This window comes from Somniosus microcephalus, chromosome 1, assembly GCF_052327205.1.
Source record: "Somniosus microcephalus isolate GS21.2 chromosome 1, FLI_Smic_1.0, whole genome shotgun sequence".
NCBI lineage: Eukaryota > Metazoa > Chordata > Chondrichthyes > Squaliformes > Somniosidae > Somniosus > Somniosus microcephalus.
In genome coordinates, this window is record NC_140987.1 from 407,415,833 (window position 1) to 407,659,623 (window position 243,791).

At 46.3% G+C, this 243,791-nt stretch overlaps 1 protein-coding gene across 3 annotated transcripts; it reads right to left on the bottom strand.

Annotated features, from left to right (window-relative positions):
• Positions 1-21,373: 21,373 nt before the first annotated feature.
• stard8 (StAR related lipid transfer domain containing 8) lies at positions 21,374-158,047 on the bottom strand. 3 transcript variants are annotated; one of them, XM_085998416.1, is made up of 15 exons: positions 157,991-158,047; positions 156,237-156,270; positions 70,462-70,533; positions 62,040-62,121; positions 58,413-58,476; positions 50,040-51,364; positions 46,586-46,759; positions 43,534-43,693; positions 41,329-41,527; positions 38,348-38,558; positions 37,704-37,818; positions 36,774-36,995; positions 33,022-33,239; positions 31,251-31,427; positions 21,374-29,585 (listed from the first exon to the last, which is right to left on the bottom strand). In XM_085998416.1, exons 1-15 carry the CDS (start codon positions 158,030-158,032, stop codon positions 29,468-29,470), a joined length of 3,213 nt encoding a protein of 1,070 aa, XP_085854542.1. In that variant the 5' UTR covers positions 158,033-158,047; the 3' UTR covers positions 21,374-29,467. The 3 variants fall into 3 exon arrangements, with proteins under 3 accessions (XP_085854542.1, XP_085854552.1, XP_085854532.1); XM_085998426.1 differs by lacking the exons at positions 156,237-156,270; positions 157,991-158,047 and adding an exon at positions 125,599-126,093; XM_085998406.1 differs by lacking the exons at positions 21,374-29,585; positions 156,237-156,270; positions 157,991-158,047 and adding an exon at positions 125,599-126,093 and having other exon boundaries at positions 31,370-33,239.
• Positions 158,048-243,791: the final 85,744 nt, after the last annotated feature.

Consider the following 243,791-nt stretch of genomic DNA (forward strand, 5'->3'; position numbering starts at 1 on the left):
CAGCACTGACCATTAAGTGTTGGTGAGTCCCGGCACTGACCATTCAGTGTTGAGGAGTCCTGGCACTGACCATTCAGCGTTGGTGAGTCCTGGCACTGATCAGTGTAGTCGTGTCCCAGCACTGATCATTCAGTGTTGGTGAGTCCTGGCACTGACCATTCAGTGTTGGTGTGTCCTGGCACTGACCATTCAGTGTTGGTGTGTCCCAGCACTCAGCTTTCAGTGTTGGAGTGTTCCAGAACTGACCATTCACTGTGGGAGTGTCCCGGTACTGAACATTCAGTGTTAGAGTGTCCCAGCACTGACCATTCAGTGTTGGAGTGTCCTCGCACTGACCATTCAGTTTTGGTGTGTCCTGGCACAGACTATTCGGTGTTGGTGAGACCCGACACTGACCATTCAGTTTTGGTGAGCACCAGCACTGATCATACAGTGTTGGTGAGTCCCGGCACTGACCATTAAGTGTTGGTGAGTCCTGCCACTGATCATTCAGTGTTGGTGAGTCCCGGCACTGATCATTCAGTGTTGGTAAGTCCCGGCACTGATCATTCAGTGTTGGTGAGTCCTGTCACTGACCATTCAGTGTTGGTGAGTCCTGTCACTGACCAGTGTTGGAGTGTCCTGGCACTGACCATTCAGTGTTGGTCAGTCACTGCACTGACCAGTGTTGGTGAGTCCCGGCACTGACCATGAATTATTGGTAAGTCCTGGCACTGACCAGTGTTGGTGTGTCCCGGCACTGATCATTAAGTTTTGGTGAGTCCTGGCACTTACCATTCAGTGCTGGTGAGTCCCAGCACTGAGTGTTTGTGTGTCCCGGCACTGACCATTCAGTGTTGGTTTGTCCTGGCACTGACCAGTGTTGGTGAGTCCTGGCACTGACCATTCAGTGTTGATTTGTCCTGGCACTGACCATTCAGTGTTGGTGTGTCCCAGCACTCAGCTTTCAGTGTTGGAGTGTTCCAGAACTGAACACTCAGTGTTGATTTGTCCCGGCAGTGACCAGTGTTGGTGTATCCTGGCACTGACCATTCAGTGTTGGTGTGTCCTGGCACTGACCATTCAGTGTTGGTGTGTCCCGGCACAGATCATTCGGTGCTGGTGAGTCCCGGCACTGACCATTCAGTGTTGGTGAGTACCGGCACTGATCATACAGTGTTGGTGAGTCCTGGCACTGGCCATTCGGTGTTGGTGAGTCCTGGCACTGACCATTCAGTGTTGGTGTGTCCCAGCACTCAGTTTTCAGTGTTGGAGTGTTCCAGAACTGACCATTCACTGTGGGAGTGTCCCGGTACTGAACATTCAGTGTTAGAGTGTCCCAGCACTGACCATTCAGTTTTGGTGTGTCCTGGCACAGACTATTCGGTGTTGGTGAGACCCGACACTGACCATTCAGTTTTGGTGAGCACCAGCACTGATCATACAGTGTTGGTGAGTCCCGGCACTGACCATTAAGTGTTGGTGAGTCCTGCCACTGATCATTCAGTGTTGGTGAGTCCCGGCACTGATCATTCAGTGTTGGTGAGTCCTGTCACTGACCAGTGTTGGAGTGTCCTGGCACTGACCATTCAGTGTTGGTCAGTCACTGCACTGACCAGTGTTGGTGAGTCCCGGCACTGACCATGAATTATTGGTAAGTCCTGGCACTGACCAGTGTTGGTGTGTCCCGGCACTGATCATTAAGTTTTGGTGAGTCCTGGCACTTACCATTCAGTGCTGGTGAGTCCCAGCACTGAGTGTTTGTGTGTCCCGGCACTGACCATTCAGTGTTGGTTTGTCCTGGCACTGACCAGTGTTGGTGAGTCCTGGCACTGACCATTCAGTGTTGATTTGTCCCGGCAGTGACCATTCAGTGTTGGTGTATCCTGGCACTGACCATTCAGTGTTGGTGTGTCCTGGCACTGACCATTCAGTGTTGGTGTGTCCCGGCACAGATCATTCGGTGCTGGTGAGTCCCGGCACTGACCAGTGTTGGTGAGTACCGGCACTGATCATACAGTGTTGGTGAGTCCTGGCACTGGCCATTCAGTATTGGTGAGTCCTGGCACTGACCATTCAGTGTTGGTGTGTCCCAGCACTGAGCATTCAGTGTTGGTGTGTCCCGGCACTGATCATTCAGTGTTGGTGAGTCCTGGCACTGGCCATTCAGTGTTGGTGAGTCCTGGCACTGACCATTCAGTGTTGATGAGTCCTGGCACTGACCAGTGTTGGTGAGTCCTGGCACTGATCATTCAGTGTATTCATGTCCCAGCACTGACCATTCAGTGTTGGTGAGTCCTGGCACTGACCATTCAGTGTTGGTGTGTCCTGTCACTGACCAGTGTTGGTGTGTCCTGGCAATGAGCATTCAGTGTTGGAGTGTCCTGGCACTGACCACTCAGTGTTGGTCAGTCACTGCACTGACCAGCGTTGGTGAGTCCCGGCACTGACCATGAATTGTTGGTGTGTCCCGGCACTGACCATTCAGTCTTGGTGAGTCCCAGCACTGACCATTCAGTGTTGCGGAGTCCTGGCACTGACCCTTCAGTGTTGGTGTGTCCTGGCACTGACCATTCAGTGTTGGTGTCTGCTGGCACTGACCATTCAGTGTTGGTGTCTCTTGGCACTGACCACTCAGTTTTGGTGAGTCCTGGCACTTACCATTCAGTGTTTGTGTGTCCCGGCACTGACCATTCAGTGTTCATTTGTCCTGGCACTGACCATTCAGTGTTGATTTGTCCTGGCACTGACCATTCAGTGTTGGTGTGTTCCAGCACTCAGCTTTCAGTGTTGGAGTGTTCCAAAACTGACCACTCAGTGTTGATTTGTCCCGGCAGTGACCATTCAGTTTTGGTGTGTCCCGGCACTGACCAGTGTTGGTGAGTCCCGGCACTGATCATTCAGTGTTTTTGAGTCCCGGCATTGATAATTGAGTGTTGGTGTGCCCCAGCACTGACCATTCAGTGTTGAGGAGTCATGGCACTAAACATTCAGTGTTGGTGTGTCCCGGCACTGACCATTCAGTGTTGAGGAGTCCTGGCACTGACCATTCAGTGTAGTTGTGTCCCAGCACTGACCATTAAGTGTTGGTGTGTCCCGGCACAGATCATTCGGTGTTGGTGAGTCCCGGCACTGACCAGTGTTGGTGAGTACCGGCACTGATCATACAGTTTTGGTGAGTCCTGGCACTGACCATTCAGTGTTGGTGTGTCCCAGCACTGAGCATTCAGTGTTGGTGTGTCCCGGCACTGATCATTCAGTGTTGGTAAGTCCCGGCACTGATCATTCAGTATTGGTGAGTCCTGTCACTGACCATTCAGTGTTGGTGTGTCCTGGCACTGACCATTAAGTATTAGTGAGTCCTGGCACTGACCATTCAGTGTTGGTGAGTCCTGGCACTGACCATTCAGTGTTGGTGAGTCCTGGCACTGACCATTCAGTGTTGGTGTGTCATGGTACTGACAATTCAGTGCTGGTGATTCCTGGCACTGACCATTCAGTGTTGGTCAGTCACCGCACTGACCATGAATTTTTGGTAAGTCCTGGCACTGACCATTCAGTGTTGGTATGTCCTGGCACTGACCATTAAGTGTTAGTGAGTCCTGGCACTGACCATTCAGTGTTGGTGAGTCCTGGCACTGACCAGTGTTGGTGTGTCATGGTACTGACAATTCAGTGCTGGTGATTCCTGGCACTGACCATTCAGTGTTGGTGTCTCTTGGCACTGACCCTTCAGTTTTGGTGAGTCCTGGCACTTACCATTCAGTGCTGGTGAGTCCCGGCACTGAACACTGAGTGTTTGTGTGTCCCAGCACTGATCATTTAGTGTTGGTGAGTCCTGGCACTGACCCTTCACTGTTGGTGTGTCTTGGCACTGACCATTCAGTGTTGGTGTGTCCCAGTACTGACCATTCAGTGTTGGTGAATCCCCCCACTGACCATTCAGTGTTGGAGTGTCCCGGTACTGACCATTCAGTGTTGGTGAATCCCCCCACTGATCATTCAGTGTTGGAGTGTCCCGGTACTGACCATTCAGTGTTGGTGAATCCCCCCACCTACCATTCAGTGTTGGAGTGTCCAGGTACTGACCAGTGTTGGTCAGTCACCGCACTGACCATTCACAGTGTTGAGGATTCTTGACACTGACCATTCACAGTGTTGAGGGTTCTTGACACTGACCATTCACAGTGTTGAGGATTCTTGACACTGACCATTCACAGAGTTGTCTTTTCCCAGACTGATGAAGGCCTGGTTGCAGGCGAGGGAGAAAAGGAACAGTCACAGAATTCAGAGAACACAGGTAGAAAATCAATGACTGAAAATGTCGTTCAGGAATCTAACAAGATCTTTACCCTTTTAATAGAAACAGCTTCAATGATTAGGAAAGTAAAAATAGCAATGACCTCAGAAAGTATCAGCTTATAATTTTCACCCCATCCCTGGGTGCAGTGACCATGTTCCACATCAGGCGGCAGCAGAGATCCATTACTGCAATGACTGCCTCAGGGCACCAAGTGCAGAATTCAAACAAAATACAGAACAGGGAAAGGATATTCACTCCTTCCAACGGACTCTATGGGCGCGATCTTGCCAGCCCTGGGGAGGCGGGTATGGAGGCGGGACTGCCGGAAAAATGGCAGAATTTAGGGGCGGGTGCCCAACCTGCCCCAACCCGCCTCCGTGCCATTTTGCCAGGAGGCAGGTAGCCGACCCGCGCCGGGTCCCATCTCCTTGGAGGCAGGAAGGGGATTACAGCCACTTAACTGCCTGTTAACAGGTAGTTAACAGGCAGATAAGAGGATTATCCCCATTTTGCCCACACAAGTGCGGGTTTCCCGAAGGCTGCGAACCCTGCCAGGGTCAGCATGGCGAGCAGTGGGTCTGCGGGGGTCGGAGGGGTGCAAAAGTGCACTGTGAAGATAAGTGATGGGTGCAAGTGTGGAGAGGTGATTATGTGAGGTAAGTGGAAAGTGTTAAAAAAAAGTTTACTTACCTTTGTTTCTTCCTGCAGGCTTCAATCGTTGGGTATGCAGAGAGTCTCGCACCTCCGTGGTAGAGATGACAGATTCTCCAATGCAACAACCATCTAATTTCTGCAAAAGAAAGAGGTTTGATGGGTCTTGAATTCAAGAACTCATCAAACTACAGCGAATGTCATTATTGTCAAACAATGACAATTCATCGGTCAAAATTTTTTGACAGATGAAACGTCATACGTAGACATGCTCTGTAACTGGCTTTCCCTTAATTGGCCTGCTAAGCCCACTGGGCAAGCTTAACAAGGTCAATCAAGGGAAAATAGTGTGGGTTGGCCAGAAGTTGATGGAGGCGGGATTGAAACCCAACAAGTGGGAGTCCCGCCTCCAAAAGCTCCCCATTGGCAAAATCCAGCCTATCAACGTATTGTTGTTCTTACAGGTATTATTATCCTGGAAAGGATACAGTTGGTCCTTGGTATGGTACTTGGCGGTGTCCACCTTCACCTTGGTTCTTCAATAAAGACAAGATAAAGGTTGAGCAAGTATCAGGATTCTAAGTTATTAGCAAGGTTAATGAAATTGGGATTATTTTCCTTGGAAAAGAGGAGACCTTAGGGTGACCTAATTGAAGTTTTCATGATTATGAAGAGAATTGTTTGCTATGGTGAAGGGTTCAGATACTCAGTTAAACAAGTTAAAAGTTATGAATTAGAAGGATGTTCAGGTGGAAATGTTTCACTTGAAGTGTAATAGAGTTGTGAAATATGCTATTAGGCGAGGCCATTGAAGCTGAGAGTATAAATGGGTGCAAGAGGCCAGAGATGTGTTTCTGCAGAAAGGGGATTGCGGTTTATGGTGAGAGGAGAAGTTAGTGGAGTCGATCTATCAAAAAGGGATGGATTTATTGAGCTTAATTTCTTTTTCCTCTTACTAAACATTCTTATCTCTTTGTTTAATCATCTGAGAAAAGTGAATTACTACAAACGTTCAAGAAGTTAGAGATAAAAAGAGAAGAAATTGCATTACTGGAAATACACAGCAGGCCAGTTATCTATGTTTTGTTAATGTCAATGTTAATTTGGGTGGGCCACTCTTCATTGGAAGTTTAGTGTAAGGGTCAGCAACTGATAATGTATCCCTTTTGGAGCTAATTTTGCCGAGTTCCACAATCCACAAATCTGTGGCTGAATAGAAGTCCTGCTTCTTGTTTCCTGTAGCAATATGCATCAGATTATATTTATCCGGATTAAGCTTCATAGTGCTGGTACTTGATTGAATTATTTTAATGTGAACTCATTATATTCCTAAATGGTTTAAAATTCACCATCTTATAATAATTGAGACAAAATTAAATGCTTTGAGCTGCAAATGGATCCCATTTTTCTTGTCAAGGTGTAGATTGTACGACAGTTTAAATGCTGTGCAGTCGAACATCCATGGGTCACGATCCCAGCGATTTTGCCGGATTTGCGCCCACATCTGCCCCCCCAGCACTAACCTCGCTGAAGATTGTGGGGTCAGTGGATGGGCGTCTCATTACCATAGGACAGGCGGATACAAGCGCCACATTAGACACATCTCCGCCGCCCGCCTGGGCCGCCCATTGGGAGGAGTATGGAGTTTCCGAGGGCTCTCGCCCCCACCACAGTCATGGTCCTCTTGACCCCTAGGTAAGGGGGTGGATCTTCAAAATAAACGTTTCAAATTCTTACCTCGGCTGGACACTGTAGTGTCCGGGTATCAATAATACTCGGACTGCAGGAGAACAATAAAACAGGTATTTACTGAACAGAGGGTAACTCTTTTGTTCGTACCAAAAAAAAAAACAAATTGACTGTAAACAAAAGTTCAACTAAAACTTAACAAATCAAATTAAAATGTGGTTTTCCGGGTTGATGATGCACTCCAGTCCCCGCGGCGCCCACCGGTCGCGGAAATACTCAAGCGCACCGGCGGACACCGCGTGCTCCATCTCCAGGGCCACCCGGGCGCGAACATGGCCGCGGAAGAGAGGCAGGCAATCCAGCTGGACGACCCCCTCGACCGCCCGCTGCCTGGACCAATTGATGGCTCTTTTAGCCAGGCCCAGGAGCAGGCCCACAAGGAGGGCTTCCAACCTATCCGCTCCCCTCCGCACCGGGTGACCGTAGATCAAGAGCGTGGGACTGAAGTGCAACCAAAAATCGAGGAGCAGCCCCTTCAAGTAATGAAAGAGGGGCTGCAACCTCTCACACTCTATATAAATGTGAAACACGGACTCCTCCAGGCCGCAAAAAATGCAGGCGGCCTGGGAGTCCGTGAACCTACTTAAAACCTTATTGCACGGGACCGCTCCATGCAACACCCTCCAGGCCAAGTCCCCGATGGAACAAGGGAGGACTCCCGTGTAGAGAGCCCTCCATTGGGGACCTCCGCCACCACCGGTCGGCAAGACGCCACGCCAAGGCGTGTCCGGACGGTAGACGAAGATGGCAAAGTGGAGAGTGTGCAGGAGCAGCCCGTACAGGAAACCCCTCCGCGCGGAATGAAAAGGCACGGAGGGTATTTCCTCGAGATGGCTCAAGTTGTTAGGCGCCGGTTCCCGAGGGGAGTTTCGGGGCCGGGCGCCGATGAGGAATTCCGTCCGAACGGGGGTAAGCTCGGACGGGATCGCCCCACGTGCTTGAGCCGCCTCGATACACCTAGTGGAGTCGGGGCCCAGTGCCGCTTTTACCGACTCGATGGTTTCGACCGCGAGCCGGACGTTGGCCCAGGACAGGCGCTGCGCCAGCTCCTCCGGCGCCATCCAGCCCGCTCCTCCGCCATTGAGCAGGTCCCCGACTCTGGTCACCTTGCCAGCCACAGCCCTACCCTCCGCCAGCCGCCCGAACCCGTGTTCATGGAGGTGCGGATTCCTGAGCAGGGGCTCCCGAAGGAGAGCCGCCGCTCCTGACGGGGGAGAGCTCCGCCTGGAAGCGATGTAGTTCCAAACCCATAGTAGTTCCTGGTAGAAGACAGGCAGCTCCCGCAGGCCGGCACGCCTGCTGCCCACTTTCGCAAACAGGAGCTGCGTGTCGTAATTGAGACCGTGCAGCTGGCGGAAGAAAAACGTCGCCAGCGCACACCATCTCGGAGGATTCTCGACGTACAGGTATCTCTGCAGCGTCTGAAGATGGAAAGTCGCAGCCTGGGTGCGAAGGCACACCAGCGCCTGACCGCCCTCCCTAAGCGGGAGACACAGAACCGCGGCAGAGACCCAGTGCTTCCTTTTGTCCCAGAAGAAGTCGATGAGCTTCTTCTGAATCTTGGCGACAAACGCAGGGGGAGGGATCAAAGTGACCAACCGGTACCACAACATGGCGGCCACCAGCTGGTTTATGACCAGCGCTCGACCCCTGTAGGACAACACTCGGAGCAGTCCTGTCCAGCGTCCTAGGCGAGCGGTGACTTTGGCCTCCAGCTCTTGCCAGTTCGCCGGCCAGGCGTCCTCGGCAGGGCTAAGGTAGACTCCCAAATAGAGGAGGTGCGTGGTGCTCCAGGCGAAAGGCCTGAACTCCTCCGGCAGGGAGTCCACCCGCCACTGACCCACCAGGAGTCCGGAACATTTCTCCCAGTTGATCTTGGCGGAGGATGCGTCCGAGTAAATCTGCTGGCATTCCCGCATCCTCCGCAAGTCAGCGGGATCCGTGACCGTGAGGAGCACGTCATCAGCGTAAGCCGAGAGGACCACCTCCACGCCCGGCCCCTGATGAGCCAGTCCCGTCAACCTCTTCCGCAAGAGGCACAGGAAAGGCTCCACGCAAATGGCATATAACTGACCGGACATGGGGCATCCCTGACGCACCCCCCTCCCGAAGCGATGGGGCACCGTCAAGGACCCGTTAACTTTAATCAGACACTCCGCGGCGGCGTACAGAAGTCGGATCCGGGCGACGAAATTCGTCCCGAACCCGAATGCGCGCAGAGTCCCGAAGAGATACTCGTGATCCACCCTGTCGAACGCCTTCTCCTGATCCAGGGAAAGGAATGCAACCGACAGACCAGCCCTCTGGGAGTGGTGGACCAGGTCCCGGACCAGATGGATGTTATCGTGGATGGTCCGGCCCGGGACCATGTAGGACTGGTCGGGGTGGATCATGTGGGCCAGCACGGTGCCAAGGCGAGCAGACATGGCCCTGGCAAAGATTTTATAGTCCGTGCTGAGGAGGGAGACCGGGCGCCAGTTCTTAAGGAGGCGGAGATCGCCCTTCTTAGGCAGCAGGACAATGACCGCCCTGCGCCAAGAGAGGGGCATCTCCCCAGTCGCCAAACTTTCCCCCAGGACCCGCGCGTAGTCGCCCCCCAAGATGTCCCAGAACGCCCTGTGGAACTCCACGGTCAGCCCATCCAGCCCCCAGGATCGGCGGCAGAGGATTTCTCCCTGGGCTCCTCTAGGGGTGCTGGGCCAGAAGACGGCGGCGGTTCAGAGCCCCCCTCCGCCCCAGACGCCGGAACGACCGGAGAAACCGGGGAGAGAACAATTCCCAGCTCCTCCAGTACGTCCGGCACCAGAGACGCAGCCAGGGGGCCATCCTCCTCCCCGCCACCAACCTCCAACCCAGCGGATGGGGGGTTTTGAATTAAAAGCTCTACCAGGACGAGCATCCCCTGGGAGATGTCCGGGTCGCAATGGGCGAGCTCATTATCCTCGAGCTCGCCCGACCCAGACCCCAGGCCGCCCGACCCGGCGAGGGGTACTGGCACCGATAGAAGGTCAATTTCAATTACCGCCGCGGGTGGTTCCGTGACCCCCCCCACGGGCAGGGTCTCGTCCCCATCCCCAGGAGGCACGCGCCGGACAGACACATCTGCCTCAGCCTCCCGAGGGACAGGCGACCCCTGCCGATCGCTGGTGGTGATGACGACAGCGGGGGGGGGGGGGCGCAGCACCCACGGCGGGCGACGACTCACCCTGCTCGGAGGGACCTTCCTCCTCCCGGTCCTCCTCCTCTTCCAGGGGGTCGCGCCTTCTTTTTAGCACGGAGGGAGCGAGGGAGACCGCCATGTCTGCAAAGGCCTCCTCCTCAGCTCCCTCCGGCGGAGCAGGTTTGTCGGGTTCCTCGGGCCCAAGCCCAGCCGCAGGTATCGGCGTTACCGCTGTGGCGGTTGCGGCCACAGGCTCGGGCACGAGGCCCCTCCCGCTCGCGTCTGCCTCGATTAACTCCGCGAGGAGCGCGGGTGTAAGGGGCTCAAGGGGCAAGGGCTGGCCATCCACGGGGGGACCTGCCCTAAGGTGTTTATTTTTCCGCCGCGCCTTCTTTCCGGCCGGACACGCTCCCTCCCCCCCGCCGGAGGCCTTGGTGGCATCGGCCCCCGACGTCGACCGCGCATCAGACGTTCCCGACGCGCGGGCAGATCCGGTGGGAGGAGCGTCGGCGGCGCCAGCCTCGGCCGCACGAGATGATCCGGCGGCCTTGGAGGCGGGGCAGTTTTTCCGGATGTGCCCCACCTCCTTGCAGGCGTGGCACCGCACACCGTCCGACGTCCAGAAGACGCGATAGGCGGTCCCCTCGTGGTGGACAACGAATGCCCCGTCAGTGTCCTCCTCCCGCGCCAGCTGGATGAACAGCTGGCGCCGGAAGGAGAAGACGTGGCGAAGGCTGGCCTCCCGGAAGCCGAGCGGGATGGGTGTGATCCCCGACCTCACCTCCCCAAGTTGACGTAGATGGGGAAGGAGGAGCTCACCAGGAACATAGGGCGGGACGTTCGAAATAACCACCCTCTGCGCGGTGGCCTCGAGGGGGTCCACCGGCAGGAAGGTCCCGCCCACGGTGAGCCCCTTGGTGACAGCCAGGGACACCGCCCGCTCCGACCCCAGGAAGAACACAGCCTTCCCATACATTTTTGAGGCCACTACAATGGCTGAGGGGCCGACAACCCCAGCCATGGCTTTAACGCAAGCCTCAATAGTCATAGTGGGGTAAGTGTCGCTCTTCACCCCAAGCTTTTTTGTCATCAGCCTAAAAGGTGACGGGGCAGCAGAAGCAGCGGGAGCAGCTGTGGCTGTGGCTGCCACTCCCGCATACGTCTTGGCTGGCACCGCCTCCGGCGAAGATGCAGTCGCCATTCTGGGGCGGTATTATAAAGGGCTACACTCACCCCAAGTCACAGGCCTGAAGATGGAAATGGCCTCAGGTATTTTTTTGGTTCTCTACCGAGCAGAGGGAGCTGTTTAAAATGAAGGCACACCTCTCCCCTTATTGCCTGAGATTGGGAGAGGGGCCTTCTCCCCTCTGCTCAATAGGCAATTAATTAATAAAGTAAACTGAGGTGCCTTAGAAAAAGAGGCAGAGAGAGACAAAGAGAGAGAGAGAGGGGGGGTGGGAAGGAGGGAAGCCGCAAAGGCAGGGTCGCCACTCAGGATGGCGGGTGGGTGGGTGTTGGCAGGGGTGCACTCTCCGATGGAAATTTAAAGTCTCTGACAGTGGTGTTCTTCTGGCAGGGGGAGAAGATGTCTTCACCTGGGAAAGCTGGAGATGCCCAGGCTCAGTCCTGCACCAGGTCTTAACGATGTAATTAATGGAATTAACCACTTAACCTAGGCAGCTCCAGCTGGCCCAGGTCAGGCAATAGAAGGGATGCTTAATTAGTGGTGTGTGTGGCCTAGTTTTTAACAAGAACCACACACACACACACACACACAGCCACCCCTTGATGTTCCGGCCTTGTTTCTTCTTTTCTCCCCCCACCTAAAATACAAAGTCTTTGGGAGAGTGCCCCAAATAACACCCACCTGTAGATAATTTTGAAGATGATATTCCTCCCTCCTTCCGAACAGTTGGTGTTGGTTGGTAGTGGTTTCTCTCCCCTCTCTCCTCCTGAAGTGGAGGCCAATTTGGGGAGGCAGTGATAGGAAAGGCCTCTCCCCTGGTTGATGTTATTGCAGGCCTCCTTTCTCCTTCTCCTCCTCTGTCCTCTCTCTCCAGGCACCCCAGCTGCTTTGATGATGGTGGAGGTGGTGGTGGTGGTCCAGCGTTCTCCTCCTCTGCCTGGTCAGGGGACCACCACTTTAGTCCACTCTCCAAAGTCTGGCTGATCCCTCTGCTTGTGCTTGCAGCTGCACAGCCAGCAATGCTGTGCAAACTGAACAGAGGGTAACTTAAGACTGAAATACAGAAGCCTGCTATGGCTTTATATACAGGGGTGGTCACTGCCGGTACTGCAGTATAGAATCAGTTCTTCTCTTAAAGGTACATACACAACAATTCCTCCCCTTTTAGATAAACAGTACATAACATTCATTTAACAACTAAATAATAACTAATTACAATTACAATTTTCTCTGTACTATATACATCAACTGAAATAATCATTTATAAGTTCAGTCTTTGAGGAGGCTTCCTGATCCTGACTGGATAGCGCCTTTCTCGAGTATCCTGTTCTTGCGGCGGAGTTGATTCTGGCTCATTGTCATTGGTTGGTTCGTCAGCTTCCAATACCACTGCTTCTGAGGTAGACGCAATCTATACTTCAGGTTGATTACCAGGTGCACCTGCTCATGGTATGGGTTTGGCTTGTTCCTGTGACTCTAGAATCTGGTCAGCATGGCGTCTCATGATGCTCTCTCCAACATCCACTGTGTACATTAGTGGTCCCTGCTGTGTGCATATCGTTCCTGGCTGCCATTTTTCTGTTCGGTAGTCGCGGGCCAAGACTGGTTGCCCTATCTTGAAGCTCCTGGTTGGCTTCTCATTTATGTGCTGGAATTGCTTATCCTCAACATCTCGTCTTATGTTTGGTTTGAGCAAATCCAGGCGACATCTTAGCCTTCGGTTGAAGAACATTATGGCTGGAGCTTGGTTGGTGACTGCATGTGTCGCATTCCGGTAAGCAAACAAGAAATTATCCACCTTGTGTTGTAGTGGTATGTCGTCATTATGCATTGCCTTTATGGCCTTTTTAAAGGTCTGAACAAACCTCTCAGCCAATCCATTTGTGGCTGGATGATATGGGGCAGATGTGTAATGCTTCAGCCCATTATTCCTCAGAAACCTCCGGAAATCCTCTGACACAAACTATGGCCCATTGTCGGAGCAAATCTGTTCTGGCAAGCCATTCCTGGCGAAGATGGTCCGTAGGACTGCAATAGTTTTCTCCGTGGTGGTGGAGGACATTTTGATGACCTCTGGCCATTTCGAATGGGCGTCCACAGCGATTAGGAACATTGAGTCCATAAATGGACCAGCAAAATCAATGTGTACCCGTTGCCATGGAGATGAGGGCCACTCCCATGGATGTAGCGGGGCCTGTGGTGGAGCGTTTTGGACCTTCTGGCATCCTGTGCATCTCTTGGTCATATCCTCGATTTCTTTATCGATTCCCGGCCACCACTCAAACGCCCTGGCTAGGCTCTTCATTTTTACCCCTCCCAGATGACCCTCATGAAGCTCATTGAGCACTCTATCTCTCAACTTGGGTGGAATTACCACTCGGGATCCACACATCAAGGTCCCCCGGCACACTGACAGCTGTTCTCTCCTTGGCGAGAATGCTGGCAACAGTGAGTCGCCATGTGCTGGCCATCCCTTCACCATCAAATCATAGACCCGAGAGAGTGTCGGGTCATTTCGGGTTTCCTCCTCTATACTTGAGTTTGTAACAGGTAGACATTCGACTATGGTCGCATGGAATATCTCAACAGGGTCCACTGCAGGTGCTTCCTCTACCGTAGGCAACGGTAGGCGTGACCGCCCATCAGCGTTTCCATGCTGTTTCGTACCCTTGTACTCTATGTCGTACTGATGTGCCCCTAGAAAAAGTGACCATCTTTGCAGCCGTTGCGCCGTCATCACCGGAACGCCCTTCTTTGGGTTAAAAATGGAGACCAGGGGCTGATGATCAGTCAGTAGTGTGAATTTCTGCCCATGCAGATAGTGATTGAACTTCTTCACCACCCACACCAGGCTGAGGGCCTCCCTGTCAATCTGGGCGTAGTTACGCTCGGCTGAGGTTAACGAGCACGACGCAAAGGCTATTGGCCTCTCTGAACCATCAGGGAATTTGTGTGACAGCACGGCTCCGATGCTGCAGGGAGACGCATCACATGCTAACCGAATCGGTAGTGTTGGATTGTAGTGGGCCAATACTTCTTTTGAAGTGATTAGGCATTTACATTTCTGAAAGGCACGCTTACACTCATCACTCCATTTCCATGTTACTCCAGTTTGCAGTAGGGCGTTCAGTGGGTGCAGAATTGCAGATAAATTCGGCAAGAACATATGGTAGTAGTTCACCAACCCGAGGAACGACCTCAGTTGCGACACATTTTCCGGTGCTGGAGCCTTGACTACAGCCTCAATCTTGTCCGGCAACTTATGCAACCCTTCCTCATCAATCATGTGGCCACAATACGAGATTTGTCTCCTGAAGAACTCGCATTTGGGGCGGTTGGCTCGTAGCCCATATTCCTGTAATCTCGTGAGCACCTGCTCCAGGTTGGCAAGGTGTTCACTGTCATTTTCACCTGTAACCAGGATGTCGTCCAAATAACACTGGGTCCCCGGGATCCCTTGCAGGACTTGTTCCATCGCCCTCTGCCAAATAGCCAGGGCTGATGCTACCCCGAATACCAGTCGATTGTACTGGTAAAGGCCTTTGTGAGTGTTTATCGTGAGGTATTTCCTAGACGCTTCTTCCACCTCCATTTGTAGATACGCTTGGGCCAGATCAATCTTTGTAAAGCGTTTCCCTCCAGATAGTGAGGCGAAAATATCTTCTATCCGTGGAAGTGGATATTGTACTGTGTGCAGGACTGGGTTCACAGTTACCTTAAAGTCCCCACAGATGCGAACCTTCTTCGGTTCCCCAGATGTGCTGCTCAATGATTTCTTCATGACAGGAACGATGGGTGTGGCCCACTCGCTCCAGTCCACTCGCTCCAGTCCACCTTGGACAGCACACCCGAACGCTCCAGACGCTCCAGCTCTGCTTCAACGGCTGGGCGGATCGCGTAAGGTACCGGTCTGGCCTTAAAAAAATTTGGGTTTGCGTTATCTTCGATTTTTATCGTTGCCGTTACTCCTTTTAGAGTCCCAAGTCCTTGTTGGAACACCTCTTTCGCGTCAGTTAGAATTTTTGACAGTCGTCCAGGTGTGACGTCATCATACTTTTTATCAGTCACAGTTAGCGCCTGAATGGAATGCCAATCCAATTGTATTTTTCGGATCCATTCACGTCCCAATAATGGTGGTCCTCCATCTGGTAGTATATATAGATACAGTTTCTGTGTTTCCTTGCCGTTGTATTCAACTGGCACCCTTATTTTTCCTCTGGGGTAGACTTTTTGCCCCGTGTATGTCTTCAATACAATAGACGTGTCCTTCAAGGGTATGTGTGAGAATAGCCGCTCATAGTCTCGTTGATTCATGACAGTTAGGGCTGATCCTGTGTCCAATTCCATCTTTACTGGGGACCCTGCTATCATGAGGGTGACCCAAATGGCTCGGTGATCCTCCTTTGCGATCACGTTGTGTAACTTTAGACAACTTAGTCTCCTGCTCCCGGAGTCCTTATCACTCTCCTGATCTTCCGAACTACTGTCTGTCAATTTCTTTACTTTCTTGTACTTTTCCTTAGTAGTTCTTGTAGTGTTGGTTTTCTTTCCCGACCTGCAGACTCTTGCTATGTGTCCCATTTTCCCACATTGCCTGCATACTTTGTCCTTAAACCAGCAGTCCTTCTGGTCATGGGTTGTTCTGCCGCAGCGATAGCACTTTTCTGCTCCATATGCCATTTCGTTAGCGCTGTATTCTTGTGGTTTCTGTTGTATTTCCGCAGCTCCCCATGCTGCTGCTTCGTAGGATACTGCCACGCTGAAAGCCTGTTCTAGCGTCAGGTCCTTTTCCGAAAGTAGTCGTTTCTGGGTTCCTTCACTCTGGAGCCCGCAGACAAACTTATCCCGTAAGGTGTCTGCCAGTCCTGCTCCGAACTGGCAGTGCTTCGATAACTTGCGTAGTTCCGTAAGATAGTCAGCATTGCTCTCATCTTTGTGCTGGTTTCTTTTATGGAACTTGAATCTTTCTGCTATCAGCAGCGGTGTCGGGTTTAGGTGTTCCTGTAAGATATTAACAATCTCTTCAAAACTTTTCTCCATTGGTTTAGCTGGGGTAATTAAATTCCACAATAGGCCGTACGTTCTCATGCCCATCAAATTTAATAATACCGACGCCTTCTTTCCATCGGCCACCTCATTTGCCTCGCAGTACACTTCAATTCTTTCCACATACGTGGTCCAGTCTTCTACCTCGTTGTCGAAAGCAGTGGTACTGCCACTCTTCGGCATCTTGAGTGATTTAAAATGGCGCCTCCCGCGCTTTTTCTTCTTCCCCAATGGAATAAAATGGCGCCTCCCGCGCTTTTCCTTCTTCCCCAATGGAATAAAATGGCACCTCCCGCGCTTTTCCTTCTTCCCCTTGCTGCCACGCTGCTCCTAGCATGCTACAGGGTAATGGCAGCGACCCGCGGCTTCGGCGCGTATCATTTTTCATTCCCCTCGTTCTATCCTCTCCACGCTGCCCGGTTCTTGAGCACCGACCGCGCCCTGTGCGCTCCACCCTCTCTCTCTCTCTTCCTCCCGACGACGCTGCACGGCCCCTTTGCAGAGCCGCTCGATCGAGCCCAAGCCCGCCGCAGTCCGGAAGGGTCAGTGCACTACCTGCTACCAGCACGACTTGCTGGAACACACCGACTGGGGAGCCAGGCCCAGCTCTCCACAGCCTCCCCTGCAACTCTCCGATGGATCCCTGGGCGGTTGCCCGCGGTCGACGCCCGCCGTTCTGACTTCGACCTCCAAGAAGCTTCTCTTCAGGGAAAAGATCCCCATGAGGTGATGCAGTACTGCAGGTGAGTTCGAACCTGCCCATCGCCAATGTAGTGTCCGGGTATCAATAATACTCGGACTGCAGGAGAACAATAAAACAGGTATTTACTGAACAGAGGGGAACTCAAGACTGAAATACAGAAGCCTGCTATGGCTTTATATACAGGGGTGGTCACTGCCGGTACTGCAGTATAGAATCAGTTCTTCTCTTAAAGGTACATACACAACAGACACCACCAGTAGGGCCTGCACCTGCCCTTGTGAAGGCCCTCACTGGGTGTACCAGTGTCCACTGATATGCTGGGTCCCTACTGAGCCAATGGCGTGGGAACTTCTGGTGTAGGGAGTCTCTACCTCCGACTCTGCCCCCTTGCCATCATTTCACTTGTAAGAGACAGGCAGAGGTTCCTCCTCTTATAAGGCAAACTGGAAGCCACCAGAGAGAGCAGAGATCTGGTGCAGCCAGGTCTCCACCATTTTCTGGGGGTTCTGCAGATCAGAAGAACCCCCAACAAATATCACACCTTTTTTCAATCCAACTTTGATGTTTATTGACTGTTCTACGCAGATTTTATTTTAACTGAGAAACTGAGATCAAAGGGCCAAAGCCCCTAGTGCTAGACAGGAAGAGGGAGTTTTAAAGCCTGTGGGTTGTAGCAGGAAGGAAAGACTGCAGATAATTTTGACTGCGCAATAGCGTAAAATGGGTGATAGTGTGAAATGGATGATCCTGATTCGCTATCACACAAAGTCAAAATTACCACCACTGAGGGAGGTGGCAAATTATGCAGTTGTGGGGTCCTGAAAAGAATGAATTAGAGTAGCAGACTGCGATGCATCGTGATTTTAACACATTGAGGATGCAGGAAAGAGAAAGAACAATACTAGTCCGCTGCATTCTTGGTGGTGTGGGCTTTCAGATGTGATGTTAAATAGAGGCAGCATCTGTCACTATTTGAAGAAAAGCAGTGATGAAGTGAGAGGAGAATGCTAAACACATTTGTCACATCATCTTTTAAAAATGACGGTGGATGTGAGAATGAGATTGTTGATCAATTGTTCGAGATAACTGTAGAAATGGAATTGGTTCTGAAAAATTAGAACTCATGGTAGGCAAGTCACTAGGCACTGATCAAAGAATCAGAAATGTGTGTCACGGAAGGAGGCCATTCGGCCCATCATGCCTGTGCCGGCCGAAAAAGAGCTACCCAACTCTTGGCCCGTAGCCTTGTAGGTTATGGCACCTCAAGTGCATATCCAAGTACTTTTTAAATGGGATGAGGATTTCTGCCTCTACCACCCTTTCAGGCAGTGAGTTCCTGGGCCCCACCACCCTCTGGGTGAAAAAAGTTCTCAACGCCCCTCTAATCCTTCTACCAATTACTTTAAATCTATGCCCCCTGGTTAACGACCTCTCTGCTAAGGGAAATAGGTCCTTCCTATCCACTCTATCTAGGCCACTCATAACTTCATACACCTCAATTAAGTCTCCCCTTGGCCTCCTCTGTTCCAAAAAAAACAACCCCAGCCTATCCAATCTTTCCTCATAGCTAAAATTCTCCAGTCCTGGCAACATCCTTGTAAATCTCCTCTGTACCCTCCCTAATGCAATCACATCTTTCCTGTAATGTTGTGACCAGAACTGTACACTGTACTCTAGCGGTGGCCTAACTAGTGTTACTAGTTTATACTGTTCTAGCAAAACCTCCCTGCTCTTATATTCTATGCCTTGGCTAATAAAGGAAAGTATCCCGTATGCCTTCTTACTCACCTTATCTACCTGCTACATTCAGAGATCTGTGGACATGCACTCCAAGGTCCTTCTGTTCCTCTACACTTCTCAGTATCCTACCATTTATTGTGTATTTCCTTGCCTTGCTAGCCCTCCCCAAATGCATTACCTCACAATTCTCTGGATTAAATTCCATTTGCCACTTATTTGTCCACCTGACCAGTCCATTGGTAACTTCCTAAGGTCTACGGCTTTATTCCTCACTATCAACCACACAGCCAATTTTTGTATCATCTGCAAACTTCTTAATCATGCCCCCTACATTGAAGTCTAAATCATTGATATATACCACAAAAAGTAAGGTACCTAGTACTGAGCCTTGTGGAACCCCACTGGAAACAGCCTCCCAGTCATAAAAACACCCGTCGACCATTACCTTCTGCTTCCTGCCACTGAACCAAGTTTGGATCCAACTTGCCACTTTCCCTTGGATCCCATGGGCTTTTTCTTTTCTGACCAACCTGCCATGTGGGACCTTGTCAAATGACTTGCTAAAATCCATGTAGACTACATCAAATGCGCTACCCTCATCGAGCCTCCTTGTTACCTCCTCAAAAAATTCAGTGAAATTGGTCAGACACGACCTTCCCTTAATAAATCCATGCCAACTATCCTTGATTAATCCATGCCTTTCTAAATGATGATTAATACTGTTCCTCAGAATTATTTCCAATAATTTTCCCACCACCAAGGTTAGGCTGACTGGCCTGTAATTACTCGGTCTATCCCTTTCTCCCCTTTTAAACAATGGCACAATGTTAACAGTCTTCCAGTCCTCTGGCACCACACTTGTAGCTAGAGAAGATTAGCAAATGATGGTCAGAGCCTCTGCTATTTCTTCCCTTGCTTCTCTTAACAGCCTGGGACACATTTCATCTGGACCTGGTGATTTATCTACTTTCAAAGATGCTAAACCCCTTAATATTTCCTCACTCACTATGTTTACCTCATCTAATATTTCACTCTTGTCCTCCTTAACTACAATGTCTGCATCATCCCTCTCTTTTGTAAAGACAGACGCAAAGGGCTGGATTTTCATTGAGGAGTCAGGTAGGAGGCGGGACTACAACTTTTGGGGTTGTAGTCCCGCCTCCATCGAGTTCTAGCCAACCCAGGCGATTTTGACTTGATTGACCTTGTTGAGCCCACCCAGCGGGCTCAGCAGGCCAATTAAGGGCTACCCGGCAACAGGTGATGTCACAGATTGAAATTTCATCTGTCAAGACCTTTTGACAGATGAAATATCAGTGTTTCACAGCTGTTTGAAGCTGTCAAACACTGACAATGTGTACTCCAGGTTAATTCCTTCCTCTCAGGATGATTTAGAGATCTCCCCAGAACAGAAAGCAGAGGCTGCAGATTTTGACAGCTGGCGGCCATTCTGTTTTCTGTGCCGGTGAGATGAGGGATTCCGGAGACCTGAAAGAAGGAAGGCTGTAAAGGTTAGTAGAACTTCTTTAAACACTTTAGACACACCAAACACACTTACCTCTGCACTTACACACCCATCACTCACCTGAACACTGGACATCTCGACCCCTCCAAGCCCTTCATCCCGACGGTCTGCCTCCTCTAACTTGGCGTGGTTTGGAGCCGTCGGGAATCCCACACGTCAACATTAAAAATAGGGATTAGGCTAAAAACTGCCTGTTAACTACCTGTTAACAGGCAGGTAATTGGCACTAATCTCCTTCCCGCCTCGGGGAGGCGGGTCCCAGTGCGGGGCGGGTACCCGCCTCCTTTGAAACTGGCATGGGGGCGGGACCCCCAATTTCGGGATTTTAAACCCCCACACGCCTCCAATCCTGACTCCACGGCCCAATGAAAATCCAGCCCAAAGTGTTCATTAAGAACTATACCCATGTCTTCCACCGCCACACACAGGTTACTTTTTTGGTCTCCAATAGGTCCTACTCTTTCCTTAGTTATCCTCTTGCTCTTTATATATTTATAAAACATCTTTGAGTTTTCCTTGATTTTACTTGCAGCCTAGGCTGTTGAAGGAAGTCAGAGAGGAGAACAGAGACCCTGAGCACAATTTTTCAATCCTCTTCAAATATGTAAATTGTGCTGAGGGAGTAGCCAGTATAATATCTTTGTTCAAGAAGGGAGAAAAAGGATAAACTGATCAACTATAGATCAATTAGTCTGATATCAGTTGTGGCAAACTCTTGGAGGCCAAAATTCCTGGGCCTCCGAGAGCACTTCTGATGCTTAAGTAGGTGGTAGTGTCCATCCCTATCTCACCACCCCCCCCCCCCCACAACCCCATGGTGAAAAATTCTGCCAGCAAGCTCCTTCAGTGCTTCTTGCACCCACCCCTCTCCTATGTTAATCTCAGAGGAAGAGACAATACTGGCATCACCCAGCAGAAATGTCACCAGTTGTTCCCAACTTGGCTTCAATGCAAAGTGTGCCTGCATGATGCAGGTGTACATGCGTGCCAGGTTGATATCCTGGGAGAATAGGGGTCAGCAATGTTGGTCTGATACCATGCAATTGCTAAGCAGTTTATTGCCGTTAGGAAAGCAGCAACTGAAAAGTGCAACATTTTGATCTAAAACAAAAATCGATCCACACAATGCCGCACATTCTAGCAGGGCATTACTAAAGCGGGAATCATGGCTGATTTTTTTTCTCTTTCAGGAGTGCAGAGATTAATCGTAGTGCCCTAGCACCACCCGGCTGAGATTACCTAACTCAGTACAGACTAGGGTGGTAAATTTACCAACTAAAATATTGCAATGCCAGGAAGCTCACATAAAATAAGGAAAAAGATTTCCGAGAGACATTTCGAATCTGAAGTAAAATTTATTAAAATGATCTGTACATTTTTGAGCAGATTGTCGAGAAAAAAATATATATTTTTAATACAAGACATAATATAAAAAAATTCCCATACAAATGTTTCTCATTGGGCGCGCAGATTTTGGAGGAATACAATATATGTACAGTTGGCAACAAAAACTCATACAAGTTAAAATACCTGAGATCAAAAATACTCTCAATATTAAATAGAATCTGTGCCATTATAGGTCCCTACAGGCCATCCAATCCGTGAATACTCACACACACACTCCTCGTCAATACAATATTCCATAACACACAAGAACTCCTGTTGCACAAATGCATTCTTCGTGTCAGTTTCTTCTTCCTGGCACAAGAATACAATACTGTAATAATAATGATGGAACTACACAAATTGTGGGTGCGCTCTCTACATTTTTCCATCCATTAATTGTAATGGATGAAAAATCATGGAATTCGCACCTGTGATTTCCCCAAGATGCTCCCCTGGTGGGCGAGGCTCCCTGCCTAGAGCAAAATTCTGTTTAGTTAGCCCTGTAATGCTATTTAAATAAAATACTCTCCAATACCCCCTCGCGCAATGCCCTTTGGGTTTCTTCATTTTACGAGGAGCAATTGGTAATTTCAGGAGGTCGCAGAGGGCAGGTTAAAGTACAAGAAATCAGGGACTGAGAAAAGCCCATTCTGCCCATTAATTCCCATCCTTCTGCTGATCTTGTAATATTTAGCCCGTCATGGACTCTAGCCAGCCCACCCATTTCATTTCCCGAGGAAAAGATCTGCCTAAGTAGTTCTTGATTCCCCAAAAGTAAATCAGTCAAAACTCCAGAATATCTAACCATATATCCAACATCATATATCCGTGATAGTTGCTTTTCTTGGCCTGACATTTCCATGATCCTAGCAGTTTGAGATCCATTGTTACACTATTTCACATTTGTTTAAAGAAAACTAAAACGCTTATTCACAGGATGAAGGCATATATTTTGAGACAAAGGGGGTGATTTTGCCAGCCCTGGGGAGGCAGGTATGGAGGCAGGACTGCCGGGGAAATGGCAGAATTTGGGGACAGGTGCCCAACCCGCCCCCAAGTCATCTTGCCAGGAGTCGGGTGGCCATCCCGCGCCCCTTGGAGGCGGGAAGGGATTACAGCCTATTAGCTGCCTGTTAACAGGTAGTCAACAGGCAGAAAATAGGATTATTTTCCGAAACCCGCCAGGTCAGCGAGGCGAGTAGTGGGTCTGCGGGGGTTGGGGGGGGTGCAAGAGTGGAGAGATGAGTATCTGAGGTAAGTGCAAAGTGTTAGAAAAAGTGTACTTACCCTGCATCTTCCTGCAGGCTTCAATCGGTGTGTATGCGGAGAGTCTCAGACCTCCGCGTTGGAGATGACAGATGGCCATTGCATTCTCCAATGCAACAACCATCTCATTTCTGCAATAGAAAGCTGTTTGATGAGGTCTTGAATTCAAGAACTCATCAAACTACAGAGAATGTCACTGTTTGACAGCTTCACAGAGCTGTCAAACAATGACAATTCATCTGTCAAAAATTTTTGACAGATGAAACGTCATACGTTGATGTTCTCTGCAACCGGCTTTCCCTTAATTGGCCTGCTGAGCCCGCTGGGCAGGCTTAACATGGTCAATCAAGGGAAAATAGCGTGGGTTGGCCAGAAGTTGTTGGAGGCGTGGACTGAAACCCGACAAGTGGGAGTCCCGACTCCAAAAGCTCCCCATTGAAAAAATCACCCCCATAGTCCAAACTTTATTAGGAGGTTCACATGTGAATTTTCCTTGTATCACTTCTTCCCATAAACAAAAATAGCTAATGTCGCTGGTGACCTCTCTAATACATATGGGTTGCAGATCTATTACCCTCACATCATGGTGCGGTATTGTTTTGTTATTTCTCTCCAGTCCTGCATCCTCCTCCTTCCAGCCTCCTTTGAGTAGCTTGCCGCATCCTCCTAAATCGCTGAGCTACATTTCCCTTTGAACCCAGATTAACTTATCTCTATTGTACTCAAAAATTCAACCCCATCTATCTTGAGGACTGCTTGGTCATCTTCTGGCTGTTATATGCAACATAAGAACAAGAGAATTTAGGAATTGCTATAAAAGGCCCATCATCCAAGTCATCTATCACAACAAAGCTGGGCCACTTCTCATTTCTCTTCTACCCTAGAGCGTAGCGAGAGATTTGAACCTGCAACTCATGCACTTGAAGTGAGAGGCATGCCCTCAGATCCAACCAGCCAGAAGAAAAGCATGGGGTTTTGGTTCTGATTCAGCTAGATCAAGTCAGGTCTCTACAATTAGATTGATCTGAATTAAAACTGAATCTTCCAGGTTCTGATGCAACCTGAGGGATAATCACAGAGGGCAATTATAATACTAATAACCAGTAGCTGCCACCTCACTGAAAGAACTCATGGTACTCTGCAGGATCGCAGCCAAACAGGAAGAGTAATGCTAACTATTTTAGACCAGCCAAAGCTGTAACTATAGCAATAGGAAGGGCACAGTGATACAATCAAAGATGGTGGAATTAACAGGAATCTCTTATCTGTCCACAATCTTTGCTGTCAAGTTCCCTGTGACTGAATTTTAATTTATGCTCTTTACACAATGGCCAGACATATCAAATGCTCTGTGAAATATTTCTCTTTAAAGACTGTGATATATACTCATATCTGGCACCATCTTGATTCTCGAGATCAGCCAAGTAAAAATTTCACAATAATTGGCATGTAAAAGAAATGTAAAGATTAAATATGAAATGATAGCAATGCAAAGGAAAAAAACAATTGCATTGAAGATTTCAGGGGGGGAAAAAATATTTTTTCTTCATTATTTAACAATTGAAACAAAACTATTTCACATATAATTCAGTAAAATTCAAACACAAGAGAGTCTATTCTAGCTCTAGAATAGCAAATTTCTTCCAGTCTTTAAAAAGGTAGTATTGAAAAGATCTAATAAATAGGATTTACTAGCAGAAGATCTGAATTTTTAAGGTCCACAGAGAGATCACCCTCCAGCTAAGGTAAAGCTCCTTTTCACCCACCCTCCTGCAGCAAGACCTGTCCATGATCACAAGGCTCCATGCTCCAGTAATAAGTTCTCTCCAGGCAAAAAGAAGTGAGCTACATAATACTGAGGTATGAATCATACACACCAAGGCCAAAAGGACCAGACCTTAAAAGTCCAGAAATTCATTGTTATTGTCTAACCTGCAGCAATATGTTTGCGATATTTTTTTTTTAATCCCAAAATAAGATGGCTGAATAGAATAATATAACAATTAGTAGTTAGTGCTAAATGTTGGCATTCCAGCCAAACTGTCATTCCACCCCGCCAAAGGCCGGATGTTTCATTGGTTCCTAATCAGGCTCATAGGTGTTGTCAAGGCCAAGTGAGTGCTCTAGGTCATAGCAACATGTAACCACTGACAGCACTGAGCTACATAGCACCACACACTTTATACATACATATCAGGCCATCGCAAATAATGCCATCTTGCCCCTGCTAGTACACACTCTCCAGCAGCAATACTAGCTTGGGCTCACAAGCACCAAGCGATCCCAGTGCAATGCATTTAATCACCGTGTCTGAAAATGGCAACAAACTGAAGCAACAGAAAACGGTGAATACAATTCTAACATGCATCACCAGAAGATTTCTAATTAAATGTGTTGACTTTCTTACAGTTCATAGTTTTTTTGTGTTTTAAACTACAGCATTTTTTTTTTAAACTGAAAGTACTCTATAAATGGGATATTTTTGGAGCTATTAGTCAAATTGTATTTTTATTAAATGGAAATCAAGGATGGTTACCAGGGTAACCAGTGGTAAAAATAACCAATGGTATTCACAGGCTGTCGGAACTGCGGAATTAGAAATCTAATCCCATCAGGATACATCAAGTTCCTCCCCTTGTACGGTAACATCATTAAAAGTCCACAAACAAAACAAAAGTAACACAAATAACTGAACTATCATAAGGGTTAAATCATGGAAAATAACATTAAAGCTTCCTATTGGGACTGTGAGACTGTGCTAAACCCAGCTCTATGGGACACATCAAGTGCCTCCCTATTAAAGATGCAGGGTGGGAAAGCCCAGCCGGACTAGTTGAAACAAAAGAAAATGTCAAAGATAACTAAAATAATAAATTCAAATCAAAGAAGTAAAAATCAGGTGAAATCTCAACCAAAGATCCATCAATGCCCTTCGGTTATGGAAGTCATCCAGTGAACAAATCAACACATTGGCCCAGATATTAAATTTTTGCACAAATGGGAGACATCTCGGGTTGCCAACTCTGGTTGGGTATATTCCTGGGGGATTCATCACATGACCTCCCACCTCAAACCGCCACATGCCTGCCATTGGTCCATCCGCCAGTCACACTGCCTTCCCACGGCCAATTGGAAAGGGAACAGACTCTTTGTTATCCAATTAGATTAATCTTGACTGTTAGTGAAACAGCCTTTCCCCCCCCCCCCATAAATAATAAAAGTGTTCAAAGAAAATTTGAAAAAACACAATACTGTTTAGTGCTTTTTCTCCTGGGTTGCTCACTGCCGTGTCCTGGAAATTATTCTTCAATTCATGGACACTCCAGGACAATCCTGGAGGTCTTGCAACCCTAGGCACATATCCAGTGTAGTGGGAACCCCCTCCCCCCAGTCACACAGCTGCATCCCGATCTTGGGCCGATCTTCCGCCTTAGTAAAGAAGCCAGCAGTAAGGGAGGCAGAGTTTTGCCTGCAGCAGACCACAGCAAGCCTGCCACAGAAGCCTGTGTTGCCACAGCCTTTGACCTGCCAGTAAAACTAATTTTTTTTTAAGGTTTGCCACTATAACATGTGCAATCGATCACTCTACAGTCCATTGCATGGACATCCCGGCACTTAAGCTTTAAACTGCTCCCTCCACTGCCGTAGCAATGCTGGATGCCAGGGATGAACAGGTGTCCCTCGGCATCCAATGCTGCTATGGACCAAAACACATTAGAAAATACATTAGATCATGTATTTCCGTCATTTGAATCCGGTTTCCATATATCTGCCTATATATGGGTGGCCGTACTGAATGTCACCAGGAAATCAGATGGGCCTAAAAATGGGCAGAGGCATGGCAGAAAGTGTCCCCTTAACTTTGCCAGCCCCAGTTCTATCCAGAAATCGACGGCGGGAGGGCAGAAGATCTGGGCCTACATGTTAATATTCAAGGATTACTCAGGATAGCATGAAAGGGTCCTATTTTAAGTAGGCCAGTGGAGTTATGGAGTTGGGCAAGCCTAACCCCACTGGGTATAAGTAGTGCCTCCCTTACAGGATCAACACTGCTGATGTTCCAGGGAGTAAAGAAAACAAACTAATAAAAAGTAACAAAACTACAAAATCAGCAATATAAAAGGTTGGCTTCCAAACCAGGCTCTGCCTATGTGGAGATCGAACCCACGACTTCAGCATTATCAGTAGCACCCAGTGACCAGGAAGCAACTTGCAATAACATGAAAGACTCCTCCTAAAAATTGTGGCACCAGGGTGATGCTCAAGCCCACCGGGATGCAACAAATGCGTACCTTTAAAGTGGGTAACACCACTGGACTTCCAAGAAGGGAGAGACAACATGAAAGAATTCATTTGAAGTGAAACATTTTCAACTTGGAATTAGTTGGGAAGATGATCACCAGCCTGGGGCTCCACTCACAGAGGCTCAAAGGTAAAAGGATTTGGGAATGATCAATAACCATACCCTGAAAGAAGGTGGGCAGTATGCAACAGTTTGGGGTGTATCTGGAGGGCAATAGACTACAAGTCAGAACAAGTTATAATGACATTGTACAGATCAATTGAGGCCAGTTCTGGAGCAGGTTGTGCGGTTTTGGTCACCTTACCACAAAAAGTATACAGCTACATTAGAAACGATTCAGCAGAGAGTGACCAGGATGATTTCAGGCCTTAGGGGACTAAGTTCTAAAGAAAGGCTCAAGTAACTAAACTTATTTTCACTGGAAAAAGACTGAGGGGAGACATAATACCATCTCCAAATAATTAAAGGTTTAGATAAGCTATTTAACTTGGTCCATGGGCATAGGTTAAGAGGACACATCCAAAATTCATAAGCCTCAAGCAAGGTTAGAGATTAGACAAAGCGTTTCTCCCCACAGGAAGCGACTCCCAGAGAAGGTAATTGATGGGGTTAACCGATACCTTTAAAGGAGTGAGCTTGGTTGACATCTGTTGAAAAGGGATTGAGGGCATTATTGAGATATTAACAACACGGGTTGATTTTATTTTCAGAGGAGGGAGGCAAAGGAACTTAATGTTCCTTAAATTATGAGATGTTAAGATGGTTGGGAGGAGATAACACAATAAAATAATTACACATAGGCTCTGAATGAAGGGAGCATGATTGGCCCAGTGGCCTTTTCCATCAGTACTTTCTCGTGTTCTTTTGCAGATCACAGTCTGTGAATCCAGCCTTTTCTAATTAAGGCTGTTGACTTATCGCTGACTGAATAATTCAAATTTTGTTTCACGTGCATGAAATTATGAAATTTTCTAGTATTTTTAACCATTGTTTTGGAGTTTGCATTCCATGATTACGTCCATAAAAACCACAAACCAGTGTCTAAGCACCAGCTGTGGTGAAATGTGTGCACACATCAACAATTCTCCCACAACACTGGGTTTCCTCATTTCAACTAGGATGTTGCAGGAGCTGGTGGTGGGGTGGGGGCGGGCTGAGCAGACACCATGCATTAATCCATGGAGGTAAGGGGGGTAAAAAAAAGACATCCCTTAGTGTTTGGCTTCAGATTCACATTAACCGGAGCCAAGAGCATCTTTGCCTGTCCCCACCATCAGGTATTGTACAAGCAATGTGCAGAGAGAACAGGAAAAAGGAGACAGAATATATACCTTTAAATCTATATATATATATAAAATACAGGTACACAGAGTACTGTATCAAGATACCCTGTATCTCGAATGTGTAACATAAAAATTAGTGCGATACGCTATAGAAATTTATCCAGAATCTTATACGAGCATGAGGTTAAATAGAATAACCTCAGAAGGTATAAACGTCCAGTCTTGCCACAGAAAGCAGCCAGTAGCATGTCAGCAAGTATCAGCCCACACTCAACGCACCAAACACACCATTCCATTTCAGCTCAGCTCAGCAACCAATTCACCACCCTCTGTTCAACAGCCCCTGGCCAACACTTCCCCACACACACCGTAAACACTTTTCTGGAAGTTAACATTCCATACCCTTCTCATATTTCCTTATGCCATTGTTTAACAGCCTCCACCCCCATTTCCGAGGCATTTCCTTACATTTATCTTTTTTACTAGCTGAATGTGTTGTTGGGAATATCACCATGAACAGATTTACAGCAATTCAAACCAGGTCAGATCAGTAAAGTTTTAACAACTTTGAGCACAATTTAAGATAGTCCCTTTCTTTGCCCCAGATACATGGGTGCAAGAATGTCAGCAGTTAAGGGATTAAAGCCACATAAACAGGCAACAAGATTAAAACCGAGACACTGGAAAGAGGAACAATCTCTTAAAGGCATCTCACCAACCCATCACTACATTAGTGCTAACACCTATCAAAGTAATAATTATATTACTATCATTTGAAGGTCTTTGTTCTGAGTCAGATGCCAGGAAGGATTTCTTTACACAAAAGGATGGTTGCAGCGAGGGTACCGGACATATTAAAGAAACAGCTGGATGTTGTAATCAATGTTCCCTCTTATTTTTTTTGATGCGCAGTCCCTTTAAGTGGCTGCGCGGCCTATTTAAATTTTCACGCATACGCGGTTTCTCCCATACAAAAACCAAACATTGATTGTAATAGGAAGACAGAAATGCTGGTATACGGCAAGTATGACACCAAATGGGCTGAAGGGCCTTCTTCATCGGAACCTATATTGCGAAGAAACTTGTCTAGCTGGGGTAGGTAGAAGACTGATCATCATTCAATGACAGTTGCCAACGGGGCATACTCATAAAAGATGCCTTTCTCCTGTTTGCAGTGTCAGCTCATTTCAGATTTTGGTCTCTAGTCCCTGTGGGTTTGATGGTCGAAAGGAGTCCCGTATCCTAGCAACCTCTACAGCGCAAAGGTATCCAGAGACCTTATTGTACCATTCTGGAGTCCGGCCCCTGAGAGAAAAAGAAAAAAATAGAAACATAAGAACAAGAAAGGACTATTCATCCCATCAAAGCTCATTCTATCAGTACCCTAACTCTCCCATTATAACATCTAGCTACATTTTGAACATTTCTAATGTTTCTGCCACTGCTACTCCACCCAACAAATTATTCCAAACAGTCATCACCCTTTGAGTAAAGGAGATCTTCCCAATATCTGTTTTAAAATATGAGTTTGTACTAATTTCCATTTATGTCTTCTAGTTCTGCTTTCCTGGCTTACTTGGAAGTAATATTGTACACCATTAATATTTTCTATATTATGATGAGGTCCCCATTAATCTCCTTCTTTGTAGAATGTAGAGCACTTTAAATAGTCCAGCAGTTATTCAGGAACATCTCACCTAAAAGAAACACAGCTGTCAGGGGATGCTTTATATGAAGATCAGAACTTGGGATTAGAGCTGCTGTGAAAGAAACACTGCACACACTGCCATGTAGAATATTTTGAAACTAACCACTCTTTGAATCTCCATGTGTTGTGTACAGAGAAGATGGGGGAAGGCATCAAATCAAGGCCAAGAACTTTCATACAGAGGGAGGGGAGAGTTTGGGGGGATAGGGTGGGCCATTATTGTTGATGTAAACCATCTCCCAGCAGAATCATAGAGGCTTAGGTCATGTCTGCTCAGTATCTAAAGAGGATGATGCACAGTCTTGTAGAAAACAGTTTGAAATGGGGCAATATTACCCTTACTTAGAAATAAAGGGGTTGCATTTCCGCAGGGCTTCTCCTAATCGTCCGCCATAACTTTGGCAGAGTATCTGCAGAAACCTTGGAGAAGCAGAATAAACGCTGTCTACACCATTTCTCCAGGGTTTCCACGGGTATTCCGCTGCAGTGATGGTGGACAATCAGGAGAACCCCAGTAGAAATTCAACACCAAAATATTAGGAATGAACAGGAGGGACCTGGATGGTGGTCAAAGAACATGTTAGGCAATCCATGACCCAATGATATGTTGGACATTCTATGAACTGTTTCAGTCAACGTGTTTACTTGGCACTATCAAGAATCCAACTATTCACCACCTTCTGCTAAATCTGTGGATTTATACAATTCCTCTGTGTTTAATACATTTCATTCTTGGGCACCAGGTGGCACAGTGGGTTAGTCACTGACCTTTGTGCTCTGGATCTCATTTAATGTCAGTATAGGTCTAATATGAAATGAGCCTCGGCTGTCTCAACTGAGAAAAAATGTTACATTGGGGCAGAATCTCTTCTGAGATTGGAGCGGAGATACTTTGTTGGGTCAGAGTAGAAGCAGCTTTATTTGGCATCTGACTAGTGCTGTACTTGACTTGGAAATGTTTGATGCCATTCCAGTGCTCCAGTTTCCAGCACTAGCATCCAGGGGGGAAAAGATTGGACATTCAGGTCTTCATTTCATCACAGTAGTTGGCTGCCACTCTTTAAAATGGAGGGCACCTCTTTCACTCTGTCTAGTGACCTAGATGAAATCTCCTGAAATTTAATCAACTGGTGTTCTTGGATCTGAGTGATGGGTAACCCCAGTGCCTGAGACTTACTCCAGTCACCAGGCCAGCTGTGATTCATGCAGAATCATATTTAACATTAATTACAAAGTGATGGGAAAGACATAAAAACACATACCTCAGGTCAGTCCTGGAGATATGCGTGAGCCGGGACCGGCCTGAGCCACAAGCCTCAACCAGGTACTGCGAGTTCAGGACCACGGCTCTCACACCTCCTTCCAGGTGCACGGAGTCATGCTCAACAGAGACAGCCACCAGAACGCACGATTCCTTCAGTAAATTGGCCCGCCATGTCCTAGAACAGAAGCAAAATGATTACAATGCTGCAGTGGGTTGGACACTGGACTTTCAACCCTCGAAATTCAGCCCAGACTAATGGCATGAAAGTATCCTCTGCTCCAGAATATGGCTTCAGGTTACATGCGAGGCAAAGATTTTCTGATGAACTAAATGGGAAGCATTCTGCTTTGTAAAATCTTGATTTTGTAACTTTATAGTTTTTTTTCCTGTATTAGTAGATATCCTTTGGCGGTAAATAAGAGGATACAAGGGGCACATTTTCATCTTCCTCCACTAAACACATTGAATTGACTGGAAGATCAGGCAGGGAGGAGCTCATGTCCATAAAGGAACCTGCCTGATATTCCATTCGTTAATTTCAGCGTAAGGAAATTTGGGCAGACTCCTTATAATGAGATATACCCAGCAATCCAATATACCCTGGTACAGAAACAGAAAAACCTGCTGCATGGTGTTTCAGAATGAAGTGTTGCATGTATTTCTGTAATTGAGACCAATTAGTTGTGGGAAAGTGCTATTTGGTTTGTAAGGATTTGGTAAGGTGTGGAGTCAATTAAGTGGTTTAGGGAATTTATGAGCGTCGGTAATGAAAGTATTGAGGAGTTCAACAAAATATATATACTGGGAAATATCTGTTGAGAAGTAAAGAGATCATGGTAATTTACACCCAGGCATTACAGGCTTACATATACTCCATTATACGGATAGGGACTTAATAAAAGTAACAAGATCGGGAAGGAAAAAAGGAAACTGGAATAATGGGGGGTTAAAAGATCATGGCTGGGAAATTGGAAAAAAGATAACAAATGGCACAATGAGAATTAAAATAGTGAGGTCAGGAATTCAAAAATAAAAGATAAGGCCAGTATTGGGATGAGAAGTGGGCCAGGGAGCAGGACGGCAAAATTAGCAAAGGGGTAGGAATGAGCCACAACACAGCAGAACAGGGAGTGGTGCTAGATGTCTACTAAGCAAAGGAGGTGGGGGGAGGGGCAGCAGAAATGTCAGAGGGACAAGAGTAGGGATGGAAACCAGCAGTTGAAATGTTGTAGAGTACAGCAGATTTACAAGAATGGCTCCAAGGATGAAGGACTTCAGTTACGTGGATAGACTGGAGAAGCTGGGGTTGTTCTCCTTAGAGCAGAGAAGGTTGAGAGGAGATTTGATAGAGGTGTTCAAAATCATGAGGGGTCTAGACAGAGTGCGGAGCCCAAATATAGTCAGATATAGTTTCTGGCTGTTGGACTCATTGCAAACTATTCATTACTACAAAATGACTTGTGAACATGAAACATTTCAACAGTTTACTTCAACTATTTCCTGTGATATTTTGAGGGTTAGTGAAATAGATCCTACATACGCACTGGGAAAGTGACACCCACTAGCATAAACATTTCAGCTTTTCTGACATGATGTTACAATTAAAATTGTATTTAATCATATATAATATTCAGATGAGGATACTCCATCAATCACAAGGTTCCTCAACATGGTCAATCAGAAATCAGGAAAGGTAGCCAATTACAATGCAATGCCAATGTCATGGGCACGTAATAATGCATTGTTGCCAATGCATTAACTGGTCTTGCCTCAGGACAACGAAGTCCCGCCTGGGATGCGGTGCCATGCTGTCCAGAACGTAATGGCAGATTTCCATATTTTTGTCCAAATGTTCCACAACTTTTCCCATCAACACATCATCATCCCAGAGGTGGCGCTCTCGCAGCAGACGGTTTAACACAGAGCTAGGAGGTGCTTCTACCTCAGTTGTCACTTTCCATAAACGAATGGGATGTCCGTCGCCAACCTACCAGTACAGGGAAGAACAAAAAAAAAGTTAGGGTGTTTCACTGAGGGGGTGTTATTCTCTTTCTCTGTTAGAGATGGAGCCACAAACAATGGTGGTTTCCTCCGGGTGCTCCGGTTTCCTCCCACAGTCCAAAGATGTGCGGGTTAGGTTGATTGGCTATGATAAATTGACCCTTAGTGTTAGGGGGATTAAATACGTGGGGTTACAGGAATAGGGTGGGATATGTGTTGGTGTAGGGGTTACGGGGATCGGGTGAGATATGTGTCAGTGCAGGCTCGATGGGCCGAAATGGCCTCTATCTGCACTGTGGGGTTTCTGTGATTTCTGTGAATGGTCATCATAACAGAAAATCAGGACATTACAGGAAATATCCTTGCGGAAAATAATCATATCTACCAAATTTACTAGATCTCTCCTGTTTGGGAACTAATGTTCAACCCCATTCCTAGCCTAATTTCAGGGTTTATGGCACTTTCCCATCCTACATCCCATCCTGCAAGAACAGAGAGACCTGGGGGTATGTGTGCACAAATTGTTGAAGGTGGCAGGGCAGGTTGAGAAAGCAGTTAAAAAGGCTTACTGGATCCTGGGCATCATAAATAGAGGTATAGAGTACAAAAGTGGAATTTAGACTGGAGAAGCTGGGGTTGTTCTCCTTAGAGCAGAAAAGATTGAAAGGAGATTTGATAGAGGTGTTCAAAATCATGAGGGGTCTGGACAGAGTAGATAGAGGGAAAATGTTCCCATTAGCAGAAGGGTCGAGAACCAGAGGACACAGATTTAAGGTGATTGGCAAAAGAACCAAAGGCGACGTGAGAAAAACTTTTTTACACAGCGAGTAGTTAGGATCTGGAATGCACTGCCTGAAAGGGTGTTGGAGGCAGACTCAATCACGGCTTTCAAAAGGGAATTGGATAAGTATCTCAAGGAAAGAAATTTGCAGGGCTACAGGGAAAGGGCGGGGGAGTGGGACTAGCTGAAGTGCTCCTGCAGAGAGCTGGCATGGGCTTGATGGGCCGAATGGCCTTCTTCCGTGCTGTAACCATTATATGATTCTATCCCACTTCTCCACTACACTAGCTCATGCAATAGGGAAAACTTTTCTCTAATGCAGCTGTACAAGAAGGCCCCAGATGGAAGACATCAACCACATAACTTTGGCAATTACCAAATTTGTTGTGGTGTCTGAAGACAAGCAATGATAACCACAAGCAACTACGTTGCCAATGATTCTCATCCTCAGCCATTCCAGTGATGGTACTACAGTCACAATGATTCAGTGGAATATTTTTACCTAGAAAATGAGGGGCAGTCTTTATCAACAAATGCTGACACTACTTTGTACGTATTGACACTCCTTCACTAGTCTTGTTAAAAAGTGCTATTGTGTCACCCAGGTCTGACTTCTTCATGACAAAAACAAGGCACAACTGTTCAGCTGCTCTCTTGCCCCAGCATAAAAATTGGGCCTCTTTAAACTTCATTGCATTTGATGGATTTGCCTACAAACAGCAGGGGTCTACACCCCATAGGGTTACATAGAATTGCTAAAATTGATTGCATTTTGGTGCAGAACCAGAGTTACAGGTTTGGCAGGCATAAAGCCATGATGTACCTTATTTAAAATTGATCATTAACTGAAGGCTCCTATTTAAACAGGAGAATATCAGAGATTATTATTAGAGTGTAATATGCATCATGCATGTGTATTGCACAGGGTTCAACAAACTTCTTAAAGAATCTGTCGCAATATGTCATTACACAAAACAATCGTGGACAATCATGCAATAATCAGATTCAGTCTTCCATGATCTCATTCTCTCATCTTTTGCCTGTGGACTCCTTCAGTAAGAAGGGCCCTGAGTGGGAGAGTCTCTCCTTAAAAGAGGTATTGAATGCAAGACTCCCACTTTAATCCTTATAGTGAAACTCCTCTTCAAAATGGGATCAATTTTCCCAAAACATGATAATTAAGCATTATTGAGTGATTTGAGAAATGGACAAGTTGTAGTTAAGAGAAAGTGGGATAGTTCTGCTTGGTTGAAGTAATGCTCACAGCCCTTTGACAACCTCATTCTTGGTAGTGGCACAGAGAAAGTCAGCTCTCTTTAGTACCAATATCTGTGGACAATTTTGCTTTGCTACAGTCCATGATTTTGTCTGAATTGCACACCCTGAATAATGAGTGGCTGAGATCACAATGTCTGGCCAGACAGCGTGCCAAGATAAAAAAAAACTGGAAGTGGTTTAAACGCTCATTTAAAAAATGGGATTACCCAGTGAGTAACAAACACGAGCAGATCATTATCTGCTAAACAGACCAAGGCTTTTACTGATTTCCTCTTTTCTACTAGTTTTCATATTATTAATCACTTGCCCAAAAGCTGTGTTGTTGTTTGAGCCAAATGTACAGTCATCAGAATCCCCTCCAAAATTCAACAGTTATAAATAGTTCTGACCAGTGGTTAAAGACACTGTCTAACCTTTAGCCATACAAATCAGGAAAGTCCCAGTCCCAGCCCAGAGCAGCCCTTCTGAGCTACGATTACCTTGGGCTAGGGAGAGAAAAATTAATCAGCCAGAGTTCCTGCCCCTGATCACTATCCATTGAACCCTGCTGAAAAGTGAATGGATGTAATGTTGAGTGAGAAAAGGATCGAGTACAACTGTGTCCCTCCACCTAACTGAACACCCTGCTGACACTCACAGTCTGGTGAGGAATCTGATGGTGTCAGCACCTGAGCAATTGTACTCCAGTATGAGTTTGGATCTTCAGGACAGGGAGAGAACCGAGAAAAAAAATAGACAGAGGGTTAAAATAATCTAGATGGATAATTTAAAACAGTTGTTGATACCATATTTCACTGCAGCAGGCACACAGTCTTCTGGTTAGTGCTCTAGATGGCCCAGGGAAATTGCTATCCACCAGCAGGAAGGGAACATCAAAGAATAATCCTATGTGGACTACTCAGATATATCTCAAGACCAGTTCAAGGTGGCACTGATGAAGGCCCAGGAGCCACTTGCATGCCTTCTCAGTCAAGGTTGATGTGTGGCATGGGGAGACCAGAGGGCAGAAGAATAGAGAAGAGTCTGCAAACCTAGCAGTTATTTCTGGGTTTGCAGCGATTGGACAAAGCCACAAAATACACATTACATTAAACAGTAACATGATTTTTTTATTCTGTGGAAAGTAAGAAACGGCTTCAGGGCCCAACATTAATACTAAATTTTAAGAAAGCAGATCCAGCATGATGTTTAATCGTGTTCCCAGAACAGAACTACAGATGGTAAGCATGCAAAATAAAGTTAAACATCCATATGTACATACATATATTGAGATGTCATGATTCAAGTGTATGTGAATGATCCACTTTGTTTGTTTGCAGATTGTCCACTCCAGTCTGAATAGAGGAACTACTTGACAAGCAAAATTTGGCCTGAAGCTTAGCCCTGAACAAGCATTCAATGGCTAGTTGTAATATGGTAATTCATTTCAAGAGTCTCATCTTGTGAAATTTCATTCAATACCTTCTTGTAAGAAAGTTCTGTGTTCACAGGTCCTACGGTGCTGGTCCAGCCTTTAAACTTCTCTCCAGCCTCTTTTAGCAGGCCCTGGATTGTGTCCTCCATGTAGGCTATATAGTCCTTGACCCTGCCTTCAGGATGTCTCCTGAAGCCCTCCATGGGCAGAGGGTGAGCATCAGCTGCAATGTAGGAGTTTTGTGACTGTACCATTATATCATGCGGGATCTGTCAGAAAGAAGGATTATGTAAAACTTCAAATTTCAGGTCTGCCTTAGATATTCTCTGAGGTACAATGGTGCAGGTCACTCCTTTAAGCGCTCCAAGTAGCTTACATTCAGGAGTGTGCCCATGCTGCCCAATATTGAATTATTCACACATATGCCCTCATGTGCATTTCTCCATTCTTTACATAGGCAGCTGAAACACTTAGTTAGACAACACCAGATACAAATATTTAAGCTGCTTTATTTTACAGATAGCAAGTGAACATGCAGAGAAACAGATACAATCAAATCAGGGTCCCGATTTTAACCCGACCTGTCCTGCAAGGCAGTTCTGAGCTTCCTATTTGCTTCTTTCTGATTTTCTCCCCCCTTACCAATCCTCATTAAGCACTCACTGCTCATCATGGATGATGTTTTTGCTTCACTTCTTTAGATGGACAAACCACTGGAGGAAGAGGAGCAGCAACTGTAGGAGCCTGGAGAACCAGAACAAGCAGCAGGTGGGCCTGTTAGAAGACTGCAGGCAAGGGGAGCTGCTCATACAAGGCCTTACCCGGACCAGGTAAATGCATTAACTCATTCATTACTAATATCACACAGTGCAATTTCAACCCATTCATCACTGTCACACGACCCTCCTTCACTCCTAATAGCCAAGTGTTGTGGAAAAGTGCCAAACTATGAGCCCTAAAATCTGCTTTGATGGTACCTGGAAAAGCTTCTTGCACTCTGCGATCATGTGACCCAGTCCCTCAGTTGCTGCCAGATTCTCGCTAAGGTCCCTTTGATCGGGCTTGCTCAGTACACCCCTCCGTCGAATTACCCTACAAACAAGGCCAGGAAAAATGAGACATCAATCAGAAAACCCAGGCAAAGTTATATAACACATACATAGGCATGATTGTTTCTGTGACCCAAACTATATCATACAGTGTCACATTAATCAGTTGGATAGATGTTACTTTGAGTTACAACACAAATCTTCCACATCTCACATCTGTGTCCACATTCAGTTAGGCAATGGAGATGATGTCTGTCTCTCTCTGATGGAGATTTTAGTTCTACAGTGGTTACTTCCCCTGTTCTTCCCTTCCTCCTACATTCTACAAGCTTCTAAAATCCTAGCTTGGGTCAGATAATTACGACTTCTTGATTTACCTCATCTTCACTCCTACTCTTTACAACCTTGGTAGTGCTCTGCAAGATGGGCTTTGACCTGTCGCCACGATTTCTTAATAAAAAGAAAACGGAGACAAAGTTTTATGCCAACATCAGGCTGGTGGCAAGTCCGTCTTTCTTCCATCCCCAAAGAATACTACCAACAACAGAGTACCAGAGAACCGCAGAGCTCACCTTGGCGAAGAAGTTTCTTTTTTCGGCACATTCAGGTGGAACAGAGATGGCGCAAGGCACACAGCCAGGTTTCCAGCAGTCATCTGGTTCTGCTGTACTGATGCGATGTCACTTAAGAAGTACAACAATGACTGAAGTACCTCACGGTTCTCGTCTGGCATCAGCACAATGGCAGCCTGAAGGGCTTGGAGACGTTGGTCCTTTGGCACATCTGAGAGAGGGAAAGGAGGATTCACACAAATGGAACTCTACATTCTTACTGCTTTAACATTCGAGAACAGGACAATTCTACCAAACCAAAATCCCACTGGAGGCTTAAGTACAACAAAATACAGTGGGGGAGAAATTCGGTTGTTAGCGCCACCGATTAACGCCTAAAGAGGCCGAGAAGTGGGACACTAGCCAATTTCCGGGCGGGCGCAAGGCGCCTAGCACCTCGCCCCATATTGAGCATGCATTTAGCGCCGGCGCTAAATCTTAGCGCCTGCTCATGGGCGCAGGCTGATTATGATGTCATTTGAGTGTGCAACGCCTTTTGGGCGCCCCGGACTGGAAATTCAGTGGCGCCCCCCTCCGTAGCGCCTGGCGCTAATAGTGACAGCTTGCCTGGACCTTACCAAGTCGCTCTTGGGCTGGAGGAGCGTTATTTAAAGGGGACTGGTGTGGTTTAAAAGCGGCAGCCATTTTTGGAGCACAACTTCCTCGAGAGCTACAAAGAGTTGCTGAGCTGCACACTGAGAGCCATTTGACCACTGAGCCAGCGCAGGCAGACGATCTTCAGCCTTCTGACCATCACCTTGCTGTTGGTGAGCCTTGACAACGGGGAACCTTCCTGTGGGCACTTATTATGGGGGCTGCATTGGAGGGGAACGTCCTGCTGCTGAATCATCTGGAAAGGGCACTGAGACGCTGGGAGAGGGGGGCGGGCATTGCCAGACAGAGGAGGGCCAACAGACGTCGCCACAGCAGACCTTACGCTGGCAGGGTTTTCCGACAGCAGTTTTCCTACATGAACATGTCGGAGGAGCAGTGTGTCAGAAGGCTGCGATTTAGAAAGGAGGTGGTGACTGAGCTGTGCCAGCTGCTTCAGCCAGATCTGCAGCCTCAGATAAGGTGCAGGACATCTCTGTCGGTGGCTGAGAAGATGCCTGCTGGCCTGAACTTCTACGCAAGCGGCTCTTCTCAGGCTGCGCGTCAGAGGCTGATCAGAAGTAGCTTCTAGGCCCCTCTCACGGAATGCTTGCTGCCATTCCAAGAACAGGAATGGAACCGGTCTGATACCCCCAAGCCTGTGAAGGGCAAGATGCATGTAAATAGAAGGCATGGCCATTGTAAATGAAGAAAGTGTTTCATTACACAAAATGTGGTTCCTTCAAACATGAGAAAGCTATGGCAACAGAAAGCAAAACTAATACACTGACACATAACTGCCTCTCACACCCAGGAGACTGTCCAAAACATAAATCACATTCCGACCATCTTCCTTGGCCTTGATTCCACTGCGCCAACCAAAGCATCCAATGCCCCATCAGTGAGGCGTTCCACCCTCTGCCTCACCCTTTCCATGTCTTGCTAGGCTGGTGCGCCACAGGTAGGCTCCCACTGCTTTGAAGGCCTACAAGGCAGTGACTGTGTCTGGTGATGCCAATTGACCTGCCCCTTTAAGAGCTGGCTGGCGCCAGTGTGTCTCAGGGAAAGTGATTATTGACAGCACACTTGCTGCGCCCCGCCGCCGCGAAATTGGGTTGCGCCACCGGGTTAGCGCCTTAAGAGTAGCGTGCAGCGCCTGATTTAGCGCCGCAATCACCTTTAGGGGCGCTGCAACCCAATATCGCGCTAAATTGCGCCTGCCGCTAAACTTTGCGCATCGCCAGGACTAGCGCCCCAAACGCGGCTATACCGAATTTCTAGGCCAGTACCTCCAAGCATGGGCCATTGGTATAACAACTACAAGATGCACTGCAGCAACTTGCCAAGACTTTTTCGACAGCCTCCCAAATCCACCACCTCTACCACCTAGGAGGACAAGGGCAGCAGGCGCATGGGAACACCACCACCTCCAAGTCACACAACATCCTGATTTGGAAATATATCACCATTTCTTCATCGTCACTGGATCAAAACCCTACCTAACACCACTGTGGGAGTACCTTCACCACACGGACGACAGCAGTTCAAGGCGGCGGCTCTCATGGGCAATTAGGGATGGGCAATAAATGCTGGCCTTGCCAGTGATGCCCACATCCCGTGAATGAATAAATTGTTTTAAATTACAGACTGAACGCTTCAGATACCATCAAAATAATTGTGAACATCACATCAAATTTGAGATTGTGTTTAATCTTTGAGACTCATTTCTACTGAAAAGAGCATCTCAAAACAAATATTGTTCAGATCATAGCCATGGAGAATCTGGTTGAAGAACTAATGTGTGAACAAGGATTTCATCTTGGAGTGTCGCAGGTTTAGCTTAGCGAGTTAAACACTGGCATTGCATCTCTGGGACATGAATTAATAGCCAGCCGAACTGATGGAATGGAATTCTCTTTTGTCTATTGGTTATATGGGATCTACATGAAATGAGTGTTGGACAATCTCACCCCAGTTCCTAGTGGACAATGCCCCACAGCAGAAATTGGTGCTAAATTGGCAATTTCTCTTATAGAATGGCTGGTGCGAGAAACGGAAATCTCAGTGGCACAGTAGGCACATTGTTGCCTTGAGAACTTTACTCTGCAGTTTCCTGCGCTGTGCCTGACACAGATGTGCTTATGCTGACTCTTTGTACTCTAAATGGGAAAGCATTTTATTCCCAAGCACCGATACCACTCACCTTGATAAATGGGGTAACAAAGCTCGACTCAAGTACAAGGAAAACAGTTCAGTGAGTTTAAGATGTTCAGAATGTTGACTAGGATGAGACACATAACGCATTACAAGGTGAAAGGGGGGAAAATATGCATTTTCTTTATTTCACTCACACTGATAGATCTGTAGAAACGTTTCTGTCAGTTTGCTGGTGAAGATGGGTTCTGGAAGGTCCCGGAAATATTGCTTTAACATGTCCGCTACATCGAATGCTGACTGACCATGGTAATTAACATTGTCGGGATTGTTTTCATTCATCTGCCTCAGGGCCTGGATTCGAGATTTCACCCCTGACTTCCTGAAGATGCCGACCTGTTTATAAAATATAAATACAATTTGTGGCCATCTTTCTACTCCAATCAACTCAAACCATTTTTATTGAGGGGGAAACTTCCTAATTATACAACACTGGCAGCAGGCAACTGGTCAGTGTCCATCACATACCAGCACTTAATTATAGAGAGGCTATGGACATCAGACATTGCAACATCAAGGACAAGCTGCAATATTGCAGAGGGCCAGCTATGTACAGGTAGACTATCCTTTATCCGAAAACCTCGGGACCAGCCATGTTTCGGTTTTCGGAAATTTTCGGATTTCAGAAGGTATTTTATAAGACTGGGAAATTTGTCGGGGGTGGGGGTCGGTGGGGGGGTCGGCGGGGGGGGTCGGGGTGGGGGTCGGCGGGGGGTCGGGGGCGGGGGTCGGGGGCGGGGGTCGGGGTCGTGCGCACGACTTACGCTGAACGAAACCTTTCGGTTTTCAGAGGATTTCGGTTTTCGGAAGTGTGGATAAAGGATACACTATCCCTTATCCGAAAGGGTGGGGGGTCGGCGGGGGGTCGGGGTCGTGCGCACGACTTATGCTGAACGAAAAAACCTTAGGTTTTTAGAGGGTTTCGGTTTTCGGAAGTTCGGATAAAGGGTAGTCTACCTGTATAATGAGTTGGAGAGGATATCAGAGGCAATTTCAAGATATGTCACAGGGAAGAAAAGGACATAACCCGTACCAAAAAAGGGGGGTATGGGCACATCCCCTTCATCCTCTCCCGTGATTCAACCTATGTAGAAGGCACCTAAAAGGTACAGGTTAATCTGGAGCCCTGGTGTAAAGATGCAAGTAACAGGGGGAGTTCAATGAATTAGCTTAACTACCTTAACCATTTTTTTTTAATGGTTTACTGCTTGCTGTCTCTTTTTACTGTGAGGGGAATGTCTTGGAGAAATGGGATTAGATAAACCCCAGTCAGGAAGCTGGCACCAGAATAAACACGATGCACTGGATGGCCTTGTCCTGTAACAACATTTCTATGATCCTATAGCTGCTATGTGTAGTGAAGTTACTTAACTCAATACACTGCTCCACCTAATAGTGGGAGGCTTCCTGTTCTTTGGAGGGGAAGGGGGTTATACCCTCCTATTTTTTTCAAAGTCATTTCTCCCAGCTCTTCTTCTGGTCTTTCCAAGCCATTCACTAGCTGCAGTCCAGTTAAGAGTGCCCATGGATGACCTCTGTCCTGGCCTCAGCCTGGAACATTCATGACTCAGCCACTGGGAGATCTGCAAGATTAGCCGAGTGCTGACTCTACTTCTTACTTTTTCCTCTTCTCTGCCCTTCCTCCAAACTTAGCTCATGGCTTACCCAGAGTGACACAATGGAGATTGTCAACTCATCGTGTGGGAACTCACACCTGCAAAACCACGTCCAACCCCTCCAAAGTGCCACACGTCGGCACAGCAACATGTTGCACCTTCGCACAATTCCATTAAGAAACTTTCACCACCTGTCTGGGCTGGAGTCAAACCAAGGTGCCAGCGTTGCAAAGATATCAGTGGTTATCGAATGTTTCTGTGAGGCACTTCCTGCAACTATTAATATACTTCCCAGAACTCCCTACAATTATTGGCATAGTTTTGGTGACCCCCTCCCAAGAATATTGATAGTCTCCTGGGGATCCTATGCAAATACTGAAACACTCAAGGATTCCCCTGTTCTATGTTGCAAAGGACAGTGTCAACTGCCCACAAAAACACTGCAATCACAGCAGAAAATTATTTTCAATTAGTACGCAGTGCGAGAAATAATATGCTAATAACGCAACATATATAGAAAAATTTAGACGGCATCTGATGATGTGAGGGACCAGGATCTCCTCACAGACCCTCTATGGTTCAGGGATCCCAGTCTGAAAATCTATATTGTATCTAACCCTGTGGCATCTCATTCTGTGTAACTTCTGCTGTTAATGATGTCCAAAGAGAATCCTTCTTGGGAACATTACAACTAGTTCTGATTTGCAGCAGGACATGCAGACACACCTGGCCCATGCACTGACTGCGCAGGTAGCGCATGGCTTGTTGGATGCTTTGAGGTAGCGGCTGTCCCGACCTCTTGACATTTACTATTGGCGGAACACCAAACACGTTTTTGCCTCTGTAATCTGGTTCCTTGCTCCTTTTCATGAACTTGGGAATGCCCCTGTGGGGGAGAAAAAGCACAAGAATCAATAAGGCACCAAAACCCTGTGGATTAGTGACAAAATTTAGACAATTAAAATTACTGACAAAATCCCCTTAAGACTCCCTCTTTTTAAATTATTTTTTCCTCTTGTCCTTGTGATCTGATAGATGGTCTTTATCCTTTGACCCATCTCTCTCTAACACAACCTTTCTTGTATATTTCTATTTTTTCAACATTATTAAAGTCATCGCTCATTCCTCCTAAGCTCCAAGTATATGGGGTCCAAATCTCCTGGCCCCTTTCTGCCCTGTTACTGGACAGGTATAGGATGGATGTCTGTTGAGGCTGAGCTGAGGCCACATTTGGTGCATTGCACCATTAATATGACCCGGTTGCACCCCCGATACACGTCCAGCAGAAAGTTGTGTCTGCAAATGGAGGGGGGAAAGTGGAGCAGAGTAGCAGACCTGTAAGGCCCGAAGGCCCAAAGATCTAATGGGTGCTGAAACAAAAATACTCCACCAACCTTTGGGGTCCTCTTTGGCTTGCAGCTGGGCAGACATTCCCATCTGAGGAGGCTCCTAGTGTATGGCCCAGCACCAGTTACCTGCATCTGGGTGTCCCTGATCTGCAACTAGATTAAATTGAAGCGGGAGGCTGTGAGCATCCTGTCCCGCCTCATTAACATCTGAACACTGGCTCTGCACTAACTGCAGGTGGAGGTTTAGTGCTGTCCACTTTCCTTTCCAGACTTCAAAGAGAAAAGATCGGGCGAGGTGTATAATGGGCGGCCGATTCGCTGATGCCCGTTTTGCGGCCCCACCCAAGTTGAATTTCACGCCCTAAATCTTACTTTAGGCTTTTGACTTCTAGACCCTGTCCTCTAGTTCTGGTCTTGCATTCCAAACTCCTTCCCTTCTCGCAGATTGTTTGCCTTTCTTTACAGTACACCTCTCACTTTGCTTTTTACACAAAGAACTTCAATCTAAGCTGTTTCCACCCTTTGTGAGTTTTTAAACAATTCAACCACTGCCCCCCTCCCCCCAGCTCATTTTCCACATTTCCCCTCTTGCTCACTGCTGTCATGTGACACAGCCTATATCCATTCCTCACAGCTGCAAGGAGGAAACCCTCTGCAATATTCCAAGGGTCAATGGCTGTGGTTGGACTGGCTCCAAGTCCTGTGGATTCCTGTTATTGTACATTCTCTGCCTGGTTACAGTAAGCACGAAGAGACACAATATCAGGGCTCGTATCCAATCGGATGCTTTTTATCCTCAAGGAAACATTGGGGATGAATCCTCTCGAATCACCAGGACGCAGTCCGGTGACTCCAAGTGCATGGCCAGCTCCTGCAGCCACTGTGGCGATTCTAATTATCGAATGCCCAAGGAAGGGAATGTTCCAGCAATTCACTATCAGAAATAATCTGACTTTACTGCAGCTTCAAGGCCACAAGTTCAAATGTCACTGAACACCAACGGGTTGTTTCACAGAGTAATGAGACATGGATCATACCCAGAGACCTTGATCAGAGGGAGCGACAACCTTGCACCTCACTCATACATTTCCTGGAGGCTGGATTCACATCCTTAGTGGAAGTAGTCTGGCAGCTTATTTCCCACCTGTCCTCTTGACCAAAGCATGAGCAATCAAGAACAAAGAGAGCAACAAAACAATCAGGTTCTCCCCAGTGGCTCAAGTGGCCAGCACTCAGAGTGGCACTGAGCCAAACACAAAGGTTTCAGGTTTGATCCCCATTCTGCATTGAATGAGTTGGGGTGGCAGTGAAAGTGGTCAAGCCGAGAGGAGAAATATAACCCAGAATTCCTGCTCCTGATCACTTTGCCGTGAGAACTGTGCGTTTGTGATATCTCTGAATATTATTGAGAAAACACAAGTAGTGTGTTTCACGGATAGGAACAGGAGTAGGCCATTCAGCTCCTCGAGCCTGTTCCGCCATTCAATGAGATCATGGCTGATCTGTGACCTAACTCCATACACCCGCCTTTGGCCCTTATCCTTTAATACCTTTGGTTAACAAAAATCTATCAATCTCAGGTTTAAAATTAACAATTGATCTAGCATCAATTGCTATTTGTGGAAGAGAGTTCCAAACTTCTACCACCCTTTGTGTGTAGAAGTGTTCCCCAATTTCACTCCTGAAAGGTCTGACTCTAATTTTTAGACTATGCTCCCTAGTCCTAGAATCCCCAATCAGCGGAAATAGTTTCTCTCTATCTACCCTATCTGTTCCCCTTAATATCCTGAAAACTTCGTTCAGATCACCCCTTAACCTTCTAAATTCTAGGGAATACAATCCTAATTTGTGTAATCTCTCCTCGTAACTTAACCCTTGGAGTCCTGGTATGATTCTGATGTGACATATCTTAGGGTTCAGATGACCCTTATGACATATCACCAGAAATCAATTGTTCTTTATATAAACTATCCAATCCTCTGAATTAAATTCCAGTCTGCAAGTCACTCTTGGGTATTTGTTTTTCTATGTAAAAAACATTTAAATCCCTCGATTAGATTCCAGCCTGTGACTCACTTTCGGTATCTATTGCTTTGCATGTAATTCCCTGGATGATGTACAATAGGTTTCATATTGTTTCCATTTACAAAGGATTAATATTGCGGTGTTTGGGGAATTCTGCATGTTGCTTTCCATGCTTCCTTTGGGTGACATACACTTCATGTCTAATCAGAATTAGTTACAGGTATAACTCTGCCGCACAATACAAGCAGAGAGGAGATAAACACTGCAATTTCTCTCATGGCCCTGGAGCCCGCGTTCAAATTCTGCTATTTGCTTTGGCTTTCAAACATCTGACAGATGCAGCAAACGAGAACAGAGAGTGATGCCCCCTGTCCACCCCATATAAATAAATCTTAGATACTGACCAGTTCCAGCCCTGCTTGCTGCGGACAGCGTATCTTTCCATGATGGCAGTCAGGCGCAGTAAGGAGAATCGCTGCAGGAGGTTGAGCTGAGCTGCTGACTGTCTGTTGATTTCCAATGAAGCAGAGTTCAGGCTTGGACGGTGAGAGTTCTGGAAACTGTGCCAGCGCAGCTTCCTGGTGAAAGAAAATATAACAATTAACCCCGGACAACAAATACCAAGGCTGCTAACACCACACCAGATACTCAGGGCCAAATTCCACAATTATCCCAGTGAGCTGCACATTGTTCTGCGCGGCCTGTTAATTTTAATGCGTTGTCCCTTTAAATTCCTGCACATGCGTGCCATTTACAATGGAATAGCCGGTGAGCGGCCCGCGTGGGACCTTTCCCATTACTGCACGGCCATGCCGCTTAGACGGAACTGATGTGCCTCAATAATTCCGAGACTCGATGTTAGCGAAACAAAACAAGGCTTTTATTAACTTAGAACGTAACACGTAAGAGAGAGAGAGATATCTTCCTTCTGGAGACTGAGGCCAGACTGAGCTAGCTTACAAAAGGCGCCAGGTATGGGCGGAGCCCTACACACACAGCACATTCCAGCACATTCCAATAAACAATACAATGAGGACTGGGGGAAGGGAAATGACACTGAAACCGACCACAGTCACAGGCCGTGATGAATGGAATATTTCATCACAGGAACATTGGTCAGCATCCCAGCCTAAGTACCATGAGGCACCCGCTGGGATAATCTCTGCCACTGACCCCGCCAGAGTATGCAGGGTCAGAGGAAAGCTCCCCAAATTTAAATATTGCAGGTGAGCATCTGGACCATTGCAGGCACTCATCAAAGCAGGGGTCGCAGGTTACGTGGCACTGGACAGCTGCTCGGTTTCCGGGATCTAATTCTTATCTGATGTCCAGGCCAAGGCCCCACAGATGCTGGCAGCGCAGGTCAGGATCTGGCCTATCCAAATCCCAGCCTAATTCGCAGCCCTTCTGTCACACTCCCAGCAGTCTTCAGCCAAGACTCTACTGGAAAAACCCATGTAAATTCAGGGCCTCATTGTCTTTAAAAGAAAGATGCTCCTATATTTAATTTTCTTTGTTATAAATTATTCTTTATAAACCTGGTGCAGCAAAGTTATATGCTATGAAGGGGTTCAGGCCTGTGATTCCACAGGTATTTCACTGCAGCTGGGTACTTGGTTGAGGTATAAGTGAAGGTACACTGCCTCCCTCAGGGAGGATTGGATAACCAGAGAGCAGTTTCATCCAGGATCAGTCTCTCTCATTGCAGTTGCAATGCAAGACTGACCAAGGCTTGGGAACAGAGCACTTGTCAGGGAAGGTCATAAAATACAGGAAGGGTTGCATCAAGGTGCCATGCACCCATTTAATAACCTGGAAATTAGATACAAATGGACTCTTGAGGCCAGGTCTCATTAATTATGCAGTTTTCACTCTGTTCACCTTACACACAAGACACTCCATTATCACCTGACACTCCATAACATCTTGTGGTCGCAGGGCACTGGTGAATACAGGAGTTACTCTGGAACACTGATGTGCCCAGTTTATCATATCTCTTAGATAAACACATACAGGACATGACTGGCTACAGTCACTCATCACAGGAAACCCCTTGTTAAGATGAAGCCAAGATAGGAACCTATTGAAAAACATAGTCTTATTCAACAGGCACCAGTGAACCTTTGAAACCCAAGCACAGGGGAGCTGATAAATAATATACAATCTACGAAATGTCTCATTTTATTTCAGTGGAAGGGTACAGTTCAGTTCTGATTCATTGTGTTTTATTTCTCTCCTCAATTATCTCCCAGTTCTCCTGAAGGCACTGATTGTCACTGAGACACCTCATCCAAATGTGCATTCTTGCTGTGTGAGCCTAGACAGTGAGTGTTGGCAGGACATTTGGCCACGGGGACACCGCAGTAAAGTTTGATCTTGTCCTCACCCATTGTCCACGCACGTGCAGTTTCCAGCAGGGGTCAGTAGACAGTGACCAGGAATGGGAACCCCGGCTAATTTCCTCAACACGCTCCCCCCCACAACCCCACCCCCACTACCCCAGGAATGCTGTGGCCAATTGCTGTGCCATAACTGCTACCTGACTAAAACCAGCTAACTCAGCACAGGCCAGGATCAAGCCTTCACCAAACATGTTCACATTTATAAGCTGCTGAATTACTGCAATTAACTGTGGAACAATTACAGGCAGCTGTATGAATATTCAGAAAGAATGCGAGAATTAAACAAAATAAGAAAGTCTTTCATTCATATTGTACATCATGTCTCTCGGAGACTTCTCAAAGTGCTTCAAAAACAGAGAATTACTTTGACATGCAGTGACTGCTGTTATGCAGGCAAATGCAGCAGTCATTTTGCACACAGCAAAATCCCACAAACAGCAACAAAAATGAATGTCCAGTTAGTTAATTTTTGGTGGCATTCATGTGGTGGGAATGTTGGCCAGAGCGCCCTGCTGTCCTTCAAATAGTGCTATGGGATCTTTAATATCCACCTGAAGCACCAAAACACAGCCTCAGTCTAACATCTCATCTGAAGGACGAAATATCAAGTTATCATACAGCGTAGCAATCTCCAGTCATCTGTACTGGGAACCATTTTAGTCACACGTGACATATGCATGATTTAATTCTGATGCTATAATACACGATACCACGAGGTAGATTTCCGGCTTTACTGTTTCAATGGACGGAAACTCAGGCAGGTTCTATTACCAGCATGAAAAACTTCCCACCAGATTTTCCTTTCTGTGCTCTGCCCTGACGTTGCGTAACGCCCAAACGGTAAAGGTGAAAATCTACCCCCATGTATCACTTGTGCACAACATTGTGATAAGTACGATATCCGGCCCTTCTGAAACTTTCCCCTCCCCAGATAGGGTGAAAAAATTAGTAACCCCCCCTTCCCCCAGTGTTATTCAGATGCATACCAACAGTTTGGATCCCTAATCAGGCAGCAGTAGGGACAGTACAACTAAATTAAGTCCCCTTGGGCTGGCAGGGTGTGAAGTCATTAGGGCAGTACCTCATCCAAATAACCATTCCTTATATGTGAGCTTAAGCAGTGGATATTAGTCGGTTATCTGTCTATGGGATGCATCATAGCTGACTGCATCCTCTCCTTATCCAATGTTCACACAGGCAATTACAAGCAAGAGTCAGCGAACAGAGATCAGAAGCAGGAAACCGAGACCAGGGCCATTGTAGCATACTATAGAGCACCTACTGCCAGCCTGGTGAGATCACCTAACTCAGGACAAACCAATACTGAGCTGGAACTTCCCTGCCCTGTAGAACTCAGTTCCACAATGGGCTGTGCTGAATAATCGAGACAGCCTGCAAAAAAACCTTTTATTGATGTCCGTGACTATTTATCAACAGGTGGTCAGAAGTCACTAACCTGTTTGGTCTGGTTAATGAAGCCCCTACTCCAGAATCTCTCCGCTCCCTCATCTCCATTTCTTCAGCTTCATTTAGCGAATTCCCAGTACTGTCAAAATCACTTGCAGTAGTACCCACGTCAGACATCGAGCGGTCTTCAAAATTCAAACCCTGCAAAGGAAAAACCGTCTCTCCAGTAGAGTCAGACTCTGTGTCATTAAATTCTGTGCGTATCATTTTTGACCAGAGGTCCACTGACTGCTGTAACCCATTGACATGCTTCAAGACATCATCTAGTTGTTTAAATAAGTCCTCAGGCCCAACGATGTTGTTGTACGGGTGAGTCTCAGGCACATTGTCATAAATGCTCTGCCTGCTTCCCATGGAGCTGCATGAACCCCCTCGGTCCTGAAACCCAAACCCTGGAAAATTGTTGATGCTACTGCATGTGGACATCCCAAAGGACAGATTTCCTGATCTCCAGTTTACCAAATGGTCATCAGCACCTGGACACAGGCTTTCTATGGAGAGGGCTTTGGGGAAGGTCCCTACTTTGTGATTCGTGGGGACACGGACAACATAACCTTCATGAGAACACGGTTCATCTTTTCTGTTATGGTTGGAGGCCATGAGCCCCATTTCATAGTCTTCCAAGTACAGTCCGCAATGCATTGTGCTGTGGCTACTTCTAGAGTTGACCGTAGAATGTTCTCTGCATCCACATTCAGCAAGTGAAGCAACTGATTGAGATACATCCTTCATCAAGCCCTTTGGGCTCTCGTTTCCAGTTTTCAAAGGACTGGAACTGTGTAATGGTTCGTGTTGCCGTTGTAACACAGTCCTGCCACTTCCTGGCTCTTTGCTTTTTGAAGCCATTTTGTCTTTGCCCCGAAGTGTTTTAAATCGAAGGGACTCAATTCGTCTTAGAAAGCTCTTGGTCCTCTGTTTTTTTGGGTTCTCCATGAAGTCTGGAGTGGTTTGGGTTCCAGTGGAAACAAAGCTGTCATTTGTGCAGCCATCAATCTTTCTTGCTGCTTGGGTATGAGCCACCATGACTCTCCTTGGACTTTCTTGCGCTGCCAGATGACTGCCCGAAGAGTGGCCTATCAACACCTCTTGGATGCTCCCAGCACTTCTGCTGCTGCGCACAGAACTGGCCTCGGGATCACTGAGGTCAGTGAGCACGCTCTCACGGCTGGCCGACTCCTTCATTGTTGAGCTTAGGACCTCAGCTCGGTTCGACAGGAAGTCGACAGTCGTCAGCCGAGACCATCTTCTGCTCTCTCGCTGAAATGCCCAGCGATCACTGATAGCGCACAGGTCATCTTCTTCAGAATCGTCACCCTAGGATGATAATGGCACAATAGTTAGGAGAGGGTCACAGCATGAGGAAAGGATAACAACAAACAATGGGGTTGACTGTGGTCTTCTCTGCTCCCAAATAGCACCGGAAAAATGGATGCTATTCTTTTGCTCCTGAAGAGCACAGCACGCAATCTTCCTCCACAGCTTTTCTGGTATCTGCACCGGACTATACCTGAAGAGGGCGCAGCAATGTAAATTACCCACCAACAGCTAGGAGAGGTCTTGGCACACAGATTTCCTCTAATAGCAACATGTGCAAACTGTTCTCAGAAAAACCTGATGCTACTGATCCCAGAGCTCCATTTTGTGCTAACTGTCTTAAGGAACAGGCTAGTACTGTTAAGAAAGTGCTCTGTTTTTCATTTTTTTGTACTTCATTGGCTATGAAATGCTTTAGGATGTCCTGATGTCAAAAAAGGGGCTATATAAATGCTATTTCTTTCTCTCAGAATTAAAAATGGCTTTTCTGGTTATATAGGTGTTGCAGAGTGTTGTTACTCTTTTACAGTTAGTGATGGAGGCCGTATTCAGTACCTTGCCTTCACCCTCCACCGCCCACCCCCTCCATCGCAGTCCTTTTTGCAATATGGAGCTGTAATGTATGTACCTTTAAGGGGGGAACTACTTTCTACAGCTCATGTATACTGTAGTACCAGCAGTGACAACACCTGTATATAACGCTGAGTAGTAATCTGTTGTTTCAGTTGCAGTTTGAACCACGTTGAGTAAACACCTGTTGTACCGGACTCTGCAGTTCTTTTCTTATTATTACACGGACGTAACAGTGGTGACGAGCAAGTTTGAACCTACCTGCAACTCTGCATCACCTCCCAGGGATTCGCTCCTGGAGAACAGTGGAAGAAGGTCGAGTCCAGTAGCACGGGCGTCGACCACGGGCAACCGTCCAGTCATCCAGCGGAAATTTGAGCATCGCAGGGGAGGCTGTCGAGAGCCAGGCTTGGCTTTCCAGTCACGGTGGTCCAGCGAAACGGGCTGGCAACAGGTAATGCGCAGAGCCTTCCCGGACAGCGATGGGCTAGAGCCCGACCGAGCGGCACAGAAAAAGGCCGAGCAGCGTCGACGGGGGAGAGAGAGAGAGGGCAGAGTGCACAGGGCGCAGCCGGTGTTCAGGACTGAGCGGCATCAACGGGGGAAGAGAGGCGAGAGAGAGCAGAGCGCAGCCGGTGTTCAAGGGCCGAGCAGCATCAACAGGGGAGAGAGGCGCGCAGGAAAAGGCGAGGCGCTGCCATTGCCACGAGGACCACAAAGAGCAGCGTTGGCAGCAGCGCAGGAGCAGCGCACGAAACCCACAGGGCATCGCCATTTGCCACAAGGACCGCTGAGAGCGGCGTTGGCAGCAGCGTGGGACACGCCATTTTAAGCCGCAGCGGGGAAGAAAGGAAAGCGCGGGAGACGCCATTTTAAGCCAGTCTAACCACACCCAAAAATGCCGAAGAGTGGCAGTATCACAGCGTTCGACAATAAAGTCGAAGATTGGACGACATATGTCGAACGCATAGAAGTATACTGCAAGGCGAATGAAGTGCCAGATGACAAGAAAGCGCTGGTATTGTTGAATTCAATGGGTGCAAAAATGTATGGCTTACTACGAAACCTAGTAACCCCAGAGAAGCCAGCAGAAAAGGATTTTGAAAACAGTGTCAATCCTACAGGACCACTTAAACCCCACACCGCTGCTGATAGCAGAAAGATTTAAGTTTCACAAAAGGAACCAGCATAAAGATGAAAGTAATGCTGAGTATTTAACGGAACTGCGCAAGCTATCGAAACACTGCCAGTTTGGAACGGGACTAGCAGATACTTTAAGGGACAAGTTTGTGTGTGGGCTTCAAAGTGAAGGAACCCAGAAACGGCTTCTATCAGAAAAGGATCTTACGCTGGACAAGGCTTTCAGTATTGCAGTATCACACGAAGCAGCAGCACGGGGCGCTGCAGAGATACAACGGAGACTGCAAGAATATGGCACAAAAGAAATGTCATGCGGAACAGTGAAGTGCTATCGCTGCGGCAGAAAAACACACGACCATAATGATTGCTGGTTCAAGGACAAAGTGTGCAGACAGTGTGGAAAAGTAGGACACATAGCAAGAGTCTGCAGGTCGGGAAAGAAAACCAGCAGCAAGAAATCTCCACAGGAGAAGTACAAGAAGGTACATAAGGTGACGGAGAGTAGTTCAGACGAAAAGAGTGATACAGACTCCGGAAGCAAGGAGCTGGGTTGTCTGAAACTACATAATGTGATCAAAACGGAGGATCACCAAACTATCTGGGTCACGCTCAAGATAGCAGGAGTCCAAGTGAAAATGGAATTGGACACAGGATCAGCCCTAATAGTCATAAACCGAAGGGATTACAAGTGGCTATTCTCACATATACCCTTGAGAGATACAAAGATTGTCTTGAAGACATACACGGGGCAAAAAGTCTAACCCAAAGGAAAAATAAGGGTGAACGTTATATATAACGGCAAGGAAACACCAAAAATGGAGCTATATGTATTGCCAGATGGAGGACCACCACTACTAGGATGTGAATGGATCCGGAAGATACAGCTAGATTGGCATTCCATACAAGCACTGACTGTAGATGCCAAAAAGGATGATGACGTCACACCTGGACGACTGTCAAAAATGCTAACTGACGCACAAGAAGTGTTCCAGGAGGGACTCGGAACACTAAAAGGCATAACAGCGACGATCAAAATAGAGGAAAATGCAAGCCCAAAGTTTTTTAAGGCCAGACCGGTACCTTATGCAATCTGCCCAGCCGTCGAAGCAGAGCTGGAAGGTTTGGAAGGTTCAGGAGTACTGTCCAAAGTGGACTGGAGCGAGTGGGCTACACCCATCGTTCCTGTAATGAAGAGGTCATTGAGTAATATGTCTGGGGAACCAAAGAAGGTTCGCATCTGTGGGGACTTTAAGGTGACAGTGAACCCAGTCCTTCACACTGTACAATATCCGCTTCCGCGGATTGAAGATATTTTCGCCTCGCTATCTGGAGGGAAACGCTTCACTAAGATTGATCTGGCCCAGGTATACCTGCAAATGGAGGTAGACGAAGCCTCGAAACAGTACCTCATGATCAACACTCATAAAGGTCTCTACCAATACAACCGGCTGGTGTTCGGGGTAGCATCAGCTCCGGCTATTTGGCAAAGGGCAATGGAAAAAGTCCTGCAAGGGATTCCAGGGACCCAGTGTTATTTGGACAACAGCCTGGTCACGGGCGAAAATGACAGTGATCACCTCGTCAACCTGGAGCAGGTGCTCACTAGATTGAAGGAATATGGGCTCCGAGCTAATCGCCACAAATGCGAGTTTTTCCAGAAGCAGATCTCGTATTGTGGCCACGTTATTGATAAAGAGGGGTTACATAAGTCCCCTGAAAACATTGAGGCAGTAGTCAAGGCTCCAGCACCGGAAAATATGTCACAACTGAGGTCGTTCCTCGGGCTGGTGAACTACTACCATAAGTTCTTGCCGAATTTGTCTACCGTACTACACCCACTGAACACCCTACTGCAAACGGGGGTACCATGGAAGTGGAGTGACGAATGTAAATGAGCTTTCCAGAAGAGCAAAGCATTGATCACATCAAAAGAGGTGTTGGCTCATTTCAACCCAGCACTACCAATTCGGTTGGCATGTGATGCATCACCCTATGGCATTGGAGCGGTGCTGTCGCACAAATTCCCGGACGGCTCGGAGAGGCCAGTAGCCTTTGCGTCTCGGTCACTAACCTCAGCCGAGCGTAACTACGCCCAGATTGACAGGGAGGCCCTCAGCCTAGTGTGGGGAGTGAAAAAGTTCAATCACTATCTGCACGGGCAGAAGTTCACCTTGCTGACTGACCACCAACCACTTGTCTCCATCTTTAATCCAAAGAAGGGCGTTCCGGTGATGACTGCGCAACAGCTACGAAGATGGTCCCTTTTTCTAGGGGCGCACCAATATGAAATCGAGTATAAGGGCACGAAATAGCATGGAAACGCTGATGGGCTATCACGCCTGCCACTGCCTACTGCGGAGGAAGCACCAGCAGTGGATCCTGTCGAAATATTTCATTCGACTACAATTGAATGCTTGCCAGTAACTAACGCTGGTATAGAGAAGGAGACGCAAAATGACCCGACACTGTCTCGGGTATATGATTTGACGTTGAAGGGATGGCCAGCACATGGCGACTCACTGTTGCCAGCATTCTCATCCAGAAGAGAACAGCTGTCTGTATGCCAGGGGACCTTGATGTGTGGATCCCGAGTGGTAATTCCACCCAAGTTAAGGGAGAGAGTGCTCAATGAGCTTCACGAAGGTCATCTGGGAGGGGTGAAAATGAAAAGCCTTGCTAGGGCTTATGTGTGGTGGCCGGGGATCGATCAGCAAATCGAGGACCTGACAAAGAGCTGCTCAGGATGCCAGAAGGTCCAAAATGCACCACCACATGCCCCTCTACACCCATGGGAGTGGCCCTCATCTCCATGGCAACGGGTGCATATTGATTTTACTGGTCCATTCATGGACTCAATGTTTTTAATAGCCATGGGTGCGCACTCGAAATGGCCTGAGGTGATCAAAATGTCCTCCACCACCACGGAGAAAACTATTGCAGTCCTACGGACCATTTTTGCCAGGAACGGCTTGCCAGAGCAGATTTGCTCTGATAACGGACCACAGTTTGTGTCCGAAGAGTTTCAAAGATTTATGAAAAGGAATGGGGTAAGGCATTACACATCCGCTCCATATCATCCAGCCACAAATGGATTGGCTGAGAGGTTCGTACAAACCTTTAAAAAAGCAGTAAAGGCCATGTGCGATGACGACATTCCACTGCAGCATAAGGTGGACAATTTCCTGTTAGCCTACAGAAATGCAACACATGCAGTCACCAACCAGGCCCCGGCCATGATGTTCTTTAACCGAAGGTTGAGATCTTGTCTGGATTTGCTCAGACCAAATGTACGAAGAGATGTTGAGAGTAAGCAATTCCAGCACATCAATGAGAAGCCAACAAGGAGCTTCAATGTAGGGCAACCAGTCTTGGCCCGCGACTACCGAACAGAGAAATGGCAACCAGGAACGATATGCACACGGCAGGGGCCACTAATGTACACAGTGGACGTTGGGGAGAGCATCGTGAGATGCCATGCTGACCAGATCCTCGAGTCACAGGAACGAGTCAACCCCATGCCTCGCCCATACGTACCTGGTGATGAACCCGACGTACAGGTAGCATCTACCCCAGAAACAATAGCATCGGAAGCTGATGAACCAACCAATGACAGGGGGCCAGAATCGCCTCCGCACCAAGAGCAAGACACTCGGGAAAGGCGCTGTCCAGAAAGGATCAGGAAGCCTCCCCAAAGACTGAATTTATAAATAGACTATTTTCAGCTAATGTTGCATGTTAAAAGTGTTAATTGTAATTAGTTTGATATTTAATTGTTAAATGAGTGTTATGGTACTGTTAATCTAAAAGGGGAGGAATTGTAATGTATGTACCTTTAAGGGGGGAACTACTTTCTACAGCTCATGTATACTGTAGTACCGGCAGTGACCACACCTGTATATAACGCTGAGTAGTAATCTGTTGTTTCAGTTGCAGTTTGAACCACATTGAGTAAACACCTGTTGTACCGTTCTCTGCAGTCCTTTTCTTATTATTACACGGACGTAACAGGAGCCATGTCTGTGAACCAACTACAAGCCGTCGTGGCAGCTGCTGGTCATTCACCTCCCCCGTTCCGGAGCCACGAAAACATCTTTCCATACCAGAGAGTAGGAATTTCCCCACCCCCTGACTACCATTGCTCCATGAATAAAAAGGGAAGCCTCAGAGCACCTTCCTCCTATTTCAATGCCATCATTCTTCACACCCACGTGGTTTCCCTGTTTCTCAACCTACTGCTTGGCACGGCAGTGCCGCCTTCTTATCAACTCCCTGTAAGACAGACTACAGGGGCTCCCAGACAGCCCTCGGGATGCTGCCATCTAATGTTGAAAGCTCTTGGTCACCCACCCAACCAACCTAAAGGAAGGCTTGATTAAGGCTGGAGAAGAGGGACAATAAAATAAACAGTGAGCCCTCTGACGTAAGAAAACTACTAGGCACTTGGTCTAAGCGTTAAACAAAGCTTTAATCAACTGTTTCACAACATGGAGGTCTAGTTGTGTCCTTCACTAGTTCCTGTTAAGAATGTCCTGCGCAAGCTGGGCCCGTGCGCGAGTATTTATACTCTCCCTGGACAGCGCCACCCGCAGGCCGCTCAGTTGATTCATGTCACCCTCCAAATTTCTTGTCCTACTTTCAGGTCCTCCAACAGTGGCAAAGATCATAGTTAGACTACACTGTTCTACCAGTTCTGGAGTTGTACAGATACAAAGCCCAGGGGCAGAGCAGCTCTCTAAAATCTGGAGGTGGACAGGGAGTGTCTATACTAGTACAAAATCCAGAGGGTGGGAGAGGCGGCGAAGGTAGGACATCTCTGTACTGGTACAGAACCAGAGGGTAGAACTGGGCCTCTCTATACTGGTACAGTACTCAAGGTGGAGCAGGGGGCACTGTATACTGGTACAGTACTTGGGAGGTGGAGCAGGGACTCTCTCTACTGGTACAGTACTCGAGGTGGAGCAGGGGGGTCTCTATACTGGTACAAGGCTCATGGGGTGGAGCAAGGATCTGTGTAATAGTACAGAACCCATAGAGCAGAACAGTTGGTCGCTAAACTCCATAGTGTGGTGGTTTACTCTACAGGTTCTGCTCTGGACACAGCTACATTCACACCAGACTTTGCTCCCATCATTTTAATGGTCAAAACTAACCTTTTTTTTATTAGCCAATGCAGCCATACCAAGCAGTGCCAAAACAATGAAGAAAATATTTGTCTCCCCATTTGCTAAAATGGCTATATAATTGGCAGCTAAACCTTCAGACTTCAAAAGCACAGAGCACAGTAGGAAAGTAGTTGCTAGAAAACAGTGGACCAGTGCATTCCTCCAAGGGTGCTTACCAACTTCCTGTTAGTGTTGACATCAAGCTTTATAGAGGCATATTTATTCAGTGTCATCAGCCGCCTGAGGGGAAAAAAATCAAATTAGAGTAAAGATGCTTTATCCACCTGACTGATTTACAGAAATTGCCACAGCTACTCACAAATAAGGCCCCAGCTGCAAATTTTCTTCAAATTGGGATTTTTTTTGCAGGGTAAGGATGCAATATCATTGAGCAGCCTCTCTCCTGTAACACTCAGACATTTCCTGCATGACACTTGTCACTCTCTCCCACTTAAATTTCTTCCCTCCTGTCCTGATGGTGTTAACTTTTGCTGTGGTACAGTTCCACAGATGCTAGTTGGCCTCCAGTACCTTGCCCAAGTGCCCACTCTTCATCAGTGAGCCTACTATCGAGGGACCTCACAGAGAAGCCTACTGTCTTCACCTGACATCCACGTTCCATCAGGACTCACTGAATAGTGGTCAGAAACAGGAACTGGAGCAGCGCTTTCCCCTGCCTAGCCCAGGAGCGCCAAGACCAATTCTGGCACTCCTATAGTTATCGCCGCTGAGGTTAGATAACTCAGCACAGACCAAGGATCAAACCTAGTACCTTCTTGCTCTGCATATCCAATTCATCACAGTACTGATGGTTATTTCAATTCTTTGAAACACAACTTTAAGTGCTCCAGCATGTTAGTGAAATCTGAGGGGGAGGATAGGCAGAAGAATAGATAACTTCCCAACAGTGTCACACACAAGCAACACAAGTACTGATGACCATTAACCAGTTTTTCTTCTTGGGTCAACCAGACTTAGAAAGGGGCGGGGTTATGAGACTAACCGTGAATAAACTTTGAAACACAAGATCATTACCAAGTGTAAGATACTGGATTTTGAAATAACTGACGTGAATCACTTGCTGACTACAACAGTACCACAGAAAATTCCTCACATGACAAAACCACAGCACAGTGCGGGAAGTGAACTATGTTTAGTTCAAGATCAAAATCTAGTCTTCTGACACACAAGGATCCACTGAGAGACACCAGATTAATAAAAAATTGCAAGTTACCCTTTAGAAACTGGGGACATAGTCAATGTCACACAGCAATGACATGCACAGATGCCAATGTGTGTTAGGAATTACAATCTGAGGACTATTTGAATAGGATGATTTATATCGCAAAGCATTGGGGGTAGATTCTGGTCTGTACTGCCTGGGCATTAATTATCAGCTGGAAGGGGCGCAGAGAGAAAAGTTGGGCTGGGAGGATCACATGTGGGAAGGGAGCCTGCCTAATATTCATTCCATTAAATGAATGGGAAAAAAATCTGGTGGGCTAGGTTACTGGTTTTATCGCTGCGCACAGCCCAGACAATGATCGATTCGGCGTACCGCCCCATTCCGACTGTGATTGCGCTGACTGCCATTTCAACTCCTGACTTCAATTAGGTGGCTGAGATCATGGCTGGAAGCAGGTGGGTGCTGCATGAATGCATGCAAATTAGGGTCCCTCGATAGTAGGCTCACTGATGAAGATACCTTTATATGATGCAAGTGATTTTAATTGAAGCCCCACCCAGCGGCCAACCCACGGAGTATAAATTCGCAGGATTGGCTCCAGGCACTGACTCATTGGCTCAGCACCAATATTCAGCATAGCAAACTAATCAAAAAGAAATTTATTGCAGCCCCGGGGGCCGCTAGCCCCACGGTGATTTCTCTCCCCTTCCCCAGGACTGGCCACACGGTTGCAATGGACATACAGCCAGGATCCCACCAAACCCACCTAAACGAGCCTGACCCCAGAAAATAAAATTAGTCAGGGGCTTTCGATTACTGACATGTGGTTTAGCTGGCACGCCCCCCCTGACACGCGGTTTGCTGGCGCGGCCCTGGCGCGCACTTTAGCCGGCGCGGCCCCGGCACACAATTACTGACAGGAATTTTCCAGCATTAGGAACACCAGTCACCAGTTATGGAACTGCAGCTGCTTAAAGGGAATACATTATAATTTTGGATATACAACAATTTCAAAACTATTTGAGTTTGCAGGAGGGCCCAGAGTCCTCAGGTTCACCAACGAACGTATAGAAGTCCTTCTGCATGAAGTCAGGCAAAGAACAGAAGCACTGTTTGGCATGCAGCAACGATGGCCCACAAGGAGAGCAATTTAGCAGCAGCACAGGAAATAGCCAGGGCAGTCAACCACCCCACGCACAGCAACTCAGTGCAAGAAAAAGAATTAATGACCTGACCAGGACAAGCAAGGTAAGAGGAGTTATCTGCATCTTCCAAAAGTACATTTGGAATAAGTATATCTGATAATTAGTGATCTCCCCTCACACTGTGCTTACCATCAAGGCCCAGCAGCCAGCACCATGTCCTCAGCTTTTACCTGGAAGTGTTCCTTTATTCACAGTCTTGTGCTAAATCAGCCCACTAAAAGTGTCACTTGGAATCTAATTGCTTGGTGCACATACCTCAGCACACCCATTACAAGAATCAGTGTGACAGCAGGGGGTTACAGCAGCTCATGGTAATCAAATGTCATTCTCAATTTTGACATTCTTTTTGAAGTAGAAGGCAAGCCATAACACCAGAATGAGAACAAACCTCCACCCTCCCACCTCTGATGAGGAGGAAGCTCTGCTATTACTGGGGAAGGAGGCCATACACAGTGGCAGAGATGGGGAAGTAAGACAGCAGCTGCAAATTACAAGTTCCTGATTACATTTTGCTCTGTTCCTACTGTAACCCTCATTACCTGTCAGCAAATTATATCGTGCACCCTCCCACCCCATCATTACGGCTGAAAGTCATGTGAACTCTGCTCCTCAACCACCCATTCTAACCTCTCTTCCTCTTTTCTACCTCTAGATGCGTCAGAATAGGAAGAAGGAAATCCAGCCACCCCCCCGCCCCCCTGTATGTGGCCTAGCCAACACTTCACAGCGTGCACCGTCACTCACTCTATACCTCCCAAGCACCAATTCAAAAGGCATCTACACCAGAGGTGAGTGCATTAGGTGATCCACAGAGCACAAGTGAGCAAGAGCAGCTGGGGTTTGACCTTAAGGATGAAGACATTGATGATCAGAGATCCAGGACATGTCACCCTACAGCTGAAGGGCCCAAGGACCAGCTCTCACAGGTGCTGTTTTTAAAGAAGGATGCACTAAGTGTATGTGCAGGCACTGGAGACCGTGCCCGAGAGTGCATTGCAGATGGAGGAGTCCACCACACTCATGCGTTAATGTGACAGAAGACTTTGCAACACCCTGGTACATATGGGAGCTCCAGAGCTAACTGCAGCAGAGGTCTCCATAACAGTGCCCCAAGGGCAATCTGTGCATCTGCTATAGGTGCTCAATTACTGATGTCAATCCAGACATCCACTTACTGACCCTGACCTAGACATCTACTTGCTGATCTGGGTCAAGCTGACCATTACTGACCCTGAATGATCCAGACATTGCTTACCCCATAATCTAGCCAAGCCAGCTCATTATTGGCCCAAGCCAAATCTGCTGATTACTGACCCCCAGCTAACTGCACTCATGGAACCATACCAAAGCAAGAGTTGGCACCTTTAGGAAAAGGGGAGCGGGCAAAATTATAAAGGTTCACAAACAGTTACCTGCACACAGATTTCACAGAATCCCGGTCAAGAAAATCATGATCCTTCTTGACAGCTGTGATGTCGATGGGAAACTGGGAGTCTGCAATACAAGAAAACAAACAAATTTACATATCTGCTCTTCGCATACTCCATGTACTTGGTTATAGTGAAATAAATCTGTCCGTTTTTCGCTGGAAATTATTCAATCATATTTTTTTCTCACACCAGCTTTTGTCCCTCTAGGTTCTGACAAAGGACCGCAGACATGAAACGTTAGCCTAACCTTTTTCTTCTCTTCTCCACAGATTCTGCCTGCCCTGCTGAATGTTTCCAACATTTTTTGTCTTTATTTTGTCCCTTCTTCAGGTGCGGACTCATACTGGGGTATGTAGTGTATGTACCTTTAAGGGGAGAACTACTTTTTACAGCTCCTGTATACTGTAGTACCGGCAGTGACCACACCTGTATATAAACCCTGAGTAGGGATCTGTACGTTTAGTTTCAGAGTAACCCTCATTCAGTAAATACCTGTTGATTGTTCCCTGCAGTCTCGTGTCTAGTTATTGAAGGGCACACAACACCAAAATACACGGATCTAACATTGGCGACGAGGCAGATTCGAACCTACCTGCAACTCTGCATTACCTCCCAGGGATTCGCTCCTGGAGAACAGTGGAAGAAAGTTGAGGCCAGAAGCACGGGCGTCGACCACAAGCAACTGCCCAGTCATCCAGCAGAGATTTGAGCATCGCAGGGGAGGCTGCTGAGAGCTGGGCTTGGTTCTCCAGTCACGGTGGTCCAGCGAAACGGGCTGGTAACAGGTACGGCGCAGACCCTTCCCGGACAGCGGCGGCTAGAGCCGACCGATGGCACAAAAAAGGCCGAGCAGCGTCAACGGGAGAAGAGAGAGGGTAGAGCGCACAGGGCGCAGCCAGTGTTCAGGACCGAGCGGCGTCGACGGGAGAAGAGAGAGGGTAGAGCGCACAGGGCGCAGCCGGTGTTCAGGACCGAACGGCGTCGACGGGAGAAGAGAGAGGGTAGAGCGCACAGGGCGCAGCCGGTGTTCAGGACCGAACGGCGTCGACGGGAGAAGAGAGAGAGGCGCGAAGGAAAACGCGCAGAGCGCAGCCGGTGTTCAAGGGACGAGCAGCGTCAGCGGGGAAGAAAGGGAGAGCGCGGGGAAAATGCCATTTTGAGCCGCAGCGGAGAAGAAGGGAGAGCGCGGGAAAACGCCATTTTGAGCCGCAGCGGAGAAGGGAGAGCGCGGGGAAAACGCCATTTTGAGCCGCAAGAAGAAGGGAAAGCGCGGGAAAACGCCATTTTGAGCCAGTCTAACCACACCCAGGGATGCCGAAGAGTGGCAGTATCACAGCGTTCGACAATAAAGTCGAAGATTGGATGACATATGTCGAACGCATAGAAGTGTACTGCAAGGCGAATGAAGTGCCAGATGAGAGGAAAGCGCTGGTATTGTTGAATTCCATGGGTGCAAAAACGTATGGCTTACTGTGAAACCTAGTAACCCCAGAGAAGCCAGTGGAAAAGGATTTTGGAAACATAGTGTCAATCCTACAGAACCACTTAAACCCCACACCGCTGCTGATAGCAGAAAGATTTAAGTTTCACAAAAGGAACCAGCATAAAGATGAAAGTAATGCTGAGTATTTAACGGAACTGCGCAAGCTATCGAAACACTGCCAGTTTGGAACGGGACTAGCAGATACTTTAAGGGACAAGTTTGTGTGTGGGCTTCAAAGTGAAGGAACCCAGAAACGGCTTCTATCAGAAAAGGATCTTACGCTGGACAAGGCTTTCAGCATGGCAGTATCACACAAAGCAGCCGCACGGGGCGCTGCAGAGATACAACGGAGACCGCAAGAATATGGCACAAATGAAATGTCATACGGAACAGTGAAGTGCTATCGCTGCGGCAGAACAACACACAACCATAATGAATGCTGGTTCAAGGACAAAGTGTGCAGACAGTGTGGAAAAGTAGGACACATAGCAAGAGTCTGCAGGTCGGGAAAGAAAACCAGCAGCAAGAAATCTCCACAGGAGAAGTACAAGAAGGTCCATAAGGTGACGGCGAGTAGTTCAGACGAACAGAAAAGTGATACAGACTCCGGAAGCAAGGAGCTGGGTTGTCTGAAACTACATAAGGTGATCCAAACGGAGGATCACCAAACTATCTGGGTCACGCTCAAGATAGCTGGAGTCCAAGTGAAAATGGAATTGGACACAGGATCAGCCCTAACAATCATAAACCGAAGGGACTACGAGCGGCTATTCTCACATATACCCTTGAGAGACACAGAGATTGTCTTGAAGGCGTACACGGGGCAAAAAGTCTACCCCAAAGGAAAAATAAGGGTGAACGTTGGATATAACGGTAAGGAAACACCAAAAATGGACCTATATGTATTGCCAGATGGAGGACCACCACTACTAGGATGTGAATGAATCCAGAAGATACAGCTAGGTTGGCATTCCATACAAGCACTGACTGTAGATGCCAAAAAGGATGACGACGCCACACCTGGACCACTGTCAAAAATGCTAACTGACGCACAAGAAGTGTTCCAGGAGGGACTTGGAACACTAAAAGGCATAACAGCAACGATCAAAATAGAGGAAAATGCAAGCCCAAAGTTTTTTAAGGCCAGACCGGTGCCTTATGCGATCCGCCCAGCCGTCGAAGCAGAGCTGGAAGGTTTGGAACGTTCAGGAGTACTGTCCAAAGTGGACTGGAGTGAGTGGGCCACACCCATCGTTCCTGTAATGAAGAGGTCGTTGAGTAATACGCCTGGGGAACCAAAGAAAGTTCGCATCTGTGGGGACTTTAAGGTGACAGTGAACCCAGTCCTTCGCACGGTACAATATCCGCTTCCGCGGATTGAAGATATTTTCGCCTCGCTATCTGGAGGGAAACGCTTCACTAAGATTGATCTGGCCCAGGCATACCTGCAAATGGAGGTAGAAGAAGCCTTGAAACAGTACCTCACGATCAACACTCATAAAGCTCTCTACCAATACAACCGGCTGGTGTTCGGGGTAGCATCAGCTCCGGCTATTTGGCAAAGGGCAATGGATCAAGTCCTGCAAGGGATTCCAGGGACCCAGTGTTATTTGGACGACAGCCTGGTCACGGGCGAAAATGACAGTGCTCACCTTGCCAACCTGGAGCAGGTGCTCACTAGATTGAAGGAATATGGGCTCCGAGCAAATCGCCACTAATGCGAGTTTTTCCAGAAGCAGATCTCGTATTGTGGCCACGTTATTGATGAAGAGGGGTTACATAAGTCCCCTGAAAAGATTGAGGCAGTAGTCAAGGCTCCAGCACCGGAAAATATGTCACAACTGAGGTCGTTCCTTGGGCTGGTGAACTACTACCATAAGTTCTTGCCGAATTTGTCTGCAGTACTACACCCACTGAACACCCTACTGCAAATGGGGGTACCATGGAAGTGGAATGACGAATGTAAACGAGCTTTCCAGAAGTGCAAAGAATTGATCACATCAAAAGAGGTGTTGGCTCATTTCAACCCAGCACTACCAATTCGGTTGGCGTGTGATGCATCACCCTATGGCATTGGAGCGGTGCTGTCGCACAAGTTCCCGGATGGCTCGGAGAGGCCGGTAGCCTTTGCGTCTCGGTCACTAACCTCAGCCGAGCGTAACTACACCCAGATTGACAGGGAGGCCCTCAGTCTAGTGTGGGGAGTGAAAAAGTTCAACCACTATCTGCACGGGCAGAAGTTCACCTTGCTGACTGATCACCAACCACTTGTCTCCATCTTTAATCCAAAGAAGGGCGTGCCGGTGATGACTGCGCAACGGCTACAAAGATGGTCCCTTTTTCTAGGGGCGAACCAATATGAAATCGAGTATAAGGGCACGAAACAGCATGGAAACGCTGATGGGCTATCACGCCTGCCACTGCCTACTGCGGAGGAAGCACCAGCAGTGGACCCTGTCAAAATATTTCATTCGACTATAATTGAACGCTTGCCAGTAACTAACGCTGATATAGAGAAGGAGACCCGAAATGACCCGACACTGTCTCGGATATATGACTTGACGGTGAAGGGATGGCCAACACATGGCGACTCAACTGTTGCCAGCATTCTCATCCAGAAGAGAACAGCTGTCAGTATGCCAGGGGACCTTGATGTGTGGATCCCAAGTGGTAATTCCACCCAAGTTAAGGGAGAGAGTGCTCAATGAGCTTCACGAAGGCCATCTGGGAGGGGGGAAAATGAAAAGCCTTGCTAGGTCTTATGTGTGGTGGCCGGGGATCGATCAGCAAATCGAGGACCTGACGAAGAGCTGCTCAGGATGCCAGAAGGTCCAAAATGCACCACCACATGCCCCTCTACACCCATGGGAGTGGCCCTCATCTCCATGGCAACGGGTGCATATGGATTTTGCTGGTCCATTCATGGACTCAATGTTTTTAATAGCCGTGGGTGCGCACTCGAAATGGCCTGAGGTGATCAAAATGTCGTCCACCACCACGGAGAAAACTATTGCAGTCCTACGGACCATATTTGCCAGGAACGGCTTGCCAGAGCAGATTTGCTCTGATAACGGACCACAGTTTGTGTCCGAAGAGTTTCGAAGATTCATGAAAAGGAATGGGGTAAGGCATTACACATCCGCCCCGTATCATCCAGCCACAAATGGATTGGCTGAGAGGTTCGTACAAACCTTTAAGAAAGCAGTAAGGGCCATGTGCAATGACGACATTCCACTGCAGCATAAGGTGGACAATTTCCTGTTAGCCTACAGAAATGCGACACATGCAGTCACCAACCAGACCCCGGCCATGATGTTCTTTAACCGAAGGTTGAGATCTCGTCTGGATTTGCTCAGACCAAATGTACGAAGAGATGTTGAGAATAAGCAATTCCAGCACATCAATGAGAAGCCAACAAGGAGCTTCAATGTAGGGCAACCAGTCTTGGCCCGCGACTACCGAACAGAGAAATGGCAACCAGGAACGATATGCACACGGCAGGGGCCACTAATGTACACAGTGGATGTTGGGGAGAACATTGAGAGATGCCATGTCGACCAGATCCTAGAGTCACAGGAACGAGTCAACCCCATGCCTCGCGCACCTGGTGATGAACCCAACATACAGGTAGCATCTACCCCAGAAACAGTAGCATCGGAAGCTGATGAACCAACTGATGACAGGGGGCTTCCGCACCCAGAACAAGACACTCAGGAAAGGCGCTATCCAGAAAGGATCAGGAAGCCGCCCCAAAGACTGAATTTATAAATGGACTATTTGCAGTTAATGTGCATGTTAAAAGTGTTAATTGTTAAATGAATGTTATGGTACTGTCAATCTAAAAGGGGAGGAATTGTAGTGTATGTACCTTTAAGGGGAGAACTACTTTTTACAGCTCCTGTATACTGTAGTACCGGCAGTGACCACACCAGTATATAAACCCTGAGTAGGGATCTGTACGTTTAGTTTTAGAGTAACCCTCATCCAGTAAATACCTGTTGATTGTTCCCTGCAGTCTCGTGTCTAGTTATTGAAGGACACACAACATCAAAATACACGGATCTAACAGGGTACAGTTCCATCGACACCAGGAACTTTCCAGTAGCTCATTCAAGTGGCCATTTTTCATATCTAAGCCTAGACAATAGTGGCAATTTTCCAAGTTTGCACCCTCAGAAGAAAGCCTCGTCCATTGGGAGTCTATACTGAAAATCTAGACACACACACACCATGCATGATTTTCCAATTACTTCAATTAATGGTCAGAAAATCGTCCACACCACACACCTGAATATCCAATATGCATTTCTAGCAGGTGAGATGCAAAGTCATTAAATTACCCCTAATGAATATTGGCAGGTTATATGAGCATGGAAGAACACATGACAGAGATCTACTATCATGAGGAGGGTCAATCACACAATGACAGAACTGCAGTATAGTGGGTCAGTCGGTTGCACAGTGCCAGAGCTGCAGTATCATGGGATCAGTCAGTTATAGAACTGTCATTCAAAATCTAAAGAGATATAAATGTGGCAAATAATGTAGAAAATTATAACTACAATGGTGTCACTGAAATCACCAAAACAGGACCAGCCTTTTTAGTGCTGTGGTAGATTAAAGACACTGCATTGCAGGAGTGGACTCAGCTCAGGTCGATGAGGTGGGGGAATAGTGCAAGAATCCTAAGGCCTCAGAGCAAATAAAGGTAGTTTTGTATGGCAGGGATTGACAAGGACTGAGGAAAACCAAAGGCCAACATAAGCAAAACATAATTTCAGAACTTTCAGCACCTCCAAACCAGTTCAAACAGGAGATTTAACAAGTATCACACTGGAAAGCCAGGCAGCAACGTCTGGGATTTTTCTGGGATGGAAGCAATTTTCCCAAAGGGAGCAGATGTATGTGCTTTCACTGGGGCGGGAGTTGTTAGCCTGAGGGTGAAAACTGATTAATGGAGAGGAGATTTGGCTGAAGAACATTTCCCAATATGCTCTACTTCCAGTAATTGTTCTCTGCCGACCCTCCCAGGGTCATTTAAAGTTACAGTCAAGCCTTTATTGCACTTAAAATGTTTGCTTAAATTATTATATATATATATTTTAATTAAAGTGCTCACTTAAGGAGTTTTTGTATAGAGCTTTAAAACAGGAAGCTCCATTACAGTAGATAATAAATATTTAAAAGGAAAGTAGTTGTAAATGTTAACCATTTGTGAACTCAGTTTTATTGATGGTTTATAAATTCCAAAAGCGGGCGCACAAGGGGCAGGGCGCACGTGCCTGTTCAGGTGGTCCCTGCACCCACATGATATTGGTACTGGGATCTCAATATAATGGGTCATGCCTGATTGTGTGGAGGGGGGCAGGAAATCAGGTGTCTCTGACGCCACTTAAAGGCAGTCTGCACCTCTTAAAGGGGAGGTGCAGATAGGAGGGAACGCTTCTGAAGAGAATAATGACTGTAGGAACTGCAGATAGGGCCCCCAGTGTTTTCAATGTCACTTTGGAGGCCCGAGTCTAGGCAGTGGACAAGAGAGAGATCCAGCTACCCCCCCCCCCCCGCCCGCAGGGTGCAGAAAGACCTCCTGGCAACACCCCCGTCATCAGTGGGAAGAGGTGGCTGAGGAGTTTAATACAAGGAGCTTAGCTTGCAGGATATGGCTGCAATGCCAAATAACGTTTTGTGTCACGACAGACACTGGGGAGGTACCAGTAGATTGGAAACAAGCCAAAATGGTGCCCATATTCAAAAAGGATGACAAAACAGAAATGGCAGCTGCAGACCCATTAGTCTTACTCACATTCAATGCTAAGTAATAGAATTGATTATTCGGAGTAAGGCCAAGGGTCATCTGTACAATAAGTGTCTAGTAAGTAGCAGTCAAAATGGATTCAGAAGGGGAAGATCCTGCCTAACCAACATCCTCAATTTGTTGCAGGAAGTGTCAACCTAAGTGGACTGTGGGAAGCCCTACAATGTGGTATACCTAGATTTACAACAGGCTTTTCACAAATCCACGTTAAGGCTATCGCAAGGAATTTCCCAATCAGCTGCCATAATTTCCGCGGAAGATCGGCAGAAACCCCATTTACACCTCTATCTGGGATTTCCGCAGATTTTCCAAAGTTGCAGTGGTCGATCGGGAGAATCCCCGAGCAAATTCCCAGCATATTAGTCAAACTCAGTGTTAGGGGTCCAAGCTATGAGACTAGAGAAACATGGGATTTTCAGCCGAGGAAGGAGGCATCCCAAGAGCTGATCCTATAAAAGGTACTCAAGAGTACAGAAAAAGTTAAGCCAGAATATTATTCTAAATTAAATTGTGGAGTAGAACAAGAGGACACAGGTTCAAACTAGTAAAATGTAATTTTAGGACTGGCATCAGGAAATTCTTCTTCACACAATGTGTAATCAACATGTGGAACTAGTTCCAGATAGAATAATAGAGGCAAAAATTTTGGAACCATCCAAGAATCAACAGGATGCTAAAATGAGCAGAGGGGAGTGGCGGGGGTGGGATTGGTTGTTAGGATCTCTTTGGGTGAATGAAGGCTAAATAGCCTTCCTCATCCATAATTATCTAGTGGCCTTATGAACTACAAATTAAAAAATAATACTTTATATGTGCTCACCTTGAGAAATACCCTCTTGAGGGAAATTAAGAGAAAGACAGTTGAGGGGAAAGGAAGAGGCACAGATACCCTGTTTGTGTCTAATTTAGGAGCACAACATAATCAAGTGTGCGTCCTAAGGAGAGCAGGTGTGGTCCTCGTCCCCAGTTGTATCTGCACGTGGCAGATTTTAAACAAATTACTTAGAATCGCACAGCCACAGTTTCCTGATCAGCCTCTCCGCCTACATTCTTTTCAAAAAACAAATAAAACAAATAAATAAATAAGGCACAAAGGCCACACCCACCTTCATAGAGCTGTGCATACTGAGGAAATCCTGCTGCCCGCAGCCAATCACAAGCCTCCTTAGCCTCGAGTTCTATAAAAAAGACAGACTTCAGTAAATTAGCTCTTGCAGAACCACACAGTTGCAAGTTGCTCCTTACCAGTGTGAAAACAGCAAAACAAAAAAATCTTGTTAGGCTCCACACGAGCCTCCTCCCACCCCGCTTCATCTAACCCCATCAGCATACCCTTCTATTCTTTTCTCCCTCATGTGCTTATCTAGCTTCCACTTAAATGCATCTATGCTATTTGCCTCAAATATTCCTTGTGGTCATGTGTTCCACAGTCTTACCACTCTTTGGGTAAAGAAGTTTCTCCTGAATTTCCTATTGGATTCATTAGTGAATATCTTGTATTTATGGCCCCTAGTTTTTGAAACCCCTACAAGTGGAAACATCTTCTCTATGTCTACCCTATCAAACCCCTTCTTCATTTTAAAACCCTCTGTCAGGTCACCTCTCAGCCTTCTCTTTTATAGAGAAAAAGAGCCCCAGCCTGTTCACTCTTTCTTGATAGTTATAACCTCCGTATTCCTTTATTCAGAGGAGTTGACATTGCTATGGTCAGTGTTCCTATCACTGTTCTTCTCAGTTTCCTCCTAAACTCCAAATATGTCTTCCTCCTTTCTGCATTCTCACTATGTTGAAATCATCGCACCATTTCTTACTTCTTACTCTAACTCCTTCTTTCCCAGGACCTAAACAATATGGAACATCTTGCCTCTCTCGAACTTCTGTTTTTCTGACAATCTATAAACTTTTAAAACCAAAACTTGGCATCATTTAGTCACTACTTCTTGATTTATCCCCTCTTCTCTCCTCTTTTCAATATTGATGGTGTCTTGCAAAATGAGCCTTAGCTCGTCACCTTGGTTTCTCAGCAGGAAAAAATAAATAAATTGTTCCTCTCGACGTGAGCAATTTTATTATTAGGGAATGGGAGCCTTTCTGCCCAGCATCAGCATCAAGCACCCTCTATCCCACCAAGCTCTCAAATGTCAGGTAGAGCACCAGTCAGAGCAGAGTAAAGCTTTTGCTATTGTGTGTCATTCTTATCCAGTGAGGTTTGAATTCTTCTGGTTGCTATGGGCAACAACATTTGTGAATGTACAAGATGAATAGAACTGTTGAAATTGTCTTCATGTCTACAGGTTTGACAGCACTGTAATGGTTAGAGATATTAGTGTCTGCATAATGGCATACAGGCAGATATAATACAGTCTGTATGCACAGAAACATTACAGATACAGTACGGGTGGAGGTACCACAATCTAGACAATGCTGTACAGGCAGTTGCCACAGTCTGGAGAAGAGTGTGTGGGTCTTCTTTACATTTTGTCAGCTTCTCCTGAAGGTACTGACTGATGCTGGATATAGTTCCAAACACACCAGGCACTCTCCAGCGTGAGCCAAGGTCGTGCCAGCAGGATAGTCAACCATCGAAGGCTAGTCACAAACCTTCACTTTTCAACAAGATTCACTGAATAGCGATAAGATGATCTATGGCTGATTTTCTCTCCTAGCCCAAGGACACAGAAGTGAACAGTAGAGCCCAAATACCACCCTAGTTGAGATAGAGCAGGAATCAAACACAGGGCCTTCTAGCTCAGCTGTTCATTGCATGAATGCACTGCATCACTGGGGGGGCTTCTTTTTCTCAGTTTCATTTCTCAAACATTTCATCAAATTGATTCTCTTTTGTATGACACATTTTATATTCACTCACTTTCTTGTGTACACAAAGACCATTTGTGGTAAGTATGTATCACAGAAGATTGAGCAATACACAGTGAAGCTTTTTTAACCAATCATTCTCTACTCACCCATAAAAACATCGAGAATATCTAGATCCATATCTCAAGATCCTGTGCTCAGTGCACGTCCAATATTTAAGGTGGAAACAGAATCAAAGCAATGTGGATGTGGGTACTTCCAAGGAACTTGTTTTCCCTCGAGCTTCTGTGAGTTTGATCCGACATTATGACACAGAGATAAGGACAGCCAGGCCCACACTTAACTAATGTCACAGATCAGCCCATCAGATAAAACCACTTCCACTGTGTAGGACTGACCTCAGACTATAGAATGCAACATGTGGAACCTGTGCACACTTCATACAGGATCTGAACTACACAGTATACAACTCACAATGGACTGAAGACTTCAGCTCATCAAAGGCTATCTGAGAGATAACGACATGCAAATATACAGGCAGTATACAGTCATTATACTGTCAAAGGTCTTTCAGGCACCTATACTGGACAGCTGCTACCAGTATAATAAGCCAAGCAGAATGTTACACGGGGCGCTGTACCGTGCGCTACACGGGGCAAATTTTTGGTTTGCATTTGAGGTTAGTCAATGTTCGAAGCTAAAGGAGATTTCTCATTTGCAAGTACTATCCATAACTCTGGGCCTACTGTCAAGAATCATTGGTTTAGCTAATCTTAAAGCTCTTCAGTTTGCCTTGAAATAAAATCAGAAGAGGTACCTTCCTGACTTCAGCCTCACTGCCTGTATTTCATGGTCTCTGTGGGTTTCCTGTTTACTATGGGATTCAGCAGCAAACAGGTTTCAAACATCTTTCAACTGGACAAGCAGACTGCCGTGAGGGCAAGCCTTGTAGTAGAAATGGGGGGGAAAGGAGTTACAGTATAGTAAAGACTAGGGTGGCCAGGTTACAGTGAAGTCTAGGGAGCCAGGGTTACAGCACAGTGTAAACTAGGAGAGGGGATGGGGATCATAGCAGAGTGAAGACTATGGAGGTATGGGGTTTCAGCACAGTAATAAACTGGGACAGCCAGGGGAACCAGGGTTATAGCACAGTGAAGTTAGTAACTGGGATTACAGCACAGTAATAAATTGGGAGGGGCAGGGTCGCAGCACAGTGAAAACTGGGTGACAAGATTACAACACAAAGACGACTTGGGAGAAGAGGAAATTAGGTTAGAATATAGTGTAAACCTGCGTTGACAGATTTAGACGTGATAAAGTGTACAGCTTGACCAACAGGCACAGATGACCCTGTTTTCATTCATTTGAGCTATTTGAAAAATCTATTATAAAAAGGTATGAAGTCCAGACTGGGGGGAACTATGCAAAGAAATGTGTAATTTCTACACATTACTACCTCACCTAAAGATGAATAACTGCTAGCATCTCTGCTTTCTTGTTTAAATTCGAAAGAATATACTGAAAGAAGCCCTAAAGCATCATAGCTCTGGCTACGTGTTTTCATTTCTAGTGGAAGTGCAGCAAACTCAGTGGTTGAATTGGAATTTGTGTCCACGTCCAACACGGAGAATAGTAACCCAGCCCTTCCATCCAAGGACCCATTCATTGCCAATAGTCTGAAAAAGGATATATTAACCCCTTGTGGACTGATCTTAGTCCTACTAAGGGAAATTGTTCCATGTTTGATGCAAGCACTTAAGGTAGTAATTAAATGAAAAATTCTGACAGTCTTATTTTAAAAAGGTAGATATTAACCTATTTAATTTAAAAGGGTTAACACCTGGGTTTCTCAATTAAAAAACCCCCCCACTAAAACCATTGCTTTGTTACAATCTGACTTGCACAATGTACTTACATTGGGGCCACCTGCGTCTCCAACTCACATACCTCTATCTAATTTGAGTCTCTTGTACTCTTTCTTTCTTATACTAGCTGTCTCCCACTCCCATACTCCAGACCAATAGTCATTTCCTGTATCTGCAAGTTCTTCCCCACTAGGCCCCTGCAACCAACTGAAATGTGCAGTGAGGTCAGAAGACATCACCAAGCGGATAAGTTAGTAAGTCATCCTGAAATGTCTTCCAGCCATGGTACATTTCTAGGGAGATAGATAACCGGATGTGCAGAGTTGAGGGAGCCCAGAATAGCATATCTTCCCATTTGTCGAGCATTCATACTATTGAGGAGGCAGTTAATATCAATAAATGCCATCAGCTAGATGGCATTTTATTAAAGGAAACCCAAGTTTCTCTTGGCAAGGATCCTGTGGAAAGGGGATTCATTGCATTATGTGCAGGATTTGGAAAAACTAACAGGTTACCTCATCCCAGCTAAGAATGCAGTCATTCATCCAATTCCTTTCCCCCTCTCAGTGCGCAATTATGCTCAATTCCTACCAGGCAAATAATAATGTAAAAGATTACAATTCCCAAGAACTGCCCAATAGATAGAGTTCCAACAAATACAGAAGCAAATGAGTTTCTTTCTTCCTACAACCAATAACAGGCACGACATGTAGACACTGGGGGAAGAGAGGCAACATTGTTGTACCAGTTTAACAGGCGTAAAAGGGACACGATGACAAGGCTCGCGCCTGATTTGCACGTGCACCCGGGTCTCTGCTAAATTTATCAGGGCTTTTTTTCTACAGCTGCCTGAAACAAGTACGGGCCTCATTTCAATATGGAAACGAGGTTCCTGAGGCCGTTTCAGGACCCAACCAGGAAGAATGTGAAAGTTTTATTCACCGGAGAAGGTCTCCCTAATTATCTGCTGTATATGGCTCTTGCAATCTGTAACAGGTGGTCCTCCACCTCCTCACCTTGCTGCTGCTGGTATGTGCATGTTTGAGCAGAACTGGCAAGTCTTCCTCCATAAGGATTTCCACGATCAGGCCTTTTGGAGGGCGAAACTGTGCAGCATACAGCACACAGCCACCATCAGTGAGACTCGAACTGGACTGTATTGGAATACCTCTCCACAATGTTCCAGGCACCTGATGCAACCCTTCCGCATTCTAACTGGGTGCTTGATGAGGATTCTAGTAGATCATGGACAAGTGTGGCAGACACAATGCAGGTTTCATGAGGCACCCTTTATCGCCAGGTAGCTATACAGAGACATGCTTATCCGGGTGAAACACTGCTAGTACAGTGGACAACGTTAAAATAGAAGCACCATGGCAGTCTAATGAGCATAAACGAGAGGTGCAATGTCGATTGGTTGCAAATGATCTGCATGCTCATAGATTGACTTGCAGATGGCATCCACAGATGGCCACCTGGGTGCCATCTACAACTCCCTGGACCTTGGAGATATGAACCAATGTAGAACTGTCCTGCTGCTGCCAGGAAATGATTCTAAAACTGATGAACTGTGCAGCAGCCTTCGCAAATAAGACATCAGTGACCTTTTGGATGCAGGTATGCACTGTGGATTGGTTGATATTGGTGATATCCCCTGTAACTGCTCTGGGACATTACCAATGGAAAGGCCCCACTGAATACAATGAAGGGGTGGAGCTTCATAACAGTCTGGAAGCCAGTCCATCATTACCCAATCCCAGGAAACCACACTACCAGCAAGATGTGTAGCTCAATTAGTAAATATGCTTCCAGAAGCGGTACTGAGCCAAACAAACCAGGGAAGACCCAAATTCAATCCCTAGTTAGCTAACCTCCAACAGGGCAGCCATAGGGATGGTGTATTTGATATAAGCACCTTGGGCTAAGATGGGGGAAAAATAGCCATACCTGAGAATTATTCAGTGCTGAATTGTACGCACATGGATGTTGGACATAATGGGGCTTAGCTGTGCTGCCTGTTGCAATCTAACAGTCTGCTGACACTCCAGCCTGGATTTTCCAGTTAGTCAGTGATATTTTAACACTGGTGTTAATAGAACACGGATTGGAAATTGGAAAATAGAACATGGACTGGAAAATAGAACACAGATTGGAAAATAGAAAACAGACTAGAAAATCTAGTCCTCATTGTCCAAGCTCGCACATGAAGAATGGCTAGCTGGATGAGGTATCAGAGGGTGCTGGTGCCCAGTGAACTGTGCCCGCAGCAAGAGCGAGCACCTTCGGGGGAGAAAGGTGGAGAGTAAACAAACAGCATCAAAACAATGAACACAGCCAGTGCACTTGAGCAGGAACAGGCTCGAATTAGCTAGTTATTAGCAAACAATGGCCACCTATATTTTAAGACTTCTTTTAATGTTACAAAAGCAGGAGTAGGAGCTATTTTCCTGCCTCCCCCACTTCAAGTCATACATTCAAGAAACAGATGTCGTGGGAAAGGAAGCCACACATGTTTATGTAAGATTATAAAAGGATGCAAACCTTTATCAAAGGATGGTTGGGGGCAGCTGAGGATACTACAATGCTGTTCAATATACTTCTAGGCTGTGAAAATCCCAACATTGCACAACAGCAGGGAGCAAGTTTTGGCCGTAATACTGCAATAGGCTTGCAAATCTTCACTCATCAGCTTCCTATTCTGAAATCCTTCAGGTTACTCTTTTCTAACTTCTTTCACAGCACACAGTCAACTGTGAAGCTGCTTCACCTGAGACAGCCAGAATGAGGACAACAATAACTGAATTCCTACCAGAACTACATTCCAAAATTCTTTAAAATTAATGAAATTACTGTAGTGCTACAAACAACAACAGCGCTCCACATACATGTATTGAATAATGAGCAGGGGGACAGAGGAAAGGGAAACAAGGATAAAAGCAAACGATAGGAAGGAGAAAAACAAAAGTGGCAGTCAGAGAAATCGACGGTTTAAATCAAACATGGCCACAGTAAATAATAATTCTATTAGGTCTAAGAGCGTTAAAAAAAACAAGCCTGAAGGCTTTGTGACTTAATGCGAGGAGCATTCGTAATAAGGTGGATGAATTAGCTGCGCAAATAGAGGTAAACGAATATGATTTGATTGGGATTACGGAAACATGGCTCCAGGGTGGCCAAGGCTGGGAACTCAACATCCAGGGGTATTCAATATTCAGGAAAGATAGGCAAAAAGGAAAGGGAGGTGGGGTAGCATTGCTGGTTAAAGAAGGGATTAACACAATTGCAAGGAAGGATATTACCTCTGATGATGTGGAATCTGTATGGGTAGAACTGAGAAATACCAAGGGGCAGAAAACATTAGTGGGAGTGGTATATGGACCTCCAAACAGTAAGGCGGAGGTTGGGGATGGCATTAAAAGGGAAATTAGAGAAGCGTGCGATAAGGGCACAGCAGTCATCATGGGTGACTTTAATCTACATATAGATTGGGCTAACCAAATTAGTAACAATACTGTGGAGGAGGAATTCCTGGAGTGTTTAAGGGATGGTTTCCTGGACCAATATGTCGAGGAACCAACCAGAGATCAGGCCATCTTAGACTGGGTATTATGTAATGAGAAAGGATTAATTAGTAATCTTGTTGTACGAGGCCTCTTGGGTCGGAGTGATCATAATATGATCGAATTCTTCATTAAGATGGAGAATAAAGTAGTCGACTCAGAGACTAGGGTCCTAAATTTAAATAAAGGAAACTACGATGGTCTGAGGCGCGAGTTGGGTAGGATTGATTGGGGAATGTCACTCAAAGGGTTGATGGTGGATGGGCAATGACAAACATTCAAGGATCACATGGATGAACTACAGAATTTGTTCATCCCAGTTTGGCATAAAAATAAAACAAAAAAGATGACTCAACCGTGGCTAACAAGGGAAATTAGGAATAGCATAAGATCCAAGGCGAGGACATATAAATGGGCCAGAAAAAGCAGTAAACCTGAGGATTGGGAGCAGTTTAGGATTCAACAAAAGGAGGACAAAGAGATTAATTAAGAAAGGGAAAATGGAATGAGAGTAAACTTGCAGGGAACATAAAAACTGACTGTAAAAGCTTTTATAGATATGTGAAGAGAAAAAGATTGGTGAAGTCAAGCGTAGGTCCCTTGCAGTCAGAATCAGGGGAATTTATAATGGGGAACAAAGAAATGGCAGACTGATTAAATACATATTTTGGTTCTGTCTTCACAAAGGAGGACACAAATAACCTCCCAGAGATGTCGGGGAACATAGGGTCTGATGAAAGGGAGGAACTGAAAGGAATCAGTATTTGTAGGGAACTGGTGTTAGGGAAATTGATGGGATTCAAGGCTGATAAATCCCCAGGGCCTGATAATCTACATCCTAGGGTACTTAAGGAAGTGGCCCGAGAAATAGTTGATGCTTTGCTGATCACCTTCCAGCATTCGATGGACTCTGGAACAGTACCCATGGATTGGAGGATAGCTAATGTTACCCCACTATTCAAAAAAGGTGGTCGAGAGAAAACGGGGAATTACAGACCGGTAAGCCTGACATCGGTAGTGGGGAAAATGCTAGAGTCCATTATAAAAGATGTAATAGCAGAGCACTTGGAAAACAGTGATAGGATTGGACAAAGTCAACATGGATTTACAAAAGGTAAATCATGCTTGACTAATCTACTGGAATTTTTTGAGGATGTAACTGGTAAAATAGATAAGGGAGAACCAGTGGATGTGGTGTATTTGGACTTTCAGAAGGCTTTCGATAAGGTCCCACATAAGAGATTAGCGTGTAAAGTTAAGGCACATGGGATTGGGGGCAAGGTATTGACTTGGATAGAGAACTAGTTGGCAGACAGAAAGCAAAGAGTTGGAATAAACGGGTCTTTTTCCGAGTGGCAGGCAATGACTAGTGGGGTACCGCAGGGATCGGTCCTTGAACCCCAGCTATTCACAATATATATTAATGATCTAGACAAGGGAACTAGATGTAATATCTCCAAATTTGCAGACGACACAAAGCTGGGTGGGCGTGTGTGCAGTGAGGAGGATGCCGAGAAACTCCAGGATGATTTGGACAGGTTGGGTGATTGGGCAAAAGCATGGCAGATGCAATATAACGTGGATAAATGTGAGGTTATCCACTTTGGTGGCAAAAACAGGAAGGCAGATTATTATCTGAATGGCAATAGATTGGGAGAAGGGGAAGTGCAACAAGACCTGGGTGTCCTTGTGCACCAGTCGCTGAAGGTAGGCATGCAGGTGCAGCAGGCGGTTAAGAAGGCAAATGGCATGTTGGCCTTCGTAGCAAGAGGGTTTGAGTACAGGAACAAGGAGGTCTTGCTGCAGTTATACAGGGCCTTGGTGAGACCACATCTTGAGTATTGTGTGCAGTTTTGGTCACCTTATCTGAGGAAGGATGTTCTTGCCATGGAAGGAGTTCAGCGAAGATTCACCAGGCTGATACCTGGGATGGCAGGAATGACGTATGAGGAGAGATTGGGTCGATTGGGCTTGTACTCGCTGGAGTTTAGAAGAATGAGAGGGGATCTCATTGAAACTTATAAAATTCTGACAGGACTGGACAGACTAGATGCAGGAAGGATGTTCCCGATGGTTGGGGAGTCCAGAACCAGGGGTCACAATCTAAGGATAAGGGGTAGGCCATTTAGGACAGAAATGAGGAGGAATTTCTTCACCCAGAGAGTGGTGAACCTGTGGAATTCTCTACCACAGAAGGCAGTAGAGGCCAATATATTAAATATATTCAAGAAGGAGTTGGATATATTTCTTAAGGCTAAAGGGATCAAGGGGTATGGGGAGAAAGCAGGGACCGGGTACTGAATTTGGATGATCAGCCATAATCGCATTGAATGGCAGAGCAGGCTCGAGGGGCCAAATGGCCTACTCCTGCTCCTATCTTATATGTTTCTAATAGACAGATACATACAACACCGAGTTCCCAACAATGGAGAAATACTAGGTGTGGCATTTGCAGTCATAAGACATATACCCAGGATGTCACTTCACACCAAAAACACGATTAAAGCAACCAGTTGCATCGGATGATATTAGTATATTCTTCTCTCCTCTTTCTTATCCTTGTCTTTCAATTTATTTTCTCTTTCCATGCATTTTATTTTTCTCTCCACACCCAGCCAGCTGTGGGATTGATGATTCTTCTTCTGTTGAGAGAAATCAAGACAATGCTTATGGAGAAAGGGATGTCCTAGCATCCATGCGGATAGTAAAAGGCCTCTATTAAGTCTATAGGGCCTATAATTTTAATGAAGCCCTTTCACTATCACCAAAGTGCTGGCTTGCTTTCTTATCACCTGCATACACAACGCTGAGGCAGGAGGGAGGCAGATCACAACCTCTCACAGTCTCCCACACCTGCCAAATGCGAGGGTGTTGTAGGTGTGATAAGAGCTATGAAAGGGAGGTTTAGGCTATGAACTAAACGGAGATTATGAACTCCTTTTTGCACATTAGTAGCATAGCTGCAGCCAGAGAGTACTGTAACAAGGCCAGGTGTCTGTTCTTGGTAGCTACTCTGAACACAGAAGAACTTGGGGATGTTATAGTTTTGGCCAACCTCAAAGTTACAGATTATCCGAAGCTTAAGGCAAACCCCAGCAGCCCTAGCTCAAAAAACAATTAGAATATAAGAAAGCATGGAAATAAAAGGCTATCTAACCCACCAGTCCCACTCTTTCCACAGATGATGTGCAACCCATCATGGATTTTACCTCACCCATTTAATCTTCTGCGTGAAACTTCTGCATAAATACTCCATGATCCCCAAAAGATCCTCAAGCAAAACTCCAGAATATTCATCCATCCTCACATCCCCATTACTGAACTCTCACCTCCAAGTAACATTCTTCCTCAGTCCCAGCAGCATAGGAACCATTGAAGCCTGTGGACAACTTCATTAACTTAGTTTACATCTATCCCTGTAATCACCTATTGTATTGCAACCAGATATTATTTAAGTTCCCCATTAAAATCCTGTGTACAAGGCACTAAGTTCGGGGTCACTGGTCTCAGGAGAGAATTCCATATACAGGAGGAGCAAAGCGTGAAGCTTCAATACACTGTGCAGACTTTCTCAATTTATACAGACTGTTCAGAGATTTCAGGGATCATTCCACCCCTGTAGAGTAAGCAGGGCATATCACCAAGGACCAGAACTTCTGTCTACTATGTTAGCTGCTTCACAACTCATTCATATCCACTTACTGAGTTACTGGTCCTTTACATCAAAGATAACACATCCTGTTCAGACAGCTGGTTTTATTCTCAATGCTGCTGAAATGAACATTTAACATCCTTGCACCCACTCGCATAGTTTCAACAATAACTGTATAACAGTTCTAATTTCTGTCCCTCCCTCTTTTCTTTTTTAATTGCTTCCCCTCTTTATATTGCAACTGCATTATGCAGTCAGTGCCCAGCCGAAAGTGTGGGCATTAAATCCGACCCCAGCACAGCGGTCGTTTTCCTCTGTAGCCATTAGTTATCAGGATTGTCAACTTGAAAGAAATTCCATGTCAGATTTTTAATTGCGAGTCAGATACCCAAGGCATTGCCTGCAACAAAAAAATCAGATGGGCTGAAATTCATAAGGCCTTCGAGCACACTGCCACCATAACTTCGGCATGACTGCGGCAGAAAGGCCAGATACTCTCCCTATATGGGAAGTCCTGTCAATGTCGCCCTTACACAGGTCTAGCGTATCTTCAAAGACCAGTACGCTGAGAAGGAGGAGGTATGCCAGCCTCTTCAATGGTACATGTGGGGAACACCTTGGGGGCCTAGGCCCCTGAAAATGTCAGTAACTTTGTACTTTTGCTCAGCCCCCTTATAAAGGGGGACCAATGAGCACAAGACAGAGATGTTTCTGAGAGGACATCGGCCTGAAACGTTAACTCTGTTTCTCTCTCCACAGATGCTGCCTGACCTGCTGAGTGTTTACAGCATTTTTTGTTTTTATTTCAGATTTCCAGCATCCGCAGTATTTTGCTTTTGCTACAGTTCTGATGGAGAATCTCTACCCAAGTGTTAACTCGTTGCTTCTCTTTCAAGAGCAGCCAGGTCTGTTCTGGATTTCCAACATTTTCTATTTTTATTTCAGAGGCTGAAGACGATGGCTTGTCTACAGTAATTTTGTAAACCGCAGTCTGACTTCCTGTGAGACTGAGAATGGAGTTCCTACTTATAACCACTACTACGTGGTCTTCAGAAGATGAGGCAGAGAGACCTGCTCTATCCATATTAACATGTGTTTTTACTTTATCCCTTTGCTTGCCAGATATCTTTTAAAACAATGGACGCATCACAATTCACTAAGAAAGATGCTGCTCATTCGGTGGCTGAGTGGGTAGATGCCCCACCCAGTCTAAAGTACACTGACCAAATGATCAGAGATACGATCCGTGCCTGTGCTGATCTTGGTCAGGGACTCAGTTGGGGGCTATAATTGGCATCAGTGCTCTGGTCTAGTCAGGGAGTCATTCAGCCAGGATTACCACTTCTGATCACCATCCAATGACCCCTGCTGGAAGGTGCATAGGTCAGGCGAGGCCAGGATCAGATTTGTCTGAGAAAAGAAAGACTTGCATTTATATAACACCTTTCACGACCACCGGACGTCTCAAAGCACTTTACAGCCAATGAAGTACAGGTAGACTATCCTTTATCCGAAAACCTCGGGACCAGCCATGTTTCGGTTTTCGGAAAATTTCGGATTTCGGAAGGTGAGCGAAAACACTTCGGTTTTCAGAGTAATTCGGTTTGCGGGAGTGCGGATAAAGGATACACTATCCCTTATCCGAAAGGGTGGGGGTCGGCGGGGGGTCGGGGGTCGGTGGGGGTCGGGGGGGTCGGGTTCGGCGGGGGGGTCGGCGGTGGGGGTCGGCGGGGGTCGTGCGCACGACTTACGCTGAACGATTTCGGTTTTCAGAAGTCATGCTTAGCGCCACATTCGACTTTCAGAGGTTTTCTGGTTTCGGATGTGCGGATAAAGGCTGGTACACTATATCTTATCCGAAATGGGGCGGGGTCGGCGGGGGTGGGGTTCGGCGGGGGGGGGTCGGTGAGGGTCGGGGTCGTGCGCACGACTTACGCTGAGCGATTTCGGTTTTCAGAAGTGCGGAAAAATGCTACACTATCCCTTATCCGGCTAGGCCTGTAAGTCGTGCGCCACTCTGGTCATGTCGTGCGCACGACTTACGCTGACCGAAAAAACCTTCGGTTTTTAGAGGGTTTCGGTTTTCGGATAAAGGGTAGTCTACCTGTACTTTTGAAGTGTAGTCACTGTTGTAATGTGGGATACGCAGCAGCCAATTTGCGCACAGCAAGCTCCCACAAACAGCAATGTGATAATGACCAGATAATCTGTTCTTGTTATGTCGATTGAGGGATGAGTATTGGCCAGGACACCGGGGATAACTCGCCTGCTCTTCTTCGAAATAGTGCCATGGGATCTTTTACATCCACCTGAGAGAGCAGACGGGGCCTCGGTTTAACGTCTCATCCGAAAGACGGCACCTCCAACAGTGCAACACTCCCTCAGCACTGTACTGGAGTGTTAGCCTAGCTTTATGTGCTCAAGTCCCTGGAGTGGGATTTGAACCCACAACTTTCTGACTCAGAGGCGTGTGTGCTACCAACCGAGCCACAGCTGACACACAGTAAGAATCGGAGGGAAGCTCGCACCTGCTGATCTGTACCCCGGCACAAGCCACACAATTCAATTTCCACCTGTCACTACCAAACCCAATAGAAATCAAATCCCACAGAAAGGTGACACAATCATTTACTGCATGAAGTTGGCTGCAGAAACTCATCAGCAAATTGCACGTGTTCAAAATCCATCTGAATTATTGTCACATACTCCCCCAGTCACGCACCCCACTTGTATTGACAATGATATTAAATCATAAAACTAATGAAGTTTCAGACACTGATTACGGCAGATTTTGCTTTTATGCCGTTCGCCGAATCTTAATTCTGGTAAATCTTTTAAAGAACAGCTCTGCGGTGAACTCGGATCTGACTTACCGCGGCCCGTCAAGATCATCCCACCATCCAAACTCATGGAGGAACAGCCCCGAGAACAAGCAGGTCAGAACCGCCTCTTGGCTCCAAGCTTTTAATCCCGTTAGACAAGCACACTGAGAAATTCCATGACGGGGAGAAAAAGACGACCTCAGGGAATGCCAGTGGATTCAGTAATAGCAGTGGGAGTGATCTACAGCAGCTTGGATCACACACACACAGAGCCAAGCCCATTTTGCACCAGTAGCTCATCTGGCAGAAATACACAACAAATGTCTCACCAAGTGCTCCTGGGCAGTACCAACGGGAGGGGAGGGTAAGGAAACACAGAGACTCTGCAGTCTCCCAGCCCCCACACCTCAAAGTCTGCTTCAGTTGAGTTGTCTTTCATTTGAGAAAGTCATTTTTTCAAGATGGGGTGGGAATTTGAAGATTTAAATGATGAAAATTGAGTTTAGAGGGTTATTCTTTTTAGCAGTTCTTTACGAAATGAATTAGAATTAACTTTAACATCCTTTCTTTTTGTGTCCTGCTTTATTTAAACAAAAAATCATAGAATTTTACAGCACAGGCGGAGGCTGCCTATCCCATCACGCCTGCGCTGGCTCTCTGAAAGACCTCTTTCACTTAGTTCTATTCCACTGCCCTTTCCCCACATAAATTTTCTTTTTCAAACGTTTATCCATTTCCCTTTAAAAGCAATTATGGATTCTGTTTCCGACGCGTTTTCTGGCAAAGCATTCAATGACCCCACAACTCTCATGTAAAAAGCATTCTTCCAACTTCGCCCTTTGTTCTTTTGATGACGATCTTAAGTTTATGCCCGTTAGTCACCGATTCAGCAACCAGTGGATACAGTTGTTCCCAATTTATCAAAATCCCTCAATTTTGAACACACTTCATCTGTCTTTGTTCTAATGAAAAGGGCCCCAGTTTTTCATAGCTGAAGCCTGATATCATCTTAGTGAAAACTCTGCACCCTCTCCATACCCAATCTGTAGTAGTTTAGGACATAATGCAGTTATGTAATTTAAAAAGAGTATTAGAGACTGCATACAGAGGTTAGTCTCTACTAAGCCTGCCCATTAGATGCCACACTGATTCCTATTTCCATAGTCAAACAGCCAGGAGATACTGCTGCAATGTGGCAAGCAGTGCGGAGAAGGTGCCCAGTAGACTTCTGTTTTCTCTCCACAACACAAGACATGGTACTTATTTTAACCAACTTGGAGGGATAAAAGATGTAATAAACCATGCCAGAATTTGAACCCAAGATCTTCTGCCATAAGTTATCTGATTTCTGGCTTTAAGCTCCCTGAGCTGATGCGTACTAAAGACTGAAACTGGAAATAATTGGAGATTAAGCTAAATGAAAAGGGTTTGTGTTGAAGATTTCAACTAAACCTGAATTTCACAACATAAAGCCCTTTCCCCCCAAAAAAATACAGTTTGGCTGCTGGGTTCGGCATCAATCCACTTCATTATTACAGTGCAAGGATATGGCACAAAGTATTCAATCACTATGTACTCCAACAGCTTCCTCAGCTGAGGAGTGACATGTAAAGACAATGAAAAAAACACTAAGGCAGCAGGAGTGACTTGCAGACTTCAGGGTGCATAGGAATGCTTCGAGCCACAAGAGGAAAGCTGTAACAGATTGTGAGGCCTCTGTAAGCCTTGATTACATTGGAGATTTTCAATCATTCCCAAGTATCTGCTGCTGTAGGATGTAGATAAAGTCCTAGGTTTGATCTACAGATGGTGCGGAGTTAGCTGATCTCAAACATGGCAGCAGTTGAGGGACTACAATTGGCCATACTTCCCCGGGTTAGGGAAAAACAAATCTGCCAGGGTTCTCCATTCCTAATTGATATCCAGTGATCCCCGATGGAAAGTGTGCTTTAGTGAAAATCATCAACCAACAATTAGCTCAACTCTCCAGCGTTCTACAGAAGAGAGAGACTAGACTGAACACTAGACATAGACCCAGTTTATGTGAGTGAAAAGTCAGAGTTTAGAAATGTGTACAGCTTCATTCAATTCCAGTGAGGATTATATGCAAATATTAATCTAATATGTCTAATAGAATCTAACTGTAAGCGCTACTTAAATTTGCCATTATTATAATACATAATTCAGACAGAGGGACTGAGTGACTCAGTGGTTAGCAAGCTATTTCACACTGATCAAAGTCTTCTTTGATGGCTGTAAGGGTTCTATATCAAAAAGAATTTAGGACAATCTCAACCCAATTTCTACTGAGTACACGAAAGGTCGATAATGAGAGGGCACAGATTTAAGGTGATTGGCAAAAGAACCAGAGGCGGCATGCGGAAAAACTGTTTTACGTAACGAGTGGTTAGGATTTGGAATGCACTGCCTGATAGGGTGGTGGATACAGATTCAATCATAGCCTTCAAAGGGGAATTCGATAAATACTTGAAGGTGAAAAAATTGCAGGGATATGGAGAAAAAGCAGGGGAGTGGGGCTAACTGGATTGCTCTTCGAAAGAGCCAGCGCAGACTTGTTGGGCCGAATGCCCTCCTTCTCTGCTGTACTTTATGATTCTATGTCCACAACACAAAACTGACCATAATTTGGCACCAATTAGCACTAAATTGCCAATCTAGCATGAGCAGCCACAAAAATGGTGTAGAAATGGAAATGTCACTTTGCTCCAATAGGGGGCATTCTGTTGAGGCTATTAAAAGATTCTTCTTTGGGGATAATAGAGAGAACTTTACTGTGCATCTAACCTGCACCAACCCTGATCTGGGGGTGCTTACTGGTCAGAGTAGGTAGAACTTTACTATGTGTGCAACCTGATGAAACTGTTCAGTGCTAATATTGAGGCACAAGAGGAAACATTGGCCCAGATTTTGCTGGAACAGGCATTTCACTGTATGCCCTGTTAGTTAGAAATTTCCCTCACCCTTCAGCGCAAACATTTTTTGCCATGTAACTTGCTGGAAATGCGAGCTGATAACAGGGTATCTGGGACCTTAGTGAGCGACAGGACCAACAGTCTTTCTCCTTAACCATTGAGATTTAAGGGTTGATAAAGAAACAGAGGAATGTCAGAGAAGGAAATAGGATTGTGAATTAGAACCAAATCAAGTACAGAAAAATAAATAAAGAGAGAGAAAGAAAGATTGGACTGAGAGAGAGAAAAAAGAGAGACAAAAGAAATAAAAATGTAAAGTTTTAAATTTTAAAAATCTCCAGTAACAATTTAGACTACAGCTTAAATTGTTCCCTTTCTGGGCCGGAGAGGTTGATTGGCATTGCAGGAACATAAATCTCATTAAAAAGGTACTTGTGCTGTTAAGTACCAGCCTCTACTTTCTACGATGAGTTGGCAATTAATGTGCAAATTCATTAACTTCATTAAACTGATGGGGAGGTTGAGGGAGAGATGCCATTTTCGCGAGGCTTACAGTGGAGCGGCGCAAATCTGTGGCGATTCACAATTCATGGGGTATCTCTCGCCACAAGCTGCTGGACGATTTACAGGTTAATAACGGCGTGCACATTAAACTAGCTGTTAGTTTGGCAGCAATTCTGGGCCATTATCCATTCCCTCACTGCGCTGGGCACAAAAATTCATCAAACAATAAACGAGTGCCTTGTACCATTTTACACCACTGTAGCAAATGCCAAATATATAACATATACACACACACACACACACACATGAATGAGAACGGACTGAGCTAGCAATTCTTTTTGGCAATTTCTACATCACTCTGTAAAATAACTTTTAAGCAGCTTCTCTCAACCCTTTGAATAATCCTTGGAATTATGTGCACTCCACGGGCTGCATCCCAAAGAAGCTCCACCCGGAATTCCATCCAGATGCCTTAAATGAAACTCAGTATTCATTCCTTGAGAAGTGAGACCCACCAGCTGCTCCATTTAATCAACCGATCTGTTTTATGTTTTTTCCCCAAAACTTAGGGAGTGACCTCACTCATGGGGAGTGGAAAGAAAAAAAGGTTTTACATGAACGTAGTCATTGAGTCTTTTTTCAAACAGCTTGCTTCTAATTACATGGGCCGTCCTGGCGCCAGTGCTGAAACCCAGCCCAAAGCAAGCAGTGACCTAGAGTTTAAATTTAGATAGGCAGCAACCGCTCTGCACTGCACACACACACAGGCCATTACATAAGAACATAGGAATTTTTAGGAACAGGAAAAAGCTAATAGGCCCAACAAACCGGTCCTTCATTCTGGAAGATCAACTCCACCCACCCCCATCTCAATCCCTTCTCTCTACAGAAACACATTTAATTGTCTATTAACAACCCCTTCCCCCCCCCTCCCCACCTTGCACAATTTTCACCCCCACAAGGTGTTGACTCTACGATAGCAAAATACTGCAGATGCTGGAAATCCGAAATGCTGGAAAAACTCAGCAGGCCAGGCAGTGGATAGAGAAACAGAGTTAACGTTTCAGGTCAAAGACCCTTCGTCAGAACTGAGAAAAAAAGCAGGAAGTGAAACAGATTAAAAAGCAACGATAGCAAAATACTGCAGATGCTGGAAATCCGAAATAACAACAGAAAAATGCTGGAAAAACTCAGCAGGCCAGGCAACATCCGTGGAGAGAAATTAGAGTTGATGTTTCGGGTCGAAACCCTTTTTCAAAAGCAAGTTTGGGGCTGGGAAATGGGGGAGGGGCTGAACGAACAAAAGGGTGTTGACTCTAGTTGGGCCATAATTCCATTAGTAGCATTTGCCCTCCAGAACTTCAGCAAAGCGGCCATTCTTCATGCGTGAGCCTAGTCGGTGAGTGTCAGCACTCTAATCATTGCTGAGGGCATTACAGCCGATTCCGATCCTGCCCTCACCATGGGCTGGATTCTCCCTTTCGTGATGGCATCAAGACAGGGTGGGACTTCTACCCACCACCCTGACATTGCCATGAGCCCCGACCCATTTTCTGGATTGGGGCTGTTTACTTATGTAGGGAGGGCTCCTGTCAGGAAATTCTCCACTGCCATGGCACAGAATCCCGGTGGTGTTATGGCACAACCATCAATGCAACACCCAAAGAGGTGGCTACTGGCCATCCATTTAAAGTGGGCAAAAAATCCCCAAAGAGGATTCCAAAAATCTTTTTAGACTTCAACTGAGATTAAGGCCTAAAAAGATATAGCATCGAGGCCAAAATGGAGCGTTGGATTCTGTGCTAGGCCCGCTCCCTCTATTAAAAGAATTTGGGCCAACCACCACCTTCATTAAGTGGCTCTGGGGAACAGCGGTCAGAGGGGCACACAGCAGCACAACCGTCCAAGAAGCTGAGCCCTGCTATTGCCAGCCTTTACATGAAGCAGGTGGGAAAGTGGCAGTCTCAGCGGGATGGGGGGGGTGGGAGGAAAATAGACCTCGGGCCTGAAACACGGGGCTAGGCCTTATTATTTGATTTTGACGCCCAGTCTGCCACTAGAACAGCCCTATTTCGAGTGAGATAGCAGAGGAAAATTCAACCCTCCCCACCATATCCCAACTCAGATCAACTTACTCAGCACAGACCTGAGACCTAAGCTAGGACCTTCCTAGTCTGCATGGCTGAGCACCACACTGGATGGTGCTTTACCTACTAGGCCATCAGGGGAGAAGATGAGCCCATTTATATCATCCACTTCAATAATCTTCCTTACTACATTATTACACAGCTCTATTAACTTTTGAGTGAAAAAGTTCCACCTGATCACCAGTAAGTTTCACGAGGGTTCTTCTGTTTCTCCAGGGTTTCCTCCAATCTTCCACAAAAGTTACGGCCGGAGATTGGGAGAACCCCCATGGAAATTCTACCCCATATATTTTATTACTCTTAATGTTTTTAAAATTAAAGAAGAAAAATTCAAATACTGGAAATGAGAAAAGGCTGAAAATACATCCGTATCTGAAAAGAGAAAAGACAGGTTAACATTTCGGGTGCCCTGGTGAAAGTTCAATCCTGAAACCCTAACTTATCTTTTCTCTTTTCAGATGTCGCATATTTTGAACATTTTCTGTTTCCTCGTTTTAGGCTTGGTTACCACGATATTTGAATCCTTTGCTACAATGAGCAACTTCTCCAGATCAATCCCCTCTGCCAATCCCTTTCATAATCCTAAAAACTACAACCAGAACCCATCATTTAAACAAGCAACACTAGCAGTGAAATGTGCCCAGAAAATCTTTTGAAGGAAAAACTTGAATCCACATAGCACCTTATCATGTTTAGAACATTTCACGTATAAGAAGTTATTGTAGAGCGCAGTGACTGTTGTTACATAGATAAACACAGCATCCATTTTGCATTTAGTAAGACCTCACACACATCAGTGAGATGATGACTAGTTAATCTGTTTTTGATGATGTTGGTTGAGAGAAGAATATTGGTCAAGTCACCAAAAGAATTCCCTGCACATCTTTGAAGAATGCCATGGAATCCTTAACATTTATGTGAGCTACCAAAACAGTCATGTCCCTGTGGCATTTGTATTGGTATTTAGACACCAGTGTGCAAAAAGATAGATGCTTACAAATGGAACTTTTTGGAGCAGGCTGTTCAAAGAACTGAAACATCTGGAAAACTCCTTACGAAAAGGAGGCGATATGTCTTTTTTTTTAAAAAGGGAAAAATTCTTGATGTTCTACCAGAACGGACAAGCCTCCCCAGGCAGTTTCCTTCCTTGTTCGCTCAGCAGGTCAGGATGAGGGTGGGTAGGGGCAGGGGAGGAAGCTAGTCAGAATATTTTTGGCAATTACATTCAAACTAACTGTCCTGTGAATCATGGGTTCCTGGAAGTGTGCACTGCAGACAAAGCTTTGTAAATAGGTAACAACCCTGGGAAGCAGAGAGAAAAGGGAAGATTTTTTTTTAAAGAATTAATGCGTAATAAGAATTTAACTCTTTAGTTACGTGCGTCAGCTTGGCTCAATTAGTAGCAATCTACCTTTTGAGTCAGGAGGTTGTGGGTTCAAGTCCCACTCCAAGACATGAGCAAATATCTTATTCTGATACAAAAGCAAAATACTGTGGATGCTGGAAATCTGAAATTAAAACAGAAAATGCTGGAAATACTGATGAAAGGTCATCGACCTATAAACGTTAACTCTGTTTCTCTCTCCACAGACGCTGCCTGACCTCTTGAATTTATACTGATACTCCAGTGCAGTACTGAGGGAGTACCTCAATGTCAGAAGTGCTGTCCTTCAGATAACGCATTAATCCAAGTCCTGTAGGTTTGTTCTGGTACATATTAAAGAGCTCATCACACTATTTGAACAAGAGTGGGAAGTTCTCCATGTCCTGGCCAACATTCCTCCCTCAACCTATATCAAAAACAGATCAACTGATCACTATGGGGCCATCCAAAACTAGGGGTCATAAATATAAGATAGTCATTAATAAATCCAATACAGAATTCAGGAGAAACTTCTTTACCCAGAGAGTGTGAAACTTGCTACCACAAGGAGTAGTTGAGGTGAATAGCATAGATGCATTTAAGGGGAAGCTAGATAAGTATATGAGGGAGAAAGGAATAGAAGGATGTGCTGATAGGGTCAGATGAAGTAGAATGGGAGGATGCTCATGTGGAGCATAAACACCGACATAGACCAGTTGGGCCGAAAATTCATCTCATTGCTATTTGTGGAGTTTTGCTGTGTGCTAAATGGCTGATGTGATTGCCTATATAATATATCACTGCATTTCAAAGCATTAATTGTATGCCAAGCGCTTTAAGACTTAATTGGGTTAGTTGGTCAGTGGATCAAAAGTCACACAGACTCCACAATGTCACTTCATTCCATATTGTATTCAGGAACAGGCTGTATGGTACAAACTTGATGAAGGGTTACAGCATTATAGCATTGGATTGGAGTACATCTTCATCGCACAGGCAATAATCAGGTGGAGCAGATCACCCACCCATTCTAGAGCCCATTTGATCAATGGAATGAGAATCAAGCGGGTTCTATAATGGGTGGGCAATCCACTCCGCCAGATTACTGCCCACAGTGAAGATGGAATTTTACTCCATTGACAGTTGCCGATGTTGTGTGGAACAGGACATGTCACATAAAAAAACTCCTGAACAGGAAAGAGAAGAGAAGGACCAACAGTGACTGTGTAAAATCTTTGTAGAAATGGAGGAAAGCCAGTCTGTGCAGCTTTTACTCACAACTAGAAACATGATTACAGAATGCAAGGGCAGCAAAGGAAATAAGGTCTTACCCAGAGATGTGAAATCGATTTTGGTTATTTTAGTTCAGTTTGTGTGCACATGCAATATCAATCATTCAACAGGGCTGCACTATAATGGTTCAGTCCATCACACAGCGACAGACACAAATTATCACAGAGTTAGTTATGCAATACAATTCACCATTCTGGATCATTCCTGTGTAAATCAGACCAACCCGGGTTAAATCTTGTGTCGTTGTAAGCCGAAAAACAATACCATTATAAACTGCCAAAGTCTTTGTGACCAGCCTGTATGTTTACTCTAAACTTCAAGCAGCTTTCAAGGAAATGGTGCAGAAGGAGATATCAGGAAATTCCCTGTCATTGGGAAGCACTAAGAGAGATGGGGAAAGTAGGCTGGGTTTCCTCTCGCAAGTTCACATTTTTGTGAATTTGCAACATTAAAATGGAATATTTACAATATGGTGAATACACTTTAAAAATAAACAAACAGAACTTGAATTGTGGGGAGGGCAAGCTACCAGAGTTCTTTCAGCTGAATTGCAATTTGTGTCAGTCAAGGCAAGTCTCTCCCCTCCACCCAGTGATGTGTATCTGCTCGTCTTCTCGCTATTTCCAACTTCAAAGTTCAGCCAGGACTGTATTCTATGGGTTACTGTCAAGGTCCCTGCCAGAACTCTCCTACTTTTTTGTATTGGTGGCCTTGTTCACTCTTTCCTCTCCTCCAGGCTCCTTTCTGGTCCACTTCATTCCTATCCCACAGTGTCTCCACACAGAGCTGAAAAGGAGAAAGAGTTAAAAAAAGCAGGAAGAAGAAATAGAAGAGACTAGAATCGGAAAAGGAACATGAAGAAGAAAGAGAACAGAAGAGATCAAAGGGGAGAGATAGAGTGTGAAGGGAAGGAGAAACAGAAAAGGGAGAAGTAGGGTGAGAGAAGGGGAAAAAGAGAGAAAATGGGAAGAGCAAGGGAGACAGAAGGGAAGGGTTAAAGAAAAAGGGAAAAAGGGCATCTAGAGTATGTATGAGGTAGAGAAACAGAAAGAGGGGGACATAGAAAAGGGAAGAAAAATTGATCAAAGGAAAGGGACAGACAGACAGCAGAAAAAGGAGACAAGACAGAGAAGGAGGGAGGGGAGTGAAAGCAAGAAAGGTAGAGATAGAGAAACAACAGGAAAAGAGAAAAATAAATGAAAGACCAAGTCATGTGACTCCCTCCTAGATCGCACAGAGGATGTTCAAGTCAATTTATTCACAGAACTCGTGCATAAACTTTGTGGGTGAATCACGATCTATGCCCACAAAACAAAAATGGTTTCAATCCACTTTCCTAACCATACAGCAACTCTCACAAAATCTAGAAAATTCTGGGGTAAGTGGTTGAAATAGAAATCTGGAATTTAGCTCTGTTTCCAGCTGCAAATCCTGAAATGCATTGGCCTTGATGGTTGCTAGTTTTTATAACTGGAGTACATGACACCCACTGGGGTCGATTTTCATTGACCCGTGGAGTCGGGATTGGAGGCGTGCAGGGGGTTAAAGTCCCGAATTCGGGGGTCCCGACACCAGCCCGCCCCAAGCCCGCCTCCATGTAAGTTTCAAAGGAGGCGGGTACCCGCCCCGCACTGGGACCCGCCTACCTGAGGTGGGAAGGGATTAGTGCCAATTAACTGCCTGTTAACAGGCAGTTTTTAGCCTAATCCCTAATTTAAAGCTTGAAGTGTGGGATTCCCGACGGCTCTAACCACGCCAAGTTAGCGAGGCGGGCCGTCGGGTTGAAGGACTTGGAGGGGTCGAGATGTCGGTGTTCAGGTGAGTGGTGGGTGCATGAGTGCAAAGGTAAGTGTGTTTGGTGTGTCTAAAGTGTGTAAAGAAGTTTAAATTACCTGTACTTACCTTTACAGCCTTCCTTCCTCTAGGTTTCGGGAGTCCATCAGTTAACCGGCACAGAAAGCAGAATGGCTGCGATCTGTCAAAAGTGACAGCCTGCAGCTTTCTGTGCCGGTGATATTTCTAACTGAGTGTGTGTGGAAGGACTCAGGTTAGAAGTAAGACGGTCAGTGTTTGACAGCTTCAAACAGCTGTGAAACACTGATATTTCATCTGTCAAAACGTCTTGACAGATGAAATTTCAGCCTGTGATGTCACCTGTTGCCGGGTGGCCCTTAATTGGCCTGCTGAGCCCGCTGGGCGAGCTCAACAAGGTCAATCAAGTTAAAATCACGTGGATTGGCCGCATCTTGATGGAGGCGGGACTACAACCCCGAAAGTTGTAGTCCCGCCTCCTTCCCGACTTCTGAATGAAAAGCACCCCCACTGAGTTTATGACAGTGGCCCCAGTGCATGAACTGGCTCAACGAATCAATTCATGCATGCACCGAGTACCCTAGGAGTATTAGAACAGTACCAAATGAGTCAGGAGATCTAACAGTCTAGACAGCACTGTACAAATCAAAGATACCACAGTCTGGACAATGCTGTGTGTACCATTAGGAGCTTGTGATCTGACTAACAAGGATTAGCTTGTTTTTTCCAGTTTAATACAAGATCACTAGTTATATTGGACACCCAGCTCAGCTAAATGACTCTCACTTTCAGTTGGAATACATAACTTATTAATTACCAATGGAATGCAGAGGTTAGCAGAGAGGTTAGCATGAGTAAATAGGAAACCTTGCAGTTTGAGAGAGTTAGGTTAATATACAACAAACTCCAAAAGGGACTGTAATGAAAATATTCCCTTTCTAATAACACCCAGTACAATTTCATGTGAACCCTTAGCCTGCTGAATAAACAGGCACTCCACGTAGCTACACAGTGAATAACCATCACCCTGTTGAATAAACAGGCACTCCATACCATTACACAGTAAATAATCCTAACCCCGCTGATTGAATGGCCACTCTACATAATTACAGAGAAGGTAAACTTTACTATGTTGAATTCAGTTACAGTGAGTAACCCAAACCGTACCGTATAAACAACAACCTGTACTATTGCAGAATAGGCTATGGTTGGGACAAAGCTAAATTCCACAAGATCGTACAAACTGGTTAGTTAAAGGGAAGTTGTCTAGCATTTCAGGGCCCATACTTGAATAGCACCCAGTTAAACTAGTGCAACGTCTATCCAACCTTAATCTATTGCTTCTGCACTGGCAATACAGATTCAAACACACACAGGGAACTTCATCAATGTCGATATAAATGAATGGCTATGGGATTTTAGGGCTAACTCCCCATAAAGAGGGAAAAAAAACTTACTGCCCCCAAAAAATTATAAATGTGACTTAGAATCATAGGGAGAAAAATTTGTGCCTCTCGTTAGCGCCCCGGGGGGGGGCACTAACAGGGCGCAAATCCCCTAGCGCCCGGGCGTGGTGCTGCTAATGCCTCCCACAAAATTCAGCAGGAGGTTAGCGGCGGCGGTAGCCAGTAGCGCCCCGTGCCACCGGCGATGAGGTCAACGCCATGCGCAGTGCCCCGGCCGCAAACTTCCCATGCGCCCCCTGACCTATCGTCGAACAATATGTGCGACAGGATCAGGGGGCGGTGTATGGGCGCCACCCAATTTTTACCCCCTTAGAATCTTACAGCACAGGAGATGACCATTTGGCCCATCATGTCTCTATCGGCTCTTTGAAAGCTATCCAACTAGTCCCACTCCCCTACTCTTTTCCCATAGCTCTGCAAATATTTCCTTTTCAAGTATTTATCCAATTGCAGTCCAGCCCACAACAACTCACTGCGTAAAATAAATTCTCATCTCCCCTCTGGTTCTTTTGTCAATCAAGGAATCAAAGAGACATTTATGGATACAATGAGACACATGAGTATAGACCATCCGATTTCTCCAGGTAATTTGGTTTCATTCAACGGGACACCACTGCACATTCTACGAGATGATTTTCCAAAAGTCCTGTTTAAAGGTTTTATTATACTAACCTATGTACTTAAAATCCTTTCTCCTGCATTCTGGAAATGTTCTGAAAGAGATTCACCATTTAAACACCTCATTAAGGAGCTCCAGTAAGAGAAACATGTAATCCACCATTACAATTTTAGGTGCGTAATTGTATCCTGTCTTGTTATGGTCTTTGTTCAATCAAGTACTGGAACCATATACACATTTCTGGGCACAAGTACTATTTTGGAATCAGCACTGCCATGTTTCTAATGTAGATCAAGAATGGAGATAGTAGGGTGAGAAATTCAACTTCAGCAGTCAATGGAAAGAAAATCGGGTAGCGTGGAAACAGGCGGCAGATCTGCTATCACCTGTTTTGTGCCACCGCCAAAATTGAATTTCACCCGCAGCACTTCTGGTCCAGGTGCATTCAGGACAGCTGTAGAGACCCAACTGCCACCCCTTCCAAGATCAGCCAACTCAACATGGACCTGGGATTTGTATCTGGAACCTACAAGTGTGGAAGATGGTTACAAATGAGCTCTCCCATTTTGTTGTCTCTTAGAATCCATGATGAGAGGGAAGCAGATGAGCCTTACTACCACAAAGCCCTAATAGAATCTGAAAACCAACCGTCACCACTGAACATCCAGGGCAGAATCAAATCAGACGCTTTTTTTTATTCATTCATGGGATGTGGCGTCGCTGGCAAGGCCAGAATTTATTGCCCATCCCCAATTGCCCTTGAGAAGGTGGTGGTGAGCCGCCCTCTTGAACCGCTGCAGTCCGTGTGGTGAAGGTACTCCCACAGTGCTGTTAAGTAGGGAGTTCCAGGATTTTGACCCAGCAACGATGAAGGGTCGGTGATATATTCTAAGTCAGGATGGTGTGTGACTTGGAGGAGAAGGTGTTCCCATGCACCTGCTGCCCTTGTCCTTCTAGGTGGAAGAGGTTGCAGGTTTGGGAGGTGCTACCGAAAAAGCCTTGGCGAGTTGCTGCAGTGCATCTTGTAGATGGTACACACTGCAGCCACAGTACGCTGGTGGTGGAGGGAGTGAATGTTTAAGGTGGTGGATGGGGTGCCAATCAAGCGGGTTGCTTTATCCTGGATAGTGTCGAGCTTCTTGAGTGTTGTTGGAGCTGCACTCATCCAGGCAAGTGGAGAGTATTCCATCACACTCCTTACTTGTGCCTTGTAGATGGTGGAAAGGCTTTGGGGAGTCGGGAGGTGAGACACTCACTGCAGAACACCTAGCCTCTGACCTGCTCTTGTTGCCACAGTATTTGTGTAGCTGGTCCAGTTAAGTTTGTGGTTAATGGTGACCCACAGGATGTTGATAGTGGGGGATTCAGCAATGGTAATGCCATTGAATGTCAAGGGGTGGTGGTTAGACTCTCGCTTGTTGGAGATAGTCATTGCCTGGCACTTCTCTGGCGCGAATGTTACCTGACACTTATCAGCCCAAGCCTGAATGTCATCCAGGTCTTGCTGCATGCGGACATGGACTGCTTCATTATCTGAGGAGTTGTGAATGGCACTGAACACTGCAGTCATCGGTGAACATCCCCATTTCTGACCTTATGTTGGAGGGAAGGTCATTGATGAAGCTTTCATATATCCAGTGTCACTGTTCCACACCATCTATGCTTCAAGCTTCATTCCAAAATGAATCTGGTTGGGATCATTAAATTCTACCACACCTGGCTGGCTGACATACTTACTTAGTATGTTAATTTTTAACATTCAGAATCTGGGTTCAAACCCTGCTCAGTCTGATGCGGTGAATTTTCTCTCTCTGCTAGCTCTACAAGTCCTAAGTGAAATATTTTTAGTTTGGTTCAACCCAGTTCCTGGGTGGGTATAAGATCACAGCGCAAATCATTCTGTGCTGATTAGTACTAAATTGTCAATCTCAGCTAGCAATGGTTGGCATGAAAAATGGAAATATCACATGGTGCCGTGTGAAGGGGTTCTTTTTAGTTTGGGATTAAGGTCATTGATGGGATAGTGTAGAAGGATCTCTACATCTAACCCATCACCAGAGCAGTGAGTGTTTAATAGGTCCGTGTAGAGGGAGCTTTACACTGAACCTAAACAATTCTGCACTTGATCTGAAAGTGTTTGTTGGTGTTGATCTCTCTTGTCTTGATGAGCATAATTTTTTTTATGTTAAAGTTAATGTGATATAAGTAAAATGTTCAGTGTAAATCTGTCTAGAGTACCATTTGCAGAATTGCACCAGACAAAAAGGGTCATGGAACCAACTTCAATGGAAATTTAACAATACAACATAAACAGAAAGTTATATATTGTGAAACAAAAACGAATCTACAAATACACTTGTAACAGAATGCTTACTATATGATGCATAATACTGCGATAACTAAAGGGCAGTAATACATTCTAAGGTCGCTTGCAACAGAAGAGAAACTCCAATCCATGTCTGAATCTCAGAAACCAATCCTTGGAGAGAGAGTTAATAAAAACACTGGGACCTCAACATAAAGGAAACACTGTCTCGGACAAGTAATTAACCCCTCAGTCTGCTGAGTGTTCCAGAAAATTGCAGTCAACAGACAGTGTACAGTATATATGTGAATACTGATTAATGCAGTTAGAACAAGTACACAACAGGAAAAACCCTACAAAATACCAATAAAGAATGAATGAGGAATGACAAATACAGGCAGACAATCTACAACTCAGAGTTTCATTACCCCAATGTTTTGTCTTGTAATTAAAATATATTTTCTAAAATTGTACGTACAACCTCTTACCCTCGCCATAGTAAACCTGGCATAATTGTGAAATGTTAACTTGAACTTCACATAGTGCTCCCACTTCCTCCAGTTCCCCACCTTAGGGCCTAGTACCACCTCATCCCTTGGGCAATAATTTCCAATCATTATAAAAAGAGTATTTTTAAAAATCCACTAAACTCTCAGCAGGTTTTAAACAAGTAAGCATTACCTTGAGGCCATTTTTTTTTATTCGTTTATGGGATGTGGGCGTCGCTGGCAAGGCCAGCATTTATTGCCCATCCCTAATTGCCGTTGAGAAGGTGGTGGTGAGCCGCCTTCTTGAACCGCTGCAGTCCGTGTGGTGAAGTACTCCCACAGTGCTGTTAGGTAGGGAGTGCCAGGATTTTGACCCAGCAACGATGAAGGAATGACGATATACTTCTAAGTCAGGATGTTGTGTGACTTGGAGGTGGTGGTGTTCTCATGCGCCTGCTGCCCTTGTCCTTCTAGGTGGAAGAGGTCGCAGGTTTGGGAGGTGCTGCCGAAGAAGCCTTGGCGAGTTGCTGCAGTGCATCTTGTAGATGGTACACACTGTAGCCACTGTACGCCGGTGGTGGAGGGAGTGAATGTTTAAGGTGGTGGATGGGGTGCCAATCAAGCGGGCTGCTTTGTCCTGAATGGTGTCGAGCTTCTTGAGTGTTGTTGGAGCTGCACTCATCCAGGCAAGTGGAGAGTATTCCATCACACTCCTTACTTGTGCCTTGTAGATGGTGGAAAGGCTTTGAGGAGTCAGGATGTGAGACACTCACTGCAGAATACTTAGCCTTTGACCTGCTCTTGTTACCACAGTATGTGTGTGGCTGGTCCAGTAAAATTTCTGGTCAATGGTGACCCCCAGGATGTTGCTGGTGGGGGATTCGGCAATGGTAATACCATTGAATGTCAAGGGGAGGTGGTTAGACTCTCTCTTGTGTCAGCATTCCATGTGGCCCATGTTTCTTACAAATCAGTAATCTTGAACTCAATTTAAAAATATCTGACAGGAGTGACAGCTATTCTTTTTGTCTGCAAGTTATAGCCTCCTAATATTGGCAACTTCTTGGTTACTACCAGATATGTGTGCAACATTTTCACTTCAAGCCCTCTTTTACAGCTCCTTGAGTAGGCCCAAAGTTGAAAGTGCAGGATACTTTGAGAGTTAGCAGGTAATTTAGAAGGTACCCATATAAAGGCAATAGAGCAATACTTTCTTCGGGGTAGACTAAACACAAGCAAATATCCAAGGAGATGGAAAGGGGAATTTGGGTGCAAGAGAAATTGAAAATACTGCAAAGGACAGAAGTAAATTTGTAAGAAAACACCTCAACGATGGTGTAAAGGTTACAGTCAAAATCAGAGGTATAAAGCGGAGTCCAACAAGCATGGTGGGGATAAAACTTGATGTTGGTTGTAATAGTAGACCAAAATGGAGCAATGAAAGGAAATTCTTTACTAAAATCATTGAGATTAGCGTGGTAGACGAGAAGCAAGTCAAACTTGACAGATTTCTCTTTCAGAAAGCTAGCAACTGTATCATCAAAATGGATAAGGGATGGAAAGGAGAATTGACAGAATGATAGAACCATATTACATCTTGGAGAAAATAAGAATGATTTTAAATAAAAGCAATTTCACTGTCTCTCATTCTAAAGCACTGTAATAGAAAAATAGGCCTGCAAACACTTTCACTGCCTTGGACAATAAAATGCATTCTTTACAAAAGGTTGGCCCTTTGTTATCTCTTCAATGTGGAGATATTTTATGGATACACAAAAATGATGTATATATGTAATTTTAAATTTGATAAATAGAGGCATTTGTTCCCATGTGCATTGCAGTGACACCACGGGTTATAATGGGTCAACGACTAGCCTGTGCAGCAATGGGTCAACTACTAGCCTGTGCAGCAATGGGTCAACTACTAGCCTGTGCAGCAATGGGTCAACTACTAGCCTGTGCAGTAGAAGCTTTTTTCAGTAACATAATTAGCAGTAATTTCCAGATCTCCATAAAAGAACAATGACAGCACTCAAACAGCTAAATAACAAGAGCTTCATTACTGGGGCGAACCCTGGCAAAAAAATGAAATGGCTGGCAAAATGGAGAAACAGGCTTATTTGTCACCATATGGTAGACCTTGCAATGACTTATCAAAGGTCTGACCCTCAGAGTAATAAATCATACAATTAATATCTGATAGGGAATGAGCCAAAATCCTTCACCCACTCTTCCAAATTGAATTGTTCCATTCAAACGAGTGGCTCATCGGAAATATTTTCAAGGAACAAGTAATGACATCACTGATTCTAAGCTAGTTATTGTGAAAAAGTGAACATTGGTTAAATAGAGTTTTTAAAAAATGTATTGCTGCCCCTCTTTCATGCTGGCACAAATGGCATTCTCCTCTGGCGACCTTTTGACTGCAAAGAAATTGGAATCAAAGAGCTCACTCACAGGCTAAACTTCTCACAGGAAATTGGAAAGAGACGCAGAGAGAGCCGGCCCATGAATTACATATTGACAGGATCCCAGAACAGGGGCCGCAGTGTGTGAAGCCAAAGATGACAGCCGCCTGCTCATTCCTTCAGCTTCTGAGAGCCTCATTGTTGGGCACAGCCCTAGCACGGAGTAAAGGACATGCCAATTTGATGGAGCATGGGAGAGGAAGGGTTCTGTTCTGGTGATTGACTCAAAGGAAAACATGCATTGCACTTTCCCCTCTCCTGCCCATTTGATGTTGATTCACGTTAGACCTGAATACTCACCCAATGGCTCAGAGACCACCCTGTGTGGTACTGAACCATTATAAGACCAGGAATGTCCCAGATTTGATTCTTGGTCTAAATCGGATCTCAGCTGTAGCAGCATGAGTGCTACAATTGCCCATAGCTCTTCTGGGCTAGTAAATGGAAAATTAGCCATGTTTGTTGCTTCTGATTGCTATCCCTATGGGAAAGGGTATGTGTGGATCTTGGTTATGGATAGGATTGGGCTTAGTTGTGACGTTCCCTAAATTTGGATAGCGTATCTACGCTCCCATATAGAAAATTGCCCACTTGGGTGAGGTACGAGATACAGGAGGTTGTCCAGTACCCTGACAAGGGTCAACATCTTCAGAAGAGGGTGAAAATTTGGATTAAAAACAATCCCAATTCAAATCAAAGGTGACTATGATTCAGATTAAATTTAAAGACTATGGTACTAAACTAAGTGGAATTAGACAGCTGTTAGCCTCGCCAGGTTTAAAACCCTCCCACCCTCAGATGGGGAAGGAAAATTATGTGCAAGAATCTTACGGAAATCCAACTCCTCCTCATCACCACAATTCAATTTTCTTTTGGCCTTAAAGCTTCCATCTGAAATGAGTTTGGACATTCTCACCTGTGGGCATGGGCTCACAGTGCAAACCTGTCCCTAATTTGATACCTAATGGCAACCTCACTCAAATAGGCTGCAGAATGGCTGGTGCAGGAAACAGACATGATGAAATAGGAGGTGCTCTTCAGAAATGGGGGTTGAGGCATATTGTTAGAGAAGAGGAAACTTTACCCTGTATCTAATCCACATTTTACTTGACCTAGGAGTGCCTGATGCTGACAATGGATGCTCAATACAGAAGGTGCTCTGTTCACCAACTCCAATCTATCTCACTTTGATGAGTACAACATTTACATTAAAACATCATCATTGTTTTTAATGTTGGCAGTTGTGCTTAGAGTGTGTGTGTAGGTCAGGTGATAGAAGTGTCCCTAGTATTAACAAAAACCCAACAGAGAGGAGACCAAATTTGCTTCAGAACTCCCTAACCCCATGTCGAGTACAATGAATTTCCATAGTTTACATTGCAGTACATTTTCCAACAGAATATCCTTTAAGTCCAGTGCATCATTGCAAGTAATGGAATGTACTCAGAGCAGGATTACAATACTTATCTGTGAAATGCTCACATAGTCAATGCTGCCCATTACAATCTTCTAGGTAAACCCATTTCTAACTTTTTCTACAAAACATTAAACACAAATGTACACAAAATTAAGCTGCTTTCTTCTTGCAATTCTTTGTAAGCATCCCATAAGCAAGTATCTCTATTTATCATAGTACTCTTAAAGAACTGGATGGTTAAAAAGCAAAATCACAGGGCCTGCCAAAAGTCACCTCCAGCCACTTGGGGGTGTTGTTGGGCAGCAGTTTTTATTTTGTTGAGCAGCTGAAGGCTGGAATTTGTACAAACCAAACAGAAAAAAGAATGAAATGAGAAAAGGCCACTGGATCAACAAGTCTATAAATTGGGAACTGGCTGATGTGATGGGCCAGACCCTATCCTTTCTGGAATCTGGTTTTGAATCCAGCCCAGAATGAAAGTCTTCCCTCTCTGCTAGATACAAGAGTTCAATGGAAAATGGGTTTTGGGCAGTCTCAACCCAATTCCTAGTTGCTATAGGCCTAAACCATACCATTACCTTCCATTGCCACCTTCGCTCAGAGGCCATGGTTTGGGGAATCCAATATGTCTCCCTGGTGCAGAATGGGCTGCTCTTCTAAAGCATGACTGGCAGAGTGGAACCTTCAATCTGCACCTAATCTGGCCTCAGAGTGCTTAATGGCAGAGTAAGCTTTACTCTGCATGTAACCCATGCTATTCTTGGCTTGTATTTGATGCTGACACTAGGAGTAATTTTAACCTAACTCGCTGGGTGGGAAACTCACAGGATCGGGTGGAAGGCCGGTTTTCCACCCCACCCAATATTAATCTCCATTGACTTCACTGGAGAGTAAAATTGGGCAGAGTGTAAAACCAGCCTTGAACTCAATCCCATCAATTTCCCGACAGATGAGTGAGGTTAAAATTGCGTCCCCCCCCCACGTGTCCAAAAGGGAAAGTGTTCCATTTCCTGGCACATCCCTTACTCTCAAGTACAAAATTCCCAAAATGTAAGAAACTAGGGCATTATAGTGGAGCCTGAGTCATCACATGTCTAATTGGTTAAAGAGTGATGGCTCAGAGGCACATTTCTTCAATTTCTTATTAAACCCTAAAATAAATTTTGGGTCAGACATAATTTTTTTCCTGTCCTCTTTCCCAACAGTTAATACAACAACAACAACAACAACTTGTATTTATATAGCACCTTTAACATAGTAAATAGCCCAAACTTGTAATTATTTTTTGAAGTTGGTTCCCAAATCAGGGCAAATCTTAAGACTTTGAAATACATTTCTTTTTGAATAAAGATGGTGTGTGTTACGTCCATGTATAATAAGAAACGGACTGCGGAGAACGGTACAATAGGTGTTTACTCAACGTGGCTCAAACTGCAACTGAACTGTACAGATTACTACTCAATGTTATATACAGGTGTGGTCACTGCCGGTACTACAGTATACATGAGCTGTAAAAAGTAGTTCCCCCCCTTAAAGGTACATACATTACAGTGTGTACACTTTATCTCAACCTCTCCCAGATCTCCCTAAAATTACATTCCAAAACAAAAAATCCTTGGTTTTCCAATTGTAACAGACATCAAAATGAATGAATTACCGTTGGCAATATGATCAGCAGAAAACCTAGGCCAAAACCTCAGCCTCAGCTGGTTATGGCAGTGGGCAGTTGAGTCATGCAGACCAGGAAGGTCCCAATTTCCATCCCCAGGTTGTGGTGAGGCAGCAGTGGAAGTGCCATTAGCCAGGTTGCCTATTCTTGATCACTGGGTTCTGTGTCCCTCCATTAAGGGGACCTAAAATCAACCTGGGTGCTCATTTCTGGTCACTAGGCCCAATGTTCCCCCATTACAGAGGGCCAAGATCAGCCAGAGTGCTCATACCTGACACCATCCAGTGATTCTTGTATATATGCATGGCAGATGAGAATAAGTTCGGGCTTAGCTATGATGCTGAATTTTGTCTAATAGTCTACCATTGCTCGCAGTCTAAGCTCACACTTTTAAGACTGGCCACTTGAATGAGGTTCCAAGGGTGGAGTGTGCATTGGTGGAATCATACTCCTGCAAGAAATCAGTCCCTTTAGGGCAGAAGAGTAGAAAATAAGATGTTAAATGAATTAAAATATTTATGTGAAATAAACTAAATATTCATGGTGCAGTGCTTTTAAGTGGAGGAAAGTTGCGTCACCCTGGTAACATGTCTTGCAGGACTCTTTACCCTGTCTGTACACAGAAGGACACGTGACGAGACTTGTGGACATTTCCTTTGTTGAGAAACCAAAGTGAAGGACTAAAACCCACAATGCAGACACCACCAAAATCAGAAAGAGTAGCAAAGGCAATGAGCAAAATCAGGAACTAGAGGTTAAGTAATGTCATGCCTGTAGATTGTAGAGGCAAGGAAGCAAAGTTCAAAATGTTGAGGTCCTGAGAAAGAATGAATTATAGTACAGGAAACTTTCGTTTAACCAGAGGTTAAAAGTCCGGAAAGCTCTATCTACCGGCAAAATTCAGGAGCTGTTTTCTATAAGTTTTTTTACTTCTCGTTGCTTTTTTTTCCCCCAGTCAGGCTCTGCAAGGTCTGTAGCTAAGCAACAGCTTCAGCTAGAGACGCTTGCAGCTGCAGCCGACTGTCTTGAAGCTGTTTGTTGATTCACACGGAGCTGAAAAGCTCTGTATGTTTTAACATTGCCGCTGGTTTATACGGCAGTTTTGATCTAACGGCACCAGCTCGGTCCCGTCAGTGCCGGATACCAGAAAGTTTCCTGTAGGATGAGTCTTGATTGTAACAAAATGAGGAGAAAGTAGCTGTGTGATGGTGGATTTTTGATTTAGGAGGAACAAGGAAGGAAAGTTCAGTCTCAAAGTACTTCACAGAGACATAATCGAACAAAAATGAACACCAAGCCAAACAAGATGTTGGGGCTGAGGGGTGTGGTGACCAAATGCTTGGTGAAAGAGGTGGGTTTTACGGAGGGTCCTGAAGAGGAGAAGGTGGTGGCAAGACAGAGGGGGTTAGTGAGGGAATTGCAGAGATTGGAGCCTAGGTGGTTGAAGACACAGCCGCCAATGGTGGGGCAAAGGGAGGAGGAAATGGAAGAATGAAGAATTCTAGGTGGTTGTAGGGCTGGAGGAAGTTACAGAGCTAGGGAGGGATGAGACCATGAAAGGATTTAAGCACAAGGATGAGGATGAGAATTTTAAATTGGAAGATCGGGAGCTAAGTGTTGGTCAACAAGGTAAGGAGAGGTGGACGAGTGGGACAGGATGAGCTGAAGATTACAGACCTGGAGGATGGCATGCTGGCCAGGAGAACATTGGAATAGTTGAGCATGGAAGTGGCAAAAGCTTGGATGAGGATTTCAGGAGCAGATGGGCTGAGGTCGGGGCAGATGTGGGCGATGTTACATTGGTAGAAGTATGCATTGTGTTTGCGATGGAGAGAATATGGAGCTGGAAGCTCAGCTTGGAGTAGAACAGGATGCCACGGTTGCAATAATTCTGCTTCAACCTGAAACTGCAGCTGGTTAGGGGAATGGAATCAATGGTACGGGTACGGGGGTTGTGGCGGGGTTCAAAGATGATAACTTCAGTCATCCCAATATTTAACTAGAAGAAATTACAGCTTATCCAGGGAAAGCAAGTAGCCAGACAGCACAGAGGCAGTGAAGGAGTCAAGTGAGGTGGTCAAGAAAGGTAAAGCTGGGTGTCGTGGCATACATGTGGAAGCTGACATGATGATATCGCCAAGGGGCAGCATGTAGTTAATGAGGAGAGGGCCAAGGATATATCCTTGGGGAACTCCAAAGGTAACGGTATGGGGCAAGAAGAGAAGCTATTACTGGAGATTCTTTGGTTATGATCGGATAAGTAAAAGTGGAACCAAGTGAGGGCAGTCCCACTGAGCTGGACAATGGAGGGAAAGTGTTGAAGGAGGATGGTGTGGTCAACAGCATTGAAAAGCTGAAATAAGTGATATAAGAAGAAAAAGGGAAAAAAAAGACAAGGAGGGAGGGAAGGGTTGGAGGCTGGAGGTGAGAAGGATGACCCATCAAACAACAAGCTTTTTCTTGTGTGACATCTTATCATGATTGATTATAAGTAAAAGTTTTTGAAAGAAGCATCCTTGCTACCATGACACTAACCCCAATAATTAATACATCAGTATTGCAATAGAGTTTTGGCAGCAGACTACTTCAGAGGAACTGAACATATCCAAAAGTTACCCCACCATAGCAGTACCATTGCTTAATGAAAGAGTCTGAGAAGTACAGACCCATGTCCTTCCACTTTCTTTCAGGGTAGCTGTGCATGTTTTCCAATCTTTATATTTACTATGTATGCTTCCCGGTCAAGTGAGAAAAAAAAACCTCCATGTGAAGGGTTGATGTTTGACTTGAGTAAGGCTTTGATTGGTTCATAACCAGAGTTTTGGTCTGGTCTGGGCAGAGTTATATCGCATTACTGAAAGCAAAACACTGAACGTAGCTGTATTGATTTCTTTGTGGGTTCAATGACGACACATTCATGAAAGAGAATGAGTTTTAATCTAAAGTCTGTTCAACTGTTTTTAACAGCTTTACAGGAGACATCATGCTAGTGATGCATCTAGAATGAAACTGAAACTAAACCTAAACTGCTTGTCTCTCACATGACCTCTGCTGGTCAGGCACAAGCAATCAATCAGGCAAACATGCTGGTAAGACATTATAATCAAACAAGCAAATAACATCACTATTTGCTGATATCATTACATCTCCTTTTCTTAAAACAAAAGTATTTTACTTTTAACTAACAACATGTTTTCTTTGTATTAATCTGCATTTTAACTGTAACACTTAATGAACTTACATTATCATTATCATGATCAAGGTTTTTTAACCTTGCTTTGTGTGTTCACATGAAATATGTCAATACACTAGAACTTGAAGAAAGAATAAGATAACATTACTTCCTTCTATAACAATAGTCCTTAAATTTGCTCAATGAGTCTCTCAGGAGGCTTCACGCGTCTTGAGGATTTTCTGATTGATTGTCCTTGAATCTGAGTTGTTGCCTCAGATGATGTGTTCTCAGCTGTGTGATCCAGTTGTTCAACAGTATCAGTCTTTTGACCTGCTGTGGCTGGTCCCATGAGAAGATCTCGACGATTTCTTCTCAGAACAGCACCCTCATCTGTCTGAATGGTGTATGATCTTGGTTGAACTTCACTCAGGACAGTTCCCTTCTGAGTCCACGTGTTTGTTTTGTCTTTGAACCTTACTTGGTCACCAGTGTGGAGTTCAGGTAGGTTTTGTGTTCCTCTGTCATAGTAGTACTTTTGCTTTTCTTTCTGTTGCTCTTTGAACTTCCTCACTTTCTCCCCCTCTTTTGTTTTCAGGAGGTTCTCCGGGATGGGTAGGTTTGACCTTAGCCGACGTCCCATAAGGAGTTGGGCTGGTGACATACCACACTCGAGCGGCGTTGTGCGGTATACAAGCATGCTCTGGTAGAAGTCAGTTCCACTGTCTTTTGCCTTGTACATCAGTCTTTTCACTGTGTTTGCGGGCTCTCCTGGATCAACAGCTCTGGACAACGTGTCTGCTGTATAGATCAGCTTACCCGGTGTGTACGCAACATTCAGTTCATCATAGACTGTCTCTCCTTCGCTTTCCACAACAAGGACTCTCTTTACCAGGTTCAGTCTCTCACAGGCTTTTAAACCTAGTATGGCTTGCACATCCTTTGGCACCACGATTAATGCTAGCGTGTGCTCTCTGTCCTTGTGTGTTACTTTGACAATGCATCTTCCTTTCACTGGTATATCAGTACCTGAGTATCCTGTCACTTTCACTTTTATTCCATGTATCTTTGGTCTGGGTCTAATTTTCTTAAAATCAGTCTCTGATATCACATTAACTTGTGCTCCAGTATCCAATTTAAATGGAATGTGTATGTCATTCACTTTTAGTGTCAACATCCAGTCTCTTTCTTCTTTTTTGTTTTCAGACACAACATCTACATAGAACTCCTCTATCTCGCTTTCATCTACTGTATGGACCTTGCTTTGTTGCACTTGGTTCTTACAGCAACGGGCATAATGGTTGTTCTTGTTGCAACTATTGCATGTTTTACCATATGCTGGACACTTTTTTGGTGGATGCTGTGTACCTCATCGACTACATGTCTTTCAATTGTCCCTTTCATTTTCGTTCGCTGGCCGCGCCTCCTTTTTCACATTGGCGCTCTTTTTGTTAAACCATTTATGTCCATTCATTCTCACTGCATCCACGTTGCAGCTATTGTCACTGAACAGCTCCTTTGCCTGCAACTTCACAGTCTCTGTAGCCCTACACAGTGCTGTGGCTTTTCCCAGGTCTAGATCTTGCTCTCTTAGCAGTCTTTCCCTTAGACCATTATTCGGAATACCACACACCAGTCTGTCTTTTATCAGCGAGTCTGTCAGTCCCCCAAATTCACATGTTTTGCTTCTGTTTCTCAGTTCAGTCACATATTGATCAATAGTCTCACCCGTTTTCTGAACACGTGAAAAATCTGTGCCTCTCAAACGTCACGTTACGTTTAGGTATGCAGTAGGCCTCAAACTGTTCCATTATTTTATCTAGCTTCATTTTGTCTCCATCAGCAGCGAATGTGAAGTTATTATACACCTCCAGCGCTTCATCACCTACGACATGTAAGAACAGTGACGATTTCCTTTTATTACTTTTCTCGTCAGCTCCGATTGCCGCTAAATACAACTCTAAACGTTGTTTGAATCTCCTCCAATTTTCAACCACATTACCTGTCAACTGAAGCGTCGCCGGTGGGAGTAAACCTTCCATTTTTCACTTCATTAGCTATTCTCTAATGGTACGCAATGATGTTCTCTTCTGGCTTGCTAATATGTGGAGAGCTGATTTAACTTACTTGCCACAACTCCTTTCACTGTCCCATCGAGTTGCTAACTTCCGATTTTTTCTCTTCATCTCTTTCAATCGAGCCACTTCTGACACCATGTATTGATTTCTTTGTGGGTTCAATGACGACACATTCATGAAAGAGAATGAGTTTTAATCTAAAGTCTGTTCAACTCTTTTTAACAGCTTTACAGGAGACATCATGCTAGTGATGCATCTAGAATGAAACTGAAACTAAACCTAAACTGCTTGTCTCTCACATGACCTCTGCTGGTCAGGCACAAGCAATCAATCAGGCAAACATGCTGGTAAGACATGATAATCAAACAGGCAAATAACATCACTATTTGCTGATATCATTACAGTAGCTAAAAGAAATGAAACCTGAACATTATAGAAGTGACACTAAACATTATAGAAGTGGACACTAAACCACTCACACTGCTTTTTACTTAAAGGGGAAGTACAACTAGTGGTGAGGGAGTGAGAAAATAAAGAACCAGCTCAGTTTTTTTCCCTGATCTTCTCTTAAAGGTGCTGGCTCCACTGGGGTTTTACAGAACTATGATACTTTACCCAAATGGTAATTCTTATCGGTGAGCATCTGCAGGCTGTTCGACCTGGGTAGAATCACAGCGAGACCTATAGTGTTCTAACCTGACTCCTACACACATGTACTTTTCAACCAAAGTACTGGATACTGATCAGGAGCAGGAATCACAACTAATTTTTTTCCTCTCCCTCACCCAAGGGCACTGCTACCACCCGACTGAAATCAGCTAATTCAGCACAAATTAGGGTCTCTAATCTGGAACCTTCCTAGCTGAACCATCAGGGAAACTTGAATTCTAAGATTTAAATTAAGTCTTTCCCGCGTGTTTACATAAAAGAATGGATGCTGAAATACAGGTTTATCACTCATCGCACATCACAATTGGAAACACGCCTTCACACAGGATGTAACACAGTCCACAGAGAGTTTTCAAACATTCACTAGACTGTTTTAACCCTGCAAGTGCTTCAAGCTTTGTGCATCGGAGTGCGTCTCCGCATATCAGAGACAACTCAGTAACTGTCGTCAGCCACAGATGAGATCATCAGCATGGGCCATTAAAAATATTCCCCCCAAAGAGAAAAAAATCCCCAAATTTTCCCATGCCCAATCAAAAACGGAACAGAAAGTCATAAACAGAGAAAAGAACAGACAAAAACAAGCTTTCTGTGTAACAATTTAATGTGGGGTTGGAGGGTCCAGTGGGTGACCTTACAATGCTGACCTTTCACCTGCAGGATCTTGGTTTCAATGCTTGTTATAACATAATTTCAGGGAACTAAAAATTCACTTATTTGTTTAGTCATATCTGGTGAGTGAACACTAGCAGAACCTGAAAAACACAGCAGCCAAAGCCTAGTTACCTTGTTATAACTGAAGGGTTAAAGGTGAGGGTGGAGGGAGTGGAGGTCACCGGCGGCAGCAGCGAAAGCGGCCCTGGGTGGAGACTGAGCGCGGAGACCGAGGAGTTAAGGAGCGGGGAGCGAGAGCGGCCCAGACACACCGGCGGCAGCGGCGAGAGCGGCCCTGGGTGGAGACTGAGCGCGGAGACCAAGGAGTTAAGGAGCGGGAAGGGAGAGCGGCCCAGACACACCGGCAGCAGCAGCGAGAGTGGCTCTGGGTGGAGACTGAGCGCGGAGACCGAGGAGTTAAGGAGCGGGGAGCGAGAGCGGCCCAGACACACCGGTGGCAGCAGCAAGAGTGGCCCTGGGTGGAGACTGAGCGCAGAGGCTGAGGAGTTAAGGAGCGGGGAGAGAGAGAGCGGCCCAGAGTCACCGGCGGCAACAGCGAGAAGTAAAAATTAATCAAAGTGTGACATCACCAGAAAGCAGGTAAGTAATTGGTTGGTGAGTATTTCTCTCTTTCTCGCTTTTTTCCAAACTTAATTCTTGTGGTTTATAGTTTCTAGGGTCTCTGTTGTGTAGCAGGGAGTGGAAGTAAACAAGGGCCCTTACATTTAATTGTAGTGTAATTAATGGTATTGATTTGATTTAATTTAATTTGAATTAATTAAAGGATAAGTCATGGCCGCACAGCTTGGACCGGTGGCATGCTCCTCCTGCACTATGTGGGAAATCAGGGACACTTCTTGTGTCCCTGACGACCATGTGTGCGGGAAGTGTATCCAGCTGCAGCTACTGACAATTCAATTCAATTTTATTTGTCATATGTAACTAGTACTAGTACAAGTACAATGGAATGCTTACTCCCCGTAGGGACACATCAGCTATTCTTACAGCGCCGTGTTCAGAAAGTCAATTCAATGGCATCCAGTGGCAGTGGGAACACGATGTCCCTCAGCCGCTCCATCCTCCTCATCACCGCGGCCTCCTCCTCAATGTTGCCGGCTCCATGTGTGGTGGCCTGCTTCTCCCGCTCACGATCCAACCTCTGACCACTCACAATCCAACCTCTGACCGCATTGCGGCGCTGGAGCTGCGAATGGATACATACTGGAGCATTCGCAATGCTGAGGACATCGTGAATAGCACGTTTAGGGAGTTGGTCACACCGCAGGTAAAGGCTGCACAGACAGGAAGGGAATGGGTGACCACCAGGCAGAGTAGTAGGTGCAGGCAGGTAGTGCAGGGGTCCCCTGTGGCCATCCCCCTTTCAAACAGATATACCACTTTGGATATTGTTGATGGTGATGGCTTATCGGGGAAGGCAGCAGCAGCCAACTTCCTGGCACCATGGGTGGACCTGCTGCACAGGACAGGAGGAAAAAGAGTGGGAGAGCTATAACGATAGGGGATTCGATAAGCGTTTCTGCGGCCGCAAACGAGACTCCAGGATGGTATGTTGCCTCCCTGGTGCAAGGGTCAAGGATGTCTCGGGGCAGCTGCAGGGCATTCTGGAGGGGGGGGGCATGAACAGCCAGTTGTCGTGGTGCATATAGGTACCAACGATATAGGTAAAAAACAGGATGAGGTCCTAAAAGCTGAATTTAGGAAGTTAGGAGGTAAATTAAAAAATAGGACCTCAAAGGTAGTAATCTCAGGATTGCTACCAGTGCCACGTGCTAGTCAGAGTAGAAATAGAAGGATATTTCATATGAATACGTGGCTAGAGGAATGGTGCAAGGGGGAGGGATTCAAATTCCTGGGACATTGGAACCGGTTCTGGGGAAGGAGGGACCAGTACAAACTGGACGGTTTACACCTGGGCCAGACCGGAACAGATGTCCTGCGGGGGGGGGGGGGGGGAAAGAGTGTTTGCTAGTGCTGTTGGGAGGGTGTAAACAAAAATGGCAGGGGGTTGGGAACCTGTGCAGGGAGAGAGAGGGGAAAGGGAAGCAAGGATAGAAACAAAAGACAGGAAGGAGAAAAGCAAAAGTGGAAGGCAGAGAAATCAAGGGTGTAAATCAAACAGGGCCACAGTACATAATAATTCTAAAAGGACTAAGAGTGTTAAAAAATCAAGCCTGAAGTGTCTTAATGCGAGGAGCATTCATAATAAGGTGGATGAATTAGCTGCGCAAATAGATATAAACGGATATGATATAATTGGGATTACGGAGACATGGCTCCAGGGTGAACAAGACTGGGATTTCAACATCCAGGGGTATTCAATATTCAGCATGGACAGGAAAAAAGGAAAAAGGGTGGGGTAGCATTGCTGGTTAAAGAGATTAACACAACAGTAAGGAAGGATATTAGCTCTGATGATGTGGAATCTGTATGGGCAGAGCTGAGAAATACCAAGGGGCAGAAAACATTAGTGGGAGTTGTATTCAGGCCTCCAAACAGTAATGCTGAGGTTGGGGATGGCATTAAACCAGAAATTAGAGATGCGTGCAATAAGGGCACAGCATTTATCATGGGTGACTTTAATCTACATATAGATTGGGCTATCCAAATTAGTAACAATACTGTGGAGGAGGAATTCCTGGAGTGTATACGGGATGGTTTCCTGGACTAATATGTCGAGGAACCAACTGGAGATCAGGCCATCTTAGACTGGGTATTATGTAATGAGAAAGGATTCATTAGCAATCTTCTTGTGCGAGGCCCCTTGGGGAGGAGCGATCATAATACGATAGAATTCTTCATTAAAATGGAGAGTGAAGTAGTTGACTCAGAGACTAGGGTCCTAAATTTAAATAAAGGAAACTATGATGGTATGAGGCATGAGTTGGCTAGGATGGATTAGGGAACGTTACTTAAAAGGGTTGACGGTGGATAGGCAATGGCAAACATTTAAAGATCGCATGGATGAACTACAGAATTTGTTCATCCCTGTTTGGTATAAAAATAAAACAAAAAGGGTGACTCAACCGTGGCTAACAAGGGAAATTAGGGATAGCATAAGATGCAAGGAGAGGACATATAATTTGGCCAGAAAAAGCAGCAAACCTGAGGATTGGGAGTAGTTTAGGATTCAGCAAAGGAGGACAAAGGGATTAATAAAGAGGGGGGGAAATAGATTATGAGAGTAAGCTTGCAGGGATCATAAAAACTGACTGTAAAAGCTTTTATAGATATGTGAAGAGAAAAAGATTGGTGAAGTCAAGCGTGGGTCCCTTGCAGTCAGAATCAGGGGAATTTATAATGGGGAACAAAGAAATGGCAGACCAACTAAATACATACTTTGGTTCTGTCTTCACAAAGGAGGACACAAATGACCTCCAAGAGACGTCGGGGAACATAGAGTCTAATGAGAGGGAGGAATTGAATGAAATCAGTATTTGTAGGGAAATGGTGTTAGGGAAATTGACGGGATTGAAGGCCAATAAATCCCCAGGGCCTGATAATCTACATCCTAGGGTACTTAAAGAAGTGGCCCTAGAAATAGTAGATGCATTGCTGGTCATCTTTCAAAATTCTATAGACTCTGGAACAGTTCCCATGGATTGGAGGGTAGCTAATGTTACCCCACTGTTCAAAAAAGGTGGTAGAGAGAAAACGGGGAATTATAGACCGGTAAGCCTGATATCGGTAGTGGGGAAAATGCTAGAGTCCATTATAAAAGATGTAACAGCAGAGCACTTGGAAAACAGTGACAGGATCGGACAAAGTCAACATGGATTTACAAAAGGTAAATCATGCTTGACTAATCTACTGGAATTTTTTGAGGATGTAACTGGTAGAATAGATAAGGGAGAACCAGTGGATGTGGTGTATTTGGACTTTCAGAAGGCTTTCGATAAGGTCCCGCTTAAGAGATTAGCGTGCAAAGTTAAAGCACATGGGATTGGGGGTAAGGTACTGTCTTGGACAGAGAACTGGTTGGCAGACAGGAAGCAAAGAGTTGGAATAAACGGGTCTTTTTCCGAGTGGCAGGCAGCGACTAGTGGGGTACCGCAGGGATCGGTGCTAGGACCCCAGCTATTCACAACATATATATAAATGATCTAGACGAGGGAACTAGATGTAATATCTCCAAGTTTGGAGACGACACAAAGCTGGGTGGGCGTGTGTGCTGTGAGGAGGATTCAGAGAAACTCCAATATGATTTGGATAGGTTGGGTGATTGGGCAGATGCATGGCAAATGCAGTATAACGTGGATAAATGCAAGGTTATCCACTTCGGTGGCAAAAATAGGAAGACAGATTATTATCTGAACGGCAATAGATTGGGAAAAGGGGAAGTGCAATGAGATCTGGGTGTCCTTGTGCACCAGTTGCTGAAAGTAAGCATGCAGGTGCAGCAGGCGGTTAAGAAGGCAAATGGTATGTTGGCCTTCATAGCGAGAGGATTCGAGTACAGGAGCAAGGATGTCTTGCTGCAGTTGTACAGGGCCTTGGTGAGACCATACCTTGAGTACTGTGTGCAGTTTTGGTCGTTTTGGTCGCCTTATCTGAGGAAGGATGTTCTTGCCATGGAGAGAGTGCAGCGAAGATTCACCAGACGGATACCTGGGATGGCAGGAATGACGTATGAGGAGAGATTGGGTCGATTAGGCTTATATTCGCTAGAGTTTAGAAGAATGAGAGGGGCTCTCATTGAAACTTATAAAATTCTAACAGGACTTGACAGACTAGATGCAGGAAGGATGTTCCTGATGGCGGGGGAGTCCAGAACCAGGGGTCACAGTATAAGGATAAGGGGTAAGCCATTTAGGACTGAGATGAGGAGGAATTTCTTCACCCAGAGAGAGTGATGAACCTGCGGAATTCTCTACCACACAGGGCAGTTGAGGCCAATTCATTAAATATATTCAAGAAGGAGTTGGAAATATTTCTTGAGGCTAAAGGGATCAAGGGATATGGAGAGAAGGCAGGAACAGGGTACTGAATTTGGATGATCAGCCATGATCTCATTAAATGGTGGAGCGGGCTCGAGGGGCCGAATTCACTACTCCTGCTCCTATCTTCTATGTTTCTATGTAAATGGAGAGAGTATTATAATGGAGAGCCTTATATTGCGGGTGGTATGTAACCAAAGGAGTGTTGTGTTATAATAGCTGTGGCGTGTAACCAAAAGTGTTATATTGAGGGTGGTGTGTAACAAAGAGAGCTTCATAACCATAAGTGAGCCACAACTACGTGTATTATAACCGAGTGTCTTACACTGAGGACAAAGTGTAACAGAGTAAGTTATACGCCTTATAATGAGGGTGGATTTAACAGAGTGTTATAACTAACAGCCATATAATGTGGGTGGAGTATGTAATGGAGATAGTTATAACTGACAACCTTACAATGAAGATGGGTGTACCAAGAGTGCTGTAACTGAGAGCTCTATGATGTGGGGGTATAATAGAGCATGCTATAACGGACAGCATTGGGAGTCGATCTTAATCCTACCCAGCAGGTGAGTGGTTAAAAACGAGCAGGTTACTTACCCACTCAGATCTGGACCATTTGCAATGTTAACATCCAGAGTTTTGCAGGTAGATGAGGCGCATGCCTGAAACAGGTGGGAGCCTCGTATATTTATGCAAACCGGGGTCCTGTACATCAATACCCCGATGCAATTTTAACCAGGGCTTGACTGGGGACGTGCCTTTCCCACTAGGGAGAAGCAGATCTGCAGCTGGTGCAAAGACAGAAGAGGCCTTTTTGGCAAGTCTAAAACCTCTCTCTGTGGCAGCAGGAGAAGCAGGAGTGTCCGGCGGTTAAAATCACTGAACTCCTGCTGCCTCTGCCAGGCAGAAAATTACCTCACCAGAAACCCGCTTCGAGTCAAAATCCACCTCGTGGTATAATTTATGTAAGCCATATTTGTGGCTAAGAATTCAATTTTGTTTGGTTTTGCAATTAAGCATTATGGCTTCGATTTCCCAATTCCCATTCCACCAGTGGAAGTGCAGCAGATATGCACATCTACTCATGGATCCCGCCACTGACCTCGCCAGATTTCCCGGGGTCAGTGCTTTTACATAATTATCAGAAGGTTCCCGCTGATTGAGCGCAAGTGCCTGTAGGAGTGGAAACTCAGATGTTGCTACAGGTTTTAAAAGCCATTGTTAGCTTAAGGATGATGGAACAGCAGAAGGAATATGGGAGAGGAGGTGAGGAGTTATGACAGCTGGAAGACCTGCAGAAAATAGAGCATTAAACTTCACTAACTCCCAGATAAACGTCCTCTTGGAAGCAATGAGGGCAAGGCAGGCACAACCTTTTGGTGCACAGGGCAAGAGACACATTGAGGACACACTGGAAGGAGAAGCAGTTAGTACCGCCTCCACCACGTTCAGATTAGCAACTCAGTACCAACAAAATTGTAATCGCTTGGCCAGAATGGGTAAGGTAAGTGCATGACCCACCTCATTAAATGTTGCCCAAGCAGCACCTTGTATGTTGGCCTCTTGGCACAATCCGTGTCTCAGTGTAGCATGTGCTGCCTGTAGTGAAGCACTAAGACTCACCCCAGCTGGATAATGCCTAATCCCCAGCAACCCACGTGCTTCCCATTTAAACTGCACTCCGAGCCCTACGAGTGGCATAGTTATGAGTCTTGAAGTTTGCATATAGTCAATGGGTGCCTTTCCAAATTCCCACGACATAAAACCAGGATGTTATCATATGACCTAGGCTACATTTGCATTACAGGAAAAGACACCACATAATGCAAAATTAGTCCACAGGGAGAGTGACGAGTTGATCCCCAAATAGGGGGAGGGACTCAGCATCATAGGACGTCCAGTGACGGGAGCTGAAGAGGTTGGTAGGCCAGTGTCAGAAATAGGTTTGCACATAAATGAAACACTTCTGGCCTCTAAAGCTTCAGCAGACAAAATGTGCCTTCAGCACGTTGTGATTGGACTGCACTCTGAAAGATTCAGAGGAGCTCAGTGGTGAAAGGCCTCAGATTCATTTGTTGCTCTGTCCTCCATCCAGATGAAATGCATCCAGATGTGGCTAATGCCATGGAGCAAGAGCAGCACTCCCACTCTAGTTACCAACCCACCAGAACACCATGAGCAAACATTACCATTTCAAGTGCAAGGTTATAGACAAGCACCTAGGGTGAAAAAATTAAGTCGCGCTCCCTTTGGGGTGCTAACTTCGCCGGGGCACTACTTTTAAAGTTAGCGCCCCCTGCACCATAAATTAAGAGGTAGCGCCCCAAGCAGGATGCAGGGCACTACAGGAAGCGCTCCCCCTCCTTCCTGGGGCGCAGTATTACAGGCCTCCCTCCCCTGATTAAAGGGGAGGAGCCTAGCACAGCACGCACCGGGGCCCTGCTGAACCACCAGGGAGCGGGGTACCGGGAAAACAGCCCAGCGCTCAAGAGGAGCCGGCACCCCGCATGAGGAAGTGGGAGGGGGCAGGTGCTGGCAGGCGGCCCAAAAAAAAGGCCGCCCGGCACCTGCCCTTTAATTAGCGCTGCCACAGCCGCAAAAACACCACCCTGACCCTGTTGGACATATCGTCTGGCGGTAGGTCAGGGGCCGCAACCGAAGTTTGCGATGACATCATCGCCGGAGGCGCAGCGCCACAGGGCGCTACCGGCTACTGCCACCGCTGACCTCCCGCTGAATTTCACGGGAGGCGTTAGCGACGCCACACCCAGGCGCCAGAGGCGCAAAGCAACCCAATTATTCCCCATAGGGCTTTTAGACGAGTGAGAAGGAAGAGAATGCAATGGGTGATACACAATTCACAAATGTCAGGAGGAAGTGGGGTTGGGGGAGGGGGGGGAAATGGAGGAAAATGATATGGCATCTTTGATTGGAGATGTCAGACTTTGGCTGAGTTGCTTCAGGACACAGATTTCATGGGCCATGCTTTCAAATGAAGGAAACTTCTAGAGCATTGAACCCATGTGCAAGCACGGAAGAATCTCTCCAAAAATGTGCAGAATCTGTCTGGTATTCTAGAGGAGTCCATTACCAGCATGTGAAGCACCACTGGGGGGGGGGGGGGGTTCCTCATTGCACCATTGCCTGGCGAAGATGATAACTTAGAGACCTGCAGAGGATGTCCGCATGAATGAAACCTCTGGAGCAATGTCTGCTTATTGAGACGCACCTCACACTGCTATCATGGAGGCCTTGGGTGTTTACATTAAGAGACATATAGATAGGGTTTTCTCAACTCAGACCATTCGGGCTGCCTTCCAGCAATCACTGGCCCACTGGAGAATATGCCCAGCACTAGTGCCCTGGCAGGCAGGTCTTCACAAGATCTAGCTTTCTCTCAAGAATTCAGATCCATTGAGTCTCTATCAGGTCCCCTGATGCTGTGTGGCAACAGTAGGATCAGGTTGCACCCCTCGTCTGATTTGGAGATGCAATCTGCATGTTTGTCCTTCTCAGGACAGTGGCTGTCAAAGATATCATCCAATTCAGTCCCAGGAGGCTCAAAGATACAAAGAACAGTTGGCCATCCCCTCCAACTCAGTCACTCAAGTGACAACTACAAGATGTTCACAGTTAGCAAAAGGTTGTATGGCATGAAGAGGCAGAAAGGGGAAGTGCTATGGTGAAGATTGGGGAATTTTTGTGGTACATGATATATTTACATAATAAATTCAGGTGACTATGTTTCTACTTTTACATTTTAACAGTACTGAGTATTGTGATAAAGGGAGATGATGTGTTACTAGGAAATTCCACAAAATTATAAAGTTGAGCATTCAATGTTGTAGAAAGATGTAATCAAGCACAAATATTGGGCTCTGGGTATATCCATGAATATATACATTCATTACTTATTTTCATGACAATGTTTTTTTTTTTTAAACAGAGCACTTCTGACATTTCTCAGGCCAGGCACTAGATTATCCTGTGGATCATTCTCATTATCATGCTCATCAACATCTACTACCACATCTTCCTCCCTTTCCTGCAGCAGTTTGTCCTCCTCATCCAGCTGGACTCTTCTCAAATGCATAATTATGCAGGATACTGAAGGCAATGCCCATCATCAATACTAATGTTGGAGTATAGTGTACAGCATCATCAGACGTACCCAGAAGGCAGAATTGTAGTTTCAGCATTCCAAAGATGAGCTCTAATAGGACTCTAGTGTATGTATGGGCCTTGTTCCACTCCTCAGCATTACTGTGAGAAATTCTGAGCCAGGTTTGCAGAGGGTGCTCCTTATCCAAAAAGCCATCTGTTAGTCTTCTTCTGATTGGCAAAAAGACCTAGCGCAGAGGGCTGACTCATTATAACTGCATCACTCTAACTGCCTCATGTTGACGTGCAGGATCACATGCCTGTGGTCACAAACTAGCCGCACATATAGAGAATGGTATTCCTTCCTGTTGATGTAAGCCACCGTATCTTCTGCTGGTGCTTTGGAATCCTGCTACTTGGAAAAGGTCTCTCAGATTGGGAAGCTGCCTCCATGGAGATTGAAATGAACTGGGCAGCTCTAATGAACATTGCATCAGTCACCTGCCAATTGCAATAGTGGACCACTGACTGAAATGTTGCAGAAATCCCCTGCACTGGAACATACGAACAATGATGGACAGGTAAAGACCATCTGGTCTATCGAGCCTGTCCCACACAATTACAATACCTTGTGTATCACAACATATACACTCCATCCCACCTAAAACCATGTGATCTCCTGGGAGAGGCAAAAAATTTTTTTTTTTAAACCCAGGCCAATTTGGGGGGAAAAAATCTGGGAAATTTCTCTCTGACCCATCTAGGCAATTGAAAGGGCCCTGGTGAGACCACACCTGGAGTATTGTGTACAGTTTTGGTCTCCTTACCTAAGGAAGGATATACTTGCCATAGAGGGAATGCAACGAAGGTTCACCAGACTGATTCCTGGGATAATGGGATTGTCCTATGAGGAGAGATTGAGTAGACTAGGCCTATATTCTCTGGAGTTTAGAAGAATGAGAGGTGATCTCATTGAAACATACAAAATTCTTACAGGGCTTGACAGGGTAGATGCATGGAGGATGTTTCCCCTGGCTGGGGAGTCGAGAACCAGGGGTCACAGTCTCAGAATAAGGGGTCGGCCATTTAGGACTGAGATGAGGAGAAATTTCTTCACTCAGAGGGTGGTGAATCTTTGGAATTCTCTACCCCAGAGGGCTGTGGAGACTCAGTCGTTGAGTGTATTCAAGACAGTGATCGATAGAGTTTTGGATATTAAGGGAATCAAGGGATATGGGATAGTGCAGGAAAGTGGAGATGAGGTAGAAGATCAGCCATGATCTTACTGAATGGCAGAGCTGGCTCGAAGGGCCAAATGGCCTACTCCTGCACCTATTTCTTATGTTCTTATGAAACTAGTCCAGGAGATCACTCTGGCCCTGAATTCCTTGCAGTACCTACCTTCTGTAAGAGGTGATCTCCGCCCCAGCCAGAAACAGGTCCAGCTCTCGCCTGAAAGAATTCAGCGAGCCCGCGCCACCGCTCGAGACGGCAGCCTACTCCAGAGGTTCACTATTCTCTGGGAAAAGAACCACCTCCTGACATCTAACCTAGATCTGGCCTTATACAACTTAAATTTGTGATCCCTGGTCCTCCCTAACCTATTTAATAGAAACAAACTGTCAGCTGGAACACAATCTATTCCCTTCATATGTGCAAAATGTCATCTCCATGGACAAAGCACTGGAATTCCTTGAAGATGACTTCAGGTCAGGTTCCAGGAACCTGCATAATACTTGAAGCACATCTTTTGTGCATTTGAGTCTCCTCAGGCACTGTTCTTATACAGCTGAAGATAAGAGTTCTGTCATGAATCTTATCATTCATGAAGAAATGACTCATGAAATAACACTGGGCAGCCAGCTGGTGGCGCCGTCCAAGGAGTATAAATACTCAGGCGTGGGCCCAGCTTGCCCAGGACATTTTTGTAACCAGGAACTAGTGATGTAACTAGAATCTCATGGTTGTGAAACAGTTGATTAAAGCCTTGTTTTATACTCAACCAAGTGCTTAATGAGTTTTCTTACACCAAGTTCTATGCTATGTACAGTCTGGTGGCTGGATAACTCCTTAACCTCCTCAGTCCCCTTTGATATAGCCAGAACCTTCTCTGGCCCTATTGCTCTTCCTCGTTATGATGATAGAAGGCCATATAAAGAGGAATACCCAAAGGTAATGTCATGCTTTCTGGCACCTCAAAGGAAATTTCCTCTAATAAGATATTGCAGATTACTTTAAAACCCTTCCACCCCAAATTCACAGCTTTAGGCCTCAGTAGTAATGAGCCTTAAGATAAAGGCCTAGAAATTCAGATGGTTTGCGCCACCCGTTACCACCATGAATTGGTAAAAAAAAGTAAACCAGCGCTTTTCCGCCAGCTGGTGGCAGGTCCCATGGCAGCAGCCATTTTTCGGTAGGTCGCCAGCACTGCCGTTACCTGCCATCGGCGAAAGTATTTTAATGAGCCGGAGTGTGACATGAAATGGCGTACAACGCCGAGTTGACGCCAGCTCATCTGTTTTGGAGTTCACTGCACCCACTGCCGCCCACTCTAAATCACACCAGTGAGTGCTGTTGCTGAAAGATGTTTCAGCAGCGTTAACAGCCATGAGGTGTTTGACAGGACTTAGGAGGATGGACGCTGACAAGTGGAAAACACCTCAGATTGATGCCAGAACTTCAAACGTCTCCTTTGCCAAGGTTATTCTTCAAAACTTTCAATTTTTGCTCACCCCCTAGCAAATCTGGACTCAACTGCTTAAGATTTTAAAGAATCATAAATAATTTATTCAAAATTCCATAGCCAATTATTAATCAAATAATAATATTGTGTCGAGTATGTAAGACCCACTAAATGCTGCCATGATGACTACACATTTAAACACTTTCAAGAGTAACCAATGGGGAAAGATTAGTGTGACAGAGAACACAGATGCATTCATTCCATAAACTATTAAAAAATCCACCAACATCGGGTGGCAGCTAATATTTTTGGAGCAAGTACAGCAACTGTTCGGGACGCTCCTTTCTTCCCGCTCCCCTACACTGCAAGCGGGAGACAGAGGTGATCTTTGGCCTCCTTCTGAGATTAGCGCAGCAAAGAGCGCGTTCCACTAGAAAATCACTGCCACACTAGAAAATCACCGCCACGCTGATGTTAATGAGCAGACAGTGCCAAAATGCCGGTACTGCCTGTGGTCTCTCAGCTGGCGGCCGTTATCCTTGGCCGCCAATGTTACCGGCAGGTTTCCAGCATTCCCCAATTTCTAGGCCGAAGTGCTTAAATGACAGGAGCAATAAAATATCTCCCCAGATAAATCCTCTCCTTACCATAGATCAAAAATCTCACCTCACTAACATAAACACTTAAGTTTGCCACTAACATCTTCCACTGAAATTTATATCTTGAGATCTGGGCCTGCCTTTTCCATTCCAGGGTGCCTCTGTGACCGACGTATGGTGGGGTGGGATATGAAGAATTATCATGAATGACGTTGCAACAATATCCTACCCCTCGTTTGCATCTCCTCCACTTCATCTCTGGTAAACCTTGGCAGTGCTAGTCCCAGGGGCCAGTAAAATTCGGCGGATCCATGCCAGCCAGAGCCTCAGTGTCGCGCCAGCCAGAGCCTATCTCTGCCCACACTCACCACTTGTGTAATCAGTTTTGATGGGAAGTGATCCAGAATATCCAGGCCTACATCCCTCTAAACAGTACATCACTCACCTCGTCTCCCTCCTCCCTCCCTCTCCTCGGCACTTATAGTTCAGAACGAGTCTGATTATCATCTTTTATTATATTTATATATACAGGTTTATTAGGATCACAGTGATTCAGTAGAGTAGATTGAAGAGCACAAATTATAATACATTTGTGCTATCAGAATACTGCACCCAGTTATCCTGATCCTTACTATACTGTTCATGTCTCTAATAGCAAATATGGCACTAAAAATCAGGTGAAAGTAATACCTGTACTGTCTTTAAGAGTGCCTGCAGCTGCTACACTTAGATATGGATTTGCTTTAACCTGGCTGATATAATCAAGGCACATTTTCAAATGTTGTTCCCAGGAGCGGTGACACACTCCTTGAGCTACAAATAATGGAAGTGGGAGGCACTCATTATGTTATTCTCAGAAGAGCAGGTAATCCTAATGCCCTGGCCAACATTCTCTCACCCACTGAAAAAAACCATGCTATATCTTGCTCCACATCCCCACCAGTTCCCCAGACACCCATTTAATGTGAAAATTGACATGTTTTTGGATGAGATCGAACTAATTCCTAAATGATCAAATTTATTGAAGCTAATAATACAGGAATGCTTTCAATTATTCACGTGTGAGTCCAGATAGAGTGTAGGCAGACTACTCAACATGGAGAGGATTGTAGCTAAGCCTGATCCCATTCTCACCCAACGCCCATGGTGTAACCAACCTCATTACAAATCTCTCCAGGGTCACTGGATAGTGATCAGGAGTGGTTGATTTTCCCCCTCCCTAGTCCAGAGTTGCCACAGTATTGTAACAGCCCAAGTGCCGCCCTATCTGAGATCAGCCAACTCAACACAGAATTCTTTGAAGCATTTTGAATGTTCTAAAACAATAATCATTTTTATAACATATCTGCTGTGAACAACGTGCGAGCGGTTTTCAGTTCAGTGGCAATCTCCGTGTTGTCAATGCTCAGCAATAACATATGTGATCAGTGAAAATGAAACACCAGCCTGTGAAAGTTTAAACTTTCATCGTGACAAACCTCTGCCCTGTAGGCACTCGGAAGGTACGTTCCAAATCACGCTCATTCTTCCAACTAGCCAATCAGTCCCACTCTTAGGATTATTCTAGCTTTTAAAATTTGAATCATATTAAAAAGAAAAAGCAAAAGTTCTATAATGAATGGAGAGACGGGGTATATGTGTTGGGGATAACCATGTGGCATCACCATGTGGCAAAACTATCCTTGGCATTGTTTTAACACCAAATAAACAGATTGCTTATTTGCTATCAGCCTAGTACCACAGCCCTGTATATATGTTTTAATATAGGGCAAGTGATGTGTTGTTAGATCGGCTCAGAAGCTGGCATTTCACTGCCAGCAGGACTATGTGTGTACTCGGGCAACACTGTATACAGTAAGTGTAGAAATTCACTGGGTTTGTCTCAGGATGTTGGACCACAACATCGGATATGCCCTATTTATTTATAAAAGTATACTATACCATATACTATATAACATTCCACCCAGAAAAAGGCATCCAGAAACTATTAAAAATTCAGACACTGCTATCCAAGACACAATTCAATGAATCTTGCTATTATGTATATATTATATATACACAATATATATACACAATCGGGTCGAGTTATAACAAAAACAAGTTTTAGAAAGAAATACATCTGTGCTTACCTATTACCCGCCGGTCGCTCATTTTGCTGAGGAATGTTCTCAAGCTTTTAAAGTGGAAACTCCGTGACCTCCTGGGGACAGTCGGCGGCTCGGAACCATCCATCGCCGCCGAGATGGCAGCCCCCCGAGCCGGCTGCAAGTGAGACATGTGCCTGGTGTAGGTGTGAATATCCTGCAGAGGACAACGCTTGGCATCCTCCGAGCCCAGGCGCCCCGGGCACACAGCGAGGATTTCTCTTTCAATCTGTGCTGGTGTAAAGTGGCGGGGAGGGGCTGAGTCAAGGCGCTCTGCTCACTCACTCCTGCTCACTTCGCTCGGATTGGAACAAACGGGGGTTTTTTTCTGCAGCTGCGGGAAGTTTGCAGCAAAGCCACAGTTTGAAGTCAGCAACAACTCAAAATGAGATCATGGATCATTTCTCAGCCTCCTGCACACCCACCCAACACACTCCTAGGAGAGAGGGATTACCAAAACAAACTACCGTATCCAACTGTCCCAAGATTATCATAGTCGAGAATCATACAGCACAGAAGGAGGCCATTCGGCCCATCGTGCCTGTGCCGGCTCTTTGAAACAGCTATCCAACTATTCCCACTCCCCTCCTCTATCCCCATTTCACTATTTAAATTTCTTTCCACAATGAGCCTTTAAAATGTTTTCCTGAAGATGCTGATTCCTTCTGATACAGAACCATAGCTGCTGAATACTCTCTGCATAGGTGCAATCACTGGGCCGGATGAGGGGGGTTACACGCCACCACATATTTTTGACATGGGTTATCTCCTAATTAAATCTTGGAATTACTCCGCCCCCAAACTCTTGCTGGGGTATGGATTCAACAAGTGTCACCGGCCATCCACTATCTCAACCAACTGGTCCTTCTTCACGTGGGGGCCGAGACAGTGGGTGTCATTAGGATATTCGACCATGGTTGGAACATCACAGCTGAGCCTTAACCTGACATCCACACAGTCTAGCAAGGGTCACTGAGCAGCAATCAAAAATGAGAGCCTTCATTAATTGTTCCCCCTCTCTAGCCTAGGGACACTGAGGTAATTTTAATACAAATCATTTTCATTCATCAGTATTGGACTGCACCCAAATCTTGAACAACATCCAAAGGCCACATCAAATTCGATAAGTGGCAACTTTCAAATCATGTATTTGCCATCCAGCCTATGTTAGGATTGACATTTTACTTCATTTTATATATCACTAGCTGGAGTACCCGGCATTGCCAAGGGAACTGAAGAACCCTCTGCCATGTTTATAAAACTGTTTATAAAACTGTTGGGATTGAAGAACTCTTCCTAAGCACTCAGGAGGTGGTTCTTTAACTTCGTTTTTTGTTAATGGGGATCGCCAGTAGCCATATACTCCAGGTTTTATAGTTTTGGGTATGTCTCGCCTGGTCAACAGCTTGCCGTGCCTGAGTCTGGTCAGAAGTCTCTGAGGCTCTGGCTTAGGTATGTCTCGCCTGGTCAACAGCTTGCCGTGCCTGAGTCTGGTCAGGAGTCTCTGACTCCCCCCTCCCTCTCTGTCCCCCTCCCTCCCTCACCCTCTCTCCCTCCCTCCCTTCAGGGGAAGGAGAGAGAGAGAGGGGGGAAGGAGAGAGAGAGAGGGGGAAGGAGAAATATGCAAAAAACTGGAAAAGCTCGAAATGGCCATAAAAGATAACCAAAACCCGCTAGACTCCATAATAACAGAAAAAGAACTAGTTGAAAAACTCAAGGACCTGCGACCAGGAAAAGCTTGCGGTGCAGACGGCATACTAAGCGAGATGATTAAACACACAGACGATAAAATGAAACTGGCTATCCTAAAACTCTTCAACTTGGTTCTGAGTGTCGGTTACTTCCCTGATATCTGGAACAAAGGACTCATAATGCCCATATACAAAAGTGGGGACAAAGTCGACCCAAATAACTATCGAGGCATCTGTGTAAACAGTAACCTGGGGAAGGTATTCTGTAGTATCATAAACAAAAGACTTATAAACTTCCTTGAGGAGCACAATGTCTTGAGTAAAAGCCAAATTGGATTCCTGCCAAACTATAGAACATCAGATCATATCTTCACCCTACAGACCCTAATTGACAAACACGTTCATCAAAACAAAAGCAAAATCTACGCATGCTTTATAGATTTCCAGAAGGCTTTCGATTCCATCTGGCACGACGGTTTATTCCTGAAACTTATCGAAAGCGGGGTAGGGGGAAAAACATATGATGTAATTAAATCAATGTATACAAACAACAAATGTGCAGTTAAAATTGGAGAAAAACAAACAAAATACTTCCCACAGGGGCGGGGGGTGACGCAGGGCTCGCCCATCTCACCGACACTCTTTAATATTTACATAAATGAATTGGCAAAACTACTTGAACAATCTACAGCACCTGGCCTCACCCTATATGAATCCAAGGTTAAATTCCTCCTCTATGCAGATGACCTGGTTCTGCTGTCACCAACTAAGGAGGGTCTACAGCAGAACCTGGATCTGCTGGAGTCGTTCTGCCAGACCTGGGCCCTGACAATAAATCCCCAAAAAACCAAAGTCCTTGTGTTCCAGCAAAGATCCAGACATCAGGGACCCAAAATAAATTTCACACTAGGAACAACCAAAATTGAACAAACCACTAACTACACATACTTGGGCTTAAAAATCAGTTCTACGGGAAATTTTCATCTGGCTGTGAATGAACTGAAAGAGAAAGCAAGAAGGGCTTTCTATGCCATTAAAAAATCAATCCAAATAGAAATCCCAATTAGCATTTGGCTCAAAATTTTTAAATCAGTAATTGAACCAATGGCAGTGAGGTGTGGGGACTGCTAACACAACAAGAATTTGCAAAATGGGACAAACACCCAATTGAGGTCCTACATGCAGAATTCTGTAAAAGTATCCTCCGGACTCAAAGGAAAACCGTAAACAATGCATGCAGGGCAGAACTAGGCCAATATCCATTAATAATCACTATCCAAAAAAGAGCCACCAAATTTTGGAAACACCTAGAAATGAGCAACCCCCAATGCTATCATTACGAAGCCCTGAAATGCCAAGAGAGGACCATAAAGAAGAATACCGTCAGTCAACTAGTCCTGGGACTCAGTGAAGTAACTACTAACACTACTAACAATAACCAGCCCCAGGACAGTGACAGCGTAACACAAAGAATTCGACCCAACACAATCGTCGCTAAGCAAAAGGAAAAATATCTGTCATATTGGACAGAAACAACAAAAACCCAAAGCAAACTCAATTGCTACTTGGCCCTAAACAGACAATACAACATGGCTGATTACCTGACCATGGTAAAGGATAGCAAACTGAGAAAAACCTTGACAATGTACAGACTTAGTGAACATAGCCTGGCGATCGAAAAAGGTAGACACAGGCAGACCTGGCTACCAAGAGAGGACAGGATATGCTCTCACTGCAGTCAGGGAGTGGTGGAGACAGAGATGCACTTCCTCACAGCTTGTAGAAAATATCAGGGCATAAGGGAGAATTTCTACCCAAAATTCACAAAAATATGCCCGGAATTCAGAAATTTGAATGACGACCAAAAACTCCCATACCTACTAGGGGAAGAGAGAAATTGTGTAACCTTAGTGGCACACTATGTTACAGCTTGCCATAAACAGAGGGACAACCACTAAATATAAGAAAAGAGTATATACAAATTATATGAAGTATATTTATACACTCAGGGATATATCTGTTTATACACTGTATGGATAGATCTGTATTTTTGTGTACAACCATGAATGTTTTTCGATGTTTTGGCAACATAAGATGTACCTTGTCATGCCAATAAAGCGATTTGAATTGAATTGAAATTGAATTGAGAGAGAGGGGGAAGGAGAGAGAGAGAAAGGGGGAAGGAGAGAGAGAGAGGGGGAAGGAGAGAGAGAGGGAAGGAGAGAGAGAGAGGGAAGGAGAGAGAGAGAGAGAGAGAGGGAAGGAGAGAGAGAGAGGGGGAAGGAGAGAGAGAGAGGGGGAAGGAGAGAGGGGGGAAGGAGAGAGAGAGGGGGAAGGAGAGAGAGAGAGGGGGAAGGAGAGAGAGGGGGAAGGAGAGAGAGAGGGGGAAGGAGAGAGAGAGAGAGAGGGAAGGAGAGAGAGAGAGGGAAGGAGAGAGAGAAGGAAGAGGAGAGAGAGAGAGGGAAGGAGATAGAGAAGAGAGGAAGACACCCCGGGGAAGGGGTTGGACTCAGAGCCCGGCCCGGTGTCCCAGAGCCCCCATGCGCGGCATAGCACCTCAGGCCCGGCCGGAGTGACCCCAGCTCAGCTCCCGCTACGGCCCGCTGCCGGAGAGAGAGAGAGAGGGAAGGAGAGAGAGGGGGAAGGAGCGAGAGAGAGAGGGGGAAGGAGAGAGAGGGGGAAGGAGAGAGAGAGAGAGGGGGAAGGGGAGAGAGAGAGGGGGGAAGGAGCGAGAGAGAGAGGGGGAAGGAGAGAGAGAGAGGGGGAAGGAGAGAGAGCGAGAGAGAGGGGGAAGGAGAGAGAGAGAGAGGGAAAGAGAGAGAGAGAGAGAGGGAAGGAGAGAGAGAGAGAGAGAGAGAAGAGGAGAGAGAGAGAGAGAGAGAGGGAAGGAGAGAGTGAGGGAAGGAGATAGAGAAGAAAGGAAGACACCCCGGGGAAGGGGTTGGACTTAGAGCCCAGCCTTGGTGACCCAGAGCCCCCATGCGCGGCGTAGCGCCTCAGGCCCGGCCCGAGTGACCCCAGCTCAGCTCCCGCTCCGGCCTGCCACCGCCGCTCCCCTGCTCGATGTCTTTCGGGCTCTCAGGCCACACGGGTGTATCTGTCTCTGTGTGTGAATGCTCACTGTCTATCGGGCTCTCGGGCCGCGTGGTTGTCTCTGTCTATGTCTGTGTATCTGTTTTCCCAGTCCCGCACTCACGGCAGGCTGCAGGATTAGGCCCCACCCACACACGCCATGAAATGCCCCCCATGATGCACTGCGCTTCCCCCGTAGGACTGGTCAACCATCACATCACTCAACGCTAATGAGCGGATTTTGTCCGTTTTTTGAAAGTTTTCTGTATACTGTCCAAGTAATCTTTGTCTGACCAAAAAGTAAATATGCCTATGACACTCCCCTAATCATAAGCTTTCTTTTGATATAACATATGTGCAGGTAAGCTCTATAACCTTTGAGTTTACCGCGGACATACACACAGACAGACAGACAGACAGATCCATTTATATATATAAAATAATAACTAGCTGGAGTGCCCGGCGGTGCCGAGGGTTTTTTGAGGGCATGTTGTTGTTGGAAGAGAGTGAGAGAGTGACTGGGGGGAAGAAAGAGAGCGACTTGGGGGAAGAGAGAGAGCGACGGGGGGAAGAGAGAGAGCGACTGGGGGAAGAGAGAGAGCGACTGGGGGGAAGAGAGACAGCGACTGGGGGAAGAGAGAGAGCGACTGGGGGGAAGAGAGCGAGCGACTGGGGGGAAGAGAGAGATGACTGGGGGGAAGAGAGAGACGACTGGGGGAAGAGAGAGAGCGAAGGGGGGAAGAGAGAGAACGACTGGGGGCAAGAGAGAGAGCGACTGGGGGGAAGAGAGAGAGCGACTGGGGGGAAGAGAGAGAGTGACGGGGGAAGAGAGAGAGCGACTGGGGGAAGAGAGAGAGCGACTGGGGGGAAGAGAGAGAGAGCGACTGGGGGGAAGAGAGAGAGAGAGCGACGGGGGGAAGAGAGAGAGCGACTGGGAGGAAGAGAGAGAGCGACGGGGGGAAGAGAGAGAGCGACTGGGGGGAAGAGAGAGAGAGCGACTGGGGGGAAGAGAGAGAGTGACTGGGGGGAAGAGAGAGCGCGACTGGGGGGAAGAGAGAGATGACTGGGGGGAAGAGAGAGACGACTGGGGGAAGAGAGAGAGCGAAGGGGGGAAGAGAGAGAACGACTGGGGGCAAGAGAGAGAGCGACTGGGGGGAAGAGAGAGAGCGACTGGGGGGAAGAGAGAGAGTGACGGGGGAAGAGAGAGAGCGACTGGGGGAAGAGAGAGAGCGACTGGGGGGAAGAGAGAGAGAGCGACTGGGGGGAAGAGAGAGAGAGAGCGACGGGGGGAAGAGAGAGAGCGACTGGGAGGAAGAGAGAGAGCGACGGGGGGAAGAGAGAGAGCGACTGGGGGGAAGAGAGAGAGAGCGACTGGGGGGAAGAGAGAGAGTGACTGGGGGGAAGAGAGAGCGCGACTAGGGGGAAGGGGGGAAAGGGGGGGAAAGGGGGGGAAGGGGGGAAAGGGGGGAAAGGGGAGGGGAGGAAAGGGGAGGGGAGGGGGGGAAAGGGGGGAAAGGGGAGGGGAGGGGAAGGGGGAAAGGGGAGGAAAGGGGAGGGGAGGGGGAAAGGGATGGGGAGGGGGGAAAGGAGGAGGAAGGGGGGGAAGGGGGAGGAAGGGTGGAGGGGGGAGGGAGGGGGGAAGGAGGGGGAGGAAGGGGGGAGGGAGGGGAGGGGGTGAGGGGGAGGGAAGGGGAGGGAAGGGGAGGGGAGGGAAGGGGAGGGAAGGGGAGGAGGGGGGAAGGGAAGGGGAGGGGGAGGGAAGGGGAGGGAAGGGGAAGGGAAGGGGAGGGGAGGGGGAGGGAAGGGGAGGGGGAAGGGGGGAGGGGGAGGTGAGGGGGAGGGAAGGGGAGGGGAAGGGGGGAGGGGGTGGGGATGGGGGGGAGGAGCGAGGGGGAGGGAAGGGGGCGGGGGGAGGGGGAGGAGGGAGGAGGAGAGGGGGGGAGGAGGGAGGGAGGGGGGAGGAGGGAGGGGAGCGGGAGGAGGGAGGGGGAGAGGGGGGAGGGGGAAGAGGGGGGAGGGGGGGAGGAGGGAGAGCGGGGGAGAGGGGAGGGGGAGGGGAGAGGAGGGGGAGGAGGAGGGGGAGGGGAGGGGAGGGGTGGGGGAGGTGGGGGAAGGAGGGGGGAGCCAGCAGACCCTCTCCCCTCTGCCGGCGATGGCTCCGCTGAGCTCCGTGCCGCCCCACGCACTGACATGCCGAGCGCAGCGCCCCGGTCAACCCGAGCCCCGCCCTCCCGAGGCCGGGCCGGCTTGAGACGGCCGATTGCGGCTGGCCGGGCCCGGTTGCCTTGGTAACCCTCCTCCCCTCTCCGCTTCCTGATCTCCGGGACCGGGCCTGAGCGGCTTGAGACGGCCGATTGCGGCTGGCGAGCCCAGTTGCCGGGGTAACCCTTTCCGCTCCCCCTCCCCTCCCGAGCCCGGATTCCTCCTGGTCCTCGCCTCAGGTGGCACTGGCACTGGCAGCTTCAGCGCGTTGAGCCCGAGTTGGTGCTGCTTCATCTGAAAGTGGGAGGTGGAAGAGTGGCTTTAGCAAAAGGACAGGTTTGCTGAAAGGCATGCCAGATTGCGGCAAGGCTCTGACATGGCTGTACACTGAGGATGCATGCTGGCGGGGGGACCAAGTGGAAGGCAACAGGTGGAAAAGGTGAGAGTCTTACCCTCGCTGTCAGTAATTGGGTCGGCAGATGCAGTGGTCACTGGACCAGACAGACGTCCTCCAAGTATCTGGTGCACTCTCTGCTCCAGATCCGTGAGAGTGACCACTTGTGCAGGTCCGCCACCGGTTCGACGCTGCTCCTTTCTAATCTGTGCCATCTTGGACTGCAGGGGAAAGAAGGGGAGGTTCTGTTACATGAGGCCTTGAGACCTCATCGCATGCCCCCCATGGTGCAAGAGCCCTTACATGAGGCCTTGAGACCTCATCGCATGCCCCCCATGGTGCAAGAGCCCTTACATGAGGCCTTGAGACATCTGTCCATGTGTGTGGCCAGAAAGGGCCATGGGTGCATACTGACAGATGGCCATTGGGGCATCATTGCAGCAGGGTGCCCGAAGTCAGCTGCAGATGGAGGGAAGCACAAGTTTGGTAAACCATCACTCACCCTAACGATCCGTGTGAGGTCATTGAATTTCTTCCTGCACTGAACAGGGGTCCTGGTCGCCATGCTGCTGGAATTCACCCTCACAGCAACCTCCCTCCAAGATCGTCGATAAGCCTTCTGATTTGGCCTCTTGCCATTATCCGGATACAGGACCTCTCGACGGTGTTCAACTGCAGCCACCAAGTGGTCCAGAGCCTCAGTGCTGAAGCGCTCTGCTCTCTGCCTAACCTTCTCCATAATGCACAAGTTTCTAACGCCAGACAAGGGCGAGCGCCGAATCTGAGGCCTACAGGGCGTTGGGTGTTTAAGCTCAGTCTGACTGACCCGCCCCTTTAAGAGCCGGCCGGCGCCTGTAGGTCTCGTGCTTTCCCGTAATTGAGTTCACCTGCGCTGCACCCGTCTGCGTCGATATTGAGTAGCGCCTGGCCTTTTGCGCCTTAAGAGCACCATGCAACGGCTGATTTAGCGCCTCAATCCCCTTTAGGGGCGATGCAACCCAATATCGCGCCAGTCGGCGATAAGTTTCGTCTGGCTATAAACTTTGCGCATCGCCAGTTCTAACGCCTCAAGCGGGGCTATACCCAATTTCTGGGCCTATGTGTTTTAAAAGCAACTTTTTTTTTAAAGACGCAGAAAGCGGGAAAAAGAAATGAAAAGTTTGGAATCAAGATGGCAGCGACTCACCTCGGTTCAGAACGATAAGGCCCGCCCACACACGCACCGATTGGTCGACCGTCAGGTCACCGAAGCGTAGGATTGGTCAATCGTCCCATCACTCAACTCTAGGAGGGCTCGCCCGCAAGCGCCAGGAACCCACCCCCGCCCCCGCCACGCAGCGATTGGTCGACCGTCGGGTCACTCGACCGTACGATTGGTCGAACTCGACGTCACTCGATGCTAATGAGCGGATAATGAGCGGAATGTTGAACGTTTTTTGGATACCGTGGGCGCAATTTTTGTCTCGCCGAAACGTAAATACGCTTATGACAGTTCTGGAATCGTAAGCTTTCTTTTGATGTAACACACGTGTAGGTACGCTCTATAACTTTCGAGTTTATACAATACAGACAGACAAACAGACAGACGGAATGACAGACAGACAGATCGACCGCTTTATATATATAGATGCCCGGCGGTGCCGAGGCTTTTTCGAGGGCATGTTGTTGTTGGAAGAGAGAGAGCGACTGGGGGGGAAGAGAGAGAGCGACTGGGGGGGAAGACAGAGCGCGACTGGGGGGGAAGAGAGAGCGACTGGGGGGGAAGAGAGAGAGAGAGCGACGGGGGGAAGAGAGAGAGAGAGCGACTGCGGGGGGAAGAGAAAGAGAGAGCGACTGGGGGGGAAGAGAGCGAGAGAGCGACTGGGGGGGAAGAGAGAGAGCGACTGGGGGGAAGAGAGAGAGCGACTGGGGGGGAAGAGAGAGAGCGACTGGGGGGGAAGAGAGAGAGCGACTGGGGGGGAAGAGAGAGAGCGACTGGGGGGGAAGAGAGAGAGCAACTGAGGGGAAGAGAGAGAGCGACTGGGGGGAAGAGAGAGAGAGAGCAACTGGGGGGGAGAGAGAGAGCGACTGGGGGGAAGAGAGAGAGCGCCTGGAGGGAAGAGAGAGAGCGACTGGGGGGAAGAGAGAGAGCAACTGGGGGAAGAGAGAGAGCGACTGGGGGGAAGAGAGAGCGCGACTGGGGGGAAGAGAGAGAGCGACTGGGGGGAAGAGAGAGAGCGACTGGGGGGAAGAGAGCGAGCGACTGGGGGGAAGTGAGAGAGCGACTGGGGGGAAGAGAGAGAGCGACTGGGGGGAAGAGAGAGAGCGACTGGGGGGAAGAGAGAGAGCGACTGGGGGGAAGAGAGAGAGCGACTGGGGGGAAGAGAGAGAGCGACTGGGGGGAAGAGAGAGAGCGACTGGGGGAAGAGAGAGAGCGACTGGGGGAAGAGAGAGAGAGCGACTGGGGGGAAGAGAGAGAGCGACTGGGGGGAAGAGAGTGAGCGACTGGGGGGAAGAGAGAGCGACTGGGTGGGAAGAGAGAGAGCGACTGGGGGGAAGAGAGAGAGCGACTGGGGGGAAGAGAGAGAGCGACTGGGGGGAAGAGAGAGCGAGAGACTGGGGGAGAGAGAGAGAGAGACTGGGGGAGAGAGAGCGAGAGACTGGGGGAGAGAGAGAGCGAGAGACTGGGGGAGAGAGAGAGAGAGAGAGACTGGGGGGGAGAGAGAGAGAGAGAGACTGGGGGAGAGAGAGAGAGAGAGACTGGGGGAGAGAGAGAGAGAGAGAGACTGGGGAAGAGAGAGAGAGAGACTGGGGGAGAGAGAGAGATAGAGACTGGGGGGGAGAGAGAGAGAGACTGGGGGAGAGAGAGAGATAGAGACTGGGGGGGAGAGAGAGAGAGAGAGAGACTGGGAGAGAGAGAGAGAGACTGGGGGGAGAGAGAGAGAGAGAGACTGGGGGAGAGAGAGAGAGAGAGAGAGACTGGGGGAGAGAGAGCAAGAGAGAGACGGGGGGGAAAGAGAGAGAGAGAGACTGGGGGAGAGAGAGAGAGAGAGACTGGGGGAGAGAGAGAGAGACTGGGGGAGAGAGAGAGAGACTGGGGGAGAAGAGAGAGAGAGAGAGACTGGGGGGAGACTCACCGCCGCCGCCAACTACTCGCAGCACGTTTGCAGCCGGCCGTCTGATGGCGCGGCGCTCCGAGGTCAGGTAAGGAGGAGGGCAGCGGGTAGACTGGAGCCCTGGGCCTGGCCTCCCGCTCAGAGCCCGGGAGCCCCGGGGCGGTGGCACTGCCTGCAGCAGGCAGAGAGCAGCCCCGAGTCCCCCCTGCGTGAGGAGGAGGAGGGGCTGCGGCGGAAAACGCTGCCCTGCTCACAGCCATCAAAGCAGGAGCGTGTTTCTTCCTCCGGCCGGCCAATCGCGGCCTGGCGCTTCAGGCCCGGCCGGGCTCTCGGGACGAGACTGAACACGGGGGCGGGGTCAACAGCCCTGGGTGGACGTGCGCCGTGCGCGTGCCTCCGGGGCTTGTTGTTGTTGGCGGTTGCACTGAGGCTGCAGCGCGAGTGCGAATGAAGTTTGAGCAACTTCCAAGCAGATTGAGTTGTCCTGCCGCAGCCTCAGTTCCGCCCCACCAGCCTTTACAAAGATAGCGGTGGTGGCTATGTTCGGCTCAGACCCGCCCGGCCAGCCTTTAGAAAGATGGCGGCGATTGCGGGCCGCTTGTTGAGTGGGACGGGAGGTGCCTAGCTCGGGCGTGGCTGGGCAACAGAGGCCGAGGCTTCAAGGCCTAGAAAAACGGTGAAAGGTAGGAAAATTAATGAGGTTAGAGAAAAGATTTACAAATTAATTAATTTTTTTTTAAAACAATTTGTGTTTTAAAAGCAACTTTTTTTTTGCTGGAAATCTAGGTTTGAAAATAAACACGCAGAAAGTGGGAAAAAGAAATGAAGAGTTAGGAATCAAGATGGCGGCCACTCATCTCAGCTCAGAAGGTTTAGGCCCGCCCACACACGCACCGATTGGTCAACCATCAGGTCACTGAACTGTAGGATTGGTCAATCATCACGTCACTCAACTCTAGGATGGCCCGCCCGCACACGCAATGAACCTGCCCCCGCGATGCAGCGATTGGTCAACCGTCAGGCCGCTCGACTGTACGATTGGTCAACCTTCACGTCACTCAATGCTAATGAGCGGATAATGAGCGGAATTTTCAACATTTTTTGGATAACGCCTGAACAATTTTTGTCTGACCAAAAAGTAAATACGCTTATAACCATTCCAGAATCATAAGCTTTCTTTTGATATAACACATGTGTAGGTACGCTCTATAACTTTTGAGTGTATAGAGTACATACAGACAGACAGACGGAAGGACAGACAGACAGACAGAAGAGCTATTTTATACATATAGATTATTAACATTTGTGCTCAGGATCTTTGTCTCAAATTCAAAGAACTGAGTGTCCTACTCCTTTCTTCCTCATGTGCTTATCTAGCTTCCCCTTAAATGCATATGGGAAAGCTAGATAAGTTACATCAGTTACTAGCAGCACTGCAGCTGGGTAGCTTCAGTGAATGAAAGTGAATGCATTGAATTACACCACTAAGTTATTTTGGTCATCCGTTGCCCAGCATGTGTGCCTTCTGACTTTCTCCAGTTGAAAGGGCGCGCTAGCAATCTCTTCCAAGCTTCTTTCACTGTAATGAGAGAAGCTCCCGAGATCAGAAATCAGTGTTGGAACACTCTCTTTTGGGACCCAGTAACAATTGAATCCACAACAAAAGTTCACAAGTTTGAATCCCAGCACTGGCTCATTCATCAATTGACTTTGTTTATACGCTGGCACAGTCTCACCAATTCTCAACTAGTTCTCCAACATAATATTAAGTAATTACTTCGGGTGCAATAAAAAATACACCTGAATTCCACTGCCTGCTGGCTAGTCTCACAGTGACATTGCTGGTAAGCACGGGAAAGTACACAGACACAAGAAGGCATGGCAGTAAGAGTAGCTGGCCAAAGGGAGAGGAACATTTAAAAAATGTTTTGTAAATTTTCAATTTTTGATTCAGAACATGCCTCAACAAGCTCTTTGCCCAGAGTAATACAATCCAATCATTGCAAAGATCAATAAAAGCAAAAAGTGAAAGACCACTGAAAAGCTAAACAGCGCACTGGGTGAACAAGTTCACTCTCACTCAGTAGGTGAGGTCCCCATTGTCCTTTACGTTTAGTGTTTTGTTTAGTCTGTGCTCCACTTGCCACGGGTTAGTGGCTCAGGTTTCATTTCCCTAATTGATCAGGAGATGCAGCATTTCCTCCTAAGACTGCATCATTTCCAGTGTGTTGACAGCAACAGGAAGAAAAGCAGCCAAGCCAGAATCAACTGAGGTGAGAGAAAATGGGGTATGAATTCCAGCAGCACTCAAAGGGAAATTCTACACGGTCACTCTGCATTTACCTCCCTCCTAACATTTAACAGTCATACTGATCTACTGGCTCTTTTTGAACTTTTAGAAGGGGTTCATTTTCTACTCTCCTTTCATAAAGGAGCTGACTTATTAAGGGGTATGACTCCATAGACTCTGCCAGCCCTCCAGTCTCACTCAAAATACTTCTCTTCATGTGGCAATCTAGGCAGTGACTCTTGGCAGCCTATTTGGCTATGGAGGCCATCATAGTTGAGCCCAGTTCTGCCCTCACCCACTGTCGAGATACATGCACCTTTCCAGCAGGGATCACTAGAGTGGGGAGTCTAGCTGCTTTTTCCCTCCTTTGCCCACAGGTGTTTGGCCAATTGTTAGACCCCCAGGGCTGACCCAGCTGAGATCAACTAAATTAGCCCAGACCAGGGATCAAACCTGCTCTGTATTAATCGATTCTACAGCATCTGGTGCATTTACTCTCTCTCCAAACTTTCCAAGACAAGTAGTGAGTGATTCAGCGAGCATCATGTAAAGGATTAAGTCAGCATGTGATAGGTGCTATAATTAAATTGAAGGAATTCAAACTTCCATGTCAGACCTGCTCAGTTGCTTTCTGGAGTACCATAGAATCATAGAAATTTACGGCACAGAAGGAGGCCATTCGGCCCATCGTGTCTGTGCCTGCCGAAAAATCTAATCCCACTCTTGGTCCACAGTCCTGTAGATTACGGCACTTCAAGTGATCTGTACAAGGTCAGGATCAGACACTTCCTGCACTTGAGGTAAACACGATTGTTCTGCTTTTCTCGGTGAGCAGTTAAAAATCACATATATTTTTGGACTGTTCCCTTTCAATTTCTTCCTCTTCTTTCTGCCAATACTAAGGAATTTGGAATTCATTCTGAGGCTGTTACACTGATCCTCTTTTTTTCTGCTGACAATTTAATTAAATTAGTTCTTTAATTGGAATGTCTTTAGCGGGAACTAAGGACAACCAATCAGGCAATTAGATAATGACTCTGCAGTTGTTGGGTGGACAGTCAGGGCCCTGTGATTCCACTCAGAAATAGTCCTGCCAATTGTAAGGAAACTGACTGAGGAGGGCACCAAGGTTCCAGATAGAAGCCACAGATCTTAAAGAAAATGGGCCTGGAAACTGCAAATAGGAAAAATAGAGAGACTTGAGTTCATATAGTATATTAGCACATCCTTAAAAATATCACAAGACATTTTGCATACAGTAAAATGACTTCTGAACTGCAGTGACTGCTATTACGTAGGCAAATGCAGCTGCCATTCTATGCCACTAAAGTCCCACAAACATCAATAAGATAAATGTAGTTTGTGTGTTTTTAGAGGTGGTTGGTGAAGGAGAAATACTGGCCAGGACACGAGGAGAACTCCCTAATACACTTCAAATAGCACCGTGGAATCTTTAACCAACAGACGATGCATAGAATAGCACCTTCAGCAATGCAGTACTTCCACAGCACTGTGCTGGACTGCCAGCTAAAGAAATGGCCACAATTAAATTGGGGAAGCTGCAGGAATATGAATAGTTATACTACGGCCTTCTTCAGGAATCTTCAGCTCCTCGTGCAAGTGTCTTAGGACATTTCCAGATGAGAGAGCCTGGTATTGTACACACAGGTGATGGCGTAAAGGTGGGTCCTATTGGAGCTTCTTAAGGTATCTGTCATGCCTCCTCTGATCCTCTTCCACCACATCCTACAAATAAAGGTATGTCTATACAGGTACCCATAGATCCTCACAAATGAGCTCGTTAAGTTAATTCACTGGATGAACAAGCATAGTTTAGCAGTACAGCTTTAAGAAGCTGTCAGGAATTCTACAAGAAGTTTTATCACTTTCCTTTGTCCAACAGCAGCAATATAGCAGAGAAACAGTGACTTGCAAACAGATTCACTAAAATGGATCGTTTACCTTTAAGACCAAGGACCTGCTGAAGGAAAGAGGCCTCCCTTGCAGTGCGTGTTTTATATCAACACTGAACCACTGAAGTGTTGGGCACTCCACTTGCACTATTTGCATAAAAATTGAGACTTTAATGAGCCTAGTACACAAGTGGTGCAGAGGCTCCAAGAATCTGAGGTGCTTCTGGGTCACATTGCTGAGCAGTGTGTGCATCGCGTACTCCTTAGGCTCCAGCACGATAACATAGGGAGCCAGGACCCCATGCAATTTCAATTTCAATTTCAATTTCAATTTCAATTTTATTGGTCACATAACTAAATACAAGAAGTGTAATCTAGTCGGTGAAATGTTTTTTTCTTGACGAGCCGAGAGCACCAAGCAGCAAGAACACTTCGCTGCCTGGTACGCACGGAGCTCGCAAGGACGGCAGCCATCTTCATCGGTGCCATCACAAAAAAACACATACTGACATATACACGCATACATACTTTAAATATAAATAAAGCAGGCATAAAATAAATAAAAGACATAAAAAGACAGCACATAAAATGAACAATAATGTAAAAAAAGTAATTTCTACAGCAATTACATTGATATTTCTACCCAGGCTTCTAGAATAATCTTTGGTTACAGGGTGGCCGCACTGGGAGAGCATCGTGAGGAACTCACAACTTATAATTAAATAAATGTAATTAATTAATTAATTAATTAATTAATTAAATTAAATAAATAAAGTGCCCCCTCAGTCTTTCTCGATGTTTCCATCTTGGTCTCTTTCGATGTTTCCCCTCTCTCTCTCTCAATGTTTCCTCTGTCTTTCTCGATGTTTCCTCTCAGTTTTTCTCAATGTTTCCCCTTGGTTTCTTCCACACACCTGACCTGCACATTACCCCTGGCTGTCCAACTTGGCGTCCTGGTAACCGGGTTCCGCTCCAGCTCTCATCCTTCAAACTGTCTCTCCAGCTCTCGACCTTCAAACTGTCTCTCCAGCTCTCGACCTTCAAACTGTCACTCCAGCTCTCGACCTTCAAACTGTCACTCCAGCTCCCGACCTTCAAACTGTCTCTCCAGCTCTCGACTGGACTGACACTGCAATATGAGTGCCCAAGGCTGCATTATTCACCCTAACTAGTGTGGTGTTTTTGGTCAATTTCTTAATTCTTTTCCCACTGAAGGTGTTGACTCTTGATGGGGTATGGTTCTATTGAAGCTGGCAGCCAATGGTACCTGATTCAAGTGGCTGGTCTTCATGCATGAGCCTTGCAGTGAGTGTCAGCAGGCTATTCAACCATGAGGAATATCAGAACAAGTCTAATCCTCACCTGTCTTCACCTGGTGTCCATATTTGTGCACTTACTGGCAGGAGTCACTGGATGGTGATCAGGAGTGGGAATCCAGATAATTTTCTCCTCCCTTATTCAGAAGCACATATGACAGTTGTAGCAATCACACTTGGAATATTCTGTACAGTTCTGGTCACCACATTACAAAAAGGATATTGGAACAATTGAAAGCGTACAGAAGACAACAAACAGAACGACTGAGGGAATGGAGCGATTCAATTATAATTGCATTTGTGTAATGTGCTCACTGGAAAAGAAGTGGTTGAAAGGTGATATGATTGCTGTTTTTAGGATTCTGAAAGGACTAGATAATGTAGACCATGACAAGCTCTTTCACCTTGTCCAGAACAGTAAAACCAGAGGACACGACCTGCGCTTGAAATAAATTCAAAACTAATCTGTGGAAACAATTATTTCAGTGAGCGAGTGGTCAATCGATGGAAAAGGTGCCCTAGGAAGACAGTGGAAGCAGTTAGTATTGATTAATTCAAATATAAATTAGATATATTTCTTTCAGTAATAAATATTTTGGGATACAGTATATGAGTATGTTTAGACATAACATGTGGTAAGTGTAGCATGCTTTCGAGGAACAGGTGACTTTGGATCTTTGTTTCCCAAAGCACTCCACCACTGGGGTTTTCCTTGACTCATGTCTGGATCTGTAGACTAATTGGTAGAGATTGATTGCTATGATTAGTCAGCAACTCTATTATCATTGTATTTTTTTTTAATTCATTCACAGGATGTGGGCATCACTGGCAAGGCCAGTATTTATTGCCCAAACCTAGTTGTCCTCGAGAAGGTGGCGGTGAGCTGCCTTCTTGAACTGCTGCAGTCTGTGTGGTGATGGTACTCCCACAGTGCTGTTAGGGAGGGAGTTCCAGGATTTTAACCCAGTGACGATGAAGCAACGGTGATATATTTCCAAGTCAGGATGGTGTGTGACTTGGAGGGGAACTTGCAGGTGATGATGTTCCCATGCACCAGCTGCCCTTGTCCTTCTAGGTGGTAGAAGTCACGGGTTTGGGAGGTGCTGTCGAAGAAGTCTTGGTGAGTTGCTGCAGTGCATCTTGTAGATGGTACACACTGCAGCCATGGTGCACCGGTGGTGGAGAGAGTGAATGTTTAAGGTGGTGGATGGGGTGCCGATCAAGTGGGCTGCTTTGTCCTGGATGGTGTCGAGCTTCTTCAGTGTTGTTGGAGTTGCACTCATCCAGTGAAATGGAGAGTATTCCATCACACTCCTGACTTGTGGAAAGGCATTGGGAGTCAGGAGGTGAGACATTTGCCACAGAATACCCAGCCTCTGACCTGCTCTTGTAGCCACAGTATTTATGTGGCTGGTCCAGTTAAGTTTCTGGTCAATGGTGACTCCCAGGATGTTGCTGGTGAGGGATTCGGCGATGGTAATGCCGTTGAATGTCAAGAAGTGATGGTAAGACTCTCGCTTGTTGGAGATAGTCATTGCCTGGTATTTGTGTGGTGCGAATGTTAATTGCCACTCATCAGCCCAAGCCTGAATGTTGTCCAGGTCTTGCTACATGTGGGCATGGATGGCTTCATTATCTGGGGAGTTGCGAATGGAACTGAACATTGTGCAATCATCAGTGAACATCCCCACTTCTGACCTTATGATGGAGGGAAGGTCATTGATGAAGCAACTGAAGATGGTTGGGCCTAGGACACTGCCCTGAGGAACTCCTGCAGCGCTGTCCTGGGTTGAGATGATTGACCTCCAACAACTACAACCATCTTCCTTTATGCTAAGTATGACTCCAGCCAGAGGAGTGTTTTCCCCCGATTCCCATTGACTTCAGTTTTACTAGGGCTCCTTGATGCCACACTCAGTCAAATGCTGCCTTGATGTCAAGGTCAGTCACTCTCCCCTCAATTCTGTAATTCAGCTCTTTTGTCCATGTTTGGACCAAGGCTGTAATGAGATTTGGAACCGAGTGGTCCAGGCGGAACCCAAACTCAGCATTGGTAAGCAGGTTATTGGTGAGTAAGTGTCGCTTGATAGCACTGTTGACGACACCTTCCATCACTTTGCTGATAATTGAGAGTAGACTGATGGGACGGTAATTGGCCAGATTGGATTTGTCCTGCTTTTTGTGGACAGGACATACCTGGGCAGTTTTCCACATTGTCTGGTAGATGCTAGTGTTGTAGCTGTACTGGAACAGCTTGGCTAGAGGCGCGGCTAGTTCTGGAGCGCAAGTCTTCAGCAAGAGAGCCGCGATGTTGTCGGGGCCCATAGCCTTTGTTGTATCCAGTGCGCTCAGCCGTTTCTTGATATCACGTGGAGTGAACTGAATTGGCTGAGGACTGGCTTCTATGATGATAAGGACATCAGGAGGAGGCCGATAAGGATCATCCACTCGGCACTTCTGGCTGAAGATGGTTGCAAACGCTTCAGCCTTGGTTTTGCACTCACGTGCTGGGCTCCGCCATCATTGAGGATGGGCATATTCATGGAGCCTCCTCCTCCCATTAGTTTTGAATTGTCCACCACCATTCCCGACTGGATGTGGCAGGACTGCAGAGCTTTGATCTGATTTGTTGGTTGTGGGATCGCATAGCTCTGTCTATAGCATGCTGCTTCCGCTGTTTAGCATGCATGTAGTCCTGTGTTGCAGCTTCCCTAGGTTGGCACCTCATTTTTAGGTACACCGGGTGCTGCTCCTTGCATGCTCTTCTGCACTCCTCATTGATCCAGGGTTGGTACCCTCACTTGATCGGAATGGTAGAGAGAGGGATATGCCAGGCCATGAGGTTACAGATTGTGGTGGACTACAATTCTGATGCTGCTGATGACCCATTGTGCCTCATAGATGTCCAGTTTTGAGCTGCTATATCTGTTCTGAATCTATCCCATTTAACATGGAGGTGGTGCCACACAACACGATGGAGGGTCTCCTCAGTGTGAAGATGGGTCTTCATCTCCACAAGGACTGTGCGGTGGTCACTGCTACCAATACTGTCATGGACAGATGCATCTGCAACTGGTAGATTGGTGAGGACAAGGTCAAATAGGTTTCCCCTTGTTTTCGTTCTCTCACCACCTGCCGCAGACCCATTCTGGCAGCTGTGTCCTTCAGGACTTGGCCAGCCCGGTCAGTAGTGGTGCTACCGAGCCACTCTGAGACATTGAAGTCCCCCACCCAGAGTATATTCTGTGCCCTTGCTACTCTCAGTGCTTCTTCCAAGTGGTGTTCAACATGGAAGAGTACTGATTCATCAGCTGAGGGAGGGCGGTAGGTGGTAATCAGCAGGAGGTTTCCTTGCCCATGCTTGACCTGAAGCCATTAGACTTCATGGGGTCTGGAGTCAATGTTGAGGAGTCCCAGGACCACTCCCTCCCGACTGTATACCACTGTATCGCCACCTCTGGTGGGTCTGTCCAGCCGGTGGGACAGGACATACCCGGGGATGGTGATGGAGGAGTCTGGGACATTGGCTGAAAGGTATGATTCTGTAAGTATGACTATGTCAGGCTGTTGCTTGACTAGTCTGTGGGACAGCTCTACCAATTTTGACACAAGTCCCCAAATGTTGGTGAGGAGGACTTTGCAGCGTCAACTGGGCTGGGTGTGCTGTTGTCGTGTCCGAAGTTGATGCAGAGTGGTCAGTCCGGTTTCATTCTTATTATTGTTTTCTGTAGCGGTTTGTTACAACTGAGTGGCTTGCTAGGCCATTTCAGAGGGCAGTTAAGAGTCAACCACGTTGCTGTGGGTCTGGAGTCACATATAGGCCAGGCCAGGTAAGGACAGCAGATTTCCTTCTCTAAAGGACATTAGTGAACCAGATGGATTTTTACGACAATCCGATAGTTTCATGGTCACCATTACTAATACTAGCTTTTTATTCCAGATTTATTTAATTCACCAAATTGAAATTCCCCAGCTGCCGTGGTGGGATTTGAACTCATGTCTCTGGATTATTAGTCCAGGCCTCTGGATTACTAGTCCATTAACATAACCAATATGCTACCGTTCCTGATTATCATGTGACTACCAGGATGTTAAAAGGTGAACTAAATGGACCGTGGTCTTTTTCTCATCTAGCAATTCCTATGTTCCTAAATGCTGCCCCAACGGAGACAATATGGTCCTGATTTTAATGGGGGGGGGGGGCAGGGAGGGTGGGAATGGTGCGCACGAGCCTCCGAGTGGGTGGTGCACCCGGAAACCACAGAGATGGCTTAGCCCGGCAGGGGCTCATTTCCATGACTTTCATCGGATTCCCACTCGAACCTGGCCAGATCCAATACCTGGCCAACGGGTGGGAGCGGGAATTCAGGTGGCAGGACACCGCTGCCGGGGACCCACAGGAACGGACCCTGTCAGTCAAGTAAGTGATGGGGGGGCAGTCGGGAGAGGGTGGGGAAAGTCCAAGGCAGGGGCCACCCAAGGTTTCTTTGTGGGGTCTGGAGGAGCCCTCCTAGCCACAAGGAAGCCTAAAAGAAAGTTTTAAACTGACCTGTCTGGGCCTCTTCTGGCCCATGATCCACTCCCCGTGAGGTTTTGCCTGATGGGGAAGACGTCACTGCACCCCTGCTCAAGCCTCAGACTAAAATTGCCGTTGGGTCACGATGACATCATCGGTCCCCAATCTCCATATTTAAAGCAGGACCCCGCTATCTTCCTGTGGGTATACTGCTTGCCTGCTCAAAAGAGCAGGTTAATATTGGAAGCCGGCAGGAAGGCAGTGGGATCACAGGGGGTAAGTCGCTGTCTTTATTTTAATTGCCTCCCTGCCCGATTTCCACCATGCGGGGGGGGGGAAATTAAAATCGGGGCCTTTGTGTTATACACTGAGATGATATTTTAGAGTATAAGACAGATGGGTCTTCACTGCGTTGGGCTGCTCAGGGAGAGTCTGCACAAATGGGCTTTTTTTCTCAAATCTGGGAGTTGATTTTGTTCAATTTAACTGCCTAGTAAGCACTAACTTATGTTAAAGTAGACAGAGCAGGGGGAATTCTTGCTCGCTCTGCCAAGTAGATAGCGTTTCACTCAAGGGTTACTGAACTCCATCCGCTCAGTGACCTTATCCATTGGCCGACTGCAGGGTCCATGTCACAAAATCGCATGTTATTTCCCAGCAGTCTGAAGGCCGGATAGCTTCCTCAAGCCATCGCTGACATTTCCAGAGGCCTCGAATGAAAGGATTGTTACATGAAACTGCACACACTTCCTGCAATACTTATCATTCCTGTCTCCTTCCTTCCAGCCTCCAGACAGACCACACATTATTATAAAGCTGTGTTTTTCACATTTTCTGCCAGGGGGTAACTCTGTGTTTAACCGTGTCAAACCACGGCGCGAATCATTGGTTTGGTGGATGTGGGGTTTTTTAATTGTGAAGAGCAAGTCCCACAATGCAAGACCAAGGTCAAAAAGAGCAAAAGCGAAAATAAGTTGATTCAAGAAGCAGTGATTATGTGATGCCAGGCTCGGATTTTAAAAACCTATAAATTATAGCAGGAAGAGCAGTGTAATGGAGGTCACAAGATAAATCCAGGAAAAGAAGGCCATTTCTCTGATCTTTATCCATCAGCCCCCCAAAAAATCGTACAGTTCCATCACAGCATCCAACTGCTCCCGATGAACTGTTTTTAACTTCTCTCACCACTCCACTCCCCCGCCTCCCCCACCCCCCTCAGCCAGATGTCTACTCCAAGTGGAAGAAGTTCCACGGGTTTGAGGTCGTGGGAAGAAATAAGTTGTAGTTTGTCTTTAATTGTTATTTGTGTGTAACTTGTGTTTGCAAGTACTGTGACATTGTGACACCATTAGTATATTGATGTTATCACATCGTCAGAAGAAAGACTTGCTTTTATTGAGCACCTTAGCACATCCTTCAGAAAAATTCCAAAGCACTTCACACACACTGAATTACTTCGAAATCCAGTGACTGTTGTTATGTAGACAAATTTGTGTTTAAGTCCAGAGAGGAGCCCTTCTAGTCTATACCGCAGCCGTGTGCTAAAACATATGTTTAATTTCTTAAGAAACAATACATGATGCTATGCATTGGTGGAGGGGAGTATTGCTCTTCTACATTACATGGATAGAACTCGCTCAATGGCTCAATTGGTAAACGTACCCCACCCCAGAAAGCCCAGTGTTGAAACCCGTTCTCAACTGTTAGCTGATATCAGCTAGGACAGTAGATGGGGGCATTACAATTGCCTTCAGTTTCTCCAAGCTGTGAAAGGGGAAATTTAGTCAGCATTTCTGCTCCTGTTCACTTCCGAAAGATCCCTGCTGGAAATGTGCGTATGTGGTGATGTCAGGTGAGAACCGGATCAGGCTTGGCTCTGAATAGCCTCTTGACATTCATTGTCTAGGCTCACACAAAACTTGGGTGAGGTATCAAAGGAGCAGCTAATGCTCAGCAATAGGTCATATCTTCAGGGAAGGAGGAAACCTAGAAACATAGAAACATAGAAGATAGGAGCAGGAGTAGGCCATTCGGCCCCTCGAACCTGTTCCGCCATTTATTGAGATCATGGCTGATCATCCAAATTCAGTACCCTGTCCCTGCTTTCTCCCCATATCCCTTGATCCCTTTAGCCTTAAGAAATATATCCAACTCCTTCTTGAATATATTTAATGAATTGGCCTCAACTGCCTTCTGTGGTAGAGAATTCCACAAGTTCACCACTCTCTGGGTGAAGAAATTCCTCCTCATCTCAGTCCTAAATGGCTTATCCCTTAGCCTTAGACTGTGACCCCTGGTTCTGGACTCCCCGGCCATCGGGAACATCCTTCCTGCATCTAGTCTGTCTAGTCCTGTTAGAATTTTATAAATTTCAATGAGATCCCCTCTCATTCTTCGAAACTCTAGCAAATATAAGCCCAATCGACCCAATCTCTCTTCATACGTCATTCCTGCCATCCCAGATATCAGCCTGGTGAATCTTCGCTGCACTCCCTCCATGGCAAGAACATCCTTCCTCAGATAAGGCAACCAAAACTGCTTACAATACTCAAGGTGTAGTCTCACCAAGGCCCTGTACAACTGCAGCAAGACAGCCTTGCTCCTGTACTCGAATCCTCTTGCTATGAAGGCCAACATACCATTTGCCTTCTTAACTGCCTGCTGCACCTGCATGCTTACCTTCAGCGACTGGTGCACAAGGACACCCAGGTCTCATTGCACTTCCCCTTTTCCCAATCTATTGCCATTCAGATAATAATCTGCCTTCCTGTTTTTGCCACCAAAGTGGATAACCTCGCATTTACCCACATTATACTGCATCTGCCATGCATCTGCCCAATCACCCAACCTGTCCAAATCATACTGGAGTTTCTCGGCATCCTCCTCACAGCACACATGCCCACCCAGCTTTGTGTCGTCTGCAAAATTGGAGATATTACATCTAGTTCCCTTGTCCAGATCATTTATATATATTGTGAATAGCTGGGGTCCTAGCACCGATCCCTGCGGTACCCCACTAGTCACTGCCTGCCACTCGGAAAAAGACCCGTTTATTCCAACTCTTTGCTTCCTGTCTGCCAACCAGTTCTCTATCCACGTCAGCACCTTGCCCCCAATCCCATGTGCCTTAACTTTGCACGCTAATCTCTTATGCGGGACCTTATCGAAAGCCTTCTGAAAGTCCAAATACACCACATCCACTGGTTCTCCCGTATCTATTCTACCAGTTACATCCTCAAAAAATTCCAGTAGATTAGTCAAGCACGATTTACCTTTTGTAAATCCATGTTGACTTTGTCTGATCCGGTCACTGTTTTCTAAGTGCTCTGCCATTACATCTTTTATAATGGACTCTAGCATTTTCCCCACTACCGATGTCAGGCTTACTGGACTAAGAAAACTGAAGCAAAAAATTGGTGTGCCTCAACTCCAAAAAGTGTACTTCTACTATCCTTGGCCCTGGCGAGCAAGTGAGAAATGAAGAAAAGTAAGGAAAATGGGCTAAGAGCTCAGAGAGGCCAGAAAAGGGGTATTTTCAATAAATTATGACAATCTGCATTTTACATGGACATCATTGTTTCAAACATAATATCCACTGCCCATGTTTGTGGGTAAAAGTTAGTGCAGATTTAGAGTCCTGTGCTTGGCCCAGGTCAGCCAAAGAGCCAGCACAACTCCGTTTTTCTATGGATGCACTAATGGGTTATACAGTTTCACAGCTTCAAGAATTGCCAACCACTCAGCCAAGACCTTGTGCTGTAGAGCTGACATTGGGTTGAATTTTAACTCTTACTACATCACCAGCCAAGTGTTCTTGATTGTCTTGTCCAGCTAAATCATTGGTGGAGAGGGAGAGAGGCAAACGGGGGATGCAAGACAGAGAAATCCTATTTGGCGCCAGGGAAATCAGTCAGCACTATAAAAGTCAATACAATGCCTAATAAAAGCAGACTCCAACCTGTCACTCGGGTATCATCCAGAGGGAGGATGTAGGTGGACTGGATAATCATTGTTCATTTCTTTGGCAAGTGAAAAGATTTTCACAAAGTAAAAAAACCAACCACAGCAAGTTGCTGAAATCTCAGGTGTAGGTCACAAGACAATGGTTCATTATTTTGCTGTGATATGGAGTTGCATTTTGCTTCAGTTTAGTATTATAGGATTATGATGACTCTGTCAGCTGAGTTTCTGTTATTGATGGGATTCCCAGCTGAAGTAACATTTGTTTTGTGAAATAATATGGTCAGTCTGCTAAGAATAACTCAGCAAAGCAAGGAGAGATTGTTGCAGCTTTTAGGCGAAGATATGTAGTGGGCTCACAGTCATGTGGATATTTTATCCCGTGTTTATGAGTCTGTATTTAATTTGTGTAAATTAACATGTAATGGGCTATGCCTTTTGCTGGTTTGTATCTAGTGGGAGTGCCCGTTATATCAATCACCTTTAGATTCTTGCCATAGCATTCTCATACTGTGCTAGATTCCTGTTCTTTCCCACACTCTGTCTGTCACTTCCTGTCCTGTCCTGCCACTTCTCGACATATCTTTTCCATCTCATCCCATCAGTCATACCGCAGTGAGAAATAGGGGTCGATTTTCCTGGAGCCATCAGGCGGGGTTTCAGGCGTGTGGGGGGGGAAAATCCCGAATTCGGGAGTCCCGACACCATCCCGCCCAAAACCCCGCTCCACGCAAGTTTCAGAGGCGGCGGGTACCCGCCCTGCACTGGGACCCGCCGACCCCAGGCGGGAAGGGATTAGTGCCAATTAACTGCCTGTTAACAGGTAGTTAACAGGCAGTTTTTAGCCTAATCCCTATTTTGAGGGGTGTCGTGTGGGATTCCCGACGGCTCCAAACCATGCCAGGTTAGAGCAGGCGGGCCGTCGGGTTGAAGGAGTTGGAGGGGTCGCGATGTCGGTGTTCAGGTGAGTGATGGGTGCATGAGTGCAAAGGTAAGTGTGTTTGGTGTGTCCAAAGTGTGTAAAGAACTTTTAACTTACCTGTACTTACCTTAACAGCCTTTCTTCCTGTAGGCGTCGAGAGCGCATCACTCAGCCGGCACTTAAAGCTGAATGGCTGCGATCTGTGAAAAGTGACAGCCTTCAGCTTTGAGTGCTGCTGAGAGTTCTAACTGAGTCTGTGCAGAAGGACTCAGGTTAGAACTCAGACTGTCAGTGTTTGGCAGCTTCAAACAGCTGTGAAACACTGATATTTCATCTGTCAAGAACTCTTGACAGATGAAATTGCAGTCTGTGACGTCACCTGTTGCTGGGTGGCCCTTAATTGGCCTGCTGAGCCCGCTGGGAAAATCGCACGGATTGGCTGGACGTCGATGTAGGCGGGTCTAAAACCCAAAAGTTGTAGTCTCGCCTTCTTCCCGACAGCTTCGGGAAAATCAACCCCATAGACTTTGATTTAATCTCTTGCTGTTCCTTTTTTTTTCATTCCTTTAACTAGTTGAACAACCTCAGTGGAACGATCTCGGAAGGAGTATGGGAATTCAGGCCAATTCTTCTGGCAAACACAAAGACGCAGACACAAGGGGCTGGATTTTCATTGAGGAGGTGTGTAGGAGGCGGAACTACAACGTTCGGGGTTGTAGTCCCGCCTCCATCGAGTTGTGGCCAACCCACGCGATTTTCACTTGATTGACCTTGTTGAGCCCACCCAGTGGGCTCAGCAGGCCAATTAAGGGCCACCCGGCAACAGGCGATGTCACAGATTGACATTTCATCTGTCAAAAGCTTTTGACAGATGAAATATCAGCGTTTGACAGCTGTCAATCTGTACTCCAAGTTAATTCCTTCCTCTCAGGCTGATTTAGAGATCTCTCCAGAACAGAAGGCTGAATGCTGCAACTTTTGACAGCTCACGGCCATTCTGCTTTCTATGCCGGTGAGATGAGGGACTCCCGAGACCTGAAGGAAGGAAGGCTGTAAAGGTAAGTAAATGTAAGTAAAACTTCTTTAAACACTTTACAAACACCAAACACACTTACCTCTGCACTCATGCACCCATCACTCACCTGAACACCAGACATCTCGAACCCTCCAAGACCTTCAGCCCGACGGCCCGCCTCGCTAACTTGGCGTGGTTTGGAACCGTCGGGAATCCCACACTTCAGCAATAAAAATAGGGATTAGGCTAAAAACTGCCTGTTAACTACCTGTTAATAGGCAGTTAATTGGCACTAATCCCCTTCCCACCTCGGGGAGGTGGGTCCCAGCACAGGTTGGGTATCCGCCTCCTTTGAAACTGGCATGGAGGCAGGTTGGGGGCAGGATGGGTTTTTGGCCCCCGATTTTGAGATTTTAACCCCCCACATGCCTCCAATCCCGCCTCCACGGCCCAATGAAAATCCTGCCCAAGATCTGTAACACTCAGCACTGGATTTTCTTCCAGGGTGGGTTCCACTCACTATGGCAACCCCACTATGACCCTAACCCACCTTCCTGGGCTGCAGCTTATTACCCATAGAGGGAGAGCTTCCACATCACCGAGGGAGCAAAACGCTGCAGTGGGACACTTGCTGCAGTGCCAGAAAGAGCAGGATGCACAGTTAAAGAGGGCAGAAGCACCCCAAAAATTGTTTCAGGAACTTAAAAGAAAAGGTTCTTACTGAGCTGCGAGCTATTTGAGACCAAATATAGGGTGGCAGCGAAGGAGAGGTGCCCACTAATCAACCCTTTCCCTCCAACGGGCCAGTAAGAGGCTTACTGCTGCTGCCCCACCAATGTACTGCCATCTCCGGTAGGTGATGTTGCCTGTACTTCAGGCAGGAGGTGGGGGGGGGGAAATCAGCCAGTTTTCCTGTAGCCACCATCTCCCCAGCTGTCATTTAAATGTGGCAGGGTGGTCATTGGCCAGGCAGCTGAGTTCCATGCTCGGGGCAGGGGGAGGAAACTTTCCGGTTGTGCTTGCTGGGGTGGGAGTTGAGTAGCCGGCTTCTCCACCCCATTTTCCTTCACTATAACTCCCAATTTTGGGCAGTATAGCAGAGGAAAATCCAACCCTAACTGTCCTTATACAATGCAGATGGTTACCATGTACAGGTTAAACTCACTATAGAAGGAAGTGGACTTTGTAAAGTTACATAGAATATTACAGCACGGAAACAGGCCATTTGGCCCAGCAGGTCTATGCCGATGTTTATGCTCCACACAAGCCAGGTTGGCTTGATGTTCTGTACAGCTACTTTATTTTCATATTTAAAGAATCTGTAATCCTCTCAGGCTAAATTATTTTTGATAAGTAGAAATACAATATCCTCCAAAATATTGAGAAATACATGAAAAGAGTGTCAAAATTTATTATTTCCTGGGAGGATGGGATTTGCCTGCAGATCCCCCTGGAAAATGTAAAAAATATTTTGTATCCTCGTATCTGCCACCGTTGCAAAACATTCTATCATGTGCTTCAGTTTATTTTCCTCCTATCTAAGCATTTGAATATTTGGCAAACCTGTAGTTTAAGTTATAACAAGCCTGTTTTATGACAAGCCTGCCTCACAACAAGCCTGTGTTCACTGCACTTGCAGTGTAACTATTTGTTTTCACATGTTATAGGCTGATATTCAAGACTGCTTCTGAGAATTAGCCTTGGCCCTTCAGACAGGTGCTAAAATGACACTGTGGGATGCTAGTATAAAGTAATTTCTTCTGAAATAGTCAAGAAATAAAAGTGTTAAACATTTTAATGTTTTGGCAAGCAAAGAGATTGTGGCTTTAAATGCTGCCTTCCTGGCAGCATAATAGCTTGTTTGTTTTCACTGTAACACTTACACTGTAAACCACTGTGACAATACAGTCCCTACCACTTATAATGGGTGCATTGGTGATTTGCCGGATACACACGGTGAACAGTTAAATCAAAAAAGGTTAGTAACCAACATATTTTTAACAAACAGAAAATCTCACTTAGCAATTGCCTTTCCTACTTGTTAGCAATTGTACTCAGAATCTCGTCACTAAGGTAATCGCACTTTAATCAGATGTAAAAAGCTAATTGAATCCTCTTTGAGACCCGACTGTGCTTGAGATCAGCAGAGCCTTTTAAATCAGTTAAGTAAGTAATAAGTACTTATTGAATTGCCGAAAATAGCCACCATGTTTATTACATTATAAGCGGCACCTTTGTATTTGACTCCTATGGTATTGGCAAATGGTCAGTGCCATTTGCCAGATATAGGCAGCTTCCAGTGATAAGCATGAACGCTTTAAGTGATGGGGACTGTAATTAGAAATCACAGTTCTGTTTGCCCCATCACACACAAGGAGGGATTCAAGTACTAGATCCCATTGGATTAAAGATCATTCTCTAGCTATGGGTTAGACAGAATATTGGTGAACATTAGAAACCTCTTTTTTGAATACACTGCTTGGAGTCCATCTTGGATGGCCACAATTAAAATGATGTCTATGTATTTTAAATATAGTAAAAATCTAACATTTGTGCACCCTGGTCTAATTATCCTCTGGCCTCTAAGCCCACTTCACCTGAAGACCATACTTAGTCTTGACTCCCCATGTGCAACACCATGGGAGATCAACTAGTAATATATTAAGAATCTTTCATTTGCATGCACTTCCTGGCAACTTTTCCCACTATAAATTTCTATATCCACGTTAATAATGGTATCTTCCTATGTAAACTTGTCACACTGTAATCACACCCTCCCACCTGTGGTGGTGCTGTAGTGCCTCCATTTTGCACCTCTCAGCTGCTCAGCCTGTACTGCTCAGAAACTCCTATACTCCAACCAACTCCGCTTTGCAAATTGCCATAATATTTGCTTTATTTATTAATAATAACATGAAATCAAAGCATTATAAAAAAAGTAAGGAATGTATGACTTTAAAAGGAAATTGAATTACGTCTACGCACCCTGGTCCCATTATTCCCCGGCCCCTAATCTCACTTCACCTGAAGACTATGCTTGGACTTGACTCCCCTTGTGAAGCATCGTGGGAGATTGAGTGGTAATATAGTCCTAACTGCCTCTCTCTCTCTCACTCACTTTCCCTCCTTCCCTTGTTGTGTAAGTACCTCGTCTCTTTCTCCTTCCTCCTTTTTCAGTCAATTTTCTCCCCACCTCCTCTTCTGAACACATGGACTCATGCTGAGGTAGGGTCTCACAGGGATCAGTAACCTTCCAATAACCCACTCAAGTGGCCATTGTTCATGTGTGAGCCTGGACAGCAAAAATTCATAGGATATGCTTCCATTTGGGGCTTCACAGCTGAGCCTGATCTTGTCCCCACCTGACATCCACATTTGCACTTTCCAGCAGGGTAAAGTTACTGGAGAGTAATCAGGAGCAGGAACCCTGGTTAATTTTCCCCTCCCTAGTATGGCACAGGTCTGAGTGCAAGGGTGCTTGTTAATCCTCCAATATTTCAGTCAACCATTTGACCAAGAAGCAGCCCCACCCCCACAGTCACCATTGCTCATATCTGAACAAAACTGAACCAATATTAGGCAGAAGCCGTCTACAAGCATTTACCATGCTCCCCTGACAAGCACCACACAAGATTCACCAACTACAGTTGCCTCTAACTGGACCTGCTCTGAGGAGATTCCCAGCATATGGGTCCAATTGGTCCATTTTTCACATATCTAATTCTGTATACAGAGATTCTGGATGGATTCCTCGCTAACTCTTGCTGGGTTCCACAGACGCCAACACCTCCATATGTTGGCGTCTGTGGAACCCAGCAAGATTTAGTGCCTTCAGAAGAGATGGAGGTGGGGTGGCAGGGGTGGAGGGAGGAATGATTGGTGTAGTGTGGATATCCTGGTTCACATATCTTTATCTTGCTTTGTAAATTTCACGGAATTTAATATTCATGTGCTAGTAACATCTAGTGGCTGCCTAATTTGGATGTGTTTGTGTCCCTTTTATGGTGCAGAGTTCGAATGCCAACCCCCATTAAAAGGTACATCACATGGATTCATAGAACACTGCTGACACTATAAACAGCTCACCAGTACCACAAACATCTCACTAACACCATGTAGAGATTTCACCAACATGTACGGATCTCACTGGCATGGCCACAGTTCAACAATAACACACCTGGCTGCTACCATGCACTTCAATGGAACACACCATGTAATAGCTGTGAAAGATGCTTACCAGATCTGGTTCTGTTTGCCGTCCATGGCAGCATCTGAAAACAAACCATCAAAACGATAAATTAATTAATATAAGTCAAATGGGTAAAATATTGAGGAAATATCAATTTAAAAATGAATATGTTTCAGTTATTCAATCTATTTATGTCTTGGGGGGGAAATCCTACATTATTCACTGCAACTCTCATATATATCCTACATCAGCCACTGTAACTTTGAAAAGGACCTGAGGAAAGGGGATTATTTGCAATGTCAGTTACCATGGGGGCCAGGAAGGGAAGTTGGGTATTCAGGAGTTTAGTTGGAATGGGGTCAAGGGAGCTGGAGATAGGTCTCATGGACAAGATGGAGGAAACAGGAGAGAAACTAAAGAAAGACATGGGATCAGGACCAGGGCAGGGGGAGTTCTGTTGAGAGTTTTAGTTTGATGGGCAAGGGAAAGGGGGAAAAGCAGCTGAGACAGTTGAATGGATGGTCTCAAATCATAGTGACAAAAAAGTCCACAAACTCCTCACATGTCTTGTTGGAGGTGAAGATGGAGGGGACAGGGGAAAGGAGATGGTTGATAGTGGAGAAAAGAAGCCAGACAGTTATCTTCACTGTCCAGGATAATCCTGGACTAGTGGGCGGTTTTGGCAGTGAGGCCTGATTATGCTTGATGTGGTCCAGCCACATCTGGTGATGGATAGCTGAACCAGTTGTGCACTAGATATGCTTAAGTCTGCACTCCTTGGACTTGAAGGAGCAAAGCTTGGGCCCATACCAGGGACATGATCAGGATGGGTGAGAATAAAGGTTTTACTGGGCACAAGGGCATAAAAGGTAGAAGTGAGGGAATGGTTGAGCAGATCAACAGCTGCAGAAGTACTGTGGCAAATGGAAGGCCAAAAGCGAGGAAGGAAAGATATTGAGGCTACAGGAAGGGTATTGAGACTTTAAAGGGGATGTAATGCAGATTCATTTTGATGCTCTCTGGTCTGAGGAAATAAAATATGAAAGACTTGAAACATTGAGTTGTTTTTCGTTAGAACATTAGAGATTATGGGGAGGTGTAATAGAATTGCTCAATGGGGTAGATAGAAGCAGACTGTTTCCAGTAGTTGAGGGGTCTAGAATGAGGGGCCAGAAATACATGATTAAATGTTGAGAGATTTAGAACGAGGCAAGGGAAACTGTGAGGCTGTGTAATTCACTTCCAGGGTTAGTGGTTGAGACGGAAAGTATATCAACATTGAAGAATAGGTTAGATAGGTAGATAAAGGAAAAGAGCTATGAGAACAGGGTGTGTAAATGTGATTAGGACTATTTGCTCATATGGAGGGTAAATGGACTGGTTGGCCTGTTTCCGTGTTGTAACTTCTTTGTACTTCTATGTTTTTCTCACTGTCATACTATTGTTATACGCCATACTTCCTGACATGAATCAGTCATTCATGAAAGAAAGACTTATGAAATAATACTGAGTGGCCTGCAGGTGGTGCTGTCCAGGGAGAGTATAAATACTCGGGCACGGGCCCAGCTTGCGCAGGGCATCCTTAACAGGAACTAGTGAAGGACACAACTAGACATCCATGTTGTAAAACAGTTGATTAAAGCTTTGTTTAACGCTTAGACCAAGTGCCTAGTAGTTTTCTTACGTCACTTCCTACTATAACACTTTGTCAGATTGTACCTCCTCACTGTAGCACTCTCTATAAAACCTCACCACTCTCACTTTAACACTTTTGACATACTGTAATATTCTGATATACCCACATTTCTCACTGCAACACTCTCTGATATAGCCACACCCCTCATTCTAACAGTCTGATATACCCGACATCCCTCCAATACCCACTGTCTGGGCTCACACATGAAGAATGGCTGTTTGGGTGAGGTGCCAGAGTGTGCCTAGTCCCCAGTGCCAGTGGGACTTTATGCCAGCATAAATTAGTGCCTTCAGGAGAATCAGGGAATTTTAAAAAAAGCTTATTAAAAATAAGCAGTAAATCAAAAGCAAAACAGTGCCCCAGTTATTAAACAGGATGGAGTCACCACATTCTAAGGCCAATTAGGGATAAGGACTAACCCCAAGCCACCTTTCTGCCGATCATGGTAACTGATCGTTAGGCCTCAGCTCTACCTTTTCTACTCAGCCTGCACCCACTCGTCACGGAGATACTTCAACTCTTTATACAGAGCACTACCTAACTGTACACAACCACCTGTGTACCTGTCTACACATACTTAGCAATCCAATTGACCTTCTGTCTACTACGATTTACCCAGATAAGTAAACCTTATAGATGATGACAAATTTGGTTTTAAAATTTAAATAAAGTACTCAAGACATCTGTTGCAAACAGAATTATTTCATGTCTAATTTTCTCCGCTTTCCTGAAGACACTGACTCTCCTCTCCTGAAGATACCGATAAGGTCCCGTTCCACAGACACCAACAAGCTTCTCAGCTCATTCCTCACGTTTGAATCTAGATAGTGAGTGTTGGTGGGGTATTTGACCATGAGGAGCATCATAGCTGAGCAAAATTCTGCCCTCACCTGATAACCACACATGTTTGCAGCAGAGATCACCGGATTACAATTGGTAATGGGAGCCTGGATTGATTCTTTCCCCCTCTCTTGCCCAGGGGAGTGGAGACTAATTGTAGTGTAGCAACTGCTGCACTGACTTTAATCAGCTAACTCAGCACAAACCAGGAACACAACTTTGTAATTTCCTTGTCTGTATAATTCAGTATTACATCTAGCTGTGCATTGCCATTGGGAGACTTAGGCTACATGTCAAAATTGCAATAATTACTGGGCCTTATGATAAGGGATGTTGCCGTTTAACTGATGATGGAGTAAGGGGCTTTGACCAATTAACATACCTAGTGCTTTATCCAGCTCCCTCTGTATTCTTTACATCCCTGCACACTGGGATATTCAGGGTAACCTCAGCAACCGAATCACTTAAACTGTAACGTTCCAATGTGTGATTTTCTTTCCTCTCCCCTTCTTTTCAGATCAGACATACTGCTGAGTTTCTAACTGAAATCACAGACTGCCAGCTTTCAGTGCACAGCAAGAAAAGAAAAAAGCTGGATTTCCTCCAAAATGAACAGCACAGGACAGAGAGAGTACTGTGCACAGACTCCATTACTACATTTTTTATAGGCTACGTGTTGGAGTAACAAAAAATAATAATAATAAACAGTTCAGTGTGAATTCCTGCTCAACGAACATTCCCATTGAACAGCAAGAACATTGTGAAGCAGGAGGCCAGCTCCATAGAGAAAATATTCAACATCAATGTTTGCATTCTCAAAAGAAATAAACCTGGAATGTATATGTTATATATATATTAGCGCTGTCAAATGTTCATATTGTATATAGCTCGGAAAAATTCAGGGGAATGATCTGAAACCTTTTTCCACATTCAGAGGTTTGTCGGTAATGTCTTCACCTACACTTCTGTGAGACGTTCTTTCCACTACCCACCTCTATACTGTCTATCAAACACTCCCAGGTCAGGTACAGCATGGGCTTGAGAAGTTAACTAGCAAAAGATTATTTCCACTGCTCATTAAATTAGTAACAATGAGTAAAGAGGGAGAGTTAGAGACAGATGAGAATTCAGGTGTAGCTCTCTTCAAGATTCTCATCAAGCACTCGCAAATCACAACACAGATTAGATGTAAAGTGCTATCTTCACTGTCCCCATCAAGCAATAAGTTATTTGAATTCTTATAGGAAATTACTAAGCATATAGACAAAGGGAATGCAATAGGCATGCTATTCCACACGTGATTTCCCGATATGTGAGCTCGAGGGACCAAATGGCCTATTCCTGTTACTGTGTTCCTATGTGGTCCCGGAATGTGAGGCTACATCCTGGGAGCATGCAAACAGGAAATTTACCCTTAGGAGTAAATAGATGTTTCTCAGCTCAGAGTTTCACGGAACTTTGAAGTATCACCTCTAAGAGACTTGTTATGAAAATTAAAGCCTATGGTAGCAAAAGCAAAGTGGCAGCATGAAAAGAGGGATAGCTGAAAGAGGGAAAGCATGGATAAATCATGCACATAATTTCCCAATATGCACTACGAGTGGGCAAGGTTCTGTGCCAAGAGTGCAAGTGAAAAAGTTCTCCTCAGGAGTAAATGGATGTTTCTCAGATTGCCAAGGTGTAGCCAGTGGGATACCCAGGGACCACTATTGGGACCATTCTTGATCTCCATATAAATAAATGAGGTGTCCTTCATGACCCTCCTTAAAACCCAACTCTTTGTTGTTTTTAACATTCCAAGGGGAATAGTAAAGTTTGTAATTTCTGTAAATGTATCGCTCGTACTGATAAATGTTCTTTAACTGTTTAATAGACTTAGATGATGGCCAAAACCGTAGTTTGATGATACTTACTTTTCCACCTACTAAAATTAAGGACATCACATGAGAGCACATCCTCTTTCCAATAAACATAGTATAGTGACAGGATTCTCCGTTCGACCCCAGACTGTGCCTATACCTACCCAATACCTAGCTACATTTACCTAGGTATTGGGTAGGTATAGGCACAGTCTGGTTTGTAGAGGACATGAGGTCTGCTTACAGAAGTGGTCACTGACAATGACCCCAAGGAACATATCTACGGTGTAAATCCAAAAATGTTACAGCTTGGCACAGTTGGTAGCCATCCCCCCTCTAGATTCCATGGCTCAATTTGAAAAAGAGCAGAGCATTCTCCTGGTGTCCTGCACAGTATTCCCCCCTCAACCAGCACCACAAAAAAAAGGTTAACTGGTCATTTACCTCATTTCTTGTTTGTGGGACCTTGCTGTGCACAAATTGGCTGCCATGTTTGCCGACAAATCAACAATAACTGCACTTTTAAAAGTAATTCATTGGTTGTGAAGCACTTTGGGACATCTTGAGGACATGATAAGGTACTCTTATAAATGCCAACTCTATCTTCTTTGTGTGGCTACTGCTACAAAAACACAACAATGGATATGTTAAAAAGGCTGATAGGAGGGATTGATCTGTGAATAATAAATGGACTTATTGGGCCTAATGAAATTTTCCAGTTCCTACAAATTGTAATGCTGTTATGTCTTATATGGAATGATGTGGCCTTTAACCTATTATGTATGGAGTCCCGCACACCTTTGTTGGCATCCCATCCCCAAGTGCAAGTACCTCACTCTGCAACCTTTTTCAGTCCTATGCACTCTTTACTTTCCAACTCTGATGTCTTGTGTGTCAGCTCCTTCTATTCCAATATCAAACACCACGGCCTAGAAATTCGGTATGGCCCCGCCAGGTCTTTTGCGCCCGAAATTTAGCGCTCGCCAGGATTCCCGTAGCGCCCACCTAAAATTCAGTTGCGACGGGCCAAGACGGCGGCGGGCGCTATTGCAGGGTTTGGCCGCCTCGCTAGGGGCGTTAAATGTCACTTTCAGGCGTTCAGCTCCCGCTGCGGCACCCGATGCGGTGCGGCAGGCTGGGGTACTGCAGGCCTCCTCCTTCTCTTAAGGAGGAGCTGCCTACAGCCGTCAGATCACCGGTGGATTCCCCCGGCAAATGAGCCCGGCACCACGGAGAAGTGCCGGGCTCGCGGGACACAGACATCAGTGCCGCGGGGGGGTGGTGCAGGAGTCCGGGGAGGGAGGTGCGGGCAGGCGGCCGCCGGGAAAGCGGCCGGCCGCCGCTCCACCTTTATGCGCCGGCCTTTCGGAGCTGCAAGACCCCGTTTCACAAACGCTGTTTGCGGCTGCCACAGGCGAGGCGGCCGCAACTGAATTTGGCCATCGGGCCAGAATAGCATTGCAACCGGGGCGCTGCGCACACCGATGACGTCATCGGTGCCGGCGCAGCGCTACCGGCTAACGCCGATGTTAGGGTCCATCTGAATTTCGGGCGGTAAAAAACTTTAGGCGCAAACCACTTTATAGCCAATAAGTGGGTGCAAACGCAACTGAATTTCTAGGCCCACCTCTCTGCACTCTGGAACACTGGGGGTAAAATTGGGTGCCTTTGTGCCTCCCGTTAGCGCTCCGGGGGGCTCGAATGGCTTTGCGACCGGGCACGGCGCTGACATTGACTCCCGCCATATTTGGCAGGAGTTTTGCGGCAGCACTACAGCGTTGCACCCCGATCTCCTTTGCCCGGAGATCGTGATGTCATTGCCGTGCACATCGTCCCGGTAGCGCCCTGGACCCGAAATTGACTTCTGCCCCCTGCAGCAGTGCCGGTCGAAAACACCGACAGCTGCAGGAGGTGTGCATCAGGTGGCCGGCCGCTTCAGGGGTGATGATTAAAGGCGAGGTGGCCGGGGTAAGTGGAAAAAAAACCTTTCTTGTTCTAGTTTTTTCACGGGTTCCTGCCCACAATCGATCAGCCCGGTACTCTGCTTGAGTGCCGGGCTGATCACACGGGATCGTGGCTGCCTTGGTGGTCCAGGTATGTACTTTTTAAATTGCAGAGCCTGCAGTGATGGCCCTTCCCTTTAAGGGATGGTGTGGAGATGCCGGAGTTGGACTGGGGTGGACAAATGTAAGAAGTCACACAACACCAGGTCATAGTCCAACAGCTTTATTTGAAATCACAAGCTTTCGGAGCGCTGCTCCTTCTTCAGGTGAAGTGGAGAAATGCATAAAGACACAGCTTATATAGTCAGAGAATCATGTCAGATGTTTACAGGTAACCTTTCCAACTGCCATTTATCACACCTCGGCAGAGAGATAATCACAGCAGTCAAAGGTGTGAATGGTGTCCAAACAGGTCAGTCAGGGAAACATTACATCAAAGAACAATGAGGTGGGGTCACAAGGGGTCAAATATTGCAGATGCTGGGGTCTGTATGAAAAACAAAAAGACAGACAAAAAACATTTTTTTTGGCTGGAAATCACAGCAGGTCCGGCCGCATCTGTGTAGAGAGAACAAGCCAATGTCGACTCGAGTCTGGATGACCCTGCATCAGGTGGGGTTACATGTAGCATGACATGAACCCAAGATCTCGGTTGAGGCCATCCTCATGGGTGCGGAACTTGGCTATCAGTTTCTGCTCGACGATTTTGCGTTGTCGTGTGTCTCGAAGGCCACCTTGGAGAATGCTTACCCGAAGATCGGAGGCTGAATGTCCTTGACTGCTGAAGTGTTCCCCGACTGGGAGGGAACACTCCTGCCTGGTGATTGTTGCGCGGTGTCCGTTCATCCGTTGTCGCAGTGTCTGCATGGTCTCGCCGATGTACCATGCTCCGGGGCATCCTTTCCTGCAACGTATGAGGTAGACAACGTTGGCCGAGTCACATGAGTATGTACCATGTACCTGGTGGGTGGTGTCCTCACGTGTGATGATGGTATCTGTGTTGATGATCTAGCATGTCTTGCAGAAGTTGCTGTGGCAGGGTTGTGTGGTGTCGTGGTCGCTGTTCTCCTGAAAGCTGGGTAATTTGCTGCGAACGATGGTCTGTTTGAGGTTAGGCGGCTGTTTGAAAGCGAGTAGTGGAGGCGTGGGGATGGCCTTAGTGAGGTGTTCGTCGTCATCAATGACATGTTGAAGGCTGCGAAGAACATGGCGTAGTTTCTCCGCTCTGGGGAAGTACTGGACGACGAAGGGTACTCTGTTGGTTGTGTCCCGTGTTTGTCTTCTGAGGAGGTCTATGCGATTTTTCGCTGTGGCCCGTCGGAACTGTCGATCGACGAGTCGAGTGTCATATCCCGTTCTTACAAGGGCGTCTTTCAGTGTTTGTAGGTGTCCATCGCGTTCCTCCTCGTCTGAGCAGATCCTGTGTATTCGCAGGGCTTGTCCATACGGGATGGCTTCTTTAACGTGGTTAGGGTGGAAGCTGGAGAAGTGAAGCATCGTGAGGTTGTCCGTGGGCTTGCGGTAGAGTGAAGTGCTGAGGTGTCCGTCTTTGATGGAGATTCGTGTGTCCAGGAATGAGACTGATTCTGAGGAGTAGTCCATGGTGAGTTTGATGGTGGGATGGAACTTGTTGATGTTATCGTGTAGTCTTTTCAGTGATTCTTCGCCGTGGGTCCATAGGAAGAAAATGTCGTCGATGTATCTGGTGTATAGCGTTAGTTGGAGATCCTGTGCAGCGAAGAAGTCTTGCTCGAACTTGTGCATGAAGATGTTTGCGTATTGGGGTGCAAATTTGGTCCCCATGGCTGTTCCGTGTGTTTGGGTAAAGAACTGGTTGTCGAAGGTGAAGACATTGTGGTCAAGGATGAAGCGGATGAGTTGTAGGATGGCGTCTGGAGATTGGCTGTTGTTGGTGTTGAGTACTGAGGCTGTCGCAGCGATGCCGTCATCGTGGGGGATACTGGTGTAAAGTGCCGAGACGTCCATCGTGGCGAGGAGTGTTCCTGGTTCAACTGGTCCGTGGGTGCTGAGCTTCTGTAAGAAGTCTGTAGTGTCGCGACAGAAGCTGGGGGTTCCCTGTACGATGGGTTTCAGGATGCCCTCGACACATCCAGAGAGGTTCTCACACAGGGTTCCGTTGCCTGATGCGATAGGACGTCCAGGTGTGTTGGCTTTGTGTATCTTTGGGAGGCAGTAGAAGTCTCCCACGTGGGGAGTACGTGGGATGAGAGCATGTTGGATGCTTTGAAGGTCTGGATCGAAGGTTTTGATCAGTCTGTTGAGTTGGCGGGTGTGTTCTTTGGTCGGATCTGCGGGTAACTGTCTGTAGTGTTCCTGGTTGTCCAGTTGTCGGTATACTTCTTTGCAATAGTCCGTTCTGTTCTGTATGACGATGGCACCTCCTTTGTTTGCTGGTTTGATGACGATGTTGCGGTTGGTCTTGAGAGCGTGGATGGCGTTGCGTTGTGCTCGGGTGACATTGTGAGTGCGGCTGATGAATCTGGCGTTGATGCATCTCCTGACAGCTTGAGCATACATGTCAAGCTTAGGGCAGCGACCCTCCGGAGGGGTCCAATTTGACTCTTTCTTCTTCGGTTGCTGCACTGCGGATCCCTCTGTCTGCTGTTCCGGATCATTGATTGTCTCATTGGGTTCGCTGCTGACATCTTGGGATTTGTGGAAGAATTCCCGGAGCCTTTAAGGGAGGGAAGGAGCCCTTGAACGCGGCAGCGCAGCATGGCCCAGTGTGCAGCGCTGCTGAAGTCTCCGCCCCGCTCTGCGATGTCAGCACCCTAAGAAGGAAGTGGCGCATTTGATTTAGCGCTCCACATCTCTCTTAGGGCGCTAAAACTCAATTTCATAGTCGTCAGTGCTAAATAGCGCCCAGGCGACGTTAGCACCCCAAAATGGTCGATACCGAATTTCTCTAAATCTCTTTGTCTTGCTACATCTCAATCTTCTTTCAAAAACCTCCTTTAAATTTACCCCTTCAACTGTACTTTCAGTTAGCTCTCCTAATGTCTGTCCTATTTTCTGCTAGGTTATCATGACTCTCCATAGATGATCTTGGAACATTTTGTTATGTGAAAAGTTCCGCATAAATGTGAATTGTTGTTGTCTTCTGTAGAATGTAGTGCTGTTTTAAGACATTTTTCTCACAAATATATTTTCTGGTGTGGCATTGGATAATTGGAAGTGCGGTTGTTAATGTGTTTCTACCTCCTGGAGGATTTCAAATAAGAATACTTAATAGGTTGTGAATAAGCCAATGTCTCACCAACAAGACGCCATCATAACTATCAGAGAACCACAAGCCAGACTCTGAAGCAGGGAGTCAAATTCTCTAGACAGCAAAGAGCTTTCATCAGAAAATAGGAAGTAACATTTGTTCAGCAACAATGAGAATCACGGATTTATGTAGCAACCCACTTTTTTTTTAAAACCTGCTTGATATTTCCATTTATAATGCATAGCAGTCTCAAACTTTCTGTGGATGTTTCCCCCTCCAATTTTCTTTCCTCTTCTCCTAAATTTCCTAACTCCTGTTGTGGCTGCATAGGCTATGGTCAACCTCTGGTACCTCACCCACATGACCATTCTTCATGTGTGAGTGCTATGCAGTAAATGTCAACAGGTTTAGCAAGTGTGCGGAATAATACAGCCAAGTCTGATCCTGACCTTGCCCGAGGTTCACCTTTATATGTACTTTGTAGTAGGGGCCACTGGTTAGCAATCTGGGCAGCAGGCCTGACTGATAATTTCCCCTCCCTATTCCTCTACCACAATTCCAATGAGATTGGCTCACCTCAGGGATCGGCCTTGGAATCCTAGGAAGTGTCACCTGTTCGTTGGGAGACAGCAGACTGGCCAGATGTACAGTGGTATAGTCAGAAAGCAGTAAACAGCAATAACTGTGCTGGGACATTCTTCTGAGTCACTGCTGTAATCAAATACTGATTACCGCACCAGCAGGTGTCTGAATGAATCACTCACACACAGTTCCCTCAAACACAGCTTTCAAGGTCTGGGACCTGGGGGCTAGAGGCTATTTCAAGAACTTTGATTATAAAGGTATGAGACAACATCCGACCAATAAATATCTCTCTTCCCTTTCCTGTGTGTCTCTTTTTCCCTCGGTCTCCTCCCCTGTGTCCTTTGTGTCCTCTGCTTTTCTCTTTTCCATTCCCTTCCTCCTTTTTCTCTCTGCTGCCTCTCCCCTTTATTTTTTCCTTTCTCTCTCATGCTCATTTCTTCTCTTTGCTTTTCCCATTTCCTTCCTTTTCTCTGTCTGTCTGCCTCTCTTCTCCTTTCTCTCTGGCTTCTCTCCCTCCCTTCTTCTGGGTTTCCCTTTCTTTCTCTCTTCTTCCTTTGGTTACTCTATACCTCGCTTTCTCCCTTCCCTTCTCCCTTTTTGTACTTATGGTGGCTGATTTTATGAAATTGTGCTCCCACCAGGAGTGTGCATTAGGATATCATGGGCATGCTCCTGATTTTTTTTTGTCCATTAAAATGGAAGCACACCTACAATTTCTCAATACATGCTCCCGGAAGATAAGCTCCAAGAAAACACATTCATAAAATCATCCCTATGTATTTCTATTTGCTATACTTTTATTTCTTAATATAAATACACTGGGGAGGGGGAAGTGTCTTGTGGATGAAGCACACTGGTGCGCCAAAACACTGTGAAATGGAATTGTAGAATAAAGATTCCTGTCAGCAATTCCTTAGATATGGTCAGCTCCCGATCTCAGTTGAGCAGTCAGGATACAGCCGTAAGCAGTAGTTCAGGGATATCTCAGCGGGAAACAAAATTTGCGAGGACAGTCACCCTTCGGCTGACTCTTATGTACCTCCTAGCAACTGGGTCAAGAAACAAAATGCCGGCATTGAATCACAAAATGATATTTGATATTCATTATCGCTACTAATTGCTGAATCATCAAATTCTAGACTGGAATGGTAGGGATCCCTGTCTCCAAATGACAGGAGGACTCCATCCTCACATATTGTACCCAGCTAACTTCATCATTATTTTAAGGAGCATACACCCTCTGTGGAGGACATATCAGTCAAAATTGTCATTCTGGACCATGGCAGTTTTGCAAGACCAGACTGTGTACTTGTACTGACTTCAAAAGTACTTCATTGGCTGTAAAGTGCTTTGGGACGTCTTAAGATCACGAAATGCGCTATATAAATCTTTCTTTTTTCTTTTTACTACTTGTAACACACAAAGCAGTCTTCACTGAGCAGCTGAGATATCTAACAAGTCTGACAAATGTTACCGGAAGGATCGAGACGCCATGAAATTTAAATATACTATCCTTTAAAAATATTTTTGCTGGCAATAAGCCGCCGAGCTGTAGAAATTTGAACTTGCTCAGGGACGGGCAATTTTTAGCAAAATGAAAGCCGGAAGGAATGGAGGGGCGCAGATTCATTCACAAAACCGTCACCCTTCAGTTCGTAGATTACTGAGTTTATAGATTATTAGCTCAATGCTGTAAGGAACTGTGGAGTTACAGCCTCAATTTAAACTCTGCACCAACTGAAGTAAATATTTTCATATTCCTGGCCATAATTTATTTGTAATATTAAACCAAATGAGATACTTGTGTGGATGGGATGGAGAGGGAGTAGAGAGTTCGTAATATTCAAAAAATGATTAAAACTAAAAAATAGCTCCAAATTTTACAATATAATCTGTAACAATCTGTCTCGCTGACAAGCAAGATGATGAGACCAGTGGCAGTTTCAGAATCTGACGTGCGAGACAAATACAGCAGCAGCAATCACTGAGAGCATCAGACAAGGCAGTGAGTGTAGCAGCAGTGGCGAACAGTTGATAAACAAGGTGACATCCGCCGTGGAGAGAGAGAGACAGATGCGATGGTCAGGAGAGTAGCAGTGATGGAGAGTGACAGGCGATACAATCAGTGCAGTAGCAATTACAGATAGTGAGAGAGATAGCAAGGACAGCAACCGTTAGAGAGTGATGGACGAGACAGTGAGAGTGGCAGCAGTTGTGAAGAGCGAGGTTTGAGACACATAAGGATGGCTGCAGTTGCTGCAGACAGTGACAAAGGAGTAGCAGTCACTTTTGCACAAAGTGACAGGCTAGATGGCAAGATAGTTGCAATTGTGGAACGTGACAGATGGGACGATGACATCAACTACAGTTGCAGAGAGTAACAGACTGGTAGAGAAACAGTTCTATTCTCCATTTTCAAAGACAAGTGTGAATATAATCAAAGAAAAATTCCTGATAGTTCCCACATCACGAATGTCAGAATAATTTCAGCACACTAGACTGGAGTTCCCCTTTAACTGCTTTTCTGGCTGTGACCAGTATTCACTGTTTATACAGTGCGATGGAAATAAGGGTGGATAATTGCCACAATGCCGGAAGTGTGAGGCAAGGGTGATGGAGAAGATATGAGGCCTGAAGGAGAATTTATTTTTATTTTGATATGTTACAACTGTTCAGAAGAGACAAGTAGTCGAGTACACTTTAATCTCAATAGAACAACAAAAAAGGATAAGAAATTCCTGTGCAGATTTTATCAGGACACTGCTTGCAGTATCCTGTCGGCCTGAATTCATAAGTTGAAAAAAAAACATTTTTTTAAAGCAAGAGATCCAGAGTTACAAGGACGATGTAAAGCGAGAACCCCGTGTTCCATGTGTGGAGTTGCTTCTCTCAGTAGTGTTTATGGAGAGCAGCAAGATTAGGTCAGACAGCTCCACGCAGGGCGATAGGAGCTGCTCTTGTACGCTGCCTTGTGGTTGAAATCAGAGCAGTGTGGCAGAGGCATGGCACCCCTGCCTGTTCTCTTGGCTGACAATAGTACATTGCAGGGAGTCACCAAGAAAAGTGGAGGGTAGAAAATGCTATTCCAAAAGTAAGTCTCGCCAGTCTATCCAGTTGTTGCACAAATTCCAGGCTCTATTCAGTACATTTTAATTACCTTTTACCTCAACTGCGGAGGGACTCAAAACTCACCTGCAATAAAGTCATTTGTGAATTACAAACTTACCTTCACATGTAAGAATATAAACAGTGTTTAGAAACATAGAAGATAGGGGCAGGAGTAGGCCATTCGGCCCCTCAAGCCCGCTCCGACATTTAATGAGATCATGGCTGATCATCCAAATTCAGTAGCCTGTCCCTGCTTTCTCCCCATATTCCTTGATCCCTTTAGCTTCAAGAAATATATCCAACTCCTTCTTGAATATATTTAATGAATTGCCCTCAACTGCCCTGTGTGGCAGAGAATTCCACAGGTTCACCACTCTCTGGGTGAAGAAATTCCTCCTCATCTCTGTCCTAAATGGCTTACCCCTTATCCTTAGACTGTGACCCCTGGTTCTGGACTCCCCCACAATTGGGAACTTCCTTCCTGCATCTAGTCTGTCTAGTCCTGTTAGAATTTTATAAGTTTCAATGAGATCCCCTCTCATTCTTCTAAACTCTAGCGAATATAAGCCTAATCGACCCAATCTCTCCTCATGTGTCATTCCTGCCATCCCAGGTATCAATCTGGTGAATCTTCACTGCACTCTCTCCATAGCAAGAACATCCTTCCTCAGATAAGGTGACCAAAACTGCACACAATACTCAAGGAGTGGTCTCACCAAGGCCCTGTACAACTGCAGCAAGACATCCTTGCTCCTGTACTCAAATCCTCTCACTATGAAGGCCAACATACCATTTGCCTTCTTAACCGCCTGCTGCACCTGCATGCTTACCTTCAGCGACTGGTGCACAAGGACACACAGGTCTTGTTGCACTTCCCCTTTTCCCAATCTATTGCCGTTCAGATAATAATCTGTCTTCCTGTTTTTGCCACCAAAGTGGATAACCTCGCATTTATCCACATTATACTGCATTTGCCATGCATCTGCCCAATCACCCAACCTGTCCAAATCATACTGGAGGTTCTCTGCATCCTCCTCACAACACACACGCCCACCCAGCTTTGTGCCATCTGCAAACTTGGAGATATTACATCTAGTTCCCTCGTCTAGATCATTTATATATATGTTGTGAATAGCTGGGGTCCTAGCACCGATCCCTGCGGTACCCCACTAGTCACTGCCTGCCACTCGGAAAAAGACTCTTTGCTTCCTGTCTGCCAACCAGTTCTCTATCCAAGACAGTACCTTACCCCCAATCCCATGTGCTTTAACTTTACACGCTAATCTCTCATGCGGGACCTTATCGAAAGCCTTCTGAAAGTCCAAATACACCACATCCACTGGTTCTCCCTTATCTTTTCTACCAGTTACATCCTCAAAAAATTCCAGTAGATTAGCCAAGCATGATTTACCTTTTGTAAATCCATGTTGACTTTGTCTGATCTTGTCACTTTTTTCCCAAATGCTCTGCTATTACATCTTTTATAATGGACTCTAGCATTTTCCCCACTACCGATTCCCTGTTTTCTCTCTACCACCCTTTTGAAATAGTGGGGTTTCATGAATGTTTCTGGAATACTCATTTTACATAAACTCCACAGAGTAGCAATTAATGTCTGTACATCAAAGGTTTGTGAGGCCACAAGGATGCAGCAGGGTCTATTCTTCTGACAGTGGAGTTCAGGAATATTGTAGAAGCAGAGAAGAGGGAGCTTTCAACCATACCCTCACCACCACCTTTGATGCCCTAGTCCCTATTAAAACAATTACCCTCTCTCACCCTAGCTGTTCCCCCGGTACGGCCCTCATTTTTGCTCCCTTAAGTCCAAGAGACGCAGACTTGAACGGATATGGCAGACAACTGGTTTAGCCATTCACCGCCAGGTCTGGTTGGACCACATAAAGCATTATTGGGTTCTGCTCTCATCTGCCAAAACTACTCACTATTCCAGAATCATCCTGGAATGCAAAGATAAACCCCAGATTCTATTCTCTACTGCTAGCCATCATTTTAAACCCCTTTCCCCTGTCTCCTCCACCCTCACCTCTGGCAACAAGTGTGAGGAGCTCCTGGACTTTTTGTCTCGAAGATTGAGACCATCCGTTCAGCTGCCTCTGCCACTTCCCTTCCTTCCCCAAGCCCACCGGGCCAAACTTTCTCTTATGTTCTCCCCTGCCCTAGCCCTGAACTCGCATCATTCTCCAGTTGTTCTCCGATCTCCCCTCATGACCTCTCCGCACTCATCTTGTCCACGAGACCCAGTTCCTGCTCCCTCAACCCTATTTCCACCAAACTGCTGACTACCCAACTTCCTTTTCTGGCTCCCATGTTAGCTGACATTGTTAACGGTTCTTTTTCCTCAGGTACTGTCCCCCTCTCCCTCAACTCTGCCGTCATCACCCCACTACTCAAAAAAACAACCCTTGACCCCTCCGTCCTTGCAAACTACTGCCACATCTCCAACCTCCCTTTCCTCTCCAAAGTCCTTGAACGTGTTGTCACCACCCAAATCCGTGCCCATCGTTCCCCCAACTCCATATCTGAATCCCTCCAATCAGGTTTCCGCCCCTGCCACAGTACTGAAATGGCTCTCATCAGTCACAAATGACATCCTTTGTGACTGTGGCAAAGGTAAACTATCCCTCCTCGTCCTTCTCGACAAAGTCCCACATGGGAGACTGGTCAAGAAGGTAAGAGCCCATGGGATCCAGGGCAAATTGGCACATTGGTTCCAAAATTGGCATAGTAGCAGGAGGCAGAGGGTGATGGTCGAAGGTTGTTTTTGTGACTGGAAGCCTGTGTCCAGTGGTGTACCGCAGGGATCAGTCCTGGGTCCTTTGCTGTTTGTAGTGTACATTCATGATTTAGATATGAATGTAGGAGGTATGATCAGTAAGTTCGTAGATGACACGAAAATTGGTGGAGCGGCAAATAGCGAGGAGGGAAGCCTTAGGCTACAGGGCGATATAGATGGGTTGGTCAGATGAACAGAACAGTGGCAAATGGAATTTAACCCAGAAAAGTGTGAGGTGATGCATTTTGGGAGGACTAACAAGGCAAGGGAATACACAATGAATGATAGGACCCTAGGAAGGACAGAGGATCAGAGAGACCTTGGTGTGCATGTACATAGATCCCTGAAGGCAGCAGGACAGGTAGATAAGGTGGTTAAAAAGGCATATGGGATACTTGCCTTCATTAACCGAGACATAGAACATAAGAGGGGAGGTTATGATGGAGCTGTACAAAACGCTAGTTGGGCCACAGCTGGAATACTGTGTGCAGTTCTGGTCGCCACACTATAGAAAGGATGTGATTGCATTGGAGAGGGTGCAGAGGAGATTCATTAGGATATTACCTGGGCTGGAGCGCTTCAGCTATGATGAGAGACTGGACAGGCTGGGGTTGTTTTCCTTAGAGCAGAAAAGGCTGAGGGGGACCTGTGATGTACCTATCAATTCATTCCATGAAAAGCGACGAGTTAAGATAGTAACTATAGGTTTTTATTGGCTAAATAACAGAGCCCACCCTCGTGGGTGATCGGTTCCAACAAGCAAGAATACTAGCCAAGCGGTCACCTTTATACCTGGGCAAGCAGGCGGAGCCATGGGCGGAGTCAGCTGAGGTGTGCCTAGGTATAACAGCGTGCGTGGCAAGAGGTAACCTTGTGTAGTGATAACAACAGTGTAAACAGTGATAACAACAGTGTAACAATAGTGAACGGTTGTGAACGATAACAGTGGTTTACCACATTCACCCCTTGTTTAAAATTGAGTCCGGCGGGGTGAAGTGTACTACCAGTTCGTGTATGTCAGTCTATCAGGAGGCCTCGTAAGCCTTTCTGGTCGGCGCAGCAGCGGCGGCGGTGGTGCAGTATCCGATGTTAATGCTGGTGTCTGCGTGGTCGACGAAGGCTCCTGGGGTTCCGGCATGCCGCCTACAGGAGCTGGATTTGGGGGAGTGGTGGGGGATAACGGTGGTATCTCAGGGGTGCCCGAGGGTGCGAGGTCTCGCAAGGAGCAAGGAGCTGCTTTCAAGCCGAGGTCCTTTGATTCGAGCAGTCTTTGCCATGAGTAGTCGGGCCGAAGGCCTTTCACGAAGGCATCACGGATATTTCCTTCAGCATGTTGTGCAGCCGATACAGCTTTAAAGTCACAGTCCCTGCCGAGTGTTTGTAGCGCCCGTAAAAATTCATCTACAGACTCTCCTGGCTGTTGCGAGCGGGATCTTAGGAGGTGTCTGGCATACATTGAATTTACTGGGCTCCGGTACTGCTCTTTTAGCAGGTCGAGGGCCTCCTCGTATGTAGCAAGGTCCCGGATGAGTGCAAATACTTTAGGGCTCACCTGGGCGGTCAGAACTCTTAGTTTGTCGGCTTCCGATGGCACGCCGGAGGCTACCAGGTAGGATTCAAAGCAGCTCAGCCAGTGATCGAAGTCGAGGGCTGAATTCGCTGCCTGTGGGTTTAGATCCAGGTACGGCGGTCGGAGGGCTCGCAGCCAAGTCGGCTGCTGGGGCTGTTGTAGCTGGCCGTTTGGCTGGTCGTTTGGCTGCTCCAGTCCATTCATTTCAAAATTTAGCCAATAAAATTGATATACCTATCAATTCATTCCATGAAAAGCGACGAGTTAAGATAGTAACTATAGGTTTTTATTGGCTAAATAACAGAGCCCACCCTCGTGGGTGATCGGTTCCAACAAGCAAGAATACTAGCCAAGCGGTCACCTTTATACCTGGGCAAGCAGGCAGAGCCAAGGGCGGAGTCAGCTGAGGTGTGCCTAGGTATAACAGCGTGCGTGGCAAGAGGTAACCTTGTGTAGTGATAACAACAGTGTAAACAGTGATAACAACAGTGTAACAATAGTGAACGGTTGTGAACGATAACAGTGGTTTACCACAACCTGATTGAGGTGTACAAAATTATGAGGGGCATAGATAGGGTAGATAGAAAGGAACATTTCCCCTTATTAGAGGGGTCAATAACCAGGGGGCATAGTTTCAAGGTAAGGGGCAGGAGGTTTAGCGGGAATTTGAGGAAAAACTTTTTCACCCAGAGGGTGGTTAGAATCGAACTCACTGCCTGAAAGGGTGGTAGAGGCAGGAATCCTCGCAACATTCAAGAAGCATTTAGATGAGCACTTGAAACACCATAGCATACAAGGCTACGGACCAAGTGCTGGCAAATGGGATTAGAATAGATAGGGCTTGATGGCCGGTGCGGACACGATGGGCCGAAGGGCCTCTTTCTGTGTTGTAAAACTCTATGGCCTAGAAATTCGGTTTTGGCGCAGCGAGGGCTTTAGCGCCGGAAGTTAGTGCCGGCGCTAAGTCCCCCTGCGCGCGCCAAAAATTCAGTAGCGCCGCGCCCAAACGGCTGCCGGCGCTACTGAGGGGTCTCAGCACCTCAAAACTGGCGCCACGCGCCGCATTGCAGCGCTATTCCGGCACTGCGGCACCCGCTGCGGTGCGGCAGGCTCGGGAAGTGCAGGCCTCCTCCTTCCGTTAAGGAGGAGCTGCCTGCACCCGGCCGCGGCCCGCGATAATCTTTTTAAAAATGAGCCCGGCACCTCGGACAAGTGCCGGGCTTGCTTCTGTTCCGGGGGGGGGGGGGGGGGAAGTCCGGGGAGGGAGCTGCGGCCAGGCGGCCGGCGGGAAAGCGGCCGGCCGCCGCGGGGCCTTTAATGCGCCGGCGCAAAGTTCTGTAAGGCACCTCTGCCAGAACGTTGCTTGCGGCTGCCACGGGCGAGGCGGCCGCAACTCAATTTCCGAGTTCGGGCGGGTTACCATGGCAACCGGGACGCTGCGCACACCGATGACGTCATCGGTGCCGGCGCAGCGCTACCGGCCTAACGCCGATTTAGGGCCCCTGTCAATTTCTAAACTGGCCATAACTTCGGCGCTAGGCCCTCTAGCGCCTCAAAAGCGGCGCTAAGGCCAGTGAATTTCTAGGCCACTCTATGGGCAGGATTTTCATTGGGCCGTGGAGGCGGGATTGGAGGTGTAGGGGGGGTTAAAATCATGAAATCAGGGGGCACGAAGCCATCCCTCCCCCAACCCGCCTCCATGCCAGTTTCAAAGGAGGCGGATACCCAACCTGTGCTGGGACCCGCCTCCCCAAGGCGGGAAGGGGATTAGTGCCAATTAACTGCCTGTTAACAGGTAGTTAACAGGCAGTTTTTAGCCTAATCCCTATTTTTATTCCTGAAGTGTGGGATTCCCGATGGCTCCAAACCACGCCAAGTTAGTGAGGCGGACCGTCGGGCTGAAGGGCTTGGAGGGTTCGAGATGTCTGGTGTTCAGGTGAGTGATGGGTGCATGAGTGCAGAGGTAAGTGTGTTTGGTGTGTGTAAAGTGTTTAAAGAAGTTTAATTACCTTTACTTACCTTTACAGCCTTCCTTCCTTCAGTTCTCAGGAGTCCCTCATCTCACCGGCACAGAAAGCAAGATGGCCGCAAGCTGTCAAAAGTTGCAGCATTCAGCTTTCTGTTCTGGAGAGATCTCTAAATCAGCCTGAGAGGAAGGAATTAACTTAGTGTACAGTTTGTCAGTGTTTGACAGCTTCAAAGAGCTGTCAAACGCTGATATTTCATCTGTCAAAAGCTCTTGACAGATGAAATGTCAATCTGTGACGCCACCTGTTGCCAGGTGGCCCTTAATTGGCCTGCTGAGCCCACTGGATGGGCTCAACAAGGTCAATCAAGTGAAAATCACGTGGGTTGGCCACAACTCAATGGAGGCGGGACCACAACCCCAAAAGTTGTAGTCTCGCCTCCTACACACCTCCAGTATCAAAATCCAGCCCTATGACTCTTTGACATGGTTGACCACTCCATCCTCCTCCAACGCCTCTCCACCATCGTCCAGCTGGGTGGGACTGCACTCGCCTGGTTCCATTCTTATCTGGTGTCCTTGTACACCAGTCACTGAAAGCAAACATGCAGGTGCAGCAAGCAGTTAGGAAGGCAAATGGTATGTTGGCCTCTATTGCAAGGGGATTTCAGTACAGGAGCAAGAATCTCTTACTACAGTTATACAGGGCCTTGGTGAGAACACACGTGGGGTACTGTGTGCAGTTTTGGTCTCCTTACCTAAGAAAGGATACACTTGCCATAGAGGGAGTGCAGCAAAGGTTCACCAGACTGATTCCTGGGATGGCAGGACTGTCGTATGAGGAATGATTGGGTCGACTAGGCCTGTATTCACTAGAGTTCACATAATCACATAAACCCCACAGTGCAGATAGAGGCCATTTCGGCCCATCGAGCCTGCACCGACACATATCCCACCCGATCCCCGTAACCCTACACCAACACATATCCCACCCTATCCCCGTAACCCCACGTATTTAATCCCCCTAACACTAAGGGTCAATTTATCATAGCCAAACATCCTAACCCGCACATCTTTGGACTGTGGGAGGAAACCGGAGCACCCGGAGAAAACCCACGCAAACACGGGGAGAATGTGCAAACTCCACACAGACAGTCACCCGAGGCCGGATTCGAACCCGGGTCCCTCGCCCTGGCACTGTGAGGCAACAGTGCTAACCACTATGCCACCGTTGAGAAGAATGAGAGGGGATCTCATTGAAACATATAAAATTCTGACAGGGCTAGACAGACTGGTTGCGGGGAGGATGTTTCCCCTGGCTGGGGGGTCTAGAACGAGGGGTCACAGTCTCAGGATATGGGGTAGGACATTTAGGACTGAGATGATGAGAAATGTCTTCACTCAGAGGGTGGTGAACCTGTGGAATTCTCTACCACAGAAGGCTGAGGAGGCCAAGTCACTGAATATATTTAAGAAGGAGATAGATAGATTTCTAGACACAAAAGGCATCAAGGGGTATGGGGAGAGAGCGGGAATATGGTACTGAGATAGAGGATCAGCCATGATCATATTGAATGGCGGAGCAGGCTCAAAGGGCTGAATGGCCTACTCCTGCTCCTATGTTTCTATGTTTCTATCTAATCGTAGCCAGAGAATCACCTGCAATGGCTTCTCTTCCCACTCCCGCATCGTTATCTGTGGTGTCCCTCGAGGATCTATACTTGGCCCCTTCCTATTTCTCATCTACATGCTGCCCCTTGGCGACATCATCCGAAAACATAGCGTCAGTTTCCACTTGTACTCTGATGACACCCAGCTCTACCTCACTATCACTTCTCTCGACCCCTCCACGGTCTTCAACTTATCAGACTGCATGTCCGACATCCATTACTGGATGAGCAGAAATTTTCTCCAATTAAGTATTGGGACGACCGAAGCCATTGTTTTCGGTCCCCACCACAAACTTCATTCAATAGCCACTGACTCCATCCCTATCCCTAACATCTGTCTTCGCAACCTTGGTGTCATATTTGACCTTGAAATGAGCTTCCAGCCACATGTCTGTGGCATAACTAAGACCAACTATTTCCACCTCCGTAACATCGCCCGTCTCCGCCCTTGCCTCAGCTCATCTGCTGCTGAAACCCTCATCCATGCCTTTGTTACCTCTAGACTTGACTATTCCAATGCACTCCTGGCTGGCCACCTACATTCTACCTTACATAAACTTGAAGTCATCCAAAACTTGGCTGCCCGTGTCCTAACTCGCACCAAGTCCCATTCACCCATCACCCATGTGCTCGCTGACCTACATTGACTCCCAGTTAAGCAACACATTGATTTCAAAATTCTCATCCTTGTTTTCAAATCCCTCCATGGCCTTGCCCCTCCCTATCTCTGTAATCTCCTCCAGCCCCACAACCACCCCCCCCCCCCGAGATATCTGCGCTCCTCTAATTCTGCCCTCTTGAGCATCCCTGATTATAATCGCTCAACCATTGGTGGCCGTGCCTTCTGTTGCCTAAGCCCTAAGCTCTGGAATTCCCTGCCTAAACCTCTCCGCCCCTCTACTTCTCTTTCCTCGTTTAATACGCTCCTTAAAACCAACCTCTTTGACCAAGCTTTTGGTCACCTGCTCTAATTTCTCCTTATGTGGCTTGGTGTCAAATTTTTGTTTTATAATACTCCTATGAAGCGCCTTGGGACGTTTTACTATGTTAAAGGCGCTATATAAATACAAGCTGTTGTTGTTTATTCTTATCTATCCTGTGGTGTATATAATCTGTGAGTACTTGATTGGCAATGTAGAGGCAGATTACTCTGCATCTAACTGTTCTGTACCTGACCTTGGAGTGCTTGATGGAATTGTGTAGAGTGAGCTTTGGTCTGTATCTAACCTATGCTGTACCTGACCTTGGAGTGTTTGACGGGACACTGGAGGGAACTTGATTCTGCATCTAACCCATGCTGTACAAGACTTCAGAATACTCAGTACTGACACTGGATACCAAAATATAAAAAAACGTTCCATTGAAGAGCATTTACATCTCTCAGCTTAACAAGCATAAAAAAGTCAAGATTAAAAGAATTTATGGGATTTTACCAGGCACGAAGTATTACCATCTTCATTGTCTTGGCTTTGATTGATGAAGTTGGCTAGGCAGCACTGTCCAAGAGCTTCTGAAACATCCCCATCCAAGAACTCTCTTAACATCATAGGGTGGTCCTTGACGTCTCTGTTGCTCGGATCTCCTTGATTTATCTGAAAAGCTTCTGCAGACAAATCTGTACGTGTCCCAACAACATACAGCTCATTGATATCATTTTCATTCGGGAGCAAAAGACATTCTTTGGAAAAGCAAATGACACTTGGTCTGTGCTTTACAACTTTCCAATATCTTCTCGGCACAGCCTCTGGTTTGGGGCTCAGCGCCTGAGCAGACGGACTGTCCTTCTGAATCAAAGCATAGTCACACTCATCTTTCACATGACTGAGGGTCCTTTCTTTCGGAAGCACAATAGTATAAGTATACTTTTCATCAACGTCTGCAGTGGTGAAGTCAACATTGGTAGCTTTCTCGGGCAAAGGTAACTTTGCTGATGTGACTTGGTGAGGCATCTCTAGACTTGGTATTCCAATTCTGTCACCTGGGTTCATTCTGAATCAAATGTAGATCTTCCAGCCATCCAAATGAACTCAACAGCTCTTGAGACTCATTTCTTTAAGACTGTTTTTTCAGAGAGAGTTTTTCTCACAGCCTCTCAGCAAGCCTGTTGAAAGATCAACAACAATATTTTTTTTAATTCCAAAATATATCTCTACAATCTATTGAGAAGGACACATACAGCAACCAGGCTTCATGCGCTACACATAACAAAATCAAAGAGAAAGTCTTACCATTGGGACCCTTTTTACAGAAGGAATTTCAACATGACTGGGTTTACTTCGTTAGAACTTGTGTGTTGGCCTCCTGAACGGGATTTCACATCACAGGGCTTTTGTGCATTTTTAGTTTTACATTGATATGCACCCAAACCACTTCATATTGATGCAAAAGACAATATAACTTAACCCTTAAAGAAGCATTATCACTATTGGAATCCCTTTTAAAGAGGGAGCCTTAACACCAGATTGACTGCCTGCTGAATTGCATCTTGGCTCAGTTGGTCGTGCTCTCACTCTGAGTCTGAAGGTTGTGAGTTCAAGCTCCACTTTGGAGTTCATGCACAACCTACACTGATGGAATTGAGGGAGTGTTACATTGTTAGAAGTGATATCTTCTGGATGAGATATTAAACCAAGGTTCTGTCTGCCTACTGAGGTGGGCATAAAGGATCCCATGGCACTATTTGAGGCCAGTTCATTAAATATATTCAAGAAAGAGTTGGATATATTTCTTAAGGCTAAAGGGATCAAGGGATATGGGGAGAAGGCAGGGACAGGGTACTGAATTTGGATGATCAGCCATGATCTCATTGAATGGCGGAGCAGGCTCGAAGGGCCGAATGGCCTACTCCTGCTCCTACCTTCTATGTTTCTATGTAAGTGCAGGGAGTTCTCCTGGTGTCCTGGCCAATATTCCTTCTTCAACTAACACAACTGAAATCAGATTATCTGATCATTGAAGCATTCATTCATTTGTAGGATCATGTTATGTACAAAGTGGCTGTTGTGTTTGCCTGCACTTCAAAAGTAATCATGGTTGTAAAATGCTTTGGGATGTCCTGAGAATGTGTTATAGAATTGCAAGTTCTTTCTTCTTTTGGTGGCTCAACTATAATCATTCCCCATGGTTGAATAGTCTACTAACACTCACTTTCTAGGCTCACGTGTGAAGAATGATCAATTGGGTGAGGTACCAGACAGATGCCAGTGCCTGAAAAACCACACTCACCTTCAGGAGAGAAAGGAATTAAAAAACTGGGGAAAAAAGCAGGGTTCAATAATTACCTATTTTTTATTGTTTTCCAAATAGATGGCATATTTTTCATTGCCTGTGTCTTCCAACGGATTATGTTCTTGTTGAATTCCATTGTACATGGCAGGTCCTAAAGAGAAAACGGATGAAAATAAAATTACAATTTAAAGGGAAAACTATTTGATGAATCTTGCCCAGAGATGCTCAGTAACCAAGTGGTGAAGACACATCTTAGAATAGTATTAAACAAAGCTCCAGAAGGTCTCAAGGTTCATTCCTAGTTTGCGCTGTCAATTCATCACAGTTGGGGCATTACTATTGGCCCTGGGCTAAAAAGGGGAACATCAGCCAAGGCTCTATTCTTGATCACTGTCCAATGGCTTCTGCTGGGTTTCTATGCAGACCTAAGTGAAAATAAGACCAATCTGGGCTCTAATGTCATCTATAGCTAAAGAGCTTATAACATTCACTGTCTAGGTTCATGTATGAAGATTGGGTGCTTAGTTGATATATTGAAGTAATGGTAACACGCCTGGAACCACACCCTGGCAAAAGTCAATGGGGGAGAAATTCGGTGGAGCCGCAAACGGGGCGCCAAGCTCGCCTGGGCGCCGGAATTAGCGCAGCGATCGGAGCATTTGCGACCGCCGGAAATTCAGCTTGAATGCCCCAAGAGGGACATGGGGCGAGGCTCGAGGCGCTCCGCGTCCCTCTTAGGGCGCTGAAACTGAATATCGCAGCGCAACGTGCCGCAGCGCCACACGCTGCGGCACAGCGTGCAGAGGTACTGCAGGCCTTCCTCCCATTCTTAAGGGGGAGGGGCCTGCACCAGCGCGATCGGAGATCGCGAGTGCCGGCAAAAGAGCCCGGCACTGAGGAGAACTGCTGGGCCCTCGGAAAACAGCTGGCACTGCCGCAGGGGGTGATCAGGAGGCCGGGGGGCCTCCACCTTAATTTGCGCCACTGCCGCCACAGGTAGGCCCAGTGAACCGGGCGCGAATTGCGAACGGCGCTACAGAGGCGGGCGATACCAAATATCGCGATCGGGGCGGTAGCGGGGCGCTGCGCACACCGATGACGTCATCGGTGGCGGCGCAGCGCAACAGGCTAACGCCGCCATTAGCGTCCCAGCTAAATATCGTGGGAGGCGTGGCCAGTGGCGCTGAAGCCACTGAGTGCCCTCTTTAGGTGCTAACTGGCGGCGCAGCACACCGAATTTCTAGGCCAATATCTTCAGGAGAGGAAGGGAGAAAATCGGAGGAAAAAAATTAAGTACTCTGAGGTCATGTATAGCACAGGTTGGACATTGGAAAACTTCTCCTAAATTGCCCTTAAAAATTTGTCCACTAGAAATGAATGCTCATCTCTGAGTCTTTGGGTGATTGAAGCTAAATGTTTTGCATTTCTGATGGTAGGAGCAATAACAACAACAACTTGCATTTGTATAGCATCTTTAACGTAGTAAAACATCCCAAGGCGCTTCACAGGAGCAATATCAAACAAACTTTGACACCGAGCCAGAAAGATATTAGGACAGGTAACCAAAAGCTTGGTCAAAGAGGTAGGTTTTAAGGAGTGTCTTACAGGAGGAGAGAGAGGCAGAGAGGCTTAGAGAGGGAATCCCAGAGATTAGGGCCTAGGCAGCTGAAGGCACAGCCGCCAATGGTGGTGCGATGAAAATCAGGGATGCGCAAGAGGCCAGAATTGGAGGGTTGTAGGGCTGGAGGAGGTTACAGAGATAAGGAATGGATGGATTTGAAAACAAGGACGAGAATTTTAAAATCGAGGTGTTGCTCGACTGGGAGCCAATATAGGTCAATGAGCACAAGGGTGATGGGTGAACAGGACTTGGTGCGAGGTAAGATATGGGCAACAGAGTTTTGGATGAGCTCAAGTTTATGGAGGGTGCAAGGTGGGAGGCCAGCCAGGACAGCATTGGAATAGTTGAGCCTAGAGGTAACAAAAGCATGGATGAGGGTTTCAGCAGCAGATAAGATGAAGCAGGGGCAGAGATGGACAATGTTACAGAAGTGGAAGTCGGCAGTCTTGGTGATGGAGAGGATATGGAGTCAGAAGCTCAGCTCAGGATCAAATAGGACACCAAGGTTGTGAATGGTCTGGTTCAGCTTCAGAAAGTGGCCAAATAGAGTAAATCTGGAGTTCACCTTTGGATTTTCCTTTGGAGCATCTGAACCTTGGTGAAGCAGAAGATGAGATCTGAACCCTGAAGTAGGAAGTGAGGGACTGCATGGTGTTGTGAGTATATACATTTTCATACACAAAGGAGACATTTAAGCACTGAAGGCACATCAGAGAAGAACTACAGGTCTGATCCCTCATGGCAGAGATCTGAGTTATGAAGGCAGATTGGAGAAACATGGTGTCGTGTATTGATTGCGAGTTTGACACCAGTCAATATGGTAATGTAATGTGCGAGTTTAACACCAGTAAATACGGTAATGTAATGTGCATTGCATTATGGGAATTACCCGGGAAAGCAGCAGTCAGCCATTTTACCAATAAAGTAAAGATCACAGTTAGAAGCCTGTCTACATGCTTGATTGAATGTATTAAAGCATAGATACAACATTGACGACGAGGATAACGAAAGGAATCATTTTAAATAGGTAGTTGCACAAGTTTTAGCTAGCTAGGATGGAGAAGACCGGCATTCAAAATTTTGCTTGCTTCGCCGAGCCAGCCACGTTGGGTCCAAGATGGACGAGGTGGTTAATGTCTTTTGAGCTTTATGCCAACGGCAAAGGACTCATTATCGATGATACCTCTACAGCTGCCACGAAGCAGAGGAGAAGAGCTCTACTTCTACACCTAGCAGGACCAGATGTCCAGGATATCTTTTTGACTCTACCGGACACAGGTGAGCCAGCAGACTACATGGCGGCGGTTAGTGCTTTGAATTACTACTTTGTGCCCCAGGTCAGCGCAGCATTTGCTAGACAGACTTTTCATAAGTTGTCCCAGAAGGCAGGTGAGACTGTGCAACAATTTGCTACTCGCTTGCGGCAGGCTGCTAAAGACTGTGCTTTTGGGGAGGAAATTGCTAGAGGAAGGGTATGATCTAACGCTCGCCCACACGTTACAAGTGGCCTCACTATGTGAAAACATCAAGGAGCAGATGTCAGCCATGTCATGTACAGAGAAGGCAGAGGCAGATACTATTCGTCGCGTTACACAGAAAAGAGGGTATTATACGAAAAGCTCGACAGAGAAACCAAAGGGAAATGGTGATAGGAACGAAAGGAAATGTTACAGATGTGGACACACAGACCACATGGGCAGAGATCCGAAATGCCCAGCACGCCGACAAATGTGTCATAAGTGCAAGGGAAAGGATCATTTCTCCAAAGTATGCCGCACAAAGGGTACAAATAAACACAGTGTGAACAATGTAGAGGAACAAAATGACTTTGCATTTGCTGTTACTGGAAATAACGTGACAGAGAGACTTACCTTTTGTGTGGGGGGAGTAAACCTGAAAATGTTAATTGATTCAGGTGCAACTAATAATGTGATAGATGAGAATACATGGGAAGGATTAAAGTCAGAACACATTAAGTGTCAGTCACATGTCCCTAAGACAGAGAGAAAGTTATTATCTTATGCTTCTAGCCGACCACTGTCAGTAAAGGTGTATTCACATGTGGGATTACAATAGGTAAGAGAACTGAGCAGGCGGAGTTCATTGTGGTTAAAGGCCATGGAGAACCGTTGCTAGGAAGGGAGACAGCCATGAAACTGGGAGTTTTAAAAATAGGCGCAGATGTCTCAGCTGTGGTAGATGTAAGACAGCTACTAGAACAGCGGTATCCAAAGGTGTTCCAGGGAGTAGGAAGGCTGAACACAAAACAGATCAGTTTGTATATCGACCCACGAGTGAAGCCTGTGGCCCAGCCACTCAGGCGTATACCATTCAACTTAAGGGGGGCAGTAGAGGCCAAAATTAAACAATTGAGGGACATGGACATTATCGAACCTGTAACTGGTCCGACCCCATGGGTAAATCCTGTGGTTATTGTACCAAAAGCGGATAAGGATGTAAGGTTATGCCTAGACATGAGATGAGCAAACCAGGCAATAGTGAGGGAACGATATCCAATCCCCACCGTTGATGAGATACTCCAAGGTATGAACGGCTCGACGGTGTTTAGTAAGCTAGACCTGAAATGGGGTTATCACCAGCTAGAACTGACCCCTGAGTCACGAGAAATCACAACGTTTGCAGTACATAACGGAGTATACAGGTACAAGAGGCTGATATTCGGTGTATCTTCAGCTAGTGAGCAATATCAGCACGAGATAGCTAATGCCTTAGCTGGAATAGAGGGTGTTGAAAACATCTCAGACAACATTATCATGCATGCACGCGACCAGGAAACGCACAACAGATGCCTGCACGCTGTCATGACCAGACTAATGGAAAGTGGACTGACACTAAACTCAGAGACGTGCCAATTCAACATGGACCGATTGATTTTCATGGGAATCCTGTTGTCTGAAAAGGGCATCGGACCAACAGCAGAGAGAGTGCGAGCGGTGGCAGAAGCTCGGGAACCAGAGAATGCTACAGAGGTGAGGAGTTTCTTGGGACTCGTTGGGTACAGTAGCAGATTCATCCCGCAGTTTGCAACGCTATCAGAGCCACTGCGACGCCTGACGAGAAAAGACGCACCATTTAAATTTGGATCACAACAGAGACAGTCATTCAGTGCACTCAAGGAAGAGTTGGCCAGAGCCGGCACTTTAGCATATTTTGATAAGGACGCACCAACCAAGGTGATAGCAGATGCCAGTCCTGTAGGTTTAGGCGCAGTACTAGTTCAGAACCAACAGGGACAAGAGGTGCCAATATGCTATGTATGTCGTAGTTTAACAGACTGTGAGAGGAAATACTCTCAAACAGAGAGAGAGGCCTGAGCTCTTGTATGGGCTTGTGAGAGGCTGCATCCATATGTGTATGGCCGAAAATTTAACTTGGTAACTGACCATAAGCCATTACAAGTGATATACGGCCCACACTCTAAACCCTGTGCCCGTATAGAGAGATGGGTACTTAGATTACAGCTGTATGATTTTAAGGTGATACACATTCCAGGCAAGCAAAACATTGTAGACTCACTGTCACGATTGCTGGGGGAGACAGCAAAACAGGAGAGACATTCTCATGGCTCAGATGAATACGTAAGATTTGTAGCTGTGAGTGCGACACCAAAAGCACTCACTACTAGAGAGGTAGAGGAAGCCTCTGCTACCGACCCAGAGCTGATTGAGGTACAGAAGGCAATCACAAACGGACATTTTGAGAACTGTAAAGCTTATGCAGCAATTGCAAACGAGCTGTGCGTAGTGGGGTACCTAGTTCTTCGGGGAACACGCATCGTGCTACCCACAGTGTTACACGCACGAGCCCTGGTGTTAGCACATGAAGGACACTTGGGAATAGTTGGAACAAAGCAACATCTCAGAACCAAGGTTTGGTGGCCTGGCATGGACAAGGCAGCTGAAAAACACTGTAAAGCGTGCCACGGCTGTCAGATAGTAGCCAGACCCAACCCACCTGAACCATTGAGACCAACACCATTACCGGAGGGCTTCTGGCAGGATGTAGCTATAGACTTACTGGGACCCTTGCCATCCAACCACTCCATTCTTGTGGTAGTTGATTATTATAGTCGCTACTATGAATACGACGTCATGACCTCCACAACAACAGAGAAGGTTATTGATAGTTTAGAGTCAATCTTCAGCCGTCATGGTTTGCCAATCACCTGCAAATCTGATAATGGTCCCCAATTCAGATCTGAATTATTCAAAGAATACTGTGAAAACAACGGGATCAAACACCTGAAAACGACAGCAAAATGGGCTCAGGCTAACGGAGAAGTCGAGCGCCAGAATGCATCGCTGATGAAGAGAATCAGAATTGCTCAGTCAGAAGGACTAGATTGGAAACGGGAACTTAGAAAATATGTGACTGTGTACAGGAGCATTGAACATGCCACGACCGGAAAGAGCCCGGCAGAGCTGCTCTTTAAACAGAAAATGAGAGGAAAGCTGCCAGACATCACAGAGTCGTGCGCAGACATGGAAGTACGTGACTGGGACGCAGAACAAAAAGGCAAGTCCAAACTGTACGCAGATGAACAGTGGAGAACACAATACTCAGAGGTGGAAGTTGGCGACACGGTGCTGGTACGGCAGGAGAAAGTGGACAAGTTCACCACTCCTTTTAATGCCACATCGCACAAAGTTTTGAGTAAAACAGGGAGTCAAGTAGTAGTGGAATCTCCAGAAGGAGCACGCTACTCGAGAAACACTACGTTTGTAAAGAAATACAGAACCAATGGACCAAAGGAGACACTCCATGAGCAGGAGGAAACACAAGGGACTGAGGACAGTATAGTAGACCCTGACACACATACCACTGTGACACAGGCAATACCCACTGACACCAACATGTCAGACATACCCAGTACAGCCAGACCTCAAAGGGTTAAAAGAAAACCCCAAAGATTGTCTGATTATGTCACAACATAAACTGTGCGAGAACTGCATGGGTGACGTTAAATGTTTAAACCTGGGAATTATTTAGTTGTGTGGTAAGACACAAGTTTGTAAAAAGTTTATAAATCAAATAAGCTATGCAGTGTTATTGTAAGCAACTGTTTGTAAACTGCAAGTTTGTTTCCAAGGAAAAGGGGGATGTTGTGTATTGATTGTGAGTTTGACACCAGTCAATACGGTAATGTAATGTACGAGTTTAACACCAGTAAATACGGTAATGTAACGTGCATTGCATTATGGGAATTACCCGGGAAAGCGGCAGTCAGCCATTTTACCAATAAAGTAAAGATCACAGTTAGAAGCCTGTCTGCCTGACTCTGATTTAATTCGACGTATCTACATGCTTGATTGAACGTATTAAAGCATAGATACAACACTTGGGGGTAGAAGTTTATCTTGGGTGGGGGTACAAAATGGGCAGTAACGTATCGGCCGCCCGTTATATGCCCGCCCGATATTCAACTCCACTGACTTCAATAGAACTGAATATCAGAGTGGCCGTAAAACAGGTGGCCGATATGATACTGTCCATTTTGTGCTACTGCCCAAGAGGAATTTCTACCCCATAGACTTTTCGGCTATCAAAGGAGACAAAGAGGTGACCTTATAGAAGCATATCAGATATAAACAGTATAGAAAAGATAAATCCAGAATATTGCTTCAAATTAAATTACAGGAGTATGACAATGAACACGGGTTCCAACTAGTAAAAGGCAAGTTTAACACTGATATCAGGAAGTTCTTCTTCACACATTGGGCTGAAAATTCAGTAGGGTTAGCGCCCATTTTGCGGCGCTAGAGGGCCTAGCGCCGCAATGATAGCCGTTTCTGAAATTCACTTCGGCGCTGCCATCGGCGTTAGCCGGTTGCGCTGCGCCGGCACCGATGACGTCATCGGTGTGCGCAGCGTCCCGGTTGCCGTGGCAACGCGCCCGAACGCCGAAATTCAGTTGCGGCCGCCTCGCCCGTGGCAGCCGCAACTAAGACTCTGGCAACCGAGTCTTACACAAGTTAGCGCCGGCGCATTAAGGTCGCGCGGCGGCCGGCCGCTTTCCCGCCGGCCGCCTGCCCGCACCTCCCTCCCCGGACTCCTCCACCGCCCCCCCCCCCGCGGAACAGATGCGTCTGGCCTGCAAGCCCGGCACTTGTCCGAGGTGCCGGGCTCATTTTTGAAAAAATCAAACGGCCAGCGATTGGGTGAAGGCAGCGCCTCCTTAATGGGAGGAGGAGGCCTGCACTTACCCAGCCTGCCGCACCGCATCGGGTGCCGCAGCGCCGGATTAGCGCCGCAATGCGGCACTCAGCGCCCATTGGGAGGCACTCACGCCCGCCAGTAGCGCCGGCAGCCGTCTGGGCGCGGCGCTACTGAATTTTTGGCGCGCGCAAGGGAATTAGCGCCGGCGCTAAATTTCCGGCGCTAAAGCCCTGGCGCGGCGTCAACTCAATTTCTAGGCCAAAGAGTAATCAACACTTGGAATGTGACTTTCAGGTACAGTCGTGGAAACTTAATTTGAGGTACTTAGGAATGAAAGTGCTTTACTTGGACCACTATTCCAAGCTGATTGTATTTGGTTGACTGAAGCATAAAACAGAAGGTCAAGTCTATCCACCTTTCATTTTTTAATCTGGCAAGACAGCACGGGGAAGCTACTTTTGGGAGAGACTTTCCAAATGGTTTAATACCCTAGACTGTAAATTTTAAAAATGTTTTATCTTGTTTTGCCAAATATTAGACTGCTTGCACAGCCTTACCCAACTACATGTCATCAAAAAGTATTGAGCTGAAAACCTGTTCCTTCACATGCTCTTCAACTGTCAAAGGGAAGAGATATTTCACATTGCCAAAAGATCAGGAGGTTAAGGGCCACATGTGAAGGCATGTTTCTCTTTACTATCTTGCATCAGATTTCTACTCACAGACTCTGCAGATATGATCAGAGGCAGCAGGATGCACACTACATATCACTGATAGTACTGCCATAGCTCATAAAATATAACAGCAACATGTTTTTCACAAATACCAGATCCATTTGGAAAAATTAATATAACATCATGATAAATGGTGAACATGAAAGATTCCTTTGGTTGTCATTGTGCCATATCCCAGGAAGCTCTTCTTCAAATTTAGAATAATTTTAACCAGGTCCTAAAATTCAACCAGTATGGTAAAGTGTTCACTTAACAATGAAGAGACTGAAAAACATAGGGATATAAGAATGTACAGGACGTCAAAATACTATTGTTGTCCATCTAGCTGGTCCCAAAGTTCAAAAAATACCATACTATAATTTCTCTCTTCTTTAACCCAATAATTTCTTTCACAAAACAAAATGTCTCCCTGGGCAGTCTGTTCCATACGTTCACCATTTTCTGTGTGAAGCACAGCAAAAAATGCACATGATTACAAATAGGTTTTGTACTCAATGGCCTAGAAATTCACTATGGCCCCGCCAGCTGGCTAGCGCCCAAAAGTTAGCGCTGGGCGGGAAATCTATAGCGATCGTCAGATATTCATTGTTAGCGCCCCAATTCGGAACCGGGCGCTATACCAGGGTGTGCCTGCCTCCACTTGGGGCGCTGACACTGAATATCAGCGCTCTTGGCGCTGCTGCACCAGCCGCTGCGGAGCGGCAGGCTGCGGTACTGCAGGCCTCCTCCTTCTCTTAAGGGGGCGCTGCCTGCAACGGGGAGATCGCCACTGGATAGTGCCGGCAAATGAGCCCGGCACCACGGAGAAGTGCCGGGCTCGCGGAAAGGGGGGGGTGGAGGAGGCCGGGGAAGGAGGTGCGGGCAGGCGGCTGCCGAAAAAGCGGCCGGCCGCACCTTCCGCTTTAAAGCGCCCCACTAAGGCAGCAGGACGGCCCCGTTTTCTGGTCGCTGTTTGCGGCCGCTTTGGAGGAGGTGGCTGCAACTAAATATGGGGATCGGGCCGGTTTCGGGGCGGAACCGGGGCACTGCGCACACCGATGACGTCATCGGTGCCGGCGCAGCGCTAACGGCTACCGCCGCCAATACCGCTGCGCTGAATATCTGCGCAAACTCATTTCTGGTGCAAAATCACTCTTTAGGCGTTAACTGGGCGCAAAGCTGGCAGCGCCTTAATGAATTTCTAGGCCATCAACTTTTTCCACTAAAATTAGCAAAGACCGGAATTTCAGCATCCAGGTGAAAAGGAGAGGCAAGAAAGATGAAAGGGGTGAAATTGGACCTCATTGTGCCCATTTTCCTAGTTATTTGTGCTCAAGCAGAAAACAGGAGCACAAGGGTCCAATTTAGGAGCCAACCTCCCACACCCAAATAGTGTTGGAAGCAAGTCCAATGCCATATTGGTTTGGCACACTGGCCTGGTGTCAGCTTAGAACAGGCCCTTTGAACACGTCCTGTTTTAGGATCCATTCAGGAAACTGATTTGCCCTGAGCCGTCGGGACCGCTCTGCTCAGGGTTACCTGGTCTACGTGTGGCCTAACCAGTGATTCTTAAAGGGACTGCCGGAGGCCGCCACAAGAAAGCTACTTTAAAAAAAAAACATATCTTGTGTAACCGGGAGGAGCAGGAGTGCTTCTCTCAGTTCCACAGCACTCCCGAGGGCCGCTTCCGGCCTCCATTCAATCCCCCTCCCAATTGCCTCCTCTCTCCCACCCAGGAGCTACCTGAGAGCCACTGCCGGTATTGCAGCAGCCCAATATTCATCCTAGCTTTGCCGACAAGGGGACGCGCAGTAGGTGTCCACAGCTCGCTGGTCTTATTAAAATGAGACATCAATTGTAACTTGGGCCTACCTGTTCCAGTTCAGGAATCATTACCTGCGCTGGAATAGGTAGGCCCGAGGCCAGTGTGAACCAATTTCAGCCGTGGCTCAGTGGGTAGCACTCTTGCCTCTGAGCCAGAAGGTTGTGTGTTCAAGACCCCCTCCAGAGACTTGAGCACAAATAACTAGGCTGACACTCCAGTGCAATACTGAGGGAGCGTTGCACTGTCAGAGGGGCCATCTTTCGGATGAGATGTTAAACCGAGGCCCTGTCTGCCCTCTCAGGTGGACGTAAAAGATCCCATGGCACTATTTCGAAGAAGAGCAGAGGAGTTACCTCTGGGATCCTGACCAATATTTATCCCTCAATCAACATCACAAAAACAGATTATCTGGTCATTATCACATTGGGAGCTGTTGGTGGGAGCTTGCTGTCTGCAAATTGGCTGCTGCGTTTCTTACATTACAACAGTGACTACACTTCAAAAAAGTACTTCATTGGCTGCAAAGCGCTTTTGGACATCTGGTGGCCATGAAAGGCACTATGTAAATGCAAGTCTTTCTTTCAATTTCTACACTGAAGTCCCTCCATTCTCATTGTTTAAGTCTCTGAAGCAGATCCCCCCCACTTCTTAATTGAGTTACTTATATCAGCAGCCTTGCTTTTGGAATTACATTGCACTGAGAGGACAAGGCTGAGATATTAACATAGTCAGCATCTTCATACTAGAAGTGTACTGCCTTATTATCCTGTCACAGAGTGCACCAAAAAACATTCATGAATACATCTGTAGCCAAGAATCAGCTCCAGATCAGAAAGTACAATAGCAAAATACTGCGGATGCTGGAAATCTGAAATAACAACAGAAAACAATGGAAAAACTCAGCAGGCCAGGCAGCATCGGTGGAGAGAGAAACAGAGTCAACGTTCCAGTTTGAAGACCTTTCGTCAGAACAGATCAGAAAGTTGTAGGTATAGGTCCTGCACATAATCTAGACTGACACTCCAGGGCAGTATTGAGAGAGTGTTGCATTATGAGAGATGCCACACTTTGGATAAGACATTAATCCGAAGCCCATTCTGCCTGTTGTGCTAGTTCAAGTGGACATTAAAGATTCTATGGCACTACTTGAAGAAGAACCGAGAGTCACCTGACTAAAATTCCTCCCCAATCAACACCACCAAGAACAGATGAATTGGTTGTTTCTCTTCTCACTGTTTGTAGGACAAGGCTGCTCCATTAGCCTGCATAATGGCAGTCACCGCACTTCAAAATTAATTCATTGCGAGGAGTGTTTTGAGATTTTTTGACATGCTAAGGTGTTATATAAATGCAAGTATTATCATTATTACCCTCCTGGCAGGGGCATATCAGGATAAGCACTTTGTGACCAAATAAAAAAGTCAAAAGAATTAAAAAAGAGAGAAAGCCCCACCAAAATACGCCAGTTTTAGATTATACACGTCAAGCTAGACCTGAAACATCATCTCCATCCCTCAAAAGAAAGCTACTAAGTACAAATGCACACTGATTATTTTTGTAGTTGAGTGACTATTTCAAAAAAATAACTTTACTTCTCCATTTTTATTCCCTTAATCTCCTGAAAGCTGCTCAGTCACGTTTGGATGCAATTATTCAAGCACCGACTGCCCTCCAGTACCTCACACAAGTGCCAAACCTTCATGTGTGAATCTAGTCGATGAGTATTACCTGAGCCCCATCCATTATCCACACGTGCACTCTCCAGCAGGCGTCACTGAGCAGAGACCAGGAGCACGAACCTTGTCTGATTTTTCCCCTCTCTAGTCCAGGAATCCTCAGGCCAATAGTTGCACCCCCTACTGCCACTCCACCTGAGACCAACTAATTCAACACAGGCTAGGAATCGAACCTGAGTACATCCTTGTCGATGTAGCTCCACTCCACATTGGACTGTGCATTTATCTACTGAATCAGTGGAAGAATGACGAGCGGTTTTGATAGACCAGAGAAACTATGTCCTGCACTGGAGTTATTAACCCTTCATGCAGGAGCTGATACTTATTCAGGCGTATTGCTCCACTGGAAAGTTTTGAGTAGTTGGTGTGATACACTATTCATGTGTCAGCCATGACTCAGTGGGTAGCACTCTCGCCTCTGAATCAGAGACTTGAGCACAAAAATATAGGATGACACTCTAGTGCAGTGCTGAGGGACTGCTGCACTGTCGGGTTGCCGTCTTTTGGATGCGAAGATAAACCTGCTCTCTCAGGTGGACGTAAAAGATCCCGGTGTCCTGGTATTATCCCCAGTATTTATCCCTCAATCAACATCACTAAAAACATATTATCTGGTCATTATCACATTGCTGTTGGTGGGAGCTTACTGTGTCGGAGCAGTTGGCTGTCGCGTTTCCTAAATTACAACAGTGACTACACTTCAAAAATACTTCATTGGCTGTAAAGTGCTTTGGGACATCCTGAGCTCATGAAAGGTGCTATATAAATGCAAATCTGTCTTTCTATTCTGGAGTATCAGTAAAGAACTCTTGGACACAGTTGAAATAAATTGCAACAAAATTTAATTCACTAAAAGTGATGAGTGTACATACCCAATGCATTCTAGCCCATGCGTCCCCTTGGCAACAATGTATCAAACTTGTGTTCTAGAATTTAACCCATTGCTCCTTCTAGGTGTTCCCCAAGTACTATGACTAAATGAGATAGTTGGCTACTGCATCTACTGGCAGCTTCTTAGGATTGAGGTGGCCCTCTGATTCATTGGGTTCAGTAATGAGATGGCCTTTCAACTGCATTTTGGCATGGGGTTAAATGGCTGGTTAGGGATAAAGCAGGAGCTTGGAGATTAGTAACTGTTAATACTATATTAAATTAGTAACTGTTAATACTATATTATATTATTAACTTGAATTAGATACATCTTAGTCTTAAGTTTCTGTAAAGTTAGTTAATAGTCGAATAAATAAAGGCATGGCAGGGCAGCTCGGTCCAGTGAAATGCACATCCTGTGCCATGTGGGAACTCCAGGACGCTTCCCGTGTCCTGGACAACCACGTGTGCAGGAGGTGTCGTCAGCTGGAGGAGCTCGAGCTCCGGGTTTCGGAGCTTGAACAGCAGCTGGCATCACTGCGGTGCATCCACGAGGCTGAGAGCTACGTGGATAGCATGTTTCAGGAGGTGGTCACCCCGCAGATAAGGAGTGTGCAGGCAGAGAGGGAATGGGTGACCACCAGACAGAAGAGGAGGACCAGGCAGGTAGTGTAGGAGTCCCCTGAGTGCATTGCGCTCTCCAACCAATATTCTGTTCTGAGTACTGGTGAGGGTGATGGTTCCTCTGGGGAGTACAGCCAGAGCCAAGTCCACAGCACCACTGGTGGCTCAGTTGTACAGGGAGGGTGGGGGGAGGAGGAAGACAGGGAAAGCAATAGTGATTAGGATTCGATAGTTAGGGGAGCAGACAGGCGTTTCTGTGGCCGCAGACGTGACTCCAGGATGGTATGTTGCCTCCCTCAAGTCCTTCAAGTGGGACTTGAACCCAAAAGGTTGTGGGTTCAGGTCCCACTCCAGAGACTTGAGCACAAAAATCTAGGCTGACATTCCAGTGCAGTGCTCAGGGAGTGCTGCACTGTCGGAGGTGCCGTCTTTCGGATGAGACATTAAACCGAGGCCCTATCTGCTCTCTCAGATAGACGTAAAAGATCCCATGGCACTATTTCGAAGAAGAGCAGGGGAGTTATCCCCGGTGTCCTGGCTAATATTTAGCCCTCAACCAACATCACTAAAACATATTAACTGCTCATTATCACATTGCTGTTTGTGGGAGCTTGCTGTGCGCAAATTGGCTGTCGCGTTTTCCACATTACAACAGTGATTACACTTCAAATAGTACTTCGTTGGTTGTAAAGAGCTTTGAGACGTCCGGTGGTCGTGAAAGGCGCTTTTTAAATGCAAGTCTTTCTTTCTTTTTCTCTGGTGCCAGGGTCAAGGATGTCACCGAGCAGCTGCAGAACATTCTGAGGGGGGAGGGTGAACAGTCAGAGGTCATGGTCCATATCGGTACCAATGACATAGGTAGAAAGAGGGATGAGGTCCTGCAGGCAAATTTCAGGGAGCTAGGAAAGAGATTAAAAAGCAGGACCTCAAAGTTAGTAATCTCTCGATTACTCCCAGTGCCACGCATGAGTGAGTATAGAAATAGGAGGATAGAGCTGATAAATGCATGGCTGGAGAGATGGTGTAGGATGGAGGGCTTCAGATTCCTGGGGCATTGGGGCCGATTCTAGGGGAGATGGGACCTGTACAGGCCGGACAGGTTGCACCTCAACAGAGCTGGTACCAATATTCTCATGGGGAGGTTTGCTAGTGCTGTTGGGGAGGGTTTAAACTAAGTTGGCAGGTGGATGGGCGCCAGGATGTAGCATTAGAAAGGAGAAACAAAGGGCACAAAGGATTGGGAGAGACGGATAGCACTAAAGTAAGAGATAGTGAGGTATTAGGTGGGGTCAGACTAAGAGAGAACACAGGATGGTCTAAGATAGGTTTACAGTGAATGTATGTGAACACACGAAGCATAGTAAACAAGGATGGTGAGCTGCAGGCGCAAATAGCCACATGGGAATATGATGTCGTGGCAATAACAGCGACCTGGCTCAAAAAAAACCAGAATTGGGTACTAAATAAGACTGGATATAAGGTGTTCAGCAAAGATAGGGAAGGAAAGATAAGAAGTGGTGTGGCGGTATTGGTTAAGGAGAATGTTACAGTGCTGAAGAGAGAGGATGACCTGGAGGGGTCAAGGACAGAACCTATATGGCTAGAGTTAAGAAATAATAGAGGTGCCATTACACTACTAGGTGTATTCTATAGGCCACCAACTAGTGGGAAAAATATGGAGGAGCAAATTTGCAAAGAAATGACAGAGAGATGCAAGAACTATAGAGTAGTGATAATGGGGGGCTTCAACTATCCTAATATAGACGGGGATAGTAAAGGGCAGAAAGGGGGAAGAATTTCTGAAATGTGTTCATGAGAACTTTCTTGATCATTAAGTTTCTGGCCCAATGAGGAAGGAGGCATTGCTGGATCTGGTTCTGGGGAATGAGGTAGGTCAAATGGAGCAAGTGTCAGTAGGGGAACATTTAGGGAACAGTGATCATAGTATCATAAGGTTTAGATTAGCTATGGAAAAGGAAAGGGGACAATCTAGAGTAAAAATACTTAACTGGAGCAAAGCCATTTCAGTGGGATGAGAACAGATCTGGCCCAGGTAAATTGGAATCAAAGATTGGCAGGCAAAACTGTAATGGATCAATGGGCTGCCTTTAAAGAGGAAATAGTTCGGGTACAGTCGAGGTACATTCCCACTAGGGGGAAAGGTAGGGCAACTAAAGTCAGCGCTCCCTGGATGATGAAAGAGATAGAGAGTAAGATGAAGCAGAAAAAGAGCGCATATGACAGATGTCAGGTCGAGAATACATCTGAGAATCATGCTAAATATAGAAAGTTCAGAGGAGAAGTGAAAAAGAAAATAAGAGCGGTAAAGAGAATAGAATGGCAGCTAACATAAAAGGTAATCCAAAAGTCTTCTATAGGCAGATAAATAGTGAACAGGTAGTAAGAGGAGGGGTGGGGCTGATTAGGGACTAAAAAGGAGATCTACGCATGGAGGCAGAGGGCATGGCTGAAGTGCTAAATGAGTACTTTGCAACTGTCTTCACCAAGGAAGATGCTGCCAAAGTCATAGTGAAGGAGGAGGTAGAGGAGATACTGGATGGGATAAAAATTGATAAAGAGGAGGTACTAGAAAGACTGGCTGTACTTAAAGTAGATAAATCACCAGGACCAGATGGGATGCATCCTAGAATGCTGAGGTTAGTGAAGGAAGAAATCACGGAGGTACTGGCCATAATCTTCCAATCCTCCTTAGAAATGGGGGTGGTGCGAGGGGGTGCAAGTATTACACCCTTTGTTCAAAAAAGGGTGTAAAGATAAACCCAGCAATTACAGTTTAACCTCGGTAGTGGGAAAGTTTTTAGAAACAATGATTAGGGACAAAATTAACAGTCACTTGGACAAGTGTGGATTAATTAAGGAAAGCCAGCATGGATTTGTTAAAGGCAAATCATGTTTAACCAACTTGATCGAGTTTTTTGAAAAGGTAACAGAGAGGGTTGATGAGGGCAATGTGGTTGACGTGGTGTACATGGATTTCCAAAAGACGTCCAACATAGTGCCACATAATAGGCTTGCCAGCAAAGTTGAAGCCATGGAATAAAAGGAACAATGGCAGCATGGATACGAAATTGGCTAAGTGACAGGAAACAGAGAGTAGTGGTGAACGGTTGTGTTTCAGACTGGAGGAAGGTATACAGTGGTGTTCCCCAGGGGTCGGAACTAGGAGCACTGCTTTTCTTGATTTATATTAATGACTTGGACGTGGGTGTACAGGGAACAATTTCAAAATTTGCAGATGACACAAAACTTGGAAGTACAGGAATCCCGCGGATTTCAAGTATACACGGTTTCCTCTCTGCGACAACTTTTGCCAACCACAGCAGTGAATTTTGCGTATACGCGGTTTTTAATTTAGGATTAAGGTAAATAACATGATTTTATTGCTTTTATATTCTTTTTTATTGTGTTATTTGAACATTTATACTGTATTTGCCTTCCGCGGTTTTACTAACCACGGGGGTTTTCAGGGACGTATCCCCCGCGGTTGGGGAAGGATTTCTGTGTAGTGAACAGTAAGGAGGATAGTGATCGACTTCAAGAGGACATAGACAGGCTGGTGGAATGGGCGGACACGTGGCAGATGAAATTTAACACAGAAAAGTGCAAAGTGATACATTTTGGTCGAAAGAATGAAGAGAGGAATCACAGAATCACAGAATCACAGAATCTACAGTGCAGATAGAGGCCATTTCGGCCCATCGAGCCTGCACCGACACATATCCCACCCTATCCCTGTAACCCCACGTATTTAATCCCCTAACACTAAGGGTCAATTTATCATAGCCAAATCAACCTAACCTGCACATCTTTGGACTGTGGGAGGAAACCGGAGCACCCGGAGGAAACCCACGCAGACACAGGGAGAATGTGCAAACTCCACACAGACAGTCGCCCGAGGCCAGATTTGAACCCGGGTGCATGAACAGAGATACCTGGGGGTATATGTGCACAAATCGTTGAAGGTGGCACATGGCAAGTTGAGAAAGAAGTTAAAAATGCTTACGGGACCCTGAGCATCATAAATAGAGGTATAAAGTACAAAAGCATGGAAATTATGATGAACCTGTATAAAAACACTGGTTCGGCCTCAACTGGAGTATTGTGTCCAATTCTTTAGGAAGGATGTGAAGGCCTTAGAGAGAGTGCAGAAAAAATTTACGAGAATGATTCCAGGGATGAGGGATGTCAGTTACATAGATAGACTGGAGAAGCTGGGGTTGTTCTCCTTAGAGCAGAGAAGATTAAGAGGAGATTTGATGGAGTTGTTCAAAATCATGAGGGGTCTGGACAGAGTAGATAGAGAGAAACTGTTCCCAGTGGCAGAAGGGTCGAGAACCAGAGGACACAGATTTAAGAAGAACCAAAGGCAACATAAGGAAAAACTTTTTTACTCAGTGAGTGGTTAGGATCTGGAGTGCAATGCCTGAGGGGGTGGTAGAGGCGGAATCAATCACGGCTTTCAAAAGGGAGTTGGATAAGTACCTGAAAGAAAAAAATGAGCAAAGCTACGGGGAAAGGGCGGGGGAGTGGGACTAGCTGAAGTGCTCTTGCAGAGAGCCGGCACGGGCTCGACGGGCTGAATGGCCTTCTTCCGTGCTGTAACCATTCTATGATTCTATTAAACAGCTGACCCTGCCTGCTTTTGGGCACATCTAATCAATTGAGCTGAGGGGATGCTAATTGGATACAATCTCATCTGTGCCTAGTCTAGTCAGCTGGGCATCCCTCCGCATGTCCAGTATTCTGCATGGGAGCAGACTTCTCACTAGCAATAATGGCAATAAAATGTTATATATTGGTTCTCTCCATCCAACCCACCAAAGGAAAGGAAAGGACTTGCATTTCTTTAGCCCCTTTCATGACCTCAGGACGGCAAGCACTTTACAGCCATTGAAGCACTTTTGAGGTGCAGTCACTGTTGTACTGTAGGCAAAATATGGCAGCCAATTTGCACACAGCAAGGTCCCATAAACAGCAATGAGATACATAACCAGATAATCTGTTCAAGTGATGTTGGTTGAGGGATAGATATTGGCCATGACACCAGAAGAGCTCCCCTGCTCTTCTTTGAATAGTGTCGTGGGATCTTTTACATCCACCTAAGAGAGCAGACAGGGCCTTGGTTCAACATCTCATCTGAAAGACATCACCTCTGACAGTTCAGCACTCCCCCAGTACTGCACTGAAGCATCAGCTTGGATTATGTGATCAAGTCGCTGGAGTAGGGCTTCAACCTTCTGACTCAGAGGCTGGTGCGACCACTGAGCCAAAGCTGTTGCTTGTTGAAGTCGAACAAGAAAGGCTCTTGGAGCCTGAAACCCTATACTTCCATACCGGGAGTGTGAGCATTCGCAAGAGATGGCCCTGCTGTTTGAAGGAGCTTTGTCACTGGAACTGCCACACACTCTATGATCAGATGCCATTTATATACAACTGCACAGGTGTGTGCAGTGGCTCCTCCACACTTGCTGCCAAACATATGTCAAATGTTATTACTCGCATAGTGTGGTGATTATTCCTTGATTAGTAAAAGTATTGTGATTCGTTGTTTGTTAACTGCCTTGGGATATGTGTTGTAATCTCATTGGTAGTTGATGATCACATGATGTGTTGTGGCTACCTTAAATTCAGTCCTTTTCTAGCTTTAGTTGGGACTGGATGTAGAAAGATATGCTGCCGATTTTAAAGTTAATAAAGCCTAACTTTGGAAGGCAAATCTATTCTTTATTTCACATAGCAACCCTCTTTTACATTCAGGGTCTGTGAGATCTGAATCCCACAGCTCTGCCGCTGAGGAAGAAGACAAGCTGGTTCTTCAGCCAGCAAAATCCTGCTCCTCAACTACCATTACCTGCTCCCGCTCATTCATACTCTGTGATTCACCTGGCGGACCCACCTTAAACTTAGTGTCCAAATTTTCTTAGAATGGGTGTACCTGTGTTGGTGCTTGTGGCAGATGGAAAGACTGAAGAGAGTTCTGTGAAGTGTTAGTTTGTGGCCTATCTGTGGCAGGTTAGGTTGATTCTTGGGAATGCCTATAGAAACAGAAGAGGAACGTATGTTAGAATGCTGGCACTCCTTCGCACAGTGCTTATGTGTCTATGTGTATCGTGCTAGAGTGTTGAGATGTTGGATGTTTAAAACACACAGAATGAGACACAAATGCCCACCTGCATCCCACCATTTGTGTGAATAATTGCACATGCATCATGCGGTTAGGTTCTTGTAGGAAACTTACTTTGTGGGCTCACCTTTACAAATGCTATTGCAACAATTGTTCGAGTTTTAAGTGGTAGTTAAAAAGTGTGTCAGTATTGGCATGCACGTGTAGCCATAAAAGAGCAGTAATGTTGTCTGAGTGCTTTGCATGTGGCCTCAGTTACAGTGCAACAGGTAAATACAAAACTCTTTGCAGAGTAGGCCATTCGGCCCCTCGAGCCTGTTCCGCCATTTAATGAGATCATGGCTGAGCATCCAAATTCAGTACCCTGTCCCGGCTTTCTCCCCATATCCCTTGATCCTTTTAGCCTTAAGAAATATATCTAACTCCTTCTTGAATATATTTAATGAATTGGCCTCAACTGCCTTCTGTGGTAGAGAATTCCACAGGTTCACCACTCTCTGGGTGAAGAAATTCCTCCTCATCTCAGTCCTAAATGGCATACCCCTTATCCTTAGACTGTGACCCCTTGGCTCTGGACTCCCCCGCCATCGGGAACATCCTTCCTGCATCTAGCCTGTCTAGTCCTGTTAGAATTTTATAAGTTTCAATGAGATCCTCTCTCATTCTTCTAAACTCTAGCGAATATAAGCCCAATCGACCCAATCTCTCTTCATACGTCATTCCTGCCATCCCAGGTATCAGTCTGGTGAATCTTCGCTGCACTCCCTCCATGGCAAGAACATCTTCCCTCAGATAAGGCGACCAAAACTGCACACAATACTCAAGGTGTGGTCTCACCAAGGCTCTGTACAACTGCAGCAAAACATCCTTGCTCCTGTACTTGAATCCTCTCGCTATGAAGGCCAACGTACCATTTACCTTCTTAACCGCCTGCTGCACCTGCATGCTTACCTTCAGCGACTGGTGTACAAGGACACCCAGGTCTCGTTGCACTTCCCCTTTTCCCAATCTATTGCCGTTCAGAAAATAACCTGCCTTCCTGTTTTTGCCACCAAAGTGGATAACCTTGCATTTATCCACATTATACTGCATCTGCCATGCATCTGCCCAATCACCCAACCTGTCCAAATCATACTGGAGTTTCTCTGCATCCCCCTTACAGCACACACGCCCACCCAGCTTTGTGTCGTCTGCAAACTTGGAGATATTATGTCTAGTTCCCTCGTCTAGATCACTAATATATATTGTGAATAGCTGGGGTCCTAGCACCGATCCCTGCGGTACCCCACTAGTCACTGCCTGCCACTCGGAAAAAGAGCCATTTATTCCAACTCTTTGCTTCCTGTCTGCCAACCAGTTCTCTATCCAAGACAGTACCTTACCCCCAATCCCATGTGCTTTAACTTTGCACGATAATCTCTTATGCAGGACCTTATCGAAAGCCTTCTGAAAGTCCAAATACACCACATCCACTGGTTCTCCCTTATCTATTCTACCAGTTACATCCTCAAAAAATTCCAGTGGATTAGTCAAGCATGATTTACCTTTTGTCTAGAGAAATGCTGGCTAGCCTTACCTAGGCAGATTTCCTCAGGCTGCCAAACATCTTTCATTTGCTTCCAGGTCCTCTGGATATTGGATGCCATGTTAATCCATTGTGTCACCTCCTCCCACTCAGTCTGCATGGTTTCCCTGTGGGAAAGGTGCCAGCACTCCTTTTACCTTTTCACTGTAGAATGGTGGTGTTTCACAACATCGTTGATTTTTTAGGCTATATGAAAAGCAAAGATTTGAGGTCACAGATTTTCCGACTGCTCAACAAATGAATGCTCACCTTTAAATACAGCTGCAGCCCTTTAAGAACGGTAGCTGTGCAGAATTTCTCCCTCCATTCCAACCCCCTAATTAAGCGAGCTCTTGGAAGAAGGCCCAATCCAGACAACGGGTTCACCATAAATAACTAACAAGGCACGATCCTGGAAGATTGTGTGGCATCAGCCATTTCATAAACATGTAACTGCAAAGCTTGTGGCCGCCTTAGCACTGGGACCAGAAATATACTCGTAAATCAACACAGTATTTACCAAACACCACCATTTGATCAATGCCACACAAGAAGTGATAGACTTCATTGGAATAGTTACAATCAAATTTCCAGGTGTATGATTGGACATTTCTACTTCAATTGAACCCTGCAGTCACGTTAAGATATGTGCTTATCAGGAATACATGGATCATTCATAGAGTTAATTTTCTGTTAATGTTTGACTCTGGAATCTTTGCTGACTCACTCTGCAAGTATAAAACCAATTGCGATTGTAAACAAAACAATTAACTTTTAAGATATCGAAGGCTGCTGTGCAACTAAGAGAGCTCTTGCATTTGCAGTTAACAGTGTTACTGAAACATAAATCCAGTTTACAGGCAAGTTTGACCTCAACTGAATGCAAGATTAAAGTTACACCAGATAGCAATCTCCCTTTCAAATGCAGTCTGTACTGTTAAATGCTTTTAAACTGGAAACAATGAATTCCACAGCCTCACTCTCCAGTCTCTGCCAGGATGCACATACCATCTCATTAATGCCACGCCACTACATTATGACTGTAATGATCACTGCTGCTTCACATTGCTAAGAGGGTGAGAGTCCACACACTTTAGCTTCCCTTCACCCTACCCCTACTGAAAAGTGGAAATCCAGACTTAAAGAAACATTTCCTTTGCCATGGGGAAGGCAGAAAAATATTTCCATTTTCCTGATTTCTGCCCTTCTCTCCTGAATTTACTGGCTCATAGTCCAGGAGCGCTGAAGTCAGTTGGAGTGCCCTCGTCTTGTCCTTACTGAGATCAACGATCCTTCGACAGACCAGAAATAAAACCTGAGGCCACCTTGTCCATATGGTTCAATTACGTGCTGCGGTTGCCAACTGGGTGACTGGGAGAGACCTTTGAGCTTCTGAATCTCAATCTTCCTAAGCCACCAGTTCCCACTCCTGGTCCACAGTCAGGACCTAGTGAATGTGCGATAGCTGGTACGCCCAGAGTGGTGAGACATACCAGCCTCTATAGGGCGCATGTGGGCCCCACCAAGCAGCCTGGACTGCTTAAGAATTCAAAAAATGTTTTTTTTTTCAAATGCAGCCAAGTTGGCTCACTTGCTTAGGGAGCTAATCAGACAAGAGCTTGGGTCAGGAGGGCATAGGGTACACTCCCCAAGGGTGAGCAGAGGCTGCAGTCTCTTCCTGAGGCCAGCCAGGCTCCCAATATTGCAGCGGCCCGCAGCCTACTGGTTCTATGTTGATGAGGCCCAGCTCTCAGAATGGGTGGGAAGTCAACCAGTGGGATTTAAATGAGGCCTAGCTGTTAAAATGGGCTGGGTCTGATTCTGCTGCTGGAAACCCACTGCCAGTTAAAATCCAGGCATTAATCTAGATGGACACTCAAAATAGTACTGAAGGAGTGCTGCACTATCAGGGGTGCCGTCTTTTGGATGAAACCAAGCCCCTGTCTGCCCTCTCAGGTGGACATAAAAGATCCCAGTGCACTATTCAAAGAACAGCAGAGAAATTCTTCTGGTGTCCTAACCAACATTTAACGGGGGTGATTTTGCCAATGGAGAGCTTTTGGAGGCGGGACTCCCACTTGTCGGGTTTCAGTCCCGCCTCCAACAACTTCTGGCCAACCCACGCTATTTTCCCTTGATTGACCTTGTTAAGCCCGCCCAGCAGGCTTAACAGGCCAATTAAGGGAAAGCCGGTTGCAGAGAACGTCAACGTATGACGTTTCATCTGTCAAACATTTTTGACAGCTCTGTGAAGCTGTCAAACAGTGACATTCTCTGTAGTTTGATGAGGTCTTGAATTCAAGACCTCATCAAACGTCTTTCTTTTGAAGAAATGAGATGGTTGTTGCATCTGAGAATGCAACGGCCATCTGTCATCTTCAAAGTGGAGGTGCGAGACTCTCCGCAGACACACCGACTGAAGCCTGCAGGAAGAAACAAAGGTAAGTACACTTTTAAAAACACTTTGCACTTACCTCAGATACTCACCTCTCCACTCTTGCACCCATTACTTACCTTCACAGCACACTTTTGCACCCCCCCTCCTGACCCCCGCAGACCCAGTACTCGCCTCGCTGACCTGGCGGGTTTCGGAGCCATTGGGAAGCCCGCACTTGTGAGGGCAAAAAGGGAATAATCCTATTTTCTGCCTGTTAACTACTTGTTAACAGGCAGTTAATAGGCTTTAATCCCTTCCCACCTCCAAGGAGACGGGACCCGGCACGAGACGGCTACCCGCCTCCTGGCAAGATGTCATGGAGGCGGGTTGGGGACGGGTTGGGCTCCTGCCCCCAAATTCTGCCATTTTCCCGGCAGTCCCGCCTCCATACCCACCTCCCCAAGATCGCACCCCTTGTGTCAGTAAAGGCTATTGAACTATGGATGGCATCATGGTCAAGCCCAATCTAGCCCTCACTTGACAACCATCCAGGTGATACTTTCCAGAACAGGTCACTGAACAATAATCAGTCCATGGGCACTAGAGCAAATGGCAATGCCTCCAGTCCCACCCCAGTTGGCATCAGCTAACTCAGCCTAAACTACAGATCAAGTCTGGGACCTACTTGTTTTGTGCCTCAGTATCACACCAGACTGTGCATTTACCAAGTTAGCCATTGGAGGAAAGTGTTTTGGAAAAAAAAAATCAGCAGCATGTGTGCTAAAATGTTTTACATGGTCGGATATCCTCTGCACTGTAACGAGCTCTCCATCACTAATAGCACACCCTCTTTTTATCAGCATCCTTAGAATAATGCTTCGCGACCTTTGATATAACAGACATTGTTTAGAAATCTCTCATTAAAAGTGAAACTATACAAATTTTATATCTATATAGTGCATATCTTCCCACTGCACCACAATCTTTGTTAACATTGTTTGACTCACAAAAACAGAAGACATAGAAACCACCTTGTCTTGAACTCCCCCAATAGTTCAGTGAAGAAGTGTATAGCATGGCATTGTTATGTAAACCCAGAAGGGCTCAGGTTTCATTGATGGTCTGCGCTGAATTGGCTGATCTCGACTAAGGTGGTAGTAAAGCACTACAATCGGTTTTTAGCATCCTGGGACTAGGGAAGGGGGTAAAAATCAACCAGAGTTCACAATCCTGAGCTCTGTTCAGCAGCCCAGACAGGAATACTATTTGGAACTGGTATGAACTATGTTAGTTGGCATGTTACTGAAGCATCTGTGAATTAACTGCTGGAATTTACTGAGCAAATAGAGCTAATGTAAATTGTAGTTTAGATTTGGTGTTATTGTCATGGGGCAAGACACCATTGCTGTTCTGATACTTCAATATAGATAAGTGTGAAGAGATACATATTGGTAGGAAGAGTAAGGAGGCCACATATACCTTGGAAAAGAAGGCCGGAATTTTGCCAGCACTCAGGGGGCGGGTTTGAAGATGGGACAACCGGCAAAATCGCAAAGATTGACAGTGGGTCGGAAACCCGCTGTCAAGCCGCCTCCAAACAATCTTCCCAAGTGCCGGGTCCCCGATTTGCGCATGGACCTGACACCGAGCGGCGGGAAGAGGTTTATAGCCACTTAACTGCTTGTTAACAGGTTGTTAACAAGCAGTTAAGAGGCTTTTTGCAATTTTGACAGGTCTACTGAGGGCTTCCCGACATCCGGACACCACGCCAGGTAAGTGTGGCATGCTGTGGGTCTACTGTAATGTTTCTGCATTGATGACAGCTGCAAAAGTGGTGTGAAGTATCCAATGGTACACTGGTGAGTTGCAGAGGTAAGAAAATGTTGGGAAAATCATTTTTAATGCATTTACACTTTTCTGCAGGTGACAAGTTTTGGATTGTGTGTGTCTCCCATCTCATTGGGAGAACCTCTCTCACCAGTGACAGACCGCTTCTGTAACCTCACCTGCAGCTGCCATCTGTTCTAGCCTAAGGAGGGAGTCACTGGAGAGCCTGGGTGCAAGGGCTCACCTTTGTACAGTGATTGTCAGTGTTTGCAGCACCTCAATGCTGTCAAATACTGAGAAATCAGCTGTCAAAAAAAATTGTGCGTGGCCCCATTAAGAAAACCAGCAGATGACACGTCATCAACTGACGTCATCTGACACCAGCTTCCTCTTAATTGGCCAGCAAGCCCGCAGGGTGTGGTTAACAAGGCCAATTGATGCAAAATCGCGTCTGTGCATCTGATGTAGTTGGGGGCGGGACTGGAACCCGGAAGGCAGCTGTCCCGCCCCCAAGCCGCATCGATAGGAAAAATCGCGGCCGAAGTGTCTAAATTGGGTAGAGGAGCAGAGGGATCTGGGGGTCCAGATACGCCAATCACTAAAAGTAGAGATGCAGCTTAATAAAGCCAATAAAAAAGCAAACAAAGCACTGGGGTTCATTTCTACAGGGATAGAATTGAAAAACAGAGAAGTTATGTTAAACTTGTATAAAACCTTGGTTAGACCACACTTGGAGTACTGTGAACAGTTCTGGTTTTCATATTATAAAAAGGATACAGAGGCACTGGAGCAGGTGCAAAAATAATTTATAAACATAGAATCATAGAAGATAGGAGCAGGAGTAGGCCATTCGGCCCCTCGAGCCTGCTCCGCCATTCAATGCGATCATGGCTGATCATTCAAATTCAGTACCCGGTCCCTGCTTTCTCCCCATACCCCTTGATCCCTTTAGCCTTAAGAAATATATCCAACTCCTTCTTGAAGATATTTAATGAACTAGCCTCCATCGCCTTCTGTGGTAGAGAGTTCCACAGGTTCACCACTCTCTGGGTGAAGAAATTCCTCCTAATTTCTGTCCTAAATGGCCTACCCTTTATCCTTAGACTGTGTCCCCTGGTTCTGGACTCCCCGACCATCGGGAACATCCTTCTTGCATCTAGTCTGTCCAGTCCTGTCAGAATTTTATAAGTTTCAATGAGATCCCCTCTCATTCTTCTAAACTCCAGCGAGTACAAGCCCAATCGACCCAATCTCTCCTCATACGTCATTCCTGCCATCCCAGGTATCAGCCTGGTGAATCTTCACTGAACTCCTTCCATGGCAAGAACATCCTTCCTCAGATAAGGTGACCAAAACTGCACACAATACTCGAGATGTGGTCTCACCAAGGCCCTGTACAACTGCAGCAAGACATCCTTGTTCCTGTACTCAAACCCTCTGGCTACGAAGGCCAACATACCATTTGCCTTCTTAACCGCCTGCTGCACCTGCGTGCTTACCTTCAGCGACTGGTGCACAAGGACACCCAGGTCTCGTTGCACTTCCCCTTCTCCCAACCTACTGCCATTTAGATAATAATCTGCCTTCCTGTTTTTGCCACCAAAGTGGATAACCTCACATTTATCCACATTATATTGCATCTGCCATGTTTCTGCCCAATCACCCAACATCTCCAAATCATCCTGGAGTTTCTCGACATCCTGCTCACAGCACACACGCCCACCCAGCTTTGTGTCGTCTGCAAATTTGGAGATATTACATCTAGTTCCCTTGTGTAGATTATTAATATTGTAATGTATGTAATGTATATATACCTTAAGGGAGAGAACTACTTTTTACAGCTCCTGTATACTGTAGTACCGGCAGTTACCACACCTGTATATAAACCCTGAGTAGTGATCTGTACAATTAGTTCTAGAGTAACCCTCATTCAGTAAACACCTGTTGATCGTTCACTGCAGTCTGTTGTCTGATTATTGAAGGACACAACATTAAGATACACGGATATAACATTGGCGACGATGCAGATTCGAACCTACCTGCAACTCTGCATCACCTCCCAGGGATTCGCTCCTGGAGAACAGTGGAAGGAGGTCGAGTCCAGAAGCACGGGCGTCAACCACGGGCAACCACCCAGTCATCCAGCGGAGATTTGAGCATTGCAGGGGAGGCTGTCGAGAGCCAGGCTTGGCTTTCCAGTCACGGTGGTCCAGCGAAACGGGCTGGCAACAGGTACTGCGCAGACCCTTCCCGGACAGCGGCGGGCTAGAGCCCGGCCGATCGGCACAGAAAAAGGCCGAACAGCATCGACGGGGGAGAGAGAGAGGGCAGAGCGCACAGGGCGCAGCCGGTGTTCAGGACCGAGCGGCGTCAATGGGGAGAGAGACGAGAGAGAGCAGAGTGCAGCCGGTGTTCAAGGGCCAAGCAGCGTCAACGGGGGAGAGAGGCGCGCAGGAAAACGCGAGGCGCTGCCATTGCCACGAGGACCGCCGAGAGCGGCATTGGCAGCAGCGCAGGAGCAGCGCATGAAACCCACAGGGCGTCGCCATTTGCCACGAGGACCGCCGAGAGCGGCGTTGGCAGCAGCGCGGGAGACGCCATTTTCAGCCGCAGCGGGGAAGAAAGGAAAGCGCGGGAGACGCCATTTTAAGCCAGTCTAACCACACCCAAAAATGCCGAAGAGTGGCAGTATCACAGCGTTCGACAATGAAGTCGAAGATTGGACAACATATGTCGAACGCATAGAAGTATACTGCAAGGCGAATGAAGTGCCAGATGACAAGAAAGCGCTGGTATTGTTGAATTCAATGGGTGCAAAAACGTATGGCTTACTACGAAACCTAGTAACCCCAGAGAAGCCAGTAGAAAAGAAATTTGAAAAACTAGTGTCAATCCTACAGGACCACTTAAACCCCACACCGCTGCTGATAGCAGAAAGATTTAAGTTTCACAAAAGGAACCAGCATAAAGATGAAAGTAATGCTGAGTATTTAACGGAACTGCGCAAGCTATCAAAACACTGCCAGTTTGGAACGGGACTAGCAGATACTTTAAGGGACAAGTTTGTGTGTGGGCTTCAAAGTGAAGGAACCCAGAAGTGGCTTCTATCAGAAAAGGATCTTACGCTGGACAAGGCTTTCAGCATTGCAGTATCACACGAAGCAGCAGCACGGGGCGCTGCTGAGATACAACGGAGACCGCAAGAATATGGCACAAATGAAATGTCCTACAGAACAGTGAAGCGCTATCGTTGCGGCAGAACAACACACGACCATAAGGATTGCTGGTTCAAGGACAAAGTGTGCAGACAGTGTGGAAAAGTAGGACACATAGCAAGAGTCTGCAGGTCGGGAAAGAAAACCAGCAGCAAGAAATCTCCACAGGAGAAGTACAAGAAGGTAAATAAGGTGACGGAGAGTAGTTCAGATGAACAGAAGAGTGATACAGACTCCGGAAGCAAGGAGCTGGGTTGTCTGAAACTACATAATGTGATCAAAACGGAGGATCACCAAACTATCTGGGTCATGCTCAAGATAGCTGGAGTCCAAGTGAAAATGGAATTGGACACAGGATCAGCCCTAACAGTCATAAACCGAAGGGACGACAAGAGGCTATTCTCACATATGCCCTTGAGAGACACAGAGATTGTCTTGAAGACGTACACAGGGCAAAAAGTCTACCCCAAAGGAAAAATAAGGGTGAACGTTATATATAACGGCAAGGAAACACCAAAAATGGACCTATATATATTGCCAGATGGAGGACCACCACTACTAGGACGTGAATGGATCCGGAAGATACAGCTAGATTGGCATTCCATACAAGCACTGACTGTAGATGCCAAAAAGGATGACGACGTCACACCTGGACGACTGTCAAAAATGCTAACTGACGCACAAGCAGTGTTCCAGCAGGGACTCGGAACACTAAAAGGCATAACAGCGATGATCAAAATAGAGGAAAATGCAAGCCCAAAGTTTTTTAAGGCCAGACCGGTACCTTATGCGATCCGCCCAGCCGTCGAAGCAGAGCTGGAAGGTTTGGAACATTCAGGAGTACTGTCCAAAGTGGACTGGAGCGAGTGGGCTACACCCATCGTTCCTGTAATGAAGAGGTCGTTGAGTAATACGCCTGGGGAACCAAAGAAGGTTTGCATCTGTGGGGACTTAAAGGTGACAGTGAACCCAGTCCTTCACACTGTACAATATCCGCTTCCGCGGATTGAAGATATTTTCGCCTCGCTATCTGGAGGGAAATGCTTCACTAAGATTGATCTGGCCCAGGCGTACCTGCAAATGGAGGTAGAAGAAGCCTCGAAACAGTACCTCATGATCAACACTCATAAAGCTCTCTACCAATACAACCGGCTGGTGTTCGGGGTAGCATCAGCTCCGGCTATTTGGCAAAGGGCAATGGAACAAGTCCTGCAAGGGATTCCAGGGACCCAGTGTTATTTGGACGACATCCTGGTCACAGGCGAAAATGACAGTGATCACCTCGCCAACCTGGAGCAGGTGCTCACTAGATTGAAGGAATATGGGCTCCGAGCTAATCGCCACAAATGCGAGTTTTTCCAGAAGCAGATCTCGTATTGTGGCCACGTTATTGATAAAGAGGGGTTACATAAGTCCCCTGAAAAGATTGAGGCAGTAGTCAAGGCTCCAGCACCGGAAAATGTGTCACAACTGAGGTCGTTCCTCGGGCTGGTGAACTACTACCATAAGTTCTGGCCGAACTTGTCTACCGTACTACACCCACTGAACACCCTACTCTAAACGGGGGTACCATGGAAGTGGAGTGACGAATGTAAACGAGTTTCCAGAAGAGCAAAGCATTGATCACATCAAAAGAGGTGTTGGCTCATTTCAACCCAGCACTACCAATTCGGTTGGCGTGTGATGCATCACCCTATGGCATTGGAGCGGTGCTTTCGCACAAATTCCCGGACGGCTCGGAGAGGCCAGTAGCTTTTGCGTCTCGGTCACTAACCTCAGCCGAGCGTAACTACGCCCAGATTGACAGGGAGGCCCTCCGCCCAGTGTGGGGAGTGAAAAAGTTCAACCACTATCTGCACAGGCAGAAGTTCACCTTGCTGACTGACCACCAACCACTTGTCTCCATCTTTAATCCAAAGAAGGGCGTTCCGGTGTTGACTGCGCAACGGCTACAAAGATGGTCCCTTTTTCTAGGGGCGCACCAATATTAAATCGAGTATAAGGGCACGAAACAGCATGGAAACGCTGATGGGTTATCACGCCTGCCACTGCCTACTACGGAGGAAGTACCAGCAGTGGATCCTGTCGAAATATTTCATTCGACTATAATTGAATGCTTGCCAGTAACTAACGCTGGTATAGAGAAGGAGACCCGAAATGACCCGACACTCTCTCGGGTATATGGTTTGACGGTGAAGGGATGGCCAGCACATGGCGACTCACTGTTGCCAGCATTCTCATCCAGAAGAGAACAGCTGTCAGTATGCCAGGGGACCTTGATGTGTGGATCCCGAGTGGTAATTCCACCCAAGTTAAGGGAGAGAGTGCTCAATGAGCTTCACAAAGGTCATCTGGGATGGGTGAAAATTAAAAGCCTTGCTAGGGCTTATGTGTGGTGGCCGGGGATCGATCAGCAAATCGAGGACCTGACAAAGAGCTGCTCAGGATGCCAGAAGGTCCAAAATGCACCACCACATGCCCCTCTACACCCATGGGAGTGGCCCTCATCTCCATGGCAACGGGTGCATATTGATTTTGTTGGTCCATTCATGGACTCAATGTTTTTAATAGCCGTGGATGCACACTCGAAATGGCCTGAGGTGATCAAAATGTCCTCCACCACCACGGAGAAAACTATTGCAGTCCTACGGACCATTTTTGCCAGGAACGGCTTGCCAGAGCAGATTTGCTCTGATAACGGACCACAGTTTGTGTCCGAAGAGTTTCGAAGATTTATGAAAAGGAATGGGGTAAGGCATTACACATCCGCCCCGTATCATCCAGCCACAAATGGATTGGCTGAGAGGTTCGTACAAACCTTTAAAAAAGCAGTAAAGGCCATGTGCGATGACGACATTCCACTGCAGCATAAGGTGGACAATTTCCTGTTAGCCTACAGAAATGCGACACATGCAGTCACCAACCAGGCCCCGGCCATGATGTTCTTTAACCGAAGGTTGAGATCTCATCTGGATTTGCTCAGACCAAATGTACGAAGAGATGTTGAGAGTAAGCAATTCCAGCACATCAATGAGAAGCCGACAAGGAGCTTCAATGTTGGGCAACCAGTCTTGGCCCGCGACTACCGAACAGAGAAATGGCAACCAGGAACGATATGCACACGGCAGGGGCCACTAATGTACACAGTGGATGTTGGGGAGAACATTGCGAGATGCCATGCTGACCAGATCCTAGAGTCACAGGAACGAGTCAACCCCATGTCTCGGCCATACGTACCTGGTGAGGAACCCGACGTACAGGTCGTATCTACCTCAGAAACAATAGCATTGGAAGCTGATGAATCAACTGACGACAGGGTGCTAGAATCGCCTCCGCACCAAGAGCGAGACACTCGGGAAAGGCGTTATCCAGAAAGAATCAGGAAGCCTCCCCAGAGACTGAATATGTGAATGGACTATTTTCATATAACATTGTATCTTAAAAATGTTAATTGTTAAATGAGTATTATGGTACTGTTAATCTAAAAGGGGAGGAATTGTAATGTATGTAATGTATATATACCTTAAGGGAGAGAACTACTTTTTACAGCTCCTGTATACTGTAGTACCGGCAGTGACCACACCTGTATATAAACCCTGAGTAGTGATCTGTAAAGTTAGTTCTAGAGTAACCCTCATTCAGTAAACACCTGTTGATCGTTCCCTGCAGTCTGTTGTCTGATTATTGAAGGACACAACATTAAGATACACAGATATAACAAATATATATTGTGAATAGCTGGGGTCCAAGGACTGATCTTTGCGGTACCCCACTAGTCACTGCCTGCCACTCAGAAAAAGACCCGTTTATTCCAACTCTTTGCTTTCTGTCTGCCAGCCAGTTCTCTATCCAAGTCAATACCTTGCCCCCAATCCCATGTGCCTTAACTTTACACGCTAATCTCTTATGCGGGACCTTATCGAAGGCCTTCTGAAAGTCCAGATACACCACATCCACTGGTTCTCCCTTATCTATTTTACCAGTTACATCCTCAAAAAATTCCAGTAGATTCGTCAAGCACAATTTACCTTTTGTGAATCCATGTTGACTTTGTCCGATCCTGTCAATGTTTTCGAAGTGCTCTGCTATTACATCTTTTATAATGGACTCTAGCATTTTCCCCACTACCGATGTTAGGCTGTAATTCCCCGTTTTCTCTCTACCACCTTTTCTGAATAGTGGGGTAACATTAGCTACCCTCCAATCCATGGGTACTGTTCCAGATTCCATCGAATGTTGGAAGATGATCAGCAATGCATCTACTATTTCTAGGGCCACTTCCTTAAGTACCCTAGGATGTAGATTATCAGGCCCTGGGGATTTATCGGCCTTCAATCCCGTCAATTTCCCTAACACCATTTCCCTACAAATACTGATTTCTTTCAGTTCCTCCCTTTCATCAGACCCTATGTTCCCCGGCATCTCTGGGAGGTTATTTGTGTTGTCCTTTGTGAAGACAGAACCAAAATATGTATTTAGTTGGTCTGCCATTTCTTTGTTCCTCATTATAAATTCCCCTGATTCTGACTGCAAGGGACCTACGTTTGACTTCACCAATCTTTTTCTCTTCACATATCTATAAAAGCTTTTACAGTCAGTTTTTATATTCCTGCAAGCTTACTCTCCTATTTTATTTTCCCCTTCTAAATTAATCCCTTTGTCCTCCTTTGTTGAATCCTAAACTGCTCCCAATCCTCAGGATTACTGCTTTTTCTGGCCAATTTATATGTCCTCTCCTTGGATCTTATGCTATCCCTAATTTCCCTTGTTAGCCACGGTTGAGTCACCTTTTTTGTTTTATTTTTATGCCAAACTGGGATGAACAAATTCTGTAGTTCATCCATGCAGTCTTTGAATGATTGCCATTGCCTATCCACCGTCAACCCTTTTGAGTGACATTCCTCAATCAATCCTACCCAACTCACGCCTCAGACCATCGTAGTTTCCTTTATTTAAATTTAGGACCCCAGTCTCTGAGTCAACTACTTCATTCTCCATCTTAATGAAGAATTCGATCATATTATGATCGCTCCGACCTAAGGGGCCTCGTACAACAAGATTGCTAATTAATCCTTTGTCGTTACATAATACCCAGTCTAAGATGGCCTGATCTCTGGTTGGTTCCTCGACATATTGGTCCAGGAAACCATCCCGTAAACACTCCAGGAATTCCTCCTCCACAATATTGTTACTAATTTGGTTAGCCCAATCTATATGTAGATTAAAGTCACCCATGATGACTGCTGTGCTCTTATTGCACGCTTTTTAATTTCCCTTTTAATGCCATCCCCAACCTCCGCATTACTGTTTGGAGGTCTATATACCACTCCCACTAACATTTTCTGCCCCTTGGTATTTCTCAATTCTACCCATACAGATTCCACATCATCAGAGCTAATATCCTTCCTTACAATTGTGTTAATCCCTTCTTTAACCAGTAATGCTACCCCACCTCCCTTTCCTTTTTGCCTATCTTTCCTGAATATCGAATACCCCTGGATGTTGAGTTCCCAACCTTGACCATCCTGGAGCCACGTTTCCGTAATCCCAACCAAATCATATTTGTTTACCTCTATTTGCGCAGCCAATTCATCCACCTTATTATGAAGGCTCCTCGCATTAAGACACAAAGCCTTCAGGCTTATTTTTTTAACGCTCTTAGACCTATTAGAATTATTATTTACTGTGGCCATGTTTGATTTAAACCCTTGATTTCTCTGACTGCCACTTTTGTTTTTCTCCTTCCTTTCTTTTGCTTTTATCCTTGTTTCCCTTTCCTCTGTCCCCCTGCTCCGTTTCTCAACCCCCTGCCATCTTAGTTTAAACCCTCCCCCAGAGCACGAGCAAACACTCCCCCTGGGACATCAGTTCCAGCCCTGCCCAGGTGCAAAGTGTTCGGTTTGAACTGGTCCCACATCCCCTAGAACCGGTTTCAATGCCCCAGGAAATTGAATCCTGCCCCGTTGCACCATTCCTCTAGTCACGTATTCATCTGAAATATCCTTCTATTTCTACTCAGACTAGCACGTGGCACTGGTAGCAATCCTGAGATTACTACCTTTGAGGTCCTATTTTTAAATTTACCTCCTAACTCCCTATATTCAGCTTTTAGGACCTCATCCCGGTTTTTACCTATATCGTTGGTACCTATATGCACCACGACAACTGGCTGTTCACCCTCTCCTTCTAAAATGTTCTGCAGCTGCTCTGAGACATCCTTGACCCTTGCACCAGGGAGGCAACACACCATCCTGGAGTCTCGTTTGCGGCCGCAGAAACGCCTATCTATTCCCCTTACAATAGAATCCCCTATTACTATAGCTCTACCCCACTTTTTCCTCCCGTCCTGTGCAGCAGAGCCACCCCTGGTGCCAGGAAGTTGGCTGCTTTCCTCTGATAAGCCATCCCCCCAACAGTACTCAAAGTGGTGTATCTGTTTGAGAGGGGGATGTCCACAGGGGACCCCTGCACTACCTGCCTGCGCCTAGTACTCTGCCTGTTGGTCACCCCTTCCCTTTCTGCCTGTCCAACCTCTACCTGCGGTGTGTCCAACTCCCTAAACGTGCTATTCACAATGTCCTCAGCATCACGAACGTTCCAGTATGCATCCAATCGCAGCTCCAGCGCCTCAATGCGGTCTGTCAGTAGCTGCAGCTGGACACACTTCCTGCTCCACTTTGGTGGCAAAAACAGGAAGGCAGATTATTATTTGAATGGCAATAGATTGGGAGAAGGGGAAGTGCAAAGAGACCTGGGTGTTATTGTGCACCAGTCGCTGAAGGTAAGCATGCAGGTGCAGCAGGCGGTTAAGAAGGCAAATGGTATGTTGGCCTTCGTAGCAAGAGGGTTCGAGTACAAGAACAAGGATGTCTTGCTGCAGTTGTACAGGGCCTTGGTGAGACCGCACCTTGAGTATTGTGTGCAGTTTTGGTCACCTTACCTGAGGAAGGACGTTCCTGCCATGGAGGGAGTGCAGCGAAGATTCACCAGGCTGATACCTGGGATGGCAGGAATGACGTACGAGGAGAGATTGTGTCGATTGGGCTTATACTCACTGGAGTTTAGAAGATTGAGAGGGGATCTCATCGAAACCTATAAAATTCTGTCAGGTCTGGACAGACTAGATGCAGAAAGGATGTTTCTGATGGCCAGGGAGTCCAGAACCAGGGGTCATGGTCTAAGGATAAGGGGTAAGCCATTTAGGACTGAAATGAGGAGGAATTTCTTCACCCAGAGAGTGGTGAACCTGTGGAATTCTCTGCCACAGAGGGCGGTGGAGGCCAGTTCATTAAATATATTCAAGAAAGAGTTGGATATATTTCTTGAGGCTAAAGGGATCAAGGGATATGGGGAGAAGGCAGGGACAGGGTACTGAATTTGGATGATCAGCCATGATCTCATTGAATGGCAGAGCAGGCTCGAAGGGCCGAATGGCCTACTCCTGCTCCTATCTTCTATGTTTCTATGTTTCTAAAAGAGAAGACTGAGGGGTGACCTGATAGACGTCTTTAAGATTATGAAAGGGTTTGATAGGGTAGATGTAGAGAGGATGTTTCCACTTGGAGGTGAAACCAGAACTAGGGGCCATAAATGTAAGATAGTCACTAACAAATCCAATTGGGAATTCAGGAGAAAGTTCTTAACCCAGAGAGTGGTTAGAATGCAGAACTTGCTACCACAAGGAGTAGTTGAGGTGACTAGCATAAGATGCATTTAAGGGGAAGCTAGATAAACACATGAGGGAGAAAGGAACAGAAGGATATGTTGATGGTGTTAGATGAAAAAGGGTGGGAGGAGGCTCATATGGAGCATAAACACCGGCATCGACCTAATGGGCTGAATGGCCTGTTTCTGTGCTGTGAATACTATGTAATCAAGATTGATCAATGACACTGCTACATTTTGCGTTTGCTCCCCACACCTTTCTTGTGTACACAGCTAGACTACAGTCTCCACAAACAAGCCGAGTACCTTAACAACAACCTACATCTTTATTGTTTGTTGTGTACAGGTTAACATGCTCAGTTTTAATAAATAACCTTTAATATTGGCTAATTGCTTCCTGAAGAATATGTGGGATGCACACTATATTTTTCCATCACCTCAGAAAGTGGAAAATAACACATCACTAGACTAATGCACACAGACAAAAACTACTTGCTCAGATTTATTTTAAAGTGAAATATACTGAAGCAAAAAAGCTACACTGTAATAGCCAATTTTACCAAATATATGAACGAGTCTGACTTTAAAAACAAGAAAAGACAAGAGTCCAAAATCCTGGCAACTTTCCTCAGCAAATATTTGGTAACATAATGACTACTTTTCCTGAGGCAGAATACAGGAGGTACCCTGGGCCCAAGGTCACTATTCTGCACTCTGATTTCCTATTGGGGCTAATAGTTATGCTGTGGGCAGGTGCTGAGGCCTCTCATTGGGCACAGGTAACTGCAGCACTGCTGCAGACTTTAGAGGTGTGTAGCTGCTTGAATAGGCTGTGCATCTTGGGGCTTTGGGACAGCCTGTAGAGTAAACAAAGCTTATTGGGACAAGATTAATTTTGAAAGTCTGGAATTTACTGCAAGAGGTCAGAGAGTGCTTTTATCTAATTTGCCTGCCAGCAGATCAATGTTATGATTTTAATTACCAAAGAGGAAGAATTATTGGCTGAATTAAGCTGTCTCTCTGCAAGCCATCACCATGTCAAACAGGAGGCTGGTTGCATAAGGACTACTTCACTGGACCTCCTTATTAACACATAAGGAGAGGACTCGGCTAAATCCACAGAAGTTGTGGGCATCCTATTTCCTCTCCAGCGAGCAATTTCTGCAATCCGGGTTAATTGTTAGACCTGGACTATGTTAACTCAATATGACAGAGAGTAAATGATGCAGGTTTCAACTCATAAAAGACACAGTTTGTTTATGGAAATTGTTAGCAAGTCATTTAGGTGAGGGAAAATATGTGAAAAAAAGCTTGGACTGTAACACTAACCATTGAGTTGAATCTTTCAGGCACAAATTGTATTAAAATTCATAAAAACATCAGTATAGAGAAAGCCATTGGTTCATCATTCCTGTACTGGTGCTAGTTACCCCATTCAGGACTATCTACTCTTATCCCATTTTTGTGCTCTTTCCCTGTACTCTTTAACACCTTTTTTTGTCAAATATTTACCTACTCCCTTTTAAATGTCACTGATCTTTATCACTAGCACCCCATGCAAAACACATGGGCTTCTTACAGTGAACATATGAGTAATCTTCAAACAGGAATTTTTGTTTTATTTATTCTTGGTGAATCATTCTACCATTTCCATGGGTTTAAACTTGCCATTCCCTGCCCAGTACAGGAGAAGCCACACCCCAGGGCTCAGCTCTTACAGGTGAAAGCTATTCATCTGGACATACACCTGCCACTAGCATCCGGCAATTAAATCATAAACCTGCCATCTAAAAAGATTTACGTTGCGTGTCTTTAAATACTCTTATTAATTGCATTTTTCCCATTAATATATTTGTTTAAATGTTAGACATTTTTGAAATGTTGGCTTTAGCTAGATGATTTCATGCAGAATGATAGAGGTGTGACAACTGACCACAGTGTCTTAAGCTAGGGAGGGGACAAAAATCAACCAGGGTTCTACTCCTGATCCTTATCCAGTAGCACCTGCTCAAAAATGGGTTTGTGTAGGTGTCCCATGAGGGCGTGAATGGTCAACAAAAAAAACCACAAAAAAAAACCCAATATAGGTTCAGATTTGAAAAATGATCACGTGGCAAGCTGGAGCCACTGCATTCGGGAGAAGAGGAAAGAATAATTTAAGGTCATGTGGGCTTCTGGAATTGCTATCTTCAGTGCCCAAGCAGTGTTGAGCAGAGGAAAAATGGATGATTTCATAATCTCAGTAAAAGAAATTGAATCTTGGCATCTTAATATTAACAGATTGCTTACAATCCCTATTGCAGTCCATAATATCATCAATCAAAGCTGCTTCAAGATATATTAACATATCTATGTAAATACAACTGTGTTTGCCTAAGCAAAGAATGTTAGCACTCTCCACACCCATTGACAGCATTAAATTCTGCTGGGGCAGGTACAGCATGGGCCACAGGCAAGTCAGTGTTTATCATTCATTATCAGGATAATGAGCTCAAATTTTTTGTCCAAAAACGTTGGGTATAATCGCATTCCACCTGTCTAAGGCTACATTATCATCCCTGTCTAAATGGTGAAAGGGCAAGGTTCAAACTCAAATCAGAGATTGATGTAGTTTCTGTGTCCTGCTCAAGACCACAATTTCCTACAAATCATTGTAGAGTGACAGGGACAGTGGTGAATTCATCCCAACCAGATCCGTTATCCTCTGGACAGGTTTCAAACTAAGGTCCCAGAGGTTAAAGGGTGCTGTTTTATTTCACACTGTATTCAGTCTTCAACATGAGAGTGAGTGAAAAAGGGATAGAGACAGACACATAGGGGGTAATCTTCACCTTCACTGCTTGGGTAGCAAAGATCAATAGAAATGATCATCAGGCAGGTTCTATAATGGCCAGACAACTTGCTCCGCCAGCTTATTGTCCAAGTGGTGAAAGTGAAAAATGCCTAATAGAGAGGCATAGAGAACTTGGTCTGTATTTGAATCCAGGATCAGTGATTAAAGAAAAGGAAGTGTTATGTTCACTACATCACTAAAACAAGATAGAGAGTACAAAGCTAAAAACCCTTTGGTCTGGATTTGAACACAGAAGCAAATGGAAAATGTTCTATCAAACAAAACTCAGTCCCTGGGAAACAGACCTTCAGCCCTGAATGTGAACCGAGGCCTCAGTGGTGAATGATTAGTGTTTCAATCCATTCAATCACCTGCTTTTGTCTACGTAAACTTGTCTGATTCAGCAAACGCTGACTCACATTATATCACCCCATTTAATTCCTTGCACATCCATTCCAAACCAAAAAAAGTTGGCTCCCTGCAGTGACAGAAAACAAAACCTCCATTTGTGTAGGTGAGACTTTCTTCAGTAGCATTTTAACTTCCATTAGCAAGCACAGTTCATGACAGGCAATTTCAAACGTAGCTAACTGTGGCTTTGTTTTGTAGGAGATGATTTTCTCTGACTCACACACCAGTAACAGAACAGGTTAGATGCAGAATAAAACTCCTCCCAAACTGTCCCATCCAGCACTCCCAGGTCTCAGGTACAGCATGGATTAGATATAGGGTTGCCAACTCCCATTGGACTTATTCCTGGAAGTTTTATCATATGACATCTGATCGTATGACACTTGCCTGTAGTTTGCAAATGGTTTGCACTTACCTTATAAAGGTTGCATCCCCTGTAGTTGAGTGTCTTTGATCATGCTTCAAAGATGAAGATACTTCTGATTGCTGTCCACTCACATTCAGGGGTCACCAGATAGCAGATGAGGCCTGGATTGAGCTCAACTGTGATGTCTTCTGTGATCAAATAGGCTGCCAACACTCACTGTATAGGCTTACACTTGAAGTATGGCCACTTGGACAAGGAACTGGAGGACTGCCAATGCCTGTGGAACTGTAACCCAACAAGAATCCGTGCCTTTCAGGAGACGAGAGGATAAACATTGATGGGAAAAATAATGAACACATCTTGCTTCTTTGTGTTACATTCTTAAGCAGGCCAGTTGCAACCTGAGTATTTGTGCTCACAAAGCTCTTACAAGAACGTGAAACATTGAACATGAGAAAGGAATCCACAGCATTAAAACAAAATTAAACCCAAAGAACAGCTCAGGGTTATTGTACAGCTACCACTTCAATTATCAACAACCCAATCAACTCACACAGTCCTCAGACAACTTTATTCAGAGCACATAGCCAGTGTCCTAGCACTGAACATATTCTAGCCCTTACATTAAAAAATATACACTGAGAAGACACTTACCTTAATGTGTGCCCAAAGCAGAACCCCTTCAACAGTCGTTCATTTGAGAAACCTCAGCATATGTAAGAAAGTGGCATTTCCCGCAGCTCAGTTTCCCCAGCCAGCTTAAACTGCAAACACTCAAAGTCCACACTTTCTCTTGGCAAACAGCCAAAGTTTCCTTCTTTTGTAAGGAGCAGTTCCACAAGTTGAGTGGGCGCAGTCTCCCTTCCACCGTGACATCATCAGCCACACACCTGATTGCTGACATCTGTGAGCAGTTGATAAAAGATGAAAGAAAGTCAGATAAAAGCAGCCAGCGATGAAACCCAATGCTTAACCCTTTTCTTTCCCACATTCAACAGGCTGCATTTTTTTTTGAGATAACACATTACAACTGGTGGCAGATTTAAACCCTGCCAGGGCTGCAGCTGAATCTTGATGCCAAACATCCTGGCAGCAAATGCAGGGGAAGCAGGGCCATTACAGAAAATAAACCATCAAACTGCAGGGGTTACATGGTCTACGAATGTCTCAGGCGTAAGTGACTTACATCAAGCAAGTCACAAGTTTTTGACTACCCTCTTCTCCCTGCCTCTCCTGAAGGTGCCTATTCCTTTCAGGGGTATATTTCCATGAGCACTGGCAGCACTTCAGTGCAGTACTGAGGGGGTGCTAAATAGCTGAAGTGTTGTTAACATGAGACAATAGGGGGGGGAAATTGGGTAGCGCCCATTTTGGGGCGCTAATATCGGCCGGGCGCAAAGTTTAGCGCCAGGCGCTAATTATCACCGTCGACCGCAAAATTCGCCTCTATCGCCCCTGGAGGTGATTTGAACGCTAAATCAGGCGCTATACAACTCTCTTAAGGTGTTAATGTCGGGGAGCGAGGGGCTACCTTAGAGCGCTACCGAAGCTCAGGCGATGTCAATTACCATGGAACCCAGACAGACTGGCGCCGTCCTGCTCTTAAAGGGGAGAATCCATCTTGCTGCCCAGCCACACCCTGCTCATTGCATCATTGACTCTCGTGCTGGAAAGACCTAAAGCAGCATTGTGCTGAAAGTTCTGATGGCTATGCCCAGGGAGCGAGCTCGGCGTTTTAGTGACCAGGCATTGGTGGCTCTGGTTTGCGCTGTTGAACGGCGACGGGCAGTGCTGTTCCCAGAGAGTGGCAGGAGGCCATTGCTCCGGGAGTTCTGAAGAGTGTGGAGGGAGGTGGCTCAGCACGTCTCCTCAAGGACTCACACTCAGTGTCGGAAGAAGTTCAACGACCTCACTCGGGTGGTCTGGGTGAGTACCTGCTTTTCAATACCTCTACATCCCACCATCTCAACTTCACTCTGTGCCCAGATAGTGTAAATACCCAAATGCCCAACACTCATCCAACAGCTATGGCCATCTCATAAAACTCACAAGCACATCCCACGCCTTGCAGACATTAACAGCTATTCAACTATAGTAGGCACACCTGCCAAACACATGGCTGCACACTCACTCACACGCTGTCCTTTTCCTTGCAGGCCAAGTTTTCACATAACCGCCGACAGACCCAGCAGACAGGAGGAGGACTGGCGGACCTACACCCCTTCACTGAATCGGAGGACGGAGTCCACAGGCTGATTGCGAGCCAGGTCATAGGTGCCGTGGCCAGTGGAGAGGTCGACCCTCTTGGGAGCAGCAATGGTATGTTCATTAGCTTTCTCTCCTCTCTCATACCACTTCCCCCATACAACACCAGCCTTTTACACTTTCAATCCAACTAACTGTCTCCAGTCCTTGTTCCCTTCCTGCCCCCCTGCCCTTATGCTATTGCCACTCTTATGCCTTCCTGCTTTCAGATAGTGAACCACCAGCTGACCAGCCTGTCCCTCAGCCTGCCAGTGGCAGTGACACGCCAGTGAGGAGGAAGAGGAAGCCGGAGCCTCACCGCCTGCATCTCCTGACGGTGACACATCCGACACTGGGACCACACCTTCCCTGGAGGGGAGCAGTGGGTTAGGATGTGATGTGGGTGAAGTTCCTGGACCCAGCGGGCTGCAGCAATGCCATGGGGGAAGGGAAACTCGGGGCCATCTCCCCGGAGGGTGAGTAGGCGAGCGAGTTCTACTGCACAGGACTCGGATGAGGACCTCGACATTATGGCCATGAATACCCAAGCCTTGAGCATGTACACTGAGCTCATGGGTGAAATGGCAAGTGTGCCCGACAGCATGGATGCACTGGCTAGGAGCCTGGAGGAGTCCGCCGCTGGCACAGCTGTCATCTGTGCGCAAACCCTTGAACCCATCTTTGCCTCATTGCAGAGGATGGATGAATTGCAGGGAGACCGTGGGGACCCAGAGCCCATGCCACGTGTAATGGGTGAGGTGGCAGGATTCATTGCAGCACAGGCTGAGGCAACGCAATGGCTTAGTGCTGGAATTGAGTCATTGGCTGGTGCCATCCAGTCTCAGACTGCTCTCATGCAGTCCCAGATTGATATCACGCAAGCACTGACTGCTGCCATCCTCGCTGGGTCACCCACAGTCCACCAGGGATCTCACGGTGCCACAGCAGGCCAGCAATCTGTGCTCGAGTAAGGCCCTCTATAATTGTAGTAAGACTTCTTTACTGAGAGAAATGTAAGGGATTTAAGGGACTCAGGTGCCCATTCTTCAGGTGTGAACGTCAGCAGGCTATTGAACTGTGGAGAAGCCTCACAGCCATTCCCGATCCAGTCCACATCCGATATCCACACACACACAGCTGGAACAGGACTCCTGGCTGATTTCTCAACTCCCTCACCCAGGCCAATTGTAGTAATCTCACCAGCACCCTGACTGAGACCAGGGACTGAATGTTGGGACCTTACCGCTCTCAAATTCTCAACTTCATACTGAGCAGTGCATTTTATGATTGAGAAACCTAGGTGAAGCCTAGCTATGTTATCCACAAAGCTATCGGGGGAGCTTGAACAGCTCTGAGCCCCGAGTCAACATAAAATATAACAGAAGTTCATTTTAAACGTGGCACTGTCACACCGAACAGGAATTTACCCACATAAATAATTCTTAGCATATGCAGTGCTGTTAAAAGTTGTCTTGATTACAGAAAATATAGGCACTTAATAGCACCTTATTCACACTTCTTACAAGCTTCTTGCACAAATGAATTGCTTTGAAGATTTTTGTTATGTAGGTAATTACAGGTGATGTGCTGCACCAACCATAATCCCACAAGCAGCAATGAGCTGAATGAGTAATTAATCTGTGTTTAGTGGTGCTGGTTAAGGATGGAATGTTGGCCAGAACAACAGGAGAACTTCCTTTGAAGGATCGTTAATATGCTGTTGAACAGGCATATAGAGTGCAGGTTTAACATCCCATCCAAAAGGCAACACCTACAATACGGTACAATGTCATCACTGCACTGGAGTGTCCACCTAGACGACGAACTGGGTGGCTCAAACACAATCTTTTGACTCGGAAGCAAAAGTGCCAAGCTGATAGGTATTCTGTGGTTAATTTGACACATACAGATTGCCGACAGGGTTAAACAGTGCACTGAAAACCAAAGCACTGTGCTACAATACAATAAGAAGAGGAGCGGTGTCCATAATTTGCCACACAATGAATTTCACATTTTTATGTGACCTTCTTTGGAAGTTAGCCTTACCTTCAGTCTGCCTTGGCTAGCAGCCTCTTTGTTGCTGAGATTAGATTGTCTTGCACCATCGTCCCGTTTGTCATTTAATGAGTCCTGCCCTCCACCCTATCACAGACCTTCCCTTTTGATCTTTCCTCCCCTCTTCTCTTCCTTCTACACCCCCATCCCCCCTTCTTTCCCTGGCTCTGAACTTGCTTATAAATTGTTAAATCTCTAACTTCTTCCAGTTCTGACGAAAGGGCATTGGCCTGAAACTGTTATGTATTTTGTGTTCTCCTCCCACCTGTGGTGGCGCTGTCACAGGAGATAAATGGTTGGGTGTTCTCTGTTAAGTTTAGCTCTCTTTGTTCAGAACTTGCCAGAACTTCCTTTCCTTCCAATAAAGCACTTCATGTTTGAATCTCTGAGTTCTGAGTCCTAAATTGTGTCTAGGTAGAAAGGTACCGACACAACAAGTGGCAACGAGGAGCGGATGAATCTGTGTACGTTACGGGTGCAGTGAGTAAACAGAAATTTTAATTTGAAACGTGAGATGGCTACTATATTAGGAAACATCGGTGATTTTGATGAAAATGTGGAGCAATGGAGCGCGTATACGGAACGTTTTGACTATTTTGTATTGGCGAATGCGGTGGCAAGTGAAAAGGTCGTGCCTACCTTTTTGAGTGTAATTGGGCCGAAGACATTCAATTTACTTCGCAGCCTCATGCAACCAGATAAGCCAGGAACTAAAACATATAAGCAACTAGTGGAAATTCTTGGAGCACATTTTTCACCAAAACCTCTGGTTATTGCTGAGAGATTTAGATTTCACGAACGGAATCAAGAGGAGGGGGAATCAGTGACGATGTTTATTGCTGCTTTAAAAAGGTTATCAGAACACTGCGAGTTCAAGGAGGTGCTGAAGGACACCATTAGAGACAGACTCGTGTGTGGTCTGCAAAATGCAGCCACACAGAAGCGCCTTCTTACTGAGGACAACTTTACTCTTGAAAAGGCCACTGAAGTTAGTGCCTCCATGGAGATGGCGGAAAAGGAGGCTCACCAGTTGAGTTCAACAGGGAGAGTTCACAAGGTGTCGTCTGAGCCTAAAGGTGCGCGGAATGGCACATGTTACCGTTGTGGGAAAATGGGCCATCACGCTAATGACTGCTGGTGTACGCAGCTGGAATGCCGAAATTGTGGCAAAAAGGGTCACATTGAACGCGCCTGTAGAGGTAAAAAAAGAACAGACAGAGCTGGGAAGCATGGAAGCAAAATGTCTGTATTTGGACAAGAGAGGAAAAAGAGTGTTCATTCAGTGCAGTATGATGGAACAAGCAAAACAGAGGGGAGCAACACCTCTGAGGAGGAAGAGGTGCACATACTGACGGTTGCAGGTGATTTAAATGGCTACTGGGTGTCACCACTGGTGGAGGGACAATCAGTGCGGATGGAGGTGGACACAGGCACGGCTGTGTCCCTTGTTTCAGACACTGTCTACAACAAAATGCTAAAGCATCTTACCCTTCAGCCAACAAACATTGTGCTAAAGACGTATACCGGTGAACCTGTGGCCATGAGAGGCGTCATTGAGGTGACAGTTAAATTGAATGGACAGACTGCAAAACTGCCACTATATGTGGTAAAGGGAAATTACCCATCACTACTGGGACGTGCGTGGCTAGAGAAAATCACGCTGGACTGGCCTGCAGTCCGCATGATGTCAAAAGGGGAGTCAGGTCTGACTGCAGTGTTAAACAAACATGCAGAACTCTTCAATGGGGAACTTGGGAGCATGAAAAAGATCAGCGTGAGACTGGACATTAAACCTGACAGCAAGCCGAAGTTTCACAAAGCCCGACCTGTACCCTATGCAATTAGGCCAAAAGTTGAGGCTAACTTGGAGGCCTTAGTCGAGAATGGAGTCCTGGAGCCTGTGAGCGTGAGCAAATGGGCCACACCCATTTTTCCTGTCCTGAAAAAGGATGGATCTGTTCGAATCTGCGGGGATTTTAAAGTGACTATTAACCCGGTGCTGTCTGCGGAACAGTACCCTCTTCCCCTCATTGATGATCTTTTTACAGGCCTGGCCGGAGGGCAAAAGTTCAGCAAAATAGACTTATGCCAGGCTTATCTACAAATGCATGTTGATGACAAATCAAAGGAGCTGCTGACAATTGTGACACACAAGGGGCTTTACAGGTACTGCCGCCTTCCGTTTGGAATTACGTCGGCCCCTGCTCTATTCCAAAGGGCAATGGATCAGATTTTGAGTGGACTGCCAGGAGTCTAGTGCTACCTGGACGACATCCTTGTCACTGGGACAAATGAGGAGGATCATCTTCTGAGCTTGGATGCGACACTACAACGACTGAAAGAGTACAGACTCAGAGTTCGTAAAGACAAATGTGAATTCTTTCAGTCTTCAGTTGAGTACCTGGGGCATGTGATTGACGCTACTGGCCTGCATAAGGCGCCGTCAAAGGTCAAGGCGATCGTGGAGGCCCAGCATCCCAGAATGTGCCATTTCTGGGGCTACTTAACTACTATGGGAAGTTTATTCCAGACTTAGCAACATTGCTGAAGCCGTTACATCAGTTGCTATGTCAAGGCAAAACATGGAAATGGACTGAACTGTGCAACGAAGCTTTCGCCCAAGCAAAGAAAGCATTGCTGAAATCGGAGGTCCTGACACACTTCGACCCAAAGCTACCCGTGCAGCTAGCATGTGATGCATCACCATATGGTGTAGGAGCAGTCATATCCCACATCATGCCTTCGGGTGAAGAGAAACCTATCGCCTTCGCATCACGCACCTTGAACAAGGCCGAGAGTAACTATGCGCAGATCGAGTGCGAGGCCTTGGGAATCGTTTTTGGAATTCGAAAATTTCATCAGTACCTGTTTGGGAGAACGTTCACACTCCTGATGGACCACCATCCATTGACTTCAATCTTCGGGCCCCACACCGGAATTCCGTCTCTCGCTGCAAGCAGGATGCAAAGGTGGGCTTTACTGTTGTCAGGACACACATACGACATCAAATATCGCAAATCAGACTTGCACGGCAACACAGACGGTCTCTCGAGGCTACCCTTGCCTGTTACTCCCCCAGAGCCTCATCAGATAGACATCTTCTACTTTAGACAAGTGGAGGGAGCACCTGTCACTGCAGTTCAGGTGCGAAAGTACACCCGCAACAATCCAGTCCTGTCTGAGGTAATGGACGATGTCATTCGAGGGAGAGCTATAGGAGATTCTCCTAGTTTGAAACCTTACGTTTCAAAAAGAAATGAGCTCTCCATCCAGGCAGGTTGTCTTCTTTGGGGACGCCGTGTCATCATTCCGCCACCTCTGAGGGAACCTATACTGCAACAACTTCATACAGGCCACAGTGGGATGGTTCGGATGAAGGAAATGGCAAGAAGCTACTTCTGGTGGCCAGGTCTCGATGGGAATATTGAGGAGAAAGCCAAAACATGTTCCCCATGTCAAAGGGTCCGGAATGTTCCACAGCTGGCAACCCTACACCCCTGGGGTTGGCCTGCAGAAGTGTGGCAGCGAGTACATGTGGACTTCGCCGGTCCTTTCGAAGAGAAGATGTTTATGGTGGTTGTAGACGCTTGTAGCAAGTGGCCGGAGGTCGCTGTGATGAGGTCTACCACGGCAGAGAAAACAATTGAGAAACTTGGTGAGATGTTCAGCCGTTATGGCTCACCGGAACAACTCGTAAGTGACAACGGTCCACAATTTGTATCACAGGAGTTTGCAACCTTCCTGCATGTGAATGGTGTCCAACACATCAGGTCTGCGCCCTATCATCCCTCTACTAACGGCCAGGCAGAAAGGTTCGTGCAAACTTTGAAGCACGCCTTGAAGGCAGCGCAAGGTCAGGGCTCAATCCACCAACGTCTGAACAGCTTCCTGTTGTCCTACAGGAACGAGCCGCATGCCACAACCAAAACTTCCCCCGCTTCGCTCATGATGAAGAGGCAGTTGCGGACAAGTTTTGACTTACTCAAACCTCCAAGGGCAGAGCAGGTTGTCCATCGTCAACAACAAGCTCAAGTTGAAAAGAGAGAGAAAAGAGCCAAGGAGAGACGGTTTCATCCGGGAGAGCACGTCCTAGCTCGAAACTACAACACTGGACCGAAATGGGTTCCTGCTACGGTGATCGCGCAGACGGGCCCTGTGTCTTACACGGTTGAGACTGCTGAGGACGTCGTCTGGAGAAGACACACACATCAACTGTTGCTAGGAGCAGAGACAGCCACAGAGGCTCCAACGGCTGGTTGGCCTGAACTGTTTCCGAATGATACCGCAAACCAGCATCCTTTGCCACAGTGCCCTTCTCCAACACAGGAAGTCATAGAGACTGTTCCACCTGTGCAAACTCCTGACTTTCGACTGACACAGGCACCTTCTCCATCCAGGCCTGTGTCAATGCCTACTGCTGTGGAAGCCAGCGATGACCGCCGGTATCCTGTCAGAGAGCGGCGGCCTCCAAGACGCTTGGATCTGTAGGCTTAGCGACTTACCCACAAGACTGGGGCAGAATAAACCCCAGGGTAAAGTCAGGGGTTGAGGCAGTCTACCTCTACCCTAGGTTCGTTGAGTGCATTGAAAGTAACTTACCTATTGAGGAATAATGTGGACCTTCCATTTAAGAGGGGAGGAAATGTTATGTATTTTGTGTTCTCCTCCCACCTGTGGTGGCGCTGTCACGGGAGATAAATGGTTGGGTGTTCTCTGTTAAGTTTAGCCCTCTTTGTTCGGAACTTGCCAGAACTTCCTTTCCTTCCAATAAAGCACTTCATGTTTGAATCTCTGAGTTCTGAGTCCTAAATTGTGTCTAGGTAGAAAGGTACCGACACAACAGAAACGTTAACTCTCTTTCTCTGACTGACGGACCTGCTGAGTATTTCCAGCATTTTCTGTTTTTATTTCAGATTTCCAGCATCCGCAGTATTTTGCTTTTGTTTTAGATTGTCAGAACTGCTCCCGGACTACTGCCTCCACAGAGCTGTTACAAGCTGCTCACACATTATGCAAGGTCCTTCCTGATGCAAGGTTCTCGTGTAGCTGCCTGTAATCCAACAGTAAACATGCCTGGATTCAATAAGGGCAGCTACTAGGAAGATTGGGTTAAAAATAGGTCTACCAAGCACCTGCCCTGAGTGAATCCAGGCCAATTTACCTTTAGGTTACAGCCAGCTGCATGAAGCCCCTGCATCAGGACTCGACAGTGTCTGCATGGGTCTTGCACAATGCAAAAGCGGTTACAGTTCAGGCTTTCCCCCAACAACAAACTCATTTTCCTTTTATAAACGTTGGGGTGGTTAGTGGTCAGGGATCTTGTCTCTTCTCAGTGGTGTGAAACACATTGCGCCTAGATCTAGTTTTCAAAATCTAAGTTGGACGTTATATTTTTAAATGCTGTCAGCAAGATTATATAATTCATATATAAAATAGCCCTGCAGAAGATGTCATAGAAACAAACAATGAGCAGTGTTTTGGCAAACAGCAACAAAAATACACTTAGGCCAGACATTCACATGGAATAAAAGCAAAATACTGTGGATTCTGAAAAAATCTGAAATAAAAACAGAGCATGCAGGAAAACACTCAGCAGGCCAGGCAGCATCTGAGGAGAGAGAAACAGAGTTAATGGGGTCAATTTTCCTGGAGCCGTTAGGCGGGGTTTCAGGCGTGTGGGGGGGGGGATATCCCGAAATCAGGAGTCCCGCCACCATCCCGCTCAAAACCCGCCTCCATGTAAGTTTCAGGGGAGGCAGGTACCCGCCCCACATGGGGACCCGCCGACCCGAGGCGGGAAGGGATTAGTGCCAATTAACTGCCTGTTAACAGGTAGCTAACAGGCGGTTTTTAGCCTAATCCCTATTTTGAGGGGTGTCGTGTGGGATTCCCGACGGCCCGCCTGCTCCAACCTGGCGTGGTTTGGAGCCATCAGGTTGAAGGACTTGGAGGGGTCGCGATGTCGGTGTTCAGGTGAGTGAAGGGTGCATGAGTGCAAAGGTAATTGTGTTTGGTGTGTCTAAAGTGTGTAAAAGAAGTTTAAATTACCTGTACTTACCTTAACAGCCTTTCTTCCTCTAGGTTTCGGGAGTCCACCACTCAGTCGGCACTGAAAGCAAAATGGCTGCGAGCTGTCAAAAGTGACAGCCTTCAGCTTTCATTGCCGGTGGGACTTCTAACTGAGTCTGTGTAGAAGGACTCAGGTTAGAAGTCAGACTGTCAGTGTTTGACAGCTTCAAGCAGCTGTGAAACACTGATATTTCATCTGTCAAAAACTCTTGATAGATGAAATTTCAGTCTGTGATGCCACCTGTTGCCGGGTGGCCCTTAATTGGCCTGCTGAGCCCGCTGGGCGGGCTTAACAAGGTCAATCAAGGGAAAATCATGTGGATTGGCCGAATGTCGATGTAGGCGGGACTAAAACCCGAACGTTGTAGTCCCGCCTCTTTCCCGACAGCTTTATGAAAATGTACCCCAATGTTTCAGGTCGATGACCTTTCGTCAGCACTGCTTTATCCACATGGAATAAATTGACAGGGTAACAGTCTGACGAATTTAATTGATAGATGGCTCAGCTGAACATTTAATAACAAGTGCTCTTAATCACTCTAGCAATAGCAAACTACCATTGGCACTGGTTATCCATACACTAATTTTCCGAGACACACAGCTGGCTGTTGCTGTTTCTAATATGCGTTTACCCTATTTAAAGCTATAGAAAACCAAAGACAAAAATCCTACTTCTGCCACAAGGACCGCCCTCCACTGCAGGGATTGAATCTTCATTCAGCCTCACTTTAATGCTCCACACTATGGCGCTGGTCTGTCACACAGTGAGTTTCAATCTTAGCCTTGAATGAGCATCACACACCTCCCAGCCCCACACAACACTTCTACTACACCTACTACCTGCTCTCTGGGGCAAGCCAGCAAACTCCTACTGTAACATATGTGAGTAGAACAAATGAAGGACAGAGACATGATGAGTTGCTATTCAAGGTGCTTGTTTACTAGGCCAGAGCAAACTGAGCATGCTCATACTAAACCATATGACAAACCATGTGACAATACATTGCACTGCTTTCCCCTTCAAAAAATGTATCCATTCCCCTCTCAAATACAACAAAACTATGGTCCCACCTTTCCCAGCATTACATGTACCACATAACAAAAACTACAAATTCAGTTTAATAACAGGTTTGCTGAGCCTTCCCGATCTCCTTACAAAAGGTTTTGGTGTTGAACCAATTTTTGGGCTGTTTTGTTCTGGTTCCGAACTCAAAGATGATCCTGTTTCTATCTCGGATTTGGTTGAACCTGGTACTTCAGTTTCTGAAGTCTGAACGGAGTCAAACTCATGTAAGTGTTCAGGATCAAGTGGTTCAAGATCACGTCTTGGTTCATCTCTAGCAGAGATCATTTGATCTATATGAACACTTTGGATGTTGTCACCAATTTCAACAAAATATCACTTGGTTCCACCAACCTCTACTATAGTTCCTATATACCACTTATGTGAACTCGACTTGCCGGGGGACTGAGGACACAAACACACTCGTTTTGTCTGAAACTGTGTTCTTTCTGATTGCTGTCATAATAATGTTTCTGGCTCAACTGTTTCTGTTCAACTCTTGAGGTCAAATTTGGTTGAACAAGACTCAATCGTGTTCTCAATCTCCTCTTCATCAAGAGGTATATCCAGTTGTAGTGTGTGGAGTAGTTCTGTACTTCAGCAAGAAATTTGCCAAACGTCGCTTCATGCTGAGTCCCGAACAACCCTGCAACACTTGCTTTTTGACAGCTTCTTTTACTATTCTGACTGACCTTTCAGCTGCTCCGTTTGAAGTTGGATGTTATAGTGGAACGAGAATGTGTTTGATACCGTTCCATTTCATGAACTCTTGGAATAGAGCAGAATGGAACTGAGGGCCATTGTCAGAAACAAGCTCTTCAGGTAAGCCATGACATGCAAAGATAGAACTCAACTCATCTATGGTATGTTCAGTTGTAGTATTTGAACCCATGTGTTTCACTTCAATCCACTTTGAGTGACTATCCACAAGTACCACAAAATAATCATTTGCTTTCTCATAGAAGTCTACATGTACTCTCTGAAAAGGTCTACTTGGCCATGACCAGGGTTGTAGTGGAGTTTTGGGTGGTTTGTTTCTGCAATTTTGGCAAACGCTGCATTTGTTGACAAGTCATTCAAGATCACTGTCCAATCCAGGCCTCTGCAAGCTTCTTGCAAACTGATTTCATACTGGCGATCCCTGGATATTCAGTATGAAGTTCAGCCAGAATTCTATCTCTCAAAGAAGAAGGTACCACCACTCTGTTTCCCCACTTGATATAACCTTGCTCACAAGACAATTCAGTACGACGGTTATGGAATGGTTTCAACTCTGTGTCCAGACACTGATCAGTCTATCTATTCAAGGTGTTTTCATACACTCTTTTCAGTACTGAGTCATTTTGAGTCTCATTTGCAATCTCAGTTGCATTCACGGGAAAGTCTTTGTCAACTGCACCTAGCGTGAAAATCTCACCTTCACACAAAAATTGGTTCAACACACGAGTCCTCATGTGGCAACTTGGACAAGGCATCTGCGATTGCATTTTGCTTTGAAGTGCGATATTCAATCGTGTGCTCATATTGTGACAACAACACTGCCCGACGTTGCATTCTTGATACAGCCATTGCTGGGATGGCAGATTTGGGCCCCAATACAGGTACACTATCCCTTATCTGAAAGCCTTGGGACCAGCTGAGTTTCGGTTTTCGGAATTTTTCGGATTTCAGAAGGTATTATTATAAGACTGGGAAATTTGTATTTAATATAAATTTTAAAAGTTCAGGCTACCTCTTGCGACTGTTCTGTGTCTCATTCCCCTTCCTGCTTCTCTGGAAAGCCGGATATTGGCTGACTCCTACTAAGCTGGCCCGCAAATCAGGTCGGGTGGGGGGGGAGAAAAGAATATCGGACGGGCCGCGGTTCAGGTCGGGGTCGGGGGGGGTCGCGGTCGGGGGGGTCGGGGTCGGTCCGGGGGGGGGGGTCGGGGTCGGGGGGGTCCGGGTCGGGGGGGTGTCCGGGGGCGGGGGTAGAAAAGAATATCGGACGGGCCGTGGTTCGGGTCGGGCCGGGAGAAAAGAATATCAGACGGGTCGGGGGTCAGGTCGGGTCGGGTCGGGTGTGGGGGGGGGGAGAAAAGAATATCGGACGGGCCGCGGGTCGGGTCAGGTCGGGGGAGAAAAGAATATCGGACGGGCCGCGGGTCGGGTCAGGTCGGGGGAGAAAAGAATATCGGACGGGCCGCTGCAGCTATCGGACCGGCCGCTGTATTGTTGGGTTCACTCTCCCGGTACCTCCTTCACACTGCCCGGCTCGGCCTGCAATCTCCTACCCAGGAGGGAACTCTGTGACCCTCTGCCCTGCTCAGCGTAAGTCGTGCGCCACTCTGGTCATGTCGTGCGCACGACTTACGCTGAACGAAAAAACTTTCGGTTTTTAGAGGTTTTCGGTTTTCGGAAGTTCGGATAAAGGATAGTCTACCTGTATTGCTAGGAGCGGTTTGTGATCGGTTATCAGGGTAAACATTCAGCTGATCAAGAACTGTTGGAATTTCTTGATTTCAAACACTATGGCGAGTGCTTCCTTTTCAATTTGCGCATAGTTTATTTCGCTCTTTGTGAGGGTTCGCAATGCGGAGGCAATTGGTTTCTCTTGGCCGTCATCCATTACATGGCTTATGACAGCTCCCACACCATAACTACAAGCATCACACGCTAACTTAAGCTCACGCTCTGTGTCGTAGTGCACAAGTAGAGCATCACTAGAGAGACTTCTCTTACAAGCATCGTAAGCTTCCTGTTGTGCTTTCGTCCACTTCCACTGGACATCCTTCTTGAGGAGCTGGTGCAATGGAGCTAACATGGTCATTAACTCAGGTAAGAAACGTGCATAGTACTGGACGATTCCAAGGAAAGATCTTAACTCAGACACATTCTGTGGCTTTGGAGCATTGATGACAGCATCAATCTTTTCCTTAATTAGTTGCAAGCAATTTGCATCAACTTTCAGGCCAAAGTACACAACCTCGGGCTGCACAAAAGCATATTTGCTCCTTTTCAATTTAACATTGTGGGAATTCAACCTTTGAAGCACTAAATATAACACTTCTAGATTTTCTTCCTCGCTGCTTGTTGTGATCAGCACATCATCTTGATTGCATAAGCAATTTGGAACTCCTTGAAAAATCTTATCCATCGTAGCCTGGAAGATTTTGGGGGAGGACTTTACACCATACGGCAGCTTGGTGTATGAGTGCAGTCCCTTGTGTGTGTTAATAGTGAGATACTGTTGACTCTCTTTGTCAACATTCAACTGAGCGTAAGCATGCGACAAGTCAAGCTTAGAGAAAACCTTTGACCCAGAGAGTGCTGCATTCAAATCCTGCAATGTAGGTAACAGATACTGCTCATCGTCAACTGTTTGGTTGATAGTAACTTTGTGCTCACCACACAAGCATACAGTTTTGTCTGCTTTGGACACTACCACAATCAGGGCAACCCATTCACTTTTGTCAGTTTTTACTAGCACTTCATTCTCTCTCAGCTTCGCCAGCTCTTCCTCCACCTGACTTTTCAATGCATAGGGGACCGGCCTTGCCTTACAATAGACAGGCTTCGCAGTGGACTTGATGCGGATATGCACGTCATATCCAGTGATGCCCTCATAACTGTCTGAGAACATGCTTTTATACTTGTTCACCATTGTATCGAGTCACTTCTTTGAAGCATCTACACTGAAGATGTTTTTCTAGTCTAGTTTTAACTTTCTCAACCAGTCTTTGCCCACGAGGATTGGCCTGTTGTTGTAGCTCGCTACAATAATAGGCAGCTTTACGGACTGGCCATTGTGTTGAACTGTACATTCCATTTGTCCACATGTCTCTAGGATTTCTCCGGAGTAGGTTTTTAACTCTACGGTACTCTTTAAGTGGTATTTGATTAAACTTACTCTCATATATGTCCTTACTCATGATAGAGTAGTCCGCCGCTGTATCGATACACATATCAATATATTGGTCATTGATCAAAAGTTTTGTACGGATGTCTTTCTCACAACTGCTAGCATTGCCGCTAGTGGCATAGATACTGTAGATGCCTAGTTCTTCAACATCAGGTGTGTTCACTTCAATATTGTGAATTCCTCCCTTTTGTTGTCGCTGCTTTGCATTGCCACTAGAATGGTTCTTACTTCCCACTTTCGATCTAGCTCTGCAAGCTGTTGAAATATGGCCTTGCTTCTGGCAGTGAAAACACTTTGCACTTCTGTATTGGCAGGACTGTGGTTTGGAGTGTTCAGTAACTTGGACTGTGTGCGCTCATCTACCAGTCTACACACAAACTTATCTTGCAACGCACGATCCAAAAATGTGCCAAAGTTACAATGCAAAGACAGGTTTTTAAGAGCTACAATGTACTCACTGATGGTTTCACTTTGTTTTTGGTTTCTGGTACCAAATTTATAGCTATCTGCTGTTTCTAATGGCTTTGGGTTGAAATGGTCCTCGAGTTTCTCGACAGTGTCTTCAAACGACACATCCTTCGCTTTCCCTGGCACGAGAAGGTTTGTCAACGTTCCGTAGACATCGGGCCCAATCTCCATTAGAAAAATAGCTTTTTTATGTTCACGAATTACTTTATTTTGAGCTCAGTATGTTATTGGCCTTTTAAAAATCTCCATCCGCTCAATGTAAGAACTGAATGGTTCGCGAGCTCGGTCAGACATGCCGAGGCTTCCGATGAATCCCGTAGGTGCGGTTATGATTGTCCCGATCCAGTCGAACAGTGACTCAGCGCGTTACCTGTGTACCTGTGATAATCAACGCTGCTGTTGCTGTGTATACATATACGCGAAGGCGAAGCACAAATTATTCTGCATCAGCAATAACAGTAAAACATTGTAAAAAATTCAGTTTAGGTGTCACAAATTCACCGTAAACTTTTTCACTCGAAGGTTGAACACTGTCTCCTTCCTTGATCTCTAAAAATGGCTTTGGGATCCTATCCTCATCGCCAAAAATGTAATATATGTGGGTAGAACAAATGAAGGACAGAGACACGATGAGTTGCTTGTTTAAGGTGCTTGTTTACTAGGCCAGAGCAAACTGGGCATGTTCATACTAAACCATGTGATAATACATTACACCTAATGACCCCAATTTGGGTGAACTATAAATGTATTCACTTTACTGGAAAGTACTGAATCTTTAAATGTGTCTGAATTTTACCAGAAACAGGCTTTCCAGTGCAATGAAGTGTGTCTGTGCAGATGGCTGTAAACAATACGAAGTAAGTGCATGTGCAGAAAAGGGGGGATTTCCACTCACTCCTATACCCTGTATAATAAATAGAGCTTTTCTTTGTTGGAGAATGTCAAGAAAGTACAAGGACCCCCAAATAACTCAAACTGGCCTGGTCCAGGGCCAACTGGCTGTCAGCCTGAGGTAAAAGTGCTTTCTCCAGGACCAAATGTCTCAAAGGTAATTACGGTCAATTCCAATCTGGTACATAAACTGTTTATTGAGTGCAGTTGCCAAGTATTCAAAACAGGAATAACTGATTGAAACAGGCCTCAGCATACAAGAACCAAAGATTAGAAGATCTGAATTTCAGACTAAACATGCGGCTGACACTTACCATAAAATCTGGTGACTGAGTCAAGATTCCTACGTGATTTATTTTTCCCAATTTTCTCTCTTCTTTTCCTGAAAGAGTTGGCTTCTTGCTGGGGCATAGTTCTACAGGCACTGAACGTACTCCCTGTAGTCCACCCCGATGACCATTTGTCTTGTGTGTGTCTAGACAGTGAAGGGTCAATTTTAACCCTCCCGGCAGAAGCCAGGTAGGTGGTCAGTTAAAGTCAGCCAAGTGACTTAGCCACCAGCATCCCACACCAATCTCCCCAGGCAGCTAGGTCTGAATTAGCAAGGCAGCCTGAAGTTGACAGGGTCCTTCTTTAAATATGCAGATTGGAGTCCGATGACTTCATTGGGCCCCAAGTACAATTTTAACTGTGGCCAGAGAGGGGAATGCGTTATGGCCTCTCCATCAAGTGAGACAACAGGAAGAGAATCTGGGGCCAGTAAAAGCCCAAAACGGTAAGTTTTCCACTTTCCTTGTGGGGCCAGGAGGAGCAGGAGTAGTTCTCCAGGCCCCATGAAGAAAGCTTAGGGCTCCCATGCCCTAGGCTCCCCGTGAGACCCTGCCCCTGACTTACCTTGTTGCTGGCGACAGTTCCTTTGGTGTCTCCTGCCAACCAATGTTCCGCTCCTGCCCACTGACCAGCTGCCGCTTCCCACCGGTTCTGGGTGGGAGTCTGACAGGTGGCGGATTTCCTTCCCTAAAGGACATTAGTGAACCAGATGGGTTTTTACAACAATCCGATAGTTTCATGGTCACCATTACTGATACTAGCTTTTTATTCCAGATTTATTTATTAACTGAATTTAAATTCCCCAGCTCATGTCTCCGCATCAATAGTCCAGGCCTCTGGATTACTAGTTCAGTAACATAACCACTATGCTACTGCTCCCACGTCCCAAAACATGGGCATTGTTTGATGGTTTCTTGGGACCGACGCAGCCATATGTCAACTTGTCAGCCAGCTACTTTATTAATCGTGTATCATCTGTAAGCTTATCGAAGCAACCAACTAAGGCCTGTATTCAAAGAAATTGCTTTTACACCAAAGGAATTAAAACATGTTAAACAGAAGAAACTTTAAGTGGTCAGTGTTCTGATATCATTGCCAATATATAAATACCTAAGAAGCACCTATTCACATGTAACACTTCTACTTACAGACAAGGTAAGGCTCACCTGCTTCATTCTCTGAGAAACTGATCTATTCCAGCAAACTAAGAAAAGCTGAAAACAATAATCGTGAAACTGTTTGACTTCAACTAAAGAAAGCCTGATGATAATATAATTGCTCGGTTTCTGGTTCTGTTTGTTGCACTATAATTGTCATGTTCTTACAGCTGGAAACCCAGGGTCTCCCCACACCCTCGTACCAACCCCTTCCACCTATATTCTGGGCCCTTTCTCCCGCAAACCTCATCACATGTACACTCCTGGCACTCTCTTTACCACATGCCAGGCTCCCTTTCTGCCTACACGCACCCTACGTCTCTCTCCCTACCACACCATAGGCCCTTTCTCTGAATACATTACACCACTACCCATGTGAAAGGGAACTGAGCTGTAATATGTTTTTCTTGGTCTCTATCTACAGCAGTGGCTTTGAGACCGGGGTCAGTAAACTCCACTCAGCAGAGATCTTTGACCAGCTACCCAGAATAGATCTTGGAATCTTGGCATCCTTATGGAACATTGAAATAAATAATGTAGAGATTTCAGAAGTTCAACAAAATGATATAAGCAGGTCACAGCTGGAGTATGTTCTAAAGAATTTTGTAGGGTTTCATGACATCTGGTGTTAGCTGTGCTGCATGTATTCAATTATTATCAGCTATTAAACATTCCCAGGATTTGTGAAGGGTGCATAAAAACATACAAACAATGGCGGGCAGGAAACGAGGCTCTGGTCCATCCAGCCTGTCCCGCACAATGATACCTTTTAAAGGGGTAAATTATGAAAATAAGTTGCATAAACTTGGTTTGTATTCCCTTGAGTTTAGATGGTTGAGGCATAAACTTATCGCGGTCTTTAAAATGATAAAGGGATTCAATAAGGTGGAAAAACTATTTCCTCTGGTGGGGAATCCAGAATAAGGTGGCATAATCTTAAAATTAGAGCCAGGACACGTAGGGGTGAAAGCATTTTTTCCCACACAAATGGTAGTGGAAATCTGGAACACTCTCCCCCAAATGTCTGTGGACACTGGGTCAATTGAATTTTTCAAGACTGTGATTGATAGACTTTTGTTAGGTAAGGGTATCAAGGGATCTGGAGCACAGGCAGGTAAATGAAGTTGAGGTAAATATGAGTGATGATCTAATTTAATGGGAGAACAGGCTTGTGAGGCCTCCACCTATCACCCAATCTTCTTACTTTGCACTTGTTATAAAGTGCTGGAGAGGCTACTACTCCACAGACTAGCCCCCATCATCGAGCCAACCATCCCTAAGGAGCAAGCGGACCTCCGGAGCGGCCGTAACTGCTGTGACCAAGTTGTAGCTTTAACAACGCACACCAAAGCAAGCTTCCAGCGCCAACTCAAGACCACAGTGGCACTCATAGACTTGTCAGTGGCGTATAACACAGTATTGAAGCATGGGCTGCTTTTCAAGCTCTCCACCATTTTACCCTGCAGAACAATGATCTATCTTCTCAACTCCATGCTTAGCAGCCGACGCTTCCGTGTGTACACTGGCACCCAGAAAAGCAGCTATAGGACACTGAACAACAGACTCCCACAGGGTTCTGTCCTAGCACCCATGTTATTCAACATTTATACTAGTGACCTGCCCGAAACAGAGTCCCGCAAATATGTGTATGCTGATGACATTGCCCTGGCCATGCAAAACATGAATCTGTCCATCATCGAGACGACCCTGACCAGTGATTTACAGAGGGTAGAGGCCTACTTTTGCCGATGGCGACTTTGGCCAAACCCACAAAAGACCGTCACTTCAACATCCCACCTCAACACCCATCAAGCAAACCAAGCTCTGAAAGTCTCCTGCTGCGGCATAGAGGTAAACTATGCCAAAAAGCCCTCCTATTTAGGAGACATGCTTGATCGCACCCTGTCGTATAGACAGCAGCTCCAGAACTTTGGGAAGAAATTAAAGAGTAGGATCAACTTGATCCAGAAACTCGCCGGATCCACAAGAAGCAGATGCTCAAACCTTCCGTACAGCAGCACTCGCCCTGGTGTACTCTACAGCAGAGTGCTGCTCTCTGGCATGGCTATCAAGTCCGCACATTAAATCCGCTGATGTCCAGTTGAATTCTACTATAAGAATTATCACCGGTACGCTTTTATCGACACCAACACCTTGGCTGCCTATGCTTGTAAACATTGCACCACCACACTTATGCCATGAATGTGCAGTCTCCAGAGAATACAACCGCTACACCAGCAAAGACATGCCGATCCAGGCCGACTTGAACAACCTACCGCCAACCCGTCTCAAATCTAGGCAGCCATTTTGGACCATCGCCAAAGCCCTTCAGCAACGTCCCCTCATCATTGAGCACTGCCCTGAGAGGAAATTTGCAGGCAGCCTACAAGATATCCACACTGTTACGCCAGAAGCTTTGTCCTGGATGTCTGACTTAGATATTGACATTTAATTTGTTTTTTGATACTACTATATGAAGGAGAGGCTGAATGGCTCACTCGTTTCCACATTCCAGGACATTGGGGGGACAAAAATATTGAGTTTGTTACACAATATTAAATTTGCAACTTTCCATTTTGTACCAAGTAGGTCAGATGGAGGGACATATTTGTGTAATTTACCCATTATTCTTACATGTTTTCTCCCCTCCGCTTTTTCTCTGTTGCTGTACTTTGTACCAAGCAACTTCTCCAGCCAACAAGCGCAATTTCTCCCAACACTGTAATTGGCTGTAGCTATCCAGACATGCATTAGGCAAGCCCTCGTGTGTTTTCCTGCCTCCATTTCTCTCCTTTATTGCATGACTGAGAATAGGAAACTGTGCTGCAAACTCATGTCCTTTAAGTACAAAACTAATATGAAAAATCTTTTGACAAATCATGGATTTGTGTAAATAGGCTGGCAGCTCATTTTATTGTAAACAATTGTTTCAAGCTGTTTTACACAGAGAGCTTTCTGTTTACTGCTCAAATAACACGTGCCAGCTTTCAAGTCGCAACTTCATTGTTTCATTTTTTTCTCAGCCACCCTCTCCTGAAGGTGCTGATGTTTACTGGGTACAGTTTCACAGGTCTTCAACTGGCCTCTAGTTCCTTGCCCAAAAGGCCATTCTTCATATGTGAGCTTAGATGGTGAGTGTTGGTAGCTATTCAACGGTAGATGACATCATAATCAAGCCCAACCCTAGCCTCTCCTCACTTTTTTTTGGAACACAGGTGTTCATTCTTTAAACACCCAAAGCCATACTAGGGAACATGATATCAATCCAAGTTCTTAAGTTCGAATGGTGGCCAAACCACAGGAAGGGAAAGAAAATGTCATTTCCCTCCCACACTACCCCCTTAGCTGACTCACAATTCCCAGTAGCTGGTTTCAGAGCATAAGTCAAAAGTACAGGTGGCCAGAGGGTCTTATATTATGCATGAAGGAGAGAAAACAATAAGCAAGAAATTTGTTTAAAAAATGGGTGGGGTTCGTTGCTGGCCCAATTTCTAAAGGCCCAAATCCCCCCCCTTCACCAATGAGGCTCTGGAGCAATTGGTGGCCGCAGTGGAGCGCCGGCGAGATGTTCTCTACCCAGACAACGGCAGGAGGCTGAATCATAAGGACTACCGACGAGCTTGGAGGGATGTATGCCAGAGGGTCAAGTCCAGCAGCATGGTGACCAGGAGCCCTGTCCAATGCAGAAAGAAATTCAACGACCTCACTCGGGTCGTGAGGGTGGGTGTTGTTCCTGCAAACTTCTGCATCCCTTCATTTGCATGTGACTTTATGGCTACAGGGTGGCTTGTGCCCCACTGGCCATCTGCCAGCAAGCACCCATGGCCCTTTCTGGGCACACACATGCACATTTGACTCAGGGCGTCATGCAAGGGCTCTTGCACCATGGGGGGCATGAGATGATCACTCAGGGCATCAGGTAACATAACTTCCCCTCCTTTCCCCTGCAGTCCAAGCTGGTGAGGATTGGCAAAGACCAGCTTCGCACCGGTGGAGGACCTCCACAAGTGGTCACTCTCACGGATCTCGAGGCGAGAGTCCACCAGATTCTTGGGCAACGTCCGAGTGGTCCTGTAACCACAGCAGCTGCCGACCCCATTGTCGACAGCGATGGTAAGGTTCTCACCTTTTACAACTGTCTCCTTTCACTTGTTCCCCCCGCCAGCATGCTTTCTCACTGTGGACCCATGTCATAGCCTTGCCGCAATCTGGCCTCCCTTGCTGCCAACCTGTCCTTTTGCTAAAGCCACTCTTCCACCTCCCTGCTTTCAGATGCTGCATCACCAGCTCGGGAGCCGGGCCCTCAAGCTGCCAGTGCCAGTGCCTCCGAAGGCTCTGAGAAAATTACTGTCCAACAGGTCAGCAACTCTCTCCAGCAACGATCAGGATGGCCAGCCCAAATGGCTGCAGCTTTTATACTAGTGCTGTCCCCTTTAAATAGCGCCCCCCCGAGTCCAAGAAGGGCCTGGGAATGCTCCATCCAACTGTCACTAATAGCGCCAGGCGGAAAGGTTGCGGGCGCCACCGAATATCCGGTCCGGGGCGCAAAAAAGGCGTTGCACACTGAAATGACGTCATGATCTGCCTGCGCCCGTGGGCGTGCGCAAAGAGTTAGCGCCGGCGCTAAAATCATACTCAATATGGGAGGTGGCGCTATATTCACTGCGCCCGCCCGAAAATTGGGTAACGCCCCAATTCTCGGGCTCTTTAGGCGCTAATCGCTGGCGCTACCAACCGAATTTCTAGGCCTTTGTCAATTACCCTAAATCGGTGTTCTCTCATTACCAACCCTTTTACCACTGGAAACAGTTTCTCCTTACTCTATCAAAACCCTTCATGATTGTGAACACCTCTATCAAATCTTCTCTCAACCGTCTCTGCTCTATGGAAAACAACCCCAGTTTCTC

Bases quoted from the DNA above. Each gene is read 5' to 3' on its own strand.
- stard8 (XM_085998426.1), bottom strand. From the start codon at position 125,746: ATGTCTCACTTGCAGCCGGCTCGGGGGGCTGCCATCTCGGCGGCGATG. The intron at 70,534-125,598 runs GTAAGCACAGAT...TCTTTTTTATAG, and splicing joins GAGCGACCGGCGGGTAATAG to AACTCGAGGCTAAGGAGGCT. The intron at 38,559-41,328 runs GTGAGTGAAATA...TCCCTCTCTCAG, and splicing joins GTTTCTACAGATCTATCAGT to ATGTGCCAAAGGACCAACGT.